The sequence below is a fragment of the Rhinolophus hipposideros genome, assembly GCF_964194185.1.
Source record: "Rhinolophus hipposideros genome assembly, chromosome: 2".
Taxonomy (NCBI): domain Eukaryota; kingdom Metazoa; phylum Chordata; class Mammalia; order Chiroptera; family Rhinolophidae; genus Rhinolophus; species Rhinolophus hipposideros.
This window is the reverse complement of record NC_138048.1, coordinates 61,350,207-61,638,564: the sequence shown is the minus strand read 5'-3', so window position 1 is coordinate 61,638,564 and position 288,358 is coordinate 61,350,207. Positions and strand designations below refer to the sequence as shown.

Here is a 288,358-nt window from a genome sequence, read left to right as displayed (position 1 = left end):
CAGCTCTAGAGTTCTATTATTCTGGAGCGGGGGTGGGTAATTCTGGATTGGTATTCTCCCCGCTGCCAAGTGTTTCTTGTGGAGATAACCAGAAGCTCAGTAGATGTTCAGAAAGAGATGAACACTCCAGAGTCATGTTTCCCACACTGGGTTCCAAGGATTTCTTTCCAGGGATTTGGAATTTTCTATGAGAATTTTATTTTTTGCAAAACATATTTTTTTGAGTGTCCTTAGCCCCAGAGAGAAGCAGGCTATGAGGTTGCCCTTTGGCTGGCAGAGAAGTGAGAGAAAGGGGGTGGGAGGGAGGGAGAGAGGGTGGGGAGGAGGGTCTACTGGGGATTAGGACTCAGCTAGTCCAGGCAGTTGCCTTTCTTCCTGGAGGTACAAGGCTGGGGAAGTCCCAGAAGTTTTTTTTTTTTTTTTTTTTTTTTTTAATACCTGGCATATCAATATCTTGTTCAGGTAATTCCTACCTGAGGCTGTGAGAGGTGGAAGGCAGTGGGGTCCATCTGGGGCCCAAGGCTAAGAGCCCAGAAGGGCAGGTGTGGTTCAGGCTACACCTAGAATTTTGTGAGGATCGGCTAGAATGTTTGAGGGGGCAGGAACATGTTGCCAAATGGTAACATATATGACCGATCAAGGTGAGACAGGTCCCAGCTTTTCACCTTAACCCTGACTCACCTCACCTGGCCAGTCAACCACTCCTCCTGGGAGCTTTGTGGACTGGAAAAGTGAGGTGGCGGCAGGAGCCCAGGTTGCCCAGTGGCTAAATGCAGCCCGGGTGCCCCTGATAAGCTTCGTCAACTTATTAAATTACACAGGAAAAATCGAGATGGAATATTAATTCCGCACACCTCTGCTCTCTGCCTGGGGAACCTGCCTTCCTGGGTTTCACTTTTCAAAGGCTGAAATAGATATGGAGATTTCACACTTAATTAAAGGAGAAGGGTGCTCACTTCAAGTCTTTTCAAAACCGTTTTGGTTCTGAGCTTAGTGGAGCCAGTGGGGACCCAGTCACCATCTGGCACGAAAGGTGTTAACTCGGAGACTCTGGTCAACTCTAGACATCAGATTCAGAAACAAAGAGAATTAATTTAGGAGGCCCCCTTAGGTGGCCCCTCCTCCTCCAGCCTGTAAGCTGAGAGCACATGTATTGACTTCTAGGTATTAAAAAGTTAGGTCTGAGAGGTCACCTGCAATGCAGAACGCCAGGTGCCAGAGCTCACCCCACAGGGCAGATTATCTTATCAGCCAGGCTGATAAAGCTCAGGAAAGTCTGGCCATAAGGAACAAATATTTATAAGCCCAACACCTTTCAGTCTAACAGATTAGGCACGGAACATAAGCAGGAGTAGAGGTGAGTTAGCCCTGGGGACTGCAGCCTGATTTTCGATCAGAGCCTTTCTGGGCTCCTCTGGTCTCGTTAGGAAGGATGCATGTGGAATTTGAACTGTTTAGGACGCATTTTCACATCTATCACCCCACATGACCCCGATGACAGCCTGGTGAAGACAGAGCTATTATTACCCCATTCTATAGTTGGGGAGACGGAAGTGCAGAGAGGTTAAGTGATTTGCCCTCTCACACGGTTGGCAAGTGGAACTTGGGCTCAAGTCTCCTGTTTCCAGAACCTGTGTGTTTTTCACACGCCAGTGGTGGCCTTGACTGGTTCTCGCTAGGCTGTCCTTTAAATTAGCAGCTCCCTAGGGAGCTCCCCTGCTTTGCTCCTCAGTCCCCCTGTCATAGGCCTGTGACTCTGATGGGAATGGCTGAGGGGTGCTCTAAGATAACCCTTGCCCCGACATACATCCCTGTGGTCTCTCCTGGGGCTTGGAATTCTTTCCTTCGGGTCCCCAAGTCTTTTCTGTTTATTCATTCTTCCTAGGAGAGGTTATGAAATGATTAAATGCAAATGTATTGAAATGAGAGACCCTTAGTGTCAGTGGAGGGCTCACTGATTTCCTCCTGTGCTAGTGTGGAAAGGGCATGAGTGGAACCCCTCTGGGGGCCTGCGTTTCTCTCTGCCACAGGCACAGTCAGACTAGATGATCTTAGACTTCCCAACTGCTTGGACCGCTCAGGCCAAATCTTCTTTTTTCTTCCAATCCTTAGCCAGTAGAGCGGGAGTGTTCTGGAGGCAGCAACTTCTAAGTTCAGAGGAGAGGAGGTGAGCAGCTGGAGTCAGGAAGCAGCTGGTGCAGAGGCCTGGGAGGTGAGTGCGGCGCCCAAAGCTATGGTTACCAGAGGCTGAGAGATGAGGCTCAAGAGATAAGCAGGGGCCAGATCACAAAAAGCCTCCTAAAACCATATCAGGGAGCGTGGGCTTTATCCTAGGAGCAACAGGGACTCAGAAAGGATTTAGAGCAAGTAAGTAGCATGACAATATTTGTGTTTTAGAATGTTCCCTCTGGTGCAAATGTAGAGAGAAAAATGGAGAGATGGGGACAGAAGAAGGTGATGGGAGGAGGAAGGGCAGTGGAAGAAAGACTCCAGGTGGATTTCCTTCTGCTTCCCACCCCACTGCCTTCGACCTAGGCTAGCCTGGTTATGCTAGTTATCTTTGCAAGAGTAATAATAATGGCTGCCATTGATAGATGTTCCTCTGTGTCAGGTGCTGTGCATGTCTTGCCTCATTTAAGCCTGATGATAACTCTACGAGGTAGGGACTGTGAACACCCATGTTTTACAGATGAGAAAATGAGGCTCAGAGAGGGCAGGTGTGTTGCCCTGTGTCACACAGCTGGTCAGTGGTAGCACCAGGATATAGGCAGAGGTGTGGCTCGTTCCAAAGTTCCTGCTTTTAAGCACTGGGTGCTCTTCCTCCTGAGGTGGCCTGCACAGCACAGTTAGTCTATACGCTCCAGTGCTGAGATGGAGCCCCACTAGCCAGCTTCCTGCAGCAGAGGAAGATGAGAACAGTCACAGTTGGTACAAATGTGATTTACTATGGATCCCCTTTAAACAAACTGCAGGTTGTGTCTGGAGAGGGTGTAAGGTTTTTGGGAGGTTTGGGCTTAATGGCTGGTTCTCCTTTGTCTATCAGAGGAGAAATGGAGCAGGGTCTGAGACAGTCTAGTACTAGTACTAGTAACCCTGTTCTCCATCCCCCTCTCACATGAAGGAGCTTCTTTTCTAAGAAGCCTTGGGGCTTCTGGACCCATTTCCGAATCCGGGGGTAGCCAAGAAGTCACACTTCCCAGTGGCTGGAGAACACTGAGGGAGAACGGCTACTACGCTCTGACATGCTGTCTTTTGTAAACAGGGAGCAGGGCCCCATGGCTGGAGCAGGGAAAGCTGGAGAGCACACCGAGGCACAGTGCTCCCAAAGGCTCAGGGTGGAGAGGAAGGACAGACTGTCATCTCTGCTTCCTCACAGTCTGGAGACCCTCCAGACGAGCAGTGACATTCACCTACTTCCAGCCAGTGACAAGGAGCAGAAGTTGCTTTGCTGAGAGCTGGCAGTGCAGGCTTCTGATCTGCATCCTATCACAGCGATGGTCATCTTGGAAGTTGCTTCCCTACTCCGTGTACCTCAGTTTCCCCACTGGATGAGGTAAACCCTTAATTCCTCCTTCTCCCAGCTCTGGAGTTGAGTCTCCAGGGCCTGGAGGAGGCTGTGGTCCAGGCTAGCGCGTTCCCAGCCCTCCCAGGGCCCAGCCTGTCTCAGGGTCACCTTGGAGCCAGGCTGGATAGCAGGCTGACCCTTGGGCCTTCCACAGTTACCTGCCCACTCCAGGCCAGCACCCTGATGCTGCCCCACTCTCCACCCCCACCCCATAAGGACACCAGCCGTCAGGGTCTGCCCTGTCAGCTGGAAGACAGGGCTGGTTTACACCTGCAGCAGGGAACACTGATTAACTTATTTTGCATCATTTTGCATTACCTGGCTCCAGGGCCTCCAGCTTGACATGCAGATTTATGTAAAAGAGACCTGACATGTAAATGAGGCAGGCCAGCCACTCGTTTTAGTAACAGGGAGGGCTGCAGCCCAGCTGTTCCTCCCATGTACCACCGGTTGTCACAGGCTGAGGAGTTCCAGGCCCCTGTGCTACCTCTGCTTTGCTCTGAGCCCGGGCCAGGTAAGAAGTCAACTGGACAGTGAGGTCAGAAGGAAGGAGGAGGCTAGAAACAGTGCTTCCCTAAGGTGAGAGAGAGAGAGAGAGAGAGAGAGAGAGAGAGAGAGAGAGAGAGAGAGAGAGAGATTCAGAAGGGGTGGGAGACACGCCTGCACATAAGGCAAGCATGGAAAGAAAGGGATAGACAGATGGACAAAGAGCAGACAGAGACAGCAGAGTCAGGGTGAAAAGCCAAGAGAAGCAGAGACAAGTGACAGGAGAAATGGGGACACGGAAAGGGGATGCTTCTAGAGGGGGTGGAGACCAAGAAAGGAACAGATTTCCGAGTTGCGGTGGAGGAAGACGTGAGGCTGTAGCAACAGCCGGGCTGTGGGGAGGAAAAGTGAGGGAGAAGTTGGTGACGATGACAGCTTGACACTGGGGAGTTGGGAAAAGGATTGACAGGCGGAAGTGACTGGAGAAACCCTTGAGGACAGACACAGGAGCTGCCCCCTTAGAAGTGCTGGTAGCGGCTTGGCTGCACAGGCAGGCAGCATTGCCGCCACCTCATAAACCCCTGATTTGTATCCATCTATCTATATTTATACACACACATATCTCTAGACACACACACCCTTATATAAACCACACAGGCACACATTGGGTAGAAGGAAGCATTTTAGAGCCATCAGGCTGTAGAAAGTGAGCTCGAGGGGTTGTCTAGGACAGCAGGACGTCTGTCGTAGAACAGAAGAGGGTCGTCTCTTAGAGAGCGCAGAGGGGGGTTCACACCCCATCTCCACGCTGGTCCTGGCCCGTTTAGCAGCCAGCACTTCAGGTACAGGGTTGCCCCTTCAGTGCCTGCCTGAGCCAGTCTCCCCAGGCTCTGTCCTTTGAATGTGCTCGATTTGAGCATGAAAGCAAGCAAGCAGACAAGTCCAAAAAGGAAGAGGAAAACCCTTCTTGTTCCCACAACCTCTTTTGTAGGGAAATTGGCTTTGTGGAAGGAGGGAACTGAGTGTAGGCTCTGGGTGGGTGGTCTTGGAGTGCAGGGGAGAAGGCTGGGAAAGCTTCTTGTGGCTTTTAGATAATCTCCCCTTTCCCCACACAAGAGCTCCAGGGAAGGGACAGGAGGGGGTGTTTCTGAAAACGTAAGGTGGCAGCACTGAAGGTGCCCTCAGAGATCCGACAGCCGGACATCATCATTTCGTGGCAGAGGGAACTGTGACCTAGAAAGGTCCAATAGCTTGGTCAGCGCAGAGTTAGGCTAAGGGACTTTTGGCTCCGATTGTTTCTTCCAGAATTGTGCCCTTAGCATGGATGACCTTTCCCTTTCCTGTGATTCCTCTGACTTGCCAACATCAGAGCTGGACACATTCGTAGCCCCTTGAAGAGTGGATGTTATTTTTCCTCTAAGACTGACGGTTTCAGACACATTGTGAAAGCTCTGGGTGGTGCAGACCCACCTGTGCACTTTTCGCTGCTGCCCCAGGAAGATCACCTCTACCATCTCACCAGCTAGTACCTGCCAGTGCCCCAGACCAGGCCCAAACCAGATCAGCCCTGTGAAAGTGTGTCATGTGACTCATGGGATTTCACCTGACAGAGCTCTGGTTTCAGGTGGGGTCTCCAGGAACCCAGGTCATCTCTGGAAACCCCTCTCCCCCATATCCCTCCACACATTGAGATGTTAGGGTCACCTCTTCAAACTCACATTACTACTTGAGCTTGACCCAGTCTGCTTGTTTCAGCCAGAGGTCATCCGGCTCCACTCTGGCCTGGTCCTTTGGGTGACTCTGGCCAGCCTCAAGTGTCGCCTTCGTGTTAACCTCGAGTCCTGTGGTTTTTAACCTCTTGGAGTGAGGGATCCTTTTGAGTAAGGCCATAGAGGTTCTCCCCACAATAATGTCCATGTCCACAAGCTTTGGTGTGCGATGTCAGGGGATTCACGGACTCCCTCAGTCCCAGACAGACCACAGAGTCCTGCTGGTAGCTTCAGGCCTTCCAATGCCAGTGTCCATAGGTGGAGGCCTCAGGACCCCACCCATTTCAGAGGCAAACTGTGGCCTTGACAAAGGAGCATTCCAGGTTAATTCCCACAGAGTGTCTTCTTTCCTTGTTTCTATCTCAGATATTCATTTCTAGACAATGATTTCTTCCACGTTGAAAGTCAGATCTAAGCTACCACTGTCCCATAGCTGTACATCAAGGCAAGCTCAAATGTCACATCATCCAAAACTCATTTCTATTTTCCCTCGGAATCTTTCTCTCTCTATCCCGCTCTCCAATAGCACCCTCCTACTCAGTCCGTGACCCTGACCTGTTTTGCTCTATTTTAAACCAGGGCACAGCTGAGGACCAGATCCTGAGGTGGTCCCAGAAGATGAGCAAGCAGATGATACACTGTCAGACAGTTGAAAGCTGGCAAGTCTTGTCCCCTCCTCAGTTAGAGGAGACCGTGGATGGCCATGTTCTCAGAAAAAGGGCCTCTGAGGGCCACAGCATGTGAGATGAGTACAGAAGCCAGAGGAGAAGGGGGGTAGAGTGGGGAGCAACCAGAGTGAAGATTCTCTCTGCCGATTCTAGATCCTGAGCACTACCCTGCCCCCCACCCCACCCCCACCTCTCCTTTCCCAAGAGCCGGTGATAGAGGAAATTGTGAACTTTAGGCTCTGGGCCTGGCTAGAGAATGCTGAGTCCTCTGTGTGAAGTCATAATGATGGGAAGACTGGACTCTCTGGGGGGCCAGGGCAGGATAGGGGCATGGGAAGTTCCTTGTGGAAGGCCCAGGACTCAGGGTGGGCCCGGGCTCGGAAGAGTGAGAGGAGGCCCCTCGCCAGAGAAGGGTCTAGCCAGCCTATGGGGTGGCCCAGGCATCCAAAGTGTCTTTAGATGGAGAAAGCTGCTTAATATCCCCCTGGAAATCAGGAAGTTGGAATCCACACGGCTGATTATGGGGCCAGAGAAGCTATTTCAGTGAAAAGATGAAAAGAATCAAAATTGGCTCAGGAGGACAGATGAGAGGGAGCTATGGGCAGGTGCGGTCTCAGAGGGTTGTCTGTAAAGCCCCTGCACCCTAAGCCCAGTTGGAAAGGATTCTTGGGGTGGAGGTGGGGAACCTTGCTGCAGTGGAGTCTATGGGTGAGGGTCATGCCTGCCATCAAGGGGCATTCTGAGGGGGTGAGGGTCAAACACAGAGCAGGAACACTGAGGTGGTCTGAAGATTACAGAGACCTCTGAGACGCAATAGCAAAAGGTCAGGAATAGAGCGTCAGCCCATTTGTCCAGTCCAGGCAGCAACATTAGAGGGGTGGCACTGTGGGGGGTGATTGGTCCTCTTAACTACACCTTCTCCAGGCCTGGAAAATCCAGCCTGAAATCTTCTGGCTAAGCAGGAGAGGAGAAGAAACTGTATGGTGAGTGTGTGTGTTATGACTAGCAGGATGTGTCACTGAGGCTATCCTGGGGCTAGGGGCAGGGACAGGGGCTATTGTCCCAGGAGACCCCAGGGTGAAGGACAAAGACACTTCTAGGGAATGGCCTTGTCCCGTTTCAGGTCTAGACAAAAGAGTCTAGGCAGGAGGACAGCTGGGGCTCAGGCAGAGACTCTGGTGATTCCTCTGTTCCTCTGTCTGCTCTACACACACACACACACACACACACACACACACACACACATGCACACACGCACACACCCACTCAGTCATACTTGCTTGCTCTCATATTCCCTCCTTCTCCCTCCCTTTCTCTCTCTCCCTCCCTTTCTCTCTCTCTCTCTCACGCACATACACACTTAAACATACATTTAAATAACTTGCAGACGTATATTAGCAAAAACATTCCATCTGGGCTGGGATTTCTCTCATTGCTTTGAATTCCCCTGGGTTTGAACTTGAAAAAAAAAAAAAAGGAAGAGGCAAAGATTTGACTAATGTTGGGTTAAGGTTTTTTCTTACCCCTTTCTTTCTTGGTTACTGACTGCCAAGAATTTATGTTTGCAAAAGGAAAAGAATTAACTCTGTTGATTAAGAGGCAAACTCCCTGGAAGTGTTCTCTCTTAACCCTTTGGTGCCCTCTCAGTGAGAGATACTGGGGTTTGCCCAGAACCTTCTGAGGGGCTGATCCTCCCCAAAGGGAACTTATGGAACTTGCCCTTCTGGTGTGTGTGTGTGTGTGTGCCGATGCATACTATATGGTTTGAGAGGCTGTGTGAGCGTGGGTACTGAGGGAGAGGAGTGTGTGTGTGCACAGTGAGTGTGTGCATGTGGGAGTGAGCTTGGTGACTGCGCTTGCATGTCTCTCGGCTGATGTGGGGTATGCTGGGAGTCTCTGTGGCCTGCTGGCTGCGTGGTAAAACTCCATGGAGTTGAGGGGACCTTGCCTTTGACCAAAAGAGCAGGAACTGATTTGGCAGGAGCAGGGGCCTGAGCAGGGAGCAGAGGGACTGGGGGTGGGGAAGCTTCAGCTAAAGAAGCAGGTTCTTTCCTGATATCTAGCAGCTGTTACCATGCACTAACAACAACCGAAGGCTAAGCCTGGCCATTGGTCAGTGTCCTTGCATGGGGACAAGGGGGGTGGGAGAATTCTTTTGTCCTTTTTCCAGCACCCACCCCTGAGGGTCTCCCCTCCCCTTTTTCTTTCCACAGCTTCCCTGTCCCCTAGGAAGAGCCTGGGATGCATGACTCCCAAGCTAAGACATCAGAGAGACCGAAGCCTCTGGGAAAGGGGCAGCTGGAGCTGGGGCTGAGTGGTCTGACCGGATGTATGTTCATCCAACCATACAGCACGATTTGTTTTTCCTCAGCCCTCCACTTGGCCTTACTCCTTCCGGACTTTGCACAGGCTATTTCTCTCCACCTGGAGGAACCTTCCATCCCTCCTTTGTTTAGCCAGTTCCTATTTGTTCTCTATGTGTTAGATGCCACTGCCTCCAGGAAGCCTTCCTTGCCCCCATCACTTTGCTGTCCCCCTCTTCTATGACAGGACCTGAGCACACAGGTACTTTCCACGTGGTATGGTCCTGTGTCCTCTTGTCTGGACCTTCCATTCCTTGAGGACAGCAGCACTGTCCTTTTCATTTTGAATCCCCAGTGCTTAGCACCATGTCTGGCATAGATGATGGGCTCAGTAAGTGCTTGATGAGTTGGATTTAAGGCGTTTGACTGCCGAAACCAGTGTGAGTCACTCCATGGGCTGTGATCTAGAGCCTCTTGTATATGTCCCCTCGCTGCGACACTTACCCCAGGACCCCAGGATTTTCTGCACATGTATTTGACCATCTCAATTTTCTGCAAGCTCCTCAGGGTGAGGATTTGGTCGCAGTCAGCCCCAGAGCCTAGTACAGCATCAGACAAGTAGTAAATGTCTGGTAAATGTTGAATGAATGAAAGAGGAACCAATGCATGATACATATTCAAGAACATACGTAGAGTAAGCTAATTGTAGCTGTAAAGATTGTTAAGGGCTAGAGTACAGAGAAGAGGCCACGCTGTCAGAGCAGGGTAGAGAGGAGAGAAGGGAAACATTTACTGAGTGCCTACTGTGTGCCAGCACTGACCCAGCACTGCGCCAGGCATCTGGGGGGGGGGCGGTCATTAGTTTACTTCATCCTGTGAGGGAGAGGCACTTCCCTTATTTGACACATCAGGAAATTGTAAGAGAGGTTAGGTAATTTGTCCAAGGTCACACAGCTGGTATAGGTTAAGCTGGGATTCAAACTCAGGTCTCTCTGAGCCCAGAGCTTATGCTTCTCCCACCGCGCCATGTTTCATAAAGGATGTGAATTTGGGGCAGTGTTTTGAAAGCTGAGAGGTACATGGCTTTGTAGAGAAGGGTCTGAAAGCCAAGCAGTGGAGGAGCGAGGGTTACCCACAAGGCCGACTGCTGGCTAGCTTGTCCCATGAGCTTACATAAGTACTATGTGACCAGGAGGTAAGGCGAGGACACACACAGACTGCAACTGTGGAGGCCGGTGTGGAGCCGACAGCAGTCAAGGAAGGCCTCAGAAGTAGATCTGAAGCCCGGTCCTGAAAAGGCTCTGAGCGGGATTTTCACCCAGAGCCACCACAGATGTGGGACTTCTTGGGTAGCAAGCACTGTGCTGAGCACCTTGTTAATAGATTTAATTCTTACAACAAGTCTACAAGGCGGCTCCTACTATTATCCCCAAATACTGATGGGGAAGTGGGGGCACAGAAAGGTTAAGGAGCTGCCAGGGTCTCTGCCAAGGACTCTGAAAGCAGAGTCTGTGCTCACGGCCACTGGACCAAGGAGGGAGAATGTGGCTATGGAGGACCGTCCACGTGGAAGGGTAAATGGAAACCAGAATGGCAGGCTGAGTCTGGGAGTGTGACCAGTGTCTGGATGGAGGGATAGACTGGGTCAAGCTAAAGGAAAGACTTAAACCCAGGCTGATGAGCTAGGAAATTAGGCTGGGGAACACTTGTAAGTGGGACGCAGGGACATAGTCTCTGATGGTCTAAACCTTCCCCGTGAATGTGGAGAACTTGTCTTTGCTTTAGGGACTTTGGGGTTCACTAACCCTGTCCCAGCCCCCATGAGGGAAGCCCCAAAGGGCTATAATGATGTGGGGTATTCGTAGGTTTTTCCCCTGGAGGGCTCTAAACTATTTCTTCTCCCTCCCCCTACTTCCACCTGTGAGCAAGGGTCCAAGAGAGAGACGGCAAGTGGCAGGTGGGCCCTGGCCCTGGCCTGGCCCTTGTCCCTGCTGGACACCTGCTTCCCTGGGGGACTGTGCACATCACTGCCTCTGTGGTCTCCTCCTTTCTCCATTCAGGGCAGCCCCCCGCCCCTCGGAAAGGGGACTTTCAGGCTCTTGGTAGCTCAGCTCTGACTTCTCCCTCATTTGTGGGAGACTGCCACTTCCCAGCCATGCTCCTTTGTCGTCTGGGTGGGTGAGTGTCATTGGCTCAGGCCAGCCCCATGCCTTTGTCCAGACAGTCCAGAGACACTTGGGAAGGGTGCCACAGCCAAACCATGGGCTGATGAAAGAGGACGAGTCCCATACACTGTCCTGGTCTTGTGGTTTTGGTTTTTGTTGTTTTTGAGAGGGGTGCTTTGTATAATAATACCAAAAAATGCTTTCTTTCTTGAACACCCATGTTCAAGAAACGCTTTCTACCCAGCTTTGGAACTTTGGGTCTGGAGGCGTCCTGGGGTCCTCCTACAACTTTTCTCGTAGCTACTGCAAAGCAGCCTCTAGCCATCATCTCCTTAACTCTCCTCTGGGCAGGAAATCATCTAAAAACATCTTTTTTAAAAAAAAATTTTATTGGGGAATATTGGGGAACAGTGTGTTTCTCCAGAGCCCATCGGCTCCAAGTCATGTCCTTCAATCTAGCTGTGGAGGGCACAGCTCAGCTCCAAGTCCAGTCGCCATTTTCAATCTTTAGTTGCGGGGGACACAGCCCACCATCCTATGCGGGAATTGAACTGGCCACCTCGCTGTTGAGAGCTCACGCTCTAACCAACTGAGCCATCCAGCCACCCCTCCAGGAGCTCAGCGGCAGCTCATTGTCTTCAATCTAGTTGTGGAGTGTGCAGCTCCCTGGACCATGTGGGAATCGAACCGGCAACCCTATTGTTCAGAGCTCGCACTCTAAACAACTGAGCCATCTGGCCGCTCCTAAAAACATCCTTTTGAAACGTCCCCTTAAACAGCCCCTTACAAACACCTTACAGTCACCAAGCATTCTTTCATCCTCAGCCCCTGGGACCCTCCTCACAATGGCCCTGTAAGGCAGGATGCTCAGAGATTATCAGACCCATTTTACAGATGAGGACAATGAGGTCACATGGTTGGTGAGTCACATTGGCTGCACTACTAGATTTCTAGGCAATGGGACCAAAAGGTAGCCCAAGAGTGGGTGGTGGTAGGGGCCGGGATCTGGGTCCATGCAGCCAAAGAGATGGAAGAATTGGAGGGGTACGTGATCACAGGTCCTCTGTGCCCAGAAAGTCCCACTTTGAGTCACCTGCCTTTCCCTGACTGAGACACCAGCAGCCTCCCCGCTGAGCAGTGGTGAATCACTCCCTTTTGCCACCTCCCGAAGGTGCTCTCAGTCCGGCCCTCCTCTTGGCTTTCATAGGATCTGACTCGAGGTCCGTTTCAGGTAGGCAGTATCTGTGGAAACTTTTGGTGTAAGGCCCACATCTAAACAAGAGGAGGCATTTGAGAATTATTTGTGAATAAAGAAGCCCATGAGCAGCATTTGGGCTCTTCAGAGAAAAGAGATTCACAAGGCCACAGAGGTGGTGGCAAGAGTAATACCCGATTACATAACAGCATCAACAATTACATCCTGCATTTCATTAGCACCCGCTTCCAAAGAGCTTTAAGTACCTCCAGGTTTATTAGGCTATTTGATCTCGTAAAAGTCCCACAAACGGGTGGTGATATTTATTATTACCATTTTATAGATGAGGAAACTGAGGCCCAGAAAGGTGTTAAGTGATTTGCCCAAGGCCTTGCAGCAAGGAAATGGGGAAGTAGGGCTGGGGTCTGTCCTATTTCTGGAAGTTTCTCTAGGTGTTTTGTGCCTGGGATTCTCTTTTGGTGTCTACATTCCTATAGGGCAAGGTGTGGACAGAGGAGGTGACTGGCAGCAGGCTCAGAGAATTTTCCTGCACAAGGTCACTCAGAAACAGTGAGTCAGGCATCCTTAGATTGAGGTCAGTTTCCTCTTTCACTTCCTAAAACATTTGTTGGGGAGTGAGCTCACTTGTTGCCTATTCTCAGATCAGGAGCTGAGTGAATTTGCACAGTTGCCCCTGAGGTAGTGGTGATCTGAAAAAGAGGTCATCACTTCTACCCTGGGACTCCTACCCTCCTATCCCACCTATCTGCCAGCCAGATGTGGGGTCCTCTCTAGCCCTATCTGTTACCATAGTCTCTCTACTGGTTTCCTGGCCTCCACTACTATTTCCATTCAATCCTCTCCACGACTGATTTTCCTAATGCTCTCCCCTGCCTCATAAATTATCAGGGGAGTCCCATTACTTCCAATCTCAAGTTGGCATTCAAGGCCCCACCTTCTCAGGTCCCAAACTGTCTTTCCAGCCTTGGCTCCTCTCCCTCATCATCTTTACAAAACCCCGTCTTTAGCCAAGACTGTAGGACTTGCCTAGACATGCTCTGTGTTTTCCCAACTGCACAGTTGACTGCCATATCAGTCCCCTGGCCTGGAAAGCCACTCCTACCCTCTCTGCCTGCTGGATTTCTATCCATCCTTCAAAACCTATGACAAATGTGACCTCTTTTATGAGGACCTCCTTGATTCCACCACCAGGAAGTGATCTCTCCTTTCTGGGATGTCTCACCTGGTATCCACGTCTCTACACAAGCAGGTCTCTAATTATATGTTGTGGTGACGGTGTAAAGCTTTGGACGTTTGCAAAGCTGCATAGGTAGCAGAATACTATAATACCGTGTGTGTGTGTGCGTGTGTGTGTGTGTGTGTGTGTGTATTGGTATGAGAGGTGAGCATGGCTATGTGGAACATCTGAACTCAAAGAAGGACGTGAACACTTACTAGGCTTAAAATGTGTCAATCACTTCTCTGCCAATGACCAGAGAGCAAGATGTCTCCCTCAGAGGACAGAGAACCCTCACTGTAAAGTCTCTAAACACACTCGGAGGAAGAAAGGCTAGAGAGAGGAGGCTGTGAACAAGTGTGTATTGCTCATTTCCTCTATTCTAGGCACTGTCAGAGACAAGCTTTCACGTGCCTACTGAGCTGACTTAACCCTCACAATAGCTCTGACAGGTAGGGATTATTGCCCAGTGTCCCCACTGGGTGTACAATGCATACTGGTCAGGGTCAGGTTCCTCAGGAAACAGACTCCTAGAGAAAGACTGTTGTGCAGAAGGTTAACTGGGGAGTGGTCACAGAACAGCTGCTGTTAGAGCGTCATGAAAGCAGAACTAGGTGGAGGGAGAGGTTTATGGCAGTGAGGTTGCCACAAGGCCTCAGCAGCTCCCATGGGGCACGCTGAAGCTTGGGTGGCCCTTCAAAGATTTCCCCCCATCCAGGCAAGAGGCTGAGTCATTCAACCCACCTGGGAAGGGGCATAACTTTGGCAAGACAGCTCCCTTCAGCTGAGGGTACTCCTGGGGATGGAGCATTTGCCACATCTACAGCTGCAGACCTGAGAAGTGCTGCTCTGCGCGCACACACACACACACACACACACACACACACACACACACACACACACAGCACTGCTGGCAAGTGCGAGGCTCAGGGACGGACCTCAGGCCTGCCTTTGTCCTGAGGTACTGCCAGGCGTACTTCAGGTACTTCAGTCCCCCTCCAAAGTCAGCCTGGCCATCCTGTGCCCAAGACACCCTCAAGAAGACCACACCCAGAAAGTCCCCCAGGGGCATCACCCCATGAAGAGAACAGTCTCTCCTTTTAGAAAAGATCTAAGTGGATCTGGTGTCAAATAATAGCAGTGAGAAGGCAGGTATTGCTGATCCAGTTACTGATGTGTTTCTGTTGCTGTCTGCTTCTCACACTTTGGAAACTTTGATGGTGGAATCTAAGTGTGATATTCAAAATATTTACCAACCAGACAACACCAGGACAGTCTGAGTAGGTGTGCTGTGCATCCCAGCTGAACAAGAATTAGACCTGGTGGGCTCTGCGGGACAAGATGCATTTCCCCTAGTGCCATGTGCTGGGGAAGAACTCGGAAGGGCTTTCCAGAAAACAAAGCTGAGAGAGGCAGGTCTCCTGATTAAACTGGGCATTTGGCTCAGCATCCAAGGTGGAGGTAATAGTAATTTATGCTGTAAGCTTCTCCATTTTGCAGGGACTATGTCTTACTCAGCTCTGTATTCTCCCATACCTAGTACAGTAAAATTGGTTACATGAAATCTGTGCGGCTTTGGGCTAGGCACCACCCTGCTCTATGCCTCAGTGTCTTCATTTATAAGATGAAAGATTTCCAAACCCTGTTTCTTTTTGAAAAAGCAAAATCTGGCGAAGCCCCTTTAGGAGAAGGGAGGTGAGTGGGCTGGGCCCAGGGCCTCCTACCCCACTTTAACCAAAGCAACTCCTCTTGTATTTGTTTATGCTTCCATACGGTTTCACTTAAACCAGCATTCCTCAGCTCAAAAACAAAGCCTGGGAACCACCGGGCTGCATATGATATCTGAGGTCCCTTGCACACGACTCCGACATGTGCGGATGTGACAGAATGGACAAATGGATGACCGAATGAATGAATGAATGAATGAATGAACTAACTTTTTTGTGTACCTAGCTAACATAGGCCAGTCTCTGGGCACACCCAGTCTTGGAGCAGATGGCCAGCTGTCCTGCTTTGGTTAGGAGGTATACACAGGGCTAGGTCAGAGCTCTCCTGAGGTCCTGTCAATCGCAGGATTCTGTCTGTCTCTGCCACAGCCACCGACAGGAGGCTCCTCCCTCAGGCACCTCAGATGCCACCAGTCTGAACGGTCGTTGTCTTCTTTGACTCTCCCAATATGTTGACTCAGCTGAAAGAGATACCACAACAGCAACACGAGTCACTGGCAGGTTTGACAAAAGAACCACTGCGTTTTCTCGGTGTGTGTCTCGGGGTGTGGTCCCAGGTCCGGCTTGCTTCAGTTCTCTTCCATCACAGGGGAAGGGTTCCCAGCTTTGTCTTGGCCCTCCCTCTCACCATCCCTCCTTTGCTGCATTCCTTCCTTTGGTTCTCAATCTTGACTGCACACTGGAATTGCCTAGGGAAACTTAAAAATTACTGATGCCCAGAGATTCTGATTTCTTGGTTTGGGATGTGGCCTTGGCAATAGGATTTGAAAAAGCTCCCCAGGTGATTCTAATATGCAGCCACGGTGGAGAACCCCTGGTCTAAGGACACAGAGTAGGGATCCCCACTTCAGGCAGCCTTCACTGTTTCTAGCTGTGGGATTCAAATGTGTCTGCGGGATTTGGGGAAGTGTGTGGCACAGCATCTATTAGTGGGAGGAAGGCAAGGGAAGAAGCAGAGAGAAGTGCACTGCACCCCAGCCTGCCCACTACCCTAGCGTCTGAGTGCTGCGGAGAGAGCCGTCTCAGCAGTAACCGAAGGGGCTATTTTCATAAGGGGCCTATGAGACTGAGAGCTCAGTGCTGTTTGGTATCCAACTGACAGGGTGTGACAGACTGGGGGAGGGGCACAGGACAACATGTGATTCCAGTGCACTGAGGACACCGAGTGGGCAGGGGGCACTTTTGGGGAGCTTCATGACCATGCCCTGGGCCTAGTCACAAGCATTCTTACAGGGCAAGCCAGCATAAGAGCAAACAGGGTGGGGGGAGGGAAGCTTTGTTGAGACACAGCATCCACTTTCTCTGTTGGTCCTGCTCATGAGTACATGTGGGGCATTCCCAAGGGGTCCCCCAAATCACAGAGTTAAGCCTAGGGTGTGCCACAGAGATGGGCACAAGCAGTAGTGAAATCTGGTACTTTCATTGATGGGAGCCTACCTGGACTTACGGGATGGTGACGCCTGGGACACTCGGGTCACAGTCATATAACTGGTAGTGGCAGTGGTGCGGTGACGTATGACCGAGGTGTCCCGGAGAAGCAGACATGTGCCAGCCTGCTCAGAAATTGCCCGCTGGTTGGGTTAGTCCCCTGGACAGTTTTCTCTTTGTGCATGAGCTCACCATAGTACATTAGGGTCTTCTCAGCTCAAGGCTTTTCTGCATACATGTTCTCAGTGCGAATTATTTGCTTTGCTTCCTGTGCAAGTCTCTCTCTCTCTCTCTCTCTCTCTCTCTCTCTAAATCACATTTTCTCCTAAATTAGAAAACCTCTTTAATTGTTAGCAGGAGCTGAGGTTCTGCGCCTTGCATGGACAATATCATTAAACATTGGAAAATAAACAAACTGGAAAAGTTTAAGACATTTTCAAACCCTTTGCTTCCCAGAGGGCGTCTGGGGCCCTGGGCAGGACAAGGCTCTGCTGGCCTGGGTTTACACTGTGTTGATGACTTGACCCCTCCAGCTGTGAGAAGCCAAACTGACAGCAGGGTTGTTTTTACTAAACTTCCCAGGATTGCAAACTTGATTTGGGAGGCCTTTGCGCTGATTTGCGCGGAGGTCTCCAGCGACTGCGCCGAGCTTCCTCCTCAGGCACAGTGCATGATGGGAGTGGGCCAGTGGCTCTTGTAGCTGACAGCTGTTGTAAACCATCGCTGTCCTCCAGAGTTATTCCACAGGGCTGGGGGAGGAGAGGGGAGCCGTGGGAGGGGGTTGTGTGTGAGAACATTTCTTTCCATCTTGCTGAAATGTGAGTCTAATGAAATGATAATGAGGTTGTGGCCTTTAAGCTCCATTGAGCTTCTTGCGCATTGTAATTTTACCCAGAGTGGGGCTAGTTTCTGAAATGATTAAAACTATCGATTCCTAGGCCCGGGTGGCTTGAATTGGAATTCATTAGAGGCCCAGAGGTGAGGGATAAACATTTCCCCCTAGTTCAGCCAGGAAACAGACCCCAATCTTGTGTGTGTATCCTGCCTGCCCACCCACCTCTCTAGCAGAACCCCTGGCAGTGATAGCAGACAGACAATACAAAGGATCCAGCATCCAGAGAGTCACAAGTTGTAAAAGCCCCAGCCATAGGTCCTAGTCCATTTTCCTGGGACCTCTCCCTCATGTCAGAAGATGGAACTTCTCAGTGTTTGGCCTTGGTTCCATTTTCTTATAGCCATTATAAGTGAAATGTCTTCTCTGTGCAAAGAAACACACAAAAACACATAAACACCCCTCCAAAGTGTGACCCAGAAGAACACTGGAAGGAGAAACTGTAGCAGGGAGTGGTAACTAACAACGTGGCCTGAACTTAGATCCCCTGAGCACTAACTTTCTCAGTATAGAAAGAGGGGTTTCTTCCTCTGATTTTTGTTGTCAACACCGTGCTGGCTTCCAAGAGCATAAGACTGCTCCTTTCAAGTTCTAGTTCAAGTTCTTTAGAGCTGAGACAGATTGGTATCTTAAAAAATAACCTTACTTTGAAAACAGCATGGAGGTGCCGCACAACATTAAAAATAGAACTACCATATGATCCAGCAATTCCACTTCAAGGTATTTAGCTGAAGGAAAGGAAAACACTAACTTAAAAAGAGATCTGCACTCCCACGTTCACTGCAGCATTATTTACAATAGCCAAGATATGGCAGCAAACTTAGCGTCCATCAAGATGTGGTACATATATACAATGGAATGTTATTTAGCCTTAAAAAAGAAGGAAAACTTGCCATTTAAGACAACACGGATGGAGCATGAGGGCATTATACTAAGTGAAATAAGTCAGAGAAAGACAAATACCATATGATGTCACTTATATGTAGAATCTAAAACAAACAAACAAAAACCTACAACCTAACGGGGTGAGAGGGGTTCCAAAGGTACAAACCTCCAGTTATAAGATAAATAAGCCATGGGCTGTAATGTATGGCATGCTGACGATAGTTAATAGTACTGTATTGTATATTTGCAAGTTACTAAGAGGGCAGGTCAAGCAGAGACGGGGGTGGAGGGGCGGGTAGGAAATGACTTAAGGAGACAGCTGAGATGCTGTCCTTCCTCCACATGGCTCAAAGCGGTCTGGCAGAAGGCCCCTCGAACTCCATCTCCTTTTTTACAGCCTCATGAGGCAGTTGTGGTCATAAAATGCACACGGCGTAATTATATTCAGACTGGAGCACTGAGGTCTGCCTTGGAGGTCACACATACCATGATCATATTGACATTCTGGAGATGATGTGATATATTTCCAATTTTCCTGCTCCCCTTTTACAAGTCAGCTCAGGCATCCCCTTCCTGATGCCCTCTTTATACCAGGCAGGGGCGGTGCCTTTTCTCTGACTTTCCACAGCACCGTGGGCATCTAGGGTCCTCTATACCATCTTGTATTAGTCTTCTCATGTTTTCCTCTGTGTGGTCCCCCCCACCCCCCAGACTGTGGGCTCCTTGAAGGCAGGGCTTGCATTTTATTCCTTTTTCCATCCCACTACCCAGCACAATGCCTGGCCTATAACATAACATAACCTGGGCACATGATTGCTGAGTGAATGAATGAAGAAAAGAATCCACGATGGAACATAACCTGGGCAGATGATTGCTGAGTGAATGAATGAAGAAAAGAATCCACGATGGAAGCCATTTGATTCTCAGGACAATCTTGTGAATCAAACAGTGTAGGAATACCAGCTCTGATTTCCTGAAAAAAGAAAAAAGGGGTTCCAAAGATACAAAGCTCCAGTTATAAGATAAATAAGTCTTAGAAAGAAGAAAGAAAGAGAAAAAGAAACGGAGCCTCCAGGAGGATGGGGCCTTGCTTAAGGTCACCTGATTCCTGAGCAGGTGCCAGGGGTACAGTGCAGCCTGACTGTGCCGCGAGCGGTGTGCCTTTTGCTGCCCACATTGGTTCATAAAACACTGTGCCGGTTAAGAGTCTCTTCCAAGGTGCCTCCAACACAGGTGGTTCCCAAGTGGTTCATATCAAGGTTCCCTTTTATTTTCTCCCCCTGCCCCACCCCCAGCACCTGGGCTTTGAAAGATTTGGCCTAGCAAATGAACTGCAATTATGCAGTAATAATGACTCCATTTTCTCGTTTTTATTAATAAAAGACATATGCGACATGCCACTCAGAGCTTTCAGTTGAGAGCAAACTAGTTTCCCCACCAGGTGAATAGGATTCCGCCCAGAGGCAGAGAGTTAACAAACGACCTTCTCTGCTCGGGCTAGGATCACAGCGCTGCACTTGACAGCCCTTTCCATGGGCCTCCATTGAGGCGGCTGCCTGCCCTGGGTCTCTGAAGTCGGAGGAGACAGGGGCCATTTCAGCTGCTCCCCGCTCGCCTTCCCATCCCCTCTGGAATCAGCAGACCCTGACTTTTGGAGAAGCGTTACTGCGATGTGTCAGCTGCTCTGGGAGAGCCCAGAGTGATGTATTCCAAGAGCTGTCAAGAGAAAGGGTTTACGGTCAGTTAGGAACTGTAAACTCCTTCCCATGGAATTGTCGGTGGAATTTTAATACTCTGTCTCCCTCTGTCTGGGCACTTCCTTCCACTCTTGGCCCACTCCTCGATGCATATGGAGCAGGGCTCATGTCTGAAGGTCCCCAGGGGGAGCACATGGCTTCACTTGGTCCAAGTGTCATGACTGAAAATGGGAGGTGAGGCTTAGACAGGACGCCAGCCTTTCTGCTGCCCGGGCCCCTGTGCTGTTTGTTCTCCAGGGCTTCCTTCCCTTTCAAAGCAGGAGTGGGGCCCTGCACAGTCCTGAATGGAGCAAAAGAAATGGAACGCTTCTCCTGGCTTCTCCTTCCGTCCTCTATTCAGGCAAAAACACTGAGGGCCTCCAGACTGAGGGCCCACTGGGTGCTGGGCAGAGAGCTAGGCGCTAGAGGACAAGAGGGGCACTGTCCCCGCCCTCATGGCACTCCTGCCTGCTGCTATTCCATTTTCATCACCCCACAGGGAATAAAACAAAACAGGAAAAAGGGAAAGAGGGGGAAATAAGAGATAGAGGAAGTGGCCAGAGGAAGAGTCATAACCAGGAAGGACCTCACGAGGAAGTGAAATAGAAAACCAGAATCTAGGTAAGATTTGAGAAGCCCAAGCCACTGCCTTCCTGCATTGATGGCTCTCTGCCCATCACTCCTCTCCAGGCGACTTCTCTACCACAGCTACACTGATAATTCCAAAGTCTCTGTTTCTTGCCTAAACTTCACTTTTGAATGAGACCATCTGCATCCAACTATCTTTATCTGGAGGTTCTAGGGGCAAATCATCCAGGACCAAAGTCACTATCTTCCATCAGCTGGTTAAGTATAATCTCTGCCTTCCTCCTCCTCTTCCTCCTCCCCTACTAGACTATGGGCAGTTTGAGGCTAGTCCCCATGTCTTGGTTACCTCTGTGTTCCCAGGGCCCACTACAGCCTCTGGTACATGGTGGGCATCCAGGAGTATTTGTTGAAGAATGAGCAGTACCACTTCATAGAAGAGGCAGCTTCTACAGGATCCATTTCCCTCGCTTTTCCCTGAAACTCCTCTCATCTGTTTCCCCTCAAGGAAAGGCCATCCCTTGGCTACAACTCTCAAGACTGTTGTTTTAGTAGAATCAAAATGGCACCAGTGAAATGTCTTCATCCCACAGGGAACTCCTCTGACTAATTTCAGGGTGGAAGGGGCTGTCAGGACTTGCTTTGTGTCCTAAGTCCTCTTGCACAGACTGGATTTGCATATGTTAATGTGGAGAACTGTAGCTATTTAATGAGAAGCAGTGGGCCATGTGGGTGAGCGGAATTCCTCAGAGTATTTTTTTCAGATGTCTTAATTCAGTCTTTGTTGTATTTCCGCAGATCCAGGTGTTTGGATTGAGTTGGTCCTGGTCCCCACTCCCCTCCCCTAAATCTTGAAACCGCAGCTCTTTCTAGACGCCAGATTCAGCCTTATGTCCAGAGAGTGATGGTCGGGGGGAGCATTCTGCCCACCTGGAAACAACCCCCAGGAGATGGCCTGAGGGAGACAGCCTGGAGTTGGAGAGCCCAAGCCTGGGGATTGGGGTGCCTGTGTTCCTGAAGGGGGTGGGGAGGAGAAGATAGAATTCCAGAGACAAGAACCCTCTATGGAGACAGCTCGCTGGGCTTCCAGCCCTCCATCTGGGTTCCACTAAAAACACATTTTGCGTGTTTCTGTTGTTCTTAAGTCTGGGTTTATGTCAAGGGGAAAATTATAAAGAAACATCTCTGCCTTTATTTCAGCAGCAGCTTGTGCTAGGGTAGATTCTCATTGGTTTGGCCTGTTCTGCTTGGAGGTGAAAGGAAGGGGCTAGGGTGGGATCCCAGAGAAAAGACGCCCCAAGAGACCAAGGCTGTAGGTTGTGGTTGCGGCTGGTGCCCCAGATCAGTGGGTCTGTCATTGCTTCTCACCTTTCCAGTTGACAGAAACATCGATGAACAGGAGACCCTTGATGGTTTGAAAATGAGAAGAAGGGACTGGGGGGGCACAGGGACAGGAGAGATGTGCTGTGGCTGCCCGGCCTGCGAAGTCTTCACAGACAGAGAGGCGAGTGACAGCATCCCCAGGGCAGCACTGGGTGGATGACCACCGAAGTAAGTCTGGGTTTTGCCCTGATGAGAACCCAGAGGTAGCACAGGCTATCCTGAGGACTCAGGTTCTCATCCAGTCTGAGAATCTCCAAAGTTACTCAGAGCCTTTGAACTTGAATCAGCCCACACCTCAGAAACACAAAGAATGAATGTCAGAGCTACAAAGGCCCTTTCTAGAAAGGCCCACCTACCCCAGTGTTTTCATTTCACAGATGAGGAGACTGAGGCCCAGGGAAGGAAGCTGTTTACTCAGGCCACGCAGGGGGTCAGTGAGAGGACTAGTCCTACATCCAGTGCGGTCTGGAACTTCTCTACCGTGTTGTTTATAAAGGTTGGTGGGTGGTCAGATATCCAGGGAGGAGCCAAGGACTCTAAAAGACATGCCCATGCATGGACTCACACTTACGTGTGCACACAACATGTAACTGACCCTCAGACTATCAGCAGAGCTCATTAGTACCCGCCCCTCAACACAACCTGGTTCTCTCCTCCAGGGTCATTTTGAACACCCAGGCTCCAGGCAGACACACGGACTCAGAACAGTCTGGTAGATATGGCCCTGTCTTTGCACAGAGCTAGTGTCAGACACAAAGAGAGAATTCGCAGCCTGGCCTTCACCTACCAAGGAGCAATACTTACAGAGCCCTCTCCATGGAGAAGGGCCTCTGCAAGACTGGAGTGGACCAGCTTAGGAAATACTTGATTTCCCCCTGGTGGCCATGTATGGCATCTTCAGCTCAAACTCCCCAGTGCTTCAGTCCATTCATTTGTGCTTGTGTGTATATATATGTATACGTGTATATATATACATATATATATACATATATATACACATATATGTATATGGAGCCCCCTGCTGTGGGCCAGGGAAAGGAGTGGTCAATATACAGTAGAAGACAGATATGCAAAGTAATATAATACAGGTTGATTCGTGCTAAAAGAAGCTAAAAAAGAAAGGAGGGGAGGAGGTGTCCTCCCATCTTCTAGGCAAGGAGCCTAAGAAAGATTCCTCAAGGGGTGTGGCCTGATATCCTTCCCAGGCTATGCCTAAGCAATCAGTAATTAGCATTCATTTGTCTAGGAATTTATAGTTTGTTGAAACATTACACTTGCATTTCCTAGTTTATCCTACCCAATAGTCCCGTAGTTATGTATAATTGTCTCCATTTTACAGATGAAGACACTGAGGCTCAGAGAGGCTAAGTGATTTGCTTCAAGCCACAGTCTTGTAATTCACTCTTATTTGATGACTGCAGTTTCCAGACTACTCCAATTGGGCCAGACAGCCCATGGCGAGGTGGGTACACCAAGCAAGGGTTGCATGCAGGGATTGACCACCTCTGCCACAAAAGGGTTGGTAAATGAGGGGTTGCTAAACTAAGCAGCTCTCTCCCATCCCTCAGGGAGCAGAGTTCTCTTCTCCCAGAGCTGCACAGTGATGCCTGGTAGGCTTCACGGGGCAAATGCAAACCAGAGAGTCCTGGGTATGGTGGCTGTGACACAGTCTCCTCACAAACCTGGACGTGATGGACATGAGAGAGGGACATTTAATTTCCTCTTTACCACCACTGGGCAAATGGTTAGATCAGAGCTGCAGAACACAGTATGACACTGAAAGGTCCTTGCTAGATGGGTTCCTTAGAGCCACAGTAAGGTTGGCTGGCTTCTGGGTGGGGAGCCCAGTTCTAGGAGGAGCCTTGTCTTTCACACACCCCGCCCCGCCACTGCCAAGCATAAGCTGCAGGTCCCAGTGGACTCCTTGTTAAATAAAAATGAAAAATCTGGTGCAGCTATTTAAAAATAAATGGAGCAAAGTGGCCGACAGCAGTAGGGCACAGCTCAAGCAGTATCTGGGAAATCATTCACCACTGTCAGCCCTGGAAAGAGAGACCTTGCATTCCTGGCTGAGAGTGGGGTGTGAGTCCATTTAAACTTCCCTCTCATCCTCGTGCCCCAGGACTAGTTCATCAACGGGTCCTGCTGGCACCTTCCCTGAATGTCACAACAACCGCACTGCTACCCCAGGAGCCGAGTCCTGTCACACTTTGCTTGGAAATCCAGTTTGTTCCTCAACTGCTCCCCCTTTCTCTTTTCCCCACAGCCTCCCCTGACAGAATAGGACCAGGGCCTCAATTCAACCTGCTGGGCTTCCCTCAGGGTGGGTCTGGATCTCAAGATGATAGAAATCTCATCAAGAGTGAGGGGCTGCCTCTGGTAAGGGGCTGGAAAGGGACAAAGAGCAGGGAAAGAGCTGGAGTAAAGAAAGTCCCCGCTGTGGTATATCACCCAGAGGGGCTTGAGTGTGAGAGGCTGTGTGCAATAGCCTGTGGACAGACATGGCGGGGCGTGTCGACATTTAGGGGCGAGATGATGTGAAGACTACTGGGGCTCAGTGTCTAGTACCTCCTCCCAGAGTCTAGGCTTATGTGTTTTCTAGTGAGCCATAAAATGGAGAACCTAGGAAGCCTTGTGTTCCAAGGGCAGGGCTCAATGAAGGTCTTTTGGACCAAAGAAATTGACAAGGGGTGGAGGATTGAGTCAGTGAACCTTCACTGACAGGCTACCTTAGACCCAACACTGTGATAAGTACTTGTTCATATTTAATTCCATTTAATCATCCCCATAGTCCTATGAGGTTATGAAACTCAGAGAGATTAAGTTACTGGCCCAAGGTCACAAAGCTAATAAGGGACAGACAGCACTAAAATTCAAACCCAAGCCTCCTGATTCCAATGTGGGTTGTTACAAGAGCATATTTTGACTTCGCTAATTTTTCAATACGATATGGAGACTTTTATGAAAGAGTCAAATATGTGGCTTAGGGTATAACAGAAGCTAAAAAAGAAAGGAGGGGAGGGAGTGTCCAGGTATTTTTGGGAGGGAGTGCCAGGTATTTTTATGTAAGCAGATTGCCTCTGCCATGGAGTCTGATTCCCTGCCAGCTTTGCCCTATCCCAGGACACATATTCTCTGGCATGCATTTGGTTTTGTCAGTAGTCTGTGGAACTGAATTTTCAAGGACCTCCATCACTCCCCAAGCATACAAATGTCTGTCTCCTTCATTTTTCCTGTTAAGCAGATTTAAAGAATGAACTAAGAATCTTGACCACCATTAATTTCACCAACAACAATTATTTGCATCCCTTTTTTTGCCTGAGTCATTTTTAAAAGCCCTTATGATTCCTTTAATCCCCTTTGATGGAACAGATTCCATTCTCTTGTCTCCTAAACTCCTCTCTCCTGAATGTCCCCGACCTCCCCACCCCCACCACAGAAAGCTTTAAATAATGCAACAAATTCTTGTTTCATTTCCTTTTCTCTGTTTCCAGATGGGTTTTTCTCCCCAGAACATCCCTGGGAATCATTCTGTCAGATGCTTCACTGGACGTCCCTTCGTCTTTACATTCATCTATCCCCTTCTACCCTCCCCTCACCAACTCCCCTGAAATTGCAATTTGCTGTTTTAATTATAGTTTCTCTTGCCACACTTGAGGGGTTTTTCCCTTCGCAGTCCTCTACCTTGCTTAGATTTTAATCCTTTCTTTCAGTGCAGAGAATTCATTAAGATTTCTAGATTCCTCTGAATTTGCTCCTTTGATGGTGAAGAATTCTTTTTATTCTATGTATAATTGTGATTGTTCAGATGCTGAATTAAGTTGCTGAACAGTAGGGCCAGGGTACCCCATGTGCACTAGTGGACCCATCCAAGCGCAGATTGAATCATCATCTGGAAATGAGGTGCCCCTGGTTGTTGCAGTCTTAGAGGTGACCATCTCCAAGACCTGACCACGGCCCTAGAGCAGCCGGCCACATGCCTCTGTCTCCCTCACCAGCTGGGGAGAGGTCCTGGGACTGTCTGTCTTTGGGTTCTATGAGTTGCTCCTTGCAGGCTGGGCCAGCTGGCCTTGACTGCAAACCATTTGGGTCACCTGCAGCTGTTTTCCAAGTGCCTGCGGGGCCTGTGGACTGAGGCTGAAGCTGGAAATGAGTCTGGGCAGGAAGAGAAAGGGGAAATGACCTGTGTGACTAGGAAGCTGATGAGACCTGCTTTTGAAGGCAGGATCAGAGAGCAGTTCTCCAACACATTCCAGGCATAGAGGCTGAGCTACTCATCATAGAGAGGAACTGCTCGAAAGCTGCCACCCATCCTGTTTGGGCTTACAGACCTGTCCTGTTCTGTCCTTCAGACAGGTCTGTAAGGCAGTACTAGTAAAGGTCATTCACTGTAGGAGTGTGTAAACTTCAACTTTGAGCCTGGCTCAATCAGAAACACGGGTGCTCCAAGGTGACCTAAAGTCCCTGGGAAAGAGTGATACACTTAGAGCTGTGTAACCTGTAGTGGGTCACATTACCCCCGGACTTCAGGGCTGATTTGATAAGATGTCCATGAAAGGCCAGTAATGGGCAACACTGATATTATTATCCAGTGAGGACACGTGAGAGACATCATTCTCTCATTTGTCCATTTCCTACCGTATTCTGAAAGGGATTTGAGGCAAGACACCTCGCTGGAAAATAGACAAAGGAAAATGATTTTGAGATCCTAAAGTGTAAGATAAGGTCTGAGATTGTCTCCCGTGGGAGTAAGGAAGTAAACAGGTGGGTGGCCCTGTAAAACCAGGTGAGTAGAGAGGATTTAGAGGCTGAGGCCCCAGACAGCCTGGATTTTGACATGGACCGCTAATATCTTAATCTTACATAAAATATGAATATGAGCCCCTTTAGAAAAATGGCAATTTTTATTGATCTGGAAAGAATCAGTTGAATTCCCACCACAGCTCTGAGATGAGTCCCCTGGTCCTGCTTCCAACCAGATAGCTGTTCCTAAGTGTCTTCTAGGCAGAAAACCTACAGTGGCCATTCCAGGGACACTCTGCCATGAACGAGTGAGGGCCGGCTGAAGAAGGAGATGCTCAGATGGGAACGCCCCGATGTCTGGGACCCTGAAGGATGAGTTTGTGGCACAGTGGGAATTTCAGCCATGCTGGATGTAGGGAAAGTAGGGGTATACTTCTTATGGGAGGGAAGGCACGGTCAAAGATGGAGGTAGGAAAGAGTCTGGCTATTCAGGGAGACATAGGGGTAGATCTGTCAAAAGGGAGGGTGTCTGGAAAGGAGAAGTAGGAGGTGAGATTGGAGAGATGGTGGTGCCAGATCCAAGGAAGTCTTGAGTGCTGGGTAAAGGAGGCAGGTCTGGTCCTTGAGCACGACCCTCCAGGGAGGGCTCCTGAGCCCAGGAAATGCGGGGATGAAAATCAGTTTTTAGGAACATTGGTCATATGCAGGGTAAACTGGAAGGTTGGAGGCCTGCCTGGCCAGGGAAGCTGCTAAGGGAGCTTTGGCTCTGAGTCCAGCATGAAAAGCAAGGGACTGGATTAATGTGTATGGCGAAGGAATGAAAGGACAAACAACAAGTGAAATGGAAAGGACATGCCAGCAGGAGGAGGAGAACTCAAGAGTGGGAGGATTTCAATGTTATGAAGAGAAAGATGCGCCAGGAGCAGGTGACATTGGTGCTTTCTGTTCCCAGACAAATTACTAGGATGGGGTAACTAGTTTGTCAGGTTAGTTACTGCTGTCCAGCTTCTGGACAGCACAACTTGTGCACAAGAACAGCAGAGAGATTTTCCACAAACCTCCCCCAGGAAGCAGCACACTGAGGTAGGTAGGGGTTAATGTGGTCTGCAAATAAACTGAAGATTAATCCTCAACAGTACTTAATGCAGGGTAAAATGTGATAAATTATTCACATCGTACAGTGTAATAAGCAGATTGAATCGGTGGCACCAGTCCTCTTGAGCTGCACTTTACACTTAGGTCCTCCTCTTGTTCCTCTTATTTAATCATTTTCAGAACACCTGACTTAAATAGGAATTTCAGCTCCCATTTTTACCCCTGCAAGAATAAATTAGATCATACATTCATCTCATGACATTCTGACATTTACCATATTCTTAGATTAAAATAAGCATGATTAGAAAGAAAAGAGCTCAGTAATTAGGCACAGGAGAAAGCTGAAACACCCTTTTCCTGAGGTTACCCGTTCCGGACTTCATGGAAGAAGTTCTGATCCACAGAGGCTGTAGAAAGCTCATTTGCATATGGGATCCTCCCAATTTATGGTGTATCAGAGTGAATTAAATCAGTTTATTTCGAGCTGACACGGCTTGTCTCTCCTGTGGAGTGGGACGTCTGAGTAGAGGTTCTCATAGCCCTCTGAGGTGTCTGTAAGATGTATGATCAAGAATGGCGCTTTTGTGGCCAAGAGCCTCCTACTCATGGGCAAACTTTCAATGGCTCTAGTCCATGCCAGCTAACGGCCTGGAACAATGGTGGGTTTGCTCCACCTTCCTCAGGCAGTCTCCCTAAAAGGATACAAGCCTCTCTGAGTACAAGGTTCTTGGGGAGGGGCCATTTCTATCGCAGTCTCACTGTCTGTGGAACTTAAAAATTGGTGGGGAAGTGCTAAGAAGCCACAGAAGGAGGAGGGTAGAGTAAGTCATGGCTGGTACAGGGGAAAGAGCACAGAAAGAAGAGGGGAGAGCTCACCAGGAGGTGGTGGACTAAAGAATCAGGCACAAGGAGAGAAATGGCCCCTGGAGAAAGGCAAGCTGAGGTGGAAGGTGAGGGGTGGGAGGTCAAGGAATAGCCACGGCTGGCAATGAAACTTTGGGAGAGAGAATTAGCGTTCTTAGGAAGAAAGAGAAGCCAGAAAGGAGTCACATGGGAAGGAGTCAACAAGAGAAAGAGCAGCAGGAATAGTGTGGAAAGTAGTCTCCGTTCCCAGCCATTCTGAGGAACCAAGCTAAGGGTAATTGAACTGAGTTGTCGTCTGTGCTTATCCTGAATCTGCTTCCTTTAGTATAAAGCAGGACACAGATGCACACCAATATGTAGTTCCCAAAGTCTTTCTTGCTTTACTCTCTGCAAAGCACTTGGCAAACTCAAACGTCTTGCTCTCTTCTCCACCCAGTGATGCCGTGGGTCTGCCCCTCTCCTTCAACGGAGAGGCCAAGCAGGACAGTTGTGATGTTTAATTATAAATATGAGACAGATGGGGACCGTTAAGTTGTGAAAAATGCCAACAAAGTGGTGGGCTCTTTGTGTCTCAGAAATGGGGTTGCAGTGCCCTGGGCAGCCATTCCGCAGGTCCAGGGAGATGTGACTATGGCTCTGACTGGGCATTGTCTCTGAGGGAGGCCCTGGCACAGATTGGAGTGGCTGGGGCATAGTGCAGGAGCCTTTTCTGGCAAAGGGAACTGGCAGCCAATATTTTAGAAGTAAGTTTCTTATGGATATTCAGCAATGACTATGAAAATTCCAGATTTTATTGGGGGATGGCTGAGGTTCATATATATATATATACACACTACATTATATGAGAAATCTGAAAAAGAGATCGATGCAGCTCACATTTCCCAGCGACTGTGAAAAGCTGGTACCACTGTGATGTCTACCACCGAGGCAAGAGGCCCCTGATGTGGTGTGTATCAGGGGAATGTGAATGACTGAAGGAAGAAACTTAGCATGTCTTTGGGGAGACTGGCAGGCAAGCCCAGAGCTAAGGAGACTTCAGGCTGCACCCCGAAGCTGCTCAGAGCCTGAGGAAGGTGTAGCTGACTGTGGGCTGCAGGCTCAGACCCCCCACAGCCCTGCTTCCTGCTGCCCAAGCAGTTTCCTGGGAGCTTCCGTTAGTGCTCCTTGGCAGAGGTGGTGAGCAGGGCGTCCTCGTCAACACCAGGCTCTGGAATGTTGCCTTTCCACCATCAGCACGGAAGGAAGTCCCCCTGTCCAGACTTCCCTGGGCAAGACGGTGCTGAGGACGGCCAGTGGTGGTGTGGGAGCCTGAAATGGTGCATGGTCAGCCATGAGTTGGAAGAAAAAGATTTTCAGCATTCCCTTTCAGTGTAGCCCTGCTAACTGTCTTACTGAAGGCTGGTCTTTATGTCCTCTGGTCATTTAAGTGGAATCAATATTTACCGAGCTCACATTTAGAGACTAGCCCTCAAGGAGCAACCAATCCAGTGAGTCCAGTCTGAGGGACAGACAAGTGAACTAGTCGTCTCATTTTGAGTTAAGTGCATGATAGATTTTTGAACAAGGTACAGAAATGACATAGTCTCCTATGAATATTTTTGAGGGATAAATAATAAAAAACAAGCAAACATTTATTAAGTGTTTATCATGTTCCAAACACAGTGCTAGAGCCTTCCGTCAAAGAACTCCCTTAATTATCAGAAAAACCCAATAAGTAGGTTTTGTTGTTACTTTCGTTTTACAGAAGAGGAAACCCAGGCACAGAGGGTTTAGGAAAGGGACCCAAATGGGAAAGCAGGATTTGATGCCAGTGTACATTCAACTGACTTACTAAGATAATAAATGAAAAAGGAGTTCACCTGGGAGAGAAGGTGGAGGAAGTCATTCTGCAGAGGGAATAGCACATACAAGACTTGGAGCCATGAGATCACATGACATGTCCTGGGAATGATATGTAGCTCAGTTTTGTAGGAACAAACTGTAAGAGCAGGACGGAGTACAATGTAAGGCAGGAGGAACAGGGAGGGACCAGATCATGTGGGATCTGAGACTGAGACTTCACCCTCTTGTCATAAAGCATCTTAGAGGGAGAGTCACAGAGCTAGACATACTTTTAAGACCACTCTGGCTGTGGGGTGAATTGGGATGATGGGCGCAGAGGAATAGTTGGAAGGCTCTTATAATAGTGAACAAGTGAGACGATGAGGAACTGAGCTAAAGCAGTGAAAGGAAATATCTTTTAGAAGATGGCCTCAACAGGCCTTTGTGGTTGACTGTGTGTGTGTGGGTGGGGTGGGGGGTAAGTAAAGAAGTGAGAGGTGGGGAGGATGAGTCGTAGGTTTCTGGCTTAAGAACTGCTCTGGTTACCAGGCAGGGTAGAAAGAGCAGGTTTGTGGGAGGGTGAAGGTAGGGAGTCCATGAGTTCAATTTTGGCTCTGCTGCTTTGGGAGTGCCTGAGGGACTCCCAGGTATGCAGAGAGCAGCAGGCAATTGGATACATGGGTCTGGATGGCCGCTGGCCACCGTTCCATCTTCTCTGCCCCATCCTGCAGACAGTTCCTCACTGGGAGCACAATGACAGGAAACATTAGACGATGGAATCTGGAGTTGGCAAGGCTGAGCATGATTAATGCAGAAGAAATGAAGTCAGTATTGGATGGCAGTAAACCCAGACTCTTAGACACAGCAGAAAGTGATCAAAGAGGAGGGGATAAAGGTGGTAATGTATGCTCACGACATTCACTCCACCAGACAGTGATTTGAAGAGAGAAGAATTCAATAAAGGCACAACTGTCTTTTATTTTTAGTGTCAACTTTTGATTCAATACAATGAAATTTATTGAACAGTCATTGTATTTGTCGATTCAACATTTATTAAACACTTACATTTGTTAAACGCCTTTGTAAGAGTTGGGCATATAGCAGTAAGAAAAACCCCTGCCTTGTGGAGTTTACCTTTTGGTGAGCGAACGTGGAGAGACAAAGGATAAACAAACAAAAAAAGTGACATACATAATGTTTGGGTGTCAACTAACATGCGTCATCTTTACGCAAATTAGGGAAAGGCCACTCCTCTGGGCTGATGTAACCCGGTGCCCTGGTGCACAGCTTGGCAAGCTCCTTCAGCCAGGCGTCCAACCCACATAACTTTGCATGGCAGCCCAATATAGAATGCCAACTGCACAATGGAGAAAAATAAAACAAGATAAGGGAGACAGGTGGTAAAGGGAAAGGAGTATTGCAATTAAAAAAATGAGAAAGACTAGATTAGAAAATGCCATTTGAACAAAGACCTGAAGGGGATGAGTAAGCAAACCATGTGCCTTTCCGGGGAAAGAGCATTCCTAGGCAGAGGGAAGGAACAGTGCAAAGGCTTGAGATAGGAGCATGCTTGGCATATCTGTGGAGCAGCAAGGGGGCCTCGGGAGCAGGGAGGTGGCAGGAGCAGGGAAAGCAAGGGAGAAAAGAGCAGGAGACTGGATCAGAAAGGCAGCTGGGGGCCAGATATTGCTGTGTAGACCATTGTAAGGACTTTGACTTTCACTCTGAGTGACACGGGAAGCCTTTGAAGGATTTTGAGCAAGGAGGGGGTGGGGGGCATGATTTGACTTACTTTTTAATCAGCTCCATCTGGCTGCTAGGTTGAAAATACAGTACAAGAGGAAAGAGTGGAAGCAGGGGACCACTAAATGAGCTACCGTATGACCAAGGTGAGAGGTGATGGCAGCTCAGGCTAGGGAGGCAGCAGTGGAGGTGAGAAGTAGTCAGATTCTGAATGTATTTTGTGAAGCCAACAGAATTTGCTGATGGATTGGATATGGGATGGGAGACAAGAATGACTTCAAAGCGTTTGACCTGAGCAATGGAAGAATAGCGTTGCCATTTATTGAGAAAGTGAAGGCTGCGGGAGGCAACGTAATCGGGCATAACCTCAAAAATTTTAATTTGAACACTGATGTGAATGTGCAAAACGGCCCTCCCCTGTCATAAGCCCTGACCCTTGCAAGCAGCCCAAATTACAGAGGACAAAACTAAAAGCCAGAATAATGTGTTTGAATCTTGCCCAGCTAATAAGTGACAGAATTAGGATTCAAACAGATCTGTGGGACTCCAACACCCAGGCTCTTTGTCCCAAACCACATTATCTCAGAGAATTCCTTTCTCACCAAGGGACCAGACAGAAATAGACCAGGAGCTGAGGCTGTATCTCTTTCACTTCTCTATCCCCAGTGTTGGGATTTGGTTGAAGAAACCAGTAAATGACACTCCTCTCAACTCGGTTTTGGGACCTATTGGGAAACAGACGTGAGAGTCGTACAGATTAAAAAAACAAATCAGCTTTATCTTTGATAAACTTGGGGTGGAAGACGAGGCTTGCCTGCACGGCCACAGTGGGCTTCCTAATGTTAGTCCTCCAGCTGGGCTGGCAGAGCTTGGACACTGCAGGCCCCTTCCTGGAGCCTCACCTGGAGAAGTGACCCAAATGCAGGTCTCCTGCCAGCAGACCTGCTCCAAGAAAGGGAAAGGGAGAGGAAAGGCTTGAGCTTTGCATGCTCAGATCTTTCTTTCAAATTCACTATCCGATAAATCGCTTCTCGCACAGGGAGCAGGGAAATGAAGATACCCTGTCCCCCACCCCCAAACCTGGCACACAACAGGTGCAAACAGCGAATGTTTGCAAAATTTTTTTTTTTAATGGCTGAAATACAAGCAAGTATCTACTGTCTTGCAAAGACTATAGAAGGCACTTTACATACACATTTACTCCACTATAAACCTGTGAGTAGGCACTAGTTTTATTTCCATTTTACATATAAGTAAATGGAGACATTGAAAAGTGAAGTACTGGAGCCAGGATTTAAACAAGGCATTTTGTCCCAGAGTGAGACCGCGGAACGAGCACATGTGATTCCCTCACGTGCTGGTGAAGCCCCCATGCAATAAGTGCATTAGACATATCATCAGACGTTAGTATGAAGTGTGTTGGGGACCAGATGAGTGAGTAGTTAATTCTGCCTGGAGTTGGGGTGGGGGCAGAGGGAGCCATGACCGGTCACAGAAAGAAGGTAACAGTTGACATGGGTCTTGAAAGGTAGGAAGAGATTTGCCAAAGTGACAAGATTAGGGGAGGAAGGAAATCTCATTCTAGGTGGAGGGAAGAGCTTGGGCAAAGAGCCTGAGACTTGAACAATATATGGTCTGTTTGGGGAATAAGGAATAGATCAGATCACTCAAAATAGAGATTACAAAATGGCAGCCCACCCTCCAAATTCAACGTGAGGACATGAGTACAATATATACTCATATATTATATAATATATATTTAATTGTCCCAACTTTTAAAAATTGGATGATTTCATTAAATTCTGGACTTTTGGATTTTCTTGAAAAACCAGAAGGTAAACCTAGGTAACCCTCAGCTTGCATTCCCATGTGGCCACCTTTGTTGACAGCAGAGGCTGCTACCTCCTTCAGATGGACATGTGCTCCCTGCCCCTCCTCTCTCTCCCCAGCACCTGGCTGCTTTACTCATGTGTTTAACTAACCTACCTGGCTCCTGTGGGCCTTTGGGTTTGCAACCCTTGGGAAAGATGCTCAGACGAGTTTTGAAGGGCCTGGTGTGCCACGCCAGGACTTTAAATTTTATCCTGAAAGCAATCAGGAGTCTGAAAGCTCTTAAACAGAAGCTCACGTGATGAGATGCATACAAAGGACAGGGTGGATAGGAGAGAGATGGAGGCAAGGTTGACATTATTAGCCATGAGGGTACCAAAGGATTCTCCTGGAGAATTCCTCTTCTGGCTGAAGCAGCAGTTGTTCCAGGAGGGCACTGCGCTCAGCGTCAGAGGGCCTGAATTCAAGAAGTTTCTCCTTTTAAACACTGTGACCCCACCTCTCCAGTACGTTCTGCCTATTCAGTGAAAAAGAAGAAAATAAGCACAAACCCAGGTCCAAGTCCCGGTTTTGCCATTTGCTCCCCGCATCTCTGGCAAGTCATTTAACTTCTTCGAGCCTCAGTTTCCTCAACCGTAAAACAGGAATAACTACCTGATTTGCAGACTGGTTCTAAGCTTTGAATGAAGAAAAGTGAATATGTTTGTAGATAATAGAGGTGCTAGGAAGAGTAGAGGATTCCTGGGATTGATCTTATAGGAAGACCCCACATGTGGAGCTTGGTTCTGGGAATGTTAGACATCTAGAGGTGGCAGGAATCCCCAAATAGCTGGGGCTCCTGCCATCTTGGGGCTTTTATCATGACACAAGCCAACATCAAGCAGCATGAACAAGAACATGTGCATAAGGACTTATATCCCCTGCCTCTCCCTGCCCCCAACACACACACACACACACACACACACACACACACACACACACACAGTTCGGTGCAAGGGCAAAAATCCAGCATATAGTCTGAGCTGGATTTGACTTTGGGGTTGGGGTGGGCCATAGGGGATCCAAATCTGTGTCCTGCATACAGCATCATGGTGACCTAGGGACAGAGGCTGCACAATCAGTCTGGTTTCAGCCTCCCCTCCCCTCTCTCCCTTTTCTACCCTGCTGCTCGCTCCTTTCCCCTCCCCTTCACTCTGTCTCCAGCCCTGCAATTCATCATAGCTCTGTGTCCATGCCCTCTGTGACCGTGTCTCTCTGCAGCACTACTTCTGCATTTTGATGTTAAAACAATATTTTACCCATTAAATGACAGCACTTGGAGCCTTTGCAAAGGCCTTTCACATCTGATATTTCATTTGATCCTTGCCAGGTCACTGTCAGGTAGGCAAGGAAGGTATTATTAGCAGGGATGATAGTCCAAGTATTTAATAACCAACGGTACTACCTATGGGCCTAGCCAATTGGAGTGGATACAGGCCCTAGGGCTCCGAGAGGCCCTGGAGGCGTCCTTCCTTAATTAGTGGGGGAAGGTCTCGTGTGGTGGGGGCAGTCCCGGAGTAGGGACCAGGAAGGCAGGGTCAGAGTGGGGGCAGTCCTTCCCTGAAGAACTCAGAGAAGTGACTTTTTATCAAGCAGTCTCTAGGCATTTCTGTTTTTCAAGCACTTATACCTGTATCAGTGCTTACCGTTGACTGTGAGTGTCAGTCCAATGATGCAGATGTAGGAATTGAGTCCCAGGGAGATAAGTAACTTGCCCAGGTGAAAAGAGGACCAGAAGTTGGGTCCTCTGACTCCTGAGGCAGAGGTTTAGCTACCACCTCAGAGTGCAGGCTACAGCAGGCGCGTTTGTTTGCGTCTCATCCTCCCCAGGACAAAACACTGATGAATGCTGCTCTTGAAATTTGATCCCTGTCCTCACACTTCTCTTCACACTTCTGTCACCAAGTCTTCTTATCTACTCACTATCTCCTCTGTCTCACCTTCAAATGTGTCATCAGCCTGCCCCTGAATTCCCTCACTTGACTGTCTCACTGATGATGTCCACAGATCCCCATCTCATTTGCTATTATCTAGCTGATAATTTCTAGAAACTCCCAGAGGCCCTCATCCCTCTCCTTAGCTGCCCATTGGATATGTCCCCCAGGTGTCCTACCACATGCCCCAAAGTGACCTCACCACCTTCTCCTCCCAAACCTCTCTCACAGTGCTTGTAAATGGCAGCACCATTTCCCCGGTCCCCTAGGGTAGAGGAGTCACCAGGCAGACCACCTACAGGCCAGTGCCCCAAGATGGCCGTCTTCCTGCTGTCACCTGATACTCTCAGAAACCCCAGTGAAGAACAGTTCTGAAGACAAGATTGAGGCTGGGATGTGGTCTCCTGCAGCCCTTTCCTACCTTCTTGAGATGACGACCCCATCTTTCTCTGCACTGGCCGGTTCATTCTTTGGTAAATAGAATTTTAATTTGTATTAAACTAATTCATATATGATATTTAAAAAGCTACATAGTCCTACTACTAAGTAGATAATGAAAAATAAATTGCTTGATTTCTCCCCACTTCTGATTCCTACTTCTCAGAGGCAACTGCTTTCATCTTTGGTTGGTTTTTTTTTGCTATTTCTTCTGGTGCTTACCTCCATTTTTGTGAAGGAGGTAAATGCTTACATTGTAATTTTAGATTTTCCCATTTTAGACATTATCTATTGATTTCTAGCTCAGATGCTGTTAGTGTCGTACCTGAATCCCTTAGAACTTTCCTGCACTTTCGTTTCTTCACTTCCAACTCCCAGGGTCTGCATCTCTTTTCTTGAAGGCTTTGGGGTTCTGCCCTCACACACAGCAGGCTAGCATTCCAGGAAATGAGTATGCCATCTGCCCCCCTTTTCCCCTCCCCCAGCAGCCCTTAAATAATGACTCACAGAAGTTGATGAATAAATACCTCAGCTGCCTCCTCCTCAGGTGGAATAATTCTGAGGTGTGTGGCTTTTGCCTCATTGCCCAGAGTTTTCCCAATGGGATTAAGCTCCAATTACCTACAGAGGTGTCTGGTGTAATCCCACATTCTTTACTGGTTGTTTCCCCTTTCCTATACCACTTTCCCAGTTCTCTCTGACTGTCCCCTGCACTTCCCAAATAAACTGTACTTGCCAGCAAATCCTAGTCTTAGGGTCTGCCTCTGGAGAAATCCAAACTAAGATAATTCCATAGGAAGATGAAAATTTATCTCTTATGATCTCTTTCCCTGAATACACACACACACACACACATACACACACACACACACACGCACACAGACACCACACATACCACCTCACATTCTCTCAATGTTGTTCAAGCATGATTTTAGTTAAATCAACGTTCAGCATTTACATTATTATGATTATGTCAATATTGTTGACAGCTAAGCGACATAACCTATAGTTATATTTCTTTTTTAAATAGCATTTTCCTCACAAGTTAATAGCTGCTTCTTTTTTTATACCGGTATAGTTAAATAAATCAGGTTACCTATTCATATGTTCTGTTATTTTCTTGGAAATTTCACTCCTGAAGCATGACGTTTTCCTGCTCCAACCTGGATTGGTTGCTTTCCTGGTTTGCTGCACATCTGTCATCCTGGGGCTTCTTTCATCATCTTTCTGGAAAGTTCTTTAGTTTTTATCCTTTAGTCTTTAGAATCTCCCCTTTTCTTGGTAATGTACGTGATGTTGGATCTGCCGGCAGTTTCTGAGTATGGGCCGGGATCGTGTCTCGTGAAGCCGAAGAATGGACACACGGACCAAGGAGAGGCAAAAAGTTTTAAAAAGAGGATAGTTTATTAGAGGCAGGAGAAGAGGTTGCAGCTCCTGAGCCGGAGGGGGTCCCGAATGGGGGTGCCCCATGACTGAGGCAAAAGCTCTTACTGTTTGTTATACCTTCCCTTGCCTGCTCGGGGAAGGGGAGCTTTTGAAGAAGGGAACTTGTTTGTAGAAGGGAACTGGCGCCTTCTAATGAAATTCGTCTACCAGGTTTGTTCTGCTTGCCCATCCTAAAGGAATTAGCAAAGTAACCCACTCTTATCTATCAGATCTGCTCCATTTGTCAGGCCAAAATGAATTTTATGATTAACCTCAAGGCCTTGTTACATTATGTCCTGGAGCGAAGGACTGATTTCAAAACCTGATGTTTAGGGTATGACTATCTTTGTTTATTCCACCAGGGACCTCCCTGTCTACCTAGGGACATGCTAACTCTCCAGTATCAATCCCCACTCTGAAGATGAAACCCTAAGTGCTGTTAGAGCATAGGGGCTACGACTGCTTTGGCTACTTCAGGCTGAGGAGGGACGTAGAGAGAGACCAGCAGCTAGGGCTTGTCCAGAGGTCTATCTAAGGGTCCCCGGTAGATGAGCATATCCAGATGAGGAGTAATTCCTTTAGGATGGGCAAGCAGAACAAACCTGGTAGACGAATTTCATTAGAAGGCGCCAGTTCCCTTCTGCAAACAAGTTCCTTCTTCAAAAGCTCCCCTTCCCCGAGCAGGCAAGGGAAGGTATAACAGTAAGAGCTTTTGCCTCAGTCATGGGGCACCCCCATTCGGGACCCCCTCCGGCTCAGGAGCTGCAACCTCTTCTCCTGCCTCTAATAAACTATCCTCTTTTTAAAACTTTTTGCCTCTCTCTGGTCCGTGTTTCCATTCTTCGGCTTCATGAGACACGATCCCGGCGCACACTCAGAAATTGCTGGCAGATCCCACATTACCTACATCATTGGGTCCCTGGTCTTTTTTCTTGATTTATTTCTCATTATGTCCTTTAGTAGCTTTATGAGAATGGGTACATCGGAGACAAATTTTTTGAAACCTTGCATGTCTGCAAATAACTTTGTTTATGTTTTATTGACAGTTTGGCTAGAGAATTCTAGATATAAAATATATTTTTTTTCAGAATTTGGAAGAAATTGCTCTTATCTTCTAGCTTCCATCCAGCATTGTTTTTATTTAGTTTTGTTTTACTTTATATAGTAATTTATTTGAATGATATGTTTAATATTTATACATGGATCATTTTACTAGCTATTTTATAATATGTTTATACATTCTGATATTTGAAATGTTTATTAATTCCACAGTTTTTTGTTTTATGAATTCTTTTTGTTACATTATTGAGGTATATTTTTGGATTTACAAAATTCACCCATTTCAAGTGTATAATTTAGTGATTATTTACTAAACTTACCAAATTGTACAACCATCAACACAAAACAGTTTAAGAACATTTTCATTAGCCCAGTGAGATCCCTAATGCCCATTCAGCATTGCTTTTGAGACGTCTGCTGCACATTTTGAACCCCAATCCTTTGTATGTGGCCCAGTTTTTCTCTCTAGAAACAGATCTCTCTAGATCTGCTCTTTATTTCTGATGTCTGACATATTGCAGTAATGTGCCTTAATATGATTCTTTTTACAAATAGCCTGAAAAACATTTAAATTATTTCTTTGGCAATTATTCCTCAAACTTTTCTCAGTCTCCTTTTTCTGCAACTACTGTTGTTCTAGTATTGAATCTTCTGGAATAATCCTTTAATATTCTTGTCTTTTTTCTATTATTCTTTTTTTAAAAAGAAAAACTTCAATGTTTTACTTGTGGGAGATTTCCTCAATTTTTTTTTCTTCCGAACCTATACACTTTAAAAATTTTTGCTATCTTTATTTCTAGGAACCCTTTCTCACCTCTAAAGTTTCTTTTTTTCTATAGCTCTCTGATCTTATTTCATGGGTGCAATGGTTTCCTTTCTCTCTGAGGATATTACTTATGCTGTTAAAAAATTTTTTTTTCCTTCATGAATTGTCTGTTTCTCCCGAGTGAATTGAAATCTTTACGTGTGTGTACAGGGCTGGCGGGACCATGTGTTAGAATTATCTGGTAGGAAGCCGATCTTTTACTGGGGACTTCCCCAAATTCCAGTATCAGTAGGTCTTTCTTGGGTCAATTGGTTTAATCACCCAATACCTTCCTAACTTCTTCCCTCCAGACTTCAGCTTTCTGGGAGCCTAACAGGGGAAGAGGTTGGTGATCACATTGTTTAGGGTGCAGATTTACCCTTAATTTCCTTTTGCATACGGTGCCTTACTCTTTCCATTTGCTTTGCCTGGTGTTTCTCTCAAGTCCAGAGTCTCTCTCCTTTGCCCTCTCCAGAGAGTAAACCAGTATTTTTCTGAGTGGGGTAGAGAAAGCCATCTGGCTACAAGGGTTGGGAGAGAGGAATCATACTTTCAACTCATCCTTGTGTTTTTAGTCCAACTCCATATCATCAGCTTCAAAGTTGCCTGGTACTGCTAATTTCTAAACTTTTCTTTTTCTTTGGTTTCTGTTTTTATTTATTTTTATTTTTTATTTTTTATTTTATTTTATTTTATTTTTATCAAATTGGCTTCCTTCTTCAAAACTTCTCCACCCCATGCCTACCCTGCAGGCAGCATTCTTGTTTTTACTAAGTTAATACTCATATGACTACTATTCATCTTCCAAATTTTTCTTGACATCTTCCATCAGCTATTGTCTTTTCTCTTGTTCCTAGAGTTCTTGTGGGCTTACACTTTATTACTTTACTGTCATTTTAGGAACAGAGTCAAATGCATATGTTTAATGTGCCAAGTCTAACCAGAAATTTCCTTCCTGTTCCACTGCCACACTCTTGAGCCTGACTCACATTTCTAGGGTGGACTGATTACGATTCCCCAAACAGGCTCTTTCTGGCCTCCTTACCTTTGCTAATAAAGTTTACAGAATTCTCTCCTTACCTTCTTTGCATCCATCAAGGCTAACCTTAAATGTCATATCCATGAAAACTTCTCCAATTGTCATTGCTAGAAAAAAATCTTGACCACCGTTAATGCCCACTGCATGTCTCACTTCTCCTAACATACCTCCTACCAAATGGTACATACATCCATCACCTCCTCTATGTAAGATCCTGGAGGGAAGGAACAATATCTTAACATCTTAAATCTCTTTCAGTCAGCTCCATATTTATTTGTTGGATAATAAGAATTGTAATAATCAAATATCTGCCCTACTCTATGCATTTTTAAAATGTACACCCTGACCACATTGGTTTCTAACACTCATGGTAATTCTGCAAGGTAGAGTATTAGTTTCAAGTTTTAGATAAGGAACATGATACTCTAAGATGTTGAACAACTTGCCAAAGTTCCAGCAAGAGGCAGGAACAGAATTCAAATTGTGTTCTTTCTGTCTCTAAAGTCTTAAGCCCAGCTGCTGTGTTTCATTTATTTTTTAAAAATTTTGTTAGTAACTTTTGTTTTATTAACTTGGGTACTTAACATTTTTCTTCCAACTCTGTGCTTCCCCCAGCACTCTGAAAGTGTAGGTGCATTGTGGTTATACTGCTCATTCCAAACCCTTGTTCCTCAAGTTGGAATGTTTTCCTTATGGATCCATATCAGTCATTTCCTGGGCATTTACTCTCTGCCAAACAATTGGTAATAAACGTGGTTAAGGGTATAGACTCTGAAGACAGGTTCAAATATGGACTCTTCCACCTACTAGTTATGAGTGTGAGCAAGTTATAACTTTTCTATGCTTCAATTTCTTCCTCTGTAAAATGCACTTAATAATAGTAAATACCACATAAGGTTATGGTAAGAATTAAATGAATTAAATACATGTAAACTTCTTTGACCAGTGTGTAGTAATTATTACCCATTGTTTTCACATACTTTATCTTGTTTGACTTAACTTCATACCAACCCTATCATGTGGAAATTATTATCCTAACTTTGTAATGAGGAGCCTGCTTTTAGATATAAATTAATTGAGGTCTGTCTGTCTCTGAAATCATGTTCTTAACCACTATGTTACATAGCCAGAGAGACAGATGATATTTGTGGACATTTTTCAGGGTTTTAAAATTTGTTAGATTTATGAACAAGAAGTCAGGACACCTTTGGTCTCCAGTGCAAGTCTAGAGAGAATGTGGGAGCGTCATTACTGTGTAGGGATAAGAGCCACCCAAGGTGGCTCTTGGACTCCAGCCCTCACTGCTGAGTGACAACCCCACCCACACCCTCCTTTGGTCACATTTCCCTTGACTGTAGAATGAGGGGTTGCACTGACCATCTCCAAGAGCCCTTCGTTGGCCTTACAAAGTCTCCCAGCAAAGCCAGGGTGTTATCTGCTGAATGCCAGCACCATCTGGTGGTCATGGGCCATAACCCAAACCCGTTGATTCCCACTGCCACCTGGTGGCCACTAATGCCACATTAAATTTGCATGGCATTTCGAATTAAAAAAAAACACACAGCAAATCATTGATACGTTAGCACACATTATCTTTATAGAAATCTGATAAGATAGGTAGGGCAGGTGTTGGTACTGACTTTTGCAGACAGGAAACTGGTGCCCAAAGAGGTTAGGTGAATGTCATGGAGTCACACGACAAGGTGGCAGGCTGTCAGAGCCTGGTTTAAAAGTTTCAGGGATATTAAGCTACCTCTGAAACAGATTTAGCAGATATTTATTGAGAACCTGTTACATGCAAGATGCTTCACATAAGTCACTTCATTTAGTCTGAACATACAAATGAGACTCATTGAGGTTAAATCATTCATTCAGCATAGGGTGTGGCAGAGGTAGGATTTAAACTCAGATTCCACAACTCTACCCAGCCATATTTTTCCTCCTCCTCAGTGCCTGGGGCTGGCACATGGAACAACCAAGGCTTCTTCTACTTCCTCTTCAGGACCAAATACCTAATATTTAGCTGTGCTGATAGTCACCCAGAATAAAGACTACATTTCCCAGCCTCCCTTGCAGCTAGATATGGGCAGGACTGGTGTAGGCAATTTTAGGAAAGAGTCTTTGAAGGGAGTGAGCAAGAACCATCTTTGCAGGCAGCTTCTAAAATGGCTCCCAGTGATCCCACTTTCTGGAAGTCACACTATTGGTTATGCCCTCCCTTTGAGTGTGGGCTGGAGTTAGTGCTTCTAACAAATTGAACGTAGCAAAAAATGATGGGAAATCACTTCCAAGATCAGCTTACAGAAGACTGTAACTTTCATCTTGTTCACATTCTTGATGGCTCTTCTTCCTCGCCTGCTTGAATGAAGCAAGCTATCCTATTGTGAGCTGCCTCATGGAGAAGCTCATGTGACAAGGAGCGAAGGGCTCTTCTGGCCAACAACCAGTGAGGAACTGAAGCCCTCAGGACAACAGCCTGCAGGAAAGCGAATCCTGCCCATAACCATGTGACTGCTATTGGAAGCAGGTCCTTCCCAATTTGATCCTTGAGATGTATTTGTGACAGACCCTTAGTCAAAGGACCCACACTTGGACTCCCGACCCACAGAAACTGTAAAATAATAAATACAGTTTCGATTTTAGGCCTCTAATTTTTAGAGTAGTTACACAAAAATAGATACCTAATATGTCTTCTTCCTTCCTCTTTTCTTCCTTGCCAATTGGAAGGTGGATGACATGGCTGGAGCAGAGTCTTGGACTGTGAGATAGCTTTGGGAATTGAGGCCCTACATGGAGGAGAAAGAAGATAGAGAGTTTGGGTCCTGACAAGTGGAATATCACTATTATTTTGAATTTTCTCTCATTCTCAGCTGAGTCCGACTCTTCCTTCTTTGCCTGTGTTAAAGAGGTAGTTTGTATCCTTTTATGACAGCAATGCGATCCCCAGGCAAATGGGTGAAATAGTTCAAATTTGCCTTTCATACCCCTGTTGTTTCTGGATCTTTTTGTACTCTTTCCTTGCTCTTTCTTTTGTCTAATGCCCAGTCTTCGTCAATGCCTTTCTAGGGTACCTTTCGTGCCAGGTGGACTAGGGCATGGACCTCTCTCTATACCCTCTTTAGGCTATTGAGTTCCAGCAGGGCAGTTCAAAAGGCTGGTAAATGGTGTGCTTATTTGCTTGCAGGGGTAAAAGAGGGGTGCAGGGTGGGGCTGGAAGATAAAATACTCTAAGCAGATTTCAAATGACATCATTTCTGGAACTGTGAACTTACTGGGAGGAGAAATGCTTTTTAATAGTGAGATCTTCCAGGTTTTTATCAACTAAGTGTGCCTGGGCTGCTATGTACCTTAAGGCTGAGGTGAAGAGGTATGTGGAAAGGCACTAGAATAAATGGGTGAATAAAAAGTGAAAGGCAGCCCATTGTCAAGAATACAAAATGATATGGAACAGAGATCTTATTTCTTTTATGACTTTGGGAAGCAACTTATAATTCCCTACCTGTACCCTCCCACACCTGGCTCTTTTGTTGTTGTTGTTGCTATTCTAGTAATATTTGGATATAAAATCTGATTCTCTCCAAAGGGTGGAAGAATTTGGCTTTTTGAGCTACCATAATTTATTTCTATTATGAATCTTAATAAATCTTGCAGTTTTAAAATGTTGTTCTTGACTAGGGATCAAGGACTAATTGTCATAACAATGTTCCCGACATCAAGCATGCACTGGCACATAGTAGGCACTCAATACATGCTTACATATGCTATTAAGGGGCTTCTTTATTCCCTGGGAAGTATCTCAGGTCAGTGTATGTGATACCTCCTCTACACACAAATATAGACTGTCATTGCAGAATTCATTCATGTATTTCATAAAAAGTTATGGCGCTCCTACCATATGTTAAGCACTGTTCTAGATGATGCGGATAAACCATAAAGGAAGCAGCCAAAAATCGGAGCTCTCAAGGTGCTTATGTACTATTGGAGAAGACAGAAACTTAACCGATGAATAAGTAAAATACATAGTATGTTGGACAATGATAAGTACTATAGAGAAAAATAAAGCCTAAAAGGGATTGCTGGGGAAGGGAGGGGTGGTCAGGGATGACCTCACAGGATGTGCTCCCCAGATATTCTGAGTGCTCCCCTATGCTTCCTGGCCTCCATTGCAGTAAAGCAGGGCCAGGTGGCTAGTGCTGGCCGATGGACTGTGAGCAGACAGGGTACATGTCACTTTCAGGCCAAAGCAGTTTAGAGCTAGTGGGCCTTTCCCACCCCCGCTGCCTCAGAGAACTTGGTGGCCACGTGTTCAACTGAGAGTGTCACCAAATGGAAAGAACCTGGGTCCTGGAGGCCTGAATGGAAGAGAGTACTCCTTCCCCATCTGTCTTGTGTTTATTACCCTGACTAATGCAGTAGCATTTGAGCGAAGCCCCAAAGAAAGTGAAAGAGTGAGCCATGTGGTTATGGGGGTAAGAGCATCCCAGGCAGAGGGAAGCTGAGAATGACATCTGGCCTAGCTTGAGTAACTTACAGATAACCAATTTCACTTCTCTCCAGCCGACTTGGATATTTTGACTCCATTAAGAATCCTATACACTAGGTTCCATTTTAAAAGAGGAGAAGAGGCCAATTTATTCTGTGACTGTAGGCAAAAAAAGAAATAACACAACTAACCATCTCCTAGTCTCTGCCCCTTGTTTCCAGGCACCAGATACTTTTTCCTTTAGGATAGATGGGTCTTACTCTGGATGCAATGTTACCAACAATGTCTGGACCACACTCCCCATCTTTCTTGTCTTGGGAGAACTGGAGGAGTAAAATTGGGTATAAGGACATCATCCAACTGCAGCAGCCCTTGGGTGACGCTCCCCTTCCAGCTCCTAGCCCTCCCTGATTCCCATACCCCAAAACACCTGCGCTGCATGTGTGGCTTTTTTCTCATGGGTTTAATTTCTCCTAAGGCCACTTCACAGAAGTTCCATTTTAATTGCTATCTGCTTAACAGTTTTGTCTTACTTAAAAAGACAAGTTTAATCAATCCAAACATTCTTCTGTCTAGGTCTTACTGACCTGTACAAAGTTAACTTTGACGAATGGTTTGTTTTAAGCCAAAACATACTCCCTGAACCCTAAACATAGTATAGCTTTTGGTGCTCTTTCCAAAGGCAAGAAAAATCATAACAATGTTCTGTAGAGAAAAATTTCAATGCTATATAAGCTGACACCACTCTTACCTTTTTTTTTTTAAATCTCAATGCCTATGTTTAGATAATTACAAATGAAACTTTAAGAAATCTCCTATATCAATGTCTCTCAAACTTAAATAATGTTCAGGTTCCTTGTAGGGAAAAAAAGATTCTCACAGACCTTTAGAATTGGATTAAATTATTTTTTATAAGGTTGCATACATATATATGTATATGTGTATATATGTGTATATATATACATATATATATGAAACAAAAGAAAAGACTCCTTATATTTTTAGATTTTATGCATTTAATAAACCAGAGCAAATTTATAAATTAAGTACAAACAAAACTACCAAATGAGGAAATTAAAATTTACAATGTTGATTTAATATAAGCAATGATACTTTGCTGGAACCAAATCACCTCTCACAACATGAATGTTTTACTGACTTTAATGGCACCAACCTACTTAACCACATACCTTTTGATGACTCCATTCTCCCACTAAACGTTTGTATGGTACACCACAATATAATTTGGATATAACTTGGTTTGACCACATCATTTATTTTTTAAATCCCTCTCTGTTTTTTCTTTCTTCTCACAAGTCTGCAACAATTCAGTTAGTACTATTTGCCAATCACAAATGCAAACATAGTCAGTAAAATTGCATTTCTAGAACAACTATGAAAGGCTGATAAATTTATAAAGATATTCCACCCCACTAGTAATCCAATATAAATTAAAATGAGAGGCAATTTTCTCTATCAAACTGGCAAAGCTTTTTTAAAAGATAAAATAAATGCTGGTAGGTATGTGTGATGGGTACCCTTGAACACTTCTGGTGCAAATGAAAATTGGCCTGACCTTTCTGGAAAGCAATTTAGCAGTAGGTATTAAGAACTTTCAAAGTCTTTGAATCAGTAATTTTACTTACAGGTTTCTATCCTAAGGAAATAATTGTAAAAAGTGAGCAAAAATTTCTGTATAGGCTATTCATGGCAATGTTCTTGCTAACAATGAAAAAATAGGAAATCCCTGAAATGTCAAAAAATAATAAAATAAACTATATTATCAACAATTATGTAGCCATTACAAATAATATTTGTGAACAATTTTAATAACAGTGTTATAGTGTTAAAGATATAACATTGAGCAATAAGAAAAAATAGGATACAGGAATACAAATTCTATACAGTTTTATTATGACAAAAATGTAAATATGCAAAGTAAAAGACTCAAAGCCAAAGCCACGAGTGCTTTTTTTTCTGGATTGTGGGTCATTTCTGCTTTACTTTTTATATTTCCTGATTTTTCCAAGTCTTCTATACTAAGCATATAATATTTTTATTTTTCATTACTGTAAACAACTCTGTAAAGTATACCATGTCAGCTTGGACCATCCTAAAACACTCCTTATTGTGAGTTGGAATCACTTCCCTCCAACATCCATCCACAGGTCCCAGATTTACTTTCTACAATTACCATGGCTATAGTATGCCACTCCTCTGCTTAAGAACCTCCAAAGACTCTTACGAGGCAAGAATGCCCCAGCTTGGCATTCGATGTCCTGAATCTGGTCCCAGCCTTTCCAGCCACATATCCCGATGTACCTCTAACGCACTCTACATCAGTGCTTTCCAACTATGCGTTGCTATGCATTAGTGAGTCATGAAATCAATTGAGTACCAGCATTAAAAAAAAAATAGAATAGAAAATACCAAGTTGCATTGCACATACTAAACGCAATTATTGTCTCAGGTTGTACACACACACACACACATGCAGTGTGTATACGTGCTAAGACATATCTGAAATGTATAGCTTACTGTGAGTGATGATCAAAGAAGTTTGAAAGGCACTGTCCATACCACAGCCACATCAGGCCAGCAGGTAGTCCTTAATCTTGCTTTGTACAGTAGCCCCCCTCATCTACAGTTTCAGTTACCCATAGGTCAACTGCGGTCGAAAAATATTAAATGAAAGAAAATTCCAGAAATAAACAATTCATAATTTTTAAATTGTGCTCTATTCTGAGTAGCATGATGAAATCTCACACCTTCCCACTTTGCAGTGATGAAGATGTGGATTATGCTTGTGTCCAGTGTGTCCACGCTGTGTACACTACCGCCCATTAGTCACTTAGTAGCCCTCTCAGTTTTCAGATCCACATCGACTATTCCAGTATTGTAGTGCTTGTATTCGTAACCCTATTTTATTAATGGCCTCGAGGCGCAAGAGTAGTTATATTGGCAATTTGGTGTGCGCTGTGTATGGCTTCCAAAGAGAAGTCATAAAGCATTTCCTTTAAGTGAAAATATGAGTACGGTACAATAAAACATTTTGAGAGAACATGTTCACATAACTTTTATTACAGTAGATGGTCATAATTGTTTTATTATTAGTTTTTATTGTTAGTGTCTTACTGTGACTAGTAAGTATTTACATAGAGGAAAAAACATATAGGGTTCAGTACTATCTGTGGTGTCAGGCACCTACTGGGGGTCTTGGAATGTATCCCCCTCAGATAAGGGAGGACCACTGTACTGCCTTTGAGCCCACTGTTCCCTCAGCTAGACATGCTCCCTGCTCTCTGTCTACTGAAATCCTTCAAGGCCCTAATAAGACACCATCTCCCCCCTGAAGTGTTCCACCTTTCCCCTCATGTGTGATCCTAAAATGATGGTGTCATACCTTTCTTATACCACTCAAAACAGCCTGCCTTACATGCCTACGTCTGTACACTGAGTCCTTAGACAATGTATACTGTGTGGGCAGGGCTTGTCTTACCCACCTTTGGGTCCTTCAAAGGCCCAGAAGTGTAGTGAACCTGGTTAATGCTCGGTAAATGTCGGCCCAACTGAATATTTTCTATATCTCCTTCAGGAGCATGTTGTGGTGGTTTTCATCCTATATTCTTTTTTTAAAAAAGATTTTATTGGGGGAAGGGAACAGGGCTTTTTTGGGGAACAGTGTGTACTTTCAGGACTTTTTTCCAAGTCAAGTTGTTGTCCCTTCAATCTTAGTTGTGGAGGGTGCCGTTCAGCTTCAAGTTGTCCTTTCAGTCTTAGTTGTGGAGGGCGCAGCTCAGCTCCAGGTCCAGTTGCCTAGTTGCAGGGGGCGTGGCCCACCAGCCCTTGTTAGTTGTAGGGGGCGTGGCCCACCAGCCCTTGTTAGTTGCAGGGGGCGTGGCCCACCAGCCCTTGTGGGAGTCCAACCGGCAACCTTGCGGTTGAGAGCCCACTGGCCCATGTGGGAATCCAACCGGCAGCCTTGGGAGTTAGGAGCACGGAGCTCCAACCGCCTGAGCCACCGGGCCGGCCCCTCATCCTATATTCTTGACCAGAAGCTCCAGCAGGCATAAGATCTTTGCCAGGCATAAGATCTTTGCCCTGGGACCAATGATATCTACAGTGGTACTTCTAAAAACCAGTTTGTCTTGAAAGTTTTCATCTTTCTTCAGGAGGAATAAGAGAAATAAATATATGTTTTTATCCATTTAAGAGATATCTCCTTTATTGAGGGTGTGTTTCTCCTATAATTTTGATGTTAGGATGTAGTTTTGTGGAGAAATGATGATAAATTAGAAAATAATAGCTGTTTTTTAGTCTCTGTGTGTGTTTACTGTTTGTATTTGGAAAAACAAAAATCTGGCAATTCTACGCTCGTCTTTAAAAAGATTAAAAGAAAGAAAAGTATTGGTTGCAAACTCCGGAAGACTGGGAATCAGTTTGCTCTTTCTGGCATTGCTGAAGGTAGGTTTACTTTCTTAAAGGCTAGATTAATTCATTAACGTAGGGCTGGAGGAGGGTTTCTCCACTCATCTCAAGGACTGGTAATAATTGGTCTGAGTTTCTCCTCAGATGTTCCCACTCTCCTGTTCCCGAAGATGTTAATCACACATTAAGTCCCTGTGAAACAGTGTATCTCTGGCCCTTTAAATGTGGGCGTGGTGTAGAGGGGCGGAGCGCCCAGGGGAGACAGGAGTGAAAGCTGGAAGCGGAAGCGTGGCCACTAGTGGTAGCTACTGCGCGTGCGTGAGGCTGAAGGGGGGGGGGGCGGGGTCACGTGGGCCGGGCGTCCTCGGCTGGAATCGCTACAATCGCAGGTAAAGAGTGTCTCTAGAATGGGCCCGTGGGATGGGGACAGTAGTGAGGGGCTTTACTCCCAGCGGGAAGAGAACGCGCGCCAGATCCCTGAGCCTCGGCCCTCTTCCCCGCGCGACAGCAGCGCGGCCTCGGGGTGGCTGATCGGGCTGCCGGTGACTGGCTCACTGGGCCAGGACCCTCCGGCCGGGCGGGGTTGCCTCTGGGCGGAGGGGTGTGCCCAGCTTTGGGGCTGGGACTGGCTCGGGCAGTTTGCACTTGTTGATTATAAATGAGTGGGAGGCTGGGACTGGTGCACGCTCTCCTCCTGATTGTGAGACGGGGGCGCAGGTGATCACCCCCCTTCCCAGGACGGAACAGGTGTGCAGCCCACCTTTTGGGCCCGGGGCAGCGGGGAGGTAGGCTCCGCCACCCCTCGCGGACTGGGCTGACTTTGCCCCCCAGGTGTGAGGCCGAAGCTTACTTAGCTGGGGTGCCCGCCTCTTAGGACTGGTGCGCACTCGGTGACGCTGGTTCCAGTTGCTCCGCCTGCAGCGTGTGCCCCAGGGCGAGGGCGGCAGCGGGGAAGGTGGGGCTCTGAAGTTGGAGGCCACTGCTGGGTCCTGGTCAGTTCTCCGACGTGTGGTGCCTGGGGAGGGAGGGAAGCAGTCTAAAGTGTTCAGCTGCGTTTCAGAGGAGGTTAGGATAGGATGAAGTAGGACCAGCGAGAGGCTCCGTGGTCGTGGGTTATCCAGAACACCTGGGAAGCCTCCACGTAGGCAGGCCTCCTGCCCCCTTCCTAATATTAGACTAACGTTAGACTGGACAGAAGGCTTGTGTCCTCTGCATTGCCCACCCTCCAACACGCTTTCCTCAGCGCCTCACGCCCCCGCCCCCGCCCCGCAACACCCCAAGCAAAACAAACATGATGTTAAGTTGTGGCACCAGTTCTACTCCAGCTGTCTGTGACGGGGAGATAATTACATGTCAGGTGTGTGTGTTTGAAGTCTATCTAACACAAATGCGGATGGAGTATTTACATATGTTTGTGTGAGATACGGGTTTGCTCAGGGTTAAACAAGAATAGATACTGAATCCTCTGGCAATAGCTGGTGTGTTCCATAGAATGCAGAATAAAGACAAATGGGGGGAAAATTCTGGTTGAACTTTTGGGCTTCATATGCTAAAGAGACACAGTTATATGTGAGAAAATTCATTCCAGAGCTCTAAGAGAATAATATGTTGAGTATCCTGTATGTATTTCCTCTGTAGTTGGATCAGCATCAACAGATGGATGTTTTCTGTCTTCCAGAATATTGGGACAGCTTGATGATTTTTAATTGTATCTCACTCTTTTCATAAGCATTTCAACCACTGTGACACCACATGTCAGCTATGTGTGTGAATGAAAAGGAAGGCCTTTTGAACTTAATGATGTCTGTTTAACTTTTGATCTTTTTTATAGTTTTCACATGGGTTAGATAGCATCTTTTCTTGACCTACAGCTTCTGGTGTCATCTGTGTATATTTGTAAGATCAAACTGTTCTATTCTTAACTGAATCTTGAATTATTGTTTGAATTATATGCATTCTGTATACCAGCCCCCCGTTACATCTTCTAAGCTTCCAAGCATCCAGAATAAAGAGAAAACTCCTACCTTCAGTATTGACGCATACAAAACCTAGGGAAGGACACTGATTGGCCACATTGGACACAAGAATATTGTGTGTTTATTCTTCTGGCTAGGTAGATAGGTATTTGTTTGGCAGCACCACCAAAATTACATGGTTGGAGTGGGGGAGGAGCGGTTTTCCAGAGGAAAGGTGGTGAAGGTGCAGGGATGTTTTAACTGATCAAATTTGTTTTTTCCTCTGCAGTTCAGCAAGAAGCTTCCTCTTGCTTTTTGAAAAAAAAAAAAAATCTTTTGTGACCCACGACACCTAAGACAAATTGAGGTGACAATTCAATTAATTGGTAGTTAATTAGGATGGGTGGAAAGGCCACCATCTACTCAGCTTACAACTGAATGGAATCGTATTTTCTGTGTACTTAACTTAGAAAAATTCACCCATACCAGCTCAGTGGAGAAGAAGAGGGAATATATTTCAGCTACCCATGGCCCATGTGCTTCTTAGAGGAGTTCTCTGAGGTTGGGGTGGATCTTGGACGGAGATTCTTGTAACAGTGGGGACTTCTTACAAGCTGGAAAGAAGCAATGATTTTTCTTTTTCATTCATTTTCCGCATTGCCTCATACACATTGATATAAAGATGATAAATAGTATTAAAGTTTATACATAACACAGATATTTGTTGACTTCGTTCTTATTATTTTGTATTTCTTGTAGGGGATTTAGATTTTTGTTTTCTAGAATGGGAATATCAGAGAGTTGTGTCTGGCAATTCATAGTAGTAACAGTACCTTGCATAGGTAGTTTTCAGGCTCTCTTCTTTTTTTTTTTGGAAAATGTCATTTATTTATTTTAATTAAATTTTATTGGGGACACTGGTTAACATAAGTTTCAAGTGTACAATTCTATAATACATCATCTGTATATTGTGTGATCACCACCCATACTTCTAGTTGTCCTCGGTCACCATATAGTGTTTGGCCCTTTTTACTCTTTTCATCCTCCCCTCCACCCCTTTCTCCTCTGTAATCACCCTTCTGTTGTCGGGGTCTCTCATTTTGTTTGTTTGTTGCTTTCTGTTTTATATCCCATATGTGAGTGAAATATGGTTCTCAACTTTTTCTGTCTGACTTATTTCGCTTAGCTCCAAAAGATGCATTAGAGCTGATGGTCCGGCTAGGTGTTATTTTCGGGGAAACACGGTAGCCATTCTAACATTGGTTGTGTGTATCTCATTTTAGTTTTGATTTGTATTTCCCTAATAGCTAGTGAAGTCGAACATCTTTTTATATATCTGTTGGCCATTTGTATGTCATCTTGGGAAAAATGTCTAGGTCCTCTGCCCAGTTTTTAAAAGGATTGTTTGTTTCTTTGTTGAGTTTTATGAGTTCTTTATATTTTTGGATATTAGCCCCTTATCAGTTATTGTTTGCAAATATCTTCTCTGATTCGGTTGGTTGCCTTTTTGTTTTATTGAAGGTTTCTTTTGCTGTGCAGAAGTTTTTGAGTTTGATATAGTCCCATTCATTTACTTTTGCTTTTACTTCCCTTTCCTTTGGGGTCAAGTTCATAAAATCCCCCCTGAGACCAAGGTCCATAGTTTAGTACGTGTATTTTCTACTATGTATTTTATTGTTTCAGGTCTTATATTTAAGTCTTTAATTTATTTTGAGTTAATTTTTGTGTATGGTGTCAAATAGCAGTCTAGTTTCATTCTTTTGCATGTGGCTTTCCAACTTTCCCAGCACTATTTATTGAAGAGCCTTCTTCTCTCCATTGTATATTTTTGGCTCCTTTGTCAGAAATTAGTTGCCTGTATACATGTAGGTTTATTTCTGGGCTCTCAATTCTGTTACATTGGTCTCTGTATCTGTTTTACTGCCAATACCATACTGTGTTGATTATTGTAGTTTTGTAGTGTAATTTGAAGTCAGGGAGTGTGATACCTCTGGCTTTATTTATTTTTTTTTTTCAGGCTTGCTTTGGCTATTTGGAGTCTCCCGTGGTTCCATACAAACTTGATGATTTTTTTTGCTCTCCTTCTTTGTAAAATGCCATTGGGATTTTGATGGGGATTGCATTAAATCTGTATATTGCTTCAGGTAATATGACCATTTAAATTATATTGATTCTTCCAATTCATGAACATGGAATATCTTTCCATTTCTTTGTGTCTTCTTCAGTTTCTTTCAACAATGTCTTGTAGTTTTCAGTGTGTAACTTCTTCACCTTTAATACCCCAAAATATAAAGAACTCATACAACTCAACAAGAACAACGAAAAACAATCCTTTTGAAAACTGGGCAGAGGACCTGAAGAAGACATACAAATGGCGAACAGATATATGAAAAGATGCTCAACTTCGCCAACTATAAGGGAAATGCAAATCCAAACCACAATGAGATACCACATCACACTTGTTAGAATGGCTGTTATCAGTTAGACAATAAACATTAAATTTATTCCTAGGTATTTTATTCTTTTGTTGCAAGTGAAAGTGGAGTTGTTTTCTTCATTTTCCTGATATTTTATTGTTAGCATATAGGAATGCAATGGAGTTTTGTACATTGATTTTGCATCCTGCAACTTTACTGTAATTGTTTATTGTTTCTAATTGTGTGTGTGTGTGTGTGTGTGTGTGTGTGTGTGTGGAATTTTTAAGGTTTTCTATATATAGAATCACATCATCTGCAAAAAATGACCGTTTTACTTCTTCATTCCTGATCTGGATGCCTTTGATTTCTTTCTCTTGCCTGATGACTCTCGCTAGAACTTACAGTACTACATGTTGAATAACAGTAGTGAGAATGGGCATCCTTGTCTCGTTCCTGATCTTAGAGGAAAAAGCTTCCAGTTTTTCACCATTGAGTATGATTTAGCTGAGGGTTTGTCATATGTAGACTTTATGTTTAGGTATTTTCCTCTATACCCATTTTATTGAGTGTTTTAATCATAAATGGATGTTGTATCTTGTCAAATGCTTTTTTTGCATCTATTGATATGATCATATGATTTTTACCCTTTATTTTGTTAATGTGGTATATTACATTGATCTATTTGTGTATATTGAACCATCTTGCACCCCTGGAATGAACCCCACTTGATCGTGATGTATTATCTTTTTAATGTATAGTTGTATTAGATTTGCTAGTATTTTGTTTAGAATTTTGTTGTATATTCATCAGATATATTGACTTGTAATTTTCTTTTTTTGTGTTGTCCCTGCCAGCTTTTGGTATCATGTAATGTTGACTTCAGAAAATGAAGTAGGAAGAATTGCCTCTTCAATTTTTTTGGAAGAGTTTGAGGATAGATATTAAATTTTCTTTGAACGTTTGATAGAATTCACTAGTGAAGCCATTTGGTCCTCGGCTTTCATTTTTTGGGAGGTTTTTGATTACTGTTTCAATTTCCTTACTGTTGATCGGTCAATTTAGATTTTCCAGTTCTTCATGATTCAGTCTAGGAAGGTTATATATTTCTAAGAACTTGTCCATTTCTTCGAGGTTATCGAATTTGGTGGCATGTATTTTTCATGGTATTCTTGTATAGTCCTTTGTATTTCTTTGGTGTCCATTGTAATTTCTCCTCTTTTATTTCTGATTTTATTTGTCTTTTCTCCTTTTTTCTTAGTGAGTCTAGCCAGAGTTTTGTCAATTTTATTTATCTTTCCAAAGGACCAGCTCTTTGTTGCATTAATTTTTTTCTATTGTCTTTTTGTTCTCTCATCATTTAATTCTGCTCTGATTTTTATTATTTCTTTCCTTCTACTGACTTTGGACTTCATTTGTTTTTCTTTTTCTACAGTAGTTGTTTAAGGTGAACTGTTAGATTGTTTATTTGAGATTTTTCTTGTTTTTTGAGGTAGGCCTGTAATGCTTAAACTTTCCCTCTTATTTCCACTTTCACTGCATCCCCAAATTTTTGATGCATTTTATTGTCGTTCTCTTTGTCTCTGTGTATCTTTTGATCTCTTATTTCTTCTTTGACCAGTTGTTGGTCAATAACATGTTGTTTAATCTCCAGATATTTGTGGTTTTTCCAGCTTTCCTTTTGCAGTTGATTTCCAGTTTCAAAGCATTGTGGTTAGACAATATGCTTGGTATGATTTCAGTCTTCTTAGATTTGTTGAGGATAGTTTTGTGTCCTCAACATATGACCTATCTTTGAGAACATTCTGTGTCAAGCACTATTCTTTTCCCTCACTTTTCTTTTTAACATTTGTTGTTCTGTATGCACTTCTTAAGTTTTAAATATCGCTTTTCTCATTTAGACATTTACCAAGAGAAGAGAAAAAAGAAACAGCAGTTGGGGCATTTTCACAGTGGCAGCTGTAAGCATTGTGGGCCATAGTTACCTAAATGTGTCTATTTTCAGAAAGAAACTCAGGGATCAAGTAAGCTGCTCATGCCACTATAGTAGCATTGAATCTAATACAAGGTCTATTTCTGAAGTGCATGAGTTAGGTGAAACTTGAGTACCCTTGAAAAGTACCTTGAAAATTGAGTACCCTCAAAGTACCCAGGGAAGGTGTGATGTTGGAGACTGACGCAGGTTCTCTCAGGAAGTCCAACACAGCCAGTCCAACAGCTCCACGTTGGAACAGCATGCTGTTTGTTATTTTGAGCACACGTGCTATTGATTGCTTGTATATGAGGCATGCACAAACGGAGACTGACCAAAAGGGCAGCAGATATCCATGGCCTTTCCCAGGCTCACTCTGAAGCATGCAGTTCTGTGCAGTGGTATACATAGCATCCCTGGGTCTGTGTGAATCATTTCTTTTTTTTCTCTTTCCCCCTGCTGAAAATAATAGTTGAATTCCTGTAAATTAAATGGATATAGGATACATTTTCACTGTTTTCATCAGGGCCTGTCGGCTGCATTAATGTAAAAGAACATGAAACATCTGAAATTTTGGAATTTGTGTCATGTTATACATGAACAAATGTTATTTTAAAAAGTCAGTGTTACAGATTAAAACAAATATCACCTAGATGTAAAGAATGAAACTTGCAAGATGGAAGGCTTTTTGGGGTAGAACGACTAAGCACATCTTATTTTGAATGACCAGACTGCTATTTGCGGCTCTGGGAGCCAGTGAGGAAGTGTTGCTTGGCTGCTAACCTAGGGAGGGAAGGACGACAGCCTGGCTGGCTGGGCTGGTAGGTTATGAGCCACCGTGTAACTAGTCATTAGAATACAATGATGAACAAGGCAAATCTGGTCTTTGCTCTCCTGGAACCTGCGTTCCAGTACAGGGAAAGGAAGTGTGGTTTACATACCGAAAAAATGATCGCAGTGTGATAAGTGTAATAAAAGAGAACAATGTTGTAGGTGCGTACTAACAGGGAACCTAGTCTAGTTGAGCAGGACATAAAAGGCTTTTTTTGAGGAAGCAAAGTTTTAGCTGATATCTGAAGGATGAAAATGATCAGCAATAGTTGATAAGCCTTATTACAAAAAGGTAGAACTCAATCATAACTTGGTTTATTATGGTGTAGATTCCTATATGCTGTGAGACAAACAATATCCTCTGAATATGAACAATTACAGGTAATAAAACTGATATATTTAATTTGCAATACAGGTGTTATTCCTGGCTTCCAGTTTCTGTGTTAATTGATTGAATGTGTACAAAGCTATGCAAGTCAAAGAGCCTAGTGGTGTGGAGTATACAAAGAAGGATGGCGCCATTATCACTGAATAATAGGGGAGAAAAGGCATATTCACATGGGAAGTTAACTAATGAATCAATATGAGGAAGGTGCCAAGGCACTGTTCTAAAGGATGCATTCATTCTGGATTCAGAGGGTGCTTGGGCGCAGGAAGATGCCCAGAGGGAAGGAAGGAAGGAAGAAAGAAAGGAAGATAAATGGAGAGAAAAAGGAAAGGGAAGGTGAACTAGCGTGAGCAGACATAGAGGGCAAGTGGAAGCTATTCTTGAAGGACTGAACACAAATAATAAGTTCAGTTGTAAAGGAAGGTAAAGTCAGCTCATGTGATGTCTGGAATCATAGGCTTAGAATTTGGAATTTTATCTTGTGGCCATTGGGGAGCTGTTAAAAATTATTCCATTTACCAAAGAAAGATAATAGAGGATTAATTTCTATTCGTTTTCTATTATATTTTTCTTCACAAAACAAACTACAAGAAGACAAAACAAAGAAATGGAAGAGAAATACTTGGATTGGGAACGTCAGGAACAAATTTGGCATGTAAAATCGTTTTCATATCATGATTTCGTGGTATCTTTCTGGGGCTATAATAAACTAAAAACAAACAAACAAACAAAAAACCCCGCTTGATTTAATTTCACTGTAATGTGTAAAGTGTCTCATGTGTCACTTTTAGGAGGAAAAGAATGTCAGTGAGATAAATAGGATGTTGGAACTTGAGAATGTTTGCCAAAGTAAAAAACCTGGCGAAACAGTTCCACATTAACCTGGCCTAATTTAGGTCACATTCTAGAGTTATTATTCAGTTGGCCAATGTCATAATGGGGTCATTGCTGTTTATATGGTACATTTCTTTTTTAAAAATGGTCCTTGAATCTATTATTAATTGGTTGGGAATAACCGTATTCATTAAGAAGGAGAAAACCTTGGGAACTATCAAGATGTCAGATCATTTTAAGTCAGAACTATTAAAATATTAGTTTATCAGCAGCACTCAGAAGAGGACATCTTGGATAACCATGATTCTGTGACATACATTTCCTGTCAGATTAATGTGATTTCTTTCATTCTGGGAGAGACTAAGAACAATTGACGTAACCTTATTGTTTTGTCTGCAAGTACTGTCTGGCATGGCACCACTTTAAGAACTATAAAAACTCCAGATCACCCAATGATTAGGTGAAGAACTAGTTGTAGAATTGTATGTCAGAGGAAATTATAGTAGTTCATTGCCAGCCTTTGTATGGGGATAGCATTTACATGATATCTGAAGGCAGTATCTGCATCAAGTGTGTAATATTAAGTACCCTATATTAAGCATTTCATCATTGTTCTGCACGTGGGAATGAAGGGCTTGCTCAATAAATATTTGAACAATACCAAGTGACAAGGGAGGATTTAGTATTTCAGAATGTTGGAGATGTGGACAGAAACAAATTAACTGAAGTTGGTATATTCGTTTCCTATTACTGCTCTAACAAATTACTGTATATTTCATGGCTTAAAACAACGCAGATTTATTATTGTACAGTTCTGTAGTTCACAAGTCCACTGGTCTTACTACCATATTTCTTCGAAAATAAGACCTAGCTGGACCACCAGCTCTAACGTGTCTTTTGGAGCAAAAATTAATATAAGACTGGGTCTTATATTTTATATTATATATTATATATTATATATTATATATTATATATTATATATTATATATTATATTTTATATTATATAAGACCCAGTCTTATGTTAATTTTTGCTCCAAAAGACTCGTTAGAGCTGATGGTCCGGCTAGGTCTTATTTTCAGGGAAACACGGTAGGCTGAATTCAGGCTGTGGCCGGGCTGCGTTCCTTCTGGAGGCTCTAGGAGAGAATCCATTTACTTACCTTTTGCAGCTTCTAAAGACTGAATTCCTTGGACCCTTCCTTCATCTGCAAAGCCTGCAACATTTCTCTGCTTCTGTTGTCACATCCCTTCCTCTGACACTTTCTTCTGCCCCCCTCTTCCACTGTTAAAGACCCTTTAATTACATTGGGCCCACCAGATAATCCAGGATAATCTCCCCAACTCAAGATCCGAATTTAATCACATCTGCTAAATCCCTTTTGACATGTAAGTTAACATAGTGACAGGTTCTGGGGATGAGGATGGGCATCTTTGGGCACTATTCTGCCTACCACAGGTGGCTTCGTGCGTAGCTCACTTTCTAAAAAATGTACAGAAACTGCCCTAGTGAACTCTTCTTTTTTTTTAAAAAAAAAAAAATTCAAGCATGGTGACCTTTTGATGCAGCAGGTCTATTTGGTTTGAAAAAATTTGCTAACATAAAGAACGCAAAAACTGGTGTTAAGTGACAAAAAGAGGAAGTTGGTGTAAAAACAAAGGCATAATTTTAGAATGAGTTAGTATATGACAATTATCATAATTAAAAGTTTTTATTAAGTGTGTGTGATGCTTTGCTGGGTGGGGGTTGTCCTAGTCTTAGGTAAAACCCCACGATTTAGCTCATGAGGAAACTTCTAACATGGTATTAGAAGCATATCCTTTCAATAAGTATCCTTCTCACATGCTTAGCAAGAGCTACATCTTTACAAAAGTACTGGGTGTTGTTTCAGGGTCTTTAGAAGAATTTGGAGATCTTGAGGACATTTTAAATGATGATAGCTAATATTTCTTGAAAACCTATTTGGTGTCCAGGCATTATTCTAAATGTTTTACAGTCATTGTATCATTTATTCCTCACAGTAGCTCTGCAAAGTAGGTAGTTGCATTCCTAGGAGTCAGGACTCTGAATTGTAAGTGACCAAGAAAAGAAAAGAAAGAAATTGGGAGAGTGGGGAGAGTATGTTGACTTATGTAGGCAAACTCCCGGAAGGCTATGGCCAGAGCTAACTATAGAAGACTGGAACTTGGAGCTTGAATGATATCAGGACACTCTTTCTTCTTGTCTACATGTGTTCGTGGGATGATTTCATTCTTGCTAGAGAAACTGGACCTAGAATGTTTAGTCTGTCCATAGAGGTGGAGCTCCAGAGGTGGAGCTCCAGTGATGGACGCAAAGTAGGTGTTTGGTTGACTTGTGTTGAATAAATGACCTCCTTTTCTGCAGACCAGTGTGTGTGTGGGGGGGAAGAGGGGGTTGGAGTGTGTGGGTGCTGACCAGCCTTGTTATTCATTGTTTAGAGAACAATGGAAATGGCTCTTCCTCACCAGTTCCATTTTAATGAATCCTGGTGAAGGACTGTGGCTATTTTATACGATTTATATTACGAAGGGATTTTTGATTGGCAGCCTCCACAAGAACCACGTGGTTTGAAGGAGCCCTGCCCAGAACAAGAAGTGCTGTTCTGTGTAAACAACACAAATGACCACAATAGTGCATCTTAACAGATGTAGAAGCGGAGGGGCTCCCAAAGGGTAGACAGATCGAATCCGATAAAACCCAGATTCAAACCTGTTGTAATTGACTTTTTTTTAAGTTAAATTTATTGGGGTGACATTGGTTAATAAAACTGTATAGGTTTCAAATATATAATTCTATAATACATCATCTGTATATTGCTTGTGTGTTTGCCACTTAAAGTCAAATTTCCTTCTGTCAGCATCTTCTACCCCTCCCTCACCCTCTGGTAACCACTAAACTGTTGTCTGTGTGTATGAGTTTTTGCTTGTCTGTCTTGTTCATTTGTTGCTTTCAGTTTTGTATCCCACATATGAGTGAAATCATATCGTTCTCGACTTTTTCTCTCCGACTTATTTCTCTTAGCATGATAATCTCAAGATTCATCCATGTTGTTGCAAATGGCAGTATTTCATCTTTTCTTATGGCTGAATAATATTCCATTGTGTGTATGTAGCACACCTTCTTTATCCCATCATCTATTAAAGGACACTGGTTGTTTCCAGGCCTTGGACACCGTGAATAATGCTGCAGTGTACATCGGGGTACATGTACTTTTATGGATAAATGTTTTCAGATTTTTTTTGGTAGATATCCAGAAGAGGGACTGCTAGGTCATATGGTAATTTTGTTCTTAATTTTTTTGAGGAACCTTCTTACTGTTTTCCATAGTGGCTGCACCAATTTACATTCCCGCCAGCAGTGTATGAGGGTTCCTTTTTTTCACAATGTCTCCAACAGTTGTCATTACTTGTTTTGTTGATAATAGTCATTCTAACAGGTGTGAAATGGTTTCACATTGTGGTTTTGATTTGAATTTCCGTACTAGCTAGTGAAGTTGAGCATCTTTTTATGTATCTGTTGGCCGTTTGTATGTCTTCTTGGGAGAAGTGTCTGTTAACTACTTTGCCGCCATATCGCATCAGTCACAGGAGCTCAGTGAGGTGAAGGTTGGAAATGGAGTAGGGCAGCATGGCAGGATGATGTTCTTTCTTCAGGGAATGCTTGATCACTTGAAACTTCTTTAGGGTGATGTTGGTGTTCACAAATGCTGACGTCTAACTCCAGATAGGAGATATAAAAAGAGCCAGAAAAAATTGTTTTCCTTTCTGAGTTATTTTGGAAAAACAAATGTGAAGAATGAAACATTTTGGGTTATTGACCATTTAAATAAAAATTTTCTTTTTTTTCTCTGTGATCTTTTACACTATTTTAAAAAATGTATATATAAGAATAAACCTCCATCACTTGTCCTCAAGCATCACTGAATATGAATTAGATTGCACATGTTTGCAAACATTCCTTGATTAATTATAATCATTTTTGCTAAGCGATACAAATAAGAGTGAACTTAATTAAGAAGCAATTTTTCACCAGCCAATTCAGTCTTCTTTGGAGAAAGGCACATAAATGTTAACACTGCTGCATTTGGTTTATTGTAAACGAAGCAGTACATTCAGTAACTGAGATTGGAAAGATACTTTCTAATGTTGCCAGATACAGAGTGCCCTCAGTTATGTCTTCTAGGAATGTATTTAATAATATGCATTTCATAGAATGGAGCCTTACAATCTGTCTTCAGTAACAAGTGAAAGAAATTAGTCTGTATTTGGTATTATACCAGTTGTACTAGCTACAAAAAAACGGTTTCAACTCTTAAAAAAAATTAGATTTCATGAGTCTAGTGTCTTTAGATATTAATTTCCTTTAGTATCACAAAACTGAAACATTGATGGAAGTGAAATTATAGTACTGAAAAAATGAGCCTAATTAGATAAAATTTTGAGTTTTTAAAAATATGAAAATTTATCTTTTAAAAAACTAATTCTCCTCTCCTTTAAAAAAAATTAGTTCTTTCAGTGGCTCAGTGGTTGTCAGCATTGTTTCTGCCTTTACTTCACTGAGGAGTAAGAGAAATTGTCAGGTGGAGAGAGTTGTTGGTGGGCCTAGTGATTATGCCCTGCCATCCTCCCAACCCCACCCCGGCTGTGGGCAGAATGTACTGAAAAAGTGTCCCACTGAGAGTTACTGCTAGTTGTTTGGTACCGGGGAAAACACCTCGTCTAGAAAACAAAATCACCTTTGTTTTTATTGTCATTATTACTACGGCATTGTTTTTATTTTCATATTTTTGCTTCATTCTAAACAGGCAGAGCTAAGTATTGGACTTTTTAAAGTTTGGTCACTCGGAGCCTAATTATAACATAAACTGAAAACATTTAAGAGTAAATTTAATCATTAAATTTGTAATTATTTTTTTCTGAATATATTTTAATTTTCTAGAAATTTTGCGGACAATTGGTTTCTGGAAAATTTTGCAAATAAATCATCTTTTTGATATAGCACTGTATCATTTAGAGCTGTGAAATCTACAAAAAGTTTGCATATATTTTTTTTTTTTTTTTGGTTATTTTAGTTTTCCCTGAAAATGTCCATGTTTCTCTGTGACTGGCTTTCTTTCTAGAAATCTCTAGTTGGCTGTGGAATTATTTTATCCTGGCGTCATTGGTGTGTACCTTAATAGATCTGAATCCTTAGATTTGCTAGTGTCATATTAAGTCACTTAGTATCCATTCTGGGCCTCTCTATCTACACTAGGCTCCCTGAGAGATCTGTGGTCCTGCATGAATGCCAACGACAAAATTGTTCTGCATGCTTATCTGCAGGGGAAGGGATCTACACGGAGGCTTGGGAATGAGGAAGGGGTTAATTGCAGCTTTTGGCACCAATTTACCATCATGCTGTTAGGTACATAAATCTAGTTAGTACCTGGTCTAGTGGCCGAGTGTATCCCAAGTCTGTCACTATCACCAGACTTATGTCTTCGGGTGGTGGGTCATTTCCTATACTTCAGAGTTAGATGTTCCGCTTTTGTGCTCTCATAGAAACTCTCCCCCACATCACACACTGTACCCTAGTATTGAGTCCTTTTGCCTATAATCAGGTAATTGAGTTGCCACATAAGTCTGACCACGTAAGTCTTCAGAATGTCCAATTGAGGAAATCTAAACCACATATTGTTTTCTTTTTCGAAAAGAGATCATCATTCAGGTCATCATCTAAGGCCAAAAAGAAAAGAAAAGAAAACAAACAAAAACTTGCGTGGATTGACTGACTACAGTTATTAAAAGTAAATATGGAAAATGAACCAGACCATGAAAATGTGGAACAGAGCTTCTGTGCCAAGACTACTGAAGAAGGACTGAATAAGTCTTTTAATCTAGAAGCTTCACTTTCAAAATTTTCTAACATAGATCTGGACAAGGAACTGGAATTCAAAAATGATCTGGTAAAAGTTCAACTTTTGTCACGTGATGTTTAAACAAAATATTGGTTAGAGTATACTTTATAACTCAAAAATTGGTCGTTTTGCATGGATGTCATGCAAAAGGAGGCAATGTACAGTTTTAGATAATATCACTCTTTATTTGTATAGTTCATTTCAGTTTATGAAATACTTTAATGCGTGTTCTCATTTGAGCTTCACAACACTGAAAATCCATTTTATAAAGGGAGAAACTGAAGTGCAGATCGTAGAACTAGTGGTAGGTTATGAATTCCTTTTTGTTTCTTTTTTTTAATTGGGGAATATTGGGGAACAATGTGTTTCTCCAGGGTCCATCAGCTCCAAGTCATTGTCCTTCAGTCTAGTTGTGGAGGGCACAGCTCAGCTCCAAGCCCAGTCGCCATTTTCTATCTTAGTTGCAGGGAGTGCAGCCCACCATCCCTTGTGGGAATTGCACCGGCAACCCTGTTGTTCAGAGCTTGTGCTCTAACCAACTGAGCCATCTGGCCGCCCCAGATTTAGAATTCTGGTGCAGTGATTTGTTCTCCATTGATTTGTTATTAATAGGTTTTTGTGAATAACCTATTTGTGAATAAATATTCATGAGAATATTTAATGACATATTTAATGACCATGAGAACATTTAATGACAAGTTGTTTGACCTAATTATTCTCACCATAATTTATAAAATAACTAAGAAAGGCAAAGTCAGACCTTTGTATATTGCTTATGACTTATGTCTCAACTTAGAAAATTAGGGCTTGTCATAAAACATGCTGTTTGTCATGTCCAAGGAAACGGATGCCAAAGTCCTTCATCAGAAGTTCTCTGGACAAGAGTGTCAGGACGGTTGAATCAGTGCATATTTGTCCTTGATAATCACTGAATATGTGGATAGGAAAGGGAACAATTCAGTAGTCTTTTGACCTGACGTATACTACCATGGAGTTTTATTGAGTTGGTTGTATGATCAATTTGGTAGTATGTTTGGCTCTTAGTTGATAGTGGTTCTAATCAGTTAAAACACCCTCATGATCATAAGAGGGAAAGCATCATTATGTGAGCATTAATTTCTTTTCTCTATTTAGATTGACGACAAGGAGTTTGATATTCCTCAAGTTGATACTCCTCCGACACTGGAAAGCATACTAAATGAGGTAACTATATATTAATGATCAGTATCAGGTTGTAGTACTGATTTTAATACTTCTGGGTTACCGTAATTATAGTGTATGTACCAAGATCTGCACTGTCCAATATGGGAGCCACTAGCCACATGTGGCAATTTAAATTAATTACAATTAAATGAAAATTAAAAATTCGCTTCCTCAGTTGTAGAAGGCACATGTTAGGTGTCCAATCATCCACCTGGGACTAGTGGCTCCTATAGTGACCAGCGTCGATACGGAATATTTGTATGGTTGCAGGAAGTTCTGTTGGACAGTGCTGATCTAGGCTGTGAGCTGCTCAAGGGCAGAAGCCATGTCGTACTCATCTCTGTGCCCAGTACAACGTCTCATACTTGGTAGATTTTTAAAAATGTCCTATGAAGTGAGTTGAAATACTAAGTTCATGTCACTTTTGAGATTTATATTGTTTTGATAACGTCGGTGACAGACAAACAGCTCACCCTCTGATGCTAAAGAGCATCTGCAACCTTGTAATGTGCCTCATCACCCTGCTGTATAAAGGAAACAAAACCTCCACAGTTGGTCTGATGAGTGCTATCTCTAGTAAAGAGTTTTTCAGAGTTTTCCAACGGTCCCGTTCTTTTCTGTACTCGCGATTGCTCCTGCGTGATGAAGGACTTGGTGGAGATACCCGTGGGTGGAGCGTGCTGCTTTTATGTACTTGCATCTGCTGGTAGTTCTTCAACTCAGTTTTCTTGATCTTTTAAAAACTCGCTTAAGACTCCCCTTGGAGGTTTTAGCTTCTAATTTGAGAAATAGTTTTTAATGTATAAATCTATTTCAGATCCAGAGTTGGGTTTTCTAAAAGATAAAGATGCAAAGGTACCGCGATAGAAAGGCCCACTGATCCCATAGCTCCACGTGAGCTGGGCCTCGGTCTTTCTTACTGCTTCACCTATGTGTACTACCGTTAGGCTCAGAGCCACCCTTTAGAGGGTGAAGACTATTTTCTCCATGAATTGTATCTTTCAGTTTTCTCATATGACTTTTATTTCTGTGTATGTGTGTATGTGTGTGTGTGTATGTGTGTGTGTGTGTGTGTGTGTGTACATATATATATATATATATATATATATATATATATATATATATGCGCAGCTCACACTGGCCAATGCAGGGATCAGACCGGCAACCTTGGTGTTATCAGCACCATGCTCTATCCAACTGAGCTAACTGGCCACCCCTATTTCTATTTTTTATATCAGTTAATGTTGCTGTGACTTTGAATATATTTCAACTTCAAAAGTATTATGCATGATCTGTGTTAAGACTTAATACATTTTTAATTTTGACAAAGAAGGCTTTGGTCAATGAGAGAATATCCTGTTACAGTGATATTTATTTATCGCTTTCTAACATAGAGGAAATCTTTCTTTTAGAGATGAAGAGATTGATTTTGTTATCATGGTCTTAATCATATCTCATTTCAATTACCTTACTAAGTGGGAAATAAAAATAACCTTACAGGACTGTGTACAAAGCCCTATTTTACATATTTATATAATAAGGGCAAAGAAAATAGTGCTCATATGAGTGAGACTGTAGTTCATAATGAAGGGAAACCATCTTTGCACGATTTACTTACCTACTAGTAAGAGTAAGTACAATCATTAATGGTTACTGAGAAGGTAATGCTCTTCTTAGTAGTAATTTGGGTGCCTTGTGTACTTGGGTCATAGTGTTAGATACTGGGATTATAAAGTACTGTATGACTGTCTCTGACTTTGAGAGAGAAATGGGACTGAAAATTAGCAGGCTTCACACTTCAGAGGAGCTAAACAAGTGGATAAGTGAAAGTAAAAATAATTTAAGTTGTAGAACATTATGAAGACTGTAAGGGAGAAAAGGTATTAAAGAAAATGATTTTTAAAAAGAAAAAAAAAGGGCAGAAGTAGAAAATGTAAATATGAGGTGTGATAGAAAAATACAGTGAATGTCTAAAAAAAATGATGACAGTAAAAGACACATTGCCATGTATCCCTCTCAAAATACTCCCCTTCGCTTTGAACACACTTATCCCATTGTTCTTGCCACTTTCTGAAGCAGTTCTGGAAGTCTTCTTTCATGACTGTCTTTAATTACGCTGTTGTGGCTGCCTTGATGTCCTGAATCAATTCAAATGTTTACCTTTCCTGGTCATTTTGATTTTGGGAGAGAGACAGAAGTTGCATGGTGACAGATCCGGTGAATAAAGTGGATGAGGACACCCCGTAATGTTTTTATTTGACAGAAATTTCCATACCAGTAGCAATGTCTGACACGGAACCTTTCCATTGTGATCAACAAATAACGGTGAATGCTGCTGCTGAGTGCCATCTCCTGGTAAGGCAGGGATCTTCAATATTTCGGGAAGCGGTGCATCGAATCTTAGTAATGTGTGATAAGTTTCAACTTGTTCGGTGTAGTCAGTTGGGTGTGAGCTACGGTTGGGAGAAGGTGTGTTTTAAAGTGGCCTGTAAATCATCTTCCATCATGACAACGCTCCCTGTCTCACATCGCTTCTGGTATCTGGCAATTTCTATCAAATAAAAACATTACAGTGTGTCCTCATCCACCTTATTCCCTGGATCTGGCACTGTGTGACTTCTGGCTCTTCCCCAAAGTCAAAATGATTCAGGACATTGAGGCAGCCATGACAGTGCAACTAAAGATATTCACAAAAGAGGACTTCCAGAACTGCTTCAGAAGGGCAAGAATGATGGGGGAAGTGTGGTGGAAGTGAGAGGGAGTATTTTGAAGGGGATTAATGGCCATGTATCTTACTGTAATAAATTTTTTTTTTTATTTAAACCTTCACCGTATTGTTTGATCACACCTTGTAAGTAGTTACTCTAGGATATATGGGTGGAAATATTTTATAGTGTTCATTAATATCATCCTGAAGAAATGGACATCCAAGATATTTTAAAGAATGGAGAGGTAGAGATTACTGGGACATCCGAAATCTCAGAATTTAGGGCACAAAATAATGTTACTAGGCCTTGTCATCCTTTGAAACTGTGTTATATTTGAGGTTTTTAATTTTGAGATTCGGTTTGCTAACCATAACAATCCCCCATTCCTTTACTTCCATTAAACTTCTTCTTTGATGTCATCAAGACCAAGTCTCTTGGTCCTTCCTAGTCGCCCAGTCTCTGAGAGGAGTCCTGTTTCACTTCAGTCCTGTTGTATTGTGCAGTCAGAAATGTCTTCTGAACTTTCTGTTGAAGTATAACATATGTATATAAAAAGTGCACCAATCATAAGTATACAGCTTGGTGAATTTTCACAAACTGAATACCTTGTGTAACCAGAATCCAGGTGAAGAAATAAGACGTTACTGGTACCTGAGAAGCTCCTGTTGTGCCCCTTCCGTATCCAACTCTGGGATAATAACTGTCCTAACTTAAACGAGCACTGATTAGCTTGCCTGCTTTGAACGTCATATAAATGGAATTATACAGGATGTGCTTTTGGGTGTCTGACTTATTTCCCTCAATATTTTATCTTTAGATTCATTCAGATTTTGCATGTAATTGTTCATCCATTCCCACTGTTTTATGAAATTATGTATATACCATTATTTATTCATTCTACTGTTAATGGGTGTTTGTGTAATTTCCCTTTTCTGGCTACTATGAAAAGTGGTGCTATGAATAGTCTTATTCATGTGTATATGAGCTATACACACATATACATACGCACAGACATTTCTCTGTGGTATAAACCTAGGAGTAGAATTTCTGGGTCATTAAGTATGGGTATGTTGAGCTTTGGTGGATATTGCCACAAGTTTTTCAAAGTGGTTGTAATAATATATACTTCCATCAGCAATATATGGGATTTCTGGTTACCATGTATTCACCAACTTTTGAATTTTTCTCCCTTTTTTACTTATTCTTTCTTATAGGGGTATAGTGGTATTACATCATAATTTTAATCTCAGTTTCCCTGAAGACTGATGAAATTGGGTATCTTGATAGATATTTTGGCCATTTGGATATCTCTTTTGTGAATTGCCTTTTTATGTCTTTGCCCACTTTTCTGTTGAATTGTGTATCTTTTTTAGAACTTATTACAGGAGCTGTTTATACAGAGGGTACCAGAAAAATGTATACACATTTTAAGAAAGGAAAAAACTGTATTAAAATTGTAATACTCAATATATACCGTCACGTTGGACTCAATATATACCGTCGCGGTTGAATACAAGTGACGTTTGACTTCTGCAATTACAAGAGGTGCTCAAAGTGGTTACCATAAATGTAATTTTAATGCAGCTTTTTCCTTTCTTAAAATATGTATACATTTTTTTTGGCACTGTCTGTGTGGAATGGATATACGCCCTTTATTAGATATATGTATTGCAAATATCTTCTTCTGTTCTCAGGGTTACTTTTTCATTCTGTTAATGATTTCTTTTGATGATCAGGAGTTCTTAATGTAGTTCAGCTTATTAGGTTTTTCCATTATGGTTAGTTTTTCTGTGTGTCCTATTTTAAGAAAATTTTGCAACTTCCAAGGTCCTGATGATACTATCTTCTTTCTTTCTTTCTTTCTTTCTTTCTTTCTTTCTTTCTTTCTTTCTTTCTTTCTTTCTTTCTTTCTTTCTTTCTTTCTTTCTCTCTTTCTCTCTTTCTCTCTTTCTCTCTTTCTCTCTTTCTCTCTTTCTCTCTTTCTCTCTTTCTCTCTTTCTCTCTTTCTCTCTTTCTCTCTTTCTCTCTTTCTCTCTTTCTCTCTTTCTCTCTTTCTCTCTTTCTCTCTTTCTCTCTTTCTCTCTTTCTCTCTTTCTCTCTTTCTCTCTCTCTCTCTCTCTCTCTCTCTCTCTCTCTCTCTCTCTCTCTCTCTCTCTCTCTCTCCTTCCTTCCTTCCTTCCTTCCTTCCTTCCTTTCTTTATAAATCTTTATTGTTCTATCTTTCACAGTTAGGTTTGCAATTCATTTGGGATTTTTGTGTGTGTGATGGTGTGTGGTATAAGCCAGCACCATTTCCTGAAAAGAGAATTCTTTTCTGTGAAGTCATTTTTGTTTTAAGTCAGGTGATTATGTATGTAGGCCCGATTCCATTGGTCTTTCTATATTTGCTCCACTATCACATCCTAATGTTTGAACCTTTATAATAGGTCTTGATATCTAGTGGTTTCAATATTCCAGCTTTACTGTTCTTCAAGATTGCCTTCCTAATTCTTGGTCTTTTGCATTTCCATGTACGTTATAGAATCATATTATTAATTTACACACACACACACCAGCTGAAATTTAATAGTAAATTGTACACTTCAGTTTGGGAGAATTGATATCTCTACTGTGTAGCTACTAATTTTAAATTCAGCCTTACCCTCAATTCTGTTCTTTACTTCACTTTTCCTTTGACTTATCCTGTAAGTTCTCAACCCTGGCTTAATTTAGCAGATATGTTTTCTTTGATCATGTCCCTAGGCTGGTTAAGAAAATCAAATGAGATTCTGATTGACTCTCTTGTTTAAGACCTTCGTGCTATAGTTCTTATTTCTAAATTATTTCCTTTCCCTTTTCCTACAGCGGTTCCAATCTTGAACAGTTCTCAAGGAATATGATATTAATATCTCCTTGGTAATCCTAACACTGTTCTTAGCAGATTTGTGTGTGGAGATACATGAAATGCAGTTGGAAATATGGGCCTAAACATCAAGAGAAATGCCAATACTGAAGATACAGAGTTTTGGAGTCATTAGCATGACACGAGACTTGAAGCTATAGGTATGGATTAGGTTGTTCATATAGGAAGTGTGTGGAGTAGGAAGAGAAGAGAGCTAAGAATCTAATCTGGGGAACAACATTTAAAGGCTGAGCTGAGGAGAAAATAGAGAACATTTCGTGATAGAAGAGGCCACATAAGCTGGAGGAGTACCAGAAAAAGAGATGCTCTGGAAACCATGGGAAGAGGAAGCTTCGAGAAGTAGGGAGTGGTCAGTGGTGTTAACTGCATAGAGGTCAAGAGCATGCTGACTGAAAATGGATTTGGCTAGGAGTTTCAGCAAAGGTAGTAGTTCGTAGCTAGTAATGGGTGGAGAGAGTGGATATAATGAGTATGGACTGTTTTTTTAAGAACATTGATGGAAATGCTAAGGCAGAAGGCAATTCAGCTGAAGGGGAAGGTATGATCAGAACATTTTTCTTTAATGTCTGTCACTCAGAATCCACTTGTTCAAAGATAAACTCCTTATTCTGCTTTATCTGCTATTCTACTTTCTCATCTCAATTAGCAGTATCCTTTTGTCTAGTTGCTCAAACTGGAAACCTTGGAATCTTTTTTTTTTTTTTAAAGATTTTTATTGGGGAAGGGGAACAGGAATTTATTGGGGAACAGTGTGTACTTCCAGGACTTTTTCCAAGTCAAGTTGTTGTCCTTTCAATCTTAGATGTGGAGGGCGCAGCTCAGCTCCAGGTCCAGTTGCCCTTGTTAGTTGCAGGGGGCGGAGCCCACTATCCCTTGCGGGAGTCGAACTGGCAACCTTGTGGTTGAGAGCCCACTGGCCCATGTGGGAATCAAACCGGCAGCCTTCGGCGTTAGGAGCATGGAGCTCCAACTGCCTGAGCCACCCGGCCGGCTCCAACCTCGGAATCTTTGACTTCTTCTTTAACCCCTAACCCCCTCCAGTCAATGGTAACCAGGGACTTAGGATTTTTATCTCTTTCATTATACCTTCCCCTGACCTCTTCTGTTGCATTCCTAGGCTGGACTTTCCTCTCTTTCCATGACATTACAATAGCCTTCTTACTGATTCTTAATAGTCTCCCTGCCTCCGTTTTCCCCTCTGTCCTCATCCATCTTCACACTGCCTCATTTATGTTTCTAAAATATTGTTCCCATCATGGGTGTCTGCTTAAAAAAATCTCAGTTGCCTTTCCACTGCTTAGTATATATAGTGCACTAATTCATTAAATAAATGGGTACTGATTATATGTCAGGCATTGTACTAGGCCCTAGGGATACAGTTATTGGCAAGATAGACATGGTCCCTTCGGTTATCTAGCTTAACGGAATGTAAGGTTTTTTTTTTTTTTATAATTCAGGTCCTAGCTTTTCTTTCTGGGATCACCTCCAACTCCTATGCACATACTCCAGTCCTTTTGGACTACTTTTTCCCTGGGCAAAAATCGATATTATGAAATCACTGTGCTTCCACTTGCTATTTCCAACCCAGAATGCTTTTCTTGTGTCTGCTTGTCATGTTTTCATCGTATACTATTTATAGTTAGGTGGTATTTGTTTTCTTCTAGTTAGCCTTGGCTCTTAGTTAACTAGTAAAGCATCTATACAAGTTTGAATTTTAGGAAGTATTCTGCAGCTAACAATAATCTGCATAACTGCTCCTGCTTCTTCCTCCTACAAGAAAGAAATTTTTAGAGTGAACTCTTTGTAGAAGTAGATAACCTATGTAGAGTTGAAATTTAATTCTGTACTATGCCTCTCTGGTGAATAACAGTGCATGGAAAAAAGGTGAAAGCAGAAATAAGCATGTGAATGTTTTGGAGAATCCCATTAATGCTCTGACTGATCTCATAGAGATTTGGAATTTAGAATTTATTGATCTATATTCTTCCAACTTAGACTGATGATGAAGAAGAATCCTTTGTTCTCGAGGATCCTACATTGTTAAACATTGATACTATTGATTCTCACTCCTATGATACTTCATCTGTGGCAAGTTCAGACAGTGGTGACAGGACCAACTTGAAAAGGTAAGTATATAGTCATTTAAATCACACTTGCATATGGTTGAAATATTTGATCATTTAAGATGTAAATATCTCTTTATAGTACAGTGTGGTGTGCTGAAGCCCTTCATAGGAAGCAGAAGGCCTACTTGGGTGGAAATAATATGCTTATTAGACCCTAAAAATTTTGACATTGTTGAGGGGAGAGGATAAAAAGGTGGATGCCATGACCAGTGTCTTGTGTACCCTCAGTAGGAAGCCATAATAACAGCCAGGGACTCCCAGAAGCAGTAGAGCCCTTGGAGGGAGCACAGATTAAACCTGGCACAGTGGTTTACTTCACCACTCTTCTGTTCCCTGCCCTCCTCACCCCTCCTTCCCACTCTAAGGTCAGCTCCAGCGTTCCTTCATCTTCTTGGAATGCATTCAGAGGAGAGTAACAAAGATGATTAAAGATTTGGGAAAAGGACTTCTAACCCTAAATAAGTTCATTTTGGCTGCTTTTCACCTTCCAAATTCTTGGAGAGCACATGAAAAGGAAAGAGAATTGGAGGAAGCATAATGTAAATACTTCATTGAATTCATGTGTAACTTTAAAGTTGATAAAGTTGTCTTTGTATTTTTCCTTTTTTCTTAAATTTTGCCGCTATCAGTGCTGTTTTCTTTAGGTTGTCAGCTCTTATGGGATAGGGGCCATTGCTGGATGTATTAACCTGTTCATTACTATTTCCTACAAATAGATAACTAAATTTTTTTTCAGCTTTTTTGAGATATAATTGACATACAACATTGTATAGATTTAAGGTATACAATGTGATTCTTTGATATGCATATATATTGTGAAATGATTACCATGATAGGGTTAGTTAACACCTCCATCACCTCACATAATTGCCATTTCTTTTTGTGATGAGAACATTTAATAAGATCCACTCTCTAAGCAATTTTCAAGTATATAATACAGTATTGTTAGCTGTAGTTACGCTGTACATTAGATCCCAAAACTTATTCATCTTATAACTGGAAGTTTATACCCTTTGATCAATATCTCTTCATTTCCCCCACTCCCCAGACCCTGGAAACTACTATTCTAGTCTCTGTTTCTATGACGTTGGCATTTTTAGATTTCACATTTGAGATCGTACAGTATTTATCTTTCTCTGTCTGACTTATTTCACACAGCTTAATGCCCTCAGGGTCCATCTATGTTGTTGCAAATGGCAGGATTTCCTACTTTCTCATGGTTGAATAATATTCCTTTGTGTGTGTGCGTGTCTGTGTGTGTGTGTGTGTGTATACCACATCTTCTTTATCCATTCATCTGTAGATGGACAGTTAGGTTGTTTCTACGTCTCGGTGATTGTGAATAATGCTGCAATGAACATGGGAGTACAGCTGTTTCTTTGACATAGTGATTTCATTTCCTTTGGTTTTATACCCAGAGATGGGATTGCTGGATCATATAGTAGTTCTATTTTTAATTTTTTTGAGGAACATTCATACTGTTTTCCATAATGGCTGTACCAATTTATATTCCTACCCACAGTACACGAGTGTTCCCTTTTCTCTAGATCCTCACCAACACTTGTTGTCTTTTTGATAATGGCCATCCTAACAGGTATGAGGTGATATCTCAGTGGTTTTGATTTTTATTTTCCTGGTGATTAGAGATGTTGGAGCATCTTTTCATGTACCTGTTGGCCATCTATATGTCTTTTTTGGAAAAATGTCTATTCAGGTCCTCTGCCCATTTTTTTAATGTGGATTTTTTTTTTTTTGCATAGAGTTGTAAGAGTTCTTTATGTATTTTGGATATTAACCCTCATCAGATAGATGGTTTTCAGATATTTTCTCCTATTCTGCAGGTTGCCTTTTCCTTTTGTTGACTATTTCATTTGCTCTGCAAAACCTTTTTAGTTTGATGTAGTCCCATTTATTTATATTTGCTTTTGTTGCTTGTGCTTTTGGTGTCATACACAAAATACTGTTGCCAAAACCAGTCAACCAACTTTTCCCCTATGCTTTCTTCTGTGAGTTTTATGATTTCAGGTCTTATGTTTAAGTCTTTAATCCATTTAATCCATTTCATTTTGTGAGTGGTATAAGATGGGGCTATAATTTTTTCTTCTGTATGTGATTATCCAGTTTTCCCAACACCATTTATTGGGGAGAGTATTCTTTCCCCATTGATTATTCTTGGCTCCCTTGTTAAATACTAGTTGACCATATGTGCAAGTGTTTATTTCTGGGCCCTCAATTCTGTTCCATTGGTTTATGTTTCTGTTTTTATGCCAGTACCATACTGTTTTGACTACTGTAGCTTTGTAATATACTTTGAAATCAGGAAGTATGATGCCTCCAGCTTTGTTCTGCTTTCTCAATATTGCTTTGGCTAATTGGGGTCAGTTGCAATTCTATATATTAACAATAAAATGTCTGAAAAAGTTATAAAACAATTCCATTTACAATAGCATCAAAAAGAATAAAGTACTCAGGGATAAGTTTAATCAAGGAGGTGAAAGATCTATACACTGAAAATTATAAGACAGTGATGAAATAAATTGAAGACACAAATAAATGGAGAGATCCCATGTGAATAGATAAATATCATTAAAATGTCCATACTACCCAAAGCAATATATATAGATTCAGTGCAATCCTATCAAAATCCCAATGACATTTTTCAGAAATAGAGTAAACAACCCTAAAATTTGTATGGAAACACCATAAATTAAACGTTTTTGATGATATGGTCACTACCCATTTAAAAGTTATGGTGTCTTCTTTTTGCCTATATGATGTCAGAATTCCTTTGTGTGGCACCAGTCTGGACGCTGTGTACCATTTTGACTTAATCTCTAAGCACTCCCACTCCCATCCTCCCGGTTCATGCCTTTTGTGTACTCACATTCCCCCCACACACTGTGTACCTTTACATCTTTATATTTCTGCTTGTGCTTTTTTGTAGTCTGACAGACTCCTACTTATCCATCCAGGCCAGATCTGACGTTCCTCTCTTTTCTGTAGCTGTTCCTGATGTCCCCCTATTAAACAAGGATTAAACTCTTTATTTCATTTCTATAGGGCTTTATTCATTTTTCTTTTCTAACATTTATCCTTTAAGAGGGAGTTTCTTCTTAGTCCTTCTGACTAGGCTATGAAGTCCTTGAAAGTAGAAAGCTTGACTTTTATTATTTTTGTATCTCCAGAGTATACTTTTAGTCACACAGAGTAGGTACTCAATATTTGGTAAAAGTTTAAAAATTATTTTTTGTATGATGATGAGTAGGGTAAGTAAAAGGAGTGGTTAGTAGGAGCGGTAGAGGATGAGTAATGAGTGGGGAATTTGAGGTGGTTGGCTGAAGAATGAGAGGTTGGTTATATGCAGGAAGAGGGCAAGAAAGGTGGGCAAGTGTGGCAGGCTGGTAGAAGTGGTGCAGACACGGAGGGCAGGAGGAATGCTCTATAGGCAATCTTCTAGTGAGTAGTAGACTCCTTTGCTATGTTGCTTAAGGTGGGCAAGGAACAGTTTGGATCAGTGAAGAAAGAATGACAGTTTTATTTTCCTGCTTGTGCTTCTCTGAGGTTCAAAGTGGACGTAGTACAACATCTTGATGTGGGGCAGTTAGACTCTTTATACCTCTTTGTAAAACAGAGCTCACCAGTAACACACAGTGGTTTTTTTCTTGCTTTCCTTATTTTTATGAGCTTTTTTTCCTTTCAAAGCTTAAGAACCTGCCTTTTGAATTTGTTTCTGTTCGTAAATGTTTTCTTTGCTTTTTAGGAAGAAGAAATTGCCTGATTCTTTTTCGCTCCATGGATCAGTTATGCGACATTCACTTTTGAAGGGGATTTCTGCTCAGATAGTGTCTGCAGCTGTAAGTATTTTGTTCTCTTCCCCCTGCTTTATAACCTGCGATGGCATAATGAAGCAGGAATGAGCGGAAAACAAAGCACAGCACTTCTCTTGGCCTGAGGCTTAAGAAAAATAGAATCTGGCTTCATGAGTTTTGTGTGATTATTTTTGACTCATAAGATCTGGCTACACATCTTGACATAGAAATTAGTGCAGCCATGAAATAAAGGTCTGCTCAGAGTTTCGGGTGTGCCTAAATGAAATATGGCAGCAAGCCTAAAAGAAACACTATCTGCCTTTTCTTCAAATTCCTTTTCAGTTTAGTTGCCATCGTGTGTATTTGGTTGAGGTAGAGTGTTTGTTTTTTTAGTCTTTTCATATGGAGAAATGATTGTTCAGAATCTTTTACAACTGAGTTTTTTTTTTTCATAATTCACAAAGTCTTTTCATGTACCTTATTTCATTTACTCTTACAACTCTAAGAGTAGGGAAAGCCATATCCTATTTTCAAATGAGAAGGCAGGCTTAGAGAGGTGATATTAACTTGTCTTACATCATTGGGTTAGGAGATAGCAGAACAATTACTCAAAATTGGATTTTCTGGGTCTCAGTCTCTTGTTCTTTGTTGTGAAATGGAGGTGATATCGGTGAATGTGGCCAGTGTATAATGGCTGAAACAGAATATTTGTGGGCTCTTTTGAAAATGATTTAGAGCACTAGGTTAATGCAAAAATATTTATTAGTTCATCGAGATAATAGATGCTGATTCTGGTATGTTTTGTATGTAAAATAATCTTTGACCTCAAAGCCTATATATATAGTTTTATGTAATTTTTCAATTTTAGTATAGTTTTTCAATTTTAGTTTTCTGAATTCAATATATACATTCTGTTTATAATATTGTTATTCATAGTAATACTAATAACAGATTGATACCCCAAGAACTTTGATGTGTTTTTATGTTCTTTGCATGAAGTTTAATTGGTATTTTGCATATTCAGTTTGGACAAAGCTTTAATTTCAGGAGGGTAAGAGATTGATACAGAAGTGGCATTATGACACCAAAACCACATTGCAGTTTTCAGGTTTATTAAAGAAAGCTCTTTTTGCCGACGCCAAAAGACCAAAAAAAAGGAAAGAAAGAAAGAAATAAGAAACAGAGAGAGAGAGGGAAGGAGGGAGGGGGAGAGAGAAAGAGAGAGCGAGAGAATGAGAGCGAGAGCGAGAGAGAGCGAGAGAGAAACAGAGAGAGAGAGAGAGAGAGAGAGAGAGAGAGAGAGAACAGGCAAGAGAGAGCGTTCTTTGTGGGCAATTGATATACCAGCTCATATATCATGAAGTCAATTTAAATAGAGAGATAGTCAAGCAAGGGAGGAAACCTGGGCAATTGTCCTTCCTCTTTTAGGTGGAGAGTAACTCATATTTGCTAGAATGGGAACCACCTGTTGAGGATTACATTTCCATGACGTTTTCTGAATTTAATCCTTATGTAGGTGATGAAATTCATTCCTTTCAAAATCAAAATGAACCAGAACAGTCATTTGACCCACCTGTGTAGTTTAAAAATATTTTGAATAATGGAGACTGAACTAAAACTCAGACACTGAACAATGATTAGATAAATCTGTTATTTAAAAGGATTTCTTCTCCCTCTTGAAAAGGAGGGAAAAATTCTAATAAATCCCAGAGTGTTTGCATTCTCTTCTTATTTCATTGCTATGGCTGAGCTCCTTTGGTATGTAAAATGAAAACTGCTTTTCCTGTGACAGTTTTCATCCTCTGCCTTCCTACTTTGGGATTACTAGCTCAATTTAAATCGTATGCTTTTCTGTGATGGTTGGTTTATGAACATGTAAAAACTAGTTATATTTTTGGGTATATCTCCTGAATATTTGCTCAGTAATGCCTTCAGCCATGTGGACAGTGATGCTCTCAGGGCTGCCTCGGGCCTTGATCATCAGGGCTTTTGTCATCCGTACCTGGAGAACACTCGCGACAGATGAACTTTTGGAGTTGGGAACCTCATTGTTTAATCTTGGAAGGCTCTTCAAAGTGATGTGACATGTGACTATATTTAAAATTAATTCAAATGAATTTTTAAATGACATTTGTCATTTGTATGATTACCTAAGATAAAAGACATACCTTACCATAGTGTTGTTTTCAAAATGTGCCTAATGTGTAAGAATCTCCTGGGGTGCTGATGTCCTGGCAGCACCCCAGACCTACTCACTTGGAATCTCTAGCAGGGTAGCATAGGGAGCTGCAGTTTAACAGGTATTCGGGTGATTCTAATACACGCATGGCTTTTGAGAACCACAACCTCAAGATGTTGCAACATCAGTACTAAAATTCTGTAATCTCTAAAGTACTTCCCACATCTGTGGGTTTTTTAGCTTTTCAAATTAGTTGAATACTGGTTTCATTATGCAGGTTCCATTTTGAATCTCCTTTATGACGTTCATCTGCTGTCTCATCTTTTTTTTCCTATCTGGGACATAAATCAATCATTTATCAAATATTTGTTGCATGCTTCATGATTGTGGAGCATTGTGCTAGGCAAGCTTTATGCACACACATATCCACACAAAGCTGGGAGTGTCCTGCTGCCCAGGATCGTGTACATAGCAGCCTTGGTGATTGTTCCTTATTCCCATGCAGTGAAGAAAGTTTGTTAGTTCCCGGGAAGCTCTGTAAAACTGGATAAAACAGATTCTGCCTTCTGAGAGATTATGATAACTAACTGACCATATCGCTAAGGACAGACATAGAAAAGAAATGTAGACGAGATATAAGAAAGAGCCTGGCGTGGGACCTGGAAGCCCTGAGTTTGAGACATAGTTCTACTATTTGCTGAATAATCTTGGGCGAGTCATTTAAGCTCTCTGACATTTCTATTTTCTTAATCTGGAAAATCCTAATCCTACCTGTTTTATCTACCTCTCCCGGTTTGAAAATCAAGTAGTGTAATATATGTATGTGAAAGGTCTTTGCTAATACGGTGGTAATTATTGTAAGCCATTGCTATTATTTAAAGCTATAGAAGCATCAAATAGATAGCCTTACTTTTTTTTTTTTTTTTTTGAGGAATAAACTTTATTTTTTATTTTTTTATTTTTTTATTTTTTTTATTTATTAGTTTCAGGTGTACAAGACAAGGTAATACTTAGACGTTCATCATTTATATCCCTCACACTGTGAACCCCCCTCCCCCCATCCACTATCCCTCCGACCTCACACTGAACCATCACATTATATATATAAAATTATAGTTTAGATAGCCTTACTTTTATGTGATACGTTACATTTAGTTTGATCCTCAGGACAACTCATTGAGATAGATAGGGCAGTATATGCTATTTCCTTGAACAGATGAAGAGACTAATATCCAGAAGGGTTATATGATTTTCCCAAGGTGATACAGTTACTGGTAAGGAGTTGGAACTAGCACTTAATTTTTAATTTTCTTATGCTTGAGTACTTACTGAATATACCCTGCTCAGCTTTTATTGAGAGGTTATTGCATAATCTCCTGGATAAGAAGCTCCTACTTAGAGTAAGAATATCTTTAGCATATGTTTGCCTTTTTAAAAATCTTTATGTACTCCTTCCATTTTGACTCATAGTATTTATGCTTTATTCACATTATTGAAAATGGAACCTCTTTCCTCTTTTCCTTTACATTTTCATTTATTATCAGTACCTCTCTTGAAGTATCTCTTGCTCTTTATATTTTGTTGGTATGCAAGTACATATACAACTTCTGTAGTTTCTCTTAGTTGGGAGCAAAAACGAAGGTTCGACGTCTTATCTGAATTGACTTGGATCAAAGTATATGTAAAGAGCAGCCTTATATCATTTTCTGTTTTTTAATGAGAGTATCTTTTCAAGTGCTTTTTTTTGTTCTAACTTTCATTTAGGACAAAGTAGATGCTGGCTTGCCTACAGCAATTGTAAGTATACTTTAAATAATCCTTTAAAGGTAAGCTTTTTATTTGATTGGGTTTTTTTTTAACATTTATTCTTTTAATGTTTAAAGAAATAACATAAATTATTGTGATAATAAATTTATAAGTCATTTATTGCCAGTAATCAGGTTTAAAATTTATCCATGTTGAATGTTCTCTTTCTAGTGTATTGTTATTCTCAGACTGTTGTTTGGGAAGTGTGTAATGGAATAATGATTAGCACTTTCCAGGTTTATTTATATATGGTTCTACACTGGCCAAGTAAATTTGCTCCTTCTGTGATTTGGCCTCCCTTTGGTTATAGGGAGTGCAAAACAGTATTTGGTAAAATCACTTTGTGGTAAATGGTACATTTAACAGTTTTGAACTCTATTGCCAAGCTGGCTAAGTCAATCTGTGGAGTGATTATAGAGAACTGGGGCATGTTGGAAGCACACTAGTGCCCTCTTTTCCCGACTACTTCTAGCTGCCTCCTGTAGCTTTCTTATTAGTTAGTTAATTGGTGAGGAAGTTGGCTGAATTTTGAATATTTCTGGTGCCTTTTGGCTCTTGGGACTAAACTAGAGAAGAGCTTTCTAATCCCTTCTTCTGGAATCTCATAGGAGGTTCCCTGGCTGGGTAGCATAAGTGCCTCTTACTTTGTCTGGACCCTTGAGGTTTTAAAAAATTGCTTTAGAGGAAGGTAAATGTCATGTTTTTGCCTATAATGTTGAACACATGGTATTTTGATATTGTTACCCTCAGACTAAATTTAGAGGGATTCCCAGAAATAAAATGTCCTGCGTTTCATTTCTCATTTTGCTTCCTAGATGAAATTGTCCTTATTTGTAATAGTTGGCATGTCATCTGGTGCCTAAAGGAAGGAAAACCAGCAAATTCAACTCTGCTTATTTCAAGATCCTTGATGTAATATCTTAAAATATAATCTCCCCTTTTGTTCTCAGGCAGTATCCAGTCTGATAGCAGTGGGTACATCTCATGGATTGGCCTTAATATTTGGTAAATTTTCTAAATACTTTATTTTAAATATTAAGTATCCTTTTGGGTTTTATAATGTCTTTTAATCATAGTTTATATTGTGAACTTTGTTTTCCTGGAAAGGACTTGCAAAGTAGCAGTCAATATTTTTGTAGTTAAAAATTACTTGACTCAGATTCATTTTGTTTTTTGTTGCAAGTTTTATTTATGAATTTATAAGCTATCATATCTGTTGACTCTCTGCAGACCTAGACAAAAAGAATATAAAGTCGAAAGGGTTGTCATCTTGTCTGCCTCCACTTGGTGGTGGTGGGGGTGGTTTTTTTTTTTTTTTTGTTAAAAATTTTATTTATTTATTTATTTATTTTTTTTAAATTAATTTTATTGGGGTGACAATTGTTAGTAAATTTACATAGATTTCAGGTTTGATCCTACATCATATCCGAGTAATAGATATTCTAGAAGATATCTATTTAGGCAAGAGGTTTCCAGGCATTCTCAATAATTTTCTCTCACTGTCAATAAACTCTGTTTTCATTTCCACTGAAATCCCTCTAATTTGAAAAAAGTTTTTAGTACATAATCACATTTTTCTTGGTTGAGCAGATAATTAGTTTCATTTGTATGGTAGAGGTTAGTCTTAAGTATTTTCTCATTTTTTTCTATCTGAGACTTATTAACCCTAGTCTTTGGTTTTGAATTCAATACTGTGACCAGAATGTTTTGTTCTGTTTTTTAATTTAAAAACTATTAGATAATATTTTTCTGTCATTTTTGTGTTCTTCTCTGGATCTTAAGTCTTTTTCATCTCTCTTAAATGGAATTCCTGATGATAATGTATTTCATTAAGGAATCTACAGGATATCGTATAAGGATTACCTGGGAATACTTTAACAGCAGAACCACAATTTGACCTTTGTGGGCATTACGTGTTTATTTACCATAGTGGTTATTTTTCCCTTGTTTTAGAGCAATATGACTTCCTGTTTATAAAATTTTCTGTTATGCCGAAAGCCTTATTTATTAATATCGTTTTCACACCTAGTCTTTTCAAAGGTGATTGATTTAAATAAAAGAGTTTTATTGTTTGGAGATGACAAGAATGGAAATAAAAATGCAATTCTCCAGAGAACTATAGAATTGATTCTTTAAATAATTTATTTTATTCCCAAATTGAGATGTGTTTCTAATAGAAAACTTAGAAAACATAGGTAAGCAGAAGGTTGAAATATAAGATACCAAATTCTCCCATGCAGGAATAGTCCCTAATATTTTTGTATAGCCTACCAATCTGTGTGTGTGTGTGTGTGTGTGTGTGTGTGTGTGTGTGTGTATACAGCAATATACCAATATGGGATCATATAATTTGTAACCTGCTTTTTCATTATAACTATTTATCTGTAACATCATTTTTAATGGCTAATGGCTACATAATATTTTTTTAAAAATGGACTCACCATAATTTACTTAACCATTTCCTACTATAAGATATTTAGGTTGTTTCTAAACAAGTAGGATAGTAATGGACATCTTTGTTACTACATTTTTGTGCACATGATTATTTCATTAGGACAGATTTGTAAAAGTGGATTTCCCTGGGTTAGGGTGCGAACATTTTAACCACTTCTGATGTGTATTGCCTGATTACCTTCTAGAAAGTTTTACCAGCTTGCTCTCCTATCAGGTGTAGGAATGCTTGTTTTTTCTTTGGCTCCATACTTAGTATTGGATTGATAGAATTTGGGGAAAGGGTCTTAAAAGGTCTTTTAGTGCATCCCGTTACTTTACATATGAGGTGTTTGAGAACCAGAGAGGTTAAGTGACATGCACAGAGCCAAGGTTAGAATCAGGAATATGGAATCCTAGATCAGTGATTTCCACCACTCTGGGCAATTCTCCTAACCTGAGAGAAAAGGAGACAAATTCCAAGATACGTGACGTAAAGAATATATGAAGTAAGCACTAAGGTGAATGGGGATAGAATATAATGCATGTTTATCTGGCAGCAGAATGCGTGTTGAATTTTTGTTCCTACTTACCATTACTTACTTTTCCTCAACTCTGCTTTAACATTCCCTCCTTACCATGAGGTTATAAGAATATGTGCCTGCTTGTAATTAAACCCATGTAGAGCTTACTGCAACAAATTAAAATGAATGTACTCAAAATAAAAACTAACAGAGGAGAAAAAGAGCACATTATCTTTTACTGTCTCCTTAATTTCTTTGGGCTTGCCTCCTAATTTTCTTTCTAGGTCCTAGCAGCTTTCTTGTAGATATGATGAAATAGTATTCTTTCATTATAGTCTCATGGAAAAGAAAGTATATGCCAAAGTGAACATTTTGAGAAAGACTCTTAAAATTCTGGTTATGCTTTGAGTTTAATCATGCAGTTACTCAGTTTTACTCATTATTTTTGTAGGAATCAGATATTTGAACAATGAGTTTTAACAAATGAACTACAATTTGCTTGAAAGCCAGTTACAAATGGCAGAGTAATGATACTATGACTTGTCTAGATTAGAGATCTGGGTTAAATCTGATCTCTTAAACATCTTCATTGATCATAGGGAAAAGTGTAGAGGGAAGAACTACACTTGTTTAAGTACCAGTAGATTCCCCTTTGGAATGGAGGCCTGGGTCATTAAAATAGTAATCATTATAAGCTTCATAAAGGTTGATGTACGTGCCTATTTTTACAGAATTATAGATATGTGATATTTATTGTGTGCCTTGGTTCTTATCTATATATAGGATCTCAAAAATTCAAATCTTAATTAAGATGTTTCCCTATCCCAAGGCCCTTAGTTTTTCCATTTTTGGGTTGTTAGCGTACTTGAGTAGATTATCTTTTTGAAATTGTTTTTGTTTCTATCAAACTTAATGGACTTGGATTTACTTACTGTGATGTAACTTGAATATTATGTCTTTCCTCTTTTCCCATAACCAATAACTAAATGTAATTGTAAACATTAGACATCCCTTAATCACATTTAGTATCATTACTACAGAGAAAGTTTGTCACTTAAACTCTTGAAATTTCACCTGTCTTTTCTTTGAACTTGTGAACTGATTTCTTGCTTTTCTCTCTTTTAATCTTTTCTCCATGGATTCAAAGGAAAAGGTATAGTAATTTGGTTTGCATGAGTGACTCTTTCTTTTGACCTTTTTTAATGTTGAAAGTGAATGCTGTCAATTAGTGCCCTCTTATGAAATGCTTATTGAAGAAAACCAGCTAATTGAAAGATGGGGTAAAGCAGGGAATTGTTAAAAATGATACATTTATGCATACTTTCAGTGTTTTAATTGAAAACATATAAATATTCATGTTCCCCTTAATCTTTTGATATAATCCAAAACCTTTACTTTGAGTTTGTATCTGCCAGTTAGAGGTTTGGGGCATCTTTTTTTGGCATTAACTACATCAATAATGGGTAATGTAAAATTTACACTTTTAATTTTTAAAAATAGACATAAAACCTTAAGCACCTGTGAATTAATCAAGGAGTGCAAAATACTAGATTTTCACAAAATTTTCTTCGGTCTTCCACAGTTGTCTTGTCCAAACCTTATTTCATGAATTTTTTTCAAAGCACTTGATCTTTACCAAGTTTTTCTAAAGCATTCATTTAGTTTTCATAGAAACTACAGCCCTTTCTTTTTCACTCTGTTTCATCAGTTCCTGTATTGTTAATTAGGTTTTTAAAGTGCAACGATATTACAGTGGCATGAACAGGTTTGGGAATGAACACAAACTGATTCTTTGTAAGCATTAGCATTCTAGAAAATAACCAATTAGCCATGGGGATTCAATGTGTCCTGGGCTTTAGTTAGTAAACTTTACATAGGGAATGAGAACTTTCATTCTGTGTGTTGGTTATATGGAAATCAGGTAGAAGAATTTTTGTTATTTTATGACCATACAAAAATATTTCTTAATATCTCTGCTTCTCCTTTGGTCTTAGAGGATATTGTATATGCTCAAAGTGTAAGAAAAGAGCCATATTGAAGAATGGTGACTATTAGCAATAAAAGTAGAGCTCTACATGCAGAATTAAATTTGACTCCTTCTAGGATCTAGGTATTTCCTACTTTGATTAGTTCTTTAAGAACTACTTAAAACAAATTAGGATGGAGAAATAGAAGATTGGGTTAATTTTGGTATATGGAAAGAGAAAAAATTCTTGAAATATGGTCAAATTCAGATTTTGTAGCTATTATAGACTCTTTGTCTTATTTGTGACTTTTTATTGCTATTCAGAACATTACTGTTAAGCCCAGAATATGCTGAAGAGATCTATCCTGAGCAAAGTATACTTCAAAAAATACACTAGTAAAAGAAATAGGTATAATCCATTGCTGTGTCAAATAGATGTGCTTTTTGTGATATCTGGCTTTTGACTTAATTGGTGAGCTATTTATTGTTGTTAATCTCTTGCATTTGTACCATTTTGTAGTTTTCAAATTTTTATAGGCGTTTTCTTACTTAAGCGGTATGTCAATTCTGTGAAGTTCATGGGAAAAATGATGGTCTCATTTCTTAGTATTTCTTGCCCAGATTCATTTGCTTTATAAGGACCCACTCCAATTTTTTTTTTAAAACTAAGTTGACAATGTCAACCAAATGTGATATATGTGACTTTGTAAATGTACTACTCTACTACTAATTTAATCCCTTTTTCCCAACAATAGACAAAGGAAACTACAGAGAGTAGGGGGAGAATAGAATTTTTCCTTTTAAATTAATGAGATCAAGAATCGCCTCTGAGGAGTAGAATGTGGAGAGAGCTCTGATTTTCACCTTTCTTGCTTCTGTCCATGTTCTTTTGTCCTTTCCATATAACTATGGAACTTAAGTGTTTGGAAGACATCCTATTTTTATTTTCATCGAGTACCTTTCCCCAGAATTGTCCCGAATTATCTGGAATACGGAATGTTTAGTTACTCTAGCAAAGAAACCTCTCCAGTAAGACTCTGCTTTATTTTTTCTACAGAAATCTAACCTTTTATGAATTTATTCTAAATTGCATAATAGCAAGTTTGTTAATATGGTATCACGAAAATAGAATGTATAAAGACAGCAATAAGAATTGATAAATATCTTTTGGAGTTAAAATAGATTATACACTGTGCATCACCTTGTAGCCATGCTACTTTATAAAGGGATATTATGAAAATAGTAAATACATTGTAAAAATCAAGAAGAAAGCTAAGAGTATTTTCATTAACACTGTCTCGTGGGATGTAAATTTAATACATGTTTCAGGAATGACCAGCGTTGATAATTTGGTTCCTTGTCTTAGTTAATTTTTAGTACATGGGACCCACAGTCAGGAAAACAGAGTCATGTTTATTTTTAATCTAGAAGTTAGATATGTCTTTTTCCTTTTCTCTTTCCTTTTCTTAATGGTACCCTTTTTCTCTATTTTGTCATAATCTTTAATTCTCTTATTCTTACTTTTCCTGAGTGATAAGAATACTTAGTCTAATTTAAAGTATGAACTTTGTTCAATCGGAAAGCAGTAGTGATTGTCTCTCTAAGTAACAGCTCAGAACTGTGTAAAGTTTGGATCTCAAAGCAGGAATTACAAAAGATCGCAGCAGGGCACCATTCAGACATTATTCTGTCCCTGGAAGGCAGGAGGCCAGACTTGAGCCTTCTTTGTGTGGCTGGTATGAAACTTCTGCCATTGTCCTCTTTCAGTCCATCCGCTGCCTACACGCATGCCCCTCAGTAGTGCTGTGTATACTTGTAGAACACTGTTGCCCAACCATTGTATCTTGACAGTTTGCAAAATAAGGTACGTACATGGATAATCTGCTAACTGCATAAAGCATCCCTGACAAAATAAGGATCATGGGAAACATCATTTTTTGCAGGCAGGTTCAGTAAAGCAAAATAAAATGTGATATCATATTTAGAATCAAGAAAATAGAATAAAGGAAATTTTAATAATTTGAATTAAAGTGGGGGAAGGAGGAAAAAGTGTGTAAATAAGAAAAAAGAAAAAAATCTGTAATTATAATAATGCTAGATATGAACAAAGATAATTGCATTTTAAATACATTAGACCTTGTGTATTTATGAATTTTACTCCTATATGAATGTTCATCTTGGAAGGCTAAAATCTAAAATGATTTCAGTAAGTGTCGAGTATTTTCTGTGTGCCAGATACCATACAGCTATCAATTGTGTCAGAATTCCTTAGGGAGGTGGAGATTACTATTTGAGGATTTACATAATATTATTCCCTAGACCTGAGCATGAATGTTTTTAGGCTCTTTCTGATAACTAGATTTACTCTTAGAGAAGGAAGATTTGCAAATGGGGAAGCTATTCAGATGCTTGCCAGATGTCTCTGAGTGTAAGCTACCATGCTAGGGGACCTTAGAGACCTCTTAGGTAATAGTGGAAGAAAGACGTATTTATCTCCAAAAAGTAGTACGTAGATAGTGTTAAGAAAACAAAATTCAGCTGAGTAAATATAAAGATCTTATTGGCTTTATTCAGTGATTCATGCCTCAGGCAGCATCCCATCTAGCAGATAGGAAGGAGTTCGGAGAAGCTATACAGAATGAAAAACTTTTATAGGCAAAAGGGAATGGGACAGGAAAGTTAACACTAGCTAAAAGCTAACATTCCCTTTAGGGGATGACGGGTCATCAGGCAGGTTACCTAACTAATTGTCTACTGACCAGGCAATTCCTGATTGACTGGTTTAAGATTCCATTCCTGGGAGAGGCCAAAACTGTAATGAAGTTAAGTATCAAGTCTCAGTTTGGTGATAATGGGACTTAGCAAAAGTGACTCCATTTTGGATCTGTTGTCCTGTTTCTAACAATAGGTAAGGGAGGCGCAAACAATTACCGAACAATTACCGGTCAGTTCAGAGAACTCCAGATTGGTGCAGTATGGTGGGTTTATTTATTTTTCCTCCTAAACAGTTAAATTTTGGAGGCATGCCTTCTTATAAATTTTTTATATCATTGTTTTCAAGTGGATCCGATAATGAATGCTATACAAAATAAGCATTGCTTAGGGAAAGCCCTAGAGGAATTTCTTTTAATTATTAGATAATAAAGTTTAATAAATAATTGAGTGCCTCCTAGAGAAATCAAAGGTGATTAAAGCAAGATCCTTGCCCTTAAATAATTTAATCTAGTAGAGAGTTGAATTATTTGCTTTTTGCATATCAAGTGTTGATGCTTGAAATAATTTTCTTAAATAGTTTAAATGTTTAATTGTATTTGTACTGTTAATTTGCCTAGTAAACCTTTTTGTCATGAATAATATAAATGTAAATTTCAATCAAATTCTAAATTAATACATTTTGATTTTTGAAGTTTTAAAGATACTTTAAAAGATGGTATTTCCTGTAACTTTGCATCCTAAAGATAGCAAGAAATACAGTACTAGAATGAGAGAGATAAAAGTTTATTGTTTATGGTTTATTCAAAAGTTTATGGTTTATTCAAGGAGATACAGATTTCTTAAATGGATTTTTTCACTTATCATTAGCAAGTTTTGTATTATGCTTCCTTGTACCTATTTTTTTTCTGCATTGTAATTCAGTACCCAGCCTCTAGTAGGTGCTTAATACATATATTTTAAAATGAATGTGACTTCATCGATTCTTCTGATTCCCGCTACCTCCCAAATTTTTTAAAATAAAGTCTATATATTTACTCCTTCCTTTTCTTTCACTTGATTCGACAAACTACTTTCTTTAGATCAGAATCAAGCTCTGCGACTCTGCCTGGGTAGCACTAGTGTTGGAGGCCAGTATGGAGCCATCTCTGCCCTCAGTATTAACAACGACTGCTCAAGACTTCTCTGTGGCTTTGCTAAAGGACAGGTAAATGTGGACTTTATTTTATCCATAAGATAATATTAAAATCAATTTTAGAAAAACTGGTATCTCTAGATCTATTATCTTGAAGACCAAAATGCATGTTATAAAGTGACATGTCTTTAGAGATAACCTGAGATTGCTCAGTCTGACTTTTGTTCAAATTTTTAAATAATTGTTATTGATTGAGCCAGAGTATGAGATTTAAAAAAAAATGGAGGTATAATTCATATACAACATTATATTAGTTTCAGGTGTACAATATAATGGTTTAATATTTGTATATACTGCGAAATAGCACCACAATAAGTCTATTTACTACCTGTCACCATACAAAATTGCATATTTTTTCTTGTGATGAGAACTTTTAAGATTGACTCCCTTAGCAACTTTCAAACATGCAATACAGTATGATTGACTTGTCATCATCTGTACATTACATCCCCAGGACTTCCATATTTTATAACTGGAAATTTGCACCTCTTGACCCCCGTCAGCCATTTCACCCAACCCTCAAGCCCCGTCCCCTCTGACAACCACCAATCTGTTCCCTGTATCTATGAGTTTTGTTTTGTTTGTTAATTTGTTTTGTTTTTTAGATTGTACATATAAGTGAAATCATATGGTATTGGTCTGATTTACTCAGCATAAATACCCTCAAGTATCATCCATGTTACAAATGGCAAGATTTCCTTTTTCTTTTTTTATGGTTTAGTAGTAGTAGTCCATTGTGTGTATGTGTGTATATATATATATATATATATATATATATATACACACACATACATGTCTATATCTATCTATCTATCATCTCACATCTTCTTTATCCATTCATCCACTGAAGGACACTTAGGTTGTTTCCATATTTTAGCTATTATAAATAATACTATAATGAACATGGGGGTGCAGATATCTTTTTGAGTTAGTGTTTTCATTTTCTTGGAATTAATTCCCAGAAGTGGAATTGCTGAATCACATAGTAGTTCTATTTTTAATGTTTGAGAAACCTCCATGATATTTATATTTTTACCATAGTGGCTGCACTGATTTACATTTCCACCAACAGTGCACGAGGGTACTGTTTCTCCACATCCTTGCCAACATTTGTTATTACTTGTCTTTTGATCATAGCCATTCTATAATAGCAAGTGTGAGGGGATATCTTCATTGTGGTTTTGATTTGCATTTCCCTGGTGATTAGTGACATTGAGCATCTTTTCATTTGCCTGTTGGCCATTTGTATGTTTTCTTTGGAAAAATAGCTATTCAGATCCCCTGCTTAGTTTTTGATCTTATTTTATTTTTTCTTACTGTTGAGTAGTATGAGTTCTTCATATATTTTGGATATTACCCCATTCTCAGTTATAGGATTTGCAAATATTTTCTATTCAGTATATTGCCTTTTCATTTTGTTGATGTAATCCCACTTGTTTATTTTTGCTTTTGGAGTCAGATTCAGAAATGTATTGCCAAAACCCAAGTCAGGGAGCTTACTGCCTATGTTTTCTTCCAAGAGTCTTACAGTTTCAATTTTTTGTTCAAGTCTAATCCATTTTGAGTTAACTTTTTTGTATAGTGTTAGATACTAGTCTAGTTTCATTCTTTTTGCCTGTGGCTGTCCAGTTTTCCCAACACAATTTATTGAAGAGCCTGTCCTTTCTCTATTGTATATTGTTGGATCCTGTGTCATAAATTAATTGACCATATATATATGTGGGCCTATTTCTGGGCTCTCTGTTTTGTTCCATTCATTTGTGTGTCCATTTTTATACCGATACCATATAGTTTTGATTATGGTAGCTTTGTAATATAGTTTGAAATCGGGGAGTATGATGCTTTCAGCTTTGTTCTTTTTTCTCAAGATTGTTTTGGCTATTCGGGTCTTTTATGGTTCCATACAAATCTTAGGATTGTTTGTTCTATTTCCTTGAGAAATGCCATTGGAATGTTGATAGGAATTACATTGAATCTGTAGACTGCTTTCAGTAATATGGACATTTTAACAATATTAATTCTAATCTGTAAGCTTGGAATATCTTTCCATTTATTTGCGTTGTCTTCAATGTCTTCCATCAGTGTCTTATAGTTTTTAATGTACAGGTCTCTTTCACCTTCTTGGTTAAATTTAGTCCTAGGTATTTTATTTTTGCAATTGTAAATAGGATTACTTTCTTAATTTTTCATTCTTAATAGTTCATTGTTAGTGTATAGAAATACAACAGATTTTTGTATATTGATTTTGTACCCTGCAACTTTACTGAATTTGTTTATTCTACTAGTTTTTTGTGGAATGTTTAGTGTTTTCTGTATATATAAATATATTGTCCACGAATAATGACAGTTTTACTTCTCCCTTTCCAATTTGGATGCCTTTTATTTTTTTGCCTAATTGCTCTGGGTAGGACTTCTAATACTACATTGAATAAAAGTGGCAAGAGTGGTTATGCTTGTCTTATTCCTAATCTTAGAGGAAAAGCTTTCAGCTTTTCACTGTTGAGTATGATGTTAGTCATATATAGCCTTTATTCTGTTGAGGTATGCTGCCTCTCTACCCACTTTATTGAGAGTCTTTATCATAAATGGATGTTGAATTTTGTTAAATGATTTTCTGTATTTATTGCGATGATCATATGATTTTTGTTCTTTATTTTTTAAATGTATTGGATCATGTTGATCCTTGGATCCCTGGAATGAATCCTACTTGGTCTTGGTATATGACCCTTTGAATGTTTTGTTGAATTGGTCTGTTTAACATTTTGTAGAGGATTTTTGCATCTATGTTCATCAATGAATTTTCTGTTTTTTGTTTTTGGTGTTCTTGTCTGGTTTTGGTATCAGGGTAATGCTGGCCTCATTAAATGAGTTTGGAAATGTTAACTCCTCTTCAGTTTATCAAAGAGTTCAAAAAGGATAGGTATTAAATCTTCTTTAAATGTTTGGTAGAATTCACCAGTGAGGCCATCTTGTCCTGGAATTTTGTTTGTTGTGAAGTTTTTGACTATTGATTCAATCTCCCTACTAGTATTGGTCTATTCAGATTTTCTATTTCTTCATGATTTAGCCTTGGAAGATTATATGTTTCTAGGAATTTATCCATTTTTTCTAGGTGGTCCAATTTGTTGATATTTAATTATTCATAGTAATCTCATGATCCTTTGTATTTCTGTGGTATCAGTTGTAACTTCATTCATTTCTGATTTTTTTATCTGAGCCCTCTCTCTTTTGTTCTAGATAAACGTTTGTCAATTTTGTTTATTTTTTCAAAGAAGTAGCTCTTGGTTTCACTATCTTTTCTGTTGTCTTTTTAGTCTCTATTTTACTTATTTCTGCTTGATCTTTATTATTTCCTTTTCCTACTAACTTGGGGCTGTGTCTTTTCCTCTTTTCCAGTTCCTTTAGATTTAAAGTTACATTGTTTATTTGAGATTTTTGTTTTGTTTCTTGAGATAGGCATGTATTGCTGTGAACTTCCTTCTTAGAATAGCTTTTGTTGCATCCCATAGATTTTGGTATGTTGTACCATTTTCGTTTGTCACAAGGTATTTTTTCCATTTCTCTTTTGATTTCTTCGTTGACCAGTTGGTGATTCATTAGCATGTTCTGCATTCTTCACATATTTACAATTTTTTTCAGTTTTTTGCTTTCTAGTTTTACACCATTGTGGTAGGAATAAATGCTTGATATGACTTCAGTCTCCTTATATTTATTGACAACTTGTTTTGTGACCTAACACATGATTTATCCTGGAGAATGTTCCATGTGTACTTGAGATGAATGTGTATTCTGCTTTTTGATAAACTGTTTTCTGTGTATCTATTAAGTATATCTGGTCTAATGTGTCATTTAAGGCCCCTTTAAGGCCCTGAATAACCAAAAAATAAGTTTCCTTATTTTTTCTGTCTCATGATCTATCCATTGATGTAAGTGGGCTATTAAAGTCCCCTACTATTATATTGCTGTCAATTTCTCCCTTTAGGTCTGTTAAAATTTATTTTTATATACAGAGGGTGCTAAAGAAATGTATATACATTTTAAGAAAGGAAAAAACTATTAAAATGGTAATACTCAATATATACTGATAACAAAAGAGGAATACAAGTCATGTTTAACTTCTGCAATTGCAAGAGGTGCTCAAAGTGGTTACCATCAGCGTCCAGACACTTCTGATTATGGCGAACTACTGCTTGAGCAACGTTGACCAAAGTGTCCACTTGTATACATTTTTTTGGCACCCCTGGCATTTAGGTGCTCCTATGTTGGGTTCATAAATATTTACAAATGTTTATATTGTTGAACCCTTTATCATTATGTAATACCCATCTTTGTCTTTTATTACAGACTGTTTTATCTGATAAAAGTGTAGTTACCCCAGCTTTCTTTTGGTTTTCCTTTGCATGAAACATCTTTTTCTATTCCCTTCATTTTCATTCTGTGTGTGTCCATATAGATGGGTTTTAACCCATTCAGCCACTTCTATGTCTTTTGTTTGGAGAATTTATTCCACTTTCATTTAAAGTAATTATTGATAGCTGTGTACTTAATTACCATTTTGTTGATTGTTTTCCTGGCTGTTTTGTTGTTCTTTTTGTGCCTTCTTTTCTTGCTCGTTTTCCTTGTGGTTTGATGACTTCACTGTTATGCTTAGATTGCTTTCTCATTATATTTTGTGTGTCTACTGTAGGTTTTTGCTTTGTGTTTACTATGATGATCACAGATAATATATATATTGTAATCAATCTTGCCCTAGCTCTTGGTTGCCTCTTGAACCTTCGTGATTGTCTGGACAGTCTGATTTATTCTTATTAGGGGCCAGTTTTTGAGGGTTTGCCAAGATCTGTCAGTGTTACAAAGGGAGGGATCTCAGTTAGCACCCAGTTTCAGGCTGATTGGAAACCAGACCCTCCAGCAGTAGCTTTAAAGAATGCAAATATATACAGTCCTTTGGGACAGCAATTGTAAACCTTGCAGGCCTCCAGACCAGGCAATCTGGAGATGTCCCCTTGGGCGTTTTTCTCATCTTGTGAATTATACATCACTAGTTTGGTAGTAAGCCTTTCCTATAATTTTTATCAGCGCTAAAGAAGTGGACTCATTAAAGAAATTTATTTTACCTATCAGTGTAAAAACATTTCAAATCTAAAGAGAAAAGCAGATTGGACAGGATGAGGGATAGATGAAGATGGAATGAAAGCCCCAGGCTTTAATGGACCTGCAGCCTCTAGTTATGTTTTAACTTTATAGTTCTTTGCCTGCAATGTTTATAGACCAGCAATAGGTTTCTTCAGCCAGAAGGTAGGATACTTAAGCCCAAAACAGAGCAATAAATTTGTTTGCTAAGCATTTAGTTGTCTTATAGATCACTATGTGGGATTTGGCCGCTGGGAAACTTCTAAGGTCCATAACAGACGCTCATCCCCCAGGAACGGCAATACTGCATGTTAAGGTAAGACCTTCGTTTTCTGCTTCTCCTCAGTTTCATTATGTCTATGTAGCCGTTTTTAAGTAAATTGTGTTCTAAACAGAATCATTGAAAATGAATTGTCTTTTATTTGACGAGCCCAATGAAACGTTTTCCTAAGTGAAAAATAGAGATGGAGTAGCATGGTAACATTCGGCTGCAAGTTGTATTGAAGTCCGGTAGATACGGCAGCACAAAGCGTAAAGTGACATGATCCTAGATGAGAGGTTGATAGCAAAGATAGGCATGAAACTCATGTGAAGGTTTTAAAGGTTTTTTTTTTTTTTTTTCCAACCTTTTGTTTAGTCTACCAAGACTTTATTGCTGAGATTGTGTGCTTGGTCATACTTTGCTGGGAGTTACCTGAGGTTCAAGGCCCCAATGTGAAAGAACCAAGGTTTGCATTATGTTTAGCAATGAAACTGTTGGTTTATTTTCTTTCAGGCCTCTAGAGGAAAAACATTAAGATTTGAGTCTTGGCTTTCTCCTTACAGGCCTAAAAAAAATAAACCAACTTAGATTTTATTTATAAATACAATGCGAACCTTGGTTTTTGTATGCTGTTAAGCTCATGTTCAGAAGCATAAAAGGTAAAGGACTGTAACTAGGGAAGTCTAAAATTAGATTTTTTAGATTTTAATCATGTACACATTTGGTTGCTTAGCTGTGCAGGCCCCTCTTACCCATACATATGCTTTTTAAAGTCTGCAAGCATCTGGAGTTTGTGTGTCTGTATCTAGGTTAGTTACATAAAAGTCTTTTGACAAAGCAGCATTGAAGTGTTTAGCAACAATGAAAACAACCAAGACAAGTAAAACTAGAGAGAATTTCTTCTTTTTCTGAACATCATGGCAGTTTATCTTGACCTCTTTTCATATGATATGTGCCAACTTCTAATATGTTATAATTAGTTGTGCTTATGTTTTATCTCCTTTAATAGATTAAGATTTTTGAAACCAGAATCTGTTTCTTATTTATTTTTGTGTGTTACGCATAGTAACTGCTCAATAAATGGTTGAAGGAATAACGAGTTGGTGGTGTTTATAAAAGGCCAGTCCGTTTGCAGGAAATGCATTATCTTTGGGAGAAACAATAGGAAATAGAAGTGAAAAGGCAGAGAGACAAGAGAAGAACGCCGTGGAGGTTAAAAGCATGGTAGTAGTATCGTGTTGCTTGGGAATGGTGATCCAGGGGGTGCGTACAGACACTGTGACATTGGAGAAAGGCGTAGCAAGAAGTACACGGGATAGACTACTTCTGAGGTCTTGCATTGACAGCAGCCCCTTGCACTTCAGTCCTCTTCCTCGTTGTTCTCCAAACTTAACCCTACAGCCCATCGGTAACAGTTTGGGCTTGCATTCTTTATATATATACATTTACACATACGTATATACATACATATTTAAAAATTATATAAATATACTACTGTCCTAATATTTTTTAAGTACATTGTAAAACATATACATAAGAAGTAGAAAATTAATAAATAAAAATATGAGTCCTGTTATTTTTCCTGCACTCCGAGGTATATACCTCCCACTTTGGCAATTGCTCAGCGGGGCTTTGAGAGCAAAGGTGTGGGACTTCTTTACTGTGCCTGTGTGTGGGGCTGAGGCAGAATAATTTTACAGTAGCCTCCTGTACCTCAGTTACCCCTGATGAAGAGCACGAAGCCAGGCCATTTAGGATGGTTCACCAACCGTTGGGGTTAGGGAGACGCGTCACTGTCAGTGACACAAGTTAAGTTACTCAGTTTTGTGTCTTACAATATCCACATTGACTATACCTCATAAGCCCTCACGACAGTCTGTCATTGTGAACATTTTTATTTTGAGTTTTCCAGGGGCATACATAATAATAATAACTGAAGTATATTCAGTCGAAAAAGATCAAGGAGGCAGCACATTTTAGGAAGAATTACATAAAAAGTTAAACTATTTTAAGTATAGTGGATTAACTTTTCGGTTATTCAGAAAACATATTCGGGCAAGTTTATTCCTCCAAGATACCACATATCTTTTATTGTGTCTTTATTTTTGAAAACTAGGCAACTGCAAATATATCCAAAGTATTCTATTCACTTTAATAGCAAATTAGACTTTAATAGCAAAGTTAATGTAAGAACCCAAATAGAGAACTTTAGGACTCTTATGAGTCATAGTTTGTATTTTTCTTTTATCCTGGTGGTTTTGCTTTCTTAAAGCCACAGTTTTTTTTAAAGCTAATTGAGCCACTTTTGTTCTGAATATGGGTAGGTTTGTGTGTTTAGAGTGATGAGTTAAATCTAGGTGAAATGATTTCAAATGCTATTAAATGTGTTTGTTTTAGATTTTAAAAATTTTATAATTTTTTTCCTTACCTTCAGCACTTGACTGGTTGTTTGAAAATCTACAAGAAAATAAATTCTTTCTCTGTTTAGTTTACAGATGATCCAACTCTTGCAATTTGTAACGACAGCGGAGGCTCTGTTTTTGAATTGACATTTAAGTAAGAGACTAATGGACATTTGTTGACAAATGCAAAGACTAGCTCTGGTTAATGACTTGAAGTTGAACATGAAGAGGTCTGGAAAATCTATGTGATTGAAAATAGGTTATGGTTCTGTATTACAATTACCTGGGGAGGCTTATAGAACATACATAGTTCCAGGCCTGGTCCCCCATAATTCTATCGAAGTAGGTCAGAGTCGGGATTCTAAACTCCTACTTCTCAGGGGATTCATATGCGCTGTCAGGCTTGGGAACCATTCTGGAGTATTTCACTAATTTTGGTTTATGCCCCAGGCCCAGTTGATTATAAAACTCTAATGGCCAGGTGTAGAAAGGTTTTTATTGCCTTGGAATTGCCCTACTTACTCTTTAAATAAGAGCAAAAACTGTCTTGATACATGGAAGAACACTTATAAAGTTGAGTTAGAAAAAAAAGTAGAACATAAAATTCAATGTGTATGATGTTTCCATAAGTTCTTTAAAGTAGGGACTACGTTTGTTTCTTGTATTTCTTATACCCTCTAACAGTGGGGAGCCCACAGTAATTGCTTAAAAAAGACTATTTATTCAGCTAGTGTTTATTGAGCATGCCCTATGAGTAGGCATTGTTTTAGGACCAGAGTTACGTTCTTCGGGAGACAGACAATAAACCAACACACAAATGAAATAATTTCAATAGTTATGAGTACTGTGAAGAAAACAAGATAGATCAGTGTGCTGGAGTGCACTTGAGGATAATTTGGGGAGGCCCCTCTCAGAAAGTGACATTTGAGCAATGAGCTGAATGGTAATGTGACTAACAAATACAAAGATCTGGAAGGAATGTTCCAGGCGGAGGGACCTTTGAGCAGAAAGGCTTTGAGGCAGGCACAGATGTGGCCTGCTCGGGCAACGGAAGGAAGGCAGATGTGGCTGGAGTGGGACTTTTTCAGGAACAACAGCAGTGGCAGAAGGGGGACGAGGGCCAGAGGCAGATCATATAGGGCCATTTAAAACATGGTGAGACGTGTGGATTTTAGTTTATGTACAGTGGCATGCCATTGCAGTGTTTCTAGAAGAATAATAAATCTGACCTATCCATTAAAAAGGTCATGCTGATGTCATATGGATTTGGATTGCTGGGGGGCAAGAGGAGTTAGGAGGCTATTGCGGGTAGTCCAAACTAGAGATGATAGTAGCTTGGGTCATTGGGAATTGATTCTGAAGTTTTTTGTTACATTTTCAGGAGAGTAATGGGAGTGAGGACGTGTGAATCTAGATGCCTGTTCAGTGGTTCCAAGGGTGAAGTGTGCTGTATTGAGCCTCTGCATTCTAAGCCTGACTTGAAAGATCACCCCATCACACAGTTTTCGTTATTGGCCATGGCATCCCTAACCAAGGTAGGTGCATTTAGAAGATGAAATGCATAACATTTAGAGGCTTTGAATACTAAAAAATAAGAAATGACAGAGTATTAAAAATACTTTTTTGCCCTAAAGATACTGGTCATTGGATTGAAACCATCCTTGAAAGTGTGGATGACGTTTCCCTATGGAAGGGTGAGTAAGCCTCTCCATTTTATTGGCAAAAAGACCATGTCAGGAGGTTGGGGAAAAGGACTTGTAAGTGGTGAATTCTGTGTGATTGTCAGAAAACTAGGCAGCGTGAAGTCTGTGCTCCAAAGATCATTGTCTGGACTTGATGTGACCAGAGCAGCATCCGATGGTGACAAGAGCAGTGTTCTGGCGATCACAATAGCCGTACTTTTCTACCTTTATTGCTCTAAGTTTTTCTCTTATAAATAGCTTCTGCTGAGATGCTGAACACCCCACCATAATATCCAGCATTAATTGCTACTGGTATTTAGTTTGGGGGTACCTCTGGTATTTGGTTCCTGCCTCTGGTATTTTACTTTGGGGGTGATACTTCTTTGAATGTATTTATGCACACCCCAGTGTCCCCTTTCTTTCCTGCTTGGCCATTTTCATAGAGTTGTGGTCTTCCAGTGTATATGTGGGGAGAAGTATTGATGGGATGGGATGGAGAATTATGGTACAGAACTAAGGCTAGTTCACACAGCAGCCCCTATACGGGGGGAGATCACTCTTCTGTTTTCTTGTTGGTACTCTGTGTACCTCTGGGCCCCAGGGGAAGCCCGGCAAAGCTGATTTAGATTGCCATTAATGTTTCTTAGGTTAGCTTCATTGGCTAATTGAAGTTTATCATGATGGTATGTGATTGCATCTTTTTATATGTTTTTATTGGTATTTTTTCCAACATTTTATTATGAACGTTTTCAAACAAATAGAGAGGTTGAAAGACTTTTACATTAAACATCTCTATACCTAACATTAACATTTAAATTCTACCATTAACATTTCACTGTACTTTCTTTATTATATATCTGTCCATCTCTCTATCCACCCATCATATTGTGTTTTTTTGTGTGTATATTTCCAAGTAAATTGCAGAAATCAGTGCTGTTTCCCCTAAATATTTACCATGCATATGATTAGCAAGAGTTCCATAGTTATTTAAGATTTTCCTTTGGTGTAAAATTTGTATACAGTGAAGTGCACAGATCTTGAATGTGTACTTCCTGAACTTTGACAGATGTATATACTTTTGTGACCTAAACCTCTCCCCAGATATAGAACATTACCATTAACTCAGAAAGTTTGCTCGTGACACTGGCCAGTTGGTCCCTGCTGCTTAGGCTATTTTAAGGAGAAACTGGAAATTTTATCAAGTAACACTAGTCAGATGCTATTTTTAATCAGAGTTGTTTCTTTGTCCTTGTCTGTTAACTGTAATGACTTTTTAATTTTGGGGGGGCCTTCTCCTCCCTTAGATGGATCCTTCCAGTGTTCCATTGCTGGCCTGGCACTTTGTAGCCGTGCATAATTACGTGAACCCTATGCTTGCCTTCTGCAGAGGAGATGTTGTTCATTTCCTTTTGGTAAGTCATAATGTGATGCTAGACCTGTTATAAAGGCCTTTATCATAAGATTTTCTTTTTCTCATTCACTAGTAATTTAATACTGTGTCAAAGAAATATGCTATCATAATTCTTTGGTGAGAGAGTGACTTATTTAATTTTTATTTAAGGCTTTAATGGTTAAAGTGGAAAACAACTGATCACCCTCCGCTCCATGCCCTTTCATGGTGTATTTCTCAGTTCCATCTCTTTGGCTAACAAATAATGAATAGTGTATGTGTGTGTTTAAATATATGAATGTACATATGTCTGTATTAATGGCTTACCTATCTACCTAATGTTGGCATTGATCATTCATGAAATATTTTCAACATATGAAAGATATGGAACAATTCAGTGCTGTCTTATTTTCACTCTCCAAATAAGGAAACCGAGAAAGAATATGTGATTTGCTCTTGCTCACACAGCTATAATAGTGGAACTTAAGCCCAGGGCTCTAGATCTCATGCTGCTTTTGCCAGATCTCCCTTTCTTACACGGGAAGCGACTTAGTGAAGTGAAAATGGGAGTACACGAAGGGCCCACATTAAGTGGTGTCGGTTGTTTGTTAAGGTTATCTGGTAAGGTCAATACAGCAGGTGATGAGACTAGAAGAGGAATTGGAACTTAAAGGGAAAGGAAGACATCTGGAACACTACTATGGGGAGTGGAAAACAAATCTCATTGAATTGGATGTCCCGAATTTCTGGGAGGTTAGGTGTACGTTGTGCTGTCTCTTTTCTTCAGTGCTCTGTCACTTTGGAGCAGAGGTGGAGAGAGCAAATTATAAGGATGATTGAAGGTTATAAAGTGTATGTGTACACATATATAAATCAAATATTGACGTTTCAGGTTCTTTGGGGAAATGTTTTGTTGTTCGAACTATTATACAACAATTTTTTGTTGTACAATAGTATTATACACCAGAAAAGTCTAATTTTTGTCATTAGACAAACAGAAACAGTAGCAGTTATTTTTTTTCTTTTGATGAACCTTTCAAACCATGTCACCAATCTCATTTTATGCTTTAATTCTACCTAACTGTAGTCATGGATGTGATGGAGGTAGATTGTTCTGAATTATGACAGTTAATATTACATTACAGCATTTGCCAATACTGACAACTAGACCGCTGAACAGATATGCCTTGGATTTTGATACAAATCATGGTGTGATATTCTCCGTCATTTGTGCAGTAGTTTGTTTCATTATTGGTATTTTTGGCTTATCCATACTGTGAATGCAAATCATTTTCTAGGTGGAGTATAATTACGTATCTAAAAAAGTCCCTCAAATACTAGCTGATGTTTAGGTTGTTTTTATTTCATCATCAGGTTAAGAGAGATGAATCTGGAGCAATACATGTCACTAAGCAAAAGCATCTTCACCTGTACTATGACCTCATCAACTTTACAGTGAGTATTATTCAGAATATGTATCCCCATTTATTTTACTTCATTGTTTTGAGTCCATGGTGTATTAAAGCTACCAGGATTTCTGCCATGAACCGTGACCTTTAGGATTATGTAAAATATGGAGAAAAGTGAAGTCATGCGTATATTGAATACGGTCTGAGTTTGGTGCGATGCCACATTATTTTTGTTGTCTTCCAGCCTTGTGTCCTGCTGAACAGGATTGGCAAAAGTTTTCTTTAATGTCCTAATTAGCTCAAAGGGGTGTTCAGAAGAATTTAGATGGGTTTTTTCAGGGCCATTGCCCAGCTTTACTTATAAACACATTTTTATCCTTCTGAGTTTGTCCTGATTGGTTCAGGCATTTATGTAACCTATTTTTTCTTGTGGCTAAAAACTTTGCAGAGTTCTCTTTCTACCATGCCTCTCAGTCCTGAGTGACATTTTGATTTAAAAAAAGTATTATTTGTTTTTGTGTCAATTTTTTCATTTTCAAATAGTGTGTTAATTCTGTAGCAGTATAATTATAATATCTCTAGGTTTCTATCATTAGTGCTTTTAGCACTAATCAATAGCTGGTATCCAGTGAAGCATTCTGTATGTGCATAAATATAGACAACCCTAAATATAACATTGCCTCATTTTTCCAATAAAAAGTCTAAAAAAAGTTTTTACCCCCCAATCTAATAACACACAAATTTTTAGGATTATAGATGAAATAGATCTTTTCTTTATATGATTTAAAATTTAGTTGCACATTGCCTTTTAATCTCACATACAGACTATTGATTTAGAAATAATGCTTTTTCTTACACACATTTCACAAAATAATTTTGTTCCACCTCTTTTCATGCATACAAGATACCAATATCTTTGTCATCACTAGAAGAACCCCTCATTGAATCACCAAACACAGTTTTCTATAATTCATCATCATCATTTCTGTTTTAAGATGTTTGAGATACAGCACTTTTAAAAATGGCCTATGATTCTTTACCTGGAAAAATTTCCCCCAACCACAAGGAACCTTCCTCCTAACAATACCACAGTCAGTGTTTTCATTTGTCCTGTGGCTTATCCATGATGTAACCACTAACTGCCTTGCTCTGTAAATTACCTTTAAAAGGCATGTTTACAATAATGTCAATACTTGTAATTGTGAGGGATTAATCTCAGGAATGACTGCTAAACTCTTAACATTCTTTCTCTGTCATTTGCTCTCTGTTTTAATCAGGTGTTCTTTGAAAACATTCAAAAATTATTACTGACTGAGGCTGTATAAAGCTAATAAATAATGTGTCTTTCTCAAATGGTATTTTGTTTTCTAAAGTAAAGTAATCAAGAGAGTACCTTGTGGGAGCTCTTTGTAAAAGATTTAAGTACCAAACTCTGTTTTCTGAGAGAGAATTTTTTTTGGAAAAAAAGCCCCAGAAAAACAAAACCCCTTATAATAGCCACTATATAGTGATAGAGTATATCTTTAGCATATATCAAAAGAAAATAGAATCATTTTCATTGGTTGTCATTGATATGGTATTATGCAAATGACCTCTGACAACATGCAATATCATATAAATAAACCAACATGAATACCAGAGAGATAAAGTGCAGGGGAAACATTTTGTTCCGTCTAATTTAGAATTCTAATTGATCAGTTTTTAAAACGTTATTTCCTGGAAGGGATTGAGATTCAAAAAAATATATTTTGAAAATAAACCTCAAATATAACCTAAGAAATTTATCAAGATGGCATCCTTCAGAAGATTTTAAAAATCATTATTACTTTCAAAATCATAATAGTACTTATTAAACAAAATTCAGAAGATAGGAATAGAGCAAGGAACTCTCCTAATAATTTTTAGGAAGGTTTTGAAGGAAATACATACTTTAAATAGCTTCCATTTTAAAATATGTATTACTTAAATGCTAGCAATTATCCTTTGACCACCTAAGTTTATGAGATTTAATTTGTTCTTTTGTTTTATTAATGTCATTAAAAAACAGAAATGCAAAGTTTGTCACTTTGCTTAAGTCATTTGTGCCAATGTACCTTTTAAAAAATTTTATAAAAGCCAATAAATCCTGTAATGTATTAGGTTGGTGCAAAAGTAATTGCGGTTTGTGCAATTGTTTTTAACCTTTTAAACTGCAATTGTAAAGATCGTAGTTAACCTTCTTTTAGACTATGAGAATGTCATTTTAGCACTATCAATCTCAATACTATGTTACGCACCATTGTTCTCTGGGCTCTTTACTGAGTACTTCTTGCTGTGATTGTGTCGTCATCAAATTATTGAATGGATAAAGTCCTCAGTGTAATTTCATTGAGCGGCCAGTCTTCTTGTTCAGAATGATGGCATGGGGTGGGCCTCATTTTTGTTTTGTTGTGTGCTTGAATTGCAGTGGATAAACTCACGCACAGTTGTACTCTTGGATAGTGTAGAGAAGTTGCATGTGATAGATCGGCAAACTCAAGAGGAACTGGAAACAGTGGAGATCTCAGAAGTCCAGTTGGTCTACAATAGCAGTCATTTCAAATCACTAGCCACCGGAGGAAATGTTAGCCAGGCACTGGTAAGCATAACCCATTAGCTTAGTGTTGATTTGATAAACTTGGTATTTTGTTGTTGCTTTGTTTTAGAAATAGAAACTCTGAAGCATTATCTTTATTTCTTGAGGTGTTTCTTTAAAAGCCACGAGGTTGAAGTGGATGTGGGTGTATATGTCAGTATTCAGGAATGTGAACTGAAATAATAATAATTCCTGTTACTTTCTATCCAGAAATATGACTAATTTAATACCAGAGAGTTTTAACTTTTATACTAAAATAATGAAATTGAAAATGTATGAGAAAGAAATTGTAAAAGCAAAATATTTTAGAAAGTCTAATACAGTGACAATAAGCCTGATAGATTGAAGGGATTAATGACTACAGACAGGTAGCCTATGAGGCTTTGGAAATATTTGGGTGTTTGGTAAAGGCTGGAACAGGTATGGTGGCTGTGGGCACTGATGACTTTGCGAGAAAGAAAAGATTCTCTAGGAATAGCAGAGAGATGAAATGTCAGAGCCTGGAGAGAAGGAAGACATAAAAGTTTTGATCTTAATATCAAGTTTACTGTATTTTAAGCAATGATGTTAATGGCCTTTAGCAATGGACACAAATAGTTTATAGTTAAATTACTTTGACTTGTCATCTCATGTTTCCTGAACAAGTAATCTTTAAGCAGGAAATTTAGACTATTGTGAGGATTCCCTGGGTAATTTCTTGAAAAAAATAGTAATGATGGTCATATTTAATGTGTCTGCTGCATGATATGTAGACATTGCTCAAATCTTCCTGAGATATTAGAACTTCAGAGCATAGAATATATATGAAAGAGTCTTCCAGCCTCAGAATTTAGAAACCAGGAAATCCAGAGTAAGAAATGGTAATGCAATAGAATTCACAAAAATAAGAATAATTACTATCTCACGCTTATTTTGCTGTGTCTGAGTGGCTATTAAAAATATTTTTAGACTTTAAACTTGCACTTTTGGTTTAGATAGAATAATGGGAATTGGATTTACTCTACTGTCTGGGGGAAAAAAGTCAGAAAAAGAAATAGTGGTTTTTAAATTACTGGATACTAGGTAATGAAGGCTAGTGATCCCTGACAACATGGAAAACAAATGACATGAGCCCTATGATTATAACATTAGCCTTGAGAGAGTTTCCAGGCTGTGGTGCAGGGAGAGAGAACCCACTTGGAGCGTGGAGGACTCCATGATTTGAGACAGAACTGAGACTATGGGAAGATAAAGGTGGGCTGAGCGGACAGAGTACTGGAAAGGAGGGCACGATACAAAGGGTCCCCCTTGTATCGTGAATACCCCCTTGGGTATTCAGCAGACTACTACTACCCAAGGCCAGGGAAAGAAATATTTGAAAGGTGTAGAAGGAACTATATCCAGTGCTCCCACTGGCTTGTTTACACCAGCCAGACGGAAAACTTCATGATTCATAGGGCATTGGGTAGAGTTCTCAGAGGCTCTTGCCTCAGTAGTGGGGAATAATTAGGATTAGATTAAACACTGCTCTGAGCCCCACTAACAAATCTTGAAAACAAGACCAGAAAGGATCAAACCACTTCCAACTAACTTAACTCCTCCCAAAACAAAGCACAAGAATGGTAATAGGAATACAGAAATTTCCACGACCCCACAAGGTAAAATTCACAATGTCTGCCATCCAATCAGAGATTATTAGGCATGCAAAGAAGAAAAACAAAATTTATAATGAGGAGAAAAATCAATCAAAACTGACTTAAACCTGAAACAGATGTTAGAATTAGTAGATAAGGACATGACAGTTATTTTACTTATAGTCCATATGTCTGAAATGTTAGTTAAAAAGATGGAAGATAGTTAAAAATATGCAAATCTAACTAAAAACTACAATGCTTGAGATGAAAAATACATTGGTATTATCAACAGAGAGTAGATATTGTAGGAAAAACATTAGTGAACTTGAAGATGCAGGTTTCCCCTGCTATCAGAAAGTAGAGAGTTCCTTTGAAACCATTTTAAAGCTGAAATGGTGAAAGTGAAGAAGCAATTACTATTAATTTATATGGAAAAATTTTTCAGTGTTCCCAGATTCAAAAAAACCCCTACCAAATCGTACCAAATATGCTTAACTACATATAGTTTTATGCAAAGTGTAACACCCTTACCAAATTCTCTTAGGCTTTTCTGATACCTTAGGACACATCTTGCTAATGGATGCGCAGAATAAATGAAGATAAAGCACAGATGCTCATAGACATATGTCAGAGCTATGGTGGCTTGATGCTGAGATGCTGAGGTGTTTCCCAGGGAAGTAGCTTGGAAGGACCAGTCTAGGTACTGGGGTGTGCACTGCCTCTATTACAGCTCGCTACAAAACAAATGTTGAACACTATTTTTACTTTTTACCTTTTTTTGTAAAAGCAAAAGTCCTTTTTGGATTTTTTTTTGGTAGTGAAAACAGGTACTAATGTAGGTCTTTTGTAAAAATGATGTAGTGTATCATGAACTTTGAAAAAGTAAGGGATACCTGCATAGCAGTAGAATCTAAAATAAAATATAGAGAAAAAATAATTATAAAATAGTGTTAGTGACCTGTAGACAGCATCAAATAGCCTAATATATGTGTAGCTGGAATTTCTGAAGGAGACGAGATAAAAAATTAGGAGAAATAATGGTCAAAAACTTGCCAAAACTATAAACAGACACATTTAAGAAGCTCAATGAACCCAAGAACAAATAAAATAAAGAAAACCATATAGACTGATCAAAGTGAGCGGTAAAGAGAAAAATATTAAAGCAGCCAGAGAAGACACATTAAATGCAGAGGAGCAACAATAAGTATGAGAGCAGATTTCTCTTCAGAAACAATCTGCGGCAATCTCTAGAGAAGATATACCAATGGCCAGTAAGCTTAACAAGATGCGTAACATCATTAATCATTAGGGAAATGCAAATCAAAACCACAGTGAGATATCACTTCATGCCCACCAGATGGAAAAAGGTGAAAGGGATTAAGAAGTACAAATTGTCAGTTACAGTAATAGTCATGGGGATGTAAAGTACAGCATAGGAAATGGGATATAGCCAATTACATTGTAATAACTGTGTATGGTGTCATGGGGGTACTTATTGAGGTGATCATTTATAATGTACTATATAAGTGTCTGATTACTATATTGTACATCTGAAACTAATATAATATTGTATGTAAACTGTAATTGAAAAATTGGGGAAAAAAAGACACAATAACAAGTGTTGGTGAGGATGTGGCAAAACTGGGCCTGTCATACATTGCTGGTGGAAGATGGTATAGCCGCTGTGGAAAACGTTTTGTCAGCTTCTCACACTATTAAACATAGAAATTTCATATGATCAAGCAATTCTCGTAGGTATCCACCCAAGAGAAATGAAAGCATGTCCACACACACATTTGTACACAAATGCTCATAGCAGCTTTATTCATTATAGCCAAAAAGTGCAAACAATCCAAATATTCCCCAGTGGTAAATGGATAAACAAAATGTGGCTTAGCTGTATCATAGAATAGTATTCTGCATTTTAAAAACGGATGAGCTACCCTCCACAACTAAATTGAAAAGCAGTGACTTGACATCATGGAAAAACACACTGTTCCCCAATATTTCCCAATTAAATAATACTCAAAATAAAAACCACCAAAAACTTTTCACAGCAAAAAAACAAACAAACAAAAAAAACAACAAAAAAACAAAAAAACGGATGAGCTATTGAAACATACTACAATATGGATGAACCTCAAAAATACTATGTGAAGTGAAAGAAGCCATATGGAAAGACAGCATATTGTTTGATTCTATTTGTATGACATGTCCAGAAAAGGTAAGTTTATAGAGATAGACATAGATTAGTGGTTACCTGGGATTAGGAGTGGAAATAGGGTTGAGTGGACATGGGTCAAAGGGATCATTGTGGAGTGATGGAAATGTTCTGAAACTGGATTTTGGTGATGGTTGAACTATTGAGTTGTACACTTAATGAGTGAATTTTATGGTATGTAAATTATACCTCAATACTGTTAACAAAATCAGTTGACTGTTTAAAAGAAAAATAATGTAATATTTATGATAGGTGGAAGTAATAGCATGACAAAAATAGTAATAGTGTCAGGGAGTGGGGGATGAAAGTGTATCATTGTAAGGGTCTCACATTATACATCTAATAGCATAATATTATTTAAATGTAGATTGAAATAAGGTAAAGTTGCATGTTATAAATACGAGAGCAGTCACAGACAAAGAAGTGTAACTAATAAATCAATAGTAGTGACAAAATATGTTAAAAATATTAAATGCAATGAAACATAAAAAAAGAAGAGGTAGTAAAAGTAGAAAACAATAAGATAATAAACCTAAATCCAACCATATCAATAAATACAGGAAATGGAAATAACTCTAAGCATTTTAATTAAAATGCAGAGATTGTCAGACTGGGTAAAAAAGCAAGATTGTTTACAAAAAACTCACATTAAATATAAAGACTTAGATAAATTAAAAGTAAGAAGACAGTAAGAGATATGCAAACACTAATCATAAGAATGGCTATATTAATATCAGACTAAGTAGATTTCAGTGTAGGAAATATTGTTAGAGATAAAGAGAAATTTCAAATTGATAAAATGGGGTTGATTCATCGAGAAGACATAACAATCTTAAAGTTAAGCACCCAATAACTGACCTTCAAAATATATGAAGCAAAAATGAACAAAACTAAAAGGAGAAAGAGACAAATTCACAATTATAGTTTGAAAATTTCAAAACTCCTCTCTCAGTAATTATTAGGATTAGTAGACAGAAAATCATTAAAAGTATAGAGGACTTAAAAAAACACTATGGACTAACTTGACCTAACTGACATTTATAGAATATTCCACCCAACAAAAGCAAAGTACAAACTTTTTTCAAGTGCACATGTGGTATCCACCAATATAGATGATATGCTAAGCCATAAAACAAACTTCAAGAAATTGTTGAAGGAACATTAGGGTAAATCTGGAGAAAACTCATATATTTGGAGGTTAAATAACATTTTTATAAATAACCCAGGAGTCAAGGAAAAAATCTCAAAGGAAATTAGAATCTATTTTGAACTAAATAAAATTACAATATATCAAAATCTCTGGTCTACAATGAAATCAGTTTTTGAGGGTAATTTATAGCATTAAATAGTTACATTAGAAAGGAAGAAAAAACTCAAATAAATGACTTAAGCTTCTATCTTAATTAAAGAAATAGAAAAAGAAGAGCAAAATAAAGTAGATTGAAGAAAGAAATAATAAAGATGAACACAAATTGCTTCAATAGAAAATGGACAAACAGTAGAGAAAATTAAAGAAACTAAGGACTGATTCTTTAAAAGATAAATAAAATCGATAAACCTCTAGTGAGACTAATCAAGGAAAAATGGGTAACGACACAGTTGCTAATACCAGGAGTAAGAGCAGTAATATCACTATAGAGCCTATAGATATTAAAAAGATAATATCTGAATAACTTTATGCCAGTAAATTCAAAAATTTAGATGAACTATAAAAATTCTTTGGAAGGCACAAATTACCAAAGCTGACTCAAGAAGAAATGGAAAATCTAAGTGGCTGTTCATCAATTCAGTAAATAAATTTCATACAAAGAAACTGCAGGTCCAGTCCTATTTGGGAGACCACCTCAGGGATACTGTGGATACCTGATCATGGCATTGTACATCAGAAGCTAAACATTAATGAATGCCAACTATAATTTTATATATATAATGTGATGGTTCAGTGTGAGGTCGGAGGGATAGTGGATGGGGGGAGGGGGGTTCACAGTATGAGGGATATAAATGATGAACGTCTAAGTATTACCTTGTTTTGTACACCTGAAACTAATAAATAAATTAATTAAAAAAAAAAAAAAACAAAAAAAACAAAAAAAAAACAAAAAAAAAAAACAAAACAAACAAAAAAAGAAACTGCAGGTCCAGATAGCTTCACTAGTGAAGTCTGTCATATTTAAGGAAAAAAATTACACCAATTTTACATAAAAATCTTTTTAAAAATAGAAGAAAAGGGAGCACATAACTTTTTGTGTGAGATTAGCTTATGTCTGGTAATAAAACCAGACAAAGACATTACAGTAAAGAACACTATAGACCAATGTCCTCCTAAGTATAGGAGCAAAAATTCATAATATATTAGCAAATAGAAACCAGCAATGTATAAAAAGAGTAATAATGATCAAACGTTTATCCAAGGCATGCAAGGCTGTTTTAACATTAAAAAATCAATGTACTTCACCATATTAGTTACTGATAAAAGAAAAAAACATAATATCTCAAAAGATAAAGAAAAAACATTTGACAAAATTCAACATCCAATCCTGATAAAATTCTTAGCAAACTAGGAACAGAAGGGAACTTCTCCAACCTAATAATCAAGGGCATCTACCGGAATCCTATAGGTAACATCATACTTAAAGTAGTATTATCCAAAACCCAAACTCCTGATTCTGAGCAAACTTCTTCTGAGAAGATGTAGAAGACAGAGGAACATGTTAAAAGATTTTTTGGGGGATGCAGTTAGCAAAATCCAGATAGGAAACTCTATGGAATAAGTGTTCCAGCTTCTTCAATAAATAAACTTCATGGAAAATAAGGGACTGAGAGAGGGGGCGGCAAAACCTATTGATTAAAAGAAACCTAAGAGACCTACCAGCCAGCTCCAGCATGTTGCTTTGTATATAGATCTTGATTCAGACAAGTGAAATGTAGAAAAAACCACACAAAACAAAGCACACAACAAAAACATCAACATTTGACATTCATGAGACAATTTGAAATCCAAACACTGGTAGGGTGTTTGATATTGAGGAATGATTGTTAATTTTTTAAAGTATGTTAATGAAATTGTGGTTATGTTAAAGAGGACTGATTTTGTATGTGTATATTGAATTTTTATAAGGTAAATACTCAAAATCTGAGATTCATCTCAGAATTATACTGTGGGACTCTGATGAGACAAGATGGGAGATGAGTTAACAATTGATGAAGGTGGTTAATGGATGCATGGAGTTCGTTATTTTATTTTCTCTTCCCTTGTATATATTTTTAATTTTCCATAATAAAAAAATTAAGAAAAATCATCATAGTTACCTGTTATAGACCACTTACGTATTTTGGGGTATTTATAAATATGAATGCATTTAAGCCTCATAGAAACTGTGCATGGTTCTCAAAGATGTGAAAACAGTGCCAGAAGTCTGAAACTTATTTAAGGTCCTACCTAGTAAATGACAGAGCCAACGTTTGCAACCCAGATTTATCAGACAGTAGGTTTTGTTTTCTATTTTGCTGGGCTATGCTGACTCCCGTATACTATGCTGCTTTGTCTTCCTGTTTCTTTTTGTGTTTTTTGTTGATATTTGTTTCAAAAAACTTAGAGGTACCCGTTTCAGTCAGCCCTGTTCTTTGCCAGAAGCAGTGCCTACCTTTCATCCAATAATGGGAAGGTTGCAACTGTTTTCCTTTAGATTTGGAAGTTGGCATGTTCCTCCATTTCCTGCCTTCTGAAAAATAAAAAGACCCTGTGTAAGCAGAGAATTACTTTTTGCACTTTGTCTTTTCTGCCGCTTCCACTTGACAGACTGGCACTTGATTGACATTCTTTTCCCCACTCACTATGGGACGGAACCATGTTGACCTAAAATGTTGTCTCTGTACTTGACATTCTTCAAAACTTGATGAGACTTCTAATTCATGTAATCTTTACTTTATTCATTTATTTATTTATTTTTACAGGCTTTGGTTGGAGAGAAGGCTTGTTATCAATCCATCAGTAGCTACGGTGGTCAGATCTTTTATTTGGGGACCAAAGTAAGCTCTTCCACTCTGTGACTTGGCATTTGTTTGTGTCAGGATAATTGGGGCTACAGGAGGTTGCTGGTAAAGAGGGTAATACATTACAAAGTGAATATTGATCATAAAACTTTTAGGGGTTAGATAGTCATGATTTTCAGCTAATTTATTTTCTCACTTTTAGACATACTTTTACTTTCATTTAGATTCTAATAGGATGCTTATTTTTTTGATTCAGGGATATACTTTCATAATCTGCCTTCACATTTATGGTTTCATGCCTAGGAAGATTATGGTTTCATGCCTAGGAAGATACCTTATCATGTACATTTGTCATGTAATTAAGATGTCTTTAGCTTAGATCAGCTTAGGATATATTAAAATGCATTTGATTTAGAATAGAATCACTGAAATAGGAACTTTTTGTATAGCAATTTGTTTCTGTGCTTTTTCTTTTAACTTAACATGCAGAAATATTTCTTCCTTAAGAAAGTTCAAATATTCCCAAGCCTGTACAGGGAGATTGGACGTTCCTTGTTCATCGATTTAACTCCTTCTTAGACTGTGGACTTATTAATGTTTAAATATTTGTTTGATTTACTCTTTAATGTGGGCCCTTGAAGACCCTTTAGTAAATCCTTCTAACTATATTGTGAAAAGTTTTTACTTAAAGAGATATAAAGTGGTATGTAGGACTGGGGCATATGTGTCTCCCAAACAAGTTTGTTAAAGGTGGTTCTTTTAATTTCCTTCTCTTTGTTTTCCAGTCTGTTCACGTGATGATGCTGAGGAACTGGAGAGAGGTGAGTGAAGAGTAATTTCATATGTCAGAGCTTTTGAGTTGATAACATCTTAATAGTTCTGTTTTGACTTTGCAGAAAAAGATTATTTGAATTTGTGTTTTTTGATTTCAGAAGTGTGCATCAAAACCATTGTAACTGTTATGCACTTGATTGGTACAACTTGACTATAAATTAGTATTAGATTTGGCAACATATTATATATCAGGAAATTCAAAATAACAGTGGCTTCAACAAGATTTCTCTCATGTAAAAGCAATCTGTAGGTAGGCAGTCTGTGGCTAGTGTGGCAGCCCCAAGGTCTTTAGCATACTCTCCCGCTCCACCAGCCTTGTGCGTGGATTCTAGTGTCAAGGTCATTTTATATTTCAGTATGGGTGCTGGAGCTCCAACTCCTAAGTCCACATTCCAGGAAGGAAGGAAGAGAAGAGAAGGGCTGGCTCCTGCTTTTTAAGGTGACATCCCGGAAATACCAAACAACACTTCTACTTACTTACCATTAGCTAGACTTAGTCACATGGCCCTAAGTGGCTACAAGGGAGTCTTCTAAATGTCCTTTAGCTGGTATATTGCTGTCTCAGATAAACTTGGGATTTGTTACTAAGGAGGAGTGAGTGGAAGGGTGTTGTGATGAACAACTAGCTATTTCTGTTACAGTGACATTCTAGTTGTTTCCTCTTCATATCTAGGCCTTATGACTTCCAGTATAGTACACTAACCTATACAGATACTGTACTGTCTAGTGCTTTAAGAAATTATTTTTCTTGGAAATCAGATATTCACATGGTTATTAGAATAATTGTAGCTTCTAAGGAACAATGTCTGGAAAGATATTTGGTAGAATAGGAATTCTGACTTATGATTGGTTAGACAAAGGGGTCTAGCTTCTCTCATTTATTCGTTTTAGAGAGTGGATCATCTTCTGAAACAAGATTGTCTTACAGAAGCCTTGGCTCTTGCATGGTCTTTCCATGAGGGAAAAGCAAAAGCAGTAGTAGGTAAGTTAACAGAATTCTGGTGTAGTAGACTATGTTTTTCTAGAGCAGAGAATGAATCTTACTAATCACTCCTAGAATGCTTTTTAACTTAGTGTTCATCTAGTTTATAAACAAGATGTTATCAAACCTTACAGGTTTCAGTGACAAAGATTAGCGATAAATACAGGATAAAGAATTTTAAATGTCACTTTTTAAATTCTTTCATTGCATAAGAATAAAAGGGAAGGGCTTTGATCTGCTATCTGGTCAATAGATGTCAGATGTTTCTATTATGGCATGTCATCCAACATTTTGATACCTAAGGATTGTTATAATTATATATCTATTGTTAGCATAGGTTATAAATAGAAGACTAGAACAATTTCACTCCTGAAGATGTGGATTAACTTTGTTTTATGTTGGATTTTGCTTCTCTGCAGGATTATCAGGGGATGCCAGTAAGCGAAAGGCTGTGGTTGCAGATCGAGTGCGTATTTTAATCGGGTCCTTCTAGAGTACAGTACAGATTTGCTTTGGATATTTGCTAATAATCTTTGGGCATGATTAGGTAAATGGCTACAGTCAAGGAGGCAGTGTATAAAAAAACAAGTCAGATTATAATTCCCTGGGGTCATCTTGAATTTTTAAATTTTTAAATTTCTTCTTATCACCTTTTCTTTTTTTCTTGCTCACTCTCTTATGAAGATGATAAAGTACTAAAATAGCCAAAAGACTATTTTATTGTTTATAGCAGAAACGAGGAAGCCCGTGATCTGGATTATTTCTGAACCTCATTATGGCCCATAGAAAGTTGACATTTGTTATTTTTTTTTTTTATAAACTGGTAATCATGAGAAATGATATGTAAGCAGATGTGTTGCCTGAGGTAGCAGAGAGGGCTGATTTTTTAAAATTAGTATTAACATGATTAATATGATTAATGCTATTTAATAGTGGCTTTGTTTTCCTAGTCTATTGGGTAAGTGTGTTAGTAAAAATTATAGTCTAAATTAGTATAAACATTTAGAAAATGAATAGAAATTGGTCACCCCTTAGACTCATGAATGATTTTCTCAGTATCTGCTAAAATATTTAGGGTTCTGTGATCCATCTGTTCTTTAGGGACTTTAGGAAAATACCTACAACAGAGGATTCCTGAAGAGCTTAACTTCAATGTTTCATTTCCTGAACAACATAGATGCTACTAAGCCCTAGAACCTGCAGATATTTTTAGTAAAGATTAGCAAATTAATATTAGCCCTGATGCTGAAAGAAATTAGGCTTTAAAAAATGGGAAATAAAGCCACTAAAATTTTTAATTATATTTTTAATAACAAAGTCTGATTTTGTGTTATTTTGGAGGATTATATATATATGAAGTATTGAAAAAACTTTAGAGATGTAGTTCACTTTCTATACAAGGCTATTTTCCTTTCAGATGGTAGAAATCCTATTCCATTATGCAGATCGAGCTCTGAAAAAGTGCCCAGACCAGGGAAAAATCCAAGTGATGGAGCAGCATTTTCAGGTAGGCCCTTTCATGTGCTTCTAAGAGCCATTGCTATGAATAGGTCTAACACTACTCTTTCATTTTACTTGAGAATGAAACTTTCATGATTTGGTTAAATAATTTTCAGTATTCAAAGTTTTATTTCAGGGCTGGTGGAGCATTCTAAAGGATTAAACTTTGAAGTAGCAGGTCACGTGGAAACAGATGAATAAAATGTGAAGTGCTAGGGCGGAGCTACTCAGTGCTGTGTGGAAGGAAAGGCTATGGGTACATACCTGCGAATTGACACCTTGCAGTGGCTGAAACCTTGCTATGACTAACATTTATATTAACGAGGCTGGTTGGAGGAGAGGTGAGCTACCAGGATTTAAATTTAGTTCTGCTAGGAGCTCTTGTGACTCATGAACAGATCAGTTACAAAAAAGCAATCTCTAAAATATGCTAGTGAAATATCTTTAGTTTCTCTTGGAATTCAATGAAAACTGAAGTCAAGGAATGATTTAAAGCCTGTACAGTTTTTATTCCAGTTTTACTGTTTGTAGTGATCTCCAATTATTTTTGTTGCAAATCTCTGTTTCTCCTTCCCCATTCCTAGAGCTCCTTTCCCTCCCCCTACCACCTCTTTCAGCAAATATTTGAGGATATAATACAGGAGTCAGCAAACATTTTCTAAGAAGGGCCAGATGGGAAAATTTAGGGCACGTATGATCTCTGTCACATATTCTTATTTAAAAAAACAACAGCAAACCCTTAAAAAAATGTAAAAACTACTTTTAGCTGTGAGCAATTCAGAAACAGGCTGTGGGCAGGATTCGCCCGTGGGCCAGTGGGCGACTAGTGGTATGATATATAGTAGGTACTGGGCAATAGTGAGTAAAATATACATGGTCCTGTTACCTTAAAGTTTGCAGTCTAGTCAAGATAATTTTTCTTAATGTATGTTGGCAGAAATATTTAGCATAATCTAGGGGTTTTGATATTCAAGAGCAGGCCCAGGTTCGTATCTTTTCCTATCTCCATTTGATGCTCTTACCTTCGGAAGATAAGGATAGATACAGCAATTAACATTTGGCGGATATCAGAGACGGATTTGGTTTCCTGAATTGTACTCTTTAATGCCACAGTAGTGGGTTTCTGGCAGAGTAAATTTTATTTACTGTTTGGAGGTTTATTAAATTTATCAGTAAAGAAGATAAATCAGTCCAGATAAAATTATAAAAATAGATAATATAGGAGGAAAACGTAGGTAGAAAGAAAGCATTTGAGAACAAAACTCTTTGAGAACAGTACACCTTGTATATAAACCCTTTTGTATGCAATGCAGTATAGATAGTAAAGAAAACAATATTTTAACAGGAGAATATCTGTTATTAAGAGGTTGTAGGGGTGATATTCATGAAAGAACTCTGGCCATTTGAAGGTATACTTGGTTGAAAAGAAACATTTAATAGGGAATGCTAGAAGGGGTGTGTGTGTGTGTGTGTGTGTGTAAGATAGAAGCCACCATGTGGAGAATATGGTAGAGAGCTGTAAAAGAAGAAAAGAATAAAAATGATGTTTTGATGGAAAATTATGAAAGAATCTCAGCATGACAGAGAATGTAAGTGATGGTTTCTAATACAAAGTATAAAATTTACAGTGAAACCATAGTATTATGTATTCTTTAACCACCTAGATCCCTGTGAGAAGTTTCACTCTGCTAAAAGAGTATCTGATAAGATTTTTAATTTATTAATAATTTAGTCTCATAGAAGGTAAAGGAAACAATAGTGGGAACCATTACTCTGGATTTACTTTTTATCATTGATTGGGGAAGTAGAAGGGATGGACTCTTGAGAGAAAAAGATTGTAATAATGATGAAAAATATATTCAACATAAATTCTATATTTTATAAAGCAAATATTTCAGGAAAAAAATATGGGCACAACGTCCATGTTATGGGCTCCTAAAAACGTATAGGAAATGCTTAAGTTTTGACATAACCACAAACAATCCAAAGAGAAAGGAAATAGGGAGGAATGTTGGGAGAAGTATCGGTCTTTAAAACACAGACCAGCTACACAAGGTGGAGAGAGGCAGATAACCAAAGATATATGCCAAAAACATCACGGACCTATAAGCCTGTCAGAAAGGAGACTAGTACGATCCAGATTTGCCTACCAAAATACTAAGGGGTAGACAAGAGATTTTGATACAGATACACTGAGTATATACTACTTGCCAAGTTCTATATAAAGGGTGTGACATTCGTTTTTATTCTCACAACCCAATGAGGTAGATACTGTTTCAATCCCCATTTTAGAGATGAGGAAATTTAGACTGAGAGAAGAATAGTTAAGTGACTTCCCAAGGTAATGTTGCTGGTAAGGACTCAAATCCAGGTCTTTCTGACTTCAAACCCCAGCTCTTAACTAACCATTGAACTATGCTATTGTTTTCAGACAAGTACAAGGAAAAGATGGGTGAGTAGGGGTATTGTTAATAGGGGCTCAAAAATGATAACTAGAACAAACATCTAAACTGTTTAATGTTTATTGTGTGGCAGGCACTGTTACAAACTCTTTACACATACTAACTCATTTGATTCTTCTGACTCTGTAAGGTAGACACTGATATTCCCCTTTATAAATGAGACTGAGGCACAGAAAGGTTCCATAACCCGTTTCAGGTGACGTAGCTAGTAAATGATAGAGCAGGGGTTAGAATCCAGGCAGCTGGGCTTCAGGGCCCACATCTGGACTGCTGCACTCTGTTATAGAACAACAGTTGTTATTTTGCTTCCATTTTCATGAGCACAGTTGCCATGTATTTAACATGAAAAAGTCTGGATAAACATATTTAAGAAAATAGCTGAAGCTCAGCATATGTGACATTATGATTGTTCAGAAGTCAAGATTTTGAATTATAACCCAGGATACTGTTTGAACAATCTGAATCATTGTTAATAATTTGTAAGTAACTTTGGATCAGTTTTCAGATTGAGGCACCCTCAATTAGCCTGGGTGCCCAAGCTGAGGAGACGCGATTGATTTCACGCAGGAGGACTGTTTTCTTTAGGAAAAGGTGATTTTCAGCCTATTAGGTTGAGGGAAATACATACCCAATTGGATGCAAATCTACAGTTTTAAGTGTTTAACCTTAGATATGTAATTATAAAATAATTATAGTTTGACTCTAAAAGTGTAATATTTTAAAAAGAAGAGTGGAGTTCAGGAACTATCCGCTGATAACCCCAATGCAGTTTGTGAACATTTTTTATGAGTTCACATAAAAATGCCCATGTTAAACTCATAAATTGCCCTTTTGAAAGGAATATGCGAACGGTATATTCATGGAATGCCTATTATATAACATCTTGATTTCATTAAAGCATTTGTCTAAATTTTCCATTATCCTCATGGCTGAAATAGATTAGTAAATAGATTTGCCGCTAGATAAACATCCCTACCCAAAGAGTATTCTTTGGTGGCTTAGTATTAATTACATGTTAGGGCTCTTTTATATCCAAGTTTTTATCTTTGATTTGGATGAAGATTTATTGAGTGGCTTGTCGAATTTAGATGGCACCTAGAATCAGGGTCCAAAATGGTTGTGACAAAAAGTGCAATCATAATAGTTATGAGATGAAATGTAACAAGGGTAAAAATCAAGACTTCATTAGATTCAGATATTAATAATTAAATTGCGTGAGTACTGAATTGGGACAATCTGGCTGGATAGGATTTTAGTTGACCACAAGCTTAGTATGATCCAATAGAGTGTTAAAGCCTAGATAAAGAAAAGTAAGGAAACCCCTGGGTGAACTGTTGGAAATAAAACCTCTAAGGTATTTTATAGATTGTTGACAGACTAAGCTGTATCCCACAACTTGGATGGTGGGAGGTTTTAAAAACAACAGTTAGAAACAAATACTGGGGTTGTTTCATCTGAGGAGAAAATAAGTGGAGACATGCTTGTCTTCATATAATGAAGGGCTGTCATCATATAGGGATTTACTGTAATGCTGCAGAAGGCAGGCTAGTATAAGCGGGTAGAAATTACGAGAAGGTATATTTCAGTTTAAAATGACTTAGTGCTGATGTAACAGCTTTTGGTTTTATACATCTCCTACTCTTGAATGTATTGAGATGAAGAGAGGCTAACAGACCAAAAATGTTTTCAAAAGACTTTCTTTGCTGGGTGGGAAGATCTGAGATTCTGCATCACTATCAAGAAACTGTCTTTAGAACCAGATAACCTCTGATCCAGGGAAGACCGGTTTCTTAGTCAAAATACTGAGAATTTGTGTTTTACCAGCAGGTGGCACTCATGCCTGCTGCCTCAATTTTAATCATTACCTTTGAGGAGGGGCCCCTCATCTCACCTTTTCCTTAAGAGTCAGAATATATAATGCAATTCAGTATTTTTACTTCCCTCTAAAGATAATTCAATATTTTGTCCTGTCTTAACTGTAGAAAATAGCTTTTGGATCTTTTGATGTGTTTGAAGTCTGTGGCTTTTATTTGTCTAAGCAAAGATTTGAACCTATAATTATAATTTACTTGTATAATAACTAGTAGAATTAAAAGGAGATAAAGTGTTCTTTGTTTCGTACCTCTTGAACATCACTTTTTCTTCTGGCCAAGGCTTTCCCATTCCAAAACAAAGTCAAACAGCAAACACATCCTTTCTTTCCCCGACATACGCAATAGCCTTACGTTTCCTGTTTGCAGATTCTTTACAGAGTCAAACATATTATAAGAGTTGTCTGCATTTCCTCACCTCCATGTCTCTGAATTCTGTGGACCCTTTTATTCCTCATCTTACTGATTCTCTACAGCATTCAACACAGTTAATGACTTCCTGAAACATTTGGCTTCTCTGGTATCATACATTCCAGGTTTTTTTTCTCTCTCTCACTGCTTATTGACTTTCTTTGTTCATTCTTCCTGCTCTTCTACATAACCAATAGATGTTAGAATTCTTCACAATACTCTTATCTTTTATTTCTGTATTAGTGTTTCTCAGGATGTTGTCTGTGGACCATTTGCTTCAAAATCACCTGAAAAGTACTTTCATGTATTTTGGGTTATTTTATCTTTCACACACTCATGTTTGTTTCTTGATGGATAAATAAACAGTAGTACTTATTAATATGAGTCGAGCTACAAGGATTTGAAAAATAATATAATTTTAAAAGATTTTAAAAATGAAGCCTTACCGTAATTGTTACCAAGCTCTCCTTCCAGCTTCATTTCCATTTCCATGAGGAGCAGATCATTCAACGCTGTTGTGGCAGCTGTTGGCAGCTGTTTTTGTATTAAGAGTTCATGCCGAAGAGTGAATAGAGACCAAAAGCTAAACCCAGAGTGAGGCTTTCCGTGTCTAACTCGTGCTTCCCTGAGATGATTTCGGGAAGGGAAAACTGTTGGTGCCCAGCACACCTTCTTATCCCTGAGGCTTGCTTCAAATGCTGCTTCTGGGGAGTCAGGTCTTTCCTAATTTATTTTCTTATCATCATACCTGAAAAAAAATAAAGGAAAAAATATACATATACACACATATATATACAGCGAGATATCTGTATGGCTGCTAATGGTGTTTGAATACTAATAACTGCTGCCTAGCTTTCTGTTTGTCTGTCTGTCAATCTGTATATCTTTCTATCTTTAGGAATGTTTATCTGTTTTGCTATATATATTCTAGACTTTGCTAAAATTTTGAATCATTTTTAAACAATTCAGTTTTCAATGCCTGATTGACTTTTAGAATATAAATTATGAGAGTTAATGTCATTACTCCAGAAAGCATCTGCTATCTCATTTCTTTTCATATCATCCCTATAAAATAGGGAAAGCCAGAGATTATACCTTCAGTTGGCAGATGGTAAAATAGTCATGATGCAATAAAATGATTTATTCAGTCACTCAAACAATTGAGAGGCCTAAATTTAGGTTTTCTGTCAGCTCAGTGTTCTATTCACATATCCACATTGCTTTCTTGAATGTCTTAAATATACATTAATATTTAACAAGAAAAACAATCTTTGGCCAATTATGGGGCTGTGCACTGAAGAATAGATGAGAAAAATACTTACTTTTTTTTTTTTTTTTTTTTTTTAAATTCTGAAGACCAAAACTTCAGCCATTTCTCGGGCATCCTGCAAGCTTTTGAGACTGAGAAGAGTATTCTTAAAGCAGGTGTAGCTCATTATGTTGGTGTTGAAAGACCCGAGGCAAAGAGCAGCAGGCAGCACACAGCATGGGCTGAACTTAAGGGCAGAAGGGCTGGAAATTTGCACACAGGCCCTTGATCTCTCAACATCCCATAGAGAGCATGTGTAGACCAGGTCTAGCTGGATGGATTGAGGGTTTTGCTTTTCCATTTTCCTTTCTTTTAGGGCTCTCTTGTGAGCAGCCTTCCAAATGGATTATCTGAGTTTGGGCACCAGCTGCTCAGAGTGGTGTTAGTCCTGGGAATTAGTCCTGGGAATGTCAACTGCCGAGCGCTCACTGCAGATCCTGTGGGAAATTCAGTTCAGGTTTACCCCTTGCACTGGGGAGATGGAGAACTGCTGATCCCACAAGCTCCTTTTCAGGCATTTAGGAAATTGCCCCCAGCGTTATCCACTGGTCAGTCTAGCTTGTCTCTTCATAATCAAATTCTAGAAGAGAAGGCTTAAAATATGGAAGTAGATTTGGCTTCAACTAATGTCATATTTTAAATGTTCTAAAGAGATAAAGGCTTGGTTTCTTTAAGGAGCCAAATTGAAAGTGTTAATTTGTATGGTTTAGCCCTATTTAGTGAGTTACAAACAATTAGGGGCAGACTTGAGGACTATGTGTATCCTTTTTTTTAAATTAAATTTTTAAATTTTGGGGTAAGATTCACATTCAGCTGTAAGAAATAATACAGAGAAATCCTATTGTATCCTCAACTCGATTTTCCCTAAGGGCAGTGTCTTGCAGAACTGTGGTATAACTACATAAGCAGAATATTGACCTTCACAACCAGGATAGTGAAGATATAGGACATCTCCGTCGCTGTACATACCCGTTAGTTTGCTCTTTTATGGCCATACTCACTTCTCTCCCGCCCCCACCCCATTCTTAGGCTCTGGCAAGCACGAATTGTTCTCCATTTCTATAATTTTATCATTTCAAAAATGCTATATAAATGGAATTATATAGTATGTAACCTTTTGGAATTGACTTTTTAAATTCAGTGTAATTCTCTGGTGATTCATCTAGGTTGTGGTACCTATCAATAGTTTGTTGTTTTCTATTGCTGAATTGTATTCCACTGTGTGGATGTACCACAGTTTGATTACCACTCACCCATTAAAGGGCATCTGGGCTGTTTCCATTTTGGGGCTATTACAAATAAAGCTGCTATAAACCTTTGTGTACAGGTTTCTGTGTGAACATTAGTCTTCATTTCTGTGGGAGAAACGCCCAGGAGTGCAGTTGTTTGGTGTCCACATGTTCATTAATAGCATGCAAAAGTATAATTGATTTTTATATGTTTATCTTATATCCTGCAGTCTTACTGAACTCACTTCTTAGGTCTAGCAGGTTTTATTATAGATTCCTTGGGATTTTCTATGCATACAATCATGTCATCTGCAAACAGGAACAGTTTTGTTTTTTTCTTCCCACTCTGTGTGCTCCTTTCTCCCCCTTTTCTTACTTTATTCTGCTGGCTAGAACTTCCAGCCTTTTTTAAGAGTAGTAAGAGCAGTTTTGCTGATATAGTCAATGGCTCAAAAGCCACTCTCAGAGAACCAAAGAATACAACTATCACAGACGTATAATATATAAAGTGCTCAAATATGCTGTCACCTGTATAGACTTTAATAAGGGCACTACCAATTCCAGTTATTTATATCCTGCAGTGTTAAAACTTTCTTCAGCACAACCTCTGAGAGTGCTGTTTACTGAAGGCTCTACCATAGTAGGATAGAGATATGTACAAGTTATTGAAAACTTAAACCTAATTCACAGTCACTAAAATGTAATATACCTTAACTTTTCTATTCTTCAAGATCAAAACAAACTTTGCCTCATCTTTCTCTCTCCACCTGCAAGAAAATGGAGTACTCTAAAAGATGTCAGATGAAGTAATCAATGCTTTTATAAATACATCAATCCTTCGCAAAGAGCTTAAGATGCCTCTTCTACTTCAACATTCTAACTTCCTTTTATTTTTAAATTAATTCATTAATTAATTTTTAAGGAGGACTCAGCTCACAGTGGCCCATGCGGGGATTGAACCTGTAACCTTGGTGCTACCAGTACCACACTCTAACCAACTGAGCTAACTGGCCACCCCCTAACTTCCTTTTAAAAATGAGCCTTCCTGTACCTCCTGTCCTTTGTCTTACACACACACACACACACACACACACACACACACACACACACACACACGAGTGGTAAGAGCAGACCCACTTACCTTGTTCCCACTCAGAATGAAAGCATTCAATCTTTCACCTTGAAGATAATGTTAGCTGTAGGTTTGTTGCAGGTACTCTGTCAAGTTGAGGAAATTCCTCTGTATTTCTATTTTTCTAAGTGGTTTTTTTATGAATGTGTGTTGAATTTTGTCAAATGCTCTCTCTGTATTGATTGATATGATCATATGGTTTTTCTTCTTTAGCCTGTTCATATGGTGTATTACATTGATGGAGTTTTGATTATTGAACCAGCCTTGCATTCCTGGAATAATCCTCACTTGGTCAAGATACATAATTTTGTTTTTATATTGATGAATTATATATACTAATGTTTTGTTAAGGATTTTTGCATCTTTATTCGTGAGAGATTTGGTCTGTAGTTTTCTGTTTTTGTAATGTCTTCAGATTTTGGTATGAGAGCAATACTAACTTCATAAAATGATTAGGGAAGTGTTTCCTTTTATTCTATTTTCTTGGAAGAGATTGTATAGAATTGATATTAATTCTTTAAATGTTTGGTAGAATGAAACCATCCGATCATGAAGATTTTGGAGGTATTTATTTAACTCTTTTTATTTGTTTTTGCTTATTTTTTTCAGAGATATCACATTCACATGGGTCAAAAAATGACAAATATAACATAATTGGTGAAAAGTCATATACCCTACCCTGGCATCTTTCCAGTTTCCATTCTATACCACCCCTTCCTCATACCCTACCATGCAACTGCTTTTGTTATGTTCTTGTGAATTATTCCAGACTTTTTAAAGGCACATACAAACAAATATAATTCCTGTTCTTCTGGAGGAGGGAAATTTTTAAATTACGAATTCAATTTCCTTAATAATTATAGAGGTATACAAATGTTCTTTCATATTGAGTGATTTGTTATAGTTTGTGATTTTTGAAATATTGGTCCATTTCATCTAATTGTCAAATTTATGTGTGTAGAGTTGTTCATAGTACTATCTTTTTTTTTTTTACTTATTGCACCCAGGAAAATCATTCCATGACAATTCCCTATAATAATTCAAGGGATATATTTGTAATGTTTGGAAGGAAGAAAATTTAGAGGTGGAGAAGTAGAGTAAACATGTAGGTTGAAGAGAAGTGAAATGGCAGAGAGTGCTGTAGATGAGATTACAGGTGACCTGCATTTTAACAAGCTGTGTGACCCTGGGAAAATCATGTAAACTTGCTGAGTCTGTTTCCTCATCTCTAAATGGGAAAAAAGGTCCCTTCTTGCCCAACCTAATCATTATGTGTTTCCTATGTGAAAGTACTTTGTAAACACTGAAATGTAAGGCTTTAAAGGATTAAAAGCCTTAAAAATATAGGCAGGGGGATATTCATTAATACTTACTACATTTTCCTTTGCAAATACTTTGTGGTGGCTTTGATGAACAAGGAAATGAGAACTTTTTACACAGAAGGGAAACACAGTAAGAAACTACATGTAGGGCCAGGGAATACATTCTTATCATACAGTACATGAGTCTTTCTGAGTCATTCTTGATTACATTAACAGAATGGGAATTCCTCCCAGTCTGGACCCTTAGTATATTTCAGAGCACTGTCCTACCATGCGATCCTCTATTTGATTCTCACAGCCCAAGTTACTCTTAAGTAGAGGTAATTTAGGGGCCTCCCTTGGGCCCTCAGTAGTAAAGAGCCTCCCTCCTCTATCCACCCCTACAATGTGCGACTTAGAATGTGATTACTTAAAGGCAGACTAAGTAATTATGGCATTAGGCTCAACAAATAAACAGGCAGAAAAAATAAAAAGAGAAATACCTTTCCTAAATTTGATATTTTAGAAAAATCAAAGTAGTCATAAGAAAAATCAGTGTTGTGTCAGACTTGTGACTAATTTGACAGTTTAGTTATTGATTCTTCCAAATTATATATAATGTATAATCTGTGTTTAGGACCGCTAATGTTCCTTTTTTTTAAAAAAATAAGTATTTACTAAAATAGGTAGGGGGTGATTATGCTGTGAAAACAATTAAAAGATAATTTCAGTAAATGATTTTGAAAAATAGTCATTAATTCTTCCAGAACATAATTATCCTGGTAGCCTACCTATGCACTCCTAGTTACATTTGTTAGAACATCATAATTTATCTCAGTAATCACACATTAGTGTCAAATCCAGTCTTAGGAATGGGCCTCATAAAGCGAGGTACTTTCTCTTGGAGCATTTTAATTGGAAATATGATGAACTACTTCTCCTTATCCCTTGGTATATATAATAGAACTACACAGTATGTTAGGTTGTCCAATTTTTAATTTTAATTTTAATGTATTTAAAATTTTTACCTTTTGATCCACCTCACCCATTTCTCCCACTCCCTTCCTCTGGCAACCACCGATCTGTTCTCTGTATCTATAACCTGTTGCTGCTGCTGCTGCTTTCTTTTTTGTTTTTTTTAGATTCTATGTACAGTATTTGTCTTTTTCTGTCTGACTTATTTCATTTAGCATAAGTACCCTGGATGTCCATCTTTGTTGTCACAAATGGCAAGATTTCATTCTTTTTTTATTGCTGAATAATATTCCATTGTGTACATATACCACAATTTCTTTATCCATTCATCCATCAATGGACACTTAGGTTGTTTCCATATTTTGGCTATTGAAAATAATGCTGCAGTGAACATGGGAGTGCATATGTATCTTTTTGAATTAGTATTTCTGTTTTTTCAGATACCCAAAAGTGGAATTGCTAGATCATATGGTGGTTCTATTTTTAATTTTTTGAGGAACCTCCATGTTGTTTTGTCGTGTCCTGCGTGATGAGAGTTGTGGAGAGTGAGGAGGATGGCGCAGGGTTAAGAAAAGAGAGTAGCCATGAATAGAGTTTAAGTGCAGAGGCCAAGGGACCAGCAGCCTCAAGGTCTGGGCTGTGGTGCCTAATCGGCCTGCGCAATAGCTTTTATTAGTTCGGTGGGGAAGTGAAGGAGATAAAGCTTGTCAATCTCAAGATCTGTGAATCATATACATCATAATAGGAAACCGATTTAAGTCATTCACCCTTGCCTGCAGACAGGTGGACTGTAAGTCTCAACTTTCCCAAGAGACAAAAACCTATATGCATATGAATAGATGGAGAGCACCTCATTGAATCACTTCCCTTGCAGATTCTGGGAAGGAATGCAGCCACAGAAGCTGAGGCTTTCCTTAGCCTGAGGAAGGTGGGGGGCTGTGCCCACCTCTGTGAACTCCGTGGGTTCTCCTGTTGGTCCCCATGCGACTGCGTCTGGCTTGAGTTGTTCCTTTCATGAGGAATCTTACTCGTCATTGACTGTCCAGTCATCTTTCTGGGACCAAACAGGGAGGCATAAGGTGCAAACACAAAGGTTTAGCAAAGTCCCTGAAAGGATCCGTCTTACAGACTCTCCTTTCTTTGGAGAAGGAGACAAAGGAAGAAGGTAGAAGGAAACAAAACGGTTATGCTGTTGCTTGGCTAGGTTAAGCTGCTGCGTGGTGACGCTGTTTACCATAGTGGCTGCACCAGTTTACATTCACACCAACAACAGTGGTCTAGTGTTCTCTTTTTCTCCACATCCTCACCAACACTTGTTTCTTGTCTTTTTGATAATAGCCATTCTAACAGGTGTGAGGTGACATCTCATTGTGGTTTTGATTTGCATTTGTGATAGTTTGTGTTTTTTGAGGACTTGTCTATTTCATCTAGGCTGTCAAATTCATGCATGTAGAGTTGTTCATAGTATTCCCTTGTATCCTTTTGATATCTACAGAGTCTTTAGTGGTATCCCCTCCTTTATTCTTAATATTGGTAATTGTGTCTACTCTTCATTCTTAGTTTTGCTAGAGGTTCATCAATTTTACTGAGTTTTTTCAATGAACTGGCTCTTTGTTTTATCAACCTTATTATAGTGCCATTTTTTTTTTTAATTTCATTGATTTCTCCTTACCTATGTTCTTCTGTTTGCTTTGGATGTATTTTGTTCTTTTTGTAGTTTTTAAAATTAGAGTATAGATTGATATGAAACTTTTTCTTTTTTCTGTTGTATACATTTAATGCTATAAATTTCCCTCTTAGCACAACTTTAACTGTGTTTTACAAGTTTTGATATGTTGTATTTTCATTTTCATTCAGTTGAATGTAATTTTAAATTTCTCTTGTGACTTTCTCATTGATTCTTGGTTTATTCGGAAGTGTCTTGTTTATTTTCCAAGTGTTTGCATATTTTCTTGTTATTTTTCTGTTATTGATTTCTAGTTTGATTCTATTGTAGTTGGAGAACACAGTCTGTATGATTTCAGTTCTTTCTGGTTTGCTGAGGTTTGTTTTATGACCCAAATGTGGTTTATCTTGATATATGTTTTATGAGCACTTGAAAAGAATCTGCTTTCTGCTGTTGTTGGTTGTAGTGTTATAAAAATATCAATTAGGTATTTAATGGTTGATGCTATTATTGAGTTCTTTTGTATCCTTGCTAATTTTCTGTATAGTAGTTCTATCAATTGTTGAAGGAAGGGTGTTGAAGTCTCTAGATAGCATTGTGGATTTGTTTATTTCTCCTTTAGTTCTATCATTTTTTTGCTCCATATATTTAGCAGCTCTGTTTGGTACACATACATTTGGGATTGCTATGTCTGAACTCTGCATCTGGTAGATTGCTTGTCTCCATTTTGATTAGTTCTTTTTCTGGAGCTTTGTTCTGTTCTTTCATTTGGGACATGTTTCTTTGTCTGCCAATTTTAGCTGATTCCTTGTGTTTGTTTCTATGTGTTAGGTAGAGCTGCTATGTCTCCTGGTCTTAATAGAGTGGCTGTATGTAGTAGGTATCCTGTGGGGCCCAGTGGCTCAGTCTCCCTGGTTACCTGAGCTAGGTGCTCCAATGTGTCCCTAGTGTGGGTTGCATGTGCCCTCCTGTTATAGGTGAGCCTTGGTTGCAATTTTCACATCAGTGGGAGGGATTGACCCTCAGTCTGATTGGTTGTGAGGACTGGCAGTGAATGCAGTGGAAGAGCTATTGTGCAGAAGCTGACTCCACAAAGCAGGATTTGCTTTAGCGGGGCTCTGGTGTGTGCCTCGTCTGCCCTTTGGATGTGTCATTTGTGGAAGTGGGGCTCTGCTGTGGTCTGAAGCTGACCACTGGGTGTGTTAGTTCTGGGGCCTCTTGGGATGGGCTCTGCTGCAGGCAATGATCAGCCTCTGCCTGTGCCCTGTCCAGGGCCACTTGGTATGAGCTGCAGATGGTTGCCACTTGTGCTCGCTTGGAGGTGCCTGGGAGGGGCTAAGCTGTGAACTTAGGCTAGCTGCCACTAGTGCCAGGCTTCGACCTGCTTAGCAAGTGATACAGGGCAATCCAAGATCAGATTTTGCTTGTTTTGGGTTTGTGAAACTTTGAAAGATTTTAGGAAAGTCTATAGCATGAGCCAAGACAGGCCATTTGGAAAAGCCACTGGAAGTCGCTCGGACGGACCTGTAAGTTGTGTGGTGCAGGGTCTTAGGGAATCACCAGGGCAGGGCAAATGGTGCTAGCCAGGATGATAGAGACTCAGATATGGTGTCTGCCTGTGTGAGCACACTGGGAAGGGAGAGGGCTCAACACAGAAACAATGGTTTCTGCCAGCTCTTCTGTCTGGGAGAAAGCTGCCCTTTCAGCCCTTGCCCTGAAGCCAGACAATTCACTTCCTCCTGATATGTCCCTGTCATCTTTCAAGCTGCTTTGTCAGTGCTGGAGCTCAGAGCAGTTGAGTCTGTCAGCGAGTAAGTCTGTGCATGGGACTTTTAAGGGGAGCGCCTGGGACTTCAGCAGCCCTCTGTCTTAGTCAGCCACAATCTCTCCTGGGTTTCACAGCCAGAAGTTGTGAGGACTTCTCTTCCCAGCACTGGAACCCTGGGCTGCAGAGCCTGAGACCCCTTGATCCTCAGGAAATATTCCTCCCAATTTTTAACTGCCACACGTGAGTGTGAGACCAGCCTGTTATGGGTCTCCGCCCCTCCTACCAGTCAGGAGGTGGTTTCTTCTGTATATCCTTAGTTATAGGATTTCTGTTCATCTAGACTTCAGGTGATTCTCAATGTTGGTTGTTTTGTAGGTTAGTTGTAATTTTGTGTGGTCATGGGAGGAGACAAGCACAGCATTTACCTACTCTGCCATCTTGACCAGAAGCTGACAAGTACTCTGTCATTTTAGTTTTCGTTTTTTATTTGGTCTCTTGGTTTTTTTGTTTCTCTATGTTCTCTTTCCTGCCTTCTTGTGAGTTACTTGAATTTTTTAAGAATTACATTGTGAAATTACATACTATAGTATATTTGAGTATCTTCATAGCTTTCTATAGTGGTTGCTCTAGGTATTTTGTATGTATATATCATTTATCACAGTCTACTGGTGTTATAGTTCTAGTTGAAGTAATGTAGAAATCTTACCTCCCTTTATATCTGTTTATCTTTCTCTGTTTATAATATATTGTCTTAGATAATATTGTGCCACTTTGAAAAATTTTTTTGTCTTTAGTTTTTGGAAGTTTGCAAATGTCTTTGGTATGGTTTTCTTTAGATTTATCATCTTTGAAAAAAATCTGTTTTCGTCTTTTGACAAATTTGGGACATTTGCAGTCATTATATATATCTTTGAGTACTTTTTCAGTCCAACCCTCTCTCTTCTCACTTTCTGAGTCTGATGACACAAATACTAGATATTCTGTTATAGTCTCACAAGTCCCTGAGTCTCAGTTCATTTTCTTTTTCCAGTCATTTTTCTTCTCCTTCAGATTAGACATTTCTTTTTTTTTCTTCCAGTTGACTGAATCTTTCCCCTGCAGCCTTTTTTCTGCTGTTGAGCCCATCCTTTGAGTGTTTAAAAATTGCAGTTATTTTTTTGTTAGCCCTAAAATTTCCACTTGGTGATTCTTTATATCTTCTTTATTTCTTTGATGAAATTTTCTATGTTTTCATTTGTTTCAATTGTTTCTAGTTGCTCATTGAAGCACTTTCATGACAACTGGTTTAAAAACCTTTGTCGGATCCTGCCAACATGTCTGTTATTTCAGCCTGGGCATTTATTGATTATCATTTTTAAATTCAATTTGAGATCTTCTTGGTTCTTGGTAAGATTTGTGGTTTTCTTTTGCAATCTGGATATTGGGGTGTTACATTGTGAGACTTCAGATCTTTAAATTTTCTATTTTAAGCTGCTTTCCTCTGATACTGCTCTGGCATGGTGTCACCTTGTTACTACCAGGTGGGGGTAAAAGTCCAGGAGCATTCTTCCCTACAATTTAGTTGGTGAATGTTCTCTCTTCGGTGTCCACTTAAGCATCACATTCTCGGGAAGGCAGACTTAGGTTAGGCCGCATTGCTGTAAGTTTCCGTGGTGCTCCATACTTTCCCTCTCTTAACTTTTATCATACTTTATTGGTACTACTTTTTAAAAGTCTTCGTATTAGACAATAAGATATATTTTCTTTCTTAAATACATATCATTAGCACGTAGCAATGTGCCTGGTCTATAGGAGATGCTTTATATAAATAGGGTTATATTTCACCAAAGGTTTGTTATATATCTTGGTCTATAAGTCCTATCCAGTTATATTTCCATAGAGTCAAGATCGACTATACATAGTTGTATTACCTGCTTCTGCTCCTTTTAAAACATTACATTAATTTAATTTTTGGATCAGTCATACATTCATATGATTCAAAAAATTAAAAAGTGTAAAAATATGTACAGTGAAAATTCTCCCTCCCACCCTAATGCCATCTGCCCAGTTCCCATCTGCTCACCATTGTTAATAAGTTTTTAAGTGTACTTCCAGATTTTCTTTATGTAAATATAAGCACATATACAATATTTACCTACACTCATATCATAATTCCTCCTTCTTTAACATAAATGATAGAAAACTATATTTGTGATTTTGTACTCTTTTTTTCCACTTAATGTATGTTGGAGATCTTTTTTGTATTGGTTCATAGACAATGCTGAGAATACCCTTTTTTGGTAGTTGCATAATATTCCTTTATTTTTTTGATACTACTGTAAACAGTAGTTTTTCCTTCAATTTCAGCTTATTCATGTTTTATAGAGAGAAATATAATTGATTTTAGCATATTGATCTATCCTGTAATCTTGCTAAGATCACTTATTAGTTCTAGACACTTTTTATACTTTCCATCAGATTTTCTTCATAGACAACCATATTGTCTGCAAATAGACAGAATTACTTCTTTTTTTTCCCAATCCCAATGTCTTTTAGTTCTCTTTCTTGCCTTATTACACTGGCTCCGGTATGATGTCGAATAGAAATGGTGAGGGTTGAGATTCTTGTCTCTCCAGTGTTAGTGGGAAAGCATTGTTTCGCTGATATATATGATACTAACTATTGGTTTTCAAAGATGAACTTTATCAGGTTGAGGAAATTCTATTCTTTTTTTTCTTTTTTTTAAGGAACAAATGTCTTTGGTCAAATTCTTTTTCTGTGTCTATAGAGATGCTCATATGGTTTTTTTATTTGTTAATATGATGAATTATATAGATTGATTTTCTTTGAATGTTAAGCCAAACTTGTGTTCTCGGGAAAAACCCACTTGATTATGATGCAGTATTATCTCGTTTTGTGCACATTTGTATTCATGAGGAATGGTGGTCTGTTATCTTCTTTTCTTGTAATGTCTGTGTGGTTTGGGTATTGGAGTAATGCCGGCCACAGAAGTAGTTCTGAATTATCCCCTCCTTTTCAATTTTATGGAAGTTTGTGTAGGATTGGTATTGTTTCTGCCTTAAATGTTTGATAGACTTTAGCATAGAAGGTATTAAGGCTTTGAGTTTTCTTTGTAGGTATGTTTTAAACTGCAAATGCAATTTCTTTAATATGTTATCTAGTTTTTTATTTCTTCTTGAGTAAACTTTGGTATTTTTTATTTTTAAATAAATTAGGACATTTCATCTACATTGTCAAAGTTATTGGCAAAAAGTTGTTCGTGATATTTCTTATTATCCTTTTCATATCTGAAGATTCTATAGTTATGTCATCTCTGTCATTCTTTATTTTGTTAATTTCTAATTTAATTCTGTTGTGGTCAGAGAACATACTTTATATGACCTGAATCTGTTTAAATTTAAAACTTGTTTTATGGCATAAAATATATTATCTATTTTAGTAAGTGTCTGTATATTTGAGAAAAATGTATATTCTGTTGCTGTTGGATGGAGTGTTCTAAAAATGTCAGTTTATAGGTTTAAGACTATTCAATAAGTACCACTTTCATTATTGTCTTTATATATAATCTTCAGCTTTGATATTCTTTCTCTGAAGAGTTCTAGAGAAAACTTTTATTTTTTTAGGTGGAAAGCGCGTCTTATTTTCTGATAGGTGATTACTTTCTAGTGTTCTTGTGTTGTGATCAGATAATGTTTTGTGTACTAGTTCTACTTTTTGGAGTTTAGATTTTCTTTGTAGCCCAATATATGGCTAGTTTTCATCATTGTTCCATGGGCACTTGAAATATAGTGCTTTGTGTGTTTTCACAGAAAATAGTTCATTATCGATCAGATTTTAAAAATAGATCTTGTAAACCAGGGGTGTCCAAACTGCGGCCCGCAATCCATTGTTAATTGGCCCGCAGCAAATTCCAAAAACATATTTAGTTTACTTAAATAAACCAGGTGAGGCAATATGTACTTCACCTCAATTGAGCAGCCCAACTGTTTGTGTATTTTACCGCATATGGCCCTTGGTAAAAAACATTGAAAAAAGTTTGGACACCCCTGTTCTAAACCCTTACCCACTTTTGTCCAGCCAATTTCTTATGGACAGTGAAAAATAAAGTGCCCATTAATAGTGCTCTTTCCTCTAGTTTTCCTTCCATCTTTTCTTTATGAATGTTAGTACTGTGTAACTTAGTATGTATTATGTACATATTTGGTATATAGAAATAGGAAATTTATCTTTATTATGAGTTATTAGTTCATGAATGCCCTTTTAGCTTGAATTCTAATTGATAGATCACAATTCCTGATTTTTCTCTGTATGATATACTTTTGTCTATTCTTCTGCTTTTAATCTTTGTGGATCACTTTGTATTTGTATTTATTTCTTACTTACTGCATAGTGTCAATGAAAGAAATGCCCAAACCTGTAGAGAATTTTTATAACAGTTTATTTGAATTGATTTGAGTCAAACTGAAGATGTGCTGGGAAGCAAGATCTCAAGTGCTCCAGAGAATGACAGTTTTGCATTTGGAATTGAGAGAAAGTGAGAATGAATATATGAAGGTGGGAGAAAGCAAGGCAGGGAAATCTCTATGATTGGATTACAGGTTAGTCAACAAGATTATGTGCTTCCTTGGAAAGAGAGGTATTAACCTAGATGCACAAAAACAATGGATAAGGCTTGCTTAAGGTGAAGATAATAAACCTTTTATAGGTCTGGGGCATGACTGCCCTTCATGACTTGCTCAGTTCAGAATTTATGATCAGATCATACTGTGAGGTTACTTTCAGTTAGATTTATCACAGAGCTCCTTTTTAGTCCACAGCAGCATGTGGGGTTTGGTTTTTGAGATTTCGGATTTTTGCTTTTTTCAAATTTCAATCTGGAAATCTCAAGTGAGCTAAGTCAAATATATTTTTCTTATTAAAATTTATTGGGGTGACAATATTTTTGTTTTTATTTTTTTTAAGACAGGTTTTTACCTCTTACTCTATTTTTATATGTGCATGTACTGCTGATATTTAGGAATACCCTGTTTCCCTGAAAATACGACCTAGCCGGACAATCAGCTCTAATGCATCTTTTGAAGCAAAAATTAATATAAGACCAGTCTTATTTTAGTGTAATATAAGACCCAGTCTTATTTTAGTGTAATATAAGACTGGGTGTATGATATGATATGATATGATATAATATATAATATTGGTTCTTATATTAATTTTTGCTCCAAAAGATGCATTAGAGCTGATTGGCTAGGTCTTGTTTTTGGGGAAACAGGGTATGTATTTAATTCCAATGAATACCTTTATAATTATAGCATTATATGGTACCCTTGATTCTCTTATTTCCTTGGACAATAGATATGATGTATCTATTATGTCAGTATTTACTTTTTAATGTTAAACATGCTTCTAGTTCCAATTTTAATTGTGAGCTTTAAAGAATATCTTTTAACTACCAGTTTACAGATGAAGCCAATTAATCTTTTCTACCTCCCACCTTCTTTTCTCTTTCTCCTTCCAATTTGTCTTCTATGTAAATCTTCTCATTATCAGAGTGTGTCTGTTTTAGGCTTACTTTTGTAGTTAAATATAGTTCATGCTCATCACCACTGCTTTTGCTATAGTTTCCCCAGTCATTTCTTGGTTGCTGAAACAGTTTCTTCAAGAAACGCTCAAGAGAACAATATTCTTTAAGCTGTTACATCTTCAAATTATTGGTCTCTAGTTTTTATAAAGACAAACATTTTTGTATTGGTTTAAAATTACCCCTGGTAGTTCAGATAACATGAAAGAATTCATGAGACTCTGAAAAGTGAAAAAGCAAGGAAAGGTTTATTGAAAGTCAGGCAGAGAAAGAGAGCCAGTGGCAGTGTCTAGAGAAGATGGCTGGTTTCTGTTTGGAAGAGAAGTACTGGCAAAAGGAGTTTGCCGGGGCAGTCTGATAGAGACGGCTGTGATGGGTTTCATTTTAGCTAGGGTTTTATATTTTTCTATGCAGGATGTCAGCTTGCAGGTGCAGTGTTAGGGGATTCAGAGCCAAGAAGTTAATTTTTAAGCTTGTTTCTGCTAGCTCACAAGTTCGCTGCTGTTAACTTTTTGCCTGTCTCATCCTGTTAGCTCACAAGCTTGCTCTTGTTAACTCTTTACTTGTCTCATCAATTTTGTCTTTCATTAAGGATCTTGAAAATATTGCTCTGTTATCTTCTGGCATTGAATGCCACTGTGGAGAAATATGAGGCTAGTCAGATATTTTTTCCCTTTCAAAACTGACTGATTGCTTTTCCTGGTTGTTTCTTAATTTTTGGACTCCAGTAACTTCACAGCATTGAGTCTCCATATAATCATTCTAGGCTATTTTTTTCTGGTATATGATGTGCTCTTTCAGTATGTAGATTTGTCTTTTTATTTCAGGAAAGTTTTCTTGAATTATATCTTGAACTATTCATTCTGTTACACTGTTCTAGTTTTCTCGTTTACAGATTTCAGTTGTGTGTATATTGATGTTTTCTCTTTCACTTCTTCCCTCCCTCCTTCTACCTCTCTCTCTCCAGTCTCCTCCCTCTTTCCCTTTCATCCTTATCCTCCTCACACCCCACGCCCCAAATACTCATTCACCACTTAATTCTCTGCAGGCTGGATCTCACCCATCACTGTACTTGCCATCTAACCAGGAAAATAAAACACCTTCTTACTAAACATACCAATAATATCTTAATTGCTAAATCTAATAGACACATTTCATATCTTACTTATCCTCAGTGCTGTATTTAACAGTGATAATCACTCTTTTTGAAATTCCATATCCTGCAGATATCAGTGACTGCGTTTTTCTGATTTTTAAACCTTTGTGACTATTCCTGAGTTGAATTTTCTTTCCATCCTCTGACCATATCATAAATAATTGGTCTTCCTCATGATTTACTCCATTGTCCACTGATCGGTGTCTCTTATCTATTGTGGACAGTTTTATTCATATACATTGTCTCCTCTCATTAGAAATCTATAGTTAGAAATCTAGAATTCTAACTCCGATGTTTCAGATTACTATATTCAATTTCTTGTTATTCTACATCTAAGTAAAGATGTTTCTCAAATCTACCTTAGCCAAAACTAGACTTACTGTCGTCCTTCTAAGACCTCCTCTCATATTTATCTCATTTTATGATATCCTCATTCAACCATCACTTAGATTAGAAATTTAGGAGTTATCATAGACTCTTCCCTATGCCTTCCAACCCACAATCAAGTTGTCACCAAGCTCTACAGTTTTACCTTATAAATACTTTTCATTTTGTTTGCTGGGTTTTATACCTACTGTGTTTCCCTGAAAACAAAACCTAGCAGGACCATTAGCTCTAATGCGTCTTTTGGAGCAAAAATTAATATAAGACCCGGTCTTATTTTAATATAAGACCAGGTATAATATAATACAATATAATATAATACCGGGTCTTACATACTATAATTAATATAATATAATGTAATATAATGTAATGTAATGTAATGTAATAAAAATATAATATACCAGGTCTTATGTAATATAAAAAATATAATATGATATGATATAATATAATATACAATACTGGGTGTTATATAATATAATATAATAAATATATAATGTAATATAATATAATATATAATAAAATATAATGCCGGGTCTTATATTAATTTTTGCTCCAAAAGACGCACTAGAGCTGATGGTCCAGGTAGGTCTTATTTTCGGGGAAACATGGTACTATCATTATTCTAGTTTATTCCCCTATTTCTTTCTTTGATTACTGTAGTAACCTTCTGTCTTCCTTCATTCTTGGGTTTTCCAGACCCTGTCATCATAAAATCACCAGAGTGATCTAAAGGTATAAATCTGATGGTTTTACCTTCCGTTATCCCTATAGTATATGCTTAGTACTTAGTACTAGGCTAGGCACTTAATTCTTTATTTTTTTATGTCTCTAATCATTTTAAATATACTTTAATAATTTCTACCTGATAATTATATTTGAAGTTTCAGCAATGTTAGTTTTTGCTGATATTCACACATGGTGCATTATTTCATGGGGTGCTTTAAATTTTTGTTTTGAGCACATTTCACTGGGGCTTTATCAGTAGGACTATTTTGCCTGCTTTAAGCACTGTCTTTGGAGAGATTCTGAATTGGCTTCTTTCAGGGGCCTCAGGAGTATCCTTTTTCAGGATCATTTTTGTGTTAATTTCCTGTCTGATTGTTCATACACTGAGATAGTGTAAATTAAAATCCCAAATTCACCTGTAGGCAGGGTCTTGGTTATGGATTCTTGGAGAGTACAAATGTACTCCCAATGAGTCCAGGCTGAGACAGACAATCTTTCTTGTCATCTTCCTTGGCCTATAGGCAGATTTTTCCCCCCTAATTTTCTTTTCATGAGAGATGCAGCTTTTTAAGAATCCTGATTGTAGGCAGATATTTTCTTTAATTCCTTATGTTGCAAGGGTTTAAGACCTCAACTTCTTTCTAGCATTAAAGCACAAGCTCTTACGTGATCAACAGATTTATAGGACAGTCTCAGTTGACAGCTCAGGGCTTATTTTTTTTGGTTTTCAGCTCCCCTTTCATTTTTAGACCCTGGTTATTTCCGTAAACTTTTCTTGGGAGCCAGCTGTGTATTTTAAACAATGTTTATTAAAATTTCCCCAACATTTCTAGAGAGGATTCCTCCCCGCCCCCCGGTTATCTGGCCCACTGTATTCTCATTCGGGGTTGAGACTTGGTATAGCTTTAACACTTTTCAAAGGTATGATTTTTCTTTCCTGTTTTTGAAGAATCTAAATAAGATTTTAAATCTAGTCATGAAGAATATTGATGACTAAATGAAGCAGGTGGATGGGTCAGGGATAGTAGCCCTATAATCCTTTCAAGGATTGTAGGTCCTTTTTCTGATACTTCTCTCTCAAATAATAAGCATTGCTCAGTGTTGTTCTTTTTGTCAAATAAGTGCTAGCATGTAATATTTTTCTTCACATAGGGCCTTCTCCCTCCTGATGGGATTTTTTTCTCCCAATAACCCAGGCCTTCTAGGAGCATTTTTTTTTATTTTAAGGAAACCATTTTTTCTGCAGCCAGCAGAAAATAAGAGTACTGCTGAAATCTGATGCTTGATTACCTGACAATTTTCAGTCATAATAAACTATTTCTTCCTCAAACAATTTCTCTTACAAAAGGCCGAAATTATGGGTTGTCGTTCACTTGATATGAGTTTATACATGATAAGTTTAAAGCAGTAAAAATATTATGAAACTGAGATGTTAAATCCACCTTAAAATAGCTGATTTGGAGGATTGTGATAAAATATGAACAACCTTAATCACCTGAACCACCAACAAGACCAACTAGATCCTATTATCAATTAGACATATTTTATTGTTATTTTTCTTTAAAAAGTTGTGAGATAAATATTTTTTACCTAATGTTCATTGTAATGTTATTGTCAACTCTTTATAAGCTTGTAATATCTACATAATGTTTTCTTTTAATAGCAAATTTAACTGTTTACCCATGTGGTATATTTAATTCTAATTTCTTCCTCCTTTCCCCTTCTTCTCCTTCTATACAGAGCTGCATTCAACACCTCAATGTATTATACACCGTTTTCCTTAAAAGTATTTAGGATAAATTTCCAGATAGAATTACTATATACAAGCGTTTTCACATTTTTAGGACTTCTGACACATTGTGCCAAATTGTTTACCAAAAACATGGTATAAAGCTATGTTCTCCCAACAGTCTAACTGTGTGAAGCAGATTGCTTTCATTGCGTGTTGTGTCTAACGAGTGGGCCAGTGGACAGAGATGTGATGCTGACGTTGTCCTTGTGGTTTCTCTCTAGGATATGGTGCCTGTCATAGTGGATTACTGCCTTCTTCTACAGCGGAAGTGAGTACACCCTGCCTGTCAGGTTAAATTATTTTGAACCCAGGCTGCCTCTTGCTTATATTATACTTTACTGCCATGAACTGTACACATTTGACTGGATAGGTTTAAAAATTTGACTGGATAGGTTGAAAATTTTTTTATATTATACTTTACTGCCATGAACTGTACACATTTGACTGGATAGGTTTAAAATTTTTTTTAATTCATAGAAATTTGATTCTTTCACAATGTGTAGTCCACTTACCTAATAAAATTAACTTTTGCAAAATAGCTGCTGTGGGTGTATCATCTATGTATTTGTGTGGCAGAGTAGCAAAGGGGAAGAGCATAGCTGACAAAAGAGAAATACTACTTAAAAATCTTTAAAGTAAAAATGTATGATTCATGTACTGTTTGTATACTCTTTTACGAACCATCACTAAAACACAGTATTTCAAACCACCCCAAAAAGGGCAAGATTCACTGTGCTTCTGCAGTGTTAATTTACAGAGCCTTTTTGTTTAACAGAAATCAGTGTAAATAAACTCTTGCTGAGGCTTTATTGATGTAAATAGTAACTAAATTAACCATCCTATACTGGTTCACACATTTTTCACACTTAATAACAGCTCCCTGCATGCCAGGCATTGTTCTAAGTCCTTTACATTAATTTATAAAGACGTATCTAATTTTATAACAGTGGGGTAGGTATTATATCTTCATTCTACATGGGAGGTACCAGAGGCAGAAAGCCATTAAATAACTTGCCCAAGCTCACTGACACTTCTTTTGAGGAGCAAAGGTGGAATTCTAATAACAGGCGGTCTAGCTCTTGGGCTCTCGTTCCTAAGCACTATCTTGTACCACTTCCCAAGTGGTAGAGAACAAATGTGAGGACCCAGTGCAGATACTCCTAAAATTCTATACAACATTGACTTGCTTCATGAATTTAGATATGTTCAGGTACGCTGAATCATCAAAGGTTGGGTCATACTTTGCAAGTATCAGTAAGAGTTATCAAGAGGGAAGTTATTTGCTACATCGGACCTTTGATTAAGTCACAAAGAGCTATGGCATCTGCTTCCTCAGAGCTAAAATTCATTGTAGTGTTTTAGCTATAGTGTTATATGTTATTATCCACTGAAATAGGTTGTTCGGATATTGTTGAGCACATTGCTTTGTGTTACACACTGTCTTCTGCATGAGGGCTGAAGGGAGAAATTTCCCTCAGGCGTTAGTACCAGAAATACTTTTGCATCTTCTGAACAGCTAATTCACTTTTAGCTGATGGATAGTGAATTGTGTAGCTAATTACTGCTTCCTAGAAAGCTAAAAGCGATGGTATAATAACTTTACCCTAGCTTTTCTTAACTTAGTTTTCTCTTTACCCCACTTTTCACACTTACTTCTTTGTCATTTCTCTTGTAGTTTTTAAATCAGCCTCAATAGTTTATGGTTCAGTTTTACATATTTTATTTTATTTAATTCTCATAGTTACACTGTAAGAGAAGTAATTTCATCTTCATTTTCAGATGAGGAAATTAAGGCTTTTTATATTCTTTTTTCTTTTTGCTCCTATGACAGGGTAATTTCCAATTCTCCAAGTCACTGATTCTTCTGTGTGATCACGTCTGCTTTTGAAACTCCATTGAATTCTTCAGTTCAGTTATTACATTTTTTAAGTCTAGGATTTCTTTTTGGATTTTTTGGATAGTTGCTATTTCCTTGTTGAACTTCTCTTTTTGTCCATGTATTGTTGTCTTAATTGTGTTTAGTTTTCTGTCTGTGTTTCCTTGTAATTCACTAAACTTTCTTAAGAGAATTAGTTTGAATTCTTTGTCTGACAGTTCATAGATCTCCGTTATTGGAGTTTCTTTAGTTTCCTTTGGTGGTGTCAGATTTACCTGATTTTTTGTGATTCTTGATTCCTTATGATGGTATCTGCATATTTGAGTAATTGGGCCCCTTTTTAAGCCTTTACAGGCTTGTTTTGGCAGAGACAGCTCTTCATCAGTCAGGTTGGGTTTCTGCTGGTCATGTCCTTGGGCAGATGCTATTATGGTCTGTTTTTGGGGCGAGGCAACTGTTCAAGCTCTGACAACAGGAATGGGGGTGTTACCACTGGCTGAACAGTTGGATAAGACTTCTGGCTTGGTTCCCTACCCAAGTGAGACTATCGGATGGGCTCTGCTGTTGCCTGGATTCTCTGGTCAGGTTTGCTAGGTGGTCAGGACTGGATACGATATTCAGTAGGAGTTGGAACTATGAATTCGTTTCCTTACCCTGGTAGGGCAGCAGGATGAGACTCAGGGCCTGTACATCTCATTTGGGATCCAAATCAGGCCAGAGTGCACTGACCTCCCAGGTCAGGTGAGGCCACCAATTTTGTTCTGCCGGTAGGATGCTCTGGGCTATGCTCTCTGCTCAAGTGCACTGTACATAGGGCTGTTGAGTGGTGTCTGCACCTTCCCGTGTGCTCTGGTTAGGTTCCCTTGTCAGACAGGCTGAAGGCTACATTCAGCAATAAGCAGAGCTATGAATTATTCCCTGGTTAGGCACAGGGAGAAAAGCATCTTTAAAGCCAGTGAAGCTCTTTGTTGTCTTAACTTAAGCTGACCCACACCCCAAGTTCCCTGAGCAAACTAGGACACTGGTTTTATTCTGCAAACTACCAGCTCTGCCTGCCTCCCTCTGGACTTAAGTTTCACTGGGCCATACAGCCTCCATGAATTGTCTTCAGACCTTCTGGTAAGTAGTCTCCACAGCGGGTGGGGCTGTGATTCAGCTCCCTGCTTGGGCGTGGGCAAGTCAGGTTATAGGGCCAGCAAAACTCCTTGTTTGAGGATTTGAATCAAGCGGATCTATACCCTGCCGAGTTCCCTGGTTGGAGTGTACCCGTGACTGGGTTCTGCAGGTGAGCAAAGCCACAGGTTGGAGTTACTACTTGGGCACTGCAGGCATGAACTCCATGTGCCAAGATCCGTGTGCTGATTGTTGCAAGCCCCACCCCCCTTCTCCGTCACAGTCAAATCCCCAGTGGTTGAGCCCTGCAGATTCCACTATAATTTGTGTGGTGCAAGATCTGAGTAGGGGCTTGTGCCAAGTGACGCACAATGCCGGGGGGATGCTGGTTGTCCCCCTGGGTTCTCTTTTCCCACTGGAGGAACCATAGACTCAGGGGAGAGCTCTCCACATGATGCTGCAGTGCCTGGGGGAACAGGAAATGCAGTCAATGCGTAGCCACTTCCCTTACCCTTCTGATCCAGTCTGTCTGGTCTCTGTGGTGCGGTGGGGAGGCTTCAGCTTCACTCCCAGGCTTTAAGATTCTCTCAGTGGTGTCTTGTTCTTGATAGTTGTTGTTCTTATGGCGGGGGCAAGTTAGGAACAGCCTGTGTCGCCTTCTTGGTGACATCACTTTCTTCTTTGGCATTTGGTTCCATTTTACATCTAGGGTTTTCTACATTCCCAAATTTTCAAAATATCTGTGACATTAAGATTGCTTTAAGGTATGCTCTGATTGTGCATAACATAAATATATCTTAGAAAACATAATTTAGGATTCAGCCAATTTCAGGTAACTTCTTTCACTTCTAGGGTCATCACTTAGACACTCAATCCTGGGCCCTAAATGCCTTTTGTATTAATATCTTCTGGTTGGTTACATTGCTTTTATAGTTCTCTTATTTTTACATATTATACTGTTTTTTATGTGGGTCAAATTATAAACACTTATTCTGAAATGAATTTTAACTCAGTACCACAACTGTTACACTGTAGTCACTGTTACTTTAGTATCATAATTCATAGAGTCCCATACCCAGCAGTAATATTAATTAAACTAGTTTATATATACATATACATATATATATATATGTATATATGTATTCCTGTTCATACTTAAGAATTCTTTTATGATGCAAAGTCCTTTTTACTGTGGCAGGAACCACACTGCTTTTTCTCTGTAGGGCGTACTGATCAGTGTGTGTCATTTTTGGTTAAAATTTGGCTTTATAGTGTTTTCATGAATTCCTTAAAATCAGAAATGATAGGAAATTGTTTTTGAAGACTTACACTTTTATTTTCATAATTTGGTCTCTGTTCCACAATTTCACTTCAATTTGGTAGTGTGTATTTTTTTTTTCTTTTCAGTATTAAGAGATTTGTCTCAAGGCACTTTGTAGGACATTTAATGATTTGTCATTTTGCCTATACTACAGTATCCATAATTTCAGTTTATTTTGAAAATAGGTCCAGAATTTCCTTGAAATATAATTTTTAATATTGTTTACAAATAGGTAACTTTGTTATTATCTGTGAGTTATTTCTCAATAAAGCTGTTACATAATGAAACAAAATAGGTGCTGTATATGGATGATCTTGACCACTTTGAGCTTATATCACTGCAAGCAGATATCCAAAAATAAGGCACCATTCAAATAACATGACTTATATATAAATATGAACTAAAAATATTTCTGTGAACCTGAAGTGGTCTTTGGATAGCCAGGGTATTTGTTCAATCTTGTTCAATGTCAGGGTTATTGTTTGAGAAACAGAAAAATCTTAATTATCAAACACGGGTGAGGAATTTGATGTTTTGCATACTGTTTTTTGTTTTGTTTTGTTTTGTTTTTGATAACTGTGTGCTACAATTTTAAACATCAAAGCTCAGGGAAAAAAGGTGCCATGGCCTTTTTAATTTTATAACAGCTGTATTCAGATATAATTCACATACCATAAAATTCACCCCTTTAAAGTGTACAATTCAATAATTTTTAATGTATTTATAGAGTTATGCAACCATCACCACAATTAAACTGCCTTTTTAGAGGAAATCTTTACAACTTGTGATGCTTCTATCAGAAAACAGAGCCTTTTGAACACAATTTCTTAAAGTTCATTTGAACTTTGCTTTTACTTTTATAAATAAAGAGACCAGTCCCAGTCAACTTTAGATTTATTAAATCCCACTTATATTTAGTGGGAATTTCTTTATTTGGCTCTGGTTATATGTTTAGTATAGACTGGCGGTTGTTAGAGTTGATGCTCTGACTCATCTTCAGACAGTCTCTGAATTTGCAGTTATCACCAAAGCTTAGTTCTTGCCTTTTTTTGAATTGTAAAATTGATACCGCACAAAGTGAATTTAGTCATTTTTCTCTATCAATTTGAAGTTATGAATGATAAACTCCAAATAATGTCTTCAATATGAGTATTAACATAAAGTGAAGTTATACAGAAAGAAGACCACTTCGATGGCCCTCTATTCTTCAGATTTTTTTTTTTTGTTTACTGGCTATAGGGAGGCTAAGCTTGAAGTGATAACAGCAGTTTTGCAGTTAGTCTTCCCAGTAAACAGAGTCAGCACTTTAGAGTATAATGCCTAAATATAGAAAGAAACACAAGAGCTAAACACTTTTTTTGTACATACTTCTCTTTCTTACTCCTTCCCTCATGCTCTAGTAAGTATACACCCAGAATGATGAGAACATGTCTTAGAATTTTGTTTTATTTTTATTTTAGGGAAGAGATGCAGATAGGAGTTGCTGAGTTTTATTTTTCTTGCTTCTTTATTATAGCTTCAGATTGGTTAAGAAAGAAACATACCGTTTTGCCATTAATCTTACCAGCATTGCGTGCTGCTGTGTGTCACAAGAGTACCTTCTCTGTCAACTTTTATGCTCTGTTTACTGAATTTTTAGCTCTTTAATTTTCCTCCCCATGGCTTTTTGTGCTGAACTAAAATATATAATTATCTTCTCTGGCATGTTGTTTTTAACAACACATTACAGCGTGCAAAGACTAACAAATATGACATTTTCTTTAAATTCATTGGAGTTACTTTGTTACTCTTACTGTATGTTTCTTACTGTAAAGCTTCATTAATCTAGTTTCTTTTATTTGGCCAGTAATTGGCAATCACAAAAATGTGATGGAATATGGATGAAAATGAAACTCACATGAAAAAATACTCTGATAAATAATAGAGCAAAGGGTAAAACTGATACAAAAACTACATTGTAGAAATGAAAAAAAAATGGATATGGATTCCCCCCCCGCCCCCCAAGATATTGCAACTACTGTTTATTGGAGCATAGCATGTGGTTCTGGTACAGTTGCAGCTAGTCTGTTTATCATCTGTCTTCATCCAGGACCTCAAGTGAGGCAGGACACCATCCCGCTCCTTTCAGAGTCTTCCTTGACCTTTTTGTGGGACTTCTCATGAAAGACCACACCTGTGGATGAACCATCTAGAACTTTTCACAGTTGACGCGATACACATATGAAGAGATTGCACATTTAGTAAAATAAATAAATAACTAAATCATATTAACATGCATAGAATTAGCAGAGTTTCTGTATTGAAAAAAGGAATGAGTGAATTAGTGAATGGTACAAGGAAATACATTGCATAAATGCAAACATGGAAAACATTTAATTTTACCAGTCATCAGAGCTGTTTAATTAAAAACAGTGATGTTTAATATATACTTACAATTATCTAGGAGAAAAACAAGCACAATTGTCTGGTGAAACTCGTATTACTATTTATTGCTAGTTGCAGTATAAGTTGGTACTGTGATGCTTTTGGAAGATAACTTAGAAATACATTTCTAGGGCCACAAACATTTTCATATATTTTAACATAAATTTCTACAAGTAGAATGATGAAGGAATTAAGCTCCCAAAATGGGGAGGACTGTATATGTAAATGTTTATTCTGGCCTCGCTCATAATATTAAAATACTGGAAATAAGCGATACAGCCAACACTACAGGAATAGTTAAGTAAATTCTGATGTTTTGGCATATTGAAACATTGTGAGTTAGACAAAATGGTTATTTTAAAAGTAGGTAACAACTTAGAATAATACTTATAATATTGCATGAGAACAATTTATAATTATCTATGAAAAGTATAACTCTAAAATTATTAATGGGCCATTTGCAGAAGAAATGTGAAATAAGTAAAATATAATTATTGCATATGGTGGCATTTAGATTAATTTAAAATTTTTGTTTCTGCGTAAAACTTTTTCCAGACATATTTTTGAAATACTGAACATTTTCTTCATTTCCTATGAATTATCATTGTCTAAACCCTTTGGGAAGCAAATGGTAACAACTAGATAAAGAAGTAAATTGCCTCTGCAGATCCGCTAGGAATATTAAGATACCAGAAATGAGGAAGGGATAACTTGTGAATAGTCCTTTTTGATTTTTCCTTACATCGTCATGTTCACCATACTACCCGTTCCCACATGGTGTTGTCTTTTAGAAGCAGTGTGCCATAATAGACACAACACAAGATTTAGGCCAGAAGGCTGAGTTCAAATTCTGACTCTATCACTTGTAAGCTGTGTGACTTTTCAGCACATAACTTACTCAGCTTTTCTTATTTGTAAAAGAAGTACTAGGAGAATTAGTTAAGATAGTATAATATAAAAAGGTTTTCACAGTATAAAGCTCTATGCAAATATTGTTACTGCTTTTAATAAACTTGTAAGTTGAAATAGGAAAAAAGATGATACACTTAGTAGACTGAATTTAATGGGTGTTTGGAATGTTCCTAAAACTATGTTTTTTCTTTCTGTTATAGGGATCTTTTATTTAGCCAGATATATGACAAATTAAGTGAGAATTCAGTGGCCAAAGGAGTGTTTTTGGAGTGCCTTGAGCCATATATTTTAAGTGATAAATTGGTGGGGATCACACCCCAGGTAATGAAAGACTTGATTGTTCATTTCCAAGATAAAAAGTTAATGGAAAATGTGGAAGCCCTCATTGTACATATGGATATCACCAGCTTAGATATTCAACAGGTGAGTTTACAGACAGTGTACTAACTTACAGAATAAACATCATTCCTTTATTGATTATTTTTACCTGACTGATTAGGCCTCACTGTGCCATCTAATCAGTCCCAATTACTGACTGAGCTCTTTCGGTAAGATGTCTTATAAACTTGTATTTGTCAGCATATTTCTTAGGACTGTTTTTTAATGAAAACTAGATTATGAACTCTGTAAAACCAGGATCTTTCTATTTCTTTGACATCTCCTATAGAACTCTTCATAGAGAGTTTATGTTTGGTAGTTGCTCACTAAATGCTTATTGACTGATCTTTCTTCATCTGTTCACTACTACAGTTTTCATTCTGTAAGTGAATTTCCACTAGGAGTACTTTCATATGAATAATAAAATATTTTCACTCTTAAGAGTATGATACCAATTTTTTTTGTTTGTTTTAAAGCTAGTTTGTAAGTCCAGGGTTAGTAATTTTCATACATTGAGTTTTGAAATAGTATAAGAAGCAAGAATCATCGGCCAGCCCATTGTTTTATAATATATTTCTAGTATATCTGAAGTCTCTGCAATAAATTTTCAGTCCTTCACTGAGGAGCAGTATGTATTCTGGCCTAAGACATTTCACAATTTCCCTCTTTAGTTCCACAGTAGTCCTAATAATGAGCAGCTACTCCTGCAAAGGTACAAAGGCACTAAGCCCTATTGAGCTAAAATAAGGATAACTTCAACAGATCTTAGATAGACCAATATTTTCTTTTTAATGTGCAAAATTACCTAGAAATGAAAGGTTTAGAAAAATGGTTATTCTTCCTGGAAGCTCTTTATGAATGGCTGTGAGTTTTCAAAATAAAGCCAGATCCTCTTTTATATATGCCTTCCTATTATCCAGGTAATCTGTCCTAGTCTGCACAGTTTGCTAATAGGTCTGATAATTTGAGAGCGCGATATCAATCTAGCTTTATTTACCCATCACCAATATAGGAGAAATTTCTAATTTCTTCTCTTTGTAACATTGCTAGCTTTTCCCCAATACGATGTCAATATTTTCTGTTCTTTTTCATGTTAAAATAGTTTAAATACCTTCCCCCTCGGTTTCCCTTCCCTCCATATCAGTCCTGCTCCCCTCTTCCCCTGGGTTACTGCCCCATGTCACTCTTCCCCGTCACAGCCAGATTTCACCACAGTTAGCGACCTCCACATCTACTGTATCAACCAATATTTTTCAAATTTTATTTACTTTTTCAACAGCATTTGTTTCTTTATTGAGTGTCAGGCTCTGAGGATGATTCTGTGACCTTAGTAGATAAGGTTTGTCCTCTCATAGGGCTTACATTTTAGCAAAAAAGTTTGACTATAAACATAAATAAGTAAACAAATAAGAAATATTAAAGAAAAGTGTTATGTTAAAAGTCAAACAGACAATCTGGTAGGGAGAGAATTGGGAGTCTGCTTTAGGCTGACTAATTATAGAAAGCATTTCTAAGGAGGCAGCGTTGAGTTTGGAATATGAATGACTAGAGGAATCAGTAATGCAAATATTCTGGTAACAGATAAAAAGTAAATAGATCTGGAGCTTGGTTGAAAAAGAGAGGGCAAGGTACAGATTTTTCGATGTTATTCTGAGTGCTATGGGAAATCATTCAAAAGTTTTAAGCAAGATCACTCTGGTTTGCTTGGGATGAAATGAGGGGTGAGGGCCAAGTACAGAAGAATCAAAGTGACTAGTTAGGAGCTGGTCCAAGAGGTGGTCCTGGCCAGAGACTGTAGCAGTGAGATGGAGAGAGATGGCCTGATTTTGGATGTTTTGGAGGTAGAACTGATCTGCTGATGCAAGGGGCTGGGGGAAGAGAATTTATGGATGGTGCCTAGTTTTTTAGCTTGAGAAGCAGGTGATGATTCCTTTAAGAGGTTTGCAAGACTGGAGTAGGTCTAAGTTTGGGAGACAAAATCAGGAGTTCTATTTTGCCGTTTCACTTTGAGGTAGCTACTAGACATTCAGGTTAAGACAGCAAGTAAGTGGTTGGATATGTGGTTTGGAGGGTAGATGAGGGCTGACGCTGTAAATGTGTTAGTCACTGGTAAAGAGATGTGCGATCATGACACTGGCTGAGAGGAGAGGAGAGCAGGTGGAAGATCATGGCTTTTTCTAGAAAGACTCTCCCGTGACACGTCCCTTCCACTTTCCCTCTCACCTCTCTGGCTACCCCTTATCATTCTGTGCTGACCTCTACTCTTCCACTCCAGCCCTCTCCTCATCACTCTGTAGTATAGCATGGCTTCATAGGAACAGAAGACGGAGTACGCTACACTTCGGTCATCTCTATTCTTTTTTCTAAATATTTTCTCAAGTTGATTTTTCTCCATCCTTAAACATTTCAAGTTCCTTTCCACATTAGGACCATCCTACTTACTGCTCTGCCTGCAGAGTCCCGAGTTTCCACCTATGCTTTGGCTTACGTACACGCATATGTATTCTTTAGGTCCTAGCTTAAATATTGCTCCCTCTCGGATGACCTTCTGAATATTCCAGATCAAGCCAGGTAACTTTATAACACTTATCACAGTTGTAAATGAATTATTTGTGTAATTGAATATCTTCCCCAAGTCATAACTCACATACCATTTTGTGGCTCTCCCTTTTAGGTTAGTGTCTAAAATGAATGAAGGTTCTGTAAGGGTAGGTACCAGGTCTGGGTTTGTTTTATCCATCCTTTTATCCCCAGTGCCTAGGAGAGGACCTGAATATAGGTGTTTAAGAAATATTTTAGAACTATGGACCAAAGTTAAAATGAAGATGGAAAAGGCTAGAATAGAGACAAAATAAAATAAGACATTGGAAAATATTGAAAAGTAACTATTGTACTATTAAAAGTGGTATTGAACCTACAACTGCTCCTACCATGACCTTGTGTTTGAGTACTTCAATTTGTTTCAGAGAAGGAATAAGAAAAAATAAGAGAATCCAGGATCTTCTTCAATCTTAAAAGTTTAAGGAAAATAATTAGACTTAATTAAATTGTATGGACCAAGCAACTTTTTCTTTCTACAGGTAGTTCTCATGTGTTGGGAAAATCGTCTGTATGATGCTATGATCTACGTCTACAACAGAGGCATGAATGAGTTTATTAGTCCAATGGAGGTAAGATACTTCCTAACTTGGACACATGTTTAATCTTGTCTGTTAATGTTTTTTCCCTGTTCTCCATTTGCTTTGAATAGTTTCTGATCTCATCCAATCATTTTTTTAATATCTTGTAGATTTACTAGACTTGTACTCATTTGCGAATTTATTAAGTAGCCTTTAATTTCATACTTTCTGCTATTGCTTTCTCTTTTTTTATCTGCATAGTAGGTTTTTAAATCCTAGGGAACAATAGATAAAAGTAATGCATGCCTGTTAGACTTTAAGTTTTTTCCTTAAGAATTTTTGCTATTTTAATAGCTTTTCTGAAAGGTACAAGAAATATATACAGTTACTGCGTATAGTAAATATACTACTGAGTAATACTATTTGTAGATATATTCTGCTGGGGGAAGGTCCTGAAAATGTTGGGAGGTCATTACTTGTTCTTTGCTGACAAGTTGCTTTTGCAAGTTGAGAATTTTATAGCATTCATTATATTAGAATAATTTCTTGTTCTCCTTACGTTACAAGAGAGCATTCAAAGAGCAGTTGGGCATTTTAAAAAGAACAAAATATCCATCTTGCTATTTGCTTATATTTGAGGGCAGAATTGTGAGTGATGGATTGTGGCTACATGTGCCTGTCAGCCCATTGCTTTGTTACTGACTAAATACCTCGCACAAAAGAGTCAGGCACCTGCTGAAGGGATGTGGTCAACATTTTTGAATATTAAATGAGCATTCAGTACCATCTTCAATATTATTAAGTCAGCAGTCATTGTATGATAATTCAGTTTTCTTTGCACACCTTTAGCTTGGTAGGTGTGTATCCCTCTAATTCATAATTCCTTCAGTTTTGGTTGCACCTTTCTTCTCTTGGTAAATTTCCAAAATTGGAGCCACAGCCCGATGTCCCTGCTTTTGACTCTGATTATCTGTGTGTCCAGTCAGTTACATTTGAGCCCCTCTCAGCTGCTTCCTCACCAGGCCCAGTGTTCCCTGAGAAAGAGCTGACAGCTGCCCCCTCAGTGAGGTCCACGTCTCTCTGCATGCAGAAATGTTTTCTGTCTCACTACTAACCCACCATTAGGAAGAATTAATGCAATTTCTACTCTCTCTCAAAATAATTCCTAAAAACAGATTCTAATTTGATGCATTTTATGTTGATAAAAATGATTTCTGCGTTTTTGTTATTGTTGCTTTTGAAGTTTTTGTTTTGTGTGGGGTATTTTTTTTCCAAGATTTTTTTTGGGGGGAAGGGGTACAGGACTTTATTGGGGGAACAGTGTACTTCCAGGGCTTTTTTCCAAGTCAAGTTGTTGTCCTTTCAATCTTAGTTGTGGAGGGCGCAGCTCAGCTCCAGGTCCAGTTGCTGTTACTAGTTGCAGAGGGCACAGCCCACCATCCCTTCTGGCAGTCAAACCGGCAACCTTGTGGTTGAGAGGACGCGCTCCAACCAACTGAGCCATCCGGGAGCTCAGTGGCAGCTCAGCTCAAGGTGCCAAGTTCAATCTTAGTTGCAGTGGGCGCAGCCCACCATCCCTTGTGGGACTTGAGGAATTGAACTGGCAACCTTGTGGTTGAGAGTCCACTGGCCCATGTGGGAATCGAACAGGCAGCCTTTAGAGTTAGGAGCACGGAGCTCTAACCGCCTGAGCCACCGGGCCGGCCCCTTGTGTGGGTTTTTTATTTTTCTTTTCAAAATCTGGTTCATATTTATACCTATACATTTCAAATGGAACACTGAGGTTGCCTTGTTTTGTGTTAAGAGTAATTTTCAAGTTTAATGGCTTTCAGCAGGAGCTTGGTATGTTATTAAACAGTCATTTGGAGATTTTAGCAGTGGGAGGTTAGATGCATTCTGTGATTCCTCTTTTATAATGATTTTCTTCCTATAAGGAAATCACTTTTCAGTGTTTAAATGGTTGTTTCCCAGTGATCCTTCTAAAACAGTTCATGTCTACATTAAAAGTTTTTAATCTCAAAAAAAAAGTTTTTAATCTCAATAGCATATGACCATCTAATTCAATCAGAGAAAGATGATTGATAGCGTAGGATTCTTGATTATCTTTTAAAAATATTCTTTTAAAACTGATGGTGATTGTTTTTGTATTCCATTTTCATGAAGAAACTTTTCAAAGTCATTGCGCCTCCTCTGAATGCAGGAAGAACGCTAACAGGTATTTTCTAAATCTAAATTATTTTCACAAATTTTTTTTTTTTGTATTTTAAAGTATTTTATTTAAATGTCATGTAATATATTCTTTGTCCACAGTCCCACCTCCAGTCAATCCCTGATTTACTTTGTCACACATTTCATGCAAATGGAATTATGCAATATGTCATTTTTGGTGTTTTCTTGCTTTCATTTAGCATAATGTTTCTGAGATTCATCCATGTTGTCGCATGTATTACTATTTCATTCCCTTTTACTGCTGAATGGTATTTCATGAATTGGATATACTATCATTTGTTTATTTACCAATTGATGGACATTTGAATTGCTTTCAGTTTGGAGCTATTATAAGTCATGCTGCTACATTTGTGGATGAATTTTGTTTTGTTTTTAATTAAACTTTTTATTGTGAGGAAATTTGAGATTCACATGCAGTTGTAAGAAACAACACAAGAGCTCCCTCCTGTGTACTCTTTATCCGGTTTCCCCCAAGGATAACATCTTACAAAAACTAAAGCACAATATCACAACAAGATATTCACATAGATGAAGTCAAGATGGAGAACAGATTCATCAGCATAGGTATCCCTTATGTTGCCCTACCGTGTGCCTTCCTACCCCCGTCACTGATGCCCAGCTATGAATAAGTTTTTGTGTGGGCATATGTGTTCATTTTGTGTGGGCATATGTGCCCAATCATAATGTGGGCAACTTCGTAGGGTTGGAATGGATGGATTTTATGGTCAATGTATGTTTTACTTTCTAAGGTACTGCTATGTCTTTTTTCCAAATGGCTGTACCATTTTTTATTTCCATCAGCAATATATGAGAGTTCCAATGGCTCCATATCCTGGCAAACACTTGGTACTTTCAGTCTTTGTAAATCTCTTAAAAATTTTAGCTATTCTTTTGGTCGTATGGTATCTTATTGTGATTTTTATTTTTATTTCCCTGTTGGTTAGTGATGTTGAGCATCTTTTCATGTGCTATTGTCTATTCATATATCTTCTTTTGTGCATTGTCTGTTTAAATTGTTAGCACTTTTTTTGGCAGTAGGGAAGAAGCATTATTTAACTTCATATTATTGAGTTATAAGAGTTCCAAGTGAGTGAACTCCCCACCAAAGCATGTAAGAGTTCTTTATGTAGTCTGGCTACAGCCCTTTTTCAATATATGTTTTGCAAAATTTTTCTTCCAGTCTGTAGCTTTTTTGTTTTTTTAACCATGTTTTTCAAAGAACACAAATTTTAAATCTTCATGAAGTCCATTTTATTCATTTTTTTCCTCTTGTAGTTTAGACATTTGGTGTTTTGTTTAAGAAATCTTTGTCCAATTCAATGTCAGAAAGATTTTCTTCTGTGTTTTCTGCTAGAAATTTAATAGTTTTAGTAGTTTTACTAGTACTTGTTTTAATAGTTTAATAGTTTTAATAGTTTTAATAGTTTTAATAGTACTTGTATTTTAAGTTCGTAATCCATGTTGAGTTAATTTTCATGTATGATGCAAGGTTAGATTCAAGGATTTTTATCTCCCATAGACCTAGCAGTTGTTCCAGTAGCAATTTTTGAAAAGATTATCTTGTCTCCATCGAATTACCTTGACACCTTCTTGTCAGAAAAATTGATTTTTTTCAAAAATCAATTGATCAATAAAGCATGGTTCTATTTCTGTGCTCTCTATTATGTTCCATTGATCTATATGTCTATACTTATGCCACTAATATACTGCCTTAATTATTGTAACTTAATAGTGAGTCTTGAAATCAGGTACCTCAAGTGTTCCAACTTCTTTTTTTTCTTCAAAATTGGTTTCGCTAGTCTAGGTCCTTTGCCTTTCCAATGAACTTTAAAATCAGTTCATCAGTTCTTTTAAAAAAAGTTTATTAGAATTTTGTTTGGCATTGTATTGACTATAGATTAATTTTGGACGATTGGCATCTTAACACCAGTGAGTCTTTTAATTATGAATATGACGTATTTCTCCATTTATTTTGGTCTTTTAAAATCAGTTTGCTTTCTTAAAGTGCAGAAAGGCAGCTGGAATTTTGATAAGGACTGCTTTGAATCTGTACATGTCAGTTTGGAGAATATTCCTATCTTAACATTATTAAGTCTTTCAGTCCATAAACATAGGATATCTTTTCATTTATTTAGGTCTTACTTAATTTCTTTCAATGATGTTTTGCAGTTTTCAGTGTACAAGTCATATACTTCTTTTGTTAAGTCTGTTTCTAAGTATTTTGTTTATTTTGATGCTACTATAAATGGAATTGGTTTTTTAATTTCATTTTTAGAATGTTCATTGCTAGTGTATAGAAATAAAATTGATTGTTGTATATTGATCTTGTGTCCTGCATTCTTGCTGAATTGACTTATTTTAATTTTTTAAATGGATTCTTTAGAATTTTCTACATATATAAGGTCATATCATCTATAAATAGGGATAGTTTTCCTTTTATTTCTTTTTTCTTCTCTAATTGGCCTCACTAGAACCTCTAATACAGTGTTGAACAGAAATGGCAAGAGTGGACACTCTTATCTTTTTCCTGATTTAAGGGGGAAAGCATCCAGTCTTTTAGTAGAATGTTAACTGTGGGTTATTTGGAGATGGCCTTATTAGTTTGAGGAAGTTTCCTTCTATTCCTAGTTTGTTGAGTGTTTTTAACATGAAAGAGTTGGATTTTATCAAATGCTTTTTTTCTACATCTATGAAGATAATCCTGTGGGTTTTGTCTCTTTGTTTTTTGATATGATCTATAAGATTGATTGATTTCTGTATGTTAAGCCAATCTTACATTCTTGGGATAATCCTACTGGGTCATGGTGTATAATTTTTTTTACATGTTGTTGGATTGAATTTGCTTATATTTATTGGGGGGGATTGTAATGTGTATACTCATAAAGGACATTATTCTGTAGTTTTATTTTCATATCTTTTTGTAGTCTTGGTATCGAGTACACTTGGTACCTTGGTGTATGTGCCTCCTAGAATGAGTTAGTAAGTGTTCTCTTTTTTGTGTTTTGGAAGAGTTGATGAAGGATTGGTGTTCTTTCAGTGTTTGGTAGAATTTATTAATGAAGCCATTGTGCTGGGGATATTCTTTGTTGGAAGTTTTAAAATTACCAGTTCAGTCTCTCCTTTTTAAGTCTATTGAGATTATCTATTGCTTCTTGAGTCAGTTTGAGTTTGTATACTTCTAGGAATTGGTCAATTTCGTCTGCATTATCTAATTTGTTGATATAAGATAATGGTATCTAATGGTATTCTCTTGTAATTTCTTTTATTTTTGTATCTCTTATTGTATTATGGTATTCTCTTGTAATTTCTTTTATTTTTGTATCTCTTATTATTGATTTTTTTGTAATTTGAGTCTTCTAGCTAAAGGTTTGTCAATTTTGTTGGCCTTTTCAAAGAACCAATTTTAATTTTATTAATATTCTTTATTTTTCTTTTCTCTTTCATTTATTTCAGCTTATTCTTTTTAAATTTATTTTGCTTTGGATTTAATTAGTTCTTTTTTTAGTTTCTTGAGGTAGAAGTTTAGGTTATTGATTTGAAATCTTTCTTCTTTTTAAAAATAAATATTTATAGTTATAGATATTCCTCTAAGCAGTGCTTTAGCTGCATCCCATAAGTTTTGGTATGTTGTATTTTGATTTTCATTCATCTCAAAGTATTTTCTAATTTCTCTTGTCACATCGGTTGTTTAGAAGTATACTGTTTAATTTTGACATATTTGTGAATTTCTCACATTTCCTTTTGATACTGATTTCTGATTTCATTCCTTCATGGTTGGAGAACATACTTTGTATAGTTTCTTTATTTTAAAATTTATTGAGACTTGTCTTATGGCCTAACATATGGCATATTCTAGAGAATATTCCATGTGCCCTTGAAAATAATATGTTGAATGTGTTTTGTTGTTGAGTAGGGTATCCTGTAGATGTTTGTTAGGTCTAGTTGGCTTATAATTTTAAGACTCTAGTTCCTATTCATCTTCTGCAAATTATTCTGTCCATTGTGAAAGTTGGGTATTGATGTCTCCAAATATTGAATTGTCTATTTCTTACTTTAAGTACATCAATTTTTACTTTATTTTATTTTGGAACTTTAAATGCTCCTGCAGACAGTATAGAGTTCTGCCTAAGCCTTCACTTCCTGCTTGTGCAGAGTCTCACAGTCAGCCACAGGTTAGTTATAGATTAGGGCCTTTTAGGTTTTTCCTGGGCATGTGCACAGCCCCGTACACGTACATGTCTGAGAGTTCCAGAAATATGTTGGAGCTTTTGCAAGCCTGCACACCTGCAGACCTCCCATTCTCCAGTTTTTCCTTTTAAGTCTTTTGGTGAGTCTCTTATTCATCCCTCTGGTAGCACTGTCTCTGGCACCTGTAAAATTAAACATCTGGGCTGATTGTTTTCCACAAATGCCCTGGGGATACTGCTGTTTGCAAAGAGGAAGCTCTGAGTCAGAACAAAAAAAGAAAAGCTCTGAGAATGGAGCTTTTAAATAAGGGGCCAGATAGGTCAAATAGTGACAGATATCTGAGCATGGGGCTTTTGGGGAGCTTGAGACCATTCTGCCTCCTCCAGTGGCCGCTAGGTTACTGATTTTAACAGTTACTGTAGTTGCTTGAGGCTGTGGATTTTCATTGCTACAGTGTAGCTGGGGAAAGGTCAGTCACCAAGAGCTTACAGTTCTTACTGAGATTCAGCCATTCTTGAATAAAGCATTCATTGGATTGTTGCAAGCTGTTAGTTAATTTCAAGAGTTCTGGAAAAGTTCGTTTTGACCATTTTTGCCAGTGTTTTTACTACTTTTATGGAGGATTTTTGAAGGTTTTCTTCCACTGTCTCATAGGTCACTGTAGGTGGTAAGAGTCCTGTTACAAATGAGAAGGCGTTATAGTTGTGCCTTAATATTAATTAATTGATCATGACTTATAATTAGTCAACTCATTACCTGCTCTACAGCTTCCCCTGGTCCCAAGTTACTGGTTAAGCGAACAATACATAGTTCTCTACCCTCAGATCTATTTCTTATACATGTACCCTTGAATGAGTCATTGATTTTGTGTCTGTGAAAAGAATCTAATGGGAATTCTAAAAATAATAATGAACTGTGATCTTATCTCAGTTTTCTATTATTTGGTGATATACTTTACCTTAAATGCCAAGTTTTATTTTTTGTTTCCACATAACAATTGTATTTCTGAAAAGGTTTTGAGAATTGCTGACCATATCTTTTCTATTTTAGATGAGCAAGTTGTCATGGGCAACAAGCTTCTTGTATATATTAGGTAAGAGCTTTTTACTTAGTAATCTCTGTAAATGCCCCTTCTATAAGTTCCTCTCTATAGTCTTAGAGGTACTCTCGTCTCTTATCTGTGTAGTGCTTTTCACTTCTCATTGTTCTCTCATGTATAGCAGTGCTTCTCAACCACGGAGAGTTTGTCCCCCTGTACTCCTCCGCCCTCTGAGAGTCACTGGCAAGGTCTAAAGACATTTTTGTGTGTCACAACTGGGGTTGGGGGAGTGTTGCTACTGTCATCTAGGGGGTACAGGCCAGGGATGCTGCTAAGCATCCCACAATGCACAGGGCTGTCCCCACAACGAAGAATTCTCTCTTAAAATACCTAGAAGGCTGAGGTTGAGAAACCATGATGTATTTTATTACCCACAACTTTGTGAGCTATGTGTTGTCTCTATATTATATATAAGTGCAAGAGATTTCTTTAAATCATGGAAAAATTAGTGACAGAGGTAAAATTGCTGCCAGAACAGAGTTCTTTCCAATACACTATGCAGGCTCAAAACTGTCCTGATGGGACTTTCAGATGACTGGCTGCCAGGCTGGCAGGCAGGTGGGAAGGTGGCATCTCCTGCCAGAGTATCGTCGTAGCTCCTATCTAGCATCAGAGTTAACTTTGAAACTTATTTCATACTTCAAAGTTCTTAGAATATGCTGGTGTCCAGCTGTCTCTAATCTGACACTCCAAATTGATGACTAGTTTCAAGAGGTTTAAAATCCACCCCCACCTCTGCTCCCCCAGAAAAAAGTGAGGACGTATTCAGAAGACATTTTTGTAATTCGCCCAACAGGCAAGTCATTAGCCATAAGAGAGGTCTGATTTGGAGGTAAAACTGTACAGTTAATTTCTCATGAGATTCTAAGTCTCCTTGAAGGCTTGTCTGATTGCAGACATGTTCCAGACATTTCTTTGCCTAACTCATTCCCCATCTTTAATCACCATTCTTAGAGCCATTGGTTTAAAAGCCTCTGAGAACACCAGGCTTTTAACAGGTAAATCATACCGTAATGGTGCCATTAGGTTCTTTCTAGATGCTGGGTATGTTACTTTTAGACAGTCTGTTCTCACTACTTCTTGCCCCTTTAGTGCAGCTTGGGTTTTTCTCAGGCAAGATAAGAAGAAATGTGACTTTTACTTAGTCACAGATGTGTTACTTCACCACCATCGCTATCACCCACATTTTCTGACCTGGCAATCATTTTGATCTGGGTTGGAACTGGGCCTGGGTTTGAACTTGATATAACTGATAAAAGCTGAGCCTGCTTAAAAATCAAACTAATATCTTAGGTGTGAGAAACAATGTGTTTCCTGGAAGTTAGACCATTACAAATCACCAATTCTTTCTTTTCTTCTAGCTGTTGTCTAGCAGGTCGTGCCTATCCCCTTGGTGACATCCCTGAAGATCTTGTTCCCTTGGTCAAAAACCAGGTTGGTGCTATTTTTTTCACAGCGTTTTCTACTATCTACTCTTGTTAAGATGCACTGAAGACAAATTGTATTGAGGGTTACACGTGGTCAGGAGCTGTCTATCCGCTGTGATAGGAGAGCGCCTACACACCATCACTGAAGCCAATAATTGTAGCTGAGAGTGGTTACAGAAGTTATAACATAGTAGCACTTTAAAATAAATTCAACCTGCCTCTGCTTTATCCAAATGGGAATCAATGCTTCAGCAAGATACTTTGTAAGGTGAGAAAATAATCAACTTTTTTTTTTTTTACTTGGCAGGTTTTTGAATTTCTAATTCGCTTGCATTCAGCAGAAGCGTCTCCTGAGGAAGAAATCTATCCATATGTTCGGACTTTGCTACATTTTGACACAAGAGAATTTCTAAATGTATTGGCATTGGTAAGAGATAATATGATTTCAAGGTGTTTGAAAAGCCAGGGTGATAATTTTTTTTAATAGAAAGAAAGACAAATAATCCTTATACAGGTCCTATTTTTATGTCCTAGCAGTAAGTCAAGGTTTCAAATGTTTAATTTTGTTGTGCCACTAAATATTTTCTAATTCTTTATCTCCCTTCCTTTCCCTCTTCTCCACCCTTCCCTCTCTCCATCCCTCCTCCTTCTTCTTGTTTTTCCTCTCTCTCTCTCTCTCTCTCCTCTCTCTCTCTCTCTCTCTCTCTCTCTCTCTCTCTCTCTCTCTCTCTCTCACACACACACACACACACACACACACACACATTCTTATCAAGAAATTAGAGAAAGCAGCATAAAATATGGTGCATCTTTGATTTTATAAATTATGTTAGTTGGCATACTGAATATAGAAAAAGGCTCTGAAGGACACGTGGTGATGATAGTGGAAATAACTGTAATTGAAATGGAATACGGATGCTTCCTGCTGACAAAATATCCTTATACATGTTTCATTAAAAATGGATCTGGGTGAGTCAGGTTCTCTCACCTGAGGAATGATTATATAAAACTTGTCATAGCTTTCCAAATAAATAGTATTGTAGTTGTTTTTTAAAAGCTTTTGATAACATAGACAGTGCTTCGTTATAGTGTTTAGTTAAGCAGCAGGCTCACAAATGTTTAAAACACACAAATATTGTATATGCACAGTATTTGAAGAAAAAAGATAGGAAGACACACAAGTACTGTATATGAACAGTATTTGGATAAACAATACATCTAAGTATTAATAGTGATTAACTCTGAAATAGACAATTTCTCTAATGAGCATATAGTAATTTTGTAAGTTGAATAATATAATAAACTGTTAAATAAAAAAAGCGAGTGTTCATGAAGTTAACATTCTAATTATATTATGCTTTGAAATCATTTAATTTGAAAATCTGACTTCAGAAATAGTTATTTTAATTGCAAGGGAAGAAAGGAAAATAACACTTTTTTCTGTATATTTAAAGACTAACAGTTTCACTCGAAGATATCACTCAGAGTTGACTTTTCTGGTTCAGTTTTACCATACATACTGTGGGCCCTTTTCAATTGTGAATTCGAGTCTTTTTATTTCAAGGAAGTTTTCTTGAATTACAGATTTAAGTATTTTTTCTACTTTATTATTTTGTTTTTCTTCTTCAGAACCTCTAATTATTTATATATTTTATCTTTATCTTCTATATTTATCAGCTTTCTTTCTGATCTCTTTTTCTTCTTTGTTTAAATTTCATTTTCTTGTTTCTTTTCATTTATCTTTTCTATTTTTCTTACTGTGCTTTTGCTTTTGGCTATATCTATTCTCCCTTGGGTGGCTTATAATTGTCTTCATTTCTGAGATGAATTTCTCCTTTTTCTCAGGTTCTTACCCTCCCTCTCCCCGAGTTCAATTAGCTCCTATTTCATATCTTTCTGCTCTTTGTTCACTTATTTTTTAAATTCTTAAATTTCTGGTTTGTGATGTTCTTTCAAATCTACAATTGTATGTTTTAATATGTTAATATATGTTGGGATGTTATAGTTCGCTTCTGTTTCTATTTTGTGGCTAGTTTTTATTTTGTTTTACTCTAGAATTTATTATCTTGTTTTATTTTACAGTTTATTTGGTTTTATTCTTCATTTTGAGTTGGATTTTTCTGGACTAGCAATAATAGGTGACCTTGTTGGAGGGTGGGGGAAATAATGTACTGGCTTTACCTAGTTCAAGTGCTTTCTTCCTTTATTACAATTAAGTGCTATTTGTTACAAAAATAGTGTCTTTTGAGGGTAGTCTATCTTCTTCTCAATCTTTGACATTGTCTTGTTTTATAGTGGGACCATTATCTTGAGCCACTTCCTTCTTTACCACAAGGCTCCAAGGACTCTCTCCCCTTTCTGAGGTACCTCTCTCTAGCCCAAAAGCCTATCTTACCACGATCTCTGCTTCACACTGCCAGTCCCCTTTCTGTGATCTTCCTATTAGCCAGTGGTCTGATCCACTAGGTCTCAGACCTGATCTCAGTACTTCCTCATCCAGGGTGAATCTCGCTTTTCTTCTGGAGGTGAATTCTGTTTGCTACTAGAGGTATTCTGCTACCACTGAAACCTTGTCACACCCTCCTTTCTGTCACACCCTACCTAATTCTATCCTGACTTCGTTTTGATGTTGTGCGCTTTGGAGCCAACTCTGGTAATTTGGGACGTTTATTTTCCCCAGTTTATTTTATGTAAGTTTAAGTCTGTGGTATTTGTTGTCCATCTGTCTTCAGGCAGAGTCATATTTAACCCACTGAAACATCAAAATATTTTCTGTTTGAACTTTCCAGAATAAGAGCTCTTTGTAGTCTCCTTGATAACTCATTTTAGCATTTCTCAACTAAGTGTCAGCAAAGCAGTCTAGTTGAGGGAAAAGATTTAAAAAAAGATTTAATTTTTCTCTGTAATTAACTGGACAAATCAGCAGTCATTTGTTTAAAAGCGTTTACTGTGTGTCCGGCTGGAGAAAGCAAGAAAGGGCATGCTAAGAAGAGAATGGCAAGGGCAGAGGTACTCTGGAGAAGTTGAGGAAGCTCAGGGCCCATTTAAAGAACAGCAAGTATTCTAGTTTGCATGTAACTATGATGCAGTCTTGAAAGTTCATGGCTGTGAAATTCACTTAAAAAAAATCTGTTGAGACAATACGTAGTCTGGTTTCTTGTTTCAGGAAAATCAGCAGTAAATTTTTGCTATGTGAATTTAAACATTTCTGAGAGCCAAATGTACTAAGTGAAAACCATAGGAGAGATCTTCAAGTCTTTTATCATCCTCATTACTCAATAAATAATTTCATTTCAATTTTTGATAGGAATAAATTTCAAATCCTTCATAGACGCATCCTCGAGGTACTGGGTATTTTCAGAATCAGGTGCTGTCATTGACATACTTTGGTGCATGTTCTACTCAAAATATATTCGGCTCTCCTTGAGCAGGGACATAAAATAAAAAGTTCTGTACTTGGCAGTGTTTTGAAAATAGGATACCTATGCCTTGTATGTAGGCTTAAGGATTTTGTGACAGTTTTGCCATAATAATCGTGATAGGTTTGCCACAATATTTTTTAAAAAATCTATCTTTGAGCATCATTTTTTCTTAGTTATCATGACAGTTATTTTTCATGACAGTTAATGAAGTGTTGTTTAGTTATTATTTCCAAATGTAATGATGACTGAGCATATAACATGTACCTCATCCTTCTCAAACCCTTGCCCACAGATCGCCTCGTGCCATTGCTGTTTGTTCTTTTTCATTCCTTATAAACTTTTCCTCCTTTTCTTGAATCACTTTTTGGTTGTATGATAATTACTATACTTTTTAGCTATTTTTAAAGTCTCAGAATACCATGCAATATTAAATGCTGTAGCTTTCTACTTAACTCACTAAAAATACCTTATTATTAAAGGTGTATAAGGAAAAACTCAATGAGGAATGGTTATCTTATTCGGGAATTTACCTGACTATTAATAAGAATTCAATACTTTGTTTCCTTCTAAAATTTGCAAATAGTAATTATTTTTTAAAAATTTCTCCTTTGTAGACTTTCGAAGATTTTAAAAATGACAAGCAAGCTGTAGAATATCAACAACGTATTGTGGACATTTTGTTGAAAGTAAGTATTCAAAAAATACATGTCTTTGTATTGATGTTTGTATTAGAAAATTGAATTGCTTTATAGCAAGTTCCCAAATAATCTTGATTAATGAAGCGATAAGTTACAGTCATTTAAAAATTTTATTATGATGTTTTTGTCTTCAAACGCTGAATGAAATACTAATCATTCATTCAGAAAATGAATATATCTCAGCCTTAGACTATATACTACTTATACAGGGTACTGCTTTTGAGAAATGTATATTGTGGTAATTGCTATATTAGTATAATTACCTGCAATAATGAAGACTGACTTAAAGAGTGCTTTGAGAAAATAAAATGAAGAGTCTCCTTTTTGTCTCTTACCAACATCACTGTGTTGCTAAGGTAGTGCCATAATTTTGCCATGGTACTGAGATGATAGGTGACACATACGAATAATTTGAGGCACACAGAGATGATTATCCCAGTCTAAATCTAACGAGATTCAGTCCAAAGCTATTTTGAGATTCATGCTGTTCTAATGAATGAATGCACAGACAGATTCTTTTCCATCTGCACAGCTTCAACCAGGCCAATTTCTTCTTGTAGTTGAAAGCTCACCATTTTTGTCCCCTTCATTTGGCTGTAAAATGGAGATTTCTTCCTCATAGTGACTTTTATATTATTTTGGACAAGAGATTAATATGCAAATATTCTCTAGTTGTGCATAACATTTGTGCATTGTTTGTAATACTTAATAATTTTCAAAGCACATGTACATACACTATGTCATTTGAGCTATTTCTTGACCTTTTAAGATAGGCAGTGATGAATATGAGAATAGGATTGCTAAGCTTCCCAAATAATGCCAATTTGATCCAGGTGACTAGTATGGAGAATTTTTACCTAGATTTACAAAATACTTCCTAACTGGTCTCCTTATACTTAATCTTGTCCTCCTCTGCTTTGATCTTGTTTTTCCTCTACCTTTGGCTCCACATTGGATTGGTTGGAATTAAGTTCTGCTGTGAGAGAAAATTCAAAATAACACTATCTTAATTTTGACCCGAACTTATTTTTCTCCTATAAGTCTGAAGGTAGGCAACTTGATCTCATAGAGGAGCCTCACAAACTTGTCAGGGATGCAGATTCCTTCTGTCTCACTGCTGTTTTTCTTAATATATGGTTTCTGATTTTTTGGTCCAAAATGGTTGCTCAGGCTCCAAGCATCACCTTTGCATTAGCCAGCTGAATGCAGAAAGAGATGAAGATGACAGTGTTTCCTCTCTAAGAAAATTTCTTAGAAGTTGTTTACTATAATTCTGCTTATATCATGTTGATCAGAATTTAGATATACAACCCCTTAGCTGCTGAGAGAGACTGAGAAGTGTACTCTATCCTGGTTGACCATGTATTTAGCTAAAAATGAGGAATTTTGTTTCTAAGTTAGGAGGGAAGAACAGATGTTGGAGCACAAATACTAATTTCTGCCATACCCATCTCAGCTGTGTAACGTAACATCCAAGATCCTTCTATATTTTCTGGTCTGACTACTTCCCCGTAACTGCTCCCCAGTCCTACTGCCCCTCACCCGCACTGTATCAGGAACTTCTCAACTGTATTAAATTATTGGAATTCACTGCATTTTCTGTGTCATCTTTATAGCTTACATTATTTGCATGAATTTTCTTTGATCCCGTCATGCCTTTTCTTTCCCTTTCTCTGCCTGGCAAATGCCTAACAATTTTCCAGGACATAACTCGAATATCATCCATGAGAAACTCTTTTAGAGTCCTCTCCCACACTTCCATTTGATTAGTTGCCCTTTGTTTGTGTTCATACAACATTTTATGCTATACGTGGCACACTGTATGGTAATTATTTATGTGTATATTTTCCTACCTGGAGTTGAGCTTCTTGTAGGTGAGGATTGCTTTTTTTTTTTTTGGTAATTTCTTTCAATTGAATTATAGTTGGCATACAGTATTATGTTAGTTTCAGGTGTACACCATAGTGATTCAATATTTTTTACATTGTGAAATGGTCACCATGATAAATCTAGTTACCATCTGTCACCTTACAAAGTTATTACAATGTTATTGACTATATTCCCTAAGCTGTACATTACATCCTCATGACTTATCTATTTTATAACTGGAAGTTTTGCCTGTTAATCCTCTTCACCTGTTTTGCCCATTCCCTGAACTCCCCACCCCTTCAGGGAATGGGCAACCACTACTTTGTTCCCTGTTTCTATGAGTCTGTTTCTGTTTTTGTTTTGTTATATTTTTTGATTCCACATGTAGGTGAAATCATGTGGTATTTGTCTTTTTCTGACTTACTTCACTTTCTATAATACCCTCTAGGTCCATTTGTGTTGTCACAAATGGCAAGATTGCATTTTTTATGGCTGAGTAATATTCCATTGTATGTATATACCACATCTTCTTTATCTGTTTATCTATAAATGGACGCTTAGGTTGCTCCCACATCTTGGCTGTTGTAAATAATGCTGCAGTAAACATGAGGTGCACATATATTTTCAAATTGATGTTTTGTTTTCTTTGGATAAATACCCAGAAATGGAATTGCTGGATCATATGGTAGTTCCATTTTTAATTTTTCGAGGAACCTACATACTGTTTTCCATAGTGGCTGCACCAATTTACATTCCCCCCAACAATGTACTAGTGTTCTCTTTTCTCCATATGCTCGCCAACACTTGTTATTTCTTGACTTTTTGATAATTGCTGTTCTAACAGATGTGGGGTACTTTCCCATTATGGTTTTGATTTGCATTTTCCTGATGATTATTGAGGATGAGCATCTTTTCTTGTGCCTATTGTATGAGTCATCTATATGTCTTCTTTGGAAAAATGTTCAGGTCGTCTGCCCATTTTTTAATCAAAATTTTTTTATTTATATTGAGTTTTATGAGTTCTTTATATTTTTTGGATTTCAACCCCTTATCAAATATTTCATTTGCAAATATCTCCTCCTTTTCAGTAGGTTGCCTTTTTATTTTGTTGATGGTTCCTGTACTATGCAAAAACTTTTTAGATGTAGTCTCACTTTTTTTTGTTTTGTTTTTGTTGCCCTTGCCTGAAACGACATATCCTAAGAAATATTGCTAAGACTGATGTCAGAGAGTTTACTACCTATGTTTTTTTCTAGTAGTTTTATGATTTTAAGTGCTACATTTAAGGTTTTTTTTTTTTTTTTTTTTTTTTTTTTTTTACATTTAAGTTCTTAATCCACTTTGAGTTGTTTTTATATTTGGTGTAAGAAAGTTGGTCCAGTTTCATTCTTTTGTATGTAGTTGTCCAGTTTTTCTAACATCATTCACTGAAGGGACTGTCTTTTCCCAATTGTATATTCTTACCTCCTTTGTTATAGGTTAATTGGCCATATACATGTGGGTCTATTCCTGGGCTCTATTCTGTTCCATTGATTTATGTGTCTATTTTTGTGCAAGTACCATACTGTTTTGATTACTATAGCTTTGTGGTATATTTTGATATCATGGAGCATGATTTGTTCATCTTTCTCAAGATTACTTTGGCTATTTGGGTTTTTTCTTGATTCCATACAAATTTTAGGATTCTTTGTTCTAATTCTGTGAAATATGCCATTGGAATTTTGATAGGGATTGCATTGAATCTGTAGATTGCTTTGGGTAGCATGGACATTTTAACAATATTAATCTTCCAATCCATGAGCCTGGTACATTCTTTCATTTATTTGTGTTGTCTTCAATTTCTTTCATCACTGTCTTATAATTTTCGGAGTACAGGTCTTTCACCTCCTTGGTTAAATTTATTTCTGGGTATTTTTTTTTTTTGATACAATTGTAAATGGGGTTGTTTTCTTAATTTCTCTTTCTAATAGTTCGTTTTTAATGTATAGAAATGCAACAGATTTTGTATATTAATTTTGTGTCCTGCAACTTTACTGAATTTAGGTTCTATTAGAGTCTAGGATTTTTTACACAGGATATCATGTCATTTACAAATAGTGACAGTTTTACTTCTTCCTTTTCAGTATGGATGCCTTCTTTTTTTCTTGTCTAATTGCTGTGGCTAGGACTTTCAATATTGTGTTGAATAAAAGTGATAAAAGTAGGCATTCTTGTCTTGTTCCTGATCGTAGAGGAAAAGCTTTCAGCTTTTCACCACTGAGTATGAGGTTAGCTTTGGGTTTGTCATATGTGGACTTTATTATGTTGAAGTATGTTCCTTCTATAGTGATTTTGTTGAGAGTTTTTATCATAAATGGATGTTGAATTTTTTCAAATACTTTCTCTGCATCTATGGAAATGATCAAGTGATTTTTATCCTTTGTTTTATTCATGTAGTGTATTACATTGATTGATATGTGGATGTTGAGCCATCCTTGCATCTCTGGAATAAATCCCATTCAATCATAGTGCATGAACCTTTAATATATTGTGGAATTTGGTTTGCTTATATTTTTTTGGAGGATTTTTGAATCTATGTTAGTCAGAGATATTGGCCTGTAATTTTCTCTTTTGGTAATGTCTGGTTTTAGTATTAGTTAATGCTAGTCTTGTAAAATGGGTTTGGAAGCATACCCATTGGAATAATTTGAAAAGAATAGGTATTAACTTTTCTTTAAATGTTTGGTAGAATTCATCTTTGAAGTTATTTTGGACTTTTGTTTGTTGGGAGTTTTTTTGATTTCTGATTCAGTTTCATTGCGAGTAATCAGTGTATTCAGATTTTCTATTTCATCATGATTCAGTTTTAGAAGTTTGTATGTTTCTAGGAATTGATCCATTTTTTTCTAGGTTGACCAATTTGTTGGCTTATAATTGTTCATCGTAGTCTCTAATGAGCCTTTGTATTTTTGTGGTATCGTTTGTAACTTCTCTTTCATTTCTGATTTTATTTATTTGGGCCCTCTCTCTTTTTTACTTGATGAGTTTGGCTAAAGATTTATCAATTTTGTTTATCTTTTAAAAAAATGAGCTCTTAGTTTTATTGATTTTTTTTCTTTGTTTTTTTTTTTTAGTCTCTTTTCATTTATTTCTGCTCTGATCTTTATTATTTCCTTCCTTTGACTAAGTTTGGGTTTTATTTGTTCTTCTTTTTCTACTTCCTTTAGATGTGAAGTTAGATTGTTTGAGATTTTTCTTGTTTCTTGAGGTAGCCTTGTTTTGCTATGAACTTCCCTCTCAGGTCTGCTTTTGCTATGCTGTATCCCAGAGATTTTGGAATATTGTGTTTCCATTTTCATTTGCCTCAAAGAGTTTTTTGATTTCCCCTTTGATTTCTTCATTGACCCATGAGTTGTTTTTTTGTTATTGTTTTAACATGCCCAGTACGTGCCTAGCACATTGCCTGTAACCTAGTAGATATTCAAGAAATGTTTGCAAATTGATTGCGTTAGAATTCAAATTTAAACTATACTAAGCTGAAAGAATGATCCAAATGAAGAGAATAAAACTCCATAAAATATTACTCTTGGCGAATTGCTACTCTTGTATATTGCTTTGGTAGTATTTACCCTGGGTCAATGAAGAAATGAACTATTGAGATTATTTTCTCATTTCTGGTGATAGAGTTCTACTAATTTGTTAAAATGTACTTCTGAGGGAGCCAGTGAAAGCTAGAGGATAGGCAGTGACTAGAGAACAGGCAAATGAGCATCCACCTAAGCCATTTATTATGTGTGCTGAAAGGCTGTAGACATCGAGGGGAAAAACTGTTAATTTGTGACTTGTTCAAGGATGCCCAGAAAATTTTGTAAGCATGGCTCTGAAATAGGTAAGAAGGAGGAAATGGAAAGAAATGAGTATTTCTAGGATGATAAGCAGATAGACACTTGCTGAGATGGCAAGGAAATTGGTTGTGAGTTAGAACTGTTTCCTCCAAAGGTGTTTCAAGGATCAGACAGTTAAAGAGTTTTCACTTACAGAGTAAAAAGACTGCTGAAAGTAGAGAGGAGCAGTAGCTGGGCCTCAAGCGTTGGCTCCTTGAAAAGGACCTGCATGACGAAAGGAAGTGATGGCTGAGGATTTTAAAGCTATAGAAAGCTCTTTGAATATCGTAAATTGGAATTTAGATAATGAGACAGATTACAGCTAGAAATATCATCATAGCTGTGATTGCTGGACCAAAGCAGAAAGAGGAAAAGAAAGGGCTATGCTGCCAGCAAAGTAAGAAAAGGTAGGCCAAAAGCTAGACCTCAAGGGAATGTTTTACAACAGAAAAAATCATGCTTTGTTTCTGAATGGAGAATAGTCCGAGGGAACTTAGGACTTTTTGATAGATAAGACAGGGTCCTATTCCCTAATTTCTTGCAGAGTTGCCTCCATAAATTCAACTTTCCAAAACAGTACTTGAACTTCTTTCCCAAACTTCCGCATTCTCTCTCTGTTAATGGCATCATTATCCTTCCTGCCTGTCAGGCTCAAGATCTGAGCCACACATTTCCACATACATGAATACCTCCTGTCTCTCGCTCGCAGTGTCCTTGGCTCCCGTTCCTCCTTCCCTTTGCGTTATCACTGCCCCCATTCAGAACCCCTTGGTCTGTCCCTTGGTCCCCTGCAGTCATGTGCATCTCGGTCTCCCTTCTGTTTCTTCCTACTGTTCTTTTATCCTGTACGCTGCTGACAGGTTCGTTTTGCTGAGCACAGTACTGATTGGGACCGACTTGCCCGGTTGAACACCTTTAATAGCTCCCCAGTTTCCTATGGAATAAATTCTAGATTTTTTAGAATGACATTTGAGGCCCCTTTCCTTTCTGCTTTCTCCCTCCTCTTCACACATGCTGCTGTATTATAATGAAACATAGTTTCTCCAAACAAACTTATGTTTTCCTGTGTCCATGCTTTTGCTCACAATCTCCTCTTGACTGGCTCACACTTTTTCCTGACACGGGTTCCACATGAGCTTGAAAGCTTAGTTTAAAAACGACTTTTCTCATTTCTGTTAAGTTCCTTCTCTAACCGGTTCAACTAAATTGTCCCCACTGTGCTTCCATAGCCATTTGTTCCTTTATAATAGTGCCGATGACTTTTATCATGCCTTTTATTTAAGATCTGTTTACCTGTCTCACCTTGTGTTCTTGTTTATAATTCCCGTGAAGGCATATACCATAGCATCTTAACATAGTTGGAACTCAGGAGAGGAGAGCTCACTTAAAGCAGTGGAATCATTATGACTTGGTAACTCGCTGTGGCTATAAAAGGCCTGTTAGGCAAAACTATCTATTCAAGAAACTGCTTATAGACAAGGCAGAAGCCATTCACTTCATTGATTCATGGGCTAGCTGACTTCTTTTCTGGGATACCTTCCCTCTTAAGTTATCTGACTTTTAAACCCCAAAGCAACTACCTGCTTCCTGTGTTGGTGGGCAGATTTTTATATATAATTTATATATAACTTTAATATAATTTAAATTTATCCTAGTAGGATTCTATTTTAAGACTTTAAGGGAGAAACATGATCGATGTTTCTTTGAAAGTTACCTCTCAAACAATTTGTTTCTCACCCAAGTTGTGCCTAGAAATGTGTCAAAAATCACAAAAATGCTTTCTTTACAGAAGATGCAAATAGTGGTGTGCTCCTTCTCTAATGGTATTGAGCTGAATTGTTGCAGGATCGAAGAATCTTTTCATGAGTCTTCAGTAATGAGCTTTACCCCCTTCTAATTGTACATATTTTTTTTTTGTTTCAAACCAGATAAGAGTATTGAATAAATGGTCTCTTTTGCTCATCAGGTTATGGTGGAGAATTCAGATTTCACTCCGTCACAAGTAGGGTGTCTCTTTACATTCCTTGCCCGGCAGCTTGCAAAACCTGATAATACCTTGTTTGTAAACAGAACCCTCTTTGATCAGGTGAGTATCTTTAACAATGGGAGCTAAAATGTTTTTATTCTTTTACTGTTCATAGAAAAGTTCATTGGATTACATGGTATCTTAATGTAACAGCTTATTGGATAAGTGTCTTATCAAGGAGAAGCCTGTTTAAATTTCAATTTGGGTCTAATTTAATTTTTTTTTTATCACTTGTCTGGGTAGTATGATTTTGCCTAGTAACTTGGTATCCTAGGAGTATGGTTTGTGGAGATTAGTTTATAGAGATTCTGTTCTCTCAATTATTCTTTTGCTCCACATTGCCTAGAATTATTTGCTCAAGAATTTTCCAATTTAGGAATCACCCATCTTACTGGTAGTAAGACTATTACATTGATAATCTGGAGGAGAGATTACTTTTAGAAAATCTGAATTTACTTACAAATGATTTTGAAAGGTATCTCCTCATCCCAGTTACATAGCTCCTACGTATCCACAGGTGGCAATGAAAATACCTTTTTATCTGCAGATAAGTGTTAATAATGAGTGGCATTTATTGGGTACTTCATAGTGTCAGGCTCTGTTATGTATCTATTAACTCAATGATCCCAGTAGCTCTGAAATTGATACAGTTGTTACCCCATTTGGCAGATGAGGAAACTAAAGCCTGTAGAAGTTAAGAGTCACTCATCCAAGGTCACATCTAATAAATGTCATTATTAGTAATAAATGTTATTATTAAGTGTTAATAAGGTTAAAGTTCAAATTTAAGTGGCCTGACTCCAAAGTTCATGCTTTGCTTGGTCCCTAGAATCAGGGATCTTAAAGTTAAGGTATGTAGATGGCACTGCCTTTAGTCATGTTTCTAAACAGTAAAGAAATGTGTGTAAGGTACATATTAAGTTGTAGCATACCTGAACCTCCTGTGCCAGATACTGGGCCACTCAGATTGGGAGGTACTGTATACCTGTGGTATTTGTTATGGCTGAGTGTTGAATGCATTGGTGATATAGAAGGGTAGTTGTTATTTTCATTGTGACAGTGTTATGGCATGTATCTGATACCCAATAAAAAAATATCTTTCTTTGACCAGGTCCTTGAATTCCTCTGTAGTCCTGATGACGATTCCCGACACTCTGAAAGACAGCAGGTATGAACTACTAGGACACTTTTGCTAGAGTGGGAAAGACGAGGGAATAACCCAGAAAGAACCCTTCTGTGCTAGGCCTTACCAGGCATTGGGGGAAAATGACTTGTGCCAAATGCTAATACTAAGCTAGATAGTGGAAACCAGAAAACAGTGTGGCTGGTTGTTAGAAGTACATATATAAGGAGCTTATATCAAACTAAATTCTTAGGCAGACTGGGCCTGTCTTGCATTCAACATGACATCAAAGAATACTTCATCCTTCTGCACATGTAGCGACCATTGGCACCTGTTGTGTCCTGCTTTCCACCAGTGTCATTAATCAGATAAGAACTCCTAGCTGCTATGGCCCTGAACCAGAGAGACTGCCGGATCCTGAGTGGGGGCACTCAACTTTGGGAGCGTCCCTAGCCCCACTACATTAGGGCTAACCATTTTTGGAGACTAGGATCCATCTGTCCTTCCACTAATCACTGTGAGATAGTAACTGCTTAATTACCACAACTACTTATGCCTCTTTCTTGAGGGTCCCTTCTAAGAGTAGAATTCTTCAAAAGTTTCCCCATTATAATTGTGAGCATTGAGAGTCAACCTATTTAAAAGTAATAGCCAGACTTTTGTCAAATAAGCTACAAAAAGTAATACTTTGAGAGCTGATTTTTTATGGTAATAGTCCACAGCTGGGAGGTTGAGACTCAGATAAAGAACATAGGTTAGCAGCAGTGACCCCTTTCTCTGCACAGCTGTGGCCCAGTGTCGGTTGCAGACTATCTTAGGAAAGAGAACAGCTGCTAAAATTTTAGTTATTTCTTAAATTATATTGAATACAAACAGTAATGTGGACCCCTCATTTAACCCCTATTTCTTTATTGACAGGAATAAAGAAAAAATAGGAAAAGTGAATCATGGTTTGCAGGGTGCAGCTATATAAAATGATAACTTTTTCTATAAATACTAAATTAAACAGAAATGAAAACCAAATCTAAATGTAAAAACCAAACCTTGAAAAGTAGTCATCATATAATAACATTCTATTATTGGGAGTCCCCTTTGCAATTGTCTAGTTTCTTTTTCTACTCGTTTTAGAAATATTGAAAACTGATAAAGTTGCTGAAGTTCACAACTAAGATTAGAACCCAGTTCCTTCCCATCTAATCCAGCACTCTTTCCCTTGTACCATTTGTTATACATCAAACTTTGTTTATGCAGTATTTTTGAGTATTTTCCAGTGGTATGCTGATAAAAATTTAACAACTCGTCCCTCAATGTAGGTCTGATATGAATGTTGGTTGATATTTTCATTTACATAAATGAAAGTGCAACAATGAAAGCATGTTAGAACGTCATTCATTCATCAATGAAGTGACTTCTTTGCTGAATTGGGTAACAGTTTTTGAATGCTAGAAAAATAATTTCTTAATTTTTTTGTGCTATTCACAATGTAATGACTACTATGTGCACACTTTTAAGTTTTATCGCCTTATTATCTCCTTCACTTTCTTAATCAAGCATTGGCAAACTTTTTCTGTAAAGGGCCAAAGAGTAAATATTTTGGGCTTTGTGGGCCACATATGCTATCTGTCACATATTCTTGTTTGTTTGTTTTACAATCTTTTTAAAAATGTAAAAAGCCCCGATTTATAGCCTTTGCCAGTTTCCATGGTATAAGTACTCTCACCAGGGCTGATTTCATCCTACCAACACGATGTCCCTGAATATAGAATTGGGAAGAGATGCACAGAACACCCTTATGTAAAATTCCTACCATACCGATAGAGTTATAGGAACTAACCTTGAGGGCACACATAGTAAACTATAGTAACGTAATTAGGAAGTGATGAGTTTTGAGTATTAATTACTTTTGTTTTTAATTTAATTTATTTAATTGTAAGTTTATATCACTTAATTTTTAACATGGCTGTATTCAACAACCGACACAAAATTCCTAAAAATGTAACAGTCAGCTCTAGTGAGCTGGTAAGACTGACTCCACCAATGGCATTTCTCTTATGTTATTCCAAATTGAGGCTTTCAGTAGATGGGGTGCACTCCATAGTTGTTCTATATAACCGTGCATGATAGTACTCAAAATGGGTTATATTAGGGTTCTGAAATGTAACGTTTGGATAGGTTTTATTTCTTGTTTGCCTTTTTTTTTTTTTTAACTTGAAAGTAATCAATTTACTGGGTTAGAAAAACACTTTGTTAAGGGGTTTCCTGGAGTTCTGAGAAGGGTCGTGTTATTCTCCATCTTAAACTTACATGTAGGAAAGAGCTTTCTCATATTGCTCGAGTGACTATGTAATGGCTGTTTTGCATTTTGAGGTTTATTTTAAAATATTGATGAATCCATTGCACCATCCCAGTCACCTTGTTTACTCAGCTCTTAGTGTGGTAAAATTATTTATATCAATACCCATGGTTTTGTTTGTTTTTTATTGTGGTAAAATATACATATCGTGTAATTTGTCATTTAACTGTTTTAAGTGTATAATTCAGTGACATTAAGTATATTATCATTGTTGTGTGATCATCACCAACATCCATTTACAGGACTTTAACTTCCCAAACTGAAACTCTGTATCATTAGACAGTAAGCCCCCATTATCCCCTCCCCAACCCCTGGCCACTTTCTGTATGTGAACTTGACTGGTGTAGGTACCTCATATAAGTGGAATCCTACAGTATTTTTTGTTTGTGTGTAACTGGCTTATTTCACTTAGCGTTACATTTTTAAGCTTCATCCATGTTTTAGCATGTGTTGGAATTTCATTTTTTAAGGCCGAACAATATTCCATTATATGGATATACTGTATTTTGTTTATCCATTCCTCCTTTGATACACATTTGGGTTGTTTCCACCTTTTGGCTCTCGTGAATAATGCTACTATGAAAAACCCAATGTTTCATTAGAAAAAATAACTTGTAACATGGATGCTCCCTGTGGACCATGAGACATAAAGAACCATGAGAACCATGAGATATAAAAGCTCTAGGTAAGAATGCTTTCTTGAAAGAGTACATATGGGCATTTTTAGCTTAGTAGAGGGTCAGTTAGATAGTCTAATAAGACTTTAGTTACAAAAACTATGACATTCCTTCCATGTTTGAAAAATAGTCATTTATCTTTTTATAAGACTTACAATACGATCAACATTATAATGGCTGTCTAACCCATTATGTATTTGAGAGCCAAGCCAAAACCTCAGCAAGTAATAAGACGAAAGGAAAAAAGTTACAGTTTGTACAGCTGAAGGGACTCTTAAAGAGCTAATAAAAAAAAATTCCAATGTGTTTTGCTCATTTATTTTAAATGTTCAGGTCCTTTTAGAATTGCTGCAGGCTGGAGGCATAGTTCAATTTGAAGAGAGTCGCCTCATCCGTATGGCAGAAAAAGCAGAGTTGTAAGTTGTTTTGAAGCCATATATTAGTTAATACAACTATTAAATTACATTTCTCTAACTTGAAGCCCAGTTTATTCATGCATTACCATTTTTTTAATTAAGAAAAGCTATGCAAATAACAACAAAAACCTAACTGTGAAAGTTTTTGCCTTTCAAGTCTAGAAATTAGTAAAATTGGCAGAAATTAACAGTGAGTAAATTTGAAGTGTTTGTACCTTTGTTTTAGTAGAAAAATGAATTAGTTATGATTTAATTATGATTAATTATGATTTATTATTTTAGTTATTTTTTTACTTACAATTCCCATGGTATTTAATAGATGTTTAACAGTTATTTCTATATATTATAAACAATGCAGAATTTAACATAGCAAATAAGATGCAATTTGTTAACACTGCTATTTATCTAGTTTGTTGAATATTTCATTTGATGTATTTAATTCTGAACAAAGAAACATAATTAATTAATTGATATCTAATATATTAACTATTTTTATGTGACACATTATTGCTTTAACATTTATTTTGTATCCCATTTTGAAATTTCTTATAAACATATATTAAGCAGCATAGTAAACCTATATTTATAGAAATGACAGATATTGATCCAGTTAGATACTATAACTTCATTTAGCAGTAGAAATAACGCTTTACTATATTCATTTATCTTACTACTAACCTTTATACCTGAGCAAAGTTCTTTAAACAATTAGCTAATAACTACTTGCCCGGTGGGTACACTGAAGTTTTTCCTTTTATGTCCTAGTTATCAAATTTGTGAGTTTATGTATGAACGAGAACACCAATATGACAAAATTGTTGATTGCTACTTACGTGACCCACTAAGAGAGGTGAGTTAAGAGCCTGCTTACTCTTTCTACTTAGCATTCCCTTCTACCCTCCATTGAGTGGAAATAACTATTCAGTAGGTATAACTATTTAGTAGAAATATTTGGACATGTGTTTGCTGATTCAAAGTTTTCATTTACTCAGTAGGTTTTTATTGAGTGCCTGCTATTAGCCAAGTATACATTGATAATTAAAACAGATATAGTGCTTGCAATTTTAGAACTTATAATTTAGTGTGGAGATTGATGGTAAGAAACCAAATATGTAATTACAAATTGTGATGAGCACTAGAGAAGAAGAGAAAGTGGGTGCAACTTTGGAGGATAATGGGGGAACTGACATGTACAGAGCAGCCAGGGAAGGAAACTGAGACAGAGTGACTTATAAACTGACTTTGGAATTTGAGAAGTTAGTCAAGCAAAGAACCAACAGGGTAGGGAACCAAATATACAAAGGTGCTGAGGTGGGGAAAATTTTGACATATTCAAGGAACTGAATAAAAATCGTATAAATGCTGGGAACATCAGTATAAGCATAACAGACAAGGGCAAAAGTGACTTGAGATGAAATTGGAAATATGGGCACGGACCACCAAAGACAAAAGTATGACATTCCCTCATTAGGGTAATGAAATGGAAACCAAAATTAACTGCAACAGATTTGCAACTTTTAAGAGTCTATCCTAAACTTTAAACAATTACTTTTTCTCTTTAGTATCAGTTTGTCATCGGTTAACTATAACATCTCCACATGGGTTTCCATCTCCAAATGATAGACCTTTACCAAGACTAATACAGATAATAAGTAGTGACTAAATATTGCGTAAGCGGATTAATGAATAAATTATGTTGTCTTATGCTCCTCAGGAAGAAGTCTTTAACTACATTCACAATATCTTATCTATTCCTGGACACAGTGCTGAGGAGAAGCAGTCTGTCTGGCAGAAAGCAATGGATCATATTGAGGTGCTGATTCAACACAACTTTTGAAACTTCCCCATTTGTGTGGATAGCTTCCCAATTAAGTTTAGAATAACTAACGGCAAGTCATATTATGAAGCTGATTTACTTACTGATTAACATCTTTTTGAAATAATTTATTCCACCTCGTGTTTGTATTCATAATGCCTGTGTCATATACAATTCATTGTATCATGAATTCTGGAAATAATCCATGTTCAATCAGCTAGTTAAAAGCTGGAATATTAGTGGGTTTTTACAACGTTTTAGAATGATTCTGAGAGTACTCCTGGTCTTTTTGTCTAAATACATAATGGGAGCCATTCCCCCAATCACCCAATGGAATTTTGGAAACATTACTGCAATGAGTTTTTTTCTTTGATATATTTCCCTTCCTTACCTAACAGGACAATGATTCTGATTTTGTTTATGAATGCTATTTTACAAGAATGCAGAAGTTGACATGGAAACAAAAAGTTTTTTGTAAAAAAACATGGTTATAGATGCCTGAATGGAGAGACTGATAATGTGTGATGAACATGTGATTAGAATGCCTTCTGCAAAAGGGCCCCAAAAAACACTCCTCACTTTAGTTTCCTTAGGTTCATAATATGCAATATACCTCAGAAACCAACAGAGCTAGCAAGTTTGTTGACATTTATTCTGTTTTATGAGTTACTGATTATTGAAAAAAAGAATAATGAAAGATGCTGAGGTAATCCTAGTTTGGGAAATAACATTTATATCTACAGAGTTTCTTTCCTCCTTCTAACCAGGATCGGCTGATGGAGTAACGAACTTCTAGTGATGGATTTAGAGATGCAGTGAAAGCCTGTGATTATTCAACATGTTTTAAATTTTTTATACATATGAAAAAATGATGAGCAAGGATGAGCTCTGAAACTCTGAGAAAACATTGCATGTTATGTGCACACTTTGTTCTAGTTCTTGATGGTTGTAAAGTTTAGAAAAATCAGAAATGTGAACATCATCTTATGTGAAACATCTGGTGAAAGAGGTAAAATCAGTCATCAGATGTGTGGTCTGAAGTAATTTCCACACTTTCATCTATAGGATTGAGAATATATATGTGTATGTGTGTGTGTGTATATATATGTGTGTTATTTAATGTTATGATATTCTTGCTAACAAGATGAATATATCTTGATGAAAGAACCCAAGAAAACCTTCTCCTGTTTTGAGTTATATCTTTTTTCCTTTAATCATTCTGTATTCTTTTTCCTTTCATCATCCCCTTTAAGTCTCTATAGTTACATTATGGCTCATTCTTCATTTCACTCCATCTGCATCATGCGGTAGTTTGAGCACATGGACTCCAGACATCCAAAAATGAAGCTATCTCTTTCTGCATAATGTGAAACGTGATGAATTAATCAATGAGCAAACAAATTATTCAGCAGAAAACTCATACTAGAGAAGCAAGAAGTATTTTTGCTGCACAACAATTATTTCTGCTGATGATTTTCCCCACGTCTGCACATTTTTTTCACCTTAAACTTTTTAATGTCTTTTAAGGCCACAATTAGAAATATATAGACTTTTTTTTTGAAGGACTTCTGTGACTTCAGTAATGTAAATAAAATCAACATTAAATATGTAAGGGTAAAAGTCCTCATAATAAAGTTTCCCAGCAGTATACACAGGGTATAGATTAGTGGTCGTGAACACTTTTACGGATAGAGTCCTCTTTTGAGAATCTAATGAAAGATTTGGACCTATGGTTCATAATATTATGGCGGTGCACAGACACGTAATTTTATTTACAGTTTCAGGGACCCACAGACCCCCTAAATGCCATTCTTTGGTTGGGGCTGTAGATTCCAGATAAAGAACCTCTGGTTTATATGGTTTTTCCAATATGGACAAAATATATTTCATTTGATTTTTTAAAATACTTTTAAAATTTATAATATAAAAAACATAATATAAATATAAAAATATCCCCAAAGTGCATAAAACAAATAGAACTTGATAGAAATGCAGTTTCAGTCTTCACTTCAGATCTACTGAATGACAAACTCTGGGGGTAGGGCCCAGCATTATGTTTTAGTAAGCCCTCCATGTGGTTCTGAGGCATGTTAAAAATATGACAAACACTGCTCTAGGGTCTGTAATTGCCAATTAATTGGGATAAATATCTTACACTTCACCAGATGCCGGCATTGAATGAGATTTTGCATTGGCTCTATATCCTTGCTAGATTTCAAAATTTTGTCTATCTAGTGGATGTGTAATTATACTTCATCATGTTTTAAATTTACGTATCCTTAATTATGAACGAGATTGAGAGACTTTTCATGTTACTGGCTGTTTGAATTTCCTCTCTGTGATGTGCCTGTTCAAGTCTTTTGCCCATTTTTCTATTACGTAGAATGTCTCTTGTACTTACTGATTTTTAGGAGTTCTTTATGGATCTTGGATGTTACTCTTTTTCAGTGATACATGTTGTGAATATCTTTTCCCACTGTGTGGCTTTTTTTTATGGTTCTTTTTTTAGAAAAGTTTTTTCTTTTTTAAGTAGTCAAAATAATATACTTTTTTCTCTACACTGAAAGAGAAGTCCTCCTATATTATTGTCTGAAAGCTTTCTTGTTTTTTTTTTTTTTTTTTTCATCTTTAAATCTGAGATCCACCTGAAACCAGTTTTTCAATACGGTATTAGGTGGCGGTCCAATTAATTTTTTAAAATATTGGAGCCCAGTTTTCCCAACATAGTTATTTTATTTTTTTATTTTATTTTTATTTTTTATTAAAGTTCATTGGGGTGAAAACTGTTAGTAAAGTTACATAGGCTTCAGGTGTACAATTCTGTAATACATCATCTATATATCACATGTGTGTTCACCACCCAGTCAGTTCTCCTTCCATCACCACATATTTGACCCCATTTACCCTCATCTACCACCTCCCTCCCCGCTTACCCTCTGGTAACCACTAAACTGTTGCTGTGTCTGTGAGTTTTTGTTCTTCATTTGTTTGTCTTATTCGTTTGTTGTTTTCATTTTTATATACCACATGTCAGTGAAATCATAGGGTTCTTGACTTTTTCTTTCAGACTTATTTCACTCGGCATTATAATCTCAGGATCCAGCACAGTTATTTTAAAGGTTGCCTTCCTCCATTGTGCAGCAATGCTACTTTGTCATAAGTATATCAAGGACCTATATGCTCTGACTGTTTTTTTGGGCCCTCTTCTGTTTCATTGTTCTGTTGTTTGTCTCTGTATCAGTACCACACAAGTATTTTAAATATTGTTGCTTTATAATAAGTCTTGATATCTTTAAGAGACTATTAGCTATTCTTGACCTTTTGTACTTCCAAAAACATTTTAGAATCAACTTGTCAAGTTCCACCAAAAAAATTTGCTTTAACCTTATCATTCTGACAGAGAGTACATTGAATCTATCAATCATTTTGAATGTAATTGACATCTTTACAGTATTGAGTCTTTCAATTAATGACCATATGGTATAACCCTTTATTCAATGTTTTTCTATAAAGTTTTATAATTTTCCAGAGATTTATCCATCCTTTGTTATGTTTACTGTCATAACTTTATATATTTTTTAGCATAACAGTGCTATCGTTAATGATATTTTTTCATTTCCAACATAAGTACAATGTTTACTATAAGGATTTCTATGACAATCATCTATTTCTTATATGTTAATAGTTTTCTTAAGAAAAATTTTTATCACTTTTTCTCCCTTATTCTATTGTTGTGGTAATAGATATAAACCACCCATGAATTCTGTGGATAAATACAACTTGATCCTGATATATATTTTTTTTATATATTGTTAGATTTTATTTTTCTTTAGGATGTTTGTATCAGTGTTCATGATTTAGATCTGTAATTTTGCTTTTCTTTGTTATATTGTCCTATTGGGTTTAGGTATTAAAATTTTGCTAGCCTCATACAGTGAGCTGAAGAAGTTTCCTTTTCTCTATTCTCTGAAAGAGGTTAATTAGTGTTGGAGTTTTTCTTCTTTAGATGGTTACTAGAAGTTACCAGTGAATCTGTTTGGGCTGGGAGTTTTCCATATGAAAATATTTTAAACTATTCAATTTCTATAGTGGTTAAAAATCAGTCCAGGTTTTCTATTACTTAAGTCAGTTTATTAAATTATAATTTTCTAGGAATTTATCCATGTTGTCTAAATTTTCAAATTCCTGACATAAATTAATTCATAGTAGTTTCTTATCTATTTAATGTATACAGATCAATAGTAATATCACCTTTCTCATTTGTGATATTGATTAGTTGTGCTTTCTCTGTTTTCAGATGTATTATATAAAAATAGCATAAATTGTAGTTATTTGTGTCAGCTTATCATTAATCTACAAACACTAACACAAAATTATTGGATAGATCATGACTATTGCAGTCATACTTGTCTAATTTTTTATTTGATAATATACTGTGTTGATCTATATTTGGTCTTTGCATTTTAGCCGTGCAACATGCGATTGGAAGGGTAGAATAGTAGGTCACAGAAACCAAGTGAGACGAGAGTTTCAAGAAGAAAAGTTTCAAAAAAAAAAGTTTCAAGAAGAAAAGGAATGTCCCACAGTAATGTCCAGGAAGGTTTAAGGAGAGGACAAATTGGAAATCTTAAATTTGACAAAAGGTCTTATTAACAGTGGTTAATTAACAGTGGTCAACCTCTTTCTTAAGACTTATGACCTTAAGTTGATTTCTAAGATACCTGTAGTTTTTAAATCCACCAGGCATCAGAAGTAAAGTTTTAGAATTCTTAGCCAGAGAAATTGCTACTATAGCCTTTTTTTCATTTCTTCAAGTTATGACTTTTGGCTGAAAGGTGAAATTCACTGACAGGGAATGTGGGAAGTTTTTGTTCCTTCTGATCATCCTGAACATATAGTGGCCTAAATCCAGAGTTTTACTGCTTTCATTTTATAAGAATTCTGAATTATCTTCTATATCAAAATCTGATTTTTTTTTACATGACACATTTTAAATGTTGCTCATTTACAACATGCCTTTAAAAGGAGGCCCTATGAACACACAATGGGATTTATAGATGATGTAATACAGTATTGTACACCTGAAATTATGTAATTTCATTAACAATTGTCACCCCAATAAATTAAAAAATAAATAAATAAAAGGAAGCCCTACATCAAGGTCTCCTGAAATGCAGTGTAGAAGCTCATGAAAGTATTGAGGTTAGATGATCATGCTTCCCATCTATGGAACTTCTATTTAAATTAATATTAAAGATTTAACAAAAAGATTTTACCTTTTTCTTTCTCTCCAGGAACTTGTGTCCCTGAAGCCCTGTAAAGCTGCAGAGCTGGTTGCTACTCACTTTTCTGAACAGATTGAAACAGTCATTAAAAAACTTCAGGTAAATATTGCAAAAACATTTGGGGCAGAAAAATCTAGTGGAGAGACAATTATTGAATAGCCACCTAACAACTTTCGATTGTAATAATTTCTTCAATTAATAGTTGCCATTTAATAGCAATTTTTACAACGTGTGTGTGTGCGCGCGCGCGCTCGTGTGTATTTGACAGCAGTTATATGATGATATCTGAGTCTGGAAATGAGGGAGTTCATCTTTGTGCATAAACATTAACATCACAGAAGCATTTTTGGAGTTATAGATCATGACTATTGCAGTCATACTTACTTCTCTAATTTTTCACTTGACAATATACTGTGTTGATCTATATTTGGTCTTTGCATTTTAGCCGTGCAACATGCTAGAAGTTATAATATACAGAAGATCCTCTCCTCACCACTCTCCTTTTTCTTTTGCTAGAAGAACTACAGTTATATTCTTTTTGAGGTTCATGTTATTTATTTATTACTTGTATCATTTACTCAGATTGGGTTAATGCTGACTATTTAGAATTTTTCTGGGAAAATCTTTCCTAGAATACAGCTATATTAATGTTGAATATTGAGATGCTCAGTTTGGAGTACTATTTAATGGACCTGGTATTTTACTTGTCACTACCACGGCAGTGCTAACTGTAAGTTTTGCTCACTACCCCATGACCACAGTGATAGAGGTAGGGAATAGGTCAATGACAGGGACATGAAGCACAACCTAGAGTTCTCAAGTGACAATAATAGTAGCAGGGGATGGGTATGCAAGAGAGAATCCAGAGAAGTGAGTGGGAGGCCTGAGAGACAAAGGCCTCCCTGGCCTGAGAGACAAAGATATGGAATTCATTCAGTGAAACACTTACTATTACTGTGGGCCCACTGTGTACCACTGTATGATAAGCCTTGGGCGGGGGGCAAGGGGCACAAATAACAATGCAGTCTTCTTTTTTCTTAATTTTTTCCTATGGAACAGAGAAGTACTTATATAACTACACTATTATAAGTGCTAGAGCAGATATATGTGAATAGTACTGTAGGAACAAGAGGAGAGAGTGATAGACTGTGTGAGAAAGTCAGACAAGAGTTCCCAGACATGACTGAACTGGGTTAAATAATTAGTATCCGTTTTCTAGGCAGAGAATGGGGAAGGGCTTTCTAGAGAAAGTGTTCTGTATATGTAAAGACTTGAAGGCATGAAGCAACATGCTTATTCAGAGAATGGTCAGGTCTAAGTGAAGCATGATGTGGTTGGAACAATGGTGGAAGAAGCAATAGATTAATCTGTAAAACGTATGTTGGAGGGGAGGAGTTAGAAATACGGAGGCTGGAAAATAGTTCGGGACTGATATTAAACAACCTTATATGTAATGCTAAGAAATTATTCTGTATTTTCTGTGTCCTGGAGAATTACTAAAGTGTTTTAAGCAAAGGAGTGACATCATCAGATTCACTTCATAGGCAACTCTGTAGTGTGGAGAAGGGACCAGCAAAGCGAGCAAATGGAGGAGAGAGACCAGTTAGACCAGTTAGAAGGCAGAAGGTCTAGGCACAGGATGGTGAGGACCAGGACTAAGTCCCTGGCAGTGGAGAGGACAGGTCCCGGGTATGTTTGTGAAGTAAAAGGTACAGAGCTTGGAAACTAGTTGAATGTGATGGGAGGAGTTAAAAATGACTCCCAGGTATCAGGCTTGGTTGTCCAGCATGATGAAGTCCATTAACTCAAGATAAAGACTCATCCATGAATTCAATAAATGTTTATGTACCTGATGTGGGCCCACAACATTAAGTGCTGAGGATACAAAAACATAAATCTATCTCTGTGCTCAAGGAAGTGGACACTTGCAGAACAGTGTGACTTAAATGATGGTAGAGCACTGCCCAGGACACCGGGGAAGTACATGGAGGGGCATCCAGTCCACTCTGGGGAGGGGGGCAGGAGGACATTTCTCCTAAAACTACTCACAACCCACAGAGCTTCTACCCCCGTTAAAAGCCAGCAATTCTGATGAATCTTCTCGCCTATGGTGGTGTTTGTTATTGTTGTTTGAAATGTAAGATTATCCATTGCAGGATTTTCTTTTTCATATAATCTCTAAAGATGTTTAGAGGCAGAGAGGCCAAGTAAAATGAATATACATAATGTCATTGATCAGGCAGATGTATAACAGCTGAAGTGTCATAGATTTAAAAAAAGTGGCTATTTGTGGAAAGTCTGTGGACTCTTACACATGGAAGTGTTTCTTTTATTGCAAAGCTTTACTGATTGTGTGAGAATTCCACACACATTTTATGAAGTGCCTTTACTTTTGATGGCAAGAAACATGCCTCCTATTGTTTTCAGAATTCTTGGAATAAAAAATAAGCCAGAATATTAAGTTATAACCAGAAGGAAAGTCATGTAAAATAAACAAAGTGATAGGCCCCCTGGCCCATTGATAGAAAATCAAAGACTGGTAAACATATTTAAAATATATTCTAAATCACATTTGTCCTTTTCAGTCTTGAGAGTCCCCTGCTTTTTATAGGTGAAGTTTGAAAGGGTCAAAAAAAACAAAAAAAAACAACGGGAAAACTAAACTATAATAATTTTTGCTTAGCTTTCCCAGAACTTAGAAACGTTTCTATTCATATAGTATTCTAAGGTTTATCTCATTTAATTCTCACCTCTTCCCTGTGTAGAGCGCAGAGAACATACTGCTGTTCTCTTTTCACATAAGTGAACTGAATTGCTAAGGGAGTCAGTGACTTACACAAAGTCACATAGCTAATAAGTAGAAGAAACCAAACCCAGATGTTATGGCATGTTAATTGCTAACATGTTGCCGTTTGCTATCTCATCTGTAGTTGATTATATTGGGGAGTTAATGAATTTTTGGTGATATTTGTCATATGGGTGTCAAACTCCTACCCTACCTAGATTAACTTCTTCACAGTATGCTATTGTCACAAGAAGGACGGGGTGAGGCAGGTGAACCCATCAGAGCAGCCAGAACTCACTATGTGCAGAGCAGTTCAGAGCACCAGGCATTCCAAGCGTCTTCCTTCTGGGAGGGATTTGTTTTAGTAGATCGCCTTTTGGGGGCAATAACAAGGTGTTTGTGTTTCTTCTACACTCAAATTGAATGTGTGACACTGATTAGAATTACTGAGAGGAAAAGATCTCCAAATGGTTCTCTAGAATTTCTTAGATCTATACAGAGGGTTTAATGGAAATGCATGTGTGCATTTTAAAGGGATATTCTAGGGTCATTCTTTACCAAGGCATAGTTTGAAGAATTTGTTTTAATATTGTATTTTTTACTGTTTTTCTCTTTCAGAACCAGGTTTTGCTTTTCAAATTTTTGCAGAGTCTTCTTGACCCAAGGTATGTTGATAAACTTTAGTTTTTCATAATACATACATGAGAAATTAAAATAAATTGAGGCTAAGAAACTGTTCTGTTATCCAAATAGTACACTCACCTCTTGATTTTTCATATTAGTAGGAGTACCATTTACATAGATTCTACCATAATAAATGATCTGAAAATAGTTTATATCTTGAAGGAATACTTTTCTTCCCATTTGAACATGAATGTATGTGGTGACTTAATAAAATAATTCAAATGCAACAATGAGTCATACCATGAGGACATGTTTCACAAAGAGTTGGGTAACCATCGAGCTTCTCCTTTCTGTCCTAACTTCACTCCTTCCTATTCTTTATTCTATGCTGCAGATTTGTGGCTTTACTTTTCAAAATAAACACCTGGTCCCAGCCCACCTCTAACTGTATTACCTTTTTAACTTCCATTTGAAGTGTTTAGTTTTAAGTAACTGTACCTGATGGTATTAGGAGGAAAGTTTAAATGTTATGGTGTTTTTTTTAAGTGCTACTTAGTGGTACACATCAAATAAAAACGAGCCCAAGGAGATGATGAAGTTAGTGATAGATGTGCAAGCCACTCAACTCTGCATGTAAGGTCTTAACATTTTGTTGCGACTAAATGGAGTCTGTTGAGCGTTGAATATAATAACATTTAACACCTTCTAAGACAGTCACTCTTAACCCTCTAAGACAGTTACTCAGAAGGGTGTGTCAGAACCACCTAAGAAACTTTAGAAAATATAGGTGCCGGGCCCAACCCCACAGAATCACTGTGGGTGGGGATATTTTTGATGTACACCTGAGCTGAGCATCACTGGCTTAAGTGTGACGTTCCTTCCAAGTCCCAGCCCTTTCTCTAGAGCGCGTGCGCCTCTTTCCCATGGCAGAATTCCTTCTGTTCCTCTCGTGTTGCTTCCAGTTTCAGATTCATTCTCTTAGGACCTGACTCCTCCTCTTCCAGGATAATTTAGTTTAACCAAGTCCCTTTCCCCAACCATCCGACCTGGAGAGACTCAAGCTGGAAGTTCAGCTTTACCATGGCCTTTTCTCACATGTAACAAAGTATAAATGATAATGGTGACCAACTTGTACTTTTTTTTAATAAAAAGAATACCAGTACTAGGTAATGTAAATATCAATACTGGTCATTCCCTTTGATATTGCAATTATACTTAACTTAAACTTTGCAGTAAAAGAAATGGCACATCACAAGCGTCTTCCATGGAAAGTCTTGCTCTGTTATTACCCTATGTCTAGTTTTGAAAGATGCTAATTAGGTAAGACCCTTTAAGAGTACTGTGAAAGTTGTTCACTAGCAAGCCACAAATAATTTTACATTTACATGGTATATTTTATCTCCCTGAACTAACCCTAACCCAGGATAATTACTCTAAATTAGCTTGTCACACATTATCCCTTCCTGTCATATCAATGTGGCTACGAGGTCCTCTCTTACCTGCTTCAGAGAGAAGCACTGCATCCACAGCAGTGCTCTTCTTTCTCCCCAAAAAACAACATGAGCTGGAATGTCCTAACTTTTGACAACAGCCAGATCACCAGCTTTACTTTAGCCTAGCAGAAATTAAGAGCTGACAAACATTCTCCCCTTGACCGAACTTGACTCAGGCTCCTCTGATTCCTCTGCTCGATTAGGTCTGTCCTTAGGCTTCTGTCTCTGTCCTTGTAGAGTCTAATTTTAGCAAGAGTCCTGCTAAGTCAGTTTGGCCAGGATCCCACACCCTTCACATCTCATCACCCAAAATTATCTGTCCAAATTCCTGCCCCCCAGTCCCCCAGGTGATATCTGATCACCCTGGCTTGCCTTCAGTAGGAAGCCTGTTAGGTCAGTTTAGCAAAGAATTACTCTACCATCTTAGTAATGTTCTCCCCTCCTCACCCCACTTATTTTTGTTGTATTGGGAGTTAAGCCTAGTCTTTCTCTCCTGCTGCCCACACCCCAATGCAGTAGTCCTCATACCTAGTATGATAGTCCAGATAGCGTTAGCCTTACTGTTTTAACAAGCACCATGGGTAATTTTTTCTTTAACAGAGCTTTGAATTGATAAGACTGATACTTTAGCTCCACCTTTAAAAAGAGCTCACTTTCAGGGCAGCCGGGTGACTCAGTTGGTTAGAGCAGGAGCTCTCAACAACAAAGTTGCTGGTTCAATTCCCGCAGGTGACAGTGGGCTGTGCCCCTTGCAACTAAAGATTGAAAACGGCAACTGGACTTGAAGCTGAGCTGTGCCCTCCACAGTTAGATTGAAGGACAATGACTTGGAGCTGATGGGCCCTGGAGAAACACATTGTTCCCCAATACTCCCCAATTAAAAAAAAAAAAAAAAAAAGAGCTCACTTTCATAATGATCCGTCTCCAAGATGTCAAAGATGTAGTGTTCTGCTTTGAGAGTCTCAATTCAGAATACATCATATTTTATCCTCTTACTTTCTTTTATATAGGAGACAGGTATCCACTTAGCTTATGCTCTAACTTCATTTGTAAATTTGATGTTTGGCATTTCAATACAATCATTTTTATATAAAGAGCATTTTAAATGATAATATCTCAGATTAACCCATAAAAGCCTGTTTAACCCACAATGTAAACGTATACTACTAGTAGGGGAAGGAGAAAAATCTTTCCCTTTCACCCATCTAGGTTCTTGGCTAGGGCTCTGTAACAAAACACAGATTAAGAAAAGAAAAACATACAAATTTATTTAGTATAAGTTCTATGTGATACAGGAGCCTTCATAAGGAAATGAAGACCTAAAGAAGCAGTTAAACATGAGCGTTTTTTGCTAGGTTTGGTGAAGAGTAGAAGGTCATGCGAAAATGTGATAGGACCAGAGTTTGTGACTGAGGATAATATACTGGGGGACACTGAGCAAGGTCTGTTTAGATTCCTCTTAGTGCCCCTCCGTGTTTGGTGATAAGGTATTCCTTTCCTCCAGGTACAGGGAGAGCACCTCTCACATGAAGGTTCTGATGATCTGCTTCGAGGGTGGAGGGGATACCAGAGAGTCCTTCCTGCACCTACCGTTTCTCAAATTCCTTCAGCTTAAAATATTTAATATACCAAAGGTGTGATCCAAAAATATGGTGAATGTTTAAATTAAAGAAATTTATTACTGTAAAAGACACATTGCCATTAATCCCCCTCAAAATATCTAACCCTCCTCCCCCCTACCCCCGCTTTGAACATACTTATCCTGTCGTTCTTGCCACTTTCTGAAGCAGTTCTGGAAGTCTCTTTTGTGAGTGTCTTTAGTTGTGCTCTTGTGGTTGCCTCAATGTCCTGAATTGATTCAAAATGTATACCTCTCCTAGTCATTTTGACTTTGAGGAAGAGCCAGGAGTTGCATGGTGCCAGACCCGGTGAAGAGGTGGAGGAGGACATACTCTCATGTTTTTATTTGATAGAAATCACTGAACCAGAGCGATGTGTGACACGGAGCCTTTCCGTTGTGATCACAAAATATGGTGAATTCTGGTGCTGAGTGCCATCCAATGGAAAGCTAGGGATTTTCAATATAGGAAACAGTACATGGAACCTTAGTAACAGTGTGTGACAAGTTTCGACTTGTTTGGCGTAGTCAGTCGGGTGTGAGCTATGGTTGAGAGAAGATGTGTTTTAAAGTGTGCCATAAATCATCCTCCATCATGACAATGCTCCGTGTCACACATCGCTTCTGGTATCGGGAAGTTTCTGTTGTATAAAAATATTAGTGTGTCCTCATCCACTTTATTCACTGGATCTGACACCGTGAGATTTTTGGCTCTTCCCCAAAGTCATAATTATTCGGACATCAAGGCAGCCATGACAGCGCAACTAAAGACACTTACAAAGGAGGACTTCTAGAACTGCTTCCGAAAGTGGCAAGAACAATGGGATAAGTGTGTTCAAAACAAGATGGTGTATATTGAGGGGGATTAATGGCCATGTGTCTTTTATTGTAATAATTTTTTTAAATTTAAACATTCATTGTATTATTTGATCATACCTCATACCGTATTTTGGGGTAGCATGTCCTGAACTCTGTCATCAGTAATATATTGAATTCTGAATTGAGGGAAGGGAACAATATTAAGGTTGAGTGCAGAGGAAGTGAGGAGGAGTTGCTTCCTGAGCTGGAGTTTAGACAAAGTTTTGTATTATAGAAAGTTTGCCTTTGGTGCCCCCTGCTTCCTCTCATTCTACCCACTTCTTTCTAGGGGTGCAGGGTGCACACACTTCTTCAAGCTCTCCACTTCATAAACATACTCAGATATATAGTATTTTTCCTAGGTAGATTTTTAAAATACAAAATTACCTCCTTCCATGATGCCCCAATCAAAACTCTAATTGCTCTTTCAATTTCTGTGAGAATTTTTTTTTTTGGTGAGAATATACAAGTAACATATGAATACAATGAAGCATACACACTGATGTAAAAATACTTTTCCAATATCCACTGACCTCCAGGATAAGAAGAGACTAGTTTACATTAGTCTCTGAATGATTTCCCATCACATTTTAGCCTTTTTAAATGAATATGCTTGCTTGTTGACTAACCTGAAGTAAAGGATTAGAATCTTGTCAGGTCTGGGAATACTGAAGTGGGAAACTAGAGGAGTATGGGAAAAGCTATTTACTGTCGACGTAAGAACATCCAAACCTGTAGAGAATTTTCATAAGCATTTATTTGAACCAAACTGGTCACATGCCAGGAAGCAAGATATCAAATGCTCCAGAGAATGACCATTTTGCAGTTCTTTTTTATACATTTGGAATTAAGGAGGGAACCAAGGACGGTTAGTTACATGGAGGTGGGAGAAAGCAAGGTGGGGAAATTTCTATGATTGGATTACAGGATAGTCAACATGATTATGTGCTCCCTTGAGGGTGGTTATGCCACCTAGGGGTATGAAAAAGAGGATTACTCTGGCATTTCAAAGATGTGTTAACCTAGATGCACAGGAACATGGCCAGGGCTTTCTTACGGCAAAGATAAAACTTCTACTAAAGAAGTTACAGGCTCAGGGCATGACTACCCACCATGACCTGCCCAGTTAGGAATTTATGATCAGATCACCCTGTGAGATTACTTTCAGTTATTTGAACTTTTACATTCACAATAGGTACAAAAGAACATCAAGAGTAAGTAGACTGGCAATGCCTAGCAGTTCTCCCCAGCAGACAACTTCAGAGTATTTATGCCTTTGATTCTTCCCTTTTTGTTCTGTGTAAAAAATAGAACTTTTTTTAAACATCCAGGTTTATCTTCCCCTTGAAGTTCCTATAGTAACATTCTGGAGAGTAGAGAAAATGAAATAAAACAGTTATTTTGAGATGGGGACTGCTTGTATATATGTGTTATATCAAAATACTGCTTTTTTTTGCTCTTGCCCAAAAAACCTGAGTTAATAGGATCCTAATTCCTGTATATATAGTTTATGTATATATAGTTTATGCATATTTGATTTAACATTTACATGTATGTATTCATTGAGTTGTTTTTGATGGGGTAGCTTTTTTATTTTGTCAACCGCATTTTTAAAGGAGCAAATTATCTAGTTGAATTCTTATAGTTCTGGTTACTTTATTAAATTTCTTTGTTACCTTTGCTATATAAATAATGTCCTCAGTAGAATTAATTGACCTACAAAGATACTGGGATACTGGTGACATCTTTATGTAGAAAGATTAGATAGTTGGGGGTAAGGGGGTTGGGGGGCAGGGGGGTGTTAATCCTCCAGAAGAAATTATTTGCCTGAATTGAGGCCAGAGCTTGGGAGAGAAAGGATTTGCATCATCTTCCAATTCCCTTCTCTGGGACAGCTGCTACATAAAGCCTCACCCCACCCCCACTCCCTGTGTACATTCCTGCTGGCCAAGAATTCTCACAGGAGTTCTCCTGATATATTTATATCCAGATGCAGGTCTTTTGTGCAGTGAGGCTGCTTGAAGGATAACACAAAAGGACACTGATGGTTTTTGTGAGGCTATAAGCTTCATAAGGAATAAAGAGAGTGTGCAAGTATATTTATATTCACAGTATTTTACTTCGTGTGATTTTCTTGGTAATGTCAATTTAGCCTTTGTTAAGAATGTCCTGGAGGCCTCTGAAATATACGGTGTTATTTTCTCGCAGAAAAAAAACACACATAAAATGTCACATTGTATTTCTAAGTCTTTAATCAAAATAAAGTGAAAATTGAACATTGCTAAGAGAATGAGTATGTTTGCCAAGGAGCAAAACATAAATTATGGAAATGGTTATACATTGGATTTAAGTTGAACCTGTTAATGTTTCTGTGGATAATTTTGAAGGGACATTTTAAGATAATGACACAATGTTGAAATAGCATATTTCAAAGTTAAAATAAAAAATTAGAACATTACATATGTTTATGAACTTTGACATATAAAAATACAATTCTACTTCAATGAGTGCCGATCAACTTGGCTGTGCTTACCACCAGATACTGTATCTTTGGTCAGTGTTTTGCCAGCAGCTCAAATTCAACCTTTGAAATCCTAATAATCATCATCCCCTAATCTCCAGACCTTTCAGATAGATAGATAACTTACATGCATTTATTTCTTTATTCCTTTATCCAATAATTCTTTGTAATGAGAATGCTATCTGCTAAGCACTCTGAGAGTTTGAAATGGCTACAAATTATACTCACTTTTTTTCAATCCAAGCCTATTTCTTGTCCTTTATTTTCTCTTAGCAAATGACATTATTCACCCATTTATTTCATTTAACAATTTATTGAATAACTAAACAGCATACTAAGCACTGTGACAGGCACAGGAGATAAAATGATGAGTAAGATGGAACTCTGCTTTCAGAGAATTTGCATTCCAATTGAGGAAGTAGACAAGTAAGCAGGGAATTATAGTGTAAGTGTGAAAAAAAAAATCCTAGAGTGATAATGACTTTTTCACTTTCCTTTACTCTCTGCACCCCACCTTCTCAGCCACACCACAGAGAACCAACCAGTTATCAAAATCACCTTGTGGCTGTCTCTTCTGTGTGAGTCGTCCTGTTGTCTACCCACACTGTCCTGGTCCAGGCACTCAGCGTCTCTCTCGGTCTTTCTTGCTGGTCTCCTAACCAGCCCTCCGAATTCTTCTTACTTCCATTTTCTAACAGACAAATAATGATAGTGTCCCCCTCCCCCTCTCACAGTTCTTTCAGTTCCCATTAAAACCCACACTACTCATGGTGTACAAGACCCTTGTTGATCTGATACAGGCACATCTGCCCAGCTTCATTTTCTCCCATTCTGACATTTCTCTTTTCCCCTTTATTCCATAGCAGTACCGAACGAATGATTTGTTCATAGGATACACTACACATTGTCATTCCTCCCTTTGAATATGTGTTTCTCCCTCTTAGTCCACTTTGTTTCCTTGAGAGCAGCGTACCTATATGTAGTAAGAGCTCAAAAGTTATACATGTGCTTTGATCCAGTGATTCCATTTTGGAAAATATATTTTTAGGAAATAATGTGAAACAAAAAAAATAGTTAATATTCAGATGTCCACATTAGCATTTATATAGTGAAAAAGCTATTTTAAAAAGTGGATGGGGAAGATGACTAAAAAACACTCAGGTATATGGGCACAATTGATCACCAAATTGGCAAACATGACAATGTGAACGTAAAAATAATGCTAATCTGGAAAAATACATAATATTAAATAGCATGCACTGTTGGCGAGAAAGAAACTTTACCATTCTAGGTTCTTCCGACTGATCTAATAATTAAATCTACATGAGATAGATTAATGACAGAAAATAAGCAAATTTAATTATATGTATACATACAAGAACACCACATACATGAGATTGTCAGAGACTCTACATACATGAGAGATTTGAGACAGAAAGGTGATATGAAGAGTGTATATGCCTACATACATATATATGTATGTATATATATGTATGTACATATATTTATGTATGTATATGAATGACATCTTGAGCTAAGCAATGAGGTAAGGCGCCTGGGGCTTTAGAGGATAGGAGGGTAATTCACAGAATGATAAGAGCAGATGTTCAGTCTTAGATGTTTGCCCTGCCATATAAATAGGTAATCAGTCTTAGATGGGCAAAGCCCCAATTTAAATTCTTTTTTTTTAAGATTTATATTTTATTTTATTTTATTGGGGAACAGTGTGTACTTCCAGGACTTTTCCAAGTCAAGTTGTTGTCGTTTAGATCTTAGTTGAGGAGGACGCAGCTCACCTCCAGGTCCACTTGCGTTGTTAGTTGCAGGAGGCGCAGCCCACCATCCCTTGCGGGAGTCGAACCAGCAACCTTGTGGTTGAGAGGATGCGCGCCAACTAACTGAGCCATCTGGCCACCCTAGAGCTGAGTGGCAGCTCATTGACTTCATTATAGCTGCGTAGGGTGCAGCTCGCTGGCCCATGTGGGAAGCAAACCGGCAGCCCCGTTGCCCAGAGCTCACACTCTAACCAACTGAACCACCTGTCTGCCCGTCCCCCCCCCCCACCGGCCCAATTTAAATTCTTTAAGGGAGAGGTAAAAATTTCTCCAGGCTGCAGGGTCTTAATTGCCTTCAGTTCAAAGTAATCTACATGCCAAAGTAGACTACCCTGGCGAAACCTATTCTGAACCCCTTCACCAGTGTACATACTATTTGTGTATGTGATTGAATGATAGAGGATATAGACTTCATGTTCACTCTATTCTTTGTCCCTGTTAAAGAACAAAAAATCACCTGAGAAGATCTTATTGATTTCGTTGAATGATTTATGAATCAGATAGCATCCCATCTAGTAAATAGAGAGGTGTTCCATGAAGTTGTACAAAATAGAAGGCTTTTATTGGTGCAAACTGGGCAGGACAAGAAAGTTATTAGCAAAAGGGAAGGATTGTTTCAGGCAAGACCACCTTTCTTTAAGTGAGGACTTGTATTCTATAAGTGACGGTAAATCACACTCCAGGTGGAATTATATTTAGCCACAGGAAATCTTTCTCAAATCAAGAGCTTTGTGACACTCAGTCCTGACCAAAGGTTGGGTGATGAACTTAATTAAGTTCTGCTACTTTGGGCGTTCAGTACGTGCTGATAGGCTAATTCAGTATCTCCTCAAATTGGCTGTAAATCCCAAAGATCAAGTTTCCATTTTGGGGGGTATTTTACAACTGCCTTTCATGCAGAATTTTGTTAAGTGACTGGCTATTCCCGATGTACATCACCGCCTTCAAGTTCTTACTGCCTAACTTGAAAATTACCTAGTAAGTGTCTCTCCACTCTGAGAGGATAGGCTGTTGCATTCATTGTTGTTTCCCCAGCTTTAGCATAGTCTTGGCACATAACAGATGCTCAGTAAATGCACATTGAATTGAATTTGACTGGCTGGAAAAAATACTTTGGACTGCCTTCAAACTGAGGGAGCCCAACATAGAACAGAGGGGTGAAAATTACAAGGACTAAGGCAACAAAGTCAGATATAGCTAGGAATAAATTATGTCAGAAAGCTCGACATGAAGAAAATAGAAGACGCACGTGAAAAACCCAGGGAGATAATAGTTCTCTATGTAGAGTCAATGCTGTGCCTCAATAGAACAGCTAAAAAAGGGAATGCTAGCCAACGTTTTTTGACATTAAGGTGAACCAGTGTGCTTTTCAGATGTTTATGCTATGTTGTAGATGGTGTTAATATTTTTTCTACATAATACTTCTGTTAATATGTCTTATAAATGCAAGACTACAGAGCAAATTAAGATTAGACATAAGCATCTGCCAATGAATCACAGTATTTAATTCTTTCCAGACATTCATTGGCAAAACCCTTTATAAGTATTGAGGATGTGAACATGCATCAGAGCAAGCAAATTACCCAAATGAACAGATTTTGATGCATTCATTTGTGAGGGAAATAATGTGTCTGCTGGGAACTGATCAGGCAGCATCAACATAATCAAAACTTTAATAACTAAACGGTAGCATTAACGAATTTACATCCATCTGACTGTTGCTTATCAGGCTTGCAGATAAATACAGCTTGTTATATCCATTTCTCGAAGCTCTTTGTGTTAGTCTTCTCTGAGCTACCTGCTTTGCCATATACTTACTCTCTGTTAACTTTAATGACTACAGAAATGAGCACAGTCTTAGCCTAAGTCCATGCACAGTAAAAGCACAGTGTTGTAGGCTTTTAGAATTCATTATTGAGAAGCTCCTTGTGCCTACCCTCACAGAGCTTATAGTCTTTTAGAGAAGACAGAGGATTAAAGAAGTAATTACAACATGTTGTGATTGGTACTATGAGGGAAGCATAGGAGAGAGTAGTTGAGACTGGAAGATTGTGTGTGTGTGTGTGTGTATACACACGTGAATCAAATTGTTTACACTTGGGTCATCTGTTTCTTTTAGAGCAACAGTCCAACTTTTGGTATGATTTAGAAGAGCCTCCACTAAATATCATTTCCTTAATTATTCAATGTAAACTGAATTGCCTATTCTAGAATGCCTATTCAGTGTAAACTGTAATTTAGAATGCCTCTGATGTAATATGCAGTTCACCCTAATAATCTGAGTAACAGACTTTTTTTTAAAGGATTTATTCTAGCCTTCCCTTTTTTCATTTTATATATATATATATATATATATATATATATATATATATATATATATATATATATATATATATATATATTGGGGAACAGTGTGTTTTTCCAGGGCCCATCAGCTCCAAGTCATTGTCCTTCAATCTAGTTGTGGAGGGCACAACCCAGCCCCAACTTCAGTCGCTTTTTTCAATCTTTAGTTGCAGGGGGCACAGCCCACCATCCTATGTGGGAATTAAACCGGCAACCTTGTTGTTGAGAGCTTGCGCTCTAACCAACTGAGCCATCTGACTGCCCCCATTGAGACTTTTAATTCATGATTTTACCTGAAAAGGTAATCTTGGTTTTAAGATAACATACTTTTTACCTGTAGCCTTAATTATAGGTGTGATTAAATAATGATATTTTCTTGCCTTTCATGTTTTCAGGGAAGGTATTCATGTAAATCAAGAATTGCTGCAAATTTCTCCCTGCATTACAGAGCAGTTCATTGAATTGTTGTGCCAGTTCAACCCAAACCAAGTTATAGAGACATTGCAAGTCCTTGAGTGCTACCGCCTAGAAGAAACTATCCAGGTAAGGCCAATAATGTAGAGAACGCAAGAGTGCACTTTTCCTAATCATTCACAATTTTACGAATGAGCAAAGGGAGACTCACATATTCAGTTACTTGCCGAAGTTCATACTAGTAAGTGCTAGCACCTGAGATGGAACCCAGATAGTCTGACTCCATAGTGCATACTCTTTCATGCTGTGATAATAAACTGCCTCTCTGTTTGTTCTAGTAAAGCCAGAAAGAGCACATGTGCGTCATTGTTATTACTCAAGCTTCACAGATATTAAAGCCAACACAATAAACATAGAAAAAGGAATACAGTAAACATATTAAAAAGAAAAAAAAAAAGCTCCTGTTTGCGGGCACTGATGGTTACAAAGTCCTGTGATGCAACAAGACTTACTAGGCTGAAGGGCAATTCAGTAGGCTCAGCACGGTCATTGCCTTGATTCTCTTCCCTTGTTTTGTTCTATTTCCAAATGAAAATAATACATACATATATACATATACACACTTTTCTAATCTACTATAAGAAACTTTTTTAAACAGCACGTTTCCTGTTTAAAAATTTTTTTTAATGTTTTTTTCATGTGTTTCAGGTGTACCAAACAACATAGTGATCAGCCATTTATATGCCTCACAGAGTGATCACCACAATAAGTCTAGTACCCGTCTGACGCCATACATAGCTATTACAATATTATTAACTATATTCCCTATGCTGTACTTTATATCCCCATGACTATTTTTTTATAATTGACATTCAATATTACTTTATATTAATTTCAGGTGTACAGCATAGTCATTAGACATTTATATAATTTATGAAGTGATCCCTTGATTAAGTTTAGTACCCACCTGGCACTATACATAGTTTTTGTGGTATTATTGACTGTGTTCCCCATACTGTACTCTATATCTCCATGACTATATTGTAACTACCAATTTATACTTCTTAATCCATCACCTTTCTCACCCACTCCCCAGATATATGTACCTCTGTGTTCACTGCAGTGCTGTTTACAATAGCCAAGATATGGGAACAACCAAAATGCCCATCTGTAGACGATTGGATAAATTGTTACTCTACCATAAAAAAGAATGACATCTTAACTATTTGCAACAACATAGATGGACATAGGATATTATGTTAAGTGAAATAAGTCAGACTGAGAAAGGCAAATACCATATGATCTCAATTATATGTGGAATCTAAATAACAAAATAAACAAACAAAACAAATAGACTCATGGATACAAAGAAAAAACTAAAATTTATTTTTAAACTACCATTATATCTCCTTTCCTTTACTATCAATACTCATGAAGCAGTAACCTGTATTTTCTTCATTTACCTCCTGAACTTCCCACCCTCTTAAAAATTTTTAAATTATGAAGTATTTCAAATATATGGAAATGTGCAGAATATCAAATACATATATACTCACCAAGCCAATTTTATAGATGTTAACATTTACCATACTGGCTTCAGATCTTTGTTATTTTATTGTTTTAGAAATAAAGCATTCTTTGTCTGCCATGTCCCCCGTCTCCCTGAGGTCATCACCAACCTGAAGATGGGAAGTTTATACTTCCCATCCATGTTTTTTATTTTTCCTATTTTTATTTACCTATAAAATACAAGATACAGTTTTATATGTTTTTAAAATTTGTTTTAATTGTATCATACAATACATATTCTATTGCAGATTGCCTTTTTCATTAAATTTTTTAATCTAACAATTTTTATGCATATAGATCGAGTTCATTCATTTAATGGTCATATAATAGTCTATTGAATGAATATACCACAGTTTATATATTTCCCTATTTATAGATATTCAGATTGTTTCCAATCTTTTGCCATTATAAACAAAGCTACATTAGACATGAGGTTTCTCTAAGTAGTATACCTGAAAGTGGAATTCTTTAGACCTTATAGTAGCTTGATTTTACTGATATTGCCAGGCTGTTTTCCTCCTTGTTTCTATTCTCGTCATCAGTGTTTGTTATTTGCTGTTTTTCCACATCCTTGTTGATTCCTAATATTTTTTTAAACTTCTCAGTTTTTGACAGTGTGATAGGTATCATTGATTATTCATGACATTAAATATTTTTCCATATGTTTAATGAGCCTTTGGATTTTCTTTTTTCTGAATTATCTATTCATATCTTTTGCTCATTTTTCTATTGAGTTGTTGCCTTTCTCTTACTGATTTCTGGGTTTCTAATTCATTGCTGATTTTATATGTTGGAGATGCCTCTTCTAATCTAATGGAGCGTGTCTTTTAACTTGTTTTTTAGTGGCTTCTGTTTTATCAGTCTTTTCCTTTAAAGTTTAATTTTTTTGTATGTGAGTCTTATTCCCTTTCCAACTTTGATGGCATAAAGATATCCTCTTATATGAATTTTATAGTTCAGCTTTTTACATTTAGGCTTTTAATCCATCTGGAATTTATTTTTGTAAACAGATCAAGAGAGGGATTTGTATATTTTTTTCCATGTGGATGGCTAATGGTCCATGTGGCATTTTATTGTCCTTTCCTCACTGGTTTATAGTACCATGCTGCCGTACACCAAACTCCAAATGTACATGGATACATTTGTGGATTCTGTTCTGTTCTTCGGTTATTTGTCTTTTACTTTACCCATGCCACATATTTTAATTAATATACCTTTACAATAAGTCTTATTATTTGAAAGAAGAGTCTTCCCTCCTCATTCTTTTTCTTTAAAAGTCTTTGGCTACTCTTGGCCTCTTACTATTCCACATCAATTTAGGAATCACATTGTCAGGTTCCTTTAAAAAACTATATTCTTCTGTGATTTTGATGAAAAAAATACATTGAATTTATAGATTAATTTAGGGAGGATTGACATCTTATGGTATTGACTTCACATTCAGGAACATGGTTATCTATTTAAAATGCCTTTTATGCTCTTTGATGAGGTTTTATAACTTTATATAATATTTTACATAAGATTCTTACACATCTTAAATTTGTTCCTAGGTACTTACACTTTTGTTAACGTGGAGAGGAAATTTTTTGAAATGACTTTTGTATTGATTATTGCGGTGGTATATTATTAATTTTTGTATATTGTTTTGTATCTGGCAACCAGGCTGAATTCTTTTTTCATTTAATAGTTTTTATATATTTTTAATGAATGTAATATTGCTATGAATAATGATAGTTGGTTTTCTTCTTTCCAATCTTGTATTTTTTCTTTCTCTTATCAGATGTCTGGGAGCTCTAGGATATTTTGAATAGAAGCAGTAATAGTGTGCCCTCATATTTGTGATTTAAAAGGGAATGTATCTAACATTTTACATTAAATATGGTGCATATTGTATATTAGATTTTGATAGATAATTTTTATTAAGTTAACAAAATTCCATTCTCAGTTTGGGTAAGAGTATTTTGTATTGTTTTTGTTTTTGTGAAGAATAGGTGCTGCATTTTATCAAATACTGTTTCTGCATTTATTGAGATGATCACATTTTTCTCCTTTGATCTGTTAACCTGTTAATATGTTACTTGAGCCTCTCTATTTTTTTCACTCCTAAGAAAGTTTTATTCTACTTGATTAGTCTTTTGAGACTAATTTGGGATTTGTTAAACCTCTCTGTTATTTCTCTATTGTTTCCTTCTATGGTATTATTTTCTGTACTTATTTTCTTTTATCCAAGTTTAATTGGCATTTTTTTTGCTCATTAGAAACTTTATTAATTTTTAATAAGAACTCACAAGTTGATGTTTAGTATTTTCATTATCATTTTGTTCTAAATAATCTGTGTATAATTACACTGATCAGTTTTTGATTTGTAGTATTACTGGTTATGTAAGCATGTGATTGTAGTATATCTGGTTATGTATGCATGTGACATTTTCTCCATTGGATATACCTCATTCAGGTGTGTAACAATTTTTAAAATAAATAAATAAATAAAAATGAATGTACTTGGTCCAGTAAATCCCAAATGGGCCATTATAAGACTAGAAAGTCAGATATTTACATATTACACTGTAAACTAGCATACTACTAAGTTATGAGTTCATTCTTATCATGTTGTTTTTTCCCATTCTTAATAGGATCTTCCTTCTTCACAAACAAGATTTGTGAACAAAAATCTTTATCTTCTTTTCTAGATTGCCCAGAGGTATCAACTTCATGAAGTCACTGCCTATCTGTTAGAAAAGAAAGGAGATATTCATGGTGCCTTCTTAATAATGCTAAAGGTAATATTTTACTCTATTTGCTTTGTCGTATTTCTATCGATCCGTCTCTTCATTCATCAATATATCTTTTTTTGAGATATATTTATAATTGACATGTAGCATTGTATAAATTTTCATCAATCCACCTTAATTTTTTATGTTACAAAGTAAATTGGAGACAGTACATTTTACCTCTAAATATTTATGGGTGTAATTGACTAGAGTTCAGTATTTCTTTGTGGTACTTTTTTAGGGTAATATTTACATACAACAGAATGTATAAGTCTTAAATGTACCACTTGATGAATTTTCACAAATGCATACATAGGTAACCCTAGTCTCTAACAAGGTAGAGAACATTACCTTCACCCAGAAAGTTCCCTCCTACTCTTCCCCAGTTAGGTCCCACTCCCATTCTCCAGACATAATCACTCTTCTAACATTTTTCACCATGAATTAGTTTTGCCTATTTTATTCATTCACATTAATGGAATCGTTCAGTAGGTACTCTTATGTAATTCTTCTTCCATTGAACATAATGGTTTTGAGACTTATCTCTGTTATTGCATGTATCAGTAGTTTGTTCCTTTTATTGCCGTGTAGTGTTTAATTGTATGAGTATACCACAGTTTACTATGCTTCTATTGATTGACACCTGGACTATTTGTAGCATTTGGCTCTTATGAATAAAGCTGCTATGATCACTCTTACACACAGATGTTTTCATTTCCCGAGAGTCAATACAAAGGAGTGAATTGCTGGGTCACAGAATAGGTATAGGTTTAGTTTTATAAGAAATTATCAGACCTCTTTCCAAAGTGGTTATAGCATTTTACATCTCACCAATAATGTATGAATGTTTTGATTGCTTCACATTGTCTCACTGACAGTTGGTGTTCTATGACTTTTGGAAAAAATTATTTTCCCATTCTCTTAATTGTAAAATATATGAAACATGAAATTTACCATTTCAGTGGCATTAAGTATATTTACATTGCTGTGCAACCATCACCACCATCCATCTCCAGAACTTTCTCCAATTCACAAACCCATTAAACAATTATTCCCTATTCTTCCCTCTCCCCAGCCCTTGGAAATCACCACTCTGCTTTTAGACTCTATAGATTTGATTACTCTAGTACCTCATTAAAGTGAAAATATACAGTATTTGTGCTTCTTTGTCTATTATACTTAGCATAAAGTCTTCAAGATTTATCGATGTTGTAGCACATGTCAGAATTTCATTCCTTTTTAAGGCTAAATATTTCATTTTATGTATATACCACATTATCTATTCATTCATCGATGGGCACTTGGGTTGCTTCCACCTTTTGACTATTGTGAGTAATGCTACTATGAACATGGTGTACAAATATCTTTTTGAGTCCCTGCTTTCAATTCTTCTGGGTATATACTCAGAAGTGGGATTGCTGGATTAAATGATGATTCTATTTTTAATTTTTGAAGAACTGCTATACTGTTTTCCATAGTGGCTATATCATTTTACATTCCCACCAGCAGTGCACTAAGGTTTCAGTTTTTCCACATGCCCACTAACACCTATTTTCTGTTTTCGTTTTTTAAAAAATTATTATTATTATTATTGTTATTTGAATTTTATTGGGGAGTATTGGGGAACAGTGTGTTTCTCCACAGCCCATCAGCTCCAAGTCATTGTCCTCCAATCTAGCTGTGGAGGGCGCAGCTCGGCTCCAAGTCCAGTTGCCGTTCTCAATCTTTAGTTGCAAGGGGCACAGCCCACCATCCCATGTGGGAATTGAACCAGCCACCTTGTTGTTGAGAGCTCACTCACTAACCAATGGAGCCATCCGGCCGCCTCTCCAGACGCTCAGCGGCACCTCGTTGTCTTCAATCCAGTTGTGGAGGGCGCTGCTCACTGGGCCATGTGGGAATCGAACCAGCAACCCTGTTATTCAGAGCTCGCGCTCTAACCATCTGAGCCATCCGGCCACCCTATTTTCTGTTTTCTTGATAGTAGCCATTTTAATGGGTGTGAAGTATTATATCAGTTTTTTTATTCATCTAACTAAGAATAGATTACAGATGTCTTATTTATATCAAAAAGTGCTCCATATTGGCTCCTCAAGGAATTGTAAAACAGGCCAGGAAGGATATTCCACAGAGGCTTTGTGTGGGCTCTTAACCTCTTTTAATCTCTAAGTTATCCCTACATCTCTTTTTTCCTTGCAATTTGTTGAAGATACCATGGACCTATTTTTAAAAGATAAGGAAAGGTATTCCTGGCATAGACGGGGAGAAAAGAAGCAGGAGATCCTCACAGGGAGTCAGATTATCATTTGTAAAGGCATGGGTCTACAAAGAAATATGCACTGCTAGGAGAGGAGCCAGTATCTTTACTAGCGCTCAGTTATCCATATATAGACAGGTCAGGCTAGAAACAAAGGCTAGGTCCAGATTTGGAAAGACTATGGGACGTGCTAAAGAATTAGGACTGATTCTGTTTTCACACAGGATCAAATAAAGGTGTTTAAGCAAGGAACTGATGTGATGTTTGTTTCATAAAGACTGCTCTGGTGACTTTCAGAGGAGGAGCGTGGCGTACAGAGAAGGGGGGTAAAACTGGAAGCAGAGAGCACTTGGGATGCTGTTGCAATAGTAGGGGTGTGAATCAGTGAGGGCCTGAGCTAGGTGTGGCAGTGATGGAGAGAAGAGGATGTGGATTTGAGAACTTACTGATCATTTAAATACAGTATAGCGTGAATAAGAGGGAGTAGTTAATGACAATTCTATGATTTTTCACTTAATATTAGCCTGTAAGGGACCTCAAGAAAAGGAGAAGATTTTGGGTAGAAGGGATATATTCAAGTCAGCTTCTGTATATATTAAGAAGCCTTTGGAATATCAGTTAAGAGTGTCTAAGGGTTTAGGAATCAGGAGAACAGTAGCCTCTATGACTGCATATTTAGGTGATGTCACTGAAAGCTGTGCTCCACACTGTGGGGTAGACTCATCATGTCCTTTTTTATTCCCACTCACCCCTTTTTCTCATAACCCAGTATGAATTTTATTCCCTTACCCAAGCATGGATAACTTCTAATCCTCATTACTGTGCCTAAAGAATGTCGGTGGTGACTATGTGGGTGGTACAACAGAAGCAGAAGTGGGGCAAAATAAGTGATACTTGATACTATGCTTTCTATATACGCAAGAATTCTCTTCTGAATAACAGAAGCCATTCTTAATAACCTTGTTGTTTCCTGAGTTTTTCTGATAAAAAAATGTTAATTCAGATATTTGGTGGATTAGAAATTAGTGTTCTTTTTACCTCCTAGAGACTACAAAGCAAACTTCAAGAGATAACCCATCAAGATGAAAGTAAGTTTTTGATTATAATTTACAATTTCTTTTTCAATCAACTTCATGTTGTTAAAGATGTTGTCTAATAAATTGCATTTATTAAGTAATAATTACTTTGATCTGCATAATTGCTGTTTATCCACTTTAACATTGATTCCAATTTTAGCTCATTTTCAAGGGCTCATAATAGGAGGTCATATAAACCATGTGGCTTTGTGATGCTAATTGTCATGGAGTTCAATGTACAGAAAATTAGGTACTCTTCACTGGTATTGACTTTTTTTTTGGTTATATTTCTCTACTTACGTTTTGATTGTAAATGAGATGCATAACTAATATGTTAAAAATTATTCTAGTGTGCTCAGGAACAGCAAATCAGAGTTTCTAATCAGTGAGTGATAACCAGTGTTTCTGTACTGAATTTATATAATTTTAGCACAAAGCATAAAACCTGACAGTTTAGAGTCTTGAGTGGCTTTGTCACAGATAGATATATAATTCCCATTATATTTCTTTATATTTAAAAAATTTATTTGGTAAAATATGCTAACATGAAATTCACCACTGAAACCATTTTTAAGTGTACAGTTAAGTGACATTAAGTACATTCACACTGTTATGCAATTATCACCACCATCTATCTCCAGAATTTTTTCAACTTCCCAAACTGAAACTTTATACCCATTAGACAGTTGCTCCCTATTTCCTCCTCTCCACTCAGCCCTTAGTAACCACCATTCTACTATCTGATTCTATGAATTTGATTCCTCTAAGTATCTCCTATAAGTGGACCATACAGTATTTGTCCTTTTGGATCTAGCTTATTACATTTAACATACTGTCTTCAAGATCTATCCATGTTGTAGCACATGTCATAATTCCATTCCTTTTAAAGTCTGAATAATATGCCATTTTATATATATACCACATTTTGTACCCATTGATCGATCACTGGACACTTGGGTTTCTTTCACTTTTGACTATTGTAAATAATGCTGCTATGAACATGGGTGTGCAAATATCAGAAGTAGGATTGCTAGATTAAATGGTAATTCCTATTTTTAATTTTTTGAGGACCCATCATGTTGTTTTCCATAGCACTATGTCATTTTACGTTTCCACCAGCAACGTACATGAGTTTAAATTTCTCCACATCCTCATTAACAATTGTTATTTTCGGTTCTCTTGATAGTAGCCATCCTAATGAGTGAGGTGGTATCTCATTGTGGTTTTGATTAGCATTTTCCTTAATGATTAGTGATATTTAGCATCTTTTCATGTACTTGTTGGCCATTTGTATATCTTCTTTGGAGAAATGTCTATTTAAGTCCTTTGCCCATGTTTTAATTGGATTATTTGTTTTCCTATTACTTAACATTTTCAAAATACATTTCTTGGACCCCTTGGCCCACACATTTCCCCAAACATCGGTACCCTGATTCTGTTTAGATTATTTATTTTTGGAACCTCAATAAGCACTTCGTAACTTTTCCATATTTAATCCAACTAAACATTTAATTACTATTATTGTACTGTCAGTCAATTAGACTATGTTAGGTTTGTTGCATTTATGACATTTTTCTTTTTCAATTTAGTGTTATGAGAATATCTTTTGCAGAGATTACGTGAAAGATTGAGGGAAAAGTAAGAAAAATATTTCCCCACAGCACTACAATGATTTGCAGGTGATATGTCTAGGCAAGACAGTTCTTTGAATTCTCATGAAGATAAATTTCTCATAGTAGTCTCATGTCTACCATTTACTTTCAGATTCAATTTTGACAGTATGCTTAAGAATTTTGGAGGATTTGCTGATTGCAATACACTCTGCTAGTTCCTATGGGTTATTTATACAGATGGCTAAAATACAGTTCTCACCCAAAGAACTACAGTCTTGTGAAGGAGACAGATACATGAATTAAAAACTTCCAGAGCAGGTAGAGTCAAGTATTATAAAAGAGGTGCATTAAAAGTGGCAAGGATTGTGGAAAATTAGGGAACAATTTGTAGCTAATGAGTCAAAGATACTTTTGTGGAAGACATGACCTTTGAAGTAATTGAGATTGGAATGAAGAATAGGAGTTTCATAGGCAAAAAGCAGGGAAAGGGCCTTCTAGGCCGAGGAGAATGTGAACATGAAAGTGCCTGGCCGGCAACCTGAGGGAGTAAGAAATAATCTGGTGATAAAAAAGCACAGAGTGTGAGAAGCTGAGCCAGAGTGTTTACTATGTTTACTTAGGGTCAGAGGTTTACTCACAGTCTATTTTTAAAAATTAGAAGTCTTTGATGGTTTTTGTGGATGGGACTTATATGTTTGGATTTGCCCTTAAGAAAACTTTAGTGACAGCACAAAAGGGAATGAGGGAGGCAAGATTTAGAAGTGAACAGTTTAATTAAGAGACTGCTGCTGTAGTGCAAATGAGGTGATGAAGAGTTTCGCAGAGTAAAAGTAGTGGGCATATGAGAGTATGGAAGTAGAACTAACAGAATTGGCTGTGTGGGTAACAAAGTTGAATGGGTGAATGAGAGAGAAGCATCAAAGGTGATGAAGGCTTATAAACTAGTTGACTTAAAGACGATAGTTCCATTAATTTAGTTTGGAATTGTAAGGAGAGGAGTAGATTTGAAGGGAGAAAAACAGGTTGGGTTTTTCATATATAAAGTTCAAGGTGATTGCAGGACATACATGTAGAGACAGACGTCTTAGAGTCTGTTGAAAATTCAACCTGCAGATTTTGAAAGGAATAATGGCTGGAGGTGTATATTTGAAAGTTATTAGCAAGGACGTGAAAATTAAAACCATAAGAGTGGCTGAAATTACTGAAAAATGAAAAGGGCCTAAAGTAATATAGTCTCTTGGCGGAATACCCACATTTAAGAAATAGAGGAAAAAATAGTAGAGAAGAAAGGTGAAAGATAATGTCTCCACTAATCCACAAACAGATGACTGGGAATTTTCCATAGCTAAAGCATATTAGATTGCCAAATTTGGTGTACTTTATATGTCCTATGAATGTTAAACATTGATATAGAAAACTATTGCACAGAATCATCTGGTTTTGAATCTACTAAACCTCGGTATCGGGTCTTATCGATGACTATGTAATAGAAAACTAAGGATATACAGAGAAAAATTTTTAATTTTTTTACAGAAGCTTTGAGATTATCATTAATATATCCTTAAGTGATGTTAGCAATTTTTCTGAACCTAGACCCCAAAGAGGATCCCTCGTTGAAGGACGTTGAAGATGCTGTGGCAGAGACAATCGCCCTTTGCCAGAGGAATTCACATAATTTGAACCAGCAGCAAAGAGAGGTAGGAGAATAACTACTTAGGTATTTAAAAGTCTGTTCTGTTCTGAAAGGAAGAATTAATTCTATTTCCACTGCCCTCTCAGCGACCTGAGTTCAGTCCAACTGGATTTTAATCACTGTTTAGTGCTCCCAGGTGTCTAAGACTCCCAAAGTTGCTATGAGGTTTGCCTGCCCTCTTGGCTCTCACAAAAGGCTTTATATTCTTAGATTTAGCTGTGCTGCAAAACGTTGGTTGTGTGAATACTAGATGTCCTTGTTCTCTTTGGACTGAGATTTTCTGTATTTTGTGTAGTAATATTGTGGATGTGTCATCATTTATCTTCTATTCCCCATGGATGAAAGTGAGCATGAGGAACTGGAGGAAAACCCTTCGGGATACAGAGAAAGCTGGAAAAGGTTGAAGAAGGTTATGATACAGTAGTTCCCAACCTTGGCCGCACATTAAAGTCACGTGGGAGCTTTGAAAACTCCCAGCACACAGACTGCACCCCAGGTCATCTAAAGTCTCTGTGGCTGTGACCCAGTCATCAGTATGTTTTAAAGCTTCCCACATGATTTCGGAGTGCAGTTAAGGTTAGAAGCACTTCTGCAACAGATTCCAGACTGCAATAAAGGAGAACACAAAACTGAGCTCCCGTGCAGGTGGGAGTTACAGCACTAAGGGGGCGAGATGTGACTTGACAGCTAAGTTCTACAGTAGTTTTAAGAAGTGAAACTTTGGCAGCGTGATAGCATATGCGGTGCCTGGCCCTCCAGGCTGTGGCCTCTCACTTGCCACCACCTGGCCTCTTTGCACTGCCTGGTTTTCTGAAATGGGAAGCAGGGTAAATGTTTTATGTTAGCCATACGTGTTACAATGGCAATAATAAACTTGGTTTGTTTTCTGTTCTTACGAGGTGGGTAAACTTCTTTAAGTTTTTGTGAAGGGTTTCTTTTTATTAGTTTCAGGTGTACAAAACAATGTAATAGACATTTATACCCCTCACAAAATGATAACCCAATCTCCTACCCCTTTGACATCGTATATAGCTGTTACAGGTCCCCTGACTCTATTCCTTCTGCTGTACTCCACATCCTGTGACTATATATGTATATAATATTAAAATATAGTTGACATTCATTATTATTCAGCTTCAGCTTCAGGTGTACAGTGCAGTGGTCAGGCACCTACACCATCCATGACGTGGTCTCCCTAATAAGACAAGTGTCTATCTGACCCCCTACAAAATCTTTACAACATTATTGATTATATTCCCCAAACTGTCTTTCATATGTGAAGAGTTTTTTAATATAAAATTTGATAACTCTTTAGAATATAAATTGTGCTTAACAAGCACATTTACCTAATAGATGTGACTATTTTCTTTATTAAAATTTTTTGTGTGTAAAAAAGATACATATCTGTCATTTAAAAAGAAAAACATCCTGCAAGACAGAAACTTACAAAGAAGGATGTTTTAAAAAATTACCCTGGCTTTGCTGCATCTATAGCAAAGGATAAAGTGAGGACGCAGACCATTCTCAGCAGTCAGACTGGACGTCCCAGAAAACGTGGACGTCACTCTGAAGGGACCACAGTTATTGTGAAGGGCCCCAGAGGCACCCTGTGGAGGGACTTCTGTCACATCCATGTAGAACTCAGTCTCCCTGGAAAGAAAAGAAGAGGCTCCGGTGACAATGGTGGGGACATAAGAAGGAACTAGCTCCTATTCGCACTACCTGTCACTTACAGAACACGATCGAGGGTTACATTGGGCTTCCAATACAAGATGCGGTCTGCGCGTGCTCACTTCCCCATCAAAGTTATTCAGGAGAATGGTTCTGTTGAAATACTAAATTTCTTGTGTGAAAAATACATCTGCAAGGTTCACATGAGGTCAGGTGTTGCTTGTTCAGTATCTCAAACCCAGAAAAATGAGTTAATTATTGAAGGAAATGATACTGAACTTGTATCAAATTCAGCTGCTTTGACTCAACAAGCCACAGCAGTTAAAAACAAGGATATCAGAAATTTTTTGGATGATATCTGTGTTTCTGAAAAAGGAATAGTTCAGCAGGCTGATGAATAAGATCTAAGTTGTCCAGCTATAGAAACACCGAGATGTCGAGTGATTCCTCAGACTCTTTTGTGATATTTTAAAGATGCAATCAAAGTCGTGTATTGAAGGAAAAAAATTACCCTGTATCTATCCTATCACACAAAAATAACCATCATCATTTGGTGAATATCACTCTAGATATTTTTTATCTGTCTTGGTTAACATAATTTTAGAAAAATTGAATCAAATGTCTGCTTTTAAAAATAAACAAAAAATAAACATGGTATGCAATCTCATTTAGGAAGATTATGGAAAACTAAGGAATTTCTAAATTTCAAATATTTATTTACCATACTATTTTTTATAAATGTCACTAAAGTTTTAAAAAATATGAAGTCTAATAGGTTTTCAAATACATTTCAGTTTTTTATAATATCTGTGATGCCAAGCCAGTAAGGAAATTTGCATGAACTCTTGCTTGCTCTAACCTCTCTTCTCCAACTCTTTAATTAGTTATGTTATTTTACCTTATTAAGGTTAATAACACATTCTTTCCTGAATCTATAGTTCTCATGATTGTTTAATTTTTATTTAAATGGATTATGGGCTTTACACCAGTCCTTTTGCCATGATTTTTCCATCCTAAGTTTTTATTTTCATTTATCTTTTGGTTAGCTGGCTATATCTGAGCATGGTTATACTTTGATAGAAAAACACAAAAGGGCAAAATTCTTAAAGTTATGTTTATACATATTTAATACTAAGCCTTTTTAATTTTTCAACCCATCCATCTCCTCTCTAATATCTATTTGATATTCTTCTTCTAATGGAAATTTTAAGGAAACATAACAATTATGTTATAAATAGAGCAGTTCATATTTACATAAACTGAAATATGTCCAGGTTCATATATATTGTTGGTAGAATTAGATATAAAATCCATGCCTCTAGAACTTTGGAGATTATTATGACTGTATTTGAATCTGTATCTTTTAATCAGAAACAGAAACAAAGCCTTTGATGTGGCAAAAGGGAAATTTATCTTTTTTTGTCAAAAAGTGTCTGAATTTGAATTTGTTTAATAAAGATATTTGATGTTGGACTTCTTTATGATGATAAAGGTTTTTCCTAAGTCTTAAGAGTACAGAATTTGGAGTCAGATACCAATTTACTGGCCTTGTGATCTTTGGCAAATTATTTAACTTCTCTAAGCATAATTTTCTTCTTGCAACTGAAGATAATGCTTCTGTATAAGGTTACTATGAGACTGAAATGAGAAAATGTATGTAAAGCATTTAATACAGTGTTCAGTGTAATAGGAATAAACAAAAGATAGCTCTATCTCGTGATGTGGTTGCAAATGTTAATTGAAGTAATGTTAACTTCCACTTCTTGGTCTGTAATGACTAAGGAAATACAAACTAATGCTTGATGTAGGAAAAAACTTTGGATAACGTTTATTCATATATCTTGTTTGACATAGCTGAAGAGAAACGGGGGGAAGGTAGGTGTAGGGGGAGTCTCTGTTTCCTTCTGCAGTGCATAGGGTTATTTAGTCTTGGTCAGTGATGCATTTATACCAGAGTAAGTAAGAACCTAGCAGGAGGCTCTGTCCTGGCTCCATTGAATCCACCCTCCTGAGACACAGAAGATTGCAGTTCTGAGGTCTACACTTACTTAACTTCAGCTTCCTTTTTTTCCCCAAGATGTATGGTAAAGCTATCTTTTCTAGCTATGGTCTCTGCTTTTCATTGTCTTTTCTCTTCCCAGTCAAGTATTCCATCTTTTTCTAATTTTACCAGCAAATGTATGTGAGAAGTACATTTCAACCTGTGAAACACTATGCTGATGTTACTTTAAAAATAACAACACTTGTTTTTGTTTTCCTCTGATAGACACTCTGGTTTCCCTTGCTGGAAGCAATGATGGCCCCTCAGAAGCTGTCTAGTTCAGCTGTACCTCATCTACGCTCTGAAGGTAAGTTGATCAGAATCTACCTGTACCATTGCCTAATTTTTATCTGCTAAAGATTATCATTGTGATAACCTTTTCCAATTATATCTTTCTTAATGAAATTATATTGTAGTGTTGATCTCATCTTTCAGGTTCAATTCTTTCTGTGGCACCAATTATGTCATTTGTCTTGACTAGTAATAGCTTTGCAACTTATCAACACTTAACCTTAAAATATCAAACTAGCCTTGGTTAGCTAAGTTTCTAGAAAGCTATATGAATCTACCATTTCCCACTGACTTGTAAGAAAAACCTAAAACTCTTATTTTAAACTAACCTTCATATTAATGTTTTATTATAACAGCTCTGAAATCTTTGACCATGCAAGTTCTGAACAGCATGGCAGCATTTATTGCCCTTCCATCAATCTTGCAAAGAATCTTACAGGTGAGTTAAAAGGGTTAATTGGGCTAATGTTTAAAAATATGATGCAGGTCATTTGGGGCATTAGCTAAATATCTAACTCTCATGTTGAATCTTTCCTAGCACTCCAGTGGCATGATTTTGCCTGCCATACACTAATGACCCTCATGTTAACTGCTAGCTCGGGGTTTCCTATTGGTGTGCTCACTGGGAGAGAATTACCATTATTTCCAGCTGCTTATATTTTTAGATCAAAAAAAGATAACAGAAACATTAAGTTAACATAGTCATTTCTTAATCATTGGTTGTTACTTAGGTTGTCTAACTCGTAGTAAAACTTTCTTTATGTCCAGAACTCATCCCCTACTTTAAATTCTAGCAGGCTTGTTGGCCAAAGCTTTTGTAGAAAACATCGTTCCAGCCTGTTTTCTTCAACAAAAAGGCCTGAGCCTTTCCAACTTCATCAAAAGGAGAACATTAACAATACACTAAGATATATTTTTTTAAAAATCTGTGAACATTCTTGGGGAAACAACAGGAATCCTCCTTGGAGTCCATTTTGTCTTCCTTCCCTTTATGCAGTATAGAGACACACCAAGAAAAAAAAATCAAATAGTAATATGATGCCATTGGTCTTTATAGTTTTCAAATGATTTTTATCCAATCAAGAATGTCCCTGTCAGCTCTCTTTTAAGATTCTCCAAGCTCTTCTTCCCATCTGGTATTCAGCGTCTGGGCCTTTGCTGATAAAGACCGTTGCACCCAGTAGTCTGTCATCAGATAGCATCTTATCATTGAGAAGGTCTCTTTACTTACATTATCTCATTTGATCCTCGTCATCTTTGAATAATTCTTTGATATAGACTACTTCTCTTATATTCATTTAAAAATACATTTGTCATAAGGTTTTTAATCACATAAAAGAAATATCTCCATAAGGCAGGAATACTTTAATTTACCAAGTAAATTAGGAAAGATGAAATCCTAAAGCTCAGAGAGGCTTCTCTTTCAGTGTATGCGTTTTGCTTTATGTTGAGCTTTAACCACACTTTCTGATACATAAATTATAATAAGTAAAAAATCTATTTTTCCTTTGGCAAAAACATGATTTTTAAAAAAATTTGTATTTTAAAATTCATGTCTTTGAAGGCTTTTGATACTTGAAAATCTTTGCTTTATTTTGAGTTATACTGGCATTCATTTTAATTATATTCTTATCATTTTTTACCCTCAGTGGTTATTAACTCCTAATCAGGAGGGTATGCTAGTTCTTAAATTCCTATTTGCACATTTGTGATTACTATAATAACTCTACCTTATATTTCTAGAGAGATTTTTATTTTTTCATGATACTTTCACAGATATTATCTCATTTAAAGCACACAATCTTTGAGGTTGGGTAGGGCTACCATAAAGTTTTCTGTTCATGAAGGGTGAAACTGAAGTACAGACAAGTTAAGCACCTACCCCACCATCAGTGGCAGAGTTTGGATACCCTCAAAGTCTCTTAGCTCCTAATTTATACTCTTTCCTATTATATCATGTAAGCTTTTTCATTTGTTTCAGTCCCTGGTCTTTTGAAGAGTTCATTATTAACTAGTTTATTAATTATATATTAACCTGTTTGGTCATTACCTATAAAAATGAAATGCACGGTTCTTACCCTTAAAAAGCTCTTAGAGACAGAAAGAGATTGTCAATTCAATCCCCATATGGGCCACTGTGAGCTGCACCCTCCTTAAAAAAACAAAAAAACAAAACAGGCCTTGGTCTATGATAGATTAGAGAAGAAAATGTTCTAATATAACTATTCATAAGGCTCTAAGCAAGTAATAGTAGCCACCTTCAAGGATTATTTGCTCTGAACTCCACGTAGGGTGATTGTCACTCTCCATCCCTGTACTTTCGGTCCATAGGATTATAATAAGAACAGCCACCAGAAAGCGTGACACTGCCTCCTGGCTCTACCTGATTGACTCAGGGTGAGCAACTGGCCTAAACAGGGCCAATCAGTGTCCTTTACTGGAAATTTTAGAACTGAAGTTGAGAAAGACGAGCAAGTCTCTCTTCAGGTCTCTGGATTATATAAGTCACAAAGTTCAGGAGCTGGCATTGACTACTTTTCCATCATATCGACCGAAATAGTTAAAAAAAAAAAAAGTTAATCTATAGAGAGGAAGAAAAGAATGAAGTAGACACGCAAAGGTGAAAATAGACAAGACCATAGAGAAACGAAAAGATACAAGGAGAGGATTCAAGACAGTGGGAGAGGAGAACACATAGAAAATCCTGATGGCATTTGAGTTCCTAATTGTAGTTCTTAAGGCTTACCTACATTCCTTTACTTGGATCCTTGAAATACCCCAATACCTTTGTAATAATTATCTTTCTTGAATAAGTAGGGATGCGTTGGATTTATGAATATATGTATATATACATATACATATGTATATATACATATATATATCAATATGAATATATGTATATATACATGTATATATCAATAAAAGTATATATCTGAAATAGACTGGGGAATTTGGAAAGATTTCTTGGAGGAGGTGACATCTTAACTGAATCTGAAAGAGCCTAAAGGAATCGGGAAAAAGGAGATAGGTCTATTCTAAGCAGAGTGAATTATATATACAAAGAATTACAGGTAAAACATGGTACATATGGGGAGTTGTGTTTATGTATTCTTGGAACATAGGACAAGAATAAAGGTGAATCACAGAGCTAAAATTTGAATAGACAGACTGGAAATGTCTCCTTAATTGCTTTCTAAACCATAGTAAGGACCATGACTGGGGAATTTGGAAAGATTTCTTGGAGGAGGTGATATCTGAACTGAATCTGAAAGCGCCTAAAGGAATCGGGAAAAAGGAGATAGGTCTATTCTAAGCAGAGTGAATTATATATACATAATATATATTATATATATATATATATATATATTATAGTATATATATATATATAACTATACTATATATGCACAGTATATATAGTAACTATATATATACTGTATGTAGTATATATGTAATACATATATATGTAACTATAATATGTATATATATTATTATATATACATAATAACTATATATACATAGTAAGGACTCTGGGTTTCATTTTTAAATCAGTAAATTGTCATCAAAGGATTTTAAGCAGAGGAATAATGGAATAAGGTTTCTCTTTAGAAAGGTCACTCAGCGTATGTTGTACAGGATAAATTGGAAGGGATCCAGAGTGAAGGTATAGAGATACGTGGAATGCAATCGGTACTCAATGTTTGTTAGTTGAGTTACATAGAATTGATACTAGAAAATGAATTTGGAAATTACTTAGTTGATAGAATCCACTTGATTCTTTGACTCTTTAGATGTAGGTGAACACAAGAAGAACCCAGGTAATCCCCTGATATCAGGTTTACATGGCTAACAATGAGCAGTGGGGAAATACAAAACTGGAGTTTATAGGAAGAGGTAAGAAGTGGAGATATAGACTTGGAAATCATCCACATAGAAGTGAAATTCAATGAACTTTAAGAGGAAGTGAATGAGCAAGAAAAGCAGAAGGCCAGAAATGGAGTTCTAGGAAATAGTAAAGAATCAGAATATATATTTTTTTCTGTAAGTACAGAAGGACCTTAGGGATACGACTATACTTTGCCTAGACTATCACCTCGCCCAGAGGCACTTGGCATATAATAGGGACTCGATACATATTTTTAGAGTACATAAAAGTCATTACACTGTGGCTAAGATTGACTAACAGAGACTGGATTTACCCTCCTGCTTGAGACAACCAAAAAATGGACAAAATATATGAAATAGCAGTTTTCAAAAAACGGTATCAGGCATTAAAGGATGTTGATTCCTGAGAGATCAGAAGTAAGCAAGGTGAGCCCTGTCTGCCCTAGCTTAATGTTTTAATAGAGTGTCCAGGAAATAGTGTAGTAGGAAGGGGGATCCCAAGAAGTTTCTGGAATACTCATTGATTTAAAATATGGAGCTGAAAGTCAAGAGAGACCAAGGTTGCCAGAGTTTGCGGTGCAAGTACCAGGAGAGAACCCTGGGGATGTGCCAAAGGCCATGCTCAAGTATAAGTTCCCGACCTGAGGAAACTACCTAAGCCAGGGAAAGAACCACCTGAAAGGATTAAAGGGAATAATACCCGCACTCACTTAGGGCCAAAAATAGTATCTTTCCTACTAGTGAAGACTAGACCTCATAGTTCACAGAACATTGGGTAGAGTGCTCAAAGGTCCTTGGTAGTGGGAAACAGTTGTCTAGCCCTAGACTGACTAAACATAGCACCAGTCATGCCTTACAAAGCTCAAAGGCAAGACCTGAAAGGATCAAACTGTTTCCAAGTAATTCAACTGCATCCCAGAACAAAGCTTAAAAATACTTTTAGAAATGTAAAAACATTCAGGTCCCAACAGTGTAAAATTTACAGTGTATGACGTTGAATCAGAATTTATAAGGTATGCAAAGAAGGTGGAAAACGAAACCCAAATGTGACATGGATATTAGAATTAGCAGACAAGAAAATCAAAATAGAAAAAAAAAGGTTAGTGAACTTGAAGACAGTGATACAGACAATCCACAATGAAACACTGTAAAGTGAATCAGAAAAAGATGAACCGGAGCATCAACTCTGGAGCAGTTAGCTGTGGGACACTTTCAAGTGGTCCAAAACATATGTACTTGGAGTCCTGAAAAGGGGGTCTGAGCAGAAAACAGTATTTGAAGAAATATTGGCTGAAAAGTTTCCAAATTTATTGAGAATTGTTAGCACACAGATAAATAACCCCAAACTCAAAAAACAAAACTACAAGGCACATTATAGTTGCTCAAAATCAATGATTAACAAAAAAGCCTAAAAATAGCCAGAGAAAAAAGACACAAAGGAACAAAAATAAGGACAACAGCAGATTTCTGATGAACACTTTTAACCACTGTGACTTAGTTGACATTTATAAATCAATTATAGCCGCAGAATATGCATTGTTCTCAAGTGTAGATGGAACATTTACCAAGATAGACCATATTCTGGGTTATAAAACAAGTCTCAATAATTCCAGTGTTTTGGATTTTAACCATTCTAATAGGTGTGTAGTATCTCACTGTTTTAATTAGCACAACCCTGATGAATAATGACAATGAGCATCTTTTCATGTGCTCATTTGCCATCTGTATATCTCCATTGGTGAGGTGTCTATTTAGTTCTTTTTGTCTGCTTTTTAGTTGGGTTGTTTGTTGTTGTTGTTGAGTTTTAAGAGTTCTTTGTATATTTTTTATACAAGTCCTTTATCAGATATGTGCTTTGCAAATATTTTCTCCCAGTCTGTGGTTTGTCTTTTCATTCTTTCAACTGTCTTTCACAAAGCAAAGGTTTTACAATTGTAATGAAGTCCAACTTTTCATTTTTTTCTTTCATGGATTGTGCTTTTGGTGTTGTATCTAAAAACTCATCACCAAGCCCAAGGTCATCTAGAATTTTTCCCATGTTATCTTCTAGAAGTTTTATAGTTTTGCATTTTACATTTAGGTCTATGATCTGTTTTAAGTTAATATTTGCGAAAAGTGTCATGTCATTATTCTGCATGTGATGTCCAGTTATTCCAGTACCATTCGTTGAAAAGACTATTCCTTTCTCCATTGAATTGCCTTTGCTCAGTTGACTATACTTAAGGGGGTCTATCTCTGGGCGTTCTGTTCTTTTTTATTGATCTATTTGTCTAAGTCTTTCACCAGTGCCACACTATATTGATTATTGGAGCTATAATAAGTTTTGAAGTCGGGTAGTGTTCTCTGACTTTGTCATTCTTCAATATTGTGTTGGCCATTTGGGGTCTTTTGTCTTTCCACATAAACTTTGGAATCATTTTATCTGTATCCATAAATTTGTGCACTGGCATTTCAATTGAGGTTGTTTTGTCTGCTTTTGGTGTTAGGATAACGCTGGCCTCATAGAATGAGTAAGGAAATGTTCCCTCTGCGTCGGTTTTTGGAACAGATGGTAGAGTATTTGTGTGATTTCTTCTTTAAATATTGGTAGGACAAACCAGTGAAACCTTCTGGGCCTGGGACCTTCTCTTTTGGAAGATTAGTACTTAACTGATTCAATTTTAAGAGATACAGGTCTATTTACATTATCTATTTCTTTTTGTGTGAGTTTTGGTGGATTGTGTCTTTCAAGGAATTGTCCCAGTCCATTTAAGTTATCAAGTGCTCCAACCAGGGGTTTTTATGTACCTAGGTGTTTTTATTTTTTTAATCCCCCCTCATCATCATTTTTCTTATTTTTTTCCCAGTGTTTAACCCATTTTAAATCTTCCCCACTAGACTATTTCCTGTCCCAGTACAGTGCATGGGACATAGTATATACTCAGTTAATAATAGTTGGGTCAGTCACCTAATGTCCTTGAATAGTTCTCAACAGTTTATATAGCACTTTATCTCCTTTGATCTCTGCATACATTAAGCTGGGGAAGTAGCGGCATCCGCCTGTTTCTCATGAGGAAAGTGCCACTCAGAAAGGTTAAATAACTTGCCTTAGTCAGGTATTAAGTGAGCATAGCTGGAACATTAACCTAGATCTTCTAACTTGGAAAGTTAGCCCTTTACTTCTGTACCTAACACCAGCCATGGTAGTTTTCATATCCACCTTGGTTTATCAAGTCCCCTGGGGAGACATAGGGAGTGACAGTTATTTAGATGCACCGTTTCTCAGATATTTAGTTTTTTTCACAAGAGATGTTTACTTGTGAAAGGTTCTCAAAGATCTTTCTGACCTCTAAATGGCTATTCAAACTGATGCCTGGTATCTGAATTGTACAAGTTTCTTTCAGGAACATTAGACGATAAGTTCGTTTCTAAGGGATCATGTTTGTGTTACATACATTCTGTCTTCCCTGCTTGCTTTTATTGATCTTCCCTCTATGGCAAAAGGAATTCTTGGCTTCTGAGAAGCTATTTATGGCTGTCTTACTGATGGAGTTAAAGCAAACAAATGATTTACATGCTAACCTGCTGAAGGCATTATTCACATTTCTAAAGTAATGCTTGATTAATAAAGATTTTAATTTTATAACAAACCACATACATGATACAATAGGTACTAAAAAGCATTAGGGAAAAACGTATCTTTTTCTAATGTACTTTAAAAAAAAGAAAAACAGGGCCGGCCTGGTGGCTCGGCCTGGTGGCTCAGGCGGTTAGAGCTCCATGCTCCTAACTCCGAAGGCTGCCAGTTCGATTCCCACAGGGGCCAGTGGACTCTCAACCACAAGGTTGCCGGTTCAACTCCTCGAGTCCCATAAGCGATGGTGGGCTCTGCCCCCTGCGACTAAAATTGAACACGGCATTTTGAGCTGAGCTGCCACTGAGCTCCCGGATGGCTCAGTTGGTTGGAGTGCGTCCTCTCAACCACAAGGTTGCGGGTTCGATTCCTCGAGTCCCGCAAGGGATGGTGGGCTGTGCCCCCTGCAACTAGCAACAGCAACTGGACCTGGAGCTGAGCTGCGCCCTCCACAACTAAGACTGAAAGGACAACAACTTGACTTGGAAAAGTACACACTTGGAAGTACACACTGTTCCCCAATAAAATCCTGTTCCCCTTCCCCAATAAAGTCTTTTAAAAAAAACACAAAAAAAACAAGTTGACGTGAAGTACGCAAGTTTACCCTTCTAGTTTACAAAAAAGTTAAAGAAAAACCTCAACAGTTATTCATTGCCGAAGAATCTAGCTGACATCTTTGGAAAATAATTTGAAAACCTAGTGGATTGTGTACATGCTGTGCTAGAAGCCTTGAGCTCTCTTTTGCATTCTATAATTTATATGTTGCCCAGCATGAGGTAATTTTCATGATTTTGCCTTTAAATTATGCATATTAAAGTGAAATGTACTGATATAAATATGGACATGACCTATAAAGATTTCTTCTTTTTACCAGAATTTACCCTTTTAAAAACCTCTTGATTCTCTAAACCACCCTTGTCATAAACAAATGACAGAGCTTTTCTATGCTGGAGCAATATTAGTGTATTAAATGTACGTATTATAGTATTAGGTTTCTGCAAAAGTAATTGCAGTATAAAAGGTTGAAAATAATTGCAAAAACTGCAAGTACTTTTGCACCAAACTAATAGATATTATAATAGGTTTTTTTTTTGGTTTTTTTTTGGAATATAGGTTTTTTATAATAAGGTATTACACTATATCTATGGATACTTTGAAAAATAAGTATTTATTAAGAGCTTGACCAAAAGTGTAATTGAGAGTAAGTTCAGAAGCATTAACATGGATCTATTTTTATGCAAAGAAAATTAAAAGAAAAATTTGTCTGGTGGGTGTATGTGTGGCCTGGGTTGTTTTTCTAGTAAAGAGTCTGAGAAATCTATAGACTTGCCTTTTGTAAATGATCTGCATATGTTTGACAGGTTTCTTTAGCTAAGTGATACAGTCTCTAGCTGTGAAACAGAAAATTTCCTCGCTAAGCTTAAGTGGCCTGTTCAAGCCCAAATTTATGAACTGGTTAATTAGTACACAAATACGTAAGAGTAATTATTCTCTACCTTCAATTTCTTCAGCATAACTTCAGCACGAGGGACTGGGTACTTCAGGCAGACAATCTTGTGCTGCTCTAGTACTGAAAACTGATCTTAGTTAGAAATTGCACCTACCCAGTCTTCAAGAGCCATCACCAGAGCCTAGAAGAGAAAAAGAAGGAAATCCTAAGACTGTTGTGTTAGAGCAGAAAAGCAGTTTCTTCTCACATTTCTGAACCTCTCTTTTAAGTTTTTTCTGCTTCACTGTTTTTATCTTTTATCTTTCCTTTTTTTTAAAAAAGAAAAAAAGAAGAGTTTATTTGAACCAAACAGAGGATATGCCTGGAAACAAGATCTCAAGAGACTGAGAAAAAATGCTTCTGCTTTTGTCTTTTTCTTTCTTAACATCTGAATTCAGTTATTCTTACGGCACCAAGGTTTTAAGAACCCCTACTCCCTAAGAAGTAACTAGAAATGTTATCCATGTTTTCCAGCAAACATTAGTTTACCATGTAGTTATCCACGTCAGTTACCCATGTTATCTAGCAAGCGTTAGTTTATTATTTAGTTTATTAGTGTATGTATATCCATACTTGGGAAACCAATATAGTGTGTTAATTAAAAACATGGTTTCTGAAGTACCTATTCAAATCCCAGCTTATCTGCTTAATAGTTTTATGATCTTAGAGAATTTTACTTAACCTCTCTGAGCCTGTATTTCTTTATTTATAAATGTTCTGGAAGGGATTTAGTGATATGGTCTATAGTGAGTACTTAGCACTGTACTTGGCATATGCTAGTCACTTAATAAATAGCAGCTACTTTAATCATTACTATTTAGTTGGATTCCCCTGTTTAGCATGGAAGAGTCATTTATATCATATGTAACCTCATATTAAAGTGAAGTAATAGATTTGATATACTCATTTGTTAGCAGAAACTTGTATTATAATTCCTAGCCTAGCCAAAGGTGCAGCAAAATGAGCACACAAATGTGCTGATGGAGATAAAAATTGCATAATACGACATTTTGGAAGAGCAATTAGGCAGTGTATATGAGTACGCATAAAAGAGCTCTTTGAGACTGTAATTTCCTTTCTAGACATCTCTGAAGAAAGAGATCAGACCAAAATTTGCAGCCACTGCCATTTGGTAATGGTGGGACTTGGGTGTGGGGGATTGGGCCAGAGAAACTTGAATGTCTAACACAGAGAATGGTTGAATAAACTAATAAATAGTATCTTCACATAATTCATACCCTGTGGCTATTGCAAAACATTTGATGATATGGGAAACTGCTCACAATATACTATTAAGTAAAAAAAGGCATAAAAGTATTAACGTGAAACACTCAAATTTTGTACACTAAGAAATACATCCCTTTTTCTTGCTCTTTCTCTCCTTCCCCAGAAACAAAACTGAAAGAATATACATCAAAAGTGTTTATCTCTGGATGGTTGGATTTCACTTTTTTGTTGTTTTATTTTTGTACACGTTAGTGTTTTCCAAATTGTATATAATACACAAATTACGGCAAACCTCATATGAGAGGCACTGGAGGGAAGATTGGGTATCTGGTGTTTATCAGTAGTGACTTCATTGAGAAAAGCTTCGAAAAACTGAAAGCTGCTCCTCGGATTCATAAATTCATCTCCTAAACTGAAGTATTTCTCCTAAACTAGAGCAATTTAGTTGGTTTAGGCCAGGAGGTGGCCAAATGTGGGTCGCAGGCGTTACTAGACAGATTCTGGGTACTCATGAGTACATTGGTTTTAAAGTAGCAGCTAAATAAGAGCTCCACACGGAAGATCTGGTCTTTAATATGAAGGAGAGGGAGGAAATTCTTTCAGAAACAAAATCAGAGTGAAATTAATTAGACTTGCAGAGAAGATTATTAAGCAAGAGGCTTGGATCATTTCAGTTTTATTTTTCCAAAATATTTGTGATGGCCAGAGGGAAACTGATGTGCGTTTTCACTGGGAGCTTCATGGACGAACCAATATATTGTGACTGTAAAAAAATACTTAAGAGTTTTTGGCCCTTTCAGATAAGTTATATTTTAAAATAATTTTAAAATACCAAGAACAGCATTATAATTTTTTGCAACTTTTTTCAAACTAGGATCCAGTTTATGGCAAAGGAAAACTTGGAGAAATCCAGGGACTGATTCTGGGAATGTTGGATACCTTTAACTATGAACAAGTAAGCTACTTTATATTTTTAAGCCTGTCCTAAGGTAAAAAGAAGCAATTTCTTTTTTCTTTGCATCTATGCTTTTTTCTTTTCAAATTACCATCGATTTAGTAGAAGTTTGGTAGATTGACCTTAATTGATTAATATATAATTTTTATACACACATTCTAAAACATGAAACTGCATCAAATTTGGATTCATTTTGTTTTGATTCATTGGCAGAGGGACAAATATCTTTTTTCTGAAATAAAAAATGTGAGTGAGAAACTTTCTGGAAAAATAATTGAATGCAAACATACAACCCATGAAAAGGAAGGGTCAGCAAGAGTATAGAAAACTGCAAAATAAAATTAAGAGTGTTCTTTTAAACATCCTGAAGCAGATGATTGCCAATAACCAAAAATGGTCATTAGTCTTCCTTCCCTAACTCAAAACTGCCTGTAGCTTTAATTCTCAGTAGGAGCCAGCCTAGTGTACAGAATTTTTTCTTACTGTACTTCAAAGTGACTCACGAAGCCACCTAGGAAAAGTGCTATGTGGGCATGTTAGATATGATGTCTGCTTTTCTAATAATCAGAGAAGAAAATGAAAAAGAAGAAAACATTTGGGTGGCAGAGCTTTTCTTAGGGTATTGTAGGAACTGCAGTTTTGCTAAGCATAGCCCAATGAAGCCAGTGCCCCTGCAGGCACACACTGCACGTTGGCAGAAGGAAAGCTGAGTGCAGGGCAGAAATTTTTTGTGAATTTCTGAAGAGGAGGAAAAGATAGGGTTGATTGGAAAGAATTACATTTAGTTCTAGTAGATGTACCATTAGAACTAAAAGTTCTGCATTACAGATAAAGGTAATGGACTAGGCTATGTAGCAAGGAGGATGGTTAGTATATCTTTCCCCTTTCAGACTGACAGAAAAGAACCCAACTGTACATCTAAATGATAATATATATGAGTGTTGAGAATTAGATATAGTTTGAAAACAAAACAATGCTTTATAAGCACATAGAGCCTTAAAAGGACTTAATGTATGGCTGCAAAAATGTCTTTATGATACTTAATGACAGATGTCACAGTCTTGAGCAGATTCAAATGACTAAGTGCTGATCAGAAAAATGTGATCTCTCTGGCTCAAGGGAGATGAAAACTGAGTAATGGCCATTAGCTTTTCCACTGAAAGGTTATTTGAAATATTGCCATGGATGCAGTTTCTATTAAAAAAAAATCAGGGACATTTTTGTTATTTGTTATAACACTTCAAGTCACTCAGAAAAAATTTATTTTATACATGTAATAAATAAAGAGATGTGGGTTTCTCTAGTCATTCAAAATGAATTAAGCTATAAACTGGCAGAGCACACATTTCTTAGTAGAAACCAGTAACAGCCTTTTAATAATTATTTTGAGAATCTTAATGTCTGCACTTGTCATTACTCTGCACATTAAAGTTAACCACTTATTATGGGGTTTTTGATATTTGATTAATTTTATGCCTTTGTAGTGTATTCCAATTTCAATTGTTTGTGGTTGAGAAGAAAACAACTGATATTCCTTATTCATCCCCTTTGTCTCTTTCACTTTATAAACTAATTTGTTTGTTTTTTTGGTTTGGGTCTTTCCCAGACCCTACTGGAAACAACTACTAGCCTCCTAAACCAAGATCTCCACTGGTCATTGTGTAACCTGAGAGCTTCGGTCACCAGAGGACTGAATCCCAAGCAGGATTACTGCTCTATATGTTTGCAGCAGTACAAGAGACGCCAAGAAATGGCTGACGAAATTATTGTCTTTAGGTAAGAGAAGGAAATATTATAGGTGTCATGCATGTGTATTACCAGGCAGGAATACGGGTGGACACATAGCCCCAGTCAATCATTCTAGCAGTGAACAAAACAAGGCAACGTTCCTGCCTTTATAGACCTTACGTTCTTCCTGGGAGTCGGGAGAAATAGGTATTAGGGTGGTCGGGCAATAAGTACAGAGTAGTAAGAGCTGGGAGGAAAAATACAGCACAGGTAAGGGGATGGAAGGATGAAGTGTTTGGGGTGAGAGGCCTATTTTAAGACACCATGGTAAAGGAAAACATCTCTAAGGAAGTGACGTTTCAGCAGAATGAGAGAGGTAGGCGTGAACGTTCAGCATATATTTTAAGGGTAGAGCTAATTTGCAGATGTATTCGATGTGGAGTGTGAGTTGCCTGAGCAACTGGATGCACGGGGACCATCGTCTAAGATGTAGAGCAGGTGTGAGGACCTGGGAAAATCGGGAATCTCGTCTTGGAGATGTTAGGTTTGAGGTGACTGTCAGACATCCAAGGAGGGATGTCAGGTAGACAGTTACTCTAGTAAGAAACCTAGAGACCTGGCTTAGAAATACAAATTTAGAAAGCATCAGCATTTAAATGATATTTAAAGCACAGTGCAAAGAGAGAAGAAATCTAGTATAAAAGTGACAGGTTCGATCTCAGGATCAAAGACAGCTCACCTAGGATAGGTAGGGGCAATGTAAGATAAACTCTGTAGACAAACTTCTCGAAGAGTGAAGGAAAGGAAAAATGGTAAGAGGTGACTTTAGAGAAAGAGCAAAGGCCAAGTCATGTAGGAAGTGAGTTTAGGAAAAGTGAGTTTAGTCATGTAGGAAAAGAGTTTAACTTTTACTCTGAGATGAGAAACCGTTGGATGGTTTTGAGGATAGGGTTGACATGATCTGACCTATGTCTTAAGGATCACTTTGACCACTGTTGAGAATGGACTGTAAAAAGTCAAGGGTGACAGTAGAATGACCAGTTAGGCTGTTACAGTAATCCAAGTGAGAGATGGCCTAAGGTGGTAACGATGAAGTAAAAAGTGGTAGGATTCTGGATCTATTCTGAAGATAGAGCTGATAAGATCTGTTACAGATTGTAAAAGAAAGAGAATAGTCAAGGATGACTCCAAAGTTTTTGTCCTGAGAAACTGGAAGACTGTGTTGCCTTTATTAAGGTGTGGAAGTTTGCATGAGAGTATGCAGTGAGAGTGGAGTGGGGTGAAAATCAAGAATATGCTTTTAGATATGTTAAATTTAAGATGTCTGTTAGATATCCAAAATGGAGTTCTTGAGGAGACCGATAGATGGGTTTTAGAAGTGTAGGCTGAAGGTAAAATTTTGGCAGTCATCAGCTTGTCGGTGGTATTTTAAAGATACGGAACTGGGAGGAATTACTAAAGGAGCGAGGGTAGCTGTATAAGAGAAGAATACAGAGGAGAAAGACTCTAGAAGAGACAGGTTATATACAGAAAGACAATAGAGAAAGACTGTAAAGACTATAGGAGAGAAAAGAATTGACTTCTGAGGCAACTAGTATTTCAGGGTGGAGAAATGAGGGGGGAATCAGCAAAGATGCCTGAGAGTTATACTGAGCACTCACTTCTGGGAGGCTCCTTTGGTAACTTAGTGTAACCAGTAGGGAATGTCTTCATAAGAATAATGTAAGAATTTACTATACCACTGACATTTTTGTAAATGCTTAATCGAATCACAACTCTTGCACCTTGAATTTTATGAGGCAGACCACTCATGTTATTGTCAAGCTTATTATCAATATCAATAATTTTGATTTTCCCCAATTAACTTTTTTTCAAAATGTCTAAAAATATTTCATAATTTGAGAAATGAACAGAAGTTCAACTCATCCCCCAGGTGGTTTGTGGTCAGAGAACTGCTTCTGTTCCTACTCACAGCTTCAGTGTACAAATATGTGAGTCTGGATTTTTACAAAGAGAGGACAAGAACAAGTATATTCCCTTTGTTGTTTCTTAACCTATACAACCATCAGTGTATTTCAGCTTATGAGAAATCTTTATCACTTATAAACACACTCTAACATAGCTTGTGTTTATGGATTTTACGATAACGAAAAGTGCAAATTGGTTGCCTTCACTTTGCAGCTGCGGCCATTTGTATCACTCGTTCTGTCTGCAAAACAAAGAGTGCACCATAGAAATTGAGGGGCAAACAAGATGGACATGCTACAAATGCAGCTCAAGTAACAAAGTAGGAAAACGAAGCGAAACTTCATCTGAACTTAAAAAAGGAAGGATAATCCCATCACAGGTAAGACTTGTTTTCATGTGAAGGTGGAGATGGTCTTCTCTTACCCATGTCTTGTAGGCCTGCCCATTTCTTTCAGTTCCTGTAGCCTTCAGCAAATTGACCTGATGGGTATACAGTATATGACATCTGTTCAGTCCCCTGTAGAGGAGAGCTTCTCTGCTCTGTCCAGCACTGAAAAACGGGCATTTGAGAGCAACAGAAGGCATTTTCTACCCTGAAAAAGCTTACAATCTAATTGAACAGAGATGTATACACATGCGCCTACTTTAAGATCCTTTGACAAAGTTAGAGGTCAGCCAGTACAAATGCTGCAGTGCTAATGAGTACCTACGATCGTATGTGCTGAAGAGTTCTCACTTTTACGTAGGGCTGATGGACAAGGTACATACACGTGTGCTCTGTGCATGGTTTTCTCAGTGGGTAACTTTCTTCAAAGACCTTTTCATTGCCTTTGGAGTCTGACTAACGGACTGGAAACAATTTTTGTTCATTTTACAGCCTTTCTTTTTTCTTCTTAAGCAGGCAAAACCCCCTTACCTGGTGTCTCTCAGGTAACAGTTTAGAATTTCTACACTCCAGTGGTAGGCATTCATTTATGTTCTCCCAATATATATGGAACGGTGTGCCTGGCACTGTGCTAAGTGCTGGGGATATAATAGTAGGCAAGATATTTGACTTGTGGAGTTGACAACCAATGAATTTATGAAGACATTTTGAATAAGTGTTCTCAAGTTCTTTCTGACACCAGTTCTGTCAGTTCTCTGGACTGTGTGTTCAGCAATTCAATTCATTTCTGACGTTGGCTTCATTCCCATAAGACTGCCCTCAGTGTGACTTTGACACTAGTCACAGACGGGATACCCCGGTTACCTGCACTCTTGTCTGACTTGCCCAATTCAGGAGTCCCCGTGACACCCCACTCCCCAACCAGGTTTGATAATTCACTAGAATGACTCATAGAACTTAGGAAAATACTTTACATTTACCTGTTTATTATTTGGATACAACTCAGGAACAGCCAAATGGAAGAAATGCACAGGGCAAGGTATGGAGGAGACGGGTGTACAGAGCTTCTCTTCCCTCTCCCAGCGTGCCACCTTCCCAGCACATCAATGTCTTCACTAGCTGGGGAGCTTCTTGAACTTCATTTAGGGGTTTTTAGATGTTTCATTATGTGGTCAGGATTGATTAAATCATTGGCCATTGGTAATTAACTCAATCTCTAGCCCCTCTCCCCTTCCCAGAAGTTTTGGGAGGGGACAAAGGGTGGTAGAATTAAAATAATTAACCCTTTAAATCATGGCTTGATCTTGTGACCAGCTGCCCCTTCTGAAGCTATCTAGGGGTCCCCAGACACCCATCATCTAATTAGCATACAAAAGACACTCCTATTATTCAGGAGACTCCAAGAGTTTTAGGAGCTATGTGACAGGAACCAGGGACAAAGACCAAATTTTTTTTATTATACTTAGAGATGAACTGTGCTGTAAGAGGAGATAATGAATAGATCTGATCTAGTCATGGGAAGTCCCGGAAGGCTTCCTCAAAATGCCATGTTAGCTGACCCTGAAGGAAAAAAAAGAAGTAAGCTAGACAGGTTTAGGTGCAAGGGTTGGCAGGAGGAGGAGTATTCCAGGCAGAGGGAACAATACGTAAAAGAAACATACAGCATCTCTACTGCGAAGCAGGAAAAAGCGTGCAACTAGACACTGAGCATGATTGGATCTAGAGAGTGAAAGAGAGTGGTTATGAGATGAGGCTAGCGGGGTAAACAGAAACCACATAAATTATTTTTATGTTTATGCTAAAAAAATAGGAAGATATTAAAGGGTTTTAAGGAAGGAATGATATGATCTGATCAGAATAGGTTTTTGTGTGTTTTTGACCAATATTTTTAAAAGAACACTGCAGAAAATGGATTGAAAGGAAAGCATGAATGATATAGGGAGACCAAGAATATTGAAGTAATTTAGAGGAGGGAAGTGGTAACTTGGTTTAGAATGGTAGGAATTGGGATGAAGAAAAGAGGACATATTGGAGCTTTGTTTAAGATGAGCACAAACATCAAAAAGGAGAATTTATTGTTGGAGTTAATGAAGTCTGCAGAACATAAAGGTAAAGATGTTCAATATAGTTTCCAGATTGAAAATTTTGTTAACTATACATCTAAAACACTTTCTTGTTTGCATTTAGGGAAGGAAGGATAGGTCCTGTGATTCCCAGCATCTTTCCAAGATGAATCCAAATGCAGATGGGGACCTTTTATTTATGTAGATACCTAAAGCATTACGTCTTAGGGCACTTGAGTTTTTTTCTCTTTCAGTTATATCCTATGCATAAACAACTTGTGATTATATACATATTATGGCCTAGATAGTACCAATTAGATTTTTTCCCCTTTTTCCCTAGATAATCCTGAGAGGCTAAAATAGGCAATTACATATTATGTATGTAATTATGTATTTTAATACACAATTTACAAACAGTAAAATTCACCTTCTGTGAATTTTGGCGACCACCTGTACAATCAAGATATATAGAGCAGTATTATTACCCACCCCCTCAAAAGTTCCCCATATCTCTTGGTAGTCGACCTTTCCCCACATCCTCAACTCCTGGCAACCACTGATCCTTTTTGAGTTAATTTTTTATAGGGTGTGACATAAGGACTGAGGTTCATTCTTTTGCATGTGGATATCTGTTGAATTGCATTTGTACCTTAATTGAAAATCAATTGACTAGATTCTAGACTTTCTATTTTATTCCATTAGCTATATGTCTATCTTATCTCTAATACTGTAGCTTTATAGTAAATCTGGATCAGGTAATGTGATCCTCCAATTTTGTTCTTCTTTCTAACATTTCGCTATTCTCCTTCCTTTGCTTTTCCATGTAAAATCAGCTTGTCAATTTCTACAAAAACATCATGCTGGGATTTAATTGGGATTGTGTTGAATATACAGATCAATTTGGGGAGAGTTGACATCTTAACAATATTGAGTCTTCCAACTCATTAACATGGTGTATTTCGCAATTTATTTAGATCTCTGATTTATTTCATCAGTGTTTTGTCGTTTTGGGCATATACATCTTGTATATGTTTTACAAGATTTATTTCTAAATGTGTAATGACTTTTGATGCTTTTATATATTTTACTGTCTTATATTTCAATTTCTATTTATTGCTGAAATATAGAAATATATTTTTGTATATTGACCTTGTATTCAGTAACCAGTGACTTTACTAAGCTTACTTATTAGTATTAATACTTTTTTGTATTAATTCTTTGGTATTTTCTACATAGACAATAATACCATGTGCAAATAATGAATTTTATTTCTTGTTTTCCAATTGTATGCCTTTTATTTCTTTTTCTTCCCTTATTGCATTGGCTTCCAATCCAGTGTTGAACAGGAATGGTGAAAATAGACATCCTTTCCTTCTTACTGATCTTAGGGGAAAGTACTCAATTTTTCATCATTAAGTATAATGTTAACTGTAGGCTTTTTGTGTGTAACCTTTATATCATGTTTAGGAAGTTCCCTTCTATTCCATGATTTGCTAAGAATTTCTTCATGAATTAGTAATTGAATTTTGAAGCCATTTATGCAACATTGGTTGCCTCCCATACCTCATACAATGAAGAAAGACAATAACCTATTTCATTATCTTTTCTCCTGCCTTATCTCAGAGCATCTAGAAAAGGGAAATTATTTAAAGTGAATCTGGACGTCAAAGGCAGCTTTATTCTAAGACTATCCCATTCAACAGGGCAGAAGAAGTGATTCAACTTTTTCATTCTTTAGGAAACACCAGTAAGAGTATTGATTAGATCTTGAAAACCTCTTTTTGATACTTTTTAATATGAGGCAAGCTAGAATGAGAATGATTTTGGATTTCTTAAAATTTCCTCTAGCTGTCTGTCTCCCTTGTTTTTCTTACTAAGATATTATAAAAAGATCTAGTAGATTGGTAACAGAAGAAAGAAACATCAAATATATGCTTGAGATGTGTTTATGTTAATTTTCACAACAACTTTATGAGGATGACGTAGTCCTTATTTTCCAGCTGAAGGAACTATATGTAGTTCAGAGAGGGAGGGCCAATATTTGAACTCAAGTTTGTAAGACCATTTTCTTTTTGTTTTAAATTAAATTTATTGGGGTGACATTGGTTAGTAAAATTATAGGTTACAAGTATACATTTCTATAAATACATCATTTATATATTGCATTGTGTGTTTACAACCCAGAGTCAGCTCTCCTTCTATCGCCATATATTTGACCTCCTTTTCCCTTTTCTACTGTGTTTCTTCAAAAATAAGATGTAGCTGGACCATCAGCTCTAATAAGTCTTTTGGAGCTGATGGTCCAGTTGCATCTTATTTTCGGTACCACCCTCCCTCCCCTCTTATCCTCTGGTAACCACTGAACTGTTGTCTGTGTCTATGAGTTTTTGTTTGTTTGTCTTGTTCCTTTGTTGCTTTCAGTTTTATATCCCACATATGAGTGAAGTCATATAGTTTTTGACTTTTTCTGTCTGACTTATTTTGCTTAGCATAATAATCTCAAGATCCATCCAAGTTGTCTCAAATGGCAGTATTTCATCTTGTGGCAGAGTAGTATTCCACTGTGTATATATACCACATCTTATTTATCCAGTCATCTATTGAAGGTCACTTTGGTTATTTCCATGTCTTGGCCATCTGAATAATGCTGCATTGGACATCGGGTACATATATATTTATGGACAAATGTTTTCAGATTTTTTTGGAGAGGGATTGCTGGGTCATATGGTAATTCTATTATTAATTTTTTGAGGAACCTCCATACTGTTTTCCATAGCAGCTGTACCAATTTACATTACCACCAGTAGTGTAAGACCATTTTCACTCCCAGTTTCCTGCCTTCAGCCTGTTCTATTCTTAGCATTCTGGCTGTATTAAAACCTGGTAAAGCTGATTTCTAAACTATATCCATACTGTACTGGCTGTGCTAATTAAAATTTCTTACCATTGTGTGAGCCATTCACATTTTTAATTATAAAAAAAAATTAAATGAAATTAAAATGATGGCTTTTATTATGCTTTATGTCACAAAAGTTCTACTTTGCTCTTTTAATTTCCTTTGAAAGCATATTAGCCCTGGTTAAGTTCCTAGCCAGTGCAGGAAGCTAACAATGGTGAGGGCCCCGGTTACTCTGAAGTCAGTCTGAGAGTGCCGGTCAGCTCTCACCTGTTGCTCTCTACCCCCAAGAAGGTACTAAAAGCATTTGAAGCTTCTCACTACTTTTGTAATGTGATCCTTATATCAAATAGTTTTTTTTATTTCATCCTTTTCCAAGACTTGTGATAATTGACTTTTAGTTATTCAATTTCTGATTCCAATTCAACAAGATGCAACAGTTACCCTCAAAACTGTGGTTTTGGTGGATAAAGTCTTTCTTCTTGCCACTCCTTATCTCATTTCTGTTTTTCACAACTGGTCAATATATATAACTAGTAACTGACATAGCAGTTGCCTTCCAACAGATTTGCACAGATGTGATGAAAGGTATTTCCCTAGAAAGCTTGCTTTCCTAAGGAATAAGCACTTTCTCTTTTTACAGATAGAAAAAAAAAATGACTGAAATTTCATTCTTTCCTTCTCTCCTCTCCTCCCTACTCAAGCTTATAGCAGCTCAATCAGAAATGTAGGTTCACAGAATAGTCCTTGCAAGTCTCTATGATTCTCTGGTGTGCTTTCGCCACATATTGCCCACAGATGAAATACATTGGAATAACTAATTTTAGCTGAAGAACTTATTATTCTATTATATTTTCTCAACAAATGTTCCAACATAATATAATATAGTACAATATAATATATAATTTTCTTTGATTTTTCCTTTATTAAAGTTATAATAGCAAATAACCATCTTCATTGGTACTGATTAGCATTGGAAGACATTAACTTACTATTCATTTTAAAAATAAATATTGCTCAACAGGCAACTTGATATAAATTCAAAGAAACATAATTGAAGGTTTACTAGAGTTCAGTTTTAACGTTATTATATTATTAACAGGGCTTAGAGTTCTTGAGAGCTGGTAATAAATTAACATATTATTTATGTACCAGAAACATTCAAGTTGTTATTCCTTTAAAAATTTTAAAAAACAAGAGCATTTAGAGACTCATTTGAAAGAATTTTGTAATGTATTGCTCAATGTCTTTCAGATTTGGATAAACCATCCCTTATATTAGAGTTTTTTGTTTTTCCAATGAGGTAACTATCCGAGGAAGAAGGGCAGTAGAGATAAACATACAGGCCTACTCATCCTTAAATAATCACAAAGGGAGATAATGAAATAAATTGATATTTTCCCTGGTACTTGGAGTGGTTTTATTTCTTCATTTTTAAAGTTGTCTAAGAAAATGTTTTGTCTTTCAGGGTAAATTTATAAATAATATCAGAGGGAAGTATTTACAACTTCCAAGTAATTGTTCAGTAAATAACATTTATTTATGCTCACCGGTCATGATTTTCTATTAACCATTGTACATTGCGTATTTATTTGGTGTTCCCACCATAAATTGGATATTTAGTTTATATGCTATTGAATGAAATAGGAACACGGGTATTAATGCCCTGTTTTCATTTGTACATTTTTAAAGAATATTAGCTCCCAGTTGTAAATATGTTAGATTGAAACTGAATGCTAAAAAATGAAATTTCACTTTTTGGTGATAGCAGCATTTCTTAGAAGATTCTAAATTCTAAATTAAATTTACAGGTTAAATAAAGATTAATATATCTCAGAAGTACAAGAGGTGATGAATGTTCCTATTAAAAATGAATGCTTTTGAGACTTTTACTCATTTTCCAGTAATCTTGTTATACTCTAGTATTAAGCGATTTATTACTGTAGCCAATATTTACTGTATGCCTGCTTGGGTCCATGCACTATTCTTGGTACTAAGTATACATTGGTGAACAAAGAAAACATAGTTCCCACCATCGTGTATCTTACCATCTAGTAAGAGAGCTAGACAATAATTAAACAAACAATATATCAAATATGTAATTTCAAATTGTGATCGGTATATAAATGCTGTGATGGGAAAGAATAGAATGTTATGGGAAGAAGAACATGAGGGGAAACCTACTTTGAATTGGGTGGTCAGGGAATATCTATCTGCAGAGAAGATGCTTAAGCTAAGACTTGAAAGATAAAAAGGTACCAGCCTGAAAAAGAACATTACAGGCAAGAGAGAACAACAAGCACAAAGCAACTGAGGAGGGAGTTGACCTGTTCACAAAGCTGAAAAAAGATCAGTGGTTAGAACATAATGACTGAAGGGGAATATGACAAGGAACGAAATGAAGAACTATGCAGGGCCAGATCCTGAAAGCCTGTAAGACTCTGGCAAAGAGTTTCGTTTGCATTTTTAGAGAGAATAGGATTTAAAAATCCTTTTTTAAAAAAGTATTAATATGATCCATTGATTGTGTTTGTGGAAAATGGATAGACAGCCACATCTTTATTACCAGCCCAGTCTTCACCTCTTTGCCTGAGCACTGTAACAATCAGATTCTTCAAGTTCTATACATTTGTGCACTTCCCTTTGATCCAGAAAAGGGCTGTGTCCAACAGACTGAAAGATGACAATAGTACCTTGAAAGTGTTTCCAGTCTTTATGTAGAACAAAAGCTTTGACAGAAATATAGGCAAAGGACATTAAAAAAAATTATGTTGTCTAATGAAATGTGAAAAAGTATTTAACTTTACTAGTGATCAAAGATATACAAGTTAAAGCTGTAGTATGATGTCACTTTTTTACTTATTCAATAACTGGAACATTTTTAAAAATACACATTAAACTGTCATACATTAAAAAATATATATGCATTTATATTGATAAGGATGTGAGGAGAGAGACACTTTTAACTTCTACTAGTGGGAATGCATATTTGTACAAGTTCATAATCCCTTATCCAAATCCCTTTGGCCAGATATGTTTCAGAATTCAGAATTTTTTATTTTAGAAAGGTAATACAGGGACTTCCATTTCTGACAGGATGCATTTGGAGTTTCTTGAAGGGGAGGTAGGGAATGGACAAAATATATTAAACAGTTTTCAAGACACTGGACCTCAAGCAGTGAAGGAGAGTGACCTCTGAGAGACAAGAAATAAATTATGTAAACCCTAGGTTTGCCCCCAAATTACTGCCAGGAGAAAGTTTCCAAGCCATGGTACAAGGAGAGGAAACTGAGGCAGGGCTTATCAGTTTCTCTGAGTTGAAGTGACAGAACTGGGACTCCAGGGAAGGCAAGGAGACAGAGCTGGGACTCCAGGACAGAGTATCGGACAGGAGAGAGCCACACAGAGAGCTCCAAAGATCTGCCACAGGCAACTTTGTGTTGAGTATTTATCCACTCCTGTGTGAAGAAACTCCTCAAGGCCAGAAAAAGAAGCATCCAAAAGGATTATAAGTAGCAGTGCCTCAAATTCACAGAGTGAGGAATAACATCAGCCTGGAAAGCTTCATAATTCACAGCACAGCACGGAGAGTACTAAATAAGGTCTTGACCTCAGTATTAGGGGAAAAGTAAACCCCAAACTATCTGTTGTTCTGATCCCACCTACCAAAGCTTAAAAGCAAAACCTAAGAAGATCACATTATTTCTAAGTATTTTAACCACATCCCAGAACGAAATTTAAGAATCTATTAAGGATTAGAAAAATATCTAACCCAACCAGATAAAATTCACAATGTCTGGCATTTGATAAAAAATTACGAGGCATACAAGAAAGCAGGAAAATACAAGTCATAAAGAAGAGAGAAAATCAACTATAAGACATTCTGGAAAAGACAAAATTATGGACACAGTAAAAAGATCAGTGGTTGCCAGGGGCCAAGGTGTGGAGGGAAGGATGAATAAATGGAACACAGAGGATTTTTAGGGCAGTGAAAATACTCTGTATGGTACTGTAATGGTGGGTATACGTCAATACACATTTGTCCAAACCCATAGAATATACAATGCCGTGAGTGAACCCTAATGTAAACTATGGGGTTTGGGTGATAATGATGTGTCAATGCAGTGTGTCATCGGTTATAACAAATTTACTCCACTGGTGGGGGAGCCTGTACACCTGTGGGAGCATGGGATATATGCAGTATCTCTGTACTTCTCAAGTTTGCTGTGACTTAAAACTGCACTTAAAAATAGTCTTTTAAAAACTTAGTCCATTGAAAATGGATCGAGAAATAGATTATATTGTTATATTATATAATAGATTATAAAATTAGTAACTAAGAACATTAAAACAGTTATTATGACAATTATTATAATTGTATTCCATATATTCAAGAAGCTAGAGGAAAGATTTAACATGTGAAATAGAAATATGGAAGTTACAATGACCCAATAGAACATCTAGAGATTAAAACTACAATGTCTGAGATGAAGAACACACTGGATGGGATTATAACAGCATCATGGACATTGCAGAAGAAACGATTTGTGAACTTGACTTTATAGCAGTAGGAACTGTCCCAAATCAAACCCAGAGAGAAAAACTGAAAAGAAATGAATAAAGCATCAGTGAACTATGAAACAACTTCAAGTAGCAAAATACATGTGTAATTGGAGTTCTAGAAGAAGTAGGGGCAAAAATAATACAGAAAAAATATTTGAAGAAATGTAATACAGAGTTCCAATTCCAGTAATGGCAGGGTAGCCTGGCTGTATTGGACAGCCCTGCTGTCAATAACAATTACAAGCTCTAGACAAAATAAGAAAAAACATTGTCTAGAAAACAACCAGAAGCAGGCAGAAACTGTAACAAACACACACCTTAAAGAAAGGAAACAAACTAGGGGAGCTCGACATTTAACCAGCTTTTCCCTTAGGGCTCTTCTCAGTTTGCCTAAGAGTACTGGGAAAAAAGCTTAAAAAGAAAGGAGCATTCTAACTGTGATGAAGAAACAGAAGTCAGAGTTCAGGACTACCAAAGCAGCTATAAATTGAGGGGGGATATCTCAGAAAGAAGGGTGCCAATGAGAAGGGAACTCCTAATCTTTTTATGAGTTTCAGAATTGCACATACACAGACCGTGCTGTAAGAAACCAGACAGAAAGTTGCATCAGGAGGTCTAAAGAACTGAGCAGATATTTCAATAGCTAGATAGTGTTGATTTTTGAGCGTAAGTCTTGTCAAATAGGGGGATTGATACACACCTCACTGAAGCTGCAGAAAGACTGTGCTTTACGACTAAGGGCTGCCCCAAAACTAAAGGAAAAAGCAAAATAAATCCTCTAACAAAGCCAAAGCTCAACTATGACACAATCAATGGAAGAAGGAGGAAAATATAATTTAAGAGAAAAAACATCAACAGAAGCAGACCTATGCATGAGCCATATGTTGGAATTGGCAGTCAGGGACTTTAAAATAGAAAATACAAATATGTTAAAGGATATAAAGATCAGCAGAATGATTGAACATATGGGGAAATCTCAGCAAATAAATGGAAACTATAAAATAAAACTGTAAAATCTAGAGCTAAAAACAAAGTGTAAAATCTAGAGCTGAAAATCATATCTAAAATGAAAAGTGTATTAGATTATCAGTAGCATTTTTAAGACTGAGACAAATGTTATCAGTAAATTTGAAGACAGTTCTATAGAAATACTCCTAACTGAAGCATATAGGATTAGAGGATTGAAAATAAATGAAGAGAGGACTCAGTGACCTGTGAAACAATATCAAAAAGTCTAATATATGTAATATACATATATATTATATGTATACAATATATATCTATCTGTCATTAATATATCTATCTATCATTGGAATTCCAAAAAATGAGGGGAGAAAGAGAAGTGGCCGTGGAGTGACCTAGTAATGTCTGAAATTTTCCCACATTTGGTGAAAAACATCAACCCATATGTCTAAAAACTGCAAATTGCAAGCAGAATAAATACAAAGAAAACTACACCCAGATACATCATGTCATAGTCAAACTACTGAAACCAAAGATAAAGAGGAATTTTTAAAGCAGCCAAAGATAAGACAATAATAATATGGATGACTTCTCATTTTAAAAAGGAGAGGGGAGGCCAGAAGACAATAAAATGGCATCTTTGAAGTGCTAAAAGAAAGGTAATATGAGGCATACATTGTATATCATATAGCATTCCCAGTCTGGGCCAGCATCCCTTAATCAAATGCTTATGTGGGATAAATAAGGACTATAAACAGCCTCACTTCAGTTCAGGTCAGGTTTTGTTGTCAGAGGACTTTTGGTGCCAAAAACTTAAAAAGAAATCCTTTTGATTTCAGAGTTTTTTAGATTTCAGAATTATAGGAAAAGGGTTTGTGGATTCATCTTACTTGTCAGAAGAAAAATTGGCAATGTGTAGTTTTAAACGTCTGTACCCTTAGAAACAGGGATTCTTAAGAATCCGTCCAACAGAAATAACATAAAGAATGCCAAATGTTATATACAGATATTTACGACAGCATTTTTTTTAAATAAACAAATTGAGAACAACCTAAATGTTTCAATAGCCTCTCAATAGTTGGTCAGATTAGTTATGGTATAGCTATGCAATGAGTGGACTACTTTATAGACATGAAAAATCATGTTGAATATTGATATGGTCAAATAAACATTCTCAACATATACTATGAAAAGACCACAAAATTGTGATTCCAAATGTTAGTAGTAGTTACTACTGTGTGGTTGGGTTCTGATTTTTACTTGTTTTGTTTTGCTCTTTTGTATATTCTAAATTTCCATTAGTGAACATGAATTCCTTTTGTAATTAGAAAAATCAAGGCTTGTTTTTTTAAAAAAAGAGCAAAATGATAAAGAAGGTATTCTTATTGCTATTAAACTTCAGATCAGGTTGCTTCTCTAAATGAGGAATCATTATCCAAGATCACTCACCAAAGTTCAGCATTATCATGAAGGCCGTAGCTTAGTTATATCAACCATATCCCCAGATCTGAGGTCTGCACACCTGGATTTAAAGTATCTCTTTTAAACTGCACTGCCTGAGGCATTTCCAGAAGGAATCCTGTTAGATGAAAAACAAGACCTTTTCGTGAGCGATGCTGAACCATTTCTGTTGCCACTTCAAACACTCTCTAGCTTAATCTCCAGAGAACAGCTCTCTCAGATAAATTGTCCAGCACCACATCCAGTTCTTGGCTTATTTTTAAAAGTCTGCGGATTCTTTCATGAGGTCATTTTTTTTTTAAGCTTAAAGAACTACTTTGCTTTGAAAATCTATTTTCTCTCTTTTCAAAAAGAGCATACCAGGAATTAAAGTTGGATCACGTTTAGCAAGCTACATCATACATCTGGAATAAATTCCACAGTATTAATATCATGGTATGTTAGAGCAAAGACTGTCAAGTCTAATTTTTGCAGAGCTGCTGAATCTGAAAGGACAGTCTGGACAGCCAGCTGTTTTGATCCTGAGCTGAGGTATGTTTTCTAAAGTTATTCTGAAAGTCAGAGGGGAAAGGCGGAAAAGCCTGTGACATGCCACAGTGCTAGGAAATGTCTTCATCATCTATACTGTCTATAGGTTCTTAGAATTTGACTCTTAGAATTGAAAGAGGCTTGAGAACTTAATTCCAATTGCTTACCCAGTACTTACACCTCTTTTACATCAGTCTAGACAGACAGTATCTAGTATCAAACTACTTGTAATAATAATTTTATTTTTCCTTGTAAATTAATAAGTTGATGTTCTGATTGCATATATTAGTCTGTACTTAATATGGGCTAGAATTCATTGCTGAAACCACATGAACTTGGGAGTTTTCTTTGTGGGCAGGTTTGATAACAGCTTTAATTTCCTTAATAAATATAGGACTATTCATATTTTCTGTTTCATCTGGGGTCCTTTTTTTTATGTTATTTTTCAAGGAATGTGTCCTTGTATTGCCAAATTTATTGGCATAAAATTGTTCATGATAGGCACTTACTCTCTTTTTTACTTATTCTCTGTAAGTAATGTTACAGTAATGTTGCATTGTTGGTAATAGTAATTTATACTCTCTTTTTCTTGATTAATCTACATAGCAGCTTACTAATTTTGTAGGTATTTCCAAATGACCGACCTCGGCTTTGTTAATTTTCTCTATTTTGTTTGATTTCTATTGCATTGACTTCTGCTTATTATTTCCTTCTTCTTACTTAATTTGGTTTTATTTTGATCTTCTTCTAGCTTCTTAAATTGGAAGCTTAGGTGGTTTATTTTAAACCTTTCCTATTTTCCAATATAGCATAAGAAGATATAAATTTCTTCTTAAGCACTGTTTTAGCTGTACTCTAAAATTTCTTTAAATGTTTTGTTGAGGTATCATTGATATAAAATAAATTGCACATGAAGTGTATGAATTTGACATATATACATTCATGAATCCATCACCGTAATCAAGATACTGACCCTATCCATCACCGCCAAAAAATTTATTCAGTTCCTCACTTCTGTTCCCTGGGAACCACTGATTGGCTTTTTGTCACAGTACATTAATTTGCATTTTCTAGAGTTTTAGACAAATGAAACCGTAAAGTATATATGCTTTGTTGGTCTGGCTTTTTGCACTTAGCATAATTATTTGAGATTCATCCACATTGTTGTATCAAGAGTTCATTCCTTCTTACTGTTGAGTAATGTTTCATTTTATGGATATACCGTAATTTGTTTATGATTTCACCTGTTGATAGCCATCTAGACTTTTCTAGTTTCTGGCTATTATGGATAAATCTGTTTTTAAGATTTGTGTACAAATCTCTGTATGGACAAATTACTTTCATTTATCTTGGGTAAATACCTAAGGAATGGAATGGCTGACTCATATGGAAAATGTATTTTTATCATGTTAAGAACCTGCCAATCTGTTCTCCAAAGTGGTTGTATCATTTTACCCTCCTACCAACCGCATATGATTTCATTTCCTCCACATCCTTGGTGTAGTCAGTCTTTTTGGTTTCTGCGATTCTAATAGGTGTGTAGTGTTATCTCGTTGCATTTTCAATTTGCATTTTGTGAATGACTAATAATGTTCAGCATTTTGTCATGTGCTTATTGGCCATCCATATATTTTCTTTGGAGAAATGTCTATTGAAGTCCTTTACTTATTTTTTAATTGGGTTGTTTTGTTGCTGAGTTTTAGAAGTTCTCTATATATTCTGGATATTAATTTCTTATCAGATATGTCATTTGCAAATAGTTTCTTCCATTCTGTGAGGTACCTTTTTACTCCATTTATAATGTCCTTTGGTGCACAAAAGTGTTTTATTTTGATGGAGTTTTAATATTGTTTGTACCTTTGGCATCATACGCAAGAAATCATTGCTAAATCCAAGGTCATGAAATTTTTCTCCTATGTTTTCATCTAAGACTTTTATATTTTTAGCTCTTGCATTTAGGACTTCCATCCATTTTTAGTTAATTTTTGTATATGATGATAAATATGCCTTCAGCTTCATTCTTTTTGCCATGTGGATCTTCAGTTTTCCCATCACTGTTTGTTGAAAAGACTGTCCTTTCCCCCATTAAGTGGTCTCGATACCTTTGTTGAAAATCATTTGACCATATATGTGATAAATCCCACTTGATCGTGATATACAATCCTTTTATTTTTTGTATTTTTCAAGTACAGTTGATATACAATATATTAGTTTCAAGTATACAGTATAGTGATTAGACATTTATATAACTTATGAAGTGATCACCCCAATAAGCCTAGTACCCACTTGATACCATACATGTTTATTACAATATATTGACTATATTCCCTATGCTGTATTTTATTTACATCCCTGTGTCTGTTTTTATAACTGGCAATTTGTACTTCTTAATCCCTTTTCCTGTGCTGTTGAATTTGGTTTGCTGATCTCTATTCTACTCCATTTGGTCTATATATCTGTCTTTATGCCAGTAGCACACTATTTTGATTACTGTAGCTTTATAGTAAGTTTAGAAATCAGGAAGTGTGAGCCCCCCAACTTTGCTCTTTTTCAAGATTGTTTTGGCTACTCAGGTCCCTTAAGATTCCATACAAATTTTAGGATGGATTTTTTTTCTTTTTCACTTCTGCAAAAAAATGCCATTAGGATTTTGTTAGGGATTGCATTGGACCTATAGATTGCTTTGGGTAGTACAGACATTTTAACTATATTAAATCTTCCAGTCCGTGGACATGGAATGTTTTTCTAGTTAACTTTGTTTTCTTTAATTTCTTTGAGCAAAATTTTATAGTTTCAGTGTACACGTCTATTGCTTCCTTGGTTCGGTTTATTCCTATTTTATTCCTTTTGATGCTCTGGTAAGTGGAATTGTTTTCTTAATTTCCTTTTCAGATTGTTCATTGTTAGTATATAGAAAAACAAAGTGATTTTTATGTGTTGATTTTGTATCCTGCTACTTTGCTTAATTTGTTTATTAGTTCTAACAGCATTTTGGTATTTTTGGAATGTAAATTTAGAATTTTCTACATATAAGATCATGTCATCTGCAAACAAATAATTTTACTTTTTCTTTTATAATTTGAATGCCTTTTATCCTTCTTTTTGCCTAGGCTAGGACTACCAGTACTATGTTGAATAGATGTGGTAAGAGCAGGCATCCTTGTCTTATTTCTGATCTTAGGGGAAAAGCTTTCAATCTTATACCACTGAATATGATGTTAGCTGTGCTTTTTTTATGTATATAGCCTTTGTTATGTTGAGATAGTTTCCTTCTAATCCTACTTTGTTGAGTGTTTTTTGTTTGTTTGTTTTATCATGAATAGTATTGAATTTTTCCAAATGATTTTTCTATATCATACAGTTTTTTTCTTTAATTTTGTTAATGTGGTGTATCACATTTATTGATTTATGTATGGTCAACTCTCCTTGCATCTCAGGGATGCATTCCACTTGATTATAATGTATGATCTTTTTAATTTGCTGTTGAATTCAGTTTGCTAGTATTTTGTTGAGGATTTTCCATCTTGTGTTCACTAATTATATTGGCCTATGGTTTTCTTTTCTTGTAGTGTCCTGCCTGGCTTTGGTATCAGGGTAATGATGACCACCTAACATAGTTTGGAAATGTTCCCTTCTCTTCAATTTTTTGAAAGAGTTGGAGAAGAGTTGGCGTTAGTTCTTTAAATGTTTGGTAGAATTCATCAATGAAACTACCTGATCTTGGGCTTTTTTGTTTTTGTTGGGAGGGTTTTGATTACTGATTCAGTTTCCTAACTAGTTATTAGCCTTTTCAGATTTTGTTTCTTCATGATTCAGTCTTGGTATAGGTTTTATGTTTCTTGGATCTAATATCCTTTTGATTTCTTCTTTGATCCATGAATTATTTGGAAGTATGTTACTTAGTTCCTAAATATTTGGGAATTTTTCCAGAGATCTTTGTGTTATTGATATCTAATTTATTTCTGTTGTGGTCAGAGAACATTCTTTGTATGATTTGAATTCTTTTAAATTTATTGAAAATTATTTTATTGCCAGAAAATGGTCTATGTTAGTAAATGGTCAGCGCGTACTTGAAGAGAATATGTATTCTGCTTTTATTGGCAGTAATGTTATGGAAATGTCCATCTGATGAAGGTAGTTGTGTTAAGTCTTCTATATCTTTAAAAAAATATTTTAATTGAGTTATAATTGACATATAATATTGTGTAGTTTTAGGTGTACGGCATGTTGATTTGATACATTTATATATTGCAATATGATTACTACAGTAGTATAGCTAACACCTTTATCGTGTCACATAATGATCACTTCTTTTTTGTGTTGAGAACAGTTAAAACCTAGTCTCTTAGCAACTTTGAAGTTTATAATACGGTATGTTGACTCTAATCACCAAGTTGTACCTTAGGTCTCCAGAACTTATTTATGTACTAGTTGCAAGTTTGTACCCTTAAATAGTATCTCCCCAACTTTCCCATCTCCCAGCCCCTGATAACCATCATTCTATTCTCTGTTTTTATGAGTTAAGCCTTTCTAGATTCAACACCTGAGTAATATATAGTATTTATCTTTCTCTGTCTGATTTGTCTCATTTAGCATAATGCCTTCAAGGTCCATCCATGCTGTCGCAAATAGCAGGATTTTCTTTCTTCTTATGGCTGTATAATATTCCATTGTGTGTGTGTGTGTGTGTGTGTGTGTGTGTGTGTGTGTGTGTATGACCCACATCTTCTTTATCCATTTATCCATTGATGAACACTTAGGTTGTTTGTATATCTTGGCTATTGTGAATAATGCTGCACTAAACATGGTGTGCTGATATCTCTTCAAGATACTGACTTCTAGTCCTTTGGCTATATACCCAGGAGTGGGATTGCTGGATCATATGGTAGTTCAATTTTTAATTTTTTGAGGAACCTCCATACAGTTTTCATAATGGCTGTACCTAAATTTACATTCCCACTGACATATCCCTTTTCCCAACACATTCCCTTTTCTCCACGTCCTCACCAACATTTGATATCTCGTCTTTTTTTTTTTAATAAAAATCATCCTAACAGGTGTGAGGTGATATCTCATTGTGGTTTTGATTTGCCTTTTCCTAATGATGAGTTGAGCATCTTTCCTATGCCTGTTGGCCTTTTGTATGTCTTTGGGACAATGTGTGTTCGAGAGCTTTGCCCACTTTTAAATTGGGTACATCCTTTCTAATTATCTGCCTACTTGTTCTCTCGTTTATTGAGAGAGAGGTATGGAAATCTCTGACTATACAATCTATTTCTCCTTGCACTTATCTCAGTTTTTGTATTATGTACTTTTAGGCTATTAGATGCATAGATGTTTAGGATTGTTACATCCTCCCAATGAACTGACTCCATTATGATTATGAAATGACCTTCTTTCTCCCTGGTAATAATCTTTGCTCTAAAATCTAGTGCTGTGATGGCATATCTTTCCAGTCTTTTTGCTTTTAATGCATTTGTGCCTTTAAAGTATGCTTCTTACAGGCAGCATGTGGTTGGGTTTCACTCATGTATCTAATGTGACAATCTCTTTCAACTCTTCAAATATTTGAAGATCTTCCTGCACCATCACTTTTCTCTTCCTTGGGCTAAACATCCTTTTATTATGGTTTGGCTGATACTTTATCTAAATCCTTCAGTATTATTATCACACTCTTTCGTTTTGCTTGAAAGGGATGTTACATCACAAAGCATACTCGGATTTGGACTTTGCAAGAAATTTTGACAGTTGCATTGACAGTTGTGTCAGTTGATTAATATTGTCAACAAAAATGTGTATGTTTCCTCACCATTTGGTTAAAACCAACTTAAACCATCTGTTCTACTTTTCTTATCCTAATCATGTTTTTAGCTTGGCTAACAACTGACTTTTTGATCCCCAGAAAAATTTCAGAGGGACTTAACAACAAATTTATTAATTATTCCTCTGAAAATATATGTTTTATTTCAGTTATACCAATTCTAGTTGACTTATTTTTTTGATTGTTGGCCAAATAAAACTAGACTATAAGAGGATATTAAAATGTTTGCCTTTTTTCGCAGGTGAAAATGTCCCCAGCCTGTCATTCATCCAAAGGAGATCCTGCTGTTAAGAAAGTGAGTTTTGAAGACAAAAAACAACTTCCTCCTTCTGTGTGTTTATTCTCCTCTGTTTAACAATTTTCCTAAAGTAACAGTGATTTTTTAAAAATTAGTTTCAGGAGTACAAAACAATGTAATAGACATTTATCATTTATATCCCTCACACAGTGATAACCCCTCTCCCCCCATATACTACCCCTCTGACATCGCACACAGCCATTACATTTCCACTGTCTCCATTCCTAATGCTGTACTCCACTTCTTGTAACTATATATATATATATATATATATATATATATATATATATATATAGCGAGAGAGAGAGAGAGAGATATAGATATATGTCTATATATCTATATCTATATAGATATAGATATCTATCTATAGATATAGATATATAGATATAGATATAAACTTGTAGTTGACAGTCATTATTGTTCAGCTTCAGCTTCAGGTGTACAGTGCAGTGATCAGGCATCTACATCATCCCTGAGGTGGTCTCCCTGATGAGACAAGTGTCCATCAGATACTCTACAAAATCTTTACAACATTATGGATTACATTCCCCAAATTAATTTTCAGAACCCCGTGGCCATCTTTTGGTTACTGACTGTTTTCTAATCCCCTCACTTTCTCCCTTATCCCCACGCCCCCTCCCATCTAGCAACCCTCAGTTTTTCCTCTATGTCTCTGAGGCTGTTTCTAATTAGTTTATTCATTTATTCTTTTCTTTAGATTCCATATATAAGTGAGATCATATAGTATTTGTCTTTCTCTGTCTGACTTATTTCACTTAGCATAATGTTCTCTAGGTTCGTCCATGTTGTTGCAAATGGTAAGATTTCTTTCTTCTTTATGGCTGCGTAATACTCCATTGTATAAATGCACCACAGTTTCTTAACCCAGTCATCTACCGATGGGCATTTCAGTTGTTTCCATGTCTTGGCTATTGTGTATAGTGCTGCAATAAACATAGGGGTGCATAAATTTTTTCAGAGTAGAGTTTTGAATTTATCCGGATAGATACCTAGGAGTGGAATTGCTGGGTCATAAGGTAGTTCCATTTTCAGTTTTTTGAGATACCTCCATACTGTTTTCCATAGTGGCTGCACCAATCTGCAATCCCACCAACAGTGCACAAGGGTTCCCTTTTCTCCACATCCTCGCCAGCACTTGTTATTTGTTGATTTATTGATGATGGCCATTTTGACTGGAGTGAGGTGGTGTCTCTCTGTGGTTTTTATTTGCATTTCTCTAATGATTAGTGAGGTTGAGCATTTTTTCACGTCTGTTTGCCATCTGTATGTCTCTTTACAAAAATGTCTCTTCATGTCCTCTGCCCATTTTTTAATTGGGTTGTTTGTTTTTTTGGAGTTGAGTTGAGTGAGTTTTTTAATAAAGTTTGGATATTAATCCCTTATCATATATATCTCCCACTTAGTAGGATCCCTTTTTGTTTTATTGATGGTTTCATTTGCTGTGGAAAAACTTTTTAGTTTGATGTAATCCTACATGTTTATTTTTTCTCTTACTTTTCTTGCCTGAGAGGATATATCAGTAAAAATCTTACTCCAGGTAATGTCTGTAAAGTTTCTTCCTATGTTTTCTTCTAGGAGTTTTATGGTTTCAGATCTTACATTTAAGTCTTTAATCCATTTTGAATTTATTCTTGTATATGGAGGAGGTGGTCCAGCTTCATTTTTTTGCATGTGTCTGTCCAGGTTTCTCAGCTCCATTTATTGAACAGACTGTCTTTACCCCACTGTAAATTCTTGCTTCCATTGTTGTAGATTAAATGACCACATAGGCATGGATTTATTTCTGGACTCTCTATTCTTTTCCATTGATCTATGTGTCTGTTTTTATGCCACTACCATGCTGTTTTGATTACTGTAGCCTTGTAGTATAGTTTGAAATCAGGTATCGTTATACCTCCGACTTTGTTCTTATTTCTCAAGATTTCTGAGGCTATCCGGGGTCTTTTATGGTTCCATACAAATTTTAGGATTATATGTTCTATTTCTGTAAAAAATATCCTTGGTAGTTTGACAGGAATTGCGTTGAATCTGTATATTGCCTTAGGCAGTATGGACACTTTAACAATATTGATTCTTCCTATCCATGAGCGTGGTATGTGTTTCCATCTATTTGTAGCTTCTTCAATGTCTTTCTTCAGTGTCTTATAATTTTTTGAGTACAGATCTTTTACTTCTTTGGTTAAATTTATTCCTAAGTATAAAATAACAGTGATTTTTAGTCATCTTAATGCTGTCAAAGGTTCTTTCTGATTGGTTGGCCTAATGAGGTATCAACAGGACTCCTTGCCTCTTCCAGAGAAGCTAAGTGAGGGTTTGGGCCCAGCATCGGTCTCCTAGCCAGCATAGACTTATTACTGTCCTAGAATTCCCATTCTCTCTACCAGGTACGCATCCTGGTATCAGTCAGTGGTTGCTGAGGAAATGTATTCTAAGGAGGAGCTATCTAGACAGCTGTACCTAAAGAAAACTGGCCTGAGATACTAACATTTCAGCACATACCACATAAAGTTCTCAGTAAGTACTTGTGGGATAGACCTTCAGTCCCTGAGTGTAAATATTGTGGCACAGATAGGGTGCGAATCTCTCCACTGAGCAGTCCTCAGATGATGTCTCCAGAACCACTGAAATCCTTTTCTTTATTCAGCTGCAGCAGCACAGTTGGAACGTGCTAAACAGATTGACATTTTTGTTGTTTTCTTTTACCATTTCTATTTCTCTGATAGTTGACGTGTCCCTGGATATAGGTTTTCTTTCCTTGTCCTTTTTTACAACTTCTGTGAGCATTCATGTCACCAAAGGATTGTAGAACAAAAATAACAACTTGCTGGCTCTGTTGACTAACAGCAGGTTTTACCTTCAAAACTGTGTGCCAAAAATGGGTTCTGCCTTCAGAATCCCCTGAGACGTTTTCAAAAGAAGAAAAAAAAAACAGAATACGATGTCTGAAAAGCCCTATAACAAGCTGCATGTGAAAATCTTTTTTCCACTTTTGTCCAGACAGCCAGGGCAGGCAGGACTGAGGTATGGTTGTTGCTGCTCAGAACTGTCATGGTAGCATGAAGAGCTGGAAAGGGCTTAAGTAATTTAGTCTCACTCAGTAAACAAAAGAGGAAATTGGAATCCAGAAGGAAATTTTCCCCCCACAAGCTCCCCAGTGAGACACACTTCCAAAGTAGAGGTTAAAAACATGTGCTTTGGATTCAACCAGACTTCAGTTCAAAAACTGACTCTTCCACTTACTTATCTGAATGACCTTGAATAAGTCAGCCTCTTTGCTTCCTCTTCTGTAAAATGATGGTGCTACCTCAGAATTGTCCTGGAGATTAAATGAGACACAATTTGAGTGCCCAACACTGTGTTTGACACATACTATCAATTATTGACATATAATCCATAAGTACTCAGCTGTTATTGAAACTAGTATTAAAACATGTCTGCAAGCTCCTAATTCCATGTCCTTTCACTTTATTATGCTTTTATATTATTGTCCATTAAGCAAGTATTTCTTTATACTACACACTGAGCTCAGAAATGGACTACAGAGATGGGAAACACAATCTTTGTTCTTGAGGACCTCAGTATTGATTGGGACAGGCGAACTGGCAGTGACCATACCCCTTGGAAGGTACACAGGTGCGAGAGTATGGAGGAGAGGCCCTGCTTTGAAATGACTAAGCTAAGTTAGTACTGTGCTGATGTGCTTTCTGGTGAAGAGCCCAATGAATTAATCTGCTCCCTTACAACCTTGTAACCAGATTATAATGATAGCAAATCCTACCGTACTTATAGGCATTTACTGAATACATATTCGTTTGAAATAGGTCCATGCAACCTGTTTTGAAACTTCGTAATGTCCCAGCTGTCTGTCATTTTAGGTGTCTGACCACTAGCAGAGATGTGGCAATGTTCCAGAAACAGGATTCTGTTGTTCTTGTAATCAGCAACAGACAAACAGAAACTTCCTAAGCTAATGACTGGACACAGGTGGCCCCAGGTAGTATTCCCAAGTAATCATGTGGAGACTTACTCCCTCTCCATGCAAGAGTTGGGACTGTCTCTAAATTATTTTATTCAGTGTCCATATCTGGATACCTTTTATTTTGGCAGTGAGGTCAGTTTCTAATATATACCATTCTGATTAACAAGCCATTCATTTCACCAGTAGAAAAATGTCTGCTATTTTTTTGAGCTAACAAGCAAAGTGTTGGTCAGTATATGAACAGCTAAAGGGCTTTCAATAGCTGCATTTGTGAGTTCATGATAGCTGGCAATCTCTAAAATATGGATTCTTGGTTAAGATCACTCAGGGATGCCTGAGTAGGAGCCTAAACTATATAGCACATACTTAATACCATATGTTTATAGTGTCTACAATAACTTTAAAATATACATCATAACAGGTGATTCTCCCAGACTAAAAGGTCAGGGAAAGCTTGCCAAGAGAGGTAAAGCTTGATTTAGCCTGAAATACAAGGGAAAAGGTACTCAGGCAGACATGGGTGAGTCAGCCCATTTCAGGAAATGGCGGTGGTTCTGTATGGCTTAAATATAGAGCATGCAAAGGCCTGGGGAAATAAATGGGAGTCCAGATCACAAAGAACCCCAGTCTGTGACGCTGGCTTTTTATCTTGAGGATAAGGGTTTCTGTCAAAGGTGAGAGTAGAGGTAAAAAGACCAATTAGAAGAACAGAACAGTTATCCAGGCAAGAAAAAAGGTCCTAAACCTATGTTGTGTTAATGGAATGAAGAGATGAGGTAATAAATTCATCTTAGTTACTTTTTTCCTCAAAACCCTTTCTGACACCCTAAGTCTGAGTAAGGTAACTTTTTCAAGCCCTGCACTAGTCCCTCCCAACATACTTACCTGCCTCTTTACTTACATGTGTCCCCATTAGACTGTATACCTCATGAGGGCAGGAGCCACATCCATCTTGTTTGCTTGTTTACTTGTAAAACAGAGTAGTCACTCAGTAGTTGTTGAGTGAATGAGAGGGAGATGCAAGAGATTCCATAGGCTCTCATGTTGTTCATGGGAAGTGAGGGGGGAAAAGGAAGTTTCGGGCCTTTTGAGAAGGAACAAGTGAAACAGCACTGCTGTCCCAGGCCTGTATTCCCAGCATGGTCAGCTCTTACTGTTCGAGCTCTATCAGCAATACTCTGGGTGAGATCAATGTGAAACTCGTCACCTCATTGTTACTCCCCCCATTGGGTATGTATTGGTGTGCGTGTGAGTTTGGGTGTACATATTTTTCTATACGTATACGTCTAGTCTACATCTACATTCTGGTGACCATCCTAGAGCTGCAGTCTCTCTTCCCAAAGTTGTATTGACAGATGGAAGCACCAGCAGTGTCTGCTGAGCAGTGTGGCTGCCAACATGACATGTGTAAGAAACACAAAGGAGCAGTAGTGTTCTTCATTTGAACCAACAATTCTTTGTTGACCATTAACTGAAAAAAATGTTTGGGGACTCTGCTATCACTATTGGCCCAGCCAGGAGCTGGATTCAAGTGCTGAGGAAACAGAAGCCATGTTCTGTCGGGCTCTGCTTAACTTCTTGGGATAGGTGTCTCGTGTAGGAGTCACTCTTCTGCTCTGCTGCCACGCGTCAGAATCTGGCAGATTCTGTGAGCGTGTACACATAACGTCTTTTTGCAACACCAGCATTTTGCATTTTGGATATTCTTTTAGAAAGCTCTGGATTACATATATTTATCATATATAACATCATATAAAATGTGTATATAATATTTATCTTACGTATATACAATTTCTTCTTAATGGACTCTAACTAGTAACTTCAGTAAAGGTGGAAGATACATATGCTTGCCTAAGACTTTTCCAGTGTTTGATCATGGATGGCCAGAAGTTTAAAACTCAGGAAGCATTTCGCTGAGATAAAAATTGCCATAAAAGTCCGTTGCAATAAACTCCCTAAAATAGATTGAAATTGGAGGTGTTGACAATGTTGAGGTGGATGAAAGGAATTTAGAGAGTTAATTGAAGGCAGCGTCCAAAACCACTGAGCTCTGATGCATCTCTCCTCAACGACTACAGAACACCAACCAGGAATTTGTGTACCAAAGTTGGGATTGTTGCATGCATAATAAGCAGGGAAAGTCGTTTTGTGTTACGTCGTGATCACAAAAGCATGGTTATACTCTCTGAGCCATCCCCTGTTTTAGATGAACTTTCCTGGTGTGTTTGTTAGAAGCCTGAGGGGCCAGGAGCTCTGGCTGAAGAGTATCCCCAGGCTTGTGGAACCCACTAGAAGAGTCGACTGATGTTCTCTTCAGAATAACTTCTTCCAGTTAGGGACAAGCTACTGGGAATGGCAGAGTGGAAAGCCTTCTGATATTTCTGGGTAAATTCAGTAATATTCAACAAGGCTTGAAGGTGCCAGGTCTTAGAAGGACAAAGGTCAGTGAAATATAGTTCTTGCTCTCAACATATTTACAAGTTAATGATGACTAAACTGGTGAACTTATTAATAAAAGCTAGCGCTCCCAGAAATTGGTTATCGGCTTGTTGAGTTTCAAGTATATTATAAGAATTTGGAGCTGATTTTTTTTTTTTTTGGTCCGGTTGTTCTGGTGATGTGAAATTTTTATAGCCAGTTCCCAGCCTTGCCACTCAGGTCAAGAATGTGGACGACTGTACTTGCTCATGATTTTTATTGACTCACAGGAGGGGTTTGAGGGTGTTTTTATTTTTAAGAAGAAAAGCCTCAGAGAGCTGCTGTTTCCATAACAACAGGAAAAGCTGGCTGCCAAGTCTCAGCCTACTGGCCCCAAGAATGTGGTTGATAGTTTTACAAAAGTCAAGGGAAACATGAAAAGGAGAAAGCACTGAGATAGATGTGGCATTTTCTAGCTATCATCCGACAGTGGCTTAAATAAAAGTTAATTTACCTTTTTATGTCTTACCCTTAACTCTCCTGCAAAGATAGAAGTAAGTGATAACCCCTGATGGATGGATGGATGCTGCTTGTTTCCTTAGAGTATTTGTCTTCGTAGGACATATCCAATTGTGACTTCCATGCCTCTACGGATCAAAAAAAAAGAAAGGAAGGGAGGGAGGGAGGGAGGGAGGGAGGATATGCTTTGGTCTTTGTTTTCGCATAGGCAGGGTGGAAGATCTCTGCAGGCCAGGAGCCTTTTTAGGCTGATGTGCAGAAGCTGGGGTGCAGTTGCCTACCGATTTGGAAGGAAGCGTAGGCATTCTTTGTAGAGGACAGAATTAAGTGGTACTTGTGGGTAACCGCTATGTATTAATAGATGGAGATGTCGGCCTGGTATGAGACATTTCTAACAGTGGGACAAGTTACCCGGAGTGAGAGTGATGACCTATTACCAGAGGTGTTTGATCGCTGGTAGCATGTCTGTCCCTCAGAGCTGTGGGGGTTTTCCTGCCGTGGCCAAGAAGTTGGGGTAGTTAATTTGTAGATCCCTTGCAGTATTAAGATTTTTTGAGTCTGCAGTTGTATTAAACTCGTGACATGTTCATTGATGTGCTGAATGATTTTAGTCAGACCCTAACATCCAGCCTGAACTAACAGACTATGCTGTCTATCAGAGAATAACAAAATTGGACTTAGATAAGGAGACCTTATTCAAAAGAATTATTGCAATAAAGGGAGGGGGCTTATTGCAATAGTAAGAGAATGCTCTGACCATAAGATCTGCAAGGGTGTCACAGATCAGGCAGAAAGGAAATTTCTTTTATAGGGCCAGGTAAACAAGGCTGGAAAGAACCTGATGTGGGGGGAGCAGGTGGCAGAATTGGACAGTTGATCACGAAATATCTTTCCTTGTGGTCAGCCGATCCTAAGGGGGTGGGGGGCGTTGTATGCTGGCTCAGTCTGAGGGTGGGTCACAGTCTTAAGGAAAGGAAAGAAGTTTAACTGAAGTTTGTTCATCACTTAACAAGTATTTTGTTCCAATCAGTGAAGCCAAATAGCTTAGCTAATTTTTTATGAAGCAGTGAATGGGAATTCTTTGTCATAGGCAGACATGGTGATGTGAATCTTATGTTAGTCTTATGGGGAGGGGTGATTCTATGCAGCAAGCTGTTTCCCAGAACAGGGTGGGGGGATTTCCTTAACTGGAGTGGTTTTTCAGGAGCTCAGGGCTCAGGAGAAGTTTAACGTGCTCCTGAGTATGACTGCTGCTGCCATGTTCTTTCCTTATTCCTCTCCGTGATTGTGACCTGAAGTCCTTGATCTGGGCTTTTCTGAAACCTGCTTATTGGTCCTCAGGCAGAGGACAAGAATGTCAGCTGGAAACAGTTACAGTTACTAAGAGGGACAGTGGTAGGACATTTGTGGTACTCACTCTTCTCGCTGGTAATTATGCATATCTTCTGGCCGGAAAACTGAGACTAGCTGAGGATTTCAAAGAATCTGAGTTCTTACCCAGTGTACAAATCTACTCCTCACCAATTTTTTAACATTAAGTGAATATTTTCTGAGGTAACATTTTGATTTAATGATTTGTTTTGAATTAGTGCTTTATTTTTTAGAGCAATTTTAGGTTGACAGTAACATTGAGCAGACAGTGCAGAGTTCTCATATTTCCCTCCTCGAGGTTTCCCCTATTATTACTGTCTTGCATTGCTGTGGTGCATTTATTACAATTGATGAGTTAACGTTGGTACATTACTATTCACTGAAGTCCACAGTTTACATTAGCGTTCACTCTTTGTGTTGTACATCCTGTAGTTTCTGACAAGTATATAACGAAATGTATCCAGCATTTACAGTGTCGTATGTTATAGGGTAGTTTCACTTCTCCCCAAACCCCTGCACCGTCTATTCATCCTTTTCTCCCCGCCCCCCCCAAATCCTGGCAACTGCTGATTTTTTTACTGTCTCCATAGTTTTGCCTTCTCCAGAATGTCATTCAGTTGCACAGGATGTAGCCCTTTCAGATTGGCTTCTCTCACTTCCTAGTAATCTACTTAGGATTCCTCCATGTCTTCTGTGGCTACACAGATCTTTTGTTTTGTTTTAATGTTGAATAATATTCCATTGTCTGGATGTATCACTTTCTCCATTCACCTCCTAAAGGACATCTTGGTTCTTCCAAGTTTTAGCAATTGTCAGTAGAGTTGCTACAAACATTTGTGTGCAGGTTTTTGAGTGGATCTAAGTTTTTAACCCATTGGGATAAATTCCAAGGAGCACAACTGCTGCATGGTATGGTAAGAATATGTTTGGTTTTCTAAGAAACTGTCAAACTGTCTTCCAAAGTGGCAATAGTATAGAATTCCCACCCGCAGTGAAGGAGAGTTCTTGTTCTAATACATCCTTGTCCGCAGTTGGTGTTGTCTGTGTTTCGGATGTAAGCCATTCTTATAGTTGTGTAGTAGTGTCTTGTTTTACTTCGCATTTCCATAGTGGCATGATGTTGAGTTTGTTCATGTGCCTAGTTGCCATCTAAATATCTTTGGTGAGCTCTTTAAATGTTTTTTGAGAGTTTTTTTAGTGGTTCACTAGGGTTTACCAAATGCATCTTACTTTTCTGATTCAACTTTTGATTTAGACTACCTTAATTCCAGTTATATATAAAAATATTATTCCTATATAACTCTGTTACCTTTTTCCTCTTTTTTGGTCTTATATATAATACAACTACTAATGTTTCAAATCCAACAATATATTGTTATAATTATTACCTTATAATGACTGTAGTCATTTCCTTAGCCCAATAAATCTTTGCTCCCCACCTAATATATTATACCTATATTACATTTCTTTGTGTCATAGGCCAACATTATGTCATATATATACATATATATACACATATATATATATATACATATGTATATGTAAATATATATAAAACACACACACACATATAAAATACAATTGCTTTTTAAAATCAGGGAAAAGCGAGAAAATATATCATTTATACTATATGTTGTAATTATGTAATTACCTTTACCAGTTCTTTATTTTTTTCATGTGAATCTGAATTAGCTTCTAGAATCACTTGTCAACCATTAGTGACTCTATGAACAGTGGCTGAGAACTTCCATTAGTAGTCTTGTAACATGGGTCTGTTAGCAGCTACTTCTCTCAGTTTTTGTTTATTTGAGAAAGACTTTTATTTCATCTTCATTTTTGAAAAGTATCTTTGCTGGATATAGGATTGTTGGCTGACAGTTTGGTTTTTTTCCCCTTGGAATACTTTGAATATGTTATCTCACTGCCTTCTGGCCTCTTGTTTCTGCTGAGAAGTCAGTTAATCTTATTGGGCTTCCCTTGTAAGTCACTAGTCATTTTTCTCTTACTGCTTTCCAGATTTTCTCCTTGTCTTTGAACTGAGCATTTTTACTATGATGTGTTTGTGGATTTCTTTGTACTTGCTTGGAGTTTGTTGACTTTTCTGGATGTGTAGCTTATTGTTTTAAAATAAATTTGGGACTTTTCAGCCATAATTTCTTCCAATATGTTTTCTTCTTTTCTCTGTCCTCTCCTTTTGTTACTCCCCTTATATTATTATTTGTTGTACTGATGGTGTCCTGCATTTCTCTAAGACTCTGTTCATTTTTCCTCATTCCTTTATCTCCCTGTTCTTCAACTTGCATATTCTATATTGACTTACCTTCAAGTTCATTTATTCTTTCTTTTGCCAGCTCAAACCTACTGTTGAACCTTTTTAGTAATTTTTTAATTTCAGTTATACTTTTCATTTCATTAGAATATCCAAAATAAAAAAGAATGTCCATTTGATCCTTTTTTATAATTTACTTCTCTCTATTGATAGTATCTATTTGATGCAACTTGCCATCATACCTTCCTTTACTTTTTAAGTCATGCTTTCCTTTAGTTCTGAAAATATATTTATAATGGCTATTTTGAAGCGCTTTCCTGTTAAATCTGACATCTGATTACTCTCATAGGCAGTTTGTGTTGCCTGCTTTTTTTTTTAACCCCTGGTATATAATCATACTTCTTATTTCTTTGTATGCCTTGTAATTTTTGGTTAGAAAATTGACATTTTAGGTAATATATTGTAGCAACTGTGTGCATTGATTTCTTCACTCCTGGAGTTATTGTTATTTGCTCCACTCTTCTCCAGGCTGCCATCATCTAAAACTGTTTTTGTTTTTAATTCTTTTTAGTGACTGGCTGGATTATTCTAGTGAAGTCTGTTTGCCCCCCATAGTGGTAAACTTCTGACATTGCTCCTTACAAGGTGCAGCCTTGGATATGCCCATACAGATGGCAGCGGTAATGGTGGGCTCCCTTTCTCTTTTTCTATGACCACACCCAGCTTTTAAAACTCCTATTGTTTGCTCTGTTGCTCCCAACAATGCACTGGGGCATATACTAGATCTACAAACCAATCCAGTGAAATTGTGGCTCCTGTGAAGGAATCGTTTTCTGAGGTCTGTTTTTCATATTTGTTTTGATCTCCTCACCAGGGCTCCTCCCAACTGTTATTTTCCTCAGTTCTCTTCTGTAAAGTAGCTGGCCTGTAGTCTAGATTGTCTTTACATTAAATCCATGAATCACCCCCCAGTTGCCTTTCACCAAAACCTCCATTGTTCTTAAGAATGCACTTAGGTTTGAACTCCTTCATATTTAGTTGCAAATGAAGTCAGTCCTTTGGGAAGAGATTAGGATCTGTTTTACTGCCTGTTTTTCCCTGCAAGGAATAATCTCTGAATCAGGGCTCTTGCTGGAGGTAGGGACTGTGGCAACCTTCTCTCTAAATGACAGCCCCACTCTAAGACTTGAATGCTTGTTGGAAGGGGGAGCAACCTGAAGTTGTCATGGCTTGCCTTTCCTATTGTGGAACTACTGCTTCCTAAGCTGGGGAAAGGGTGATCAGGGACCCACTATTTTCAGTGCACAGCCCCCAAGGTATAGCCTCCATTCCACGCGTGGAGTCTGGTAGAAGAAGGGAGCCTAGGACTTAGCCTCAGTGACATTTGACGAAAAGCAGGATGAGAAATTCTAGAGTCCCAATCTTACTGAGAAGAAAGCCCTCCAACTAGAAGCTCTGGAGAGAAAGGAGCCAGGTGTTCTTGGCTGCAACAGTGTAGAGTGGAGTCTTTACCCCGCTAAGCTGGGAGGGTGGGGAAGGGAGCAGTCTTGGTTCAGATACCACAGACTCACTTTATTACTTGCACAGATTTTTTTGAATAGCTATTTCTTCATTTGAATTGTTTTAGTTTCACTGGGAAATGGGTCAGCAGAGCATTTCATGCTGTCATGCTGGAAGTTGCTCTCTCTCCTCATCCATTTCTAACAAGCATTGTTCTGCCTCTGCTTGAAAATTACCTCCTGAGGCAAGCTGTTCCATCTTCCAAAGCTCTAAGATAATTCATCCATGTTCTGGTGACACCTCTCTGCCCATTCATTGATCCTGGTCCTTTGGAATCCATCAAAAATATGTCTAATCCCTCTTTCTTACAGCAGCCATTCCAGTCCTTCATGTAGTTGAAGTCATGAATCCCCAGCCCCTGGTCTCCTCTTGTCCAGGCAGAATATCCATAGTTCCTTTCCACGTTTGCCTCTCCCCTATCATACCACATCTCTTCAGCTACCACCATTGTACTACAGGGGACGTCATTTAGAGCACAATGAAATCACCACTTTCCTTATTCTAGATTCTGTTTCTGTAAATGGAACCAAAAGCACAGTAACTTTTTTTTTTTTTTATCTCTTTTTATTGTTAGATTTGATACTACTTTTTTGCTTTTCTTTGGTTTTACTTTTGATTTTTTTCCAATCCAGGAGCTACATAGTAGTATGACAATGACTTTTAATTTTCATTTACCAGATGACGAACAACATTGAGCATCTTTCCATGTTTTAGTTGCTATCACTGTTTTTTTTTTGTTTTTTTTTTTATTAATTTTATTGGGGTGACAATTGTTAGTAAATTTACATAGATTTCAGGTGTACACTTCTGTATTACATCGTCTATAAATCCCATTGCGTGTTCACCACCCAGAGTCAGTTCTCCTTCCATCACCATATATTTGATCCCCTTTACCCTCATCACCCACCCCCCACCCCCTTACCCTCTGGTAACCACTAAATTATTGTCTGTGTCTATGAGTTTTTGTTTCTCATTTGTTTGTCTTGTTCTTTTTGGTTTATATACCACATATCAGTGAAATCATAGGGTTCTCTGCTTTTTCGCACAGTAACTTTTTTAGCAGCCATTTTGCATGGTTGAATCAATGAACATGTTGATAGCAAACTCGTGACTCTATTCATACATGCTACTGATCCCATCCTGTATAAATACTATTGGTTTGTAAAGCCAAGTACAGGGTTTTTCTTACATTGTTTCCATTTATTAGCTTTGGGAATCAGGTTTCTTTCATCCCATCCATTAGCTTCTTTTATCTTAAGTCATTGATAAAATATTTGTATAAAACAAAGCCAAGGATAGAGCTCTGCAGCTCATCACCAGAGACGTAGGTGGCATTATTTACTAGTCACCATAATGGATGTGATTTTTCTGCTTAGTCTGACACCTCTTCATGAACAGTTGACAAAATTGTTTCCCCTAAGTAGAATCAGGTCATATGGGGCTATATGTATCAGAGCCAGTGGCAAAGTTTCATCTTTGCTCTCTCAATATATGAAAGTGAACTCCCTTATCAAAACAATTAATGCCATCGTGTCTACCATCTCTTTGGAATTTTGGACCCTACTGCAGTTTGGAGTATTCGTTAAGTAACAAATGGGCTTTTCCCCTCCAACAGTGTTTCCTGATGAAGTTTTTAGGCACTTCCTACAATACATGGCAGAGATCTCTTCTCTTCAGTGTGTGTGATGGATTAACTAACAGCCTATTAGTTGTAGATTAGCCAACAACTCAGTAGGCCATTCTTAATTGCACTGTGCTGAATTATTACCTATTTGTAAAGGTCACAGAATCCAAACAGCAAAGCTTTGCAGAGTAATATATGTGGTGTTCTTGGGTCACCGATACCATTACTGCAAAATGTAGGCTTCTGTCTGGATCACACTCCCAAGTCAACTAGTGTGCCATTCCTGAGAACTCACCCTCCTTTCATACAGTATCAGAACATGGGAGTGAGTATGTTCAAGAAACAGTGAGAAATCCTCTTTGGTTAAAGCAGAAGAGAAAATGAAATATGGGCTGGTGTTTAGTTAGTGAAGTCTGTTCTGTCTGACAAAAGTCACTGCTATGGGACTTTTGTGTTTTGTTGTTTTCTACACATATGCTAGGAGCATTCTATTTGTGATTGACATTGGTGGTTCTGTTATGGCATACATTTTAGCTCCCTGTTTTTTTGTTTTAATTAAAGTTTATTGGGGTGACATAGGTTTCAGTTGTACAATTCTGTAATACATCATCTATACATCACGTTGTCAGAGTCAGTTCTCCTTCCATCACCATATATTTGACCCCTTTTACTCTCATCTACCACCTCCCTTCTCCCTTATCCTCTGGTAACCACTAAACTATTGTCTGTGTCAGAGTTTTTGTTTCTTCATTTGTTTGTCTTGTTCCTTTGTTGTTTTCAGTTTTGTATACCACATATCAGTGAAATCAGAGACTTTTCTGTCTGACTTATTTCACTTAGGATTATAATCTGAAGATCCATCCATGTTGTTATAAATGGCAATATTTCATCTTTTCTTATGGCAGAATAGTATTCCATTGTGTATATATACCACATCTTCTTTATCCAATCATCTTTCGAAGGGCATTGGTTGTTTCCATTTCTTGGCCACTGTAAATAAAACTGCAATGAACATTGGAGCACATATATCTTTATGGATAAATATTTTCAGATTTTTGGGTAGATACCCAGGAGAGGGATTGCTGGGTCATATGGTAATTCTATTTGTAATTTTTTGAGGAACCTCCACACTGCCTTCCATAGCAGCTACACCAACTGCATTCCCACCAACAGTGTATGAGGGTTCCTTTTTCTCCACAGCCTCTCCAACACTTGTTATTATTTGTCTTGTTGATGACAGCCATTCTGACTGGGGTGAAGTGATATCTCATTGTGGTTTTAATTTGAATTTCTCTGATGATTAGTGATGTAGTCATCATTAGCTCCCTGGTTTGTAGTGAAATATCTAGTGATGGTAGATATTATTCCAGATACAGCATATCCTTAAAGAAGAGACTCCATTCCACGTGGCTAAAATTCTTAACTTTTTATTTATTGACCAAGTCATTTAAGACTATCTTTTTATGGTACTAAATGGGGCAGTTCATGTCTGTCCCTGGTAACTTCACAGCAGTGTATAAGAGAAAATGAAATTAAACAGGAATTTCTTTGGAAGAAAGAAATTGTCTAATTCTAATTACCTCTCCCTGCATTTCACTTTTAGTTCTGAGAAGCCTTCTTCAATAATGCCACAATCTCCTTCTCTACACGTCCCATTTACTTCAATGGTGTCGTCATTCCCCAGTCAGTGTGTACCTCTTGTTCCAAAAGTCTCTTCACTGACCCCACTGCCCCCGTCTTCTGGAACAGCAGTCCATCCTCCACCTCCTCTAGTGCTCCCTGTCACTAACGAAGTTAATAGGCTGAGATTGACTGTCTGGGCTTTTGATGCATCACCAGTTCACATTTCACCCTCATCTTCTCTTCCTTCTTCTTTAACCAAAGGAAATCTCTTACTGTTTCCGAAACATAACCAATCCTGTGTCCATATATTTTCGTTCTTCCCTTCCTTTCCATAATCTGGTATGTCCATCCTTCCTTCCCCTCATCACAGATGCCTTCTTTTTAGCCTCCAGTTCAAATTCTTTTTCATTCATTCAAAAACTGTATTGTACTGGACACCTACTATATACCAGGCATGGGTCTAAGTGAAGGGACCCTGCAGGAAACAAAACCAAGTCTCCGCCTTCACAGAGCTCACATTCCAGTGGCAGAGGATAGATATTAAACAAGATATGATATATCAGATTTTGATAAGGCTATGAAGAAGAAGCCCAATGAGGGAGATAAAAAGGGAGACTGATGGTTTATACGGAGTGGTCATGGAAGGTTGATAGGCAACGTTTCAGACTTGAAAAAAGTCAAAGGGCAGTCCATGTGAGCATGAGGGAAAAGAGCATGCTGGGCAGAAATAGAGGTCATGATGCTGGGACATGCCTGGTGTGTCCCAGGAACAACAAGGGGGCCAATGGGCTCCTTATTGGTGTGGCCGTGAGCACTTTGGGAGGTTCTCTTCCACCTTGTTTTCTAGTTCACTGAGAAAATAGAAGTAGATGGAATCAATAGAGAATATGAAGGAAGTGAGAAATGTTGGAGGTTTAAAGAAAGAAGTGAAGGTATGAAACATCTAGCTTCTTAAGGTAGAAACTTAGATCATTAATGTTAAGCCTTTCTTCTTACCTAGTGTAAAAACTCAAAGCTATAAATTTCTGTCTAAGCCCTACTTTAGCTACATCCCACAAATTTTGATAATGTTTCATTTTCATTATCATTCAGCTTGACATTTTCTAATATACCTTGTGATTTGTTCTTTCACTTATTGTTTATGAGTATTTGGAAGTATATTATTTTAATTTCCAGATATTTAAGCCTTCTCTAGATCTTATTGTTATGAATTTGTAATTCAATTCTGTTGTGGTCAGAGAGCACACCATGTTTCCCCAAAAATAAGACCTAGCTGGTCAATCAGCTCTAATGCGTCTTTTGGAGCAAAAATTATATATTAATTATAAAAATTACATACGACCTGGTCTTATAGTAAAGTAAGACCCAATCTTATATTAAGTTTTGTTCCAAAAGATAAAAAAGAGAGAGTTAAACTCCAACTATGAGTTGGAGAGTGAGAGAGAGTGTTAAACTCCAACTATGATTGTTGATTTGTTTCTTTTAGTTCTTTCATTCCTTCGTGTGTTTTGAAGCTCTACTATTGGACACATACACATTTATTATTGTTATATATTCCTGGTTTATTATTCCTTTTATTATTATGAAATGTTCCTCTTACTTTCTACTAATACTCCTGTATCAAAGTCTATTATCTATTCATATAGCCATTCAAGCTTTCTTATGATTAGTGTTTTCATTATATATCTTTTTTCCATATCCTCTAGCTGTCAATGTTTTTGTCTTTACATTTAAAGTGCATTACTTGAAAACAGTGTGTAATTGAGTCTTGCTCTTTTAATCCTGTCTGACAATGTTTGCCTTTCAACTGAAGAGTTTAATCTATTTAAATTTAATGTAACGATTATATTTGTCTTTTACTTTTTTCTGCTTATCTGTATTTTGCTCCTCTACTCCTTTTTTGTACTTATTTGAATACTTTTTAATGTTTATTTTGATTTTTCTATTACTTTTTTAGCTGTATATCTACGTTACTTATTTTTTTAGTGGTAGCTCTATGGATTACAGAATACATCTTTACCTTATCACAATCTGATTTAACATTTTACTACTTAACATAAAACAGGAACTTTGTAATACTATAGTTTATTTACTAACCTCCCATTATTTAGTTCTTTTATACTTTTCATTTCTTTACGGGGGTTCCCTCATGTATTCAATTGTTAGGGTCATCCTTTCCTTTAAATCCTTAAACATATTTATAAAATAGATGTTTTAAATTTCTTGCCTGCTAACCCCATATCTCTCTCATCTATGAATCAGTTTCTATCAATTGCTTTCCTGGTTATAAGTCACATTTTCCTACTTCACATATCTATAAACCTCTGATTGTATGCTGGGAATTGTGGATGCTATGTTATTGAGCATCTGGATTTTGTTGTCTTCCTTTAGAGACTTTTGAGTTTTCATTACTGTTAAATCAGCTATATATTTTTGAGGCTTATTTTTAAGCTTTATTTTGGCAGGTCTAGAGTATCCCTGCTCCTAATATATGTCTGTTTGGTGGTCTCATTGGATACCCAGGGTGTTAATCAAGGCCTTTTCACTCTAGCTGGTTAGTATTCCCAGGTCTTCCAGCCCTCTGCAACCTTCAGAATCTCCATTTATCCCATAGCTCCCAGCAGCTGTTCTCTGCCAGGCCTTTGGAGTCTTGCCTGCAAAAACTGAAGGGGACCTCTATGGAGATTCTGAGAACTCCTTTTCAACTCATCTCTCTCCTCTTCAAATTCTACCCACTGTACATCGCCAAACTCCTGTCTCTAACTCCTCAGCTCAGCAAGTTTGCCATGCTGTCCTTGGGCTCTCCCTCCCGATGCCTCAGTCCAGAAAGTGCCTCCAGGTACAAGCCTCAGGAACTCACTTTCTGTGTTCCCCTGTCAAGGACCACAGTCCTACTCTGCCCATACTTCGTCCAAAGTTTGAAAACTGCTGTATATGTTTTAGCTGATTTACATTTACTTAGGATGGGATAGCTAGTCTAGTCCAATACTATTACTTTATAATGGCAAGATTCGGAAGTCTCTAGTTTGTTTTTATGTACAATAAACAATAGCTTTATATATTAATTTCACTCAGCTTCCATCTTCTCACTTCATTTCTTACCCTCCACCTCCCAACAGCCAGGTTCTACAAAGAGAAATGTTTCAAAAGCTTTTCTCTCTTTTAGATAGCAAATTGGTGTCTCAAATAACTAGAGTACAGCCACAATGTATCAGAACTCTTTCCTTTAGTTTGTAACTACATTGTTAACTTACATTGGGTTTTGGCTTATTTTAGGGTTAAACTTGCTTTTCCAGTTGATTCTATGTTTCTCTAATTGTCAGGTAATCATTGTTACTTTTACCTAGTTAAGATGAGCGGGAATACTGGAACTGAAAATGTTTCAGCAGTCATGGCTCTGATAAAATCATGAAGGACCCTGCCCTCAGAGGAGCTCTTTGTCATAATTGCTATCCCACAGCAGCATCCATCAAAATAATTGTTTGACTTCCTTCTTAAGTAAGCAACAGCCAGTTAGATAATCAAAGGGTGGCAAGCCTTAGTTACATATATGACATGAGTCTTTCCCTGTTTTGATTTTTTTTTAAATAAGGCCAATGATAATACAAAGGGAGATTTCTGACTAACAATAGAAAAATGCCTCCAAACTAAGAAGCTTTTTTTGTGACTCTACTTTCCATAAAAATAAATGTTTCTGGATTTTTTTAGATCTTCTTTTCTTGACAAAAAGAAAAGCAAGAATGGAATGACCACATTGTACCGTGTAGCAAGAATCCAGGCTTGCCCAGGATAGTGCCCTCAGGAAGGAAAGAGGTTGGGGGTCTCAGCTTAGTTGTCACCCATCTCATTTCCTGTACTGTCATTTTCCATCCCTTTTTATAATGGTCATGGTCTATGTCCTTACAGCTCCGGGTAATGCTGACTGTAGATAATACCTCCATTACACTGGGGGCGGCACAGTCCAGCAATTATTTTTTAATCTGTTTGGAAGTTTGCGCATCCTCTGCCCCTGAGACAGTTTAACATAACCAACCCTTTGTAATAATAATTCCTGTCTAGATAACAGGCAGGTTTTAATGAACTGGACTAAGGAACTACATTAGTTATTTAAAGTTCATACTACCTTTTGCAATTACCTAATCAGTTTTTAAAAATCCATTTTTTAGGCATAATGAGATCATCAGTTTTTGCCACCACACATTTCCGCAGGTAGTTGCCTTTCAAAGCAGGATAGGTAGAGTGTATAGGTATCAAAGACTTTAAAACAATGTGGGAACATTTCTTTTTGTGAGGCAGCAAAATGGGTAAATAAACCAAACAGGGAAAAAATACTGTGTTTCTTTGTATAACATAGGGTTATGTGGCCCTATCCTTACAGACAACCCCACCAAGGATCTGGGCAGGGCACTGAGGCAGATGCCCTGTCAATCTCCCAGCACACAGGGCAGCTCAGATCGTCCATGGGAAGGCCATATGCCTGTAAATTCATAGCACCTCATTTGTCACAAACACAGTACAGTGGGCTATAGAGTTGGACCTCTTATCAGGACCCGCTGTCTCTTACAAATTGTATTTTAACGTTTGTGAATCTCAGTTTCCTCACATGTAAATTAGAGACAGTAAAGCCTGCCTTACTGGGCTGATGTAAGTGTTAAACACAAGAGTAGCTAGAATAAGGCTGGAGACTAAATAGACGACAGGAAATATGTCTTTTCTCCATTTCCCTCTCCTTTTCTACAACCCCCCACTGCCCTTCACAGAGCCTTCTGGGGTAGGTTATGCAGAGATTTTTCTCTATCTTATGGAGGAGATAACTGACATCAAGGGTATTGACACAACACAACTAATTAGTGTCACTAATCAGTGTTGGCCAAGATCAGCGTTTTTTCTGTGATGGCAGAAAACATTCATAAGCACCTAGTGTGTGCACAAAACTGTCTTCTCATTGTGTGTGAGGTCTCTCACTGCACAACCTGGCTTACTTCTCATCATCGTTGACTTCTCGCAGGGCTTCTTCAGCCCAGCCTTCTAAAATTCATTTTTAAGCAGGACGCTAATAACTATAGCTCATTTTCATCCGCTGCTGTTTCTCTTGGGCCTTTTGTTGGGACTTCACAGGCCTGATAGGATGAGTTTCTTTAAGTAGAAAGCAGAATGAGGATCCCCAGAAGGCGGTCAGAGGCCATCATTGTTTCCGGAGCATGGCTTAGACCGGCTAGTCCTAGCCTCCTCCTGACATAACCTTTTGGGTGCCTTGAAAGTGACTGTCAGGCTTCTTCCAGACTAATACCAAGAGCATGGCAAGTGAAAGAAACCTCTGGGACTGGACTTCCCAAATTCAAATCTGGGCTCCCCCACCAACCAGGGTGACCCCAAGGTCACTGAACCCAGGACCTTAGTTTCTTCAACTGTAAAATAAAGACAACAAAACTGCTGAACTCATAGGGTTTTTGTGATGATTAAATGAGAAAATACATGTGCAGTGCTTGGAACAATGGCTGGCACATAACAATTACTTGTCACTAACTCTTAGACGTGGTGGTGATGATGGTTACTCCTCCTTCTCACATCTTGGAAGATTTAAACCAGCATTTTCTTCCTACTGCTGTGAAAAGTCAGTTATTTCTCTTTGTTTTTAATTGGGAAAGGAGAACAGGACTTTATTGGGGAACAGTGTGTACTTCCAGAACTTTTTTCCAAGTCAAGTTGTTGTCCTTTCAGTCTTAGTTGTGGAGGGTGCAGCTCAGCTCCTGGTCCAGTCGTGGATGCTAGTTGCAGGGGGCGCAGCCCACCATCCCTTGCAGGAGTCGAGGAATTGACCGGGCAACCTTGTGGTTGAGAGCCCACTGGCCCATGTGGGAATCGAACCGGCAGCTTTTGGAGTTAGGAACATGGACCTCCAACCGTCTGAGCCACCGGGCCGGCCCCACTGTTATTTCTTTTTAATTGTGATACTGAAAGTCTTGGTTTTTTGTGTGTTTGTTTAATTTTATTGGGGAATATTGGGGGACATTGTATTTCTCCAGGGCCCATCAGTTCCAAGTCATCATCCTTCAGTCTAGTTGTGGAGGGCGCAGCTCAGCTCCAAGTCCAGTTGCCATTTTCAATCTTAGTTGCAGGAGGCACAGCCCACCATCCATTGCGGGAATTGAACCGGCAACCTAGTTGTTGAGAGCTTGCATGCTAACCAACTGAGCCATCTGGCCGCCCCTCAAGAAGCTCAGTGGCAGCTCATTGTTTTCAATCTAGTTGTGGTGGCCGCAGCTCACTGGCCCATGTGGGAATCGAACCAGCAACCCTGTTGTTCTAGAGCTTGCGCTCTAACCAACCGAGCCATCCGGCTGCCCCAAGGTCTTGAGTTTTTTTATGGATATTTTCCAGTCAGCCATTCACTATCTCTATCTCCAACCCTTTTCCCTTAGAGCTGGTCATTCTAGAGCAATGATCATTGCGCTAAGTGACATCTTCTCAAGAGATGTTCTGCCAGGTGTTTCCCTTCTGTCTCCAGTAATCTTAGCAATGTACTTGCTTATTTTATTATTTCATTACCTAATTCATTATTAGCTGTAGCCTATTGAGAGTTCTGAGGCCTTAGGAAATGAGGGTGTGTGAGAGGTCAGGTTCTGAGAGAAAACTGTTTAGTGTGTGGGAATTTTAGGAAATGTGTTTTCTGTTTGCAGGGGGGAAGGAAGTATGGTTTCACTCTTATCTCTGAAGCCAAGGTTTCATTTTAGGCAAAAGCGTTAAACATTAAGGACCTCTAGTTTGAAATAGCTTGGGTTAAGGTGGCAAAAGTCTGACTTAGGCTTATAACAGATAGAGAGAAAGGTTTGAAAGTAAGGCCAGCAGCAGGCAGGGAAAAGTGGGGAAATGGTTCTCATTCCACTCGTATTACTCCACCTCTACCCCCATCCCCACCACCACATTTACAGCAATGCCAGTAGAAGGCTCCTAGAAAGCAGAAAAGGCCAATAATCATGTGGAATTATGTCAAGTGTCCCATGTCTCTCACCAACGAGGTGTGACCTTCTCATGTGCTAATGTGGGAAGACATGAGGAAAGGAAATGTTGGGGGTTTGATGTCAGGACCTTATTCTATTGTGGAGAATAAGAAATGAACAAGCAGAGCTTAGTCTTCTGGGACGGTCTCTGTCTTCGTATATGATTTGGGAGATTCCATGCCCAGAGACCTGAGTACTGTTATTATTCCTCTTCCTTGGAACCCAGCCTTCAGGGTGGCAGGGAATCGTGGTTGTTTTTCTCTCTCAAAGCCTGATGTGCTGGTTAAGAGGCTTGTGGGTCCTGGAAGCCCTGATTTGTTTTCTTCCTTCCAGCGGATGTAATTACAGCTCCCACTTCCACCCCGTCTGTGAGTCACCGAGCTTTGAAATGTGCTGGCGCTGTTAGCCCAACATCCCTCTCCCTGGGGTGCTACGACATTATCAGGACCTCATTTTCTACTGGGTTTACTTTAATGCCGAGTGTTACAAGGTCATTTCCAGGGCTGTCACTGTTTCTTCCTCTAATGTGCAAGCTACAGTTTAATTTTCAGCTCTCATCACTGAACTTCATTATACGGGAAGAAGTAAATTTGCTCTAGCAGATAGTATCAGATGTGTTTTTCTTTCTCTTCCAGTTGGAAAATCACTCCTAATCAACTCTATGCTGGTGGGTTAGATGGCCTGGGAATACTGGGAAGGGTGCTTTATGTTTATGGGTTTGCCAAACTGAGATCGTGCTCAAATTATGTTGTTCCCACTTTTGTGCATGACACTGATTTGGCAAATCAGTTTCTCCGGGTGGCATTTTAGACTGAATGTATTACTTCTCTTCAGGGTGATAATGGGTCTTTGTGACAGCACCTCTAGTTGTTTGCTCTAGTCTGGTTCTGATTATGCACTAAAAATCATGATCAGCCTCAGTAAACAGTACCATCTTGCTTGAAATTTCCATTCCCTAAATGCCTGTCCTCTCGTGGTGCCAATATCTTCCCCGGATGGTAGTGTGTGCTGAGGTGGCACTGCCCTTTAATAAGTAGGAACGTAGATTGAGAGGAGTGCTGTGAACCTCTCAGGTTGTACAAGCGGCTGTGACAGGATTAGAGCTAGGTTTCCTGATTCTCAGCCATTGCTCTTTCTTCTAGCACTTCCCTTGGGTGTACAGATATCACAGTCACAGTAATCGCTGCCATTTATTGAACATCAAATAGATGCCAGGCCCATACATTACCTCTAATCCTCACAACAGTTCTGCAAAGTACGGTTTACAGATAAAGAAACTGAGACAGAGAAGCTAAATGACCAGAGCCACTTAGGTAGTTGTTGCAGAATCCAGATGGAACCCAAGTCTGTCAGAAGCCAAGCCCTGTGTACTTACTGCATCGCAGAGGGTTTACAAACAGCCCAGTGAATATGTAAGAAGTAGGAAATCTGCCTGCTTGCCCTTCCCATCCCTAATCCATGTGATCAGCGTCATTATTTCACAGTTGCTCTGTGTCAACCACTGTGCTATATGCCCCTGAGTGAGAGAGCCAAAGGCTCTGTCCTCAGGGAGTTCGTGTTTCCATGACGCTTTTCCTGTGCTGTCCCTTCCCTCTTCTGCGACATCCGCCATCCCTCCATTGAGGTTGGCCAGTTTTGTCAGCGTGGTGCCCTGAAGTCCCCTTTCTTCCCATTTCAGCAGCCACGTTGGGACTAGGTACCCATGACCGGGGCCCCATGTGGACTGGCTCTGTGGGCAGTGCCTACTAGGCCCTCCCCTGCTCTCCAGTAATAACACGTAATGAGAACTTACAGCGTCCTGGGCTTTACCACCTGCTCTACACGCATTCCCTTCTTAATCTCCTCAGCCAGTTCATGTGGTGTGGCTGCTAGCGTCATCCCCATCTCACACACACACACACACACACACACACACACCCCACAGGCCTAGCTCAGAGAAAATAGGGGTGCCTCGCCTAGGAGTGTGGTGCGGTGACTGGGGACCCCGGTGTTGGGCTTAGGCACACAGCCTGGAGCGCAGGCTCTCACCCCCAGCACGGCAGTGTCACTGCACTTGGGGGCCCCTCCGGCAGCCTCGGTCACACCGAGGGACGAGGGACGAGGGACGGCTCTGCACGAGGGAGTGCTGAGGCCACGACAGCAAGACGCGTTTCACAAGTCCCACTCTCTGGGTAAAATTTCCTACCTTCTTAAAAGGGTTAGTACTCCTGTTTTCTGACATTTTAAAACTGATCCTTCCCCCATCAGTGAATTATAAAATAGATATTTTCACTGAGATACAGGACAAACATGCCAGAAATCACAAAGAATCTTTACAGAGTCCGAGTTCACGAAAATAGGAAGAGAAATGCCAGGGATTTCACACTGGGCGGGGAGGGCAAGCTGCTGCCTGCTCTGACACCTAAAATGGACAGTTCAGAGTAAACCAGGATGTGGGGCTATTCAGCAAATGTTTGTTGGAGGTAGAGTGCTGGGAATAGAAAGATGAATAAGGTACAGTTCTGACAGTCTAACAGGGGAGACATCAAACAGATCATTACACGACAGTGAGTACAGCATACTGTTGTGCACAGGTCGTGTAGACGCCAATCCCACAGGACAGGGCCACTCAGAAAAGGCATTCTGGAGAGGGGCCGTGTGTCGTTATGTGTAAGAGTACAACCTGGACCCCACAAGGTTGTGATTTCAGGGGCATTTGATGGTTTATGTAGATAATGTGAGAGCATTTTCAAACAAAACCTGCCCTGGCAAATGTGCAACGTATGGTTTCATAGGTAACCTCAGTAACCTCTCAAGCGTTGCTTATCAACACTGAAGAAGGTGAAATCTTTTTGTGGGGTTTTCATATCCCAGAATCTGTGAGCCACTAACCTGCTGTTGACTCACTCGTGTTTGTGGCGCAGGCCTGATACAGTAGGGGCTCCGGAAATACGTGTGAACCACAGGACTAGATACCAGCTCGTGGGGCCGGAAGGTGACTGGACAGGGGCCTGAGTAGGCAGGGCGCACACCAGCTCAGCAGGCCTTCTGTGGACAGGCTGCCTTCCCGGGAGCCCTGGCCCTCCCCTCACCCTCACCCACCCCACTCTGCAAGCCCATAGAACCATGGAAAACAGTACAGAAATCCTCACCTTAGTGATTTATTAATCATTGTCCTGTACGCTTCCTTTAAAAAACAAAAAACAACTCGGGGCGGCCGGTCAGCTCAGTGGGTTAGAGTGCGGTGCCCTTAACAACAAGGTTGCCTGTTCCATCCCCGCATGGGCCACTGTGAGCTGCGCCCTCCACAGCTCGATTGAAACAACTACTTGACTTAGAGCTGATGGGTCCTGGAAAAACACATTTAAAATAAAGTTAAAAAAGAAAGAGAGAGAGAGCATTTTGTGTCAAACTAAATTTAAAAAACAAAATACTTTTTCTAGGAAGGGTTTTAAGACAGCTGAGCATTTGCTAAGTCCTAGGCATGTCTGCAAATAACTCTCATGTTTTACCTCCAATGATTCGTCTTCAGGCACATGTTTGAGATTGAGTGTATGTGTGCGTGTGTGTGCGCGTACTGACAGTTTGTTACTCCAGGTTTTCTCCCAAGAGTAGGGTTTATAAGGTAGAGGCCATGGTTATGATGCTTAATTGGTTGCAAATTTTTTATTCATATTCGGCATGTCTGTTAATCTTCTCTTCCTCAATTTATACAATCCTGTTTACTTATTTACTAAAGTAGGGGTAGGGCTTGCAGTTCAGTAAGATTCCAAATAAACCACGTGGCAGGAACATTCCTATTAAATTTTCTTATTATACCCAAGGGCTGCTAAGATTCATGTGAATTCAGTGAGTTTTGAAAACAGCATACGTAATTGGGGTACTTTAGAAAAAAAATGCTAGTTGGTTGGTTGATTTGGTACAGGTAATCGGGAGCGGGCAGAATACCCATAACCTGACAGCATCCTGTTACCGTGACTGCTCAGTGAGCACCGGACGTCTCCAGCCACCCCTGGCTGCTCTAGCAGAGTAGATTAGCACCTTGTGGCTTGAAATACAGGACCAGCCTTCTCAGCATTGCCCGGGACAGTGTTAGAAACACAGAATCTTAGACCCCCAACCCAGACCTACTAACCAGAATCTGCACTTTAACAAGATTTCTTCTCAGTGATTCTGCATGTGAAAGTTGGAGAAGCGCTGGGTCAGAAAACATGGCTTGGACCATCATTTGAGATTTCTGTACTTTCTGCTTCAGTGAGCAATCTCCCAGGGGCTAGAGCCTTTCACCCTGTGCCAAGAATAGTCTGCCAGGAGTTTGCTGGGGGCGGGGGGGGGGGGTAGTTTGGGAGGGGGACACATGATTCCATTTTTAATAGTAGTGTTTTCTACTTACAAACTGACCTTCACTTTCCCAAAATGACTTGAATTGGCTTCCAAAATACATCCAATAGATGAAATAAATAAATGAGGAAACCTAGATTTTAAAAAACTGTATGTCTTTGGAAAATAATATAAAACCGGGTTATATAGTAGCACACATAAATGTTTGCCAGTGGGTCCTGAGCAGTTGGTAGTTCCACATAGCCAACCATTTGGCCCCAAGTTCCCTAGTGATAAAAGCAGAAAACACAATTATCGTGTTTCCCTGAAAATAAGACCTGGTCTTATATTAATTTTTGCTCCAAAAGACGCATTAGGGCTTCTGTTCAGGGGATGTCATCGTGAAAAATTGTGGTAGGGCTTGGGTTTAGGTCTTATTTTCAGGGAAACACGGTAGTAACAAGTCTACAGTGTCAAACACAGCTTTTCTCAGTGCAGGATCTGATGGGCATTTCTTCAGTGGATCGTCATAAGTGGTCTATACCATCGACATTTCCCTAATAAGTACAGTAGTTCATTTCATAGGGTTTTTTTCTTACAGTATTCTTCAAGGCAAAGGGCTGCTTACAAAAGTACCTCCATGGGAGATGTTTTCTTGCTCTTGCTGCTTTATCATTTGCTGACTCAGCCTTTACAACCTTCTTTTTAATTAACCTGCCTTGCCCACCCCACCTTCCCAGTGCCTTACCCAGTGCATTCCCGAATTGTTCCCTCCTTGTTAAACCTTATCACAGTAACCAGGGAGTAAGCAAAGGTGAGATCCAAATAAGTAAGATTCCTTGTCATATGGACTGTTGTGAGGTTTTGAATGGCCAGTGAAAGGCATACATCTGTCGTCCTTCTCCTTAATCCACTCCACTCCCCAGTTTATGCCATTAGTACTAAAGGAATTAGGGAAATCGGGGCAAGACCATGTTTTCCATTGTTAAATCTCTCGAAGGTAATTATATTTTTTCTTTTTTTTGCTTTGTTTGAGCTAGGTTTATAGTATTTCTCGAACCTTCATATCATCTTTACCTTGGGTCCCTCCCATGTGTTTTGCTAAGTATATATCGCAAGCATGATACTCCACACCCTTTCTCTCCAGGAATTAGTTCTCTATGAGTCTGTTGCTGTTTTGTTCATTTATTTTGGTTTTTAGATTCTACATATAATTAAAATCATATAATATTTGACTTTCTCTGTCTTATTTCACTTAACATAATACCCTCTAAGTCCATCCATGTTGTTACAAATGGTAAGATTTGATTCTTTTTATGGCTGAGTAATATTCCATTGTATATATGTGGTCTGAAAATTAAGTTCACGAACTTGTTGCAACAATGTTGCTAACCTTTTATGATATCAGAGGGATTATTCATTATGAATGTGTACCAACTGGACAAAGTTTACCAAGTTTACCATTTGGAAGTGCTGAAAAGGCTCCGTGTAAACGTTAGACGACCTGAACTTTTCGCCAACAATTCATGGCTTTTGCATCACGACAATGCACCAGCTCACAGGGCACTGTCTGTGAGGGAGTTTTTAGCCAGTAAACAAATCACTGTATTGGAACACCCTCCCTAATCACGTGATCTGGCCCCCAATGACTTCTTTCTTTACCTGAAGAGAAAGGAAATATTGAAGACATTTTGATGACATTCAGGACATCAAGGGTAATACAACAGCTCTGATGGCCATTCTTGAAAAAGAGTTCCAAAATTGCTTTGAAGGGTGGACTAGGCCCTGGCGTCGGTGCATAGCTTCCCAAGGGGAGCACTTCAAAAGTGATTGTAGTGATATTCAGCAATGGGGTATGTAGCACTTTTTCTAGGATGAGTTTGTGAACTGAATTGTCTGACCTCATCTGTAGGCCATCTTTATCCATTTGTCTATTAATGGGCACTTAGGTTGCTTTTCCATATTTTGGCTATTGTAAATAATGCTACAGTGAACATAGGGGTGCATATATCTTTTTGAATTAGTGTTTTTTTTATTTCTTCGGATAAATACTCAGAAGTGGAATTGCTGGGTCATATGATAGTTCTATTTTTAATTTTTTGAGGAACTTCCATACTGTTTCATAATGGCTGCACCAATTTGTAATACCACCAACAGTGCACAAGGCTTCTCTTTTCTCCACATCCTTGCCAACACTTGTTTGTTGATTATTGATGAAGGCTGTCCTGACAGGTGTGAGGTGATATCTCATTATGGTTTTAATTTGCATTTCCCTAATGATTTGTGACATTGTGCATCTTTTCATATGTCTGTTAGCCATCTGTATGTGCTCCTTGGAGAAATGTCTGTTCACGTTCTCTGCCCATTTTTTTAAGTAGATCATTTGGTTTTTTTGGTGTTAAGTTGTATGAGTTCCTTATGTGTTTTGGACATTAACCCCTTATCTGATGTATCATTGGTGAATACATTCTATTCAATAGGTTATCATTTTCATTTTGTAGGTTCTTTCACTGTGCCAAAACTTTTTAGTTTGATGAAGTCCCATTTGTTTATTTTTTCTTTTGTTTTCCTTACCCAGGGAGACATACCCAAATAACTATTGCAATGTCAAAGAATTAACTGCCTATATTTTCTTTTAGGAGTTCTATGATTACAGGTCTTACATTTAAGTCTTTAATCCATATTGAGTTTATTTTTGTATATGGTGGAAGAAAGTGGTTGTCTTATTTTTTTGCATGTATCTGTCCAGTTTGCCCAACACTACTTATTGAAGAGATTATCTTTACCCCGTTGCATATTCTTTACTCCTTTGTCATAGTAGTTGACCATATAGGCATGGGTTTATTTCTGGGCTCTCTGTTCTATTCCATTGACCTATGTGTCTGTTTTATGCCAGTGCCATGCTGTTTTAATCACTATAGCGTTGTAGTATAATTTGATATCAGGTAGCGTGATACCTCCAACTTTGTTCTTCTCTCTCAAGATTGCTTTGGCTATTCAGGGTCTTTTGTGGTTCCACATGAATCTTAGGATTATTTGGTCTACTTCTGTGAAAAATGCCATTGGTATTTTGATAGAGATTTTGATAGAGAACTGAATCAGTAGATTACTTTGGGTAGTAGGGACATTTTAAGATGTTAATTCTTCCTATCCATGAGCACAATATACCCTTCTATTTATCTTCTTCAGTTTCTTTAATGTCTTATAGTTTTCTGAGCACAGGTCTTTTACCTCCTTGGTTAAATTTATTCCTAGGTATTTTATGTTTTTTGATGCAGTTTTAAATGGGATTCTTTTCTTAATTTCTCTTTCTGACAGTAAGTTATCAGTATATAAAAATGGAACCAATTCCTGAATATTAATTTTGTATCCTGCTACTTTACTGAATTTATTTATCAGTTTTAATAGTTTTTGTGTGTGTGGAATCCTTAGGATTTTCTACATGTCGTATTTATGTCATCTGCAAATAATGACAGTTTTACTTCTTCCTTTCCAAGTTGGATGCCTTTTATTTCTTTTTTTGTCTGATTGCTGTGGCTAGGGCTTTTAATACTATGTTGAATAAAACTGGTGAAGGTGGACATCCTTGTCTTGTCGCTGATCTTAAGGAGGACGCTTTTAGCTTTTCTATGTTTAGTATAAAAAATTAATGGTGGCTTTGTCATATATGGTCTTTATTAAGTTGAGATATATTCCCTCTATTTCCACCTTGCTGAGAGTTTTTATCATAAATGGATGCTGGATTTTGTCAAATACTTTTGCTGCATCTATTGATATGATCATAATTTTTTTATCCTTTATTTTGTTTATATGGTGTATCCCATTACTTCATTTGCAGTTATTGAACCAACTTTGCATCCCAGGAATAAATCCCACTTGATCATGGTGTATGATCTTTTTAAAGTATTTGCTGAATTCAGTTTGCTAGTATTTTGTTGAGGATTTTTGCCTCTATGTTCATCAGGGAATATCAGCCTATAATTTTATTTTCTGGTATGTCTTTGGTTCTGGAGTCAGGATAATGCTGGCCTCGTAAAATGAGTTTGGGAGCCTTCCCTCCTGTTCAATTTTTTGAATAGTTTGAGAAAGATAAGTGTTAATTCTTCTTTGAATATTTGATAAAATTCACCTGTGAAGTCATCCAGTCCAGAACTTATGTTTGTTAGGAGTGTTTTGATTACTGATTTGATTTTGTTAGTAGTAATCGATCTGTTCAGATTTTGTTTCTTCTTGATTCATTCTTGGAAGATTGTATGTTTCTAGGAATTTATCCATTCTTCCAAATTGTCCAGTCTGTTGGCATATAATTGTTCATAGTATTTTCTTATAATCGTTTATATTTCTGTGGTGTCAGTTTCACTTCTCTTAAATTTCTGGTGTTATTTATTTGGGTCATCTATTTTTTCTTGATGAGTCTGGCTAAAGATTTATCAATCGTGTTTAATTTTTCAAAGAACCAGCTCTTTGATCTTGTTATTGTTTCATTGATCTTGTCTATTGTTTCTTTAGACTATTTCACTTATTTGCACTATGGTGTTTATTATTTCCTTCCTCCTACTCACTTTGGGCTTCGATTGTTTCTCTTTTTCTAGTTCCTTTAGGTGTAAGATTAGATTATTAATTTGAGGTTTTTCTTGTTTCTTGAGGTAGACTTGTATTGCTATGAACTTCCTTCTTTGGACTCCTTTCGCTGTGTCCCATACATTTTTGGGTCATTGTATTTTCATTTCTATTTGTTTCAAGGTATCTTTTGATTCCTTCCTTGATTTCATTGTTAACCCGTTCATTGTTTAGTTGCATGTTATTTTGCCACCATGTGTTTGCGTGTTTTTCCGTTTTCTTCTTGTAATTATTTCTAGTTTTGTGCCATTGTGTTCAGAGGAGTTGCTTAATATGATTTCAGTCTTCATAAATTTATTGAGACTTGTTTTGTGGTCTAACATTGGTCTGTCCTGGAAAATGTTCCGTTTGTACTTGAAAAGAATGTATATTCTGCTGCTCATTCGGGATGAAATGTCCCAAAAATATCAATTAAGTCCATGTGGTATAGTGTGTCATTTAAGGACACTGTTTTCTTGTTGATTTTCTGTCTGGATGATTTATCCATTGTGTCAGTGGGGTGTTAAAGTCCCCTACTATTATTGTCGATCTCTCCCTTTATATCCTCCAATATTTGCTTTATATATTTAGGTGCTCCTACGTTGGGCATGCAGATGTTTACAAGGTTCATATCCTCTTTTTGGATTGATCCCTTTATCATTATGAAATGCCCCTCTTTGTCTGCTCTTTCTACCTTTGTATTAAAGTCTATTTTTTATGACATAAGTATTGCTATCCCAACTTTTTGTTTGTTTCCATTTGCATGAAATATCTTTCTCCATCCCTTTACTTTCAGTGCATCTTTTGATCTGAAGTGGGTTTCTTGTAGGCAGCATATTTACAGATCTTTTGTGTTTTTTTATCCATTCAGCACCCTATGTCTTTTGATTGGACCATTTTGTCCATTTACATTTAAAGTAATGATTGATAGGTATAGAGTTATTGCCATTTTATGGTTTTCTGATTGTTTTTATTGTTCTTCTCTGTCCCTTATTCTCTTGCTCCCTTGTATGTTGTCATTCTGTAGTGTTGTGTTTGGATTCCTTTCTCTTTATGTCTTGTATATCTCTTGTAGATTTTTGGTTTGTGGTTACCATGTGCTTCATATATTTCAAACTATGTTTATAGTAGTATATTTTAAGTTGATGGTCACTTAAATTTAAACACATTCTGAAATCACTACAATTTTTACTTACCCTCTCTCCATGTTTATAGTTCTGTCATCCTCTTTTAACTTCGTGTGTGTGTGGGGGGGGGGGTATCCCTTAATTTATTGCTGGAAATACACATGATCCTCCTCCTTTTGTCTTTTAACTTTCACACTAGCTTTACAGTTGGTTAATCCACTGCTTTTACTAAGTGTTTGCCTTTGTCAGTGAGAATTTTTGTCTCTCGTGTATTTTTTTATTGATATTTTTTATCTTCTTAAAGAAGTCCCTTTACCATTTCTTGTAAATTACTGCATATGGAAATGCAGTAATCGATGAACTCCTTTAGCTTTTTCTTGTCTGGGACATAGCCTCTTATAAAATGCTTTTTTTTTTTTTTTTTTTTTTAAGTTCAAATCCTCGTTGGCAGAGAAAATATGGACATGACAGTACCTTTCCCATAAAGTGGTGCCTGTGTCAACACGCAGATCCTTCCTCATTGAAACCCTTCTCAGATAGGTTGGGAGTGTATTTTGTAATCTGTTATTCATGCCAAACGGGTTCATAACAAATACAGAGCAATGAAAGACATTGTTTTACTAGTCTCTTTCATACAACACTTCTGAAATCAACATTTAACTAGTAACATTAAATGTATTAATAAAAGCTAGTATATACTGAGCCCTTGCAGGGTGCCAAGCAAGTTAAAGACACTTGAAATATGTATCTCATCTAATTTAATTTTCAGCAACCTCATTAGGGAAGCATTATCCTCTCTTATTACAGGCGAGGCTCCGAGAAGTGACTTGCCTAACATCATCCAGCAGGTTGCAGAACTTGTATTGCAATTTACCTCTGACTCCAGTGCTCATGGCTGCCTCCCACAGAACCCCATTTCTTCTTTCTAGGTATGAGTTGGACCAGATCCCCTGAGAGTAGAACCACAGTATTGGCATGTTCTACCACTATAACAGGTGGAACAGAACGAGACTGCTATAGAAATAAGTCACCTCTTCCAAAAAAAGCAGTAGACCAACTTTGCAACACCACAGGTGGCTACCAGCCTTTTAACGAGACAGGGAAATGACATGATCATGATTTTTCCTGTGTAATGCATCCCCCACTACCACCACAGAGAAAGGCCACCTTTGCTGGCCATACTGAGTGATGGATATGGGAAGGCAAGGCTGGATGGAGGCAAATTGCTCTGCATAGTAAAGGCAAAGAGGGATGAAGAAGCCTGAAAGGAAGCTCATAATTAGGGAAAATCAGAGACCACACTGGGGAAACGGTACATAGAGGTCAGCCTGGGGGCTGGCACCAAAGGATTTTTTATTTCTAATTAATGTTCAGTAAAATCTCTCTCACTAATTGCTGGCAGCATAAATTTTCTTCAGAGGAATGAAAAAAGTGTTGAATTTCACCATTGGCCAACTACAGAGGCCGCCCGTGGGTGTTACTAACCTTATTGGTTTTCTATTTCTCAGGCAACCTCAGAACCTGTTCTGGATCCACAGCAAATCCAAGCCTTTGATCAGCTTTGCCGTCTCTGCCGAGGAAGTTCCAGGGTAATGTTTGTATGATTTTTTAAGCTTTCCTTTCCTTATTTATAATTATTGTCTTGAAAATGCAGTGTCAGTCCTCATTGATTTCCAGATCACTACGTTACAGAGGTAGGACACAAACATAGCTTTTTCCTGGGAAACAGAAAATATTTTTTGTGGTTGATCTTTCTACCTCACAGTGTCTAAATGTGAAAGAACTTGACGTTTATGTAGCATTTGTTGCCTGTTCTGTTCGTAGCATTGTATGTACTGTTTTTGTTGAGGAGAACTTCACAGGCTCATGGGCAGCTGAGAGGGTTACAGAAGTCAGGAAGTGGCATGAGGTAGAGCTCGAGCAGAGCAAGGGCCGTCTCTCTGTAACCTCTCCGGAGGGTGGTGGTGAAGTTCCTGGCAGGACTGCTTGAGCAAGCGTACCTCCTGTCTGTCCTTGGCCAGATAAGTAACTTGCAGTCAGAGCTTCTGAGCCAGTTAGGAACTGTGAATGGGAAACAGACACATACGTCTCAGAGCCAGGAGCTGGGGCTGGATTATTTTAGATAAATTGGCACTTTGAACTTAGGGGCCTTCGGATGTCTCCGCAGTTACCACAGCCACTGGTAGTGGGTTATCACCAGAAGTGACAAATGGACACATGTGAGCCTTGTGCCACTATTGCCTGAGTGAAGAGAGATCCCCTGGCCAAAGGTCGGAGAACAGCTAGAAGACAGAGTTCCTGGCAGGGTAGGTGAGTAGGTAACAGACGAGTTATCTCTAAGGAAGACAGAACTGTGGGAAGCTCAGCTGAGCAAAAGTGACCACAGGGACCTGCATTTGAATCCCACACTACCACTCACTACTGGGTGACTTCGGGCAGGTTACTTAATTCTTGGGGTTCCAGGTTTTTTACCCAGGGGATTGTCGGAGAGGATTAGAAATGATACACATGGCAAGCAGGTCCAAGATGGCAGCGTAGGCGGACTCTGAGCTCACCACTCCCAAGAACACATCGAATGTACATCTATATTTAGAGCAGTTCCTCCTGAGAGACAACTGTGAGCCAATTGAACAGAGTCTGCACAACAAGCAAGAGAGAGGGACCACATAGAGACAGTTGGGGAACCACAAGAGCTCTCCAGGAGGTGAGGGAACAATCCAGGTCCAGAGGCAGTGGTGAGCACCGTTATTTACATTTCCCCTGAATGTAGAGAACCAGTGGGAGCTCCGTCTAGGTTCCCTAACTGACCTGCAGGGCACTGGTATGTGTCCTCAGCCACCTCTCCTGGAACTAGATCCAGCAGGATCAGGAGGGTGTCATAGCATGCATACAATGGCCCCTCCACCCAGTGATTGATCCCTGGGTAGATAAGGGTGCTGCTTTGCATGCGCATTGGTCTCTGCACACAAGAGGCTCCCTCACCTGAAGCGAGTATAGAGCTAACAAAACACTGCGGTAGCCACATGCAGGGATGCCCCTGGCAGAGTAAGTGGGGTGCTGCTGTGCACACAGGCAGACCTGCTCCACCTGGAGAAAGGGCATTGAAATGCACACAGAGCGGCCAGACCCTGCTCTGACTGCGGACGAGTAAAGCAACAGGGCATGAACACAGGGCTGTCCCTGTGGAGTGAGAGGGGCACATCTGAGGAGCTACACTGTCTGGAAAGGGAGCAGAACTAGTAAAGTGCAGCTGCAAGCTCGCAAAGCAGCCTCACCCAGAGCCTGCTCTGATCACCACGAGTTAAAGTGACAGGACACACGCTAAGAGCACACCGAGCAGGCCCATCTGCATCAGGCAGCGCCACCGAATTAGAAGGGCCTGGAAGCAAGCACACACCAGGATGCCCCACCTGGAACCCTCTTCTCCAGGCCAGGCAACAATTCAGGCACCAAGCGCCAACTGCAACCAGCCTGCCAAAACTAGTCAATACACAGTCTACCCAGAGGTCACTCTTCCAAGACTGGGAGGCATAGCTGTCCCGTCCAACTCAAAGGAGCCACAGAAAGTCAAACGCAACAGGGAGACAGAAACATATGCCCCCAGTGAAGGGACAGGAAAAGACTCCAGAGAAAACCCCCAAGGCTGTGGAGATAAGTAATTGAGGAATTCAAAGAAGTGGTCCTAAGGATGCTCAACAAACTTGAGAGTACTAGAGGACCTCAGGAAGCACTTCAACAAAGAGCTAGGAAAGGTAGTAAAGAACCAATCAGATGATCATACAACAACTGAAATGAAGAATACATTAGAAGGAATCAACAGCAGATTATTTAATACAGAAGAACGGATTAGCGACCCGGGAGACTAAACAGTGTAAAGCACCCAATCAGAACAGCAAAATGAAAAAAGAATTTTTAGAAATGAGGACAGTATGAGAGATCTCTGGGATAACATCTAGTACCCTAGCATGCACATTATAGGAATTCCAGGAGAAGAGAAAGGGGCAAAAAGAATATTTGAAGAAATAATGTCTGAAAACTATCCTAATCTGGGGAAGGAAGCAGACATCCAGGAAGCACAGAGAGTTCTAAACAAGATGAAACAAGATGAACTCAAAGAGACTCACACCAAGACATATTGTAATTAAAATGGCAAAAGTTAAGGATAAAGACAGCAAGAATGAAACATCAAGTCACAAACAAAGGAAACCCCATAAGGCTATCAGCTGACTTCTCAGCTGAAGCAACTTTACAGGCCTGAAGGGAGCGGCAGAAGATATTTAAAGTGCTGAAAGAAAGGAATCTGTGACCTAGAATGCTCGTACTATATCCAGCAAGGTTACCATTCAGAATTGGAGGAGAGATAAAGAGTTTCCCAGACAGGAAAACACTAAAGGAGTTCACAATCACTAAACAGGCCTTACAAGAAATGTTAAAGTCTTTATGCAGAAAAGAAAAAGCCATAACCGGAAATAAGAAAATACAGGAAAGAAAAAAAAATCTCACTGGTAAAGGCAAATATACAATAATCCCAGTGAATAAATCACTTAAAAAGCTAATATGAAGGTTAAAAAATTAACTATAACTACAAGAAATAATCAGGGGATACACAAAACAGAGATATAAAATATGGCATCAAAAACATGTCAGAAACAAAGAGTGAAGTGGAGAGAAAAAATGTAGTGCTTTTAGAATGCAATTGAACTTAAATGCCAGCCAGCTTAAAATAGGTTGTTATAATGTTCATTGCAGCTTTATTTACAGTGGCCAAGACATGGAAACAACCAAAGTGTCCTTCCATAGATGATTGGATAAAGATGTGGTGTATGTACACAATGGAATACTGCACTGCCATAAGAAACGATGAAATAATGTCATTTGTGACAACATGGATGGATCTTGAGATTATAATGCTAAGCGAAATAAGTCAGACAGAAAATGTCGAGAACCATATGATTTGACTGATGTGTAGTATATAAAGCTGAAAACAACAAAAGAACAAGACAAGTGAAGAAACAAAAGGTCATAGTCACAGACAATAATTTAGTGGTTACCAGAGGGGGTGGGGGGAGGGAGATGAGGGTAAGGGGGATCAAATATATGGTGATGGAAGGAGAACTGACTCTGGGTGGTGAACACACAATGGGATTTATAGATGATGTAATACAGAATTGTACACCTGTTACAACAAAGTTACATAAATCTGTGTAACTTTACTAACAATTGTCACCCCAATAAACCTAAAATAGGCTCTTATAGATAGGTATATATGAACCTCATGGCAACCATAAACCAAAAATATACCAAAAAATGCAGAGAAAGAAATCCAATAAAAACTCTAAAGAAAACCAACAAATCAAAAGGAAAAAGATCAAGAGAAGAAAAAAGGAAGAGTGAAGAACAACAAAAACAACCAAAAAAAGCAATTAACAAAATGGTAATAAGCACATACTTATCAATAATTACTCTAAATGTAAATAGGCTAAATGCGGTGAACTTATATGTGAAATTTTAAAAAATAATAACGAAGCAAAAATGGACTTATAGACATAGAGATGAAGGGGATGGGTGACAAGGGAAAGCGGAATATAGTCAGTAATATTGTGGTAAGTTTACACGGTGACAGGTGATTCCTAGAATTAGTGGGGTGATCACACTGTAAGGTGTAAAAATGCCAAATCACTACATTGTATGCCTGAGACTAACATAACTAATATAATACAGTTGTATACCAATTATACTTAAATTAAAAAAATTTTTTTAAATAGAAACAGTACACATGTAAAGGACCTGGCATAGTGCTGGCACCTGAAAGGCACTCACCACAGTGACCTGGGCTGTTCGAAGTCCTCGTGGACTTCTGGCCTGGAGCCTACCACACAGGATTCCCTGGGTGTGGAATTCATCTCTTCTCTTAGCAGCGGGGGCATCTCGAGGGCCGTCAGGCTCCCTCCTTTTGCAGAGGCCTCTTTGAGGTAAAAGGGTCGGCCTCTCCGAGTGGCAGCGCCTGGCTGGCATGGCCCTTTCCTCCTGTTACTCTATGTCCTTGGCAGGTCTTTCATAACTGAGCCCCTAACAGAGTGAGGGTTTCGTTGCTGTCATTGTTGGAAATAGGGAAGCTGGGAGCAGGGAAGACTCTTAGAGGAGAAGGTAGTCTCTGAGTTTCCCCTGGAGCTCCTCAGTTTGGAGTGGCAGCTGGACATCCATGTGGAGCTACCCAGGTTACAAAAGAGCCAGTGGTCATAATGCAGGGTCACTCACCCTGAGGAGAACTCACCAAGATGGGGAGAATGGAGACCCTCAGCTCGGGGCGAGGCCACAGAGTCACGTAACAGCTGCGGAGGAGCAGTCAGCATGGCCGGTTCAGAATCAGACAGTGTGACGTGCCTACAGGATTGACATAGACTGGTTTTAACAGAGGAAGTTTAGGCCCTGAAAGATGGAGTGAACTTGCCCAAGTCACATTACTTCTGTGTGAGATACAGACCTGGGGCCTGAACCCAGTTTTCACACTCTGCCCACGGTGCAGCACTGCCCCTCGTGGACTTGAGGCAGGGGATTCGGGGTTCCCCAGCCCAGATTCTCTGCTCCCACAAGCCTTGGTTGATGTGTGTGCCTTCCTTTGCAGCTGGCTCTCCTTACAGAACTCTCCCAGAACCGCAGCAGCGAGAGCTACAGGCCATTCAGTGGCTCCCAGAGTGGCCCTGCTTTCCACAGCATCTTCCAGAATGAGAACTTCGAGCTACAGCTCAATCCCCCACCTGTGACTGAGGACTGAAGACTCTCTGGGGCCTGGCCCTGGAGACCAGGGATGATCGCAAGGTGCCTGGGGAGGGACCCCGTTAACTGGCCTGGCCCTCACTGCCTCCCACATCTGAGCAGAGGGCCCGAGGTGGACTTCGTGCCCAAGGCTTTCTCATACCCTCTGTTCCCCAGGGAGAAGCCCTGTGTCTGCTGTGTTGCCACAGCAGCAGTTTACCAGACTAGTTGATTTTGTTTTGCTTCTTAAGCAAAGGAATGTCACATACCTCTATCCAGCTTGTTGAGAAAATGCGCTTTGCCTGTTGGAACTTTTTCCTGTTTCCCGTGAAGCCTAGAGAATAGGTGGAGCTCCCACTGATGGCATTGGACGTCAGCTGCTGTGGCTGTTGGGAACAAGGACCTGTGTTGGCTGGGCTGGCGTAGAACTGAAACCTGCACTGGAGGGCCACGGCCTGTGGGGCTGGGCACGTCCCTTTCCAGGTGTTTATGTTAAAACCCACTTGAGTGTCAGATTTTTCCTGTGCTAACAATAAATGCCTCTGTGTCTAAGTTCTGCTGGCTAGCTGTCTTAGAACCTTTAGAATGTTTCTTGCTACATTTCAGTTTTATCAGCTCAAAGACCCTGGTTGTGACAACACCACCTTTATTCAGAGCGGCAGCTCCATCGTGACTGCGTTCAGTCAGCCCAGCCACCCCAGTGCCCCTGTGATGGGACTAGACTGCCCGAGCAGGATTTTTACATTTCTTGGCCCTGGGACTTTGTACATCATTGAACCAACAACGTCAGGAGGTCATCACAAGCACCGACTAGCTTTCCACCTCACAGGCTCAGGGGCTGCGTTCTCACCAGTCCCCTCGGGGACGGTCAGACTCGGACTGGCTTGCTTTCACCAACAAGCCCCCAGGAAATAGGTGCATAAGCTGGATGCAAGCATGCGGACCTTCAGCAGACAACAGAGCCTGCTTCTGCCACACACTCGCTGCGATCCTGGGCAAGTCACTTGACTTCTCTAAGCTTCTATTTCTCATAAAATCAAGCTGCTGGGGAAGACTAAATGAAACAGTGCCTGTAAACATTCAGCACTGTGCAGGCACATGGCAGACGCCCCTAGATGTCAGCGTGGCGTCTATTATACAGGCACCCCTCATTTTATGGCGCTTAACTGCGCTTCACAGGGGTGGCACTTTTTACAAATTGAAGGCCAGACCCTCCAGCAGCACAGAGACGACGACACGCTTAATCGCTGTAGTCGACTGCCGGGCTCAGGAAGCAAACGTGCAGGGGCTCGGAGGTGCACCTGTCACTCCTCCAGCACCCACCGCTCCTCCTGGCGGAAGCCTGAGGAGGGCACATTGGAGGGAAGGGCTGGGCATTAAGTGAACACCAGATGCTGCTTGCAGCCATAGGAGATCGTCTCAACCCCATTTTATGGATGAGAAAGCTGAGGTTCAGACAGGACAAATAAAGCAAGGTGACATACTCAAGAAGCGGTAGAGCAGGGACCTTACTTCAGGACTGTGGTTCCAGAGCCAAGATGCTGCCTCCCCATGTTACAGGTCAGGTTTCTTGATGAGCCTAAAATGAAGGCCAAAGGAGTTTGATAGTCTCAAAACAAACTTGGTGATTGTCCTGCTTCATTCTGTAGCCGAACAATCCAAGGCAGTTACTGAGGCTCAAATCAGGGCCAGTGAACGCCACCAAATGACTCCTCTCTAGCCCCTGTCCTATTAGCTTAGTCCCCAAGAGTCCTTGAGTTTGTCATTTGAGTCACAGCACCACTGACTACATTACAGCAGCTTTACGTGCAGGTCATGCCTTCCTAGGAAGAAACTGGACTGGATTTGAAGTGCCCTCTTGCCTCCCCTAAGGGTAGAAGAGAAGCCACCGTCACTGTCCCTGTCCCCTCCTGTGGCACTCAGCACAGGTTCTAGTCTGCAGTGATGTCAGGTCCCACTTCAAAGCAGTTCCTTAGGGGCAGAAACTTATCTGGAAATATTTCTAGACTCAGCAACAGCAAGGGTTCCTTGGACGTCGCCATGGAGCTTATGAGGGGAACGGGCAGCTCCCAGGATCCAGGAGCAGGGTAAGGGGCAGCCCTGAGTGCCCTGCTCCAGCCCCAGGGCTGCACTCCAGCTGTTTTTCTAAGTCACATGCTCACCCCTGGGCTGTGACATGTGGTAAGAGGAAGGATCTGGGGGAGGGAAATGCCAGAGAGCCCTCAGCTTTCATTTGGAGAGGGCAGGTACCTGGTCTGAAGTTTCCTCCCATGCTGTGCCCTGGATGGGGGGGAGGTGGTCCTCTGAAAGGAAACTGGAGCCCTGACTGGAGAGTGGAGTGGATTCTGGGGGGCCAAACACAGCAGCTTCCATCACATCTTTCCTACTTGGTAAACAGTAATTATCTGAATGGACAACCTGAAAACATGGTTACGCTCAGCTCCAAGCTTCCCCTCATCCACACTCTGTCACCAGGAGGATGGAGTCGCCAGAGGCAGGACTGTTGGAAAGGGCCCCGGGTTCTAGGCACAGGCCGCACTGGCCCTCATGGGAGCTGAGGAAGGCTGTTTGCTCTTCTGGAAAAGATAAAAGCCATCTGCTCCATCTATAGCAAAGTTCAAGTGACATGTGGGAAGATGCTTTACAAAGCAACATATTACCAACCAGAGCCTGCCCTGCTGAGGGGGAGGGAAGGTGTTTGTGGAAGAGGAAAGCCGACAGGGGCCTCATCAATGATGAATGCTTCAGCGAATAAATAATTCAGAGCTTTAGGGATCCTCTCAGAAGCTGTATGTTCCTACTGAGCT

General features: G+C 38.3%; 1 protein-coding gene and 1 long non-coding RNA gene across 3 annotated transcripts; one reads left to right on the top strand and one right to left on the bottom strand.

Annotated features, from left to right (window-relative positions):
• The first annotated feature begins 50,082 nt into the window (after window positions 1–50,082).
• Window positions 50,083–286,133, top strand: VPS8 (VPS8 subunit of CORVET complex). 2 transcript variants are annotated; one of them, XM_081062741.1, is made up of 47 exons: window positions 50,083–50,159; window positions 63,877–64,128; window positions 65,215–65,283; window positions 72,889–73,019; window positions 76,780–76,873; window positions 80,772–80,804; window positions 81,764–81,818; window positions 89,528–89,652; window positions 95,003–95,089; window positions 97,524–97,591; window positions 98,819–98,972; window positions 99,072–99,131; window positions 100,424–100,531; window positions 101,884–101,964; window positions 104,365–104,535; window positions 112,321–112,395; window positions 113,145–113,180; window positions 114,085–114,175; window positions 114,595–114,641; window positions 115,593–115,682; window positions 139,657–139,703; window positions 147,282–147,504; window positions 150,540–150,629; window positions 152,742–152,793; window positions 158,046–158,088; window positions 159,456–159,528; window positions 159,829–159,948; window positions 163,558–163,629; window positions 171,340–171,459; window positions 172,511–172,567; window positions 175,886–175,968; window positions 176,734–176,818; window positions 177,683–177,781; window positions 183,079–183,168; window positions 186,473–186,519; window positions 197,545–197,692; window positions 201,823–201,912; window positions 205,206–205,248; window positions 208,443–208,546; window positions 212,480–212,561; window positions 212,902–212,984; window positions 223,631–223,711; window positions 225,318–225,487; window positions 227,621–227,786; window positions 246,329–246,382; window positions 280,304–280,384; window positions 285,421–286,133. In XM_081062741.1, the coding sequence occupies exons 2-47, from the start codon at window positions 63,976–63,978 to the stop codon at window positions 285,568–285,570; spliced, it is 4,281 nt and encodes a 1,426-aa protein (XP_080918867.1). In that variant the 5' UTR covers window positions 50,083–50,159; window positions 63,877–63,975; the 3' UTR covers window positions 285,571–286,133. The 2 variants fall into 2 exon arrangements, with proteins under 2 accessions (XP_080918867.1, XP_080918868.1); XM_081062742.1 differs by lacking the exons at window positions 63,877–64,128; window positions 65,215–65,283 and having other exon boundaries at window positions 50,106–50,159.
• Window positions 280,111–285,938, bottom strand: LOC308503489. The gene is made up of 3 exons (XR_013994189.1): window positions 285,821–285,938; window positions 285,070–285,179; window positions 280,111–280,856 (listed from the first exon to the last, which is right to left on the bottom strand). It is a non-coding gene; the product is annotated as an uncharacterized lncRNA (long non-coding RNA).
• Window positions 286,134–288,358: the final 2,225 nt, after the last annotated feature.

What these genes read in the sequence shown, in the direction of transcription:
- VPS8 (XM_081062741.1), top strand. Translation starts at nt 63,976, where the DNA reads ATGGAAAATGAACCAGACCATGAAAATGTGGAACAGAGCTTCTGTGCC. An exon ending in TGCTGAGGAACTGGAGAGAG is followed by an intron (nt 113,181 to 114,084) that starts GTGAGTGAAGAG and finishes TATTCGTTTTAG; the next exon opens with AGAGTGGATCATCTTCTGAA. An exon ending in CAGAGTCTTCTTGACCCAAG is followed by an intron (nt 186,520 to 197,544) that starts GTATGTTGATAA and finishes TCATGTTTTCAG; the next exon opens with GGAAGGTATTCATGTAAATC.